Here is a 288,358-nt window from a genome sequence, read left to right as displayed (position 1 = left end):
TGTAGGCAACATCTTTCTTGTAAACAGATAAATAATAAAAATCTCAAAGGACATAAACATTTGAGGGTCCTCATGTACTATAGGATAAAATCTAAACTCCTTAGGTTGGTATTCAAGGCCATACACTATCTGTCCCCTTTCTACAGTGCTCCATCTCTGCTTGGACATAACTGGTCTTCTCACTGCTGGCTTTCCCTTTCTACGTAGTCTCTCTTTATGGACTTTGTTCATGCTTTCCTCTGCTTTTGGAGTGCCCTCCCTCATCTCCTTTCTATCTTTCTGAATCCTTCCCGTATTTGAAGAACTAGTTCATCCAGGGTATATCATCAATCAGGCACCCGTTCTTTCCAGTTGTAGGATAAATACATCTTCCTATCTGAGCTAATACTAAAACCCACATCCACTCCATACAGAAGAAAGAGTGTGACCTGATTAACTTGCAAGGAGACCATCACTCCCTGAGGCCCAGGGCTCACCTATTTTAAGGTTGGATAGCAGTTGGGAGTAGAGTGTATGTCACTGGTCTGTGGCCTGGTTAGCCTGGTGCCTCAGGCCCTCAAAGACCCTTCAGGGGTTGCTGAGAAAGCCAAGCTTGTGGATTTTATTCTGACCCCCTAAATCCAGGATTAAAACATGCCCCCGACCTCTTCAGCTACGTCCCACTCCAGCTCCAATCAGCCTTCTAGAGAAGGGCTTCTCAAAGTTTGACATGCGTAGATCCTGATTCAGTAGGTCTGGGGAAGGACCTGAGAATTCGTATTTCTAACAAGTTCCCAAGTAATGCTGATGCTGCTGGCCCATGGACCACACTTTAAGTAGTCAGGGTCTAGATAATCTTTAGTGATCAGGGTGTGTGTGCAGATACATGTGAATCTCTGCAAATGCTGTGTACCTAGAAAAAGAGTCTGGAAAAGGAACTGATATTTTCTGAGAATATTATATCAGAGGCAGGATTTTTTCTTTTCCATTTTACTACTGAGATTAGAGAGGATAGATAACTTTCTGATAATAAGCAAAAGAGCTGGAATTCATATTCGTTTCCCCTCATGCCAAATTTTGAGTATGTCCACCACCCTAAGGTCAAGGTATTTCGGGTCCATTGACTAAGAAGTGGAAATAACACATAGGCGGGCCACAGACCCCAAATAACCACACAGTGCAGTCAGGGGTACGTGGTCAGCTTGGCTTCAGTTGATGGGAGCCCCTTGGAAGGCAAGACACCTTGTACATGGAAGCATGTTGGAAAGTTCACAGAGTTCTTCACTTGCTCTGTAATTTTCTCTGAATTATCTAGACGGTGTAATCCTCTGTAATTTTCAGAACCTAATAGCTTTTAAAACCATTTTCCAATATTTATTCATTGCTTTCCTGATTGGGGTGCTTAGCTTTTAAACAAATGGTCTATACAGGTGAGTGGTGAATACCAGGTGATAGGGTCATGGGGCTGGGCAGAGGTGCTGCCCTCCCCTGACCTCCTCACTCTTCACTCCCTCCCCTAGCCCTACCTTCTCCTGACCATACCAGTGGTCTCTGTGTGGTCTCAGGGGTGGAGTCTGGCCGGTGAGCCATGGGCAGGGGGGTTTCATACACTAGTCTTCTGGTACTCCCCCCACATAGCAGGGGCTCCCTAAAAGGGCAGGACTCCTGTGAAGGCCCCAGCAGGAGCAAGCGAGCTCAGAGACTCTCAGACCATAGCAACGGGTCAGAGTCACTTGGGGAACATTAGAAAAACACTGAGTCCCAGCCTCACCCAGATCTAGTGATTCTGAATCTTTGTAGATGGGAAGCCCATACTCTGTCTTTTTAGAAAAGCTTCCTAGGTGGTATTGATAGAGCTGGTTCTTTGACCAGCCTTCAGAAACCTTGTGTGTAGAAGGGAAAAAGCCCTCACACCAGGCTGGCAATCAAGGCTGACTCCTGTCACCACTTACTCCTGGGCTCACAGGCAGATCATTTTCCCCATCCTAAGCCTCTGTTTTCACATCTATAAGATGAGGGGTTGGGTTAGGTAATTTATTTGGCTCCTAATATATTTTAAGTTCCTAAAACTCAATGGGGTTGCTGTGGCCCTAGAAAAAGCTCGTAGTAGTCTCAGAATCACCTTCATCAAATGTCCTCTGAGGTGGGGCTTATCCCCTCTCCAGGCACAAGACAGAGTTCCTGCCCGCAAGGATGCTGTAGGACAGCCCAGGGGCTGCTGCTGCTGGTGTTGGTGCAACTTCTAGGGCTCGCCTCCGTCCTCACTGGTCGTGTGGAAACACTAGATATTACCGTTTTCAGAGTAGTAATATTTTCACTGGCTTAATTTAATTTGACCTAAATCCACTCAGCATTATGATGTGTATAGCACTCTGCAAGAGTTTATGAGCTATGATTCCTGTAGATGAGTGGCTTTCCATTTGGCTGTGGAAATACGATGTCAATATGCTGAACTAGATATGGATTCCAGACAGGATCGTAGGTGTTCAGGGATGGGAAGATGGGAATGGGCTGGAGGAGTTGGGAAGGCTTCAAGGAGAAGCTAGTGTGGTTTTAACTGAGTTTCTAGGCACAGGTAGGAGTCAGACAGGCAGAAATAAAAGAGGGAGGCTGATATAGGAAGACAGATCATCCTGGACACACATCCTGGACTGCTTGTAGAAAAGGCAGGAGACTAACTGGAAGGAACGTACTGGGGAGTGCAAGATGAGAATGGGGTGGTGGATTGACACATTAAAGAGTTCAGACACTGTCTTGTGGCAACGGGGAGCCATGGTAGATTCTTGAATGAGGTGGGGATGTGAAAAAAGCATTGTTCTGGGAAGATAGTTTTGGGTAGAGGTATACATAATGGTCTAGAGAAGAGAGAAAGCAATTGTAATATTAGTCAAGGAATTATTCTGTGGCTATGGCCACTATTCTGGGAGCCCAATTCTGAGTCTTTCCTTGGTTCTTTGGCTTGATGAAAACCCGTTGTCTTGGGTAGGGTTCCCTTGGTGCAATATGACCTCAGTCAGTTCAATACACATTTACTCAAACATTTCTTTGTTTGCAGCATTCAGTTAGGCTCTGTAGAGGATATGAAGATAGTCAGGACAGGCCTCATTTCAAGAAAATTGGAATCTAGTGAATAGCTGTGTTCCTGACTGCTAGGTCCCGGTCTTGTGCCAGCCAGTTTTGAGAATTGTCTCTTTATTCTTCCTTTATTCATTTATCCATTCTTTGAGCACCTTACTGTGCACCAAGGGAAATTCAAGTCACTAAAAATACTCTCCCTGCTCTCATGAGCCTCAGAGTCTATATGGAGAGAGATGTGGGCTTGGGATGACAAAATTAACAGTCACCTGCTAAGTTACGAGATCTCTAAATGAAATAGAAGCCAAAGGAGGAAGAGAACACTGTGATGAGAGAGGCCAGAGAAACCTTCTTGGAGCAGGTGAGCCTTCATCTAGCAAGGGGATAGGATGTGCCCAGAGCAGCACAGTGCAATAGTAATACGATGCAAGCCACAAATGTCTTTTTAAGTTTTCTAGCACCACATTAAAAAAGTAAAAAAAAAGAGAAGAAATTAATTTTAATATGTTTTATTTAACCTAATACATCCAAAGCATTATCATTTCAACATGTAATCAATATAAAAAATTATTAATGAGATATTTTACTTTTTTTTTGTATTAAATCTTTGAGGTCTGGGGTGTATTTTTTACACGCCCAGCACATCTTGGTTTGGACCAGCCAAATTTCAAATGCTAGTAGCCACATGTGTCAGACAGCACAAGAGGATGGGTGGATGAACAATTCCATGTAGCTGTTGTTAAAAGATAAACTGAGGCATATTAAAAATTTTCAGAGTTTAAGCAAAAATTGATTAGAATCGGGCAGCACCAAGCCAGAAGTAGGTGGGTGCGCTCTGTGGACAGGAGCCAGGGGAGAGACTTACATAGGGAAAGCGGGAAAGCAAAGAAAGGAAACTGTTTGATTGGTTATAGCTTGAAGTCTAGTTGGCTGTTTGTGATTGGTTGTCCTTGGCTTAGACTTCAGTTTGCTTACATAGGCTGCCATGGCATTAGAGCCATATTGGTCTAATGGACCCCTTGTTTAATTAATTTAACACTGTGTTACCCCTAAATATATGACCTAGAGGACAGAACTGTGGGGAGTAGGCTAGGTGGAGAGAGGGAGGTCTCCGTGCAGCTGTTAGAGGAGGGAAAAGCCCTGGGCCCCAGGAAGCAGACATGCTGTAGGAAAATGAGGAATAAAATTAAGTCTAAGTTCCAGGGACTTAAAAGACTTGGTGTGGGGAGGTACCCACATTTTCTGACACAACAACCAAATTCTAAATGGCTTGGGAGAAAAGAAGCCCTGAATAGGAACTGCATTTTCAGAGAAATGAGAATCCTTAAAGCTGTCTGAATAGAAAATAAGGTTATCATTATGCCTTATCATTAGAAGAGAGAAGAATATTAAAAGGCCTCAGTTCAGCTTGAATAAAAAAGATAAATTTCAAGTAAACTGGCATACAGTTTATCCATGACTGGATTTGCTGTAATAAAGTCAGCAAGGGAATAAGCTGGGTGATTTACAGGGAGCCTGCTTCTGTAAAATTTACAAACTGCTGTGATAAAATGTCACCTTTTATGATGCATTCCACCCGGGCTGCATATATAAAGGGCACTGCCATGGAAAGAGTTGCAAAAACAAAGCAGTAGCCTGGCTCCCCAGCTGCCTTTGTCTGCTTTTCCAGCAGAATTGGAGCTTTATGGAAAGATGACCTAGCCACTTGCCTTTTACGGTTGTGGATTGCAAACTGCCAGTGAAATGGCATCATTTCCCGTAGTTTTTATTTTGCCGCCTCAGGGACTGCTTTCAATAATTTAGACTATGAAGCTAGGGGTGGGGTGGGGAAGGTGGGAAGAGGGAGGGAGAGACCCCTGATTCCAGGGGTTCCCAATCCAGTGGGGAAGGCAAACATGAGTACAAGTGATTTAACACAATGTAGCAGGTATAAATTTTTAATACAATCCATGTTGTAATCTTTTATTCTTCTAGATCAAATTTTATCTGCTATGAGTCTCCATCTGCCTGTTTGGTGGGAAATTAAATCTTAATCATTATTGGGGTTCCCTCCTTACTCTATCAGATCATAGACAAATCCTAGGCTTCCACGGTGCCCCAAACTGGGGAGGGGCCAGGGCCGGGGCCTTGGACATGGTGTTTTTCCATTTTCACATTTACCCTTTTACCTACACAGCAACTCTGTAGAGAGTGATCCTGCCCCTCTGCCTCCCAGTTCTGATGATCTGGGGGGAGTCACAGAGATGCCCCTTCCAACCCTCCCCCAGTGGCCGCAGGCTGCCAACCCACAGCCCCCAGTACCCATCCATGGCGCTGCCTTTAAGTGAGGCCACTGGCTTCTCGCCTTAACCCCTGTCTCAAAGGACACTTAATTCCCCTCAAGTCAGTGGCTTCTCCTTCTCCTCTCTCTGCATTCTTATCCTTGCTTCCCCGCAGCAGGCCCAGCTGAGTCTTCCTCAGTGGGTCTGAAATATAAATTCTGTGTGTGTGTGTGTAGGTGTGCATGTGTATGTGTGTAAAGATCAGCTTGGATCTTGAAAAAAAAAGCAACATTGACTCCTTTCTCCTGAGGTGGATGTGGGGAAAACAATGTTTCTTTCTCTATAATTTGCCCAGTTACACCAGGTAGACAAGGAAAAGTTCTATAATGGGACTAGAAGCAAAGTGCCTGGGAACATCAAGGGTGAGAGAGATTACTTCAAACACGGAAGAGCCAAGGAAGGCTCTAAGGAAGAGTGAGATTTGATCACAGTTGTGAAGGATGAGAGCAGTTTGCTCTGTAGGCAAGGTCAATTCAGGTAGAGAGGAAAGCTTGAGCCAGGCCTGCAGTGGGGGAGATGGGGCCAAGGAGAGAACACTTGGTTTGTGTGTGGGTGAGGTGGGAGGCTGGGGAGGAGGAAGTGGGCTAGAGTTTGGATATGTGGAAGAGGGGTTGGTGGCTGTTGTGTGGCGTGCTCAGCAGTATGAAACATAACATAGTTATATCAAGTACTTAAGTTCATCCCTGGCAGTTCTCCAGTAGTGGAAATAATTTAGCTTATAAAACTGGATATGTGGGTGGTGCTGAAAACAAGAATACTTTCCTGAAACGCTGTCACAAAAATGCTTGTCCACCAGATACCAGTAAATAATCCAGGCTGTCATAGCCAAACAGGTACTTGGATAAATTATCCAAAGTGTGCTCCTTTATATTAACTTACCAATACTTGACTCTCCACTGCACTAAGGACCTGGGGCAGCATGCAGCACTGAGATCTCTCCCAATACCCTAATCCCTTCCTGCTCCCCTTGCACCCCTTCCTCTGTCGTGCAAGTACTGAGGTCCAGCTCCTGCCCATTAGACCCTAGCAATCCTGGGAGGAGGAGGACCAGTCTCTCAGGGGGCAGAGTCCAACAGAAGCCCCTGGGGTTGCATTGACCAGGGAGGCTGGCAGTTGGAGGCAGGCTTGCTGGAAGGAGAACCCCAGGATATGGTAGTGGGAAAGCCGCGAACAGTGGATTGGGAACAGTTGGGAACAGACAACAAAACAAGGAAGCAATCCATTTAGAGACAAGGAGAATTGAGAGTCGATCAGTCCAGGAATGGAGTAAAGTGTGTGGTTCAGAAGCAAGGCTTAACAAGCAGGGGCATAGTAAATTCCTCAGTTACGTGCTGCTTGGTATTTATGGTGCTGGGTGGGCATGGGGACTTACAGAGACTGTGGACCTAGCTTGCTAATGAAAGAATGGAGCTGGCTGGCTTGAACTTCAACTTCCCCTGAGATCTGAACCCCTTAGCTAGAGAAGGGAAATATCAGCTTCCTTGTTCCACTCTTCCTTGGTCAAAAGGAGCCTGGGAGTCTGGTGAGAGAGCAGCCTGGAGAGCTACACAGGGTCCCAAATCCAAACTGTTGCTCAGCTTTTCTAAGCCTTGGTTCTCTGCATTCTCAAGTCGTCAGGCTTTTGGAACTGTCCACTAAGGGTCTGTCACTTCCAAAAGATGTATCTCCCAAATTAAGATTTTAACTAGATTTCATTCTGGGAATTGAGCAAGAATTGACAATAATTTAGCTTATAAAACTGTAGTTTAATGAAAGTATAAGACAATAGGCCTGGGAGAGGTTTTTTACTATCATAAGATGAGAGTTTCAATGGGCTGTTCTGACAGATTTACTGTTGTTTTAACTTAATAAGCTATCTCTGTTTTAGCGTTGTTATTGTTTCTGTGGTTATAGGACACTCTGTATTGTTTTATTATATTATCCCTCCCCCTCGGTTTTATGGTGGCATTTTCCTCTTAACTTAGCTTGTAATTATACACAGTTCTTCTGATCCTCTCGACTCTACCAGGCCCATTTAGAAACAGAGCAGTTTGTCAGTACATGGGGTAGAATTTGCCCCAGCCCATCTTTCCTTTCTTCCTTCCAGCTCATAAGGGCAGGCTCCTCTTGAAGTCAATACCCTCCTCCCAAATTGTTTTTATCTCTTCCCTCAAGCCATCCAAATAGAAATAACATTTATAAGGTCTTATGCTTATAAAGCATTTTTAGCTTTAAAAATCTGTTGCCTGGTGTGATCTTTATGACCACTCTGTGCAGTGGGCCATGTGGAGGACGGGGATGTATTACTATCTCCATTTTACACATTGGGAAACAGAGTTCTAAGAAGATAAATGAGCTGTCGAGGATTACCTAGCAGGTCAGTGGCAGAGCCTGGACCAGAACTCAGGTTTCCTGGCCAGTGGTTGAGGCACATCTCAGGGTAGAATGGCTGGGTCGAGGCAGAAGGACTGACCATTAAAGCGATAGCCTGGTGGCCATGAAACACTCCATCACTCGTTCCATTACCAGCTCAACAGATGATATAGATCCTTAGCCTCCTCTCTTTTTCTCCTCATGTTCTCCAAGGGAGAAATTGCAGCTGGGAGGAAAAAGCAAATTGTAATCTATCTTCTTCACTGTGACTGGGCAGAGCTTGTCAGAGCTCGACGTTTGATGGGCAACAAGGTGGTCAAAGTAGGAATGTTACAATGTTCAACGAGGACTGGCTTGAGGAAAATCTCAAATCCAGTAGGGAAAGGAATGGAAGAGAAGCAATACCTGTGCCAGGTACATTGTCTCAGTTAATTCTTTTAACTGAGACACCAATCCTGCAAGGTAGGTGATTCCCAACTTACAAAAGAGAAATACGGGGTTCAGAGAGAGTCAGGGACAACTTTGGGATCAAGCAGCTAAGTACGTGGCAGTGTAGGGTTCAAATCTTTCTCTAAAGGCCATTGTCTTGGACCCCTGTCCACCTCTGTTTCTGTCCTTTTTTCTCCTCAGGTACGCGGGAGCCCGTGTCTCTAGTGAGAGTCCTCATTCTCTCCCAGGACTCGGGGTTAAAAATTTAGCAACATCTGATTAGAGTAAAAATCTCTTAGAGATAAAAGGCCAACAAGCCCAACATTTTGGCCATATTTGGATTTTAAAGAAGATTAAGTCGGGGCCGGCCCCGTGGCTTAGCGGTTAAGTGCACGTGCTCTGCTACTGGTGGCCCAGGTTCGGATCCCGGGCGCGCACTGACTCACCGCTTCTCCGGCCATGCTGAGGCCGCATCCCACATACAGCAACTAGAAGGATGTGCAACTATCACATACAACTGTCTACTGGGGCTTTGGGGGAAAAAAAAAAAGGAGGAGGATTGGCAATAGATGTTAGCTCAGAGCCGGTCTTCCTCAGCAAAAAGAGGAGGATTAGCACGGATGTTAGCTCAGGGCTGATCTTCCTCACAAAAAAAAAAAAAAATCAATTTAAAAAAAAAAAGAAGATTAAGTCAATTAATCTCTTAGATTAATCTCTTTTTGGAAGACTGTCTGTGATGGGAAATAAGTGGAATGACTGTCCTCCCGGCCTCAGGCTGCCAATCAGGCTGGGGCTCCAGTCCTCATCCATCAGCATCCATCGGCTTCCGGTTCCTCAGATGTAATGCAAAGATCTTTTCTAGTTCTACTAGTCTATATTTCTATGATTCAAATCTCCTAAGTTGGCCTCTACATGGGCCCCTGTGCTCCATTAAGGAAGGGCATACACCAAGCCTGTGCTGCTCCCCTATAGATTCTCTTTTGCAGCTGGTTCCTTCCCCAGTTCACCTCCTCCTTCCTGTGGGTAGCCTTAATCACAGCCGTTGGAAAATTTCCTGCCCTAAAGTCCTTGACGCAGCTGAAAATCCAGAGTGTGGGGGAGAAGGGGGCTGCAGCCTATCATGTTCTCTACTATGTCTCTTTTTGTTTTCCTCTCCCTCTATACTCCTCAATCTTAAGATTTCTGGGATTTGAGTTTCAGAATGGTAGAGAGAGAGTGCTTTTCCTAGAGACTGGACATTCTCGTTGAGATGAAAAGATCCAGTTTACCTCTCTAGTTTACTGAGGCTTCATATAGTGTCAACTTTCTTCCTTTCTTCCTTCTTTTCCTCTTCTTCCCTTCTCTTTCTTTCCCTTCCCTCCTTCCCTTTCTTCTTTTTTTTCACTTATGCATATGCTTCTTATTGAGAACTTTCCTTTGAGACCCCTATCAGAGGGAGTACCAAACAGGATGGATCATGGAGGTCATCCTAGGAATCATCCTGATATTTTTAGGGTCTGTACCTACCGTGGTTCAGAAGTCCAGAACTACCAAATTGGGGTTGAGCTTCTTGATTTCTCATATTCCAGGAGAATATTTTTACAATTACTATTAGCATTCTTTTTTCCCTGTTCTCTCAGCATCAGCATTCCTAGCTCTAGGTCACTATCTGATTTATCACCAATATTTTAATTTTAGCCAATTCTGCTATTTCTTTGAGCCTCAAGTCAGCATCCCAAGTCTCAGCATCATACTTCTGAGAGGAGAAGCTATAGGGTATGGGCCCAGGATCCAATACAGCTGGTTACAACTTGCAGTAATTATTCTGTAAGCACTGAATTGAATTTGCACTAAATTCAAGCTGCCAAGGACAAGATAGGTCTTAGGCAATGATTATGGATCCCAGACAACAAGGATCTGCCAAAAATTTTAAGGCAGAGACAGAAATAGTCAGTGTATTACTGTACGAAATATTTATTGAGAGTTTGAGATACTTCAGGTCAGCGACTGTGTTTATTCATCTTTGAATCCCTAGTGCAGAGCTCAGCACCAAGCTTATAGAGTCATGAATACTTTGAGGAGCATTAATGAATAAATGAATGAATAAATATGTGCATAGCACTGATTGTAGAGGGGAGAAATCAGAGGCTGGGAGCGTTTTCAAAAGGGCTTTGTAATAGTGAAATATAATGACATGGTGATTGATCACATATAGAAGGAAGGAAATAATAAAAACTGATTTTAAGTTTATTATTAAAACTTTGGAGAATGGAGATATTAAGTCTTTAGAAATAGAGGAGTTAGATAAGGGAGCTGGATTGAGGTGGGGAGAGGAGATGTCAAAATTTGTGTAGGCATGTTGAGATTGAAGTGATATTGGGACATCCAGATGAACACACAGAGCAGGCAGCTAGATCAGGACAGAGGTCAGAGCTGGGGAGGGGGATGCTGGAGTTCTAGTAGGTAGGATTTTCTGTGGAAGAAAATTAGATACCTGAGGGAGGGAGTGCAAAGAGGATAAAAAAATGACTGAAAAATGTGACTTGATGAGAAAGTATTAAGTTTTTACGTTGGGCTGATTGGTTAGTCTAAATATGCTTCAGTGACATAGAAAGCTAAATTAGGTATGGTACCATTTCTAATGCTATATACTAACTCCCGAAGACCACTGTTTAAAAGTACTTCTGTCTGCAAGCAAAGGATGAATCTTTACATGTGGTATAGAGATCCACCCCTTCATCCACTCACCCATCCATCCATGTCCATCTACATCCATCCATCCATCCATCCATCCATCCATCCATCCATCCATCTATCCATCCATCCATCCATCCATTCATCCATCTGTCTATCCATCTATCTACCCACCCACTCATCCATCCATGATCTCTCCAACATTTATGGAATTGCTTTTATAGAATAGGCTAAGAAAGAGAGACTTTTTAGCACTACTGATAAATCTTAACACCCTGTTGATATTAAAGGGAAACAAGCCTTGCCTGTTACTTTGGTCTTGGGTGGTGGGAGGTCCTTCTCTATTCCTTTCTTCTGACTCCTTTCTTCTTTCCTCTTCTATCCTCCCTCCTCTCCTCTAGTATTCGTCTCTACTGGAGTTAAATCACTGGCCCATTCTAGCTCAGCCTTCTTAGGAGTTCAGGATGAGCTGTGTCCTTTCTTTGGTGGGTATGAGGGTTGGGCCAGCTCAGTCTCGATCTCACCTGTGCCCCTGGTCCCTGTCCTGCCACACCAGCAAGGGAAGGTCAGGATGCTCTGTGCCTATAGCAGCATAGAAAATTCACCTCTTCCTTCCTTACAAGTCATTTTAAGGCAGCAGCTATGAGAAGAAATTCTGTAAGGTCCACATTTGCACTGTCTGCCCACATGTGTGTCCCAGTAGCACCCACTCCTCAGCATGTCTACCTCCTTTTCCTTCTGCTCCAGATTGTACAGAAAAATGACATCCCACAACCTGTGGTGCCCTTGTGGTAATTTTCCCTTCTGTAACCACTTCTCCCTCTCAAGCCCCTCTGTTACCACCTCTTTCCCAAGCCTGACCTTCCCAGATGATGCCTCGGTCTCCAGTCCAACCCCCCAAACAAAACAAAATTTAGGACAGGGTCAGTAAACTTAGAATTCAATTCCATGGTGACCCTTTTGCAACTGGCCATCTGTCGATTTGTTGGGGGTTGGGGGGTGTCCTTACTTTATAAAAGGAGCTTGGAATGAGACACTTTATGTTGAAGGGCTAATATACAATGTGGTTGGCTCGTAGGGAGATATTTGGGGTAGAGGCTCTTCCCAGAGCCCCTCCAGTCTCTCTGTGATGCCTACTCTGGCAAGGCTGTTCTTTGAACAAGTTATAGTGGTTAACAGTACGGACTCTTACTTTTCTAAGCCTCTGTTTCTGTATTAGCAAAATGCTGATGACACCTATCTCATAGCGCTGATGTGAGGGTTAAATGGGATAGCAACCATAGCTATTTACCTATGGATGCTTAGAGTGTACTGGGAACCAGTCTAACTGATCTCTGTGGGAATTACATCACTTAATCCTTATAACAACTGTATTATCCTCATTTGGTAGCTGAGGAAACTGAGGCTCAGAGGGGCTAACTAACTTGCCCAAGGTCACATAGTTAGGAAGGTCACATAGTGGCAGAGTAGAGGGTGGCTCTGACAGTATGATTCTGTAGTCATTCTCTTAACCAGTTCACCATACCACCTCCTAGATTATGAGGGTTCAGCCCTTAATGTGTGGTTAGTGCTCAGTAACTGTCAACCATTATTGTATAAAGATTCCCCCTAAGGCCTAAATTTATTCAGTGCTTTTACTCTCTTATTCACTCGCTCAGTTCCTAGAATGTAAACTCCACGCAGGCAGGGATGGGATTTATGACCGTTTTGCTTACTGTTGCATCCCCAGTGCCTAGAACAGTGCTTGGTATAGAATAGGCATTCAATAAATTTGTAAAAGAGTGCATCCACTCACTCATCCATGCATCTGTCAACAAATGTGTATCGAGCACCTACTGTTTGCCAGACTCTGTGCTGCATCCCCAGTGCCTAGAACAGTGCTTGGTATAGAATAGGCATTCAATAAATTTGTAAAAGAGTGCATCCACTCACTCATCCATCCATCTGTCAACAAAGGTGTATCGAGCACCTACTGTTTGCCAGACTCTGTGCCAGGCACTGGTATAGGATGGAGTCTCCAACCTTGGAGAGCTCATAATCTGGCGAGGGAAACAGATTTGTGAACAAGTAACTCAATTTCAATATGATGTATCTGAGTGTTAACAAGTGTTCAGGTGAATGGAGGAAACAGCTCTCTTTTCTTTTGGGATGCTGCCTAATTTTCATTTAGTTTTTCCACCTGATATCTCTCCAGCCAGCAAATTTCTGTCTATTAGAGTAAGCTTACATTCAGCTGGATGAAGTACAATTGCCTGTAAAAAGGAGGAGAAGGCAGGCGTGAGGCTCGAAGTGTTTTGCAGTGTAGGCTGTTCTCTCCACAACTCTAGGGGGTGCCATCAATGTAGACTCTGATGGGAATGGTGCCATCATAGTTGTGCAATGTGGTAGCCCTGTGACAGCTACCTTTACGGTCATCTCTGAATCATTTCACTAGGGGCCTGGGAGATCGGAGATGGTTTAGATAAAGCCTTTGAGGCCACCTCCCAATGCATTTTTCTTGGTCCCATTGACCTATGTGAGAGCCAGGGCACAGTCCAGTAAGCAGTGCGAACTTACTGCATTGCTAAAGGGAATGAACTCCATTGAGATCCCATTGCTGTTTAAGCCTAGTTGGGCATGGCTGCATTGACATCACTAGGAACATGGCTATGACCTCCAGGTTTCTCCTTATGCAACCTTGGGCCCTTTTATTTGCCACATACCCTCCACCTAATGCTATATTGTGGCTTAACAGGGTGGGCTGTAAGTCCAGCACTTGGCAACCTTGTGGAATTGAAATGAGCAGTTCTTGTGTTGTTTTTTAAAACAAGTTCTCTCATGGTTTCCCAAGTCTCTCCTACTGGGGGTTGGGGGAAGCTTCTGAAACTCATTATCCTGGGATGGCAGGGACTCAGTGACAGGGGGACCCTAGGGTTTTAGCAGAAGACTTTGGATAACAACACTGCTTTCCCCCAAAGGGAGGAGCATACTCCAGTAATGGGATTTAAGTTTTGCTGACTAGGCTGTGTCCCTTACATTAGAGCTTACAGACTTGCCCTGTTTCTGGGTGTGGGGATACTCTTAAGGTTCATACCTGATCCCTCCTTCCAGGATCTAATGTTGCTATACAGGGTTTTGAGGCAAACCCAAGATTTGGCCCTCTCCATGGAAAATCATTTCCTATCTTTTGTCTGGAGACTCTAAAGAATGGGTCAGAATTTCTGGGTATAGTGGAAAAATTAGAAAATTGAGCTTTAGACTTGGCTCTGCCACTTGTTGGCCATGTAAGTTTTGGGCAAGTCAGTTTCCCATTCTGGGTCACAATTTCTCCATCTGTAAATGGTATCATCACGTCACTTAGGAGGAGGTCCTCCTCCTAGAGCTCTTAAGAGGATGAAACAAGATAATGAATGAGAAGGTATTTGAAGCACTATTTCTGCTATAGGAATGTGAGTACTGTTGAATGTTTGCTGTTTCAACATAGTTTAGCTTGATCACATAGGCCTCTGACAGAAAGAGTTGCCTTTAATTTCCAGACATCAAGGATTGAGCCCCATCTCATGGCAAAGTAGATAGTACCAGCGAAGAGCATCTTGAGTTTCCTTTGGAATAAAAAATAAAACCTTTTTATTAAAAAGTAAAAATCTTCCTTAAGTCTGGATTCCTGCGGGGCTATATTAGTTAGAGTAATACTGGCTGCTATAAGAAATAAAACCTCAAACTATCGGTAGCTTAAAATACTAGAAGTTTATTTCTCACTCATTAACAGTTAACCGCATGAGTTTATTGCGAGTTAGTGGGTTTTCTTGCACTGTTTAGAGACCCAGGTTTCTTCCATCTTGTGGCTTCACCATGCCTCTGGGGCAGTGATTCTCAATCTTGGTGGATCACTTGAGTCACTTGTGGAGGTTTAAAAACCGATACTTGGTTCTCACCACAGAGATTCTGATTTAATTGGTTTCCGGTGTGGCCCTTACGTTGCGCTTTCTTTTTTTAAAGCCTCAGATGATTCTAATGTGCAGGTAAGGCTGAGCACCATCACACATCTTGGCATTCTCTACTTTTGACCATAAGGGGAAAGAAAGCGGGAAGAGGGTACATTTACTTCTTACAAACCTCAGCCCATGTTTGGTGGACGTCGCTTCTGCTCACATTCCATTGGCAAGAGCAGCTGTATCGCCACGCTGGGTGCAAGGTAGGCTCTGAGATGTAGTCCCAGGTCGGGTGCTGTCCCCAGTGATGGCTGTATACTGTGGAAGGGGAGCATTTTGGTCGGTTATTTATCTGTGTCCCAGGGGCCGGCAAGTAGTCTTCCTCAGACCCTGGAGACCTGATCTGTGGCACTGAAGCTTGGAGCTGTTGTCAGTTCAAACAACCTTTCCTGAGCTTGGGAGAGGAATGGGTATCACCTAATTGTCTTGGATTTGGGAGCCATGGTCACCCACGTTCTTGTCTATATCCTGCTATCAGAGGATAGTTTGCTGTTATAGTAAAGAGCGCTGACTTTGCAGGCAGGCGATCTTGGTTAAAATCCTCACTTATTGCTTACTAAACTTCTGATTTTGGGCATGTTAATTAACATCTGTAACCTTCACTTTTCCCAAATGTAAAATATATATAATTACACCTGTGTTGAAAGGTTTATGATAATGATACAAAAGTGCCTACCTTGCCTTAAACAAGATAATGTCTGTTATGGTTGCTGGAAATGACAGGCATAGGGCAGGGGTGGGAACATTGTAGAATCTTCTTTCCTCACTCAAGGGAGGAGAGAGGGGCTCTCTGCAGTGGCTGGGAACTGGGGAGTGAGGAGAGAGGCTGTGTCTCACTGCTAGGCTGAGAAACAGCCTGAGGACTCCACTTCCTCTATCAGATTGGAATAATGGGATTGGTTTGTTCTGTCTGTTGGAGGTTGAGGATCAGGCTCCCCTTCTCAGTCCAAGGGCATCAGGTGATGAGCTGCCACCTCTTTCCTCTGCATCTGCCCAGTCCCAGCTCCCCCTAGTAAGGAGGAGACCTTATTCCTAGAGCCCTAAGCAGCTTGGGTGAGACTCCCGCCTGGGAAGAGGAATGTTCCAGCAAGGCTGGGGCTCATCCAGAGCCTGGCTGGAGGCATCCTGCTAGGGTTGCTGCAGCTGCTGCCTGGGGCTGTCGATAAGAGAAGATGGCAGAGATAGCAGGAAGCTTCCCGTTAGCGCCTGCTAATAGCTGGGCGCAGATAACACTGCCTGTCAGTTCCTAACCTGGAGTGTGACAAGACTGGCTTTGTGTGTCTCAGATTGATTCTGTACGTGTCTAGTTGGTGCTAGTGGGGGGCAGTGGCAAGGGGAGGAGGGAGAGGCTAGAGCAGGACTGCAAAACTGAAAAAGATAGTTTTGGGGCGCTTTCCAATTTCCTCTCTCCATGACTCTGTCCTCTTCAGCTACCCAACACCTTTGGATTCCTCCACAATGCCTTCCCTTGGGGGTTGACCTGGAGGAGGTGGGGCTGGGGTTACCTAGGGTTCTTCTGAGTGGTTATCTCCTAGGATCCCAGGGCAGTAAAGGTGAAGCAGCTTCTGCCCAGGGGCCATTGCCTGCCGGCTGACGCATGCCAACTGGGTCTGCCACACTCCATGCAGGTGGCGGCGGGACTACAACATTACCAATACCCCTGGGGAAAAATCCTGTTTGCATTATGGCTTGTCTTTTGGGGTCCTTAAGCCCTCATCTTCTTGCTTCTCCTGGAATGCAAGAATCTGCAGGAAAAGCTTCTGTGGTCCCTCATACATATTGCTGAAAATGACATCAAGCATCTAGTGTGTGCAATATGCTGCGCTTGACACTCTTTCTAGTGACGGTTCAAGCTTCACAGCAGAAGTTCAGGGTACCTATTTTTATCCTATTTTTACAGATGAGAAAAAATAGGCCCAGAGAAGGTAAGGAATGTGCCCAGGGTCATGCAGCTTGTTAAGAGGTGCCATACTGTCTGGTTTCAAAGCTGCTTCTCCTTGCTCTGATCCCCAGCCTGTTTTCTAAAACACTTTTGTAGGTGAACAATGAATTATTATATATGAGATGGGTTGCTATTTTATGAGGCAGAATTTTACAGTCCTGAATCCAAATATATCCTCTAGCTTTTTGGAAAAAATTGTTCTGTAGCAGTAGTCAGAAAATTGAACCCAAGATCCTAACGTGCCTACTGTGTCTCCTTGGCCTGAGATCACTGTTCCTAGATGACACCCCATTATTTTGGTACAATCTTCAGTAAGCTTGCTTCCCCCCCACTCTCTGATCAACTACTACTAAGCAGTTCTACTTTTTTTGTTTTCTAAACTATGCTCTCAGCCAGTTCTAAGATGGGACTCAACCAAGATGACGGGGTGTGGTGGGTGTGTGAGCCCTCTGAGATGGAAGGATCAGGATTTCTGGCAAGCATGTGTATTTTTTTAAAAGCATATTCAATATTATAATTACTTTGATATTTTTTAGTCATGATATTTAACATTTTCACTACAATTTAAATAATACTAAAGGCACGCATAAAATGTCTGTTTATCGAAAAGGAGCGCAAGTTAAAATTTTGAGAAATATAATAATTGACAATAGGTGTGAATGATGGACATAAAATGCCTGGCCTTTCACAGAATATTTTAATTTTAACTTATGACTGTGACAAAGGAATGAGATTTCTACAGTGGGGCACACTGATGAGAGAGATGAGGGAGAGAAGCATCTCCTCTGGGAAGCACCCCCAAATCATACCCCACAGAGCCCAATGAGAAGTTTGATAGAATATTGGGGAGACTTGAGGCCTCAGTCCCCCCTCTTTTCCCTCCAGGTGGTAACTCTTTCTCTACGAATACTACTCGGGAAACTGCTGTCAGGTGGTGTGTTTGTGGTGGGGATAGGGGTGGGGAGGGTAGGTAATGAAGGACAGAAGACCTTGTTTGGAATGGAAAGAGAACCAATTGGACCATTTTCTTCTAATGGTCCAGGAGGACCTGATTATGGGTATATATGTTTTGATTTATAACCAGTATGTGGAAGAAGCAGGACTTGTGTGGGAAAGAGAACACCACATTACCTACATTTAGATTTAATTCAATGGGGAGATCATTCTTTGCTTCTGGAAGAAAATTCTGGCAAGCTCCATGGTTGTTATGCTCCTCCTTAGGAAATAGAGTCCACCAGACTCTATCAGTTATACAGACTTAATTCAGAAATCAGAACATCCAGTCCAAAATATATATTAAAATGCTGAACTTGACCAACATGAAATATTCCCCAGGCCGCCCCAAGATTGGACCTGCCTCGTTCTGGAAGCCCTCAGTGGGAATGAGGACCTTGCCTTATGCTTCTCCTCTTCTCCCCATCTCCCTTTGTTTGCTGCTTGTTTGATCCCCCAGGGATTGGTGTGAGAAGAGGCGAGGGGATAGGACAGTTTTGGTTGGCTGGATGGCTGCATTCTTTCTGGATAGGCCTGGAAAGTGGTTAAAGAAAAGTCTTTCTCTGTTGACGACTCTGTTTATAGGCTCTTTGGGGTTCCTTGTCGGGCCCCCTTCCCTATCCTGCTGGTCTAGTTATTCCCTTGGGATTCCTTCTTCGGCTCCCACACATTGGGTATACCTCCAGCCTCTTTCAGCCGAGGTCTCCTCATCCTTACAGGCGCCTCTCCAGGGCCCAAGATGACCTCACGGCAGTTTTCTTTCCTGGGTGATGCACCTGTAGCTTGCAGGGAGAGCTCCCACATTCCTTGGACGTACAGGCTTGTCCCAACACAGCAGCCTCTCTCAGCTCCCACCAAGCAGATGCCCTTTTCTCAACTTCTACACTTCCGGGGCAAGAGTCAGACCTGAGTCTGCAGTCCTCACGATCTTCCTAGAAGTGAGTCAGGTACCCGTCCTCAGCATCCCCTAATTGCGGAAATCATACTTCAGAGTATCCTGAGTGGCTGCCTTGAGCCCTTCTCTAGGTGAGTTGTTAGTGGCAGCACATCCTTACCCCTGAAAAGAGAGTGGAATGGGGAATCACAGCCCACAACGCCTCTCTCCAAAGAAATCTCTCAACCAGCATCTCTTAAAATCCTTCTCTAACGCGGTTTTGTATCCTTGATCTTCTTGAGGGTTCCACGCTTCATGGACCAGGTTCCCTTTCATTCCCTTTATAAATCTTACACTATGCATGTCTGCTTGGGACCTCCGCCTCCCACTTCCTTTGATATCCTAATATCTGTGATATCTATGGCACCTCCATCAAAGCTGCGGCAGGGGGAGTGCTGTTCTAATAACCTGTGCGTGATCCATCTGAATCTGGCCGTCATTCTTCAGGTAGACTGCTTCTCTGAGTGGAGACACAGTAGACTTGACAGTGATTGATGTGAGGGTACCCACTACACCAACCACAAAGCAGTGGGGTTTGGGGGCGGCACAGTCAGAAAAGGGAAAGGTAAGCAGCTTGGCCGGGGGAGTAAGTGGATGGAGGAAAGGGCACCTGATTTCCCCCATGGTGATAGAACCCTTTGGCTGGGGCTTTATCCCATGTGAGCCGACTGCAGTCTCCTAGGGATGGGGTATGATCCTTGGATCCCTAACCCACAGGCACTGGCAAGGGCATAGTGCCCACCTAGGAACAGGAGGGAGCTTCCTGGGATGCTAACGTTTTGACTCATGCTGTGGAACCTCCAAAGCATGTCCTCCGTCATGGCCCTGACTTGACCTTTTCTCAGCAATTTGTGAGTTGTATCACTGTGCCCTGTTGAAGTTGAGTATAAAGATGGGCTGAGCTGCCCAGGCTTCTGCAGCTCATGAGGATAGTGCCCAGGGACCAGTGAAGGTTGCCTGACTCCTGGGGCTGACAAATCACAGGGGATGTACCCATTGCCAAGAAACGCATCCTGTGTTGCAGGCACTCTGTCTAGCAGAGAGCTCCACTCTCTCAGTAGAGTGAGGCCTCAGAACAGAGCTCTAAGGAGGCTCATAAACTCCTTCATAACCTCTGTGCTTTGGTCTATTGGCTCCTTGCAGTGGAAAGCAGCACCATGCAGGGGTTAGGGACCCTATCCCTGGAGTGAGGTGACCTAGGTTTGAATCTCTATCATTTAAATTGCAAATCTTTTTACTTTAGCTGATGACTTTTTTCTGGGCCTGTTTTCCCATCTGTAATGTGGGAGTAATAGCACCATGATTAAATGAGAGAATCCATGTAAACCACATGGCACATTCTATCTCTCTATAATCATTACTCTTGTAAAATTATTCTGTGGAAACCTCCAGAAAGATAGTACTTGGTACTCAGAAACACTCAACTCCTGCTTCTGAACTCATTCTTTATTGGCCTTGTATCTCTCCTTTTCGCCTCCCTACATGTCTTTTCACTTTGGCATATAAAATTACTGCCAAATGAGTTATTTGAAATGAAAATGTTTAAAATATTTGAACTCTTAAATTTAAAAAAGTACCCTGTGTTTATTCACCAAAACAACCAACAAAACACAAAACAGCAGCAAACACACACACACACAAACACGTACACACTCCATAGGCAACTAAAGTAGTGGGAGAATCTGTCTTGGGGACAGACCTTAACTTGTCAATCAATCACAGAGTTAATAATATTCACGTTCCTGTGATTTTAGCATGAGATGCTGTCCTATTCCATTGGAGTGCAGGTTGTTTTCTCTTTCTTAGAACTGCATTTCCCTAAAAGCAGCCTGGATTAGTGAGCAAGGGGCAGTGAGAAGGAACCCTGCTAAACTGGGCAATGCTTTTGAGGAACCGTGTTTGGTTCCCAATTTCTCTGTCCCCACACCTCCTAGCCCCATCTACCATCTCATTAATATTTATAGTTGCAGTTTGCTGCTTCAGTAGAAAAAGCCAGAAGTGCTCACGGATTGCCTCATAAAAGAAACTCAATTTAGAAAGTCTTATTCACTAAGGATTTATTAGCTCTTCACACTCTGGAAGCCTGGAGTTTTATTTTTGACTCAGAATTAGTTGTGCACCCAAACTGGCTGATTAATTCCACCCTGGAGACAGCAGGCCAGTTGGAGGCAAGAGCTTTTCATCTGCCAGCAGCTTCCCCTTTGGCTTATGGTCTCCAGGGTATGTATGTGTGTGTGGCAGAGGTGGGGGATCCTCTTTCCCTAGGATGCAGCCACCCAGGGATGCCCCTCCGTACAGACTGAGCCAGAAAGTCCTAACTTGTAATTACTCGAAAATAGATGGGGTGGGGGGTGGGACAGACATTTCTACAAATTCATTGTCTAAGAATGTTAACAGTAAAATTTGCAGGTAGATGTGGTCAGAGGGAGGGTGGAGCAATGGGGAAAGGTCCCACTTGAAGAATTAAATACTAGTAGGAGATAACCTCGCCAAGGTGGTCTCAAGGGGCACGTAAGTAACCATGAGCTGAATGGCATAAAGAGTAAGACCTGGTGTTCAGAGGAGGGCTGGTCAGGGAAGATTCATGTAGAGCAGGATTTTAACTGGACCTGTAAGCATGGGTTTTATTTGGACAGGCAAAGAGGAAGGGGAAACATTTCAAGTGAGGACTATGAAAAAGACCTCTCTGGGCTTTGGATTTCAGCCAGGACTTGTCTAACATTGACAGGGAGAGTTGTTACAGGTGGTCAGAGCTATGCTCAGTTTTAGCTGCATGTGCCCACACCGAGTATTTGGGAACATAAGGGAAAAAGGGAATTATCAGAAAGCTGTCTGTCTCCTCCTACTTTCTATCCACCTCACTAATGGTACCTAACCAAGTGGGCTCGCCTCCTGGTGAGTTCAAGAAAACTCTACACCAGTGGAAGTTCTCTCACAAAGTAAAGTGTATTTGCAGCAAATAGGAGGCCATGAGGAATCATTTCCAAAGTCATGGCGTCCCCAAACAAAGGGAAGCAGGAACTTTTATTTTGGTTGGGAATGAGTATTCAAAAGGGAGAGGCGGGTATTCGCTTGCGCAGCCTCAGTTGGAAAACATGGTTCCGCATACACTGCAGGCTATGGTAATGAGGCTTAATCTCCTCCTGAAGAAATCTTCTATTAAAATTAAGGCAAGGTCATGGGCATAGCTCTTGTAGGGAGGCTTAGTTAGCTTCAGGGTGGTTTCTGGTTATGTCTCCTTAACATAAAAACAGTTAAATGCTTCCAAACCCACCCTTGAGTTCCTCGGGACTAACTGGTGACACTAAGATTTAAGAACTGAGTAACTAATGCAGGCCCAAGGGGAAATGAAAGTTGTAAGTTCTATATGTATTTAGTAACAACCATTTCAGGTGTCGCCTGAATTTTTGGGGGGCACTTCAACAATCTGAAAAACATCTACAAATATGAAGTCTGATCTGAAGACCTCTGAGGACAAAGGAGAGGAGCTGGCACAAAGCCTGTGAATATCACTCTGTAGGGGGGACAGCAGGGGCATCTCCTGGCCAGAATCTATTTTGAGTTACAGTTTTGTGAAAATTGAGGTTGCTAATGTGGTAAAGCTGGGAAGGAGAATGGAGATGGAGGGAGGGAGCTCTGCTTGAAGCTGACACTCTGAAAAGAGGAAGAAGATAGCAGTATCTACAACCCCGGGCTGCTCAGTGTAGAAACAGTCTTACTTCTCTATTATGATATCATAGAATAATCAATATCAAGATTAGGCTAAAATTAATATTAATATAAGAGGTATCAAGAAAAGGTAAAAGATGTACTTTTTTCCTGTTTAATAAGTCAAAGAAGAATTACGGAAAGCTTCTCTAAAAGCTGGTCAACAGGGGCTGGCCCGGTTGGCATAAGCGGTTTAAGTGTGCACGCTTCGCTGCGGTGGCCTGGGGTTCGCCGGTTCGGATCCCCGGCGTGCACCGAGGCACTGCTTGGCGAGCCATGCTGTGGCGGTGTCCCATGTAAAATGGAGGAAGATGGGCGTGGATGTTAGCCCAGGGCCAGTCTTCCTCAGCAAAAAAAGAGAAGGATTGGCAGATGTTAGCACGGGGCTGATTTCCCTCACAAAAATAAATAAATAAATAAATAAAAATAAAAGCTGGTCAACGATGTATTGGCATGTAAGGGGTAAGTGTTGGCTGCCCACGTGAGGGAGGAGGGAGCGGGCCTCTCCCGGGAGCTCACTGTGTGAGGTGCTCTCAGCCAGTGTATCACTTGATAATCACAGCTCTGGCAAGATGTTCTTATTTGATTTTATCTTTCGGAAAACTGAGGCTCAGAGAGAATAGGTAACTTGCTTGTTGTCACACAACTAGTGAGTAGCTGAGGAAGGATTTGACCCCACTCCTTAGGCTGTTACAGATCACATCACCATTTATGTAGAAACTTGTTTTTCAATAATGCACATGACAGGGGTTTTGTTCTACTTTCTGTGGGTCTTCTGCCAGGCTACCTGAAATAAATCCATCTGAGGACAGGCACTGGCTGGTTTAATGTGAAGAATCAGTGCCTTGTGCCATCTGATAGTGAATAAAGTTTTTCCAAGGATAGAGGATGAGATGTGATAACTCGTATACAGCACCTTGCACGTAAGAATTCAATAAATGTTATCTGTGATGATGATGATGATGATGATGATGATAATGAAGATGATTAAACAGTCTCTGCCCAAAAGGATTTCCTCTGACAGACTATTGATTTCTGCAAAATAATCGGCCTAATAGGATAGATTGTCATGTCCATGTCATTCGTTAATTTTGAAGCATTTATGACATGGAGATGAGCTAACAGGCACTGGAGCCCATGGTTGAACCTCCGTGTTCTACCTTCTTGTAACGGTGCTCCAGGGCTCCCACCCTACCTAACAGAGGACAGGGTGCTTTTTGTTTCTGTTTCGGCTTTTTGAGTCCTTGAGAAACATTAGAGGTTTCTCTCCTCAGAGCTGAGTTAACTTGCTGGACGATCTTGTGGAGATTTTCTTTAGCCTCTTCTGTTGAGTGACAAGTGTTCTCTAGCCAGTCATGACCTAGCTTTTCTTTTGCATATCCCAGACCCATCTTCCCTTGACCTTCCACCCCCTCCATTCCCTTTGTGAAGGCAAAATACTATGCTGGTGAAGACCCATTTGGGGTTGAGAGAAGGAGATAGGGCAGCATCTTTTGGTCTTGACTTGCATACAAGAACACCAGATGGGAAACTAATTACCCAATAAATAGTACTAAAGATAATTGCTAGAGGGCATCAGAGGAGGGACAAGATTTATACTGGGCTTGGAGGACGTGGGCCATGAACTGGTGGGGCCTGAACTTGATCTCAAGGCAGGTAAAAGCCAGACCGTTAGGCTTTGAGTCTCAACTCCACTACTTACTAGCTGTGTGACCTTGATAGTTTTCTTAATCTTTCTGTGCCTCAGTTTTCTCATCTGTAAAACAGGAATAATAACAGTACCTACCTCATAGGATCGTTGTGAGGATTAAGAGAGTTGGTACATCTCAAGTGCTGAGAACAGTGCCTAGCACCTAGTAGGTGTTGAATAAATATTAGCTATTTTTATTGAAGACTGGGGGAATTTGCATAGTCAGAGGAGAAGCCAGTTTTCAGAGGCAGGAAAAAGAATTCAGGTTAAATTTACTCTCCCTCCCAGCCAAGGCAGGAGGCCTGGCTCATCCTATTTCACTAGTGACACAGCCAAGGGCAAAATGTTTATCCGTTGACTTCCCTGAAGGCATAAGTGAGCAACACCCTGGGTGGCTGCAATCTGGAAAACAGTGTCTGAAGAGCTTAATTTGCTCTTTGGGAATATATTTGGGCCTGGGGAAATGCTGGTTCTGAGGGGGGACATTTTGTTTCTTTTAGAAAACATGGCTTGTTGGAAATTCAGAAGACTTGCCTGCTTAGCATTGCTAAAAACCATGCCTGAGCCCAGCTGTTGGTTTACGCTTGAGACTGACAGGGAAGACCTGGATCTGACCTGAGGTGGCTTCTGTTCTTGAGGCAACACCTGGGCTCTTTTCCACACTCAGTAGGCATTTATCGATCGTCTTCAGTGCACTACATCTCTGCCTTTACAGAACTCATGATTTATTAGGTGACAAGTAAAGAGGTAAATACATTGTACTGTGACAAATGCCGTCATGGGGGAAGTGTAGGGCACTATGAGAGCAAGTGGGAGGGGACAACTAATCCAGTCCAGGACAGTGAAAGAAGGGACATATAAATTAAGCCCCAAAGGAGGAGGAGGGATAGCCTAGAGTAGTGGGGCTGGGGTGAGGGTGGTGAGCATGGGAGCTGAGAGGCTGTGTGTGCTGACCTGCTGACATGGGCCAAGGTTAATACTGTGTATGTGTGAGCACATGTGTGTGTGTGTAAGGGGAAGAAAGACGGGATGGGAGAGGGGCAGTGTGAGGTAGTAAAGAGGGATCTGATCGGAATTAAGCAGGGCATCCAAATTTTGCAGTATCTTACTGTCTGACTTTAGGCAAGTCACCTCATCTGTATGGAGCTTCATTTCTTCATCTGTAAAATGGATATGATAATATAAATTTGGCCTATTTCCCAAGACTATTTCATAATAATAGATATGAAAAGTTTAAAACATACAGTATTATACACTTTTCAGGAATTATTGTCATCTTATGGTTTCCTTTGGGAAGAAGTATTGCTTTCACAAATCCACAGTCCTAGGGGTATGTGAAAGTGAGTAATTAGAAATTACCATCATGAACAATATCTTTAATACTGCCAATGCCATTATTAGAAGCAGAGAAGTGGAGCTTCTGTTTATGGTAGTGGATGGTGTTAGTCTATTAAATGGTCACCTATGATGTCCGTTCCGGCATCTCACAGGCATCGTCCACCTACATACGCCCAAAAGGTGATGACCGTCAGGATGTGCAGAAAAGATGGAGACTCTCCCTAGATCCCAGTGACAGAACATCAACTTTGGCTATTACTTTTCCATTACTGGTTTACAGTGATGACTCGGTCAGATGGCTCAGATGATGGTGGGAATTCTGTGGACAGTGGAACAATATGATACAGCAAGGAGACTTTTCATTCCTTGACAGGTGTTAGGGAGGACTTCAGAACAAGCTCCAGGGATCCAGTGTGAAGGGAGCAGTCTGGTGGTCTGAAAAGGCAAGCAGTCTTCTATCTCGATCCCAGTGTCAAGGTCACTGTGTGACCTTGGCAAGTTACTTTCCTTCTTGAAGCCTCAGTTATTTTTTAATAAGCTGGAGATAGTAATAGTACCAATTTTATAGAGTTGTGAGAATTATTAAATGGTAAAATCATGATATACAAATATACAATGAACATGTGTCAAAGGTTTTATGTACTCATTAGTTAGCAAGGGAAGCAGTAAGATGATACAATTGGCTTAAAAGAGAATTCAAGGAACCACGTATGATACAGGCAATAAGAAATGATGAAACGAATTTAAAAATAGCTGCAAACGGAGTTTATCCACAAGGCAGTAATCAATTGCATTCCACTGGGCACATTTCATTTCCATTTCAATAAACAAAGTTACTTGTTATCAGTTTTCTTTATCTTACAGAGTTGTAGAATAGCTCAAAATTATAACCCAGATCATACCTAGTTTTCCATTGAAGATATGCAGTAATCTTTTTGGTTCATTTCCAAGTCTTTCTCACAATTTCCCTCGCTTAATTAGAGATAATGCACACAGAGTGTTTGGCAAAGTGTAAGTGCTCAATAAATGCTAGCTATTATAAAAATCACTGAAATTAATAGTAGTAATAACTGCCAACAGAGCAAACAATTTTTATCTCCCTGAAGTAAAGCTTTGGTCATGACACCTCCTTCTCAAAAACTTCCAATGACTCATCCTTGTCTTCGAAATAAATTCCACACCTCTTAGCTGGACGTTTAAGGCTCTCTGATCTGTTTTCATCCCAACTTGCCAGTCCATTTCCTATACATAACTCCCTGCAAGGTCTGTCATGGTGCCTGGAATTTCACCAATTAGGGATCAAGATTCTTGAGTACGAAGACTTTTGGGTCTGTAAGTGCTCCCTCTGAAAATGCACCCTCTGAAAATGCACATGCCACCAAGGGAGGATTTGCCTAGAGATGATCGGGCAGCAATACAGCTGTCCAGGTTGGCAAGTGTATTAGTCTGCTCAGGCTACTTTAACAAAATATCACAGGCTGGGTGTCTTAAACACCAGACATTTATTTTCTCACAGTTCTGAAGGCTTGAAGTCCAGGATCAAGGTGCCAGCTTATTCAATTTCTAGTGAGGGCTCTCTTCCTGGCTTAGAGATAGCCACTTTCTCTCTGTGTCCTCACGTGGCCTTTTCTCTGTGCACATGGAGGGGGAGAGAGATCTCTGTGTCCCTTACTCTTCTTACAAGGACACTAGTCCTATTGAATTAGGTCCCACCCTTATGACCTTTGTAAACTTTAATTACTTCCCTAAAGCCCTTATCTCCAAGTGTAGTTACATTGGGGGTTAGGGCTTCAACACAAGAATTTTAGGGGGACACAGTCTAGTCTATAACAAGAAGGTATAAGGAAAGAGGGTGATGGAAAATGGAGACTGGAAAGTCCAGCTTCATTATGCCACCAACCTGTTCTGCTGAGTTTTCCTTGTGGTGAGACCAGGACAGCTCTCATTAGGAAGACTCTGTACCTAACTCCCATATCCCAGAACATCAGCCTTAGCTGGGAAAGATGGTGGGTGGGGTTCTCCCTTGATACTCACTCAGTCTCCACAAGATGTCTTACTTAAACTAAAAACCCAGGACAGCTGCCTAGGTCTGGCTGAGATTTTTGCTGGGAGAGAAACACCCAGAAATTCTACCAAGTTTTCTTTAAGGATTTTTAAAATTATGTGTTTTTTTGTTTTGTTTTTGTGAGGAAGACCAGCCCTGAGCTAATATCTGCCAATCCTCCTCTTTTTGCTGAGGAAGACTGGCCCTGGGCTAACATCCGTGCCCATCTTCCTCCACTTTATATGGGATGCCGCCATAGCATGGCTTGACAAGCGGTGCGTCAGTGCGTGCCCGGGATCGGAACCGGCGAACCCCAGGCCGCTGCAGCGGAGCACACGCACTTAACCGCTTGCGCCACGGGGCTGGCCCCTGGTTTTTTTTTTTTTTTAGTGGCCAAAATCTATGCTTTTCTTTGTTCATACTTTCATACATTTTTTTTTTTTTTTGCCCAGATGTGTATATTTTAAAGAAGTCTTCCCTTCATACCACTGTTCAGAGACATTATAGGGCATAATTTAGCTTACTCACGTAATCCAGTCCATCTGATACTAATAGGTGAAAAAAATTGCTAAATATATGACTTTTGGGTATTCAAGCACCTGGGATTAGCTAATGAAGTTTTCATCTTGGGAGAAGTATTGTTTTTCAAAGTGTTTTGTATGCCAAACTTGATGACCAAGGTTTACGGGAACACATTTGGGTAATTTCAGGAGCAGTTCCAGGATAGGTAGTATCATATGAAATTGTCTGCTGAGTAGGTAGATATCATTTCCTATTATTATGGCTTATTCACTGAAAGCTAAGTGGGATGAGAGTGTTAAGTGGTGTGAACGTAAGTTGAGGCAGTGAGACATAGTGGAAAAGAAAAAGCGACCTGCTGGATTTGTAGCTTAACAGACTAGAGCTTGTCATTTGTTAGCTCTGTGACATTGGGTAAGTCTCTTAATTTTCCAGGCTACATTACTCTCATATATAAAATGAATGTTGATGACCTCTAAGATTCTGTATTAGGACAGTTTTAGTTGCTGTAACAAACTCCACAATACCAATGGCTTAACAAAATAGAAAGAAACACTTAAAAAGATAAAAAATACTTGTGATTGTTGAAGTTTTTTTCTTTTTTAAATAAACTTTTAAAATTAAAGTATAACAAGCATATTGAAAAATGTACCCATCAAAAGCTTGTAGCTCAATTAAGTTATAAAAAAGTGAACACTCGTGTAACCAGCACCCCAGGAACATGTTTCATTGCCCCCTAATCACTCCCCGCTCCTAATTCCTCAAAGCAACTACTATTCTGACTTCTAATACCATAAATTAGTTGTGCTTGTTTTTATACTTGATATAAATTAAATCATATAGTATGTACACTTTTGAGTTTGGCTTCTCCGAGAGAGATTCAGTTGTGTGATCCATATATATTGTTGCATGTAGCAGTAATTCACTAATGTTGATTGCTTCATGATATTCAATTGTATGATTACGCCAAAATTTATCCATTGTTTGATGGATTTTTGGGTTATTATGAATACTGCTATGAACATTCTTATATATTCTTTTTGGTGTATATATATATCCATTATTATTGGTATATATTTAGGAATTGCGTTGTTGAAAAATACTACCAATTTTTTGAAGTGGTTGTACAAGTTTACACTTTTACCAGCAGGATATGAATTTTCATATTGATCTTCATTCTCACCAACATTTGGTATTGTTAATCTTTTTAATTTTAGCTATTTTGGTGGGAATGAATTGATATCTCGTGTTTTTAACATGAATTTTCCTAAGGGCTCATGAGGTTAAGCAACATTTCATATATTTATTGGCTATTTGGATATCCTTTTTGTTAATTGACTGTTCAGATTCCTTACCTATTTTTATATTGGGTTGCTTTTCTATTTATTGATTTATTGTGAGGAAGATTTGCCCTGAGCTAACATCTGTTGCCAACGTTCCTCTTTTTCCTTGAGGAAGACTGCAGCTGAATTAACATCTGTGCCAATCTTCCTCTGTTTTGTATGTGGGATGCCACCACAGCATGGCTTGACGAGCAGCATGTAGGTCCACGCCTGGGATCTGAACCTGTGAGCCCTGGGCTCCCGAATTGGAGCACATGACTTAACGACTACACCACCAGGCCAGCCCTGCTTTTCTATTTATTAATTTGTAAGTGTTCTTACCTATTCTGGGTATGAATTCTTTGTCAGGCCTGTGCCACTTTATTGACCTATATTTTCTAATTCTCGTTTATTCCTTTTATTTTTATTTATTCTTTCTCTAGTTTTCTTTTGGTTTACTTGGTTTTATTAATTTCTTGAGTGGGAAGTTTTTCATTTATTTTTAATCTTTTTTTGCCCCTTTTTAAAAAAAAAAAAAAAGGCAATGATTATTCCTCTGAGCACTGTGTTAGTTTTTCTTATTAGTTCTGATATGTAGTATTTTTATCATTTTCTATATAGCCTGTGATTTCAGTTTGGATTTTCTTCTTGAGCCAAAAATTGTTTAAGAAAAGGTTTTTTTTCCTGTTTTCCTGCTTTGTTATTAATTTCTCATTTATTATATTGAGATCAGAGATGTTGTTTATACTACTTCTACTTTTGGGAATTAACATTTTCTTTGTGACCTAATCAATTTTATGGCTCTTCAATAAGCACTTGAAAAGAAAGTGCTTTCCTCTATATAAATAATATATATTATTTATATAGAGGAAATAGAAATTATATATGTTATACATATTATATATATATATAATCAGTCAGATCTACTTTATTGTGGTAAGTCTTTTATAACCTTATTTTTCATTCCCTTGTTTGTCAGGGCCTGAGATTAGAGTCTCCTAAGACTGACATGCTTTTCTCTACTTCTCTTTGAATCACCTAAGATTTTGTTTTATGAGTGTTAGTTTAGAGCTCATAGATGTTCACACTACTTTATCTTCTTTGAGATTTGCATGCTTTGGCATTCAATAAAATACCCCTCTTTGCCTTGATAAATACTTCTTATCCTGAATCCAACTTTGTATAATATTCAGATTGTGATTTTTTTCTTTTTGTTTGCATTTGCCTAACATATTTTTTCCTTTTTATTATTTTCACCTTTTCTGAGAACCTATACTTGTCATAGACTTGAATTGTATGTTGTGATGCAATATGAATGCTTTTTTAAAAAGAGGTGAGTTAGCCCTTTCATATTTATTGATATGACAAATATAGGATACCCTAATCCTGTATTTCTTTATATGGTATCTATTAATTTCCTTCTATGGCCAATGGATAGAATCAGTGTATTATCTTTTCCTCTGTCTCTTGCTCTAATCCCGATACTACAATTATATTATCTTTCTTACTGTTTGCCTTTGTACTGTTCCATATAATTTGGTCTTTGTCACTTGATTTTCTTTTTTAAGCTTAAATGATATCCTGTATCCTCAGCAGAATCATTGTATCTACCCTACCTCCCATGTTCTTTTCTCCTTCCTCTGTCAATTTTTGTTATAATAACTCCGTATTGTCAGGACATATAACATTTACATTTTGTTCTGTTTCATTTTACTTATGTTTGTTTAGTCTTTGTATTTAAGCAGAGGAGGCTGTGCTCCATCAGTCTTTTTGCCATAATTTTTCCAGTAATCTCCTTGTTGAATGAAGTTTGGCTTCTAGAAAATTCCTTAAGAAGGTCTTAGGCAAATGATCCTGTTTGTTTTATTTAAAATTAAATCATGGCTTTGCTGGATATAAAAATCCTTGAGTCCCACTCTCCTCGAGGATTTCACAGGTGTTTTGCCACTCTTTTCTACTACTGAACATTGCTGTGAAGAAGTCTGAGGCCCGGCTGTTTTTCCGTTTGAATTTGTGACTATCTTTTTGTCTATCTGCCGAAAAGGTTCCTTCTTCATCTTTGAAGTCTGGAATATTTATTAGGGTATGTCTTGGTATTGAGTGTTCCAAGTCAGTTATTTCTAGGATGTGGTGTGCCCTTTCAATAAATAGATTCAAGGGGCTTTTTGAATTGTATTTTACAATATTGTGAAAATAAACTAAGACTACCCAAATGAGAACAAACAAAAGCTATTTATTCAGATCTTGTTTTACTAAGATGTCAGCAACCATCACTTGTGTTTGACAGAGACTCACAGGCGGCCAGAGGAGTGGGGAAGCTTTATGGTGGAAAAGGGGAAGGCTTCAGGTGTGCCCTGACTGGAGGTAGGTTAAGGCATGGGGAAGCTGGAGGTGGGCTAACTAGAAGTGGGGCATCCTATGTGATTAGTTTGGGGAGCATATTTGGCTTTCTCTGTTTCTGATTGGAAGTAGAGGCAAAAATTAAGACAGCTGGCAGTTATTGATAAAGTCTTGGCCATTTTGAGCTAATTGCTATAGGTATTGTTTGGTTTCCTGTGCTAGTTGCTGCAAAGAGTGGATCATAGTTGTATTTTTATATATGGTCTGGATATAGTCTGTCTGTATATTCAGTCTCTCAATTTAAAATTTTCCCATTTAAGTCTTCTTCCTTGGCTTGCTTACTCTGGCTACCCTTTAACCGTCTTCCATATCAATCATCGTCTCTCAAGTCCTTTCAAACTTCTGCTTTACTTTTCTCCTTTCCACCATTTCTCTTCTTTATGTCTGATACCTTGTTCACTGTGTTTATTTTCCCTTTTGCTCCTTCCTATTTTGCGTTTATTTCTGTGATGGCCTTATTTTTATTTCCTCTACTTCATTTGCGAATGCTGCCAGCCTGTGTTTAATCTTTTTCTTGTGCTATTTACTGCCTGAGCTCTTGCGTCTGTGCTTTGTGCTCACGTTTAATAGAGGGAATTGCTTTGTTAGGTATTTTAAATTTCCATCACAATTTTCATTTTCTCCATGGCAACATTGTTCTGTGTTCTTCATTGCTGTTGGCTTTTCTTGATCCTTTCCTCCTTTTTTTTTTTACTTTTATATCATCTTTGTGTAGAGCCTATGCTTTTTTTCCTCAATTTAAAAAAAAAAAAGGCAAGTTATTCTTGGCCCACTAAATGTGTAAGGGTGGAACCAAGGCTGTTTAGATTAGATGAACTTTTTTTTATGATTTAGGGTTTTGTATATGAGTTGATTTAGATTTCTTTTCACCCAATGAAAACAGTCAGCTCCATTGCTTTTATTTATTATTTATTTATTATTTTTTAATGCATGAGTCTCTTCTCCTTTGATGCCATAGACACAGACTGAAATGTGGCATGTGTTTCTGCATTTATCCAGCCTCCTGTGTTTCTGGGATTTCACAGGTACACCCCCAATTTGCATATCCTTGTCCTTTCTATTACAAACGAACATTTATATCACAGTCTGTGCCCCTCACTGTGTCCCCCATGCTTTTAAGAAGTGTATATCGTCTCACTTTTTGGAAGCTGTAGCTGAGTCTTCCTCTCTAGAGTCTTTTTTTCCCCTGCTCTTTCCTACATCGCCCTTTCAAATTAAAACTTTTATTTGAAGCTCTTGCATTTTTGGGGAGGTGTTGGGGATCTGTGGTGTTAACTGTCTCCCAGGTTTGCTGAAAATGGGCTTTGTCTTTTTGTTTCTCTTTGTTCTTGCTACTTTGGGATAATTTTGTATCATTTTTCAGGAAAATAAGAGGGAAATGTTGATTCTTTGCCAAAATCATCATTTCATGGTGGCCCTGTAGAAGACAGAAGAAAAGATGGTGTCTGGCAGCAACTGGGAATGTCCCTCAGTATGACTGACTCAAGAGAAGGCAGCCCACCACTCCTGTGGCCAGTTTATCTCTTACTCTTGATATGGGCTCAACACAAGGTTGACATAAGGGAAGCCATATTGTAGACAAGAAACCATATTATAACTTTGAATGACTTCTGATTAACCAGCCCAGTCATGCTCTGTGGATTTCATGGCCTGTCCCAGCTGCAATAAGTCAATAACTTTGTTCTTTTGAGTTCCTTAGGAATGTGATGACTCCTGGGCAGAGAGTCTATGCTGATAGCCATCATCAATGACAACTGACAGATTGGGGTATAGGGCGTTGCTCCGGTCTCTAATGCATATCCAGTAAAACAAAATACTATCAGGAACTAAGACCAGATGTCTGCCTCCACCCAAAGATCAGATGGATGATCCCAGCTGGAGACCAGCTGCCTCCCCCAGCTGGAGACCAGCCCCGTATATAACTGGCCTGCAGTCTGTGTTCTGTAAGATGGTTTTTTTCGGACATTAGTTGGCCATCTTCCCTCTTGCTGGCAAGTGGTAATAAAAAGTCCTTTCTCCCCTCCCACCTTGTCTCTTGACTATTGGCATGTCTTGTGGTGGGCAGGCAACCCCCCTTTGGGGAGTAACACTGTGATGGGTTCCCCTCACTTCAGCTGGCATTTAAATTATTGCATCAGTAGTCTTCATTTTTTTAAAACCTTAATTGTATGATACAACAATCAGGCTTCTAGTGTTTGCCTCTAGAAAAAAAATGTAATAATCTTTATCTTTTTACTGTCAAATGGCAGAAGACAGACCGCAAATCAGAGTTTGAACTAGTATTTAGGGGGGAAAATTGGAAATAAAGTTTAGACTTTGGCCATGCTTCACTGTTAGCACATGATAGAGAAAATATTTTGTAATTCTTTTTCTCTTTGAATCAACTTTTTTCAAAAATCATCCCAGATTTGGCCTTACAAGAAAAATGAAGAGACAGTCATCTCCGGGATGTGATTTTTGAGAGGCCCTGGAAAGCACCCCCTAGCCAAAAAATGTGTGCTCCAGGGGGTTTTCTTCCTGCTTGACTTTGCAAGGATAGCAATGAATCCCTTTGAGCCTACTCCTTCAATCCTCTTCCAGCTTTCCATGGGTGAGGCAATGTACTAAGGACAAGTTTTAACCAGTACTGAGACGACTACGAACCATTCACCTTCTCATTTGATTCTCTCAGCAATCCTTTGAACAAAATCTCCCTGAGAATTTTCTGGCTCTTCCTGCAAGGGTGACAGTGATGCTTGTGACTGATAGACTTGGCAGTCAATACCATGGATTAAGATACAACCCAAAGTATTAAAATGAAGGTGGGGGACTGGATACTTCTGTCTCTCTCCCTTTGTCAAGACTGAGCTTTCAAGCATTTAATCCTCTTCCGCTAAGGTGATTGGTCAGAGCCGGGATCTTTGATTAGGTCTCAAAGTGGGAGAGGGGGATCACTGTGCCTAAAAAGGTCAGAACCTCGTCTCTTCTTTTATAGGCTCACTTATTTCTCTCATTCCCAGTTGACATGTCTGAGCATCTTTGCTTAGTTTAGAATTGGGAGGGTGGGAGTAAATAGGAGATCCCACTTTGACCTTGAAACTTGATCCAACTTAGCCTTTAATCAGAGCTACATACCTACACAAGGCATGCTTGTGCAGCTAGGAATAAAATGGTACTCTGATTTCTATTCTGCATTTGTTTCTTGTGAATACCTCCCTAGAACTTTGCTGGGAGGGCTAGGGGTAATTAACAGGGCAAGATTAAATCACTCTTTGGTCCCTGACTATAATATTATAATAGCACCTGGCATTCTCATCTTAACCTCTCAAAAAGTAACCTCACTGGGGTGTTGTAAGGACCAGGGGCAGGGAAAACTCTGTAGGGATGGCGAAAAATGCCCGCCAGCTGGGAGAGAGGAAATCGTTCTGGAATATGGGGCAGTGGAATAGGAGAGCATTTGGCCCAGATGAATGTATATGAGGATATGAGTGGGGAGGGGTTGGTGGTAGCAGAGAATGATCTTGTGAAAACATAAATCTGATGGTGTAATTATCTTGTTTGCAATGTTTTAGTGCCTCCCCACTGCTTGGTCTGAGGATGAAGTCCAATCTCTTTAGCCTTGTCTCATGTCATGTCACATCACCCTGTTCTAGACACAGTGACCTTTAACTCCTTAAACTGATCAAATCCCATATTGACTCAAGGCCTTGGCATCACATATGTTGTTTCCTCTTGGAATGTCTGACTCACCTGGCAAATATCCACTTATCAGATAGGTCCCCACTTAAATTGTCACTTTAGGGAAATGTAGCAGGTGTCGTATATTTAACCTACAAAACTCTTGTGCAGCAAATGTTTATTTTTCTATATCTCAACTATCTTACTCTAAAGGCGTGTTTTGTCTAATGGCAGGGAAAGCTGCAATTTTCTTAATCCCTTAAACCCAATCACTTTCAAGCTTTTCTCTGTAATTCCAGAATTAATCACCTCATATATTTCTGCCACCTTTGGCCCTCTATTTATAGGAGTATTTGCAAGTTGTCAAGGCATTTGAGAGGGCATCATTTTTGGTCTTGTTGAGGCAGGGGAAATCTCCTTTCTTCCCTTTTTGTGTTTGTGTGGCTGGACTAATATTAAAATTGACACAAGACCAGTTTAACAGGAGAAAAATCCAATTTAGTTGCATGCATATGGGAGAATCATAAAGATGATGCTTGCAGAGTGCACAAAGCAGGCAGTATATATATCTTTTACACAAGGACAGGACAAAGAAACTTAGGTTTGGGGTACGTAGTTAGCAAGGTTTGTTTATGCAGGCCTCTCGGCCTTGAATCTCCTAGCTCTAGTGATAAGGATGCAGGGAGAGCATCTTTCACGTGGGAGATTTATTTCCTGCTTTCTGGGGGAACAGAGACAGGAGAGTCAGAAAGCCCTTTTTGGTTTTTAAGTAAATTCAACTCAAAATAGTCAATATACCATTGTGGAACATCTTGAGGCAGCCTGTCCTGGGCCCCAACAGTCTATAGCCACGTAATATCTGTTTCTGTGACTGCGTTTTGACTCATCTCTGGTCATGAAGACTCTACATCTGGATTCCGACAAGGTATGCCATCTTGCCTGAACATGGCGGATGCTCTGATAGCAGCTTTAAAAGTCTATTTTGAAACTCAGAAGCTGAGAATGGAATATTTCTTTGTCTTTGTACTCTTGTTATGAAAATTCTATTCTTTTTTTAGAGTATTGAATGCCTCTGACTGTGTAGGAGAGAGTCACAAACAAGAAATTATGGGTTATGGAGGGAAGTAGTTTGTTTAAGAAATTAATCCATCACAAAAGCCATCTTCAATGTCATGGCCAGATCAGGCCCCACCGTTAAAGGCTGAAATTACATGCTGAAGTGACTTATGTCTCTATCATTGCAAGATCTACGTGTCCCACCAAACTCAGTGTCACGAGAGATCTGGGACTATGTCTATCTTGTTCACCACCAAAGCCTGAGCTCTAAGCACGGGACTTGGCAGACAGTAAGTGTTCTATAAATTTTCATTAAACTGTTGAATAAGCTGGGGAAAGAGAAGAGATCAGTCTGGCAGCAGGAGGGTCCTGGTATCCAGGGGTAATAGGGGGTACTGAATGGATAATGTGGGAAATGGCTGGAACTAGTTCCTCTTGATTGGAGCAATGATGCTTAGTAGGGCTTGAATATTGCTGTGGAACTCATTGGTACCAGAATCTTTTGTGCTCTACGTAAACTTCAAGTAGACATTGAGTTCAGTTGGGAACCCATTCTGGGATAGTAGCAATGTGCATGTAATGAAGAACAATGGGGAAAAATACCTCATCTGCATGTGGGTAGCACTATTTGCATCCACCTGGAAGCATCCTTACAGGATTCCTCTCCATCACTCCTCCACATCCCCCAAACAGGGACTAAGTGTAATTCTGGCTCGCTACAGAGGGGGCTCTGTGTTGCCATGGTGAGGACAGGGCTTTGTAAATTCTATGCTCCTGTGTGCTGCGCTGGGGTCACAGGTTCCCTGCAGAATGAGCACGCTTGCTTGAAGAAAACAAGTTAAAAATAATAAGCTAGTAATTCACTTTCTCTTTTTATCAGGTTGTCAGGAAATTTGTGTCATGTGTTTTTATAATTTGAAAAGCATATCTGAATCTTTCTTGTCAGAATTGATTATTTTGGGATTTTTAAAAGCAATACACTCAATCAGGGAGCAAAACTGTGGAAAATCCTGACTTGAAAGCAGATGGTGAGATTTCTTACTCATTTGGCTATCAGGGAATCCGGGCACCTTGTTGGTACCCCAGGTTGAGGGATAATGTCTTTAGGGTCACCATGTCAATTTATCTTCTCCAAAGAAGGACAACAAGAGGAAAATGTAAGCGAGACTTAGCCAGATCTCTGCAGGACCCAAGCTCCACAGGTTGGTGGCATGGTGTTAGCTTTGGAGCTTGACCAGAAAAAAATCCATCTCTGTAAGATGGATTCAGAGACCAGGAGGGGACCACTAAGACCAGTGACCTGACCTTCTTATTTTACAGATGAGGAAACTGAGGCCTAGAGAAGTGAATTGACTTGCTCAAGGTGACACAGATAATCAGCGAGAGCTGTGATATGATTACTCAAACCACTGCTTCTCAAACTTGCATTTTCGTACAAATCATGTGGGGATCATGTTAAAAATGCAGATTCTGATTCAGGAGGTCAGACACATGGCCTGAGACTCTGCATTCTTACTCCCAGGTGATATTGATGGTCTTGTTTTCTGGGCAACACTGACTTATTAAGTAGCAGGGACCTAATCCTAAACCATTCCTGAGTACCTCCTTCAGAGACAATGCTGAGTTAGGGCATGGAGGGATGCTTGAGCACTTGCCCAGGGTGGGCTCTCATTGGAGCGTGCTGAGGTAAGCTCACTAAACAGGGGATGCCTTCTAAGGTCAGGGAAGCAAAGTCTGGTTTATGGGGCTCTGACTAGTCAGAATACTCTTCCTGCCTACATCATTGACTCTGTCACTGTTTTCCTTTCTCCCTCAGGATCTTGGAAAGATGGGATACCTGTTAATCATATAAGGAAAAATTGTAGAAGACTGCAATGGAAAAAAAAAAATTACTGGATTTCCTGTGGAATGTTAGGTGTTGTCTAGCACACCCATCTGGATTACCTGATTCTATAGTGGTCTACTCTCATTGTCTTTGAGCTGTTATTTGATCTGTAAGTTGTAGAACTCGTAAGTGTAATACAAATGATTCTTGTCTATAGAAATGCAAATAAAATTTGTCCCACGGGATGCAATTGATTATTGCCGTGTGGATATTGACCACATCTATTTGTAAATTCATTTCAGCATTCCTGATTGTCTATATGTAGTGTGTTCTTTGAATTCTCCTTTGAATTGATTCTAACACTGTACTATTTATCTCATTACTTAATGAGTTAAATAAAATATTTGACACATTCATTTTATATTTTATATTTGTGCAAGAGGTACAATGTTATCCTTTTAAAATTATTGTTCTTCAAAAATCACTTTATTTGGTTAAATATCTTCTCCAAAACAGGTAAGATCAAATCTATGCTTTAATGTGAGGATTTAGAATCTTAATTTTCAACATTTATATAGCACTTAGTGTCACACCATCTTGTAGAGCCTCAAAGGATCCTAAGTTACTGATGAGGCAACTAAAGCTCAGGGAAGTGAAGAGACTTATCCAGGGACACACAGCTAGGATGTGGCAGAGCAAAGAATTTCCCTAATTTTCCTTTCCTCGTATTAGCTTTTAGTTATTTGTGTATTCAAATGACCCAGGTCTTCTCCATTGCCCCAGTCAGTGAATTGGTCAAAGGTAGGAGGAGAATCAATGTCTGGGCGGGGGCCTGTTGGAAACCTGTGCTCTTTGCTTGTTTGATGGACCCTTCTGGAAAGAGGTCAAGGAAAACGTAAAGCTTTGTCCTTGCCATGGATAAGGTCATGTCTTCTATTGTCTACCTCAGGTTTGTAGCCTGAAAAGACACAGAGAGTACCCATTAAAGGTCTCTCTGTAGCTAAATGGCTCAATGCTACTGCAGATGAGCGTGGTTATGGTGACAATGAAGGCAATGATAAAAATTCTTGGAAGGAGCATATGTTTTGGAATCAGATTGAGCTGAATTTGAATTCTGCTCTGTCATTTACAAATTGTCCTACCCTTGGCAGAGTTGCTTAATTTCCTTGGAATTTTTTTCTTTTATCTGTAAAATGGGGTAGCACAGTTTCATAGACTTATTGTAAGGAATTTATAAGATAACATGAGAAGCACAGTGTAGTTCCTAGTCAGGATTCATCAAACATTAATTCTTTTCCCTTGTTTTCCCTTCACCTTTGCCATAAAATATACTCATTTACATTCAACTCTGTTTACCCAGAAGAAAGTTAACTGCTCAGTGACATTTATGGAACACTTATTATGAATCCAGCTTTGTGGTAGGGACTATGGGTATACAGAAATGTAAACATTCCCATGGCCCTGCTTTTGATGAATGCACAGTCTAATTAAGGAGAGGTAGTAACGGACCTCAAACAAATGAATATATCAGTGCAATAAGAGTTTGGAGAAGCAAAGCATCAGTGAAGGTTGGGAAAGGTGATTGTGGGCACAGCATGGACAAAAGTGAGGTGGTTGGAAGGGGCATGGTGTGGGGAAGGAACTGATTAACCAGCAGGGAGGGTGGTGGTGGGGAGCAGTGGAGCACAGACGGGGAAAGCCAGCCTGTGATGGCCTAAAGAGGACCTTGGGTACCAAGCTAAGCAGTTAGGGCTGGACACAGTAGGCAACAGCCAAGCCCTGGTGGGTTTTGAGCAGAGCAGTAAGTGCTGTGCTGTGTGAGTCTGGACACTGCCTCCTGGAGCTTCTTCCACGGGGTCTATGTGCTGCTGTTGAGCTCCCTGGATCTCTCCAGGAGGCCAGAGACGTCGCATGCCGCTCTGACACTGACTCAGAGGCTGCCTCTGAGGAGTGGGGAGGAAGAAGCTGCTATGGGAAGAAATGACAATTTAAATGCCCCATGGGGGCAGCTCCCCTAGATTTCTGCACATCGCGCTTCCTTCTCTGAGTGTCTGTACTTCTGATTACCTTGAACAGGAAGAAGTTATCTGTAACTTTGCATCATAAGTCTGTTTAATTATCTTTTTTTGTTCTCTGGGGCCACAATTTAATGAAAAGGTGTAATTTTGACTGCTAAAAAATTGAGCCTTGCTGCTGTAATCAATATTTTTCATTACCATTGTCATTTCTGGACAAGCCTCTTGATAATGGAATTGCCTATGAGCCCTTTATGAGGATTTTGACAAACTTCCATTCAGAACCAAGGCAATTTCAATGGCTCAGGGACCGGATGCCATGGGCCTTAGGTAGAAGGGATGGGGCAGCCTTTCTTTTTATGGACGCATAACCGCTGAGGGCTAGTTTCAGTGCAAGTATGCGGTATAGCAGACAGATCATCAGAACTGGGTACACATTTTCATCAGCAAGTGAAGTGGGAGACATTGAGCCTGGAGCAAGGGGAGATAGGAAACATACACATGAACCACATGGGAGGGGCGATGAGATGGCTTTATGGAGACAAGATGCAGAGTGCAACTGATAAATGCTATTGATGGCAGCAAAACCAGGGCAGCTTCCAGCGCCAGAGTGACCAACATCATAATGAAAAATAAAAATAACAGCTACCTTTGCAGAGTATTTTACATACACTATTTCATGTTTATTGTCATAACAACCCTGAAAGGTTGATGTTATTAATCTGATTTTGTAGATAATGACAGATCTGAGATTAAAATTCTAATCTTTCTGAGGCTGAAGGCTGAGCTCTCCACAGCATTGCACTGCCCCCCTAGGAAGACACTTCTAAGTAGAAGGGCTCTTAGCTTGAGGTGAAACTCTTCTTACCTCAGGATTCAGATGAGTCCTGAGAAATGGTGGGTTGTACCTGCCAATAATCTGTTTGCATGAGGGACAAGGGAGCATCTGGGAAAGAACTGTGTTGGGGGGGGGAGGGAGGGGAGAGGGAGAGAGGGAGAAAAACAGGGGGAGGAAATGAATTGGGTCCTGTAAGCCAGGATCAGAGTCTTCCAGATGAAATGGAGTGCTGATCTTGAATCTAGCTAGTGGTGGACACTCAGGCCATTCTCTGGTCCAGTCCCCATGGAATAATACCTGGATGTTAGGAAGACAGGGCTGAAAATAAAGACCGGGTGACTTAACGTCACTAAGACCACCATATAGTATTGGAGGTAAAAGGCATTCTCCCTTGGGGATTTATTTAGCAAAATATATGTAAAGTTCAAGAAATGGGATTCTTCCCTGCTCTTTTGGATAGTGTGGTGGGAATAAAGACTATTCAGAGTGCTGGTAAATTCCACCAAGAAGGGCGACAGCTCCTTCCACATCTGGATTGGCCATTTTGGCACAGAAATTGGCAAAATGGAAGCAGGTAGGCACCAGCAGGGATGGCAGGGCCCTTGTCAATGTAGAAATGCTAGACCTTGCCAGGAAGAATTGAGAACAACTTTGAAATGGGAAGAAAAATGACTACAGGGTCCCTTCAATGGATTACTAGGTGTTGTATAGTGCCTCTTTCTGGATTATCTGATCTTCTTGGGGTATGCGTCTTTCATTCTTTGAACTTACATTATTTCAGCACTCCTGATTGCCTATATATGTGTCTGCTCTTGATTCGCCTTTGAACTTGTTGTAACCTCTTACTGGTTCCTTCATTGATTAATAAGTAAAATAAAATTTTTCATACAGGTATATCTATTTGTACAAGAGTCATGCTTTTACCTTTAAGAAAAATAATCCTTTAATAGTTTATCTTAAATGTTTAGCAAATATACCTGTATCTCACTCATGATGGGTCAAACTTATTCATAAATGAGAGTCCAGCCTTTTCTTCATCTAATCTACTAAAGGTGGAGAGAGGGAGGTCTGGCTTAGCTTGTTCAATTTCTCTTCTGCCTTTTTTGAAACAGTGTTCTGTCCCTGCTGGGTAGATTTTATAGACTTTTGTGACGTGGTTAGATGGAGCGGTAAAGTGATGAGGGAAATGAGAGGCTTGGGATGGAGCTGGGGGGAAGAGTTTTTTTGAAAGGTTTGGATTAGAGAGGCATTCTGTGAACTGCAGGTGTGAGGAAAGTGAATGGGGAAGAAAAGGAACCTTATGAGATGTATCCCCATTCACAGTATTTGATAAACACAAGCAAAGTTATTTTGAAAATACATTTTGGGGCCTGGCCCCATGGCTTAGCGGTTAAGTGCGCGTGCTCCACTACTGGCGGCCTGGGTTCAGATCCCGGGCACACACCGACGCACGGCTTCTCCGGCCATGCTGAGGCCACGTCCCACATGCAGCAACTAGAAGGATGTGCAGCTATGACATACAACTATCTAGTGGGGCTTTGGGGGCAAAAAAAAAAAAAAAAAAAAGGAGGACGATTGGTGATCCTGGTCCTGATTCCTTTTTGCTGGTCTTCCTCAGCAAAAAGAGGAGGATTAGCATGGATGTTAGCTCAGGGCTGATCTTCCTCACAAAAAATAAATTAAAAAAAAAAAAAAAAAAAAGAAAATACATTTTGGTTTACTGGACTATAGCTCTTTAACTGTGACCACTCTCTGAGGAGTCCTCTGGGTCAGTCATGGTTTTGTAGGTTTTACATCAATAGTCTTGCTGTTAGCCATGATAACACTTGCGATGATATGGCCTCAGGGCACTTAAGTTTAAACAGGTATTTAAAAAAATTTTTTTATTGATGTCTTAATAGTTTATAACATTGTGAAATTTCGGTTGTACATTTTTGTTTGTCAATCACCATATACATGTCTCCCTTCACCCCTTGTGCCCACCCCCTATCCCCATTGCCCCTGATAACCACAGTGCAGTGATCTCTGTCCATGTGTTGGTTTATATACCACATATGAGTGAGATCATACGGTGTTTGTCTTTCTCTGTCTGGCTTATTTCACTTAACATAATACCCTCCAGGCCCATCCATGTTGTTGCAAATGGGATGATTTTGTCTTTTTTTATGGCTGAGTAGTATTCCATTGTATATATATACCACATCTTCTTGATCCAATCATCAATTGAGGGACACTTGGGTTGCTTCCACTTCTTGGCTATGGTGAATAATGCTGCAATGAACATAGGGGTGCATAAGCCTCTTTGGATTGTTGATTTCAGGTTCGTTGGATAGATTCTCAGTAGTGGGATAGCTGGATCATAGGGTATTTCTATTTTTAATTTTTTGAGGAATCTCCATACCGTTTTCCATAGAGGCTGTACCAGTTTGCATTCCCACCAGCTGTGTATGAAGGTTCCCATTTCTCCACATCCACTCCAACATTTGTTATTTTTTGTCTTGGTAATTATAGCCATTCTAACGGGCGTGAGGTATTTTTAACTAAAAAAATGAGCCTGGTTCCTACCTCAGAGAGTTACAGGTATGAAGTCTCAGTAAAATCTAGAAAACAACCCTATTGTTTTTCCTTTTAGTGTTCTATTCCTAATTTTCCATTTTCCTCTCATTTCTAATAGTCATCCTAGTTGATATTGCAAAGCAGCAACAAATTCCGAATGTTTGTTGTTGCTTGAAGTCCATCTAATTGCTGATTTTACTGGCCACACTTTACTGGCTATGGATAAAAAGAATAATTTTGTCCTTTTCTTGGACAAACCAAGCGTAAGTGGCCAGGACCAATATTTTTTTCTCACAAGTCTCCCAGCCCTGCAGAAAATACAACCTTGACCCAAATAGAATAATTCTAAGAGATGCTGGAATAAGTGACCCGATATCCTTAGGTCACCTCTCCATCTGAGCGCCAGCCTCCACGCCTCCCTTTTTGAGTGCATACTGGGGACCACGTGTTAGACTTTTGACAAATAACTGTGCATCAAATTGTATATCATCTCTTATTAAGAAGAAACCCTGCTGGTCATCAGAAGCAGCTCAAGGTGGGACCGTCTCTGCCTATCACATACAGCATTCCTGTTGTAACACATCTTTTTGTTATAATGAATTATGTGGATTTGGGTAACAATCTCTCTAGGCCTCAGTTTCTTTATCTGTAAAATGAATGGGCTGGGCTAGATGATTTCCAAACTATTTTTGAGTTTTTAATGTTCTAAGAGTCCATAGATTTCAGGCATAAACAATAGGCAATGAACCACATTGCCTCCCCATTGTACCACAGCCCACTGCAATTCTGGCCCTGGTCTTGAATCCTCTGTTTACTAGAGAATCAGATTAACTGGAGTGAGCAGTTCTCCCTCTGTGAATATTTTGGCTAATTAAAGTTTCTTGGTAAAGGACACCCAACTGCCCAGATCTCTCCTGGGCCTTTAATGGAAATGTGGGTGCCCATGACGGCAGGACAGGTCAAGACTAATAGAGTCTAGTGGAATGATGGCAACCGGTGGGAAAAGCCATTGATGCAGGGTAACACTGGTCACTTTCCCAGTGATTCTAAGGGTAGCTAGGGAACTCCACAGAACCAAAATAAAAGAAAAGGTAGGAATCGGGAACCTGGGATGGGAGAGGAGATGCCACAGAGGGCTGAGGCAGAAGGCAAACAAAGGTGCTAAAGGCGAGATTCCGTGTCTCCCTTTCTTGCTGAGGGACAGAATGAGCTGGAACTAATTATCCAGGACAATCCTGGGTACCTCAAACATTCTATCTCAGTCTCTTCAGGTCTGCTCTACCCACCTGACACCTGGGGGCAAGGCCAGATCTGTCACTTTGAACAGGATGACACACTTCTTTTCCTAAGCCCTGTGCGGTCACTGAAAAATATCACCCAGGCACTGAGATGCGTAAATGTTGTCTGAAAACTAACACTTATTTTCTGGTGATAAAAGGATTGTCTTTCTTTCGTTATTGTTCCATCATCTCCAACTCACAAAAGGGCCTAGGTTTCCAAGAGCGCTCACGTAATTGCCTGCCCCAGTAATAAAGAGGTTATATTCTCTTCCGTTGTGATGGCAACAGAACATTTTAGGAACTTCAGCTCCCCTTTGGCTTCTCCACTTGTGCAGTGTGTGTTGGAGGAGGAAGTCTAGATCTCACTCTCTTCGCCCATTTCCTAAAATTAAATTCTCCTACACGTTTGCTCCAAATAATTTAGATGAAAGGTCAAAATTCTACTTTAACTGGTGATAGTAGTCAAGTTTCTCTCTGGTTTTACCTGGAGGCATTTTTAAATCACTTCCTGGAGTTTAGCTGCTCCACTCAGTTCTGGCTTTCAGAAATGCTTGTCTCTGCCTTCTGTCTTACTTTTCCTATTTGTTTTCCTGTACTGGCAGGACCTGCCCTTAATTTGTCTTGCCACTTATCATTCTGCCGGTCTGCCCTTCCAGAACACACTTGCGCCATCACCAGGCCCTGGGGACTCAGCATAGATTCCTTTGGCAGCAGAAAGCAAGTAGGTGGGAAGTGGGGGACAAGGGCTGGCCACTGTCTTTGTTTCTTCAGGTTCCTTTTTCTTCCAAGTCCTGCCAGAGGATAGGGAGACCACATAACTTATCAGCCAAAATGGGGACAATTTTTGAGTATGTCTATTGATAATTAGTTATTGATAATTACACCTGGACAACAAGAACAAACTTGGGCCATCCCATGTGATCAGGGATGTATGGCCCCACACCAGTGGACCAGGCATACTCTGGCCCTAAGCCTTTCTCTATACCACTCTGGCTTTCTGGAATATTCTTCCCCAGTTAGCTCCTGTTCACTCATTCTTCAGATTTTGGTCCTGATAATGACATTTTTTTTTAGGAAGACTTCCCTGACTCTCCAGGGCTGGGTTAGATGCCCCACTTCTAAAACTTCCCCTTCTCTGTCAAAGCCATCATGCCATATCGTAACTTCCTGTTTACAGCTCTCTCCCCATCATGAGTATGCACCTGGGGCTCAGGACCCAGGCACTACTTACCTTGTTTCTGCAGTACCCACCTTGGTGATGCAGCTCAGTAAATACTTATTGACCGCTACGCTGACTTTTTCCCCCTCCCACCCTTTTCTGGTGCCCTGGGTCTTTGATGTCTTCTACAGTATTTGCTTGTATTCAGTTTAGTTTGACTTCTCACTTCTGGGACTCCCTGTCCCTCCATTTTCCTCCTTGCCCTTTTTACTTCCATCAACCTCATCCTACTCTTTTCTCCTCCCTGCTCTCCAGCTCTCATTGTGTCCTGTGCCAGACAGCTCAGTTTCTCTTCCCACTCTCTCCCTATCTTAAAACAGTGCCTAAGGCGAGTGGGTGGCTCCTTCTGTGAAAATGCACCCTAAGGATAAAAGTCTTCATCCTCCATGACTTTGGAATGGGAAAAATGAGAGCCTAGGCCTTGCCAGCCTAGAAGATTTCTGGTTCCGTTTTGAGTTGGTGACAAATGACTTTTAGCAGGCATGCCTGTTTGTGAGTCTTTCCCCATGCAGTCTGGTTCTTTTGATGGCAGTAGGCTTGAAGCAGGGTTGCTGCTGGGATGATTTCTATTGCTAACACAAAATTTCTTTTGAATCTTCAGGCATTCTAGATTTGAGAAGTAGGCAACATGGTGTATTCTTGGTTTTCTTGGGCACCAAATGTCTCAGACCTAGGGAAAGGAATCTTCATCAACATGAGCGTTCCTCAAAAAAGATGAGGCTAAGTTGAAGGAGGCTGTTCTGCAGTGATTTAACTTTTTTCCCTGCATTGCCCTTTTAGGTTCCACTTTCTTCCTTAGTTATCCTCCCCATGTCTTGGACAATTTTGCTTTTGGCGCTTGTTCTCTTTTCCCGCCTTAATTCAGAGCCACAAATGAATCCTGCGTCTCTGTTCCCCTCTGGCTTATCTGAGCTTCTTTGTTACCTCATATGCTTTAGCTCCAAAAACTGAGGGCTAGCCATTGGTGTGCTGGAGCCACTGGCCAGTGAGAGCCAATCCTGTGTGTCTCTTCTCAGTTCTGCATTTGGTAGTTTGAAATCTCCCATAATGGGAGTATTTACACCATGGAAATCAGTGAACTTGGGAAACTTACAAATCAAGGTGTGTGTGTGTGTGTGTGTGTGTATGTAGACGTGCATGCACCTGACTCGTTATTAAACGTTTACCAGCAATCCACTAAGGCATCAAAATTCTAGCTCTGTGCTGTCCAATATGGTAGTCACTAGCCAGCTGTGGCTATTTACATTTAAATTAATTAAAATTAAATAAAGAATTCAGCTCCTTAGTCTCCCTAGCCACATTTTAAATGCTCCATGATAAACTGTGGCTAGTGGCTGCTATAAAGGTCAAGGCAGACATAGACATTTCCATCATCACAGGTGGTTCCATCAGACAGCCCTGACTAGCTGTTCTATTCTTGTTGGACATTTGATGTCATGGTTCAGTCTGAGAGATTAGAGTTAGAATCAGATGTCTGTGGTCCCCAAGGTACACACCAGCAAAAGCTTGCTTAACCTACAATCTTTAGCTCTGGGGTCAGCAAACTTTTTCTGTAAAGGCCGTACGTTGCCCTTTTAGCTTTGTGGGCAATATGGTCCTTGTTGCAGCTACTCGAATTGGCTGTTGTAGCACAAAAGCACCCATAGACAAGATGTAAAAAATGAGCAAGTACGTGTGCTAATAAAACTTTGGTTACAAAAACAAGCAATAGTCCAGATTTGGCCCACAGGCCATAGTGTGCAAATCTCTGATTTATCCAACCATCTAGTTTGTTCAAGGAACTTACACATATGTTTAGAAAATCCAATATGGGTACATTTTAAAGTTTCAAAATTCGCTCTATTTTTAAAACTTTAATATGCAAACTTTCAAATAAACATGAAACTAAAAAGGATAGTATAGTGAATCCCCATGTACCCATCACCCAGTTTCAACGATTATCAATACAGAGCAAATCTTATCCTGACGACCGCTTCATACGCTCTTTAATGTATGAGAATATTGTGTCAGAATACAAACTATTTCAAAAATCATTTAATAAAATAGGATTTTTTTAATCTCTAAAAGCCAAACTTTGGATATTTTCAAAAGCAATCTTATCTTATACTCTTTGATTATCATCAGTGACTCCTGGCAAGCAGGCGTTCTAAACTCACACTCTAAGAGCATCTCTGCCTCTCCAGTTGGTGGCTGTCCACAGCCTGGTAGTGTGAGGAAGGATTGCACACCATGGACTTGCTTGGAGGATTGAAAATGAAACAGGCTGCATGGAGCATGCGGCAGAATGCTTCTGCTTCTGGGGATTCTCACAGCCCCCGGGCTGTTCTTTAACAAGCCCAGTCCTTGTCACCAAGGAGTGACCCAGGCAGGTTACAAGGCTGGTGTGAACTCAGCAGCTGTAAAAATGTAGAACCCTCTCTCTTTCCTTCTCCCTCACCTCCTCCCCCACTCCCTTCTACTCTTCACTTCTGCTGGGAGAAGTCTCAAGGATAGGCTTTCTTTCAGTAAAGAAAATTGCAAAATCAAAGTTAGAATGGAAAAGGGCCTTCATGAGCATATAGTTCAACTCTCACTAGTTGCAGGTGATGAAGAAAAGGGCTCAGAGAAGTGAAGTGACTTACTCAAGGTCACACAACTGGATTGTGACAGCAGGGTCTAGAAGTGGGTCTCCTGCTTCCTAGTTGAGCATTGGCTGAGAAAAAGATGCAGAGGAGGGGAGGCCTGTGACAAATGGCCTGTTTCTTTCTCCTGAGCTCCATTCCCTTGGGACCCTATCTTGCTTTTAGCTGTTAACTATTTCCTGGCTAAGGCATTAGTTGGTGACTATTGATGGTATTATGTCTCGCAGAGAAAATTGGGTTAACATTGTGGAGGCTTGGGCATAAAAACGAGGTACTAATGCTAAGGAACGAGTGTGGCCTTTCAGTTTGTCCTTCCTTTTCCCAGAATCTTTCTCTCCTGCTGTCTCAAATCAAGCTCTGTGAGTGGAAAACCTACACCACCCCTCGCCACCTGCACATACAGATATTGCCCTACTGACAGGAGCCTCTTGAAATTGTACAATAAGCTTTCTAACAAACGTCTCTCCACCCCTCCTGACCAGCTGGAGCTTTTGGCTAAAGTCACATTTAAACTTCAAACCAAGTGGTTTGCTCTTTCTCTGGACTTTCCTTTCACCAGAGAATGAATCAGTGACTGAATCAACAAACTTGATGACTGTGTGGTTCCTCATGTCCTATGCTGTTAAAACATGAAGCAGATTATGACACTTCTCTGCCTAAAACCCTTCAAAGCCTTCCCAATTCCACTGGAATGAGAGATAAGCTCCCTAACTTGTTCTCAAGGCCCTGCATGCTGAGCCCTGGCCACTTCTCCATTCTCCTCTCATACACACTCCCCTTTGCAATGGCATCTTTCAGTTCGAGGGACTGAAAGCTACTCCCACCTCAGGGATTTTACACATACTGTTCCTCTGCCTAGAACACTGTTCCTTTGACTTTTCAACTGACTAGTATCTTATATTTCAGTTCCAATGTCACTTCCTCAGAAAAGCCTTCTAGAGAAGAGTCTAAGTTAAGCTGCTTTTGTTAGGCTACATAACACATTCTCCTTTGCGTTTTTGCTGATTTAATATTTTTCTCTCCACCTAGACTGTCAGCTCCATGAAGAGAAGGACCACAATTCATTACTAAATACCTAAGCCTACCATCATGACTGGCACATGAGGTATACCCACTAAATATTAGCCAAATATGTTTTTCTAATTGTTTCATATGTATCGATCTCTAATTTAACCTGCTTCCCAGTCAGATTGCAAACTCTTGGGGATAAGATTTCTGCTTCTCCTGTTTCTACCACAGTGCCCAGTATGGAGCTCAGTCAACAATTGTTCACCTGGAGCACTGTTGTCAATATACAGAAAAGGGACCTTGAAGATCACAGCTCAGTGAGAGGCTGTTCCTCTCATTTTGTAGTTTTCCTGTATATAATATAATATAGTTTTTAAAAGTAGACTTTATTTTTTAGAGCAGCTGCATCACAGCAAGAGTTAGCAGAAATTACAGAGTTTTTCCATACACCCTGTGATCTCACACGTGCACAGCCTCCCATAATCTATCAATATCCCCCATCAGAGTGGTACGTTTGTTATCATGAACCTACATTGGGACATCATTGTCACCCAATGTCCATAGTTTACATTAGGGTTCATTCTTGGCGTTGTACATTCTGTGGGTTAGGACAAATGTATAAAGACATGATATATCTACCATTATAGTGTAGGGAGGGAAGAATTATTTCTCTACCCTCTAGGTCCATCTGGTTGGTCTAAGAATTAAACTGACATGAGACAGAATAACAAGAGAAAATCAAACAAAGTTAACGACATGTGTACATGGGAGAAACCCACGGAAACTGAGTATCTATCCAACATGGTGGAACCCACTACCTTAAATACCATCTTTAGCTAAAGACAAAAGAGGATGTTGAGGGTAGTGGTTTGGGACTTCAAAGGGGAGGAAGGCAATTACATGGGGATGGAAAAGCAAATGTTTGGTAAATAAATGTTGACCATGCCTCGTAAAGACAATGAGACATGGAGAGGACCGATTTTGATTAAATCGCCCTTGATAGGTTCCCTCGTGTCTACCACACCTAGTTTATTTTATATTGTAGTTATCTTATGGTATTATAATGCTCCTTGGTGGAACAGGCCTTCTATCTTCAATTCTTTTAGGCAGTTAGAGGGAAGGTCAAGTTTCTTTCAGAGTCTTTTGTTCTTAAAAATAACAGAGCCAAAGAGATACATTTTGGGGTGGCAAATTGTGATCCCCCACAATAGTATCATACAAAATAGTTTCACTGCCCTAAAAATCTGTGCTCTGTCTATTTATTGCCCCCTACTCCCAGCCCCTGGCAACCACTGGTCTTTTTACTGTCTCCATAGTTTTGCCTTTTCCAGAATGTAAAATAGTTGGAATCAAATAGTATGTAGCCTTCTCAGATTGTCTCTTTCACTTAGTAATATGCATTTAAAATTCTTAATACATTTTTTTTAAGCTTATAATATTGTCTAACTTGGCATTTCCCATTGTATGTTTCCCTGAGCCTCTAGATGAGAGAGTGATACATAATCAATTAGGTTGGAAAGCCTGAGTACCCTCTCCTTCTTTGGGAGGGTCAAGTTCATATTGGCGTTATTAACATTGTGTAACCCACTGTTTGCCTCAGAGACTTTTCCAGTGAGAGCAATTAATTCCTTGCCACAGGATGTGGTCCGTGAAACCCTTTTGGAACCCAGCCCCTTATCTTAGTCCCTCTTCTTCTGTTTTGATTCCTCTTCAGGGACAGTGGCTCATTACATTATCTCTAACACTTCCGGTGGAAATAGTACCAGAAAGTACTTCATAAAGCAATATTTTAGCAGTACCACATGTTCTGTGCCAAATTTAACTGTCCACCTGTTGCTGTGGTTACAACACAAACAGCCAAACACTAGATTAACACAAACCAGCAGGCGGAACTAAAGTTTCTTTTAATAAATTCATGGTTGCCTTGGGAAAACTGGGGACACTGACGGTGTGTTAATTTAAGGTCTTGGAGGAAGTGTGAAATGATTAAAGGCAGAGTCAGTGGCTGACAGTTTACCAGCGATTTATGCTTTCGGAGTAGATTCATGTGTATGTCTATCCATATTGCATGGTCATGGGTCGTTTGAGTACATGTCAAATAAGCTAATGTTGGAAATTGGGTAATGTCTGCCAATTTCGTGCAAGTATTACATCGTATTGATATTTCTGTTTAGGTTTGATAACTTGTTTATTCCCCTCTTTTATCTAAAGTTGGGACTCCTATGTCATATATTGGCAGTTACCACAGTGGATAATGCCCTGTTGTGTCATACCCCTGAGCACATATTTTTTTCTTCTGTCTGCAGTATCCTTCTCCATCTTTTTTTTTTTTTTTTGGTGAGGAAGATTGCCCCTGAGCTAACATCTGTTGCCAATCTTTCTCATTTTGCTTGAGGAAGATTGTCCCTGAGCTAACATCTGTGCCACTCTTCCTCTATTTTGTATATGGGATGCCGCCACAGCATGGCTTGATGAGTGGTGTGTAGGTCCGCGCCCAGGATCTGAACTTGCAAACCCCGGGCCACTGAAGTGGAGCGCCTGAACTTAACCACTACACCACTGGGCCAGCCCCTCCTTTTCCATCTTGACTGAAAAACATCCCTCAAGACCCAACCTAGGTGTCTCTTTTTGGTGAACCTTTGCTTGACTCCTAACCCTCCTCTTCCCACAGAACTTTGTCTGAGTTTCTATCATAACTCTCTTCTCTCTCACTGTTTCACAAATCCTCATCATGCTAGACTGCATATTTCTTGAGGATAATTACAATGTCATAGTTCTCTACCCTGGAAACCAGTGCCATGTCTGGCACATAGTGGGCATTCTATAAATGTTTGTTAAGTGAAAGAAAGAATTAATAAATCGCTCAAGTATATAAGGCCTTAAAAACCAGCAATTAGTACTGAGAATATGAACAAACACAAGTCTTGTTGATTGCATTTTTGGTTCAATAAACATCAACTTGATGGGTTAATATCTTCTACTAAGGACACTAAACATAATTTAGACTTTTAGGTTTCCAAATAAATGATCAAAATGGGCACACACTACTAATCTGCCTCCTAGTAAGAAAAACCAGATGTTTTGCAATTTTTGCTATGGCGAGGTACGTGTACAATTTTTTGCCTAATTAACTTCATCCACACTCAGAAGTTTAGAAGTTGTTAATTTATGAAAATGATTTTAAAGATAAGCAAGTGTTTGAGGTTTAGGGAAATAATTTAGACTTTTACTTTTGCCCTTTTTGCCATCAACTATGTAAAACTTTGAATTTTTGTAAGTTTCATCATAGATCACTTATAATGAGTAGAGCAGAATAACTAGGAAACTAAAAATCTGAGATGGTGATAGAGATCTTGTTCTGTTGAATCAAGGAGACAAGGATGAGAATGTTGAAGTTTTTCTTATGCCTTTCCTCATTCCTCATATTGGTTTGTTTTCTCTTTCTCTACAATAACATATAAACCCCATCAGAGCAAGGCTGCTATCTCCTTTGGGCCCTGCTATATTCCCACTGCCTAGGAAATGCCTGGTACATGATGGGTTCTCCACAAATATGCATAGAACGAATAATAGCTGGTCAGAGTAGAAGAGAACGAGGGCCTGAATCAGAGTAGTGGCATTGGGGAGAGAGAGGAGAAAGGGATGGTGAGAGATCAATGCAGATGCAGAACTGACCGTCCCTGGAACTGATTAGATGAGAGTGCATTGGGAAAGGAAGGAGTTAAAGTAGCAGCAAAGTATGGAGCCTGATGGATTGAAATGGTGAACAAAGAGAAGAGGAGTTTGGAGGGGAAGTTGCTGACCTTTGATTTAGGCATGTTGAGTTTGAAATTCCAGTGGGAGATATCGAGGAGGCAGTTAAAAATGTGGATCTAGAGCTTAGAAGAAAAGTCAGGGATGAAGAGAGAGACATGATAGTTGAAGCCACAAACGTGACAGATTGTCAAAGTGAAAAGAATGAAAAGAGAGGGAGCCCCAAGCTAGATCTTTGGGGGATACGTGCCTTGGGAGGCATGAGGGGACTAAAAACTAGAGGCATGATCAGAGAGGGAGGCATACAACCGAGAGTATAGGCCATGGAATTAAAGATAGGAGAGACTTTTAGGAAGAGCACTTGGTCAATGGTGCTAAAGGCTGCAGAGAAGCTCACGATGTATTAGGGCTGGAAAAAGGTGATAGAATTCAGCGTTTAAAACATATTTGTTTAAGATGAAGATAGCAGATTCTATGGAACAGTGAGTGGTGGGCAAAAGCAAGATTGCTAGAAGACTGTTCAACCTAACATACTTCATATTATTATTTTTTAAGGCTATAGTAGGTGTTCAATAAATCCTTGTTTGAGAGTAGAATCAGAATTCACATCCTGTTTAGAAGTAGCTGGTTTTGCTTGAGGAGTACTTGTTCAATTCTCAGGAAGCTGCTAAGATTGTAGAACTCCCCTAGTGAAGTAGAGTCTAGCTCTTACCTCAAATTGTGGTTACCTACCATTATCTGTCATGTGGTTCATATCTAGTGTTCTCTTGATGTCTCTTTGCATGTCAAGCTCTCAGCTGCTAAGAGCAGTCTGCTGGCAGAGTGGGTCATTACCTATATATGAGTCTGAGTGTATTGGCTTAGTAAATGCTTAAACCTCAAAATAATTTTAAAATTACTTTATGTTTTATATAATTAGAAATTCCTTATTTCCTTTGTAAATTACTTCTGGAAGTTTGCTGGAAATAACAGTGCAGGTGGGATGTGGGCGTGGGAATAGGGCAAAGAGGGTGCAGAGAAGAATCTGTTAAGATGTGCTGTGTAGCCTGCAGTTAGTGGCTTTTACCACTAGATGGTGACCGTGTATTGGCCTGGTGAATTGCCAATTAAAGGGTGGCAGAAAGTCAACCACGTGGTTGAAACCCACTACAATGAAATAGAGATTTTTTTGATGTTCTGAAGTAACATGGTTGGTGAGATTTGAAGTAATAAAAATTGAAGAATACCAGTGTCCTCACAACTATTGGCACAGACTATGATGTGTTGAGAATACTTGAGCATCTAGTTAAAAACCTCCAGTGTGGAAGAATGGGGAGAATACTGTTTTTGGAAGTACAGAAACCCACATTCGAGTTTACCTGTTGCCACTTGCTTGTGGTATATTTGGCAGGTCATTTAACTGCTAGAGGGCTCCGTTGCTTCTTCTGTAAAATGGGAGATAATACCTAACTTGTTAGAGGCTGGGCCAGTTTTCCCTAAGAACTTCTTCTGTTTTAGCAGTGATGGGGGAAAAAGAGGTTGAGGTTTAATGTTTCTTTGGAAGGAGAAGAAAGGAGGGACTAAAGAATCTTCATTGGTCATTGTCTACTTTTTTATAATATTAACTTACTTTGTCAGGTGGATGGAGTCTTAGTACGTGTTTCTTTCATTGGGAGAACCACAGGTATGGGTTTTTGCTTCAGGTTGGGAATAGGAAAGAGGATAGAGGGAAAGGCTGAGAGGGTATTGTGGTATGTCTGTGTGTCTGCATGTGGGTCTACTTAGGTCCAGAACCATAGAAAGGAGGAGAAATAGGGAAATGCTCATAAATGCTGGGAATTACGTTATTGGTCAGGACATCCCTAGCTGTCTCGAATCCTCACAACAACCTGTGATGATGCTCTTGTGTCCCTGTTTCATAGTTGAGTGACTTGGGAGAAGTCTTGTGATATTCAATATGCTAAAGATTTATTTTCAATCTCATCATTAGTAATGACAGCATTTTTATTTTACACTTACTCAAAGGGCCTTGTATAAGGAACACTTAAGCCATTTATCCAGAAGTGATTTGGCTTTTAAATTGATACTATTTTATCAGGAGAAAATAATGCCTCTAGCAAGGCAAATTTCCGGGAGGCTCAAGTCATGGCTGCTTTTTCTCAGTTTTACATAGGACACTATGCAAATGTTGAGTAGCCTTTGGTAAAGAAAAGGAGCTTGATTCTGTCTTCTGTAATCAAATTTCTGTAATTGAGCCATAGGGAGTGTCTTGCTGAATCTCAGAGTAATTAGTGTTTACCCAGAATTCACTGAAGGAACTACTTTGTAGCCTTTCTGATATGACAACCCATGAAACACTCTTTATCCTAGCCGTTGTCTATATCTTTTTATTGGAACAGAATAAATAAAATTAGAATAGATGAAGATTTGATATCAGGGAGGGAAAGGAACAGATAGCTATGGGAGTTTGAAAAGATACGTTAACGGAAAAGGTGAATTAGATGAGGGCAGGGACTATGTCCTGTGGGACATATTTCTGTGACTGTCTATTCAGTCCTCTCAGGAGTTACTGCCTTTGAGCAATTGTTGAAAGTAGGCAAATACTGGCTCTCTAGTGCCCCTGGTGAGTTTTGATTAAATTAGATTGATTCTGAAATTCTCTCTTTGGTTTGAGGATGGTCAGGAAAGCTGTGTAGCCCGAGCTAGGGGCTGGCATGTGATCTAGCTCTGCACTCGGTCATCAGTACCCTTGTCTTACACTGTATGTTAAAAATTTCTCTTGCCAAAGTTTTTGTTATGTAACCTTAATATACCTGGAGTCCCATGTGGCTCCGTCTTGGCATGGTGTTGGCTTTCTTCTCTGAACCCAACAATGTAGATGTCACAGGAAAAGAAGACTGGTGGATCTCAACCATCTTCATTAACGAAAAACTGTGAGAACCCTAGTGTGGCTGCCAGAGTGGGAGGAGTGACAGACTGGAGAGGAGGAAGCCCAGGGTCATCTCAGGGATTGGCTGGCAGAGAGATTTCTAGTGTATCCTTTGTCTTCTCTACTCTCGTGATCCATTGCTTGCCTTTATGGGCAGGAAAGCAGCAGTATCAGGCAGAAGTGGCAGGGTAGTGTGAGGGCAGCTCCAGAGCCAAAGTGGGAAGCCAGTAGCCACAGCATCTGTATGCCCTGTGAGCATTCCTTATCTTGCCTTCTCCTTCTGTCTAGTGGTCTAGGCAATCACACCAGAGGCTGTCCATGCTCATGAGAACATGCCTGGAGAGGAGATGATGCGATGTTCCCTAGAGGCCAGTGGAATGTGTGGTGGTGGCAGGGCAGGATTCAGATTGCAACCTTTGAGACTTTCTACCTTGAAGTCCATCCTCCTTTAACTCACCTGGAGAACAAGCAAAGCCTAAGTTTTTATGTCTATTCCAGGTAGATATTATTTGCAAAACAGTTGCTAATCTTAAGGGAATAAATGATGAGTTTACAAAGAAAAATGGTGAAACATGTGAGGAGTAAAAGTTCTATGACAGAAATTTAACAAAATGAATAAACCAGAGGAAACAGAATGAACAATAATTTAAAAAATAAGTGTAGTGACTATCCTTAGAGATAAAGGAGAATGGTGAAAAAATAAAGCAGGGAGAAGCACATGGGAAGAGCAACCAATTGAAAATATTAGGTACCTAAATATAATTGCTGAAATAGAGAACTCAGTGGACATGCTGTATATGAGAATGGATACAGCCAAAGAACATATTAGTAGACTGGAATATTGGAACAAGGAGTTTTCTCAGAAGGCGTCGGAAAACCTTGAAGAGATGTCAAGTTGAGAGATATGGAGGATTGAAGCAGAAGTGTCAATTTCCCTCAACAGAGTCACAGAAGAAAAGACCCTGAACTGAAAGCACGCAGAGAGTGCTGAACAGGAGAGATGACCTCGCACAGACACGTTCCACAGTGACATTAAAGGATATCAAGGAAAAAGAGAAAATTCTAAAAGCTTTCAAAGATAAAAGGCGTGTTACTCAAAAGGAACAAGAAAATTAGATTATAATCATATTTTGTATAATCATGTATAATCAACAGCTACACTAGATACGGGAAAGCAGTGAATTAATATCTTCAAAGTGAAGAAAAGGTAGTAAAACTAGAATTTTGTAATGAGGAAAATTATTATTTAATGTGAGGTTGAAATACAGATATTTTGGGGCATACAATGTCTCATAGTAATTGCTACAAAGGATTCACTTTGAAAGAACTCCTGAAGGATGTATTCCAGCTGGAAGTGAAATGAATTTGGGAGGAAGCAATTAAATTCAGGCAGAAAGGTAAATAAGTAATGACTGAACACAGAATGCATATCATTTTGAATAAAAAATATTATTTAAAAAATATTGGCTGTGAAATTAGGCCAAAAGTATTTGTCCTTAAATTCCAAAGAATCAACCTCACACAGACTAGTTCTCCAACTACAAAGAAACAGTTCAGCAATCAGAAATAATTAAAAGCAACCTATGTATTTACTGGTGTTTCTTAAAGAGTGGTGCAATGGTCATTCTTGTACTTGTCTTTTTATGCATTAAGATAAAACTTTTTCTTGGAACATATTCCTAGGGGCGGAAATTCTAAGTTTTATATGTGCATCTTTACTTGGTATTGCCAAATTGATTTTTAAAGTTCTATGAATTTCTACCTGTGAACTAAAGTTGGGAGTTTCATTGGAATTGCATTTGAATTTATACATTCATTTGGGGGTGAATATCTTTACAATATTGAAAGTTCACATTGGTGAACGTATTTTATCTTCAGTTAGGTCTATTCTCAATAAGTTTTGTAATTTTGTTTGTGAAAGTCCTGCACTTCTTTTGTTATATTTACTCCTAGGTACTTGATATGTTTCATTGCTGTTGTGATGGGTTTTTTCCTCCTCTTTTAATAGCAACTTTTCTAGTTGTTACTAAAGAAACACAATCAGACTTCTTTTGTGGACTGTAAAAAAACAATTGAGGTACAATTTACATATAAGAAAATGCACAGATCTTAAGTGTTCAGTTTGCTAGGTTTGATAATGTCTTATATCTGTGTAACCACCACACAAAACATATACTACTTCCATCACCATAGAAAGTTCTCCTTTCCAGTCATTGCCCCACCCTGAGACAACCACTTTTAGACTTTTATCATCACACCTTAGTTTTGCCTGTTCTTAAACTTTATATAAATGGAATCATATAGTATTTACTCTTGTGTGTCTGGCTTCATTCACTTCACATAAGGTTTTTTGAGATTCATCAGTCTATAGTATGCATCAGTAGTTCATTCATTTTTATGGCTAACATTCCATCGTTTAAACATGCCAGAATTTATTTATCCACTCACCTTTTTTTCTGAGGAAGATTCTCCATGAGCTGACATCTGTTGCCAATCTTCCTCTTTTTGCTTGAAGAAGATTCACCTTGAGCTAACATCTAGTGCCAATCTTCCTCTGTTTTGTATGTGGGTCACCGCCACAATATGGCTCTGACAAGTGGTATAGGTCTGCCCCTGGGAACTGAACCCGAGCTGCCAAAGCAGAGTGCGCCAAGCTTAACCACTAGACCATGGGGCCAGACCCTCCATTCACCTTTTGATGGACATTTGGGTTTGGAAATGTTTTTTACTTTTGTGAATAAGGCTGCTCTGTACATATCTTTTTGTGATATATTTTTAAAAAATTTCTCTTGTGTAAATATCTAGGAGTGGAGTTTCTGGGGCATATAGTAGATGCGTTTGTCCTCTTATTTGTTGGACTGTTTATCTTTTTTTGTGTGTGTGAAGAAGACTAGCCCTGAGCTAACATCCAATGCCAATCCTCCTCTTTTTGCTGAGGAAGACTGGCCCTGGGCTAACATCTGTGCCCGTCTTCCTCTACTTTATATGGGATGCTGCCACAGCATGGCTTAACAAACAGTGCGTCAGTCTGCGCCCGGGATCCGAACCTGCAAACCCCGGGCTGCTGTAGCAGAGTGTGCGAACTTAACCACTATGCCACCAGGCTGGCCCCTGTCTTGCCTTTTAATTTTCTAAATGTGTCTTTTGGTGAGCAGAAATATTTAATTTTGATCAAGTCCAATTTATCAATTTTTTTTCAATTAGTGCTTTTAGGGTCCTGACTAGGAAATCTTGGCCAACCCTAAGGTCATGAAGATAATGTTCTACGTTTTACCTAAAAGCTCTATAGTTTTAGCTTTTAGAAGCTAAAAGTTATATTTCCATTTTTATTTTGTTGTTTTCTATTCAATGATTACCCTTTTCTCTTTAGCATATACTCTTAACTTAAATTTTTTTTCTCCATCTAAAGTCATTTTCTCTTTTTTCATATCCCAACTGCAAGCATTTAATACTCTGTACAGTTTGACCATCTTGGTATTTATTTTTAAGCAATTAAAAATAGTGGTTTTAAAAGAGTCAGTAGATTACATTGACTCATATATATATTGTTTCTGTGCTTACTATTATATCTTATACCCTCCATTTCCCTATGGATTTACTTCTCTTCGTGGGTCTAGGTGGTCAAATTCTCACAGTCATTGTGTTCTGGACAGCCTACTTTGCCCTCACCCTTGAACAATGTTGGCAGAGAGAATACAGAGTTGTGCATTTAGAATTACAGTTGAGCTTTACTAAGTATTGATTTCTGTTGATAATCATGCCTTCCTGGTTGATCCTCTGTAACTCACACCGGGGCCCCTGCTGGGCTCTGGCTGTCTTCTGGGCTGTGCCCAGGCACTGGAGGAATCTGAGTCATGTGACGTGGACTGGGTTGCTCTTCAGCACTACTTCTTTTCTTTCTCGCTGTTTGTTCTCCTCAAGCATGTTTTGAGTTTGGTTAACTCACTGTCTCCAAAGCTCTAATGCTGCATGGTAGGCTCTCATTAGACATGAGTCTACCCTGTCTCCCTAGCACCCTGACTCTCCTTCCTCTATCGGACAAGCCCCTGTGTGCCTTATTGTCTAAGAGTAAAGCAATAAGGGGTGGCAGGAGCTCAGCTAATTAAATCACATTGAGTTGGATACCTTTTCCAAGTAACCTTTGCATTTCAACTGGACCAATATTCATGATGTTTGGATAGTCTTTGACATTTTCACACACTCTAGCTCATATCCTTTCCAGAAATAGAGTATTTCCTCCAATTTACAATTGCAGAAATTGGAAATCCTGCATTAAGTGACTTCCTCAAGGTCACAAAACTAGTGAAAGGTTTAAACTTCAAACTGCATCTTTAGACCTGTTCTTTGCTTTTTCCACCATAATGCATTTGATTGATAGGGTGTGGATTTCAGATATTGCAGGACACTGGTAGGATGAGATTCTGGATTTGGTTGGGGGGGTGGTGATGAGGGAGAAAGGAGAGTGAGCTTTAACTTCCTTCAAATCACATCATGTTGGGGACTCTCCTGCACACACATGTAGCCTGCAGATCATAGTGACTAACTAATTAATCCACAGTCAGCAAAGTGTACATTAATAATGAATTTTCTTATGATCCTTCCTCTCTAGTCAAGCATTGATACAAACACAAATCTCTTTATTCTGTTGAGGGCGAGAAGCATTTTATAAATTCTACAGCATCTTAGGAAAAGAATCTGCGAGTCATCGGCAATGGTAACCTTGCAAACATTTGCTATACTTGGAGTAAGTTATTGAACATAGGGAACCAGAATGGGTTGCCACATAAACTGCAGAGACACACTGGAGGGATGGGAGTAGTTGTGGAAAGAGCTGTGCTTTGCAACTAGGCAGATCCTTGACCATTCTGTCTCAGATAGCATCCATGCTCTTCCAGAACCCTCCTAATTATATCCTATATTCATTTATTTATAGCACTGTCCCAATCTGTCATTATGTTGTTTCTTTCTTGTCTTAGTTGTTTATTATCTGTCTTCCCCATAGAAGGCAACTCCATCTGGGCAGTGGCCACCTTGGCTATTGTGTTCACGTCTGTATCCATAGAGTCTGGCATAATACCCAGCATGTACTAGGAGCTTAATAACTATTGAATGAATGAATGAAGGAAGGAAGGAATCCTGGCTCCGCCACTTGTCAGCCATGTAATGTTGGACAATTTTTTTCTTTTTCCCCTAGCTTTATTGAGATATAATTAACTTATAATATTGTAAGTTTCAGGTGTACAACATGATGATTTAATATAAGTATATATTGTGAAATGATTACTACAATAAGTTTAGTTAACACATCTATCACCTAACATAGAGTTTAATATACGATTTTTTCTTGTAATGAGAACTTTTAAGATCTACTCTCTTAGCAACTTTCAATTATTTAAGGTAGTATTGATAACTATAGTCACCATGCCATATATTATATCCACAAATTTGAAGTTTGTAACTTTGGACCAGTTTCACCCATTTACCCAACCCCTCATTCTCCACCTCTGTCAACCACCCAATCTGTTCTCTGTTTCTATGAGTTTGGTTTTTTTAGATTCCGCGTATAAGTGAGATCATACAGTGTTTGTCTTTCTGTACGATTTATTTCACTTAGCATAATGCCTTCAAGGTTCATCCATGTTGTCACAAATGGCAGTATTTCATTTTTTATGGATGAATAACATTCCATTGTATGTATATCCACACCAAATTTCTTTATCCATTCATCCATCAATGGACACTTAGGCTGTTTCCATGTCTTGGCTATTGTAAGTAATGCTGCAATGGATATGGGGGTGCAGATATCTTTATGAGATGACTTCATTTTCTTTGGATATATACCCAGATGTGGGATTGCTGGATCATATAGTAGTTCTATTTTTAATTTTTTTATGAAATTCTATTCTGTTTTCCAGTGGCTGTACCAATTTACATTCCCACCAACAGTGAATAAGGGTTCCCTTTTCTCTACATCCTTGCCAGCAATTATCTCTTGTCTTTTTGAAAGCAGCCATTCTAACAGGTGTAAGGTGATACCTCATTGTGGTTTTGATTTGTATTTCCCTGATGCTTAGCAGTGTTGAACATGCGTTCAATACCCGTTGGCCATTTGTATGTCATCTTTGGTAAAATATCCATTTGGGTCTTTCTCCAATTTTTTAGTTGGATTGTTTTTTTTTTATTGAGCTGTATGAATTCTTTATATATCTTGGATATTAACCTCTTATCAGATATGTGGTTTGCAAATATTTTCTCCCATAGGTTGCCTTTTCATTTTGTTATTCGTTTTTTTTTTTTTTTTTTTTTTTTTTGCTGTGCAGAAGCTTTTTAGTTTGATGTAGCCCTACTTGTTTGTTTTTGCTTTTGTTGCTTGTGCTTTAGGTGTCATATCCCAAAAATCACTGCCAAGACCAATGTCAAGGAGCTTGTTTTCTTCTAGGAGTTTTATTGTTTCAAGTCTTAGATTCAAGTCTTTAATCCATAGTTAATTTTTGTGAGTACGTGAATATTCAATTTTTCCAGCACCATTTATTGAAAATACTATCTCTTTTTCATCAATTTATTCTTGGCTCTTTCATCAAATATTAGTTGACTATATATGCTCAGGTTTATTTCTGGGCTCTCAATTCTGCTCCATTGATCTATGGGCCTGTTTTTATGCCAAGACTATACGGTTTTGATTACTATAACTTTGTAATATAGTTTGAAATCAGGGAGTGTGATGCCTCCAGCTTTGTTCTTCTTTCTCAGGATTGCTTTAGGTATTCAGGGTATTTTGTGGCTCCATCTGAATTTTAGGATTGTTTTTTCTGTTTCCACAAAAAATGCCATTGGAATCTTGGTAGAGATTGCATTGAATATATAGATGGCTTTGGGACATTTTAACAACATTACTTCTTCCAATCCATTAACACGGAGTAGTTTTCCATTTACTTGTATCTTCTCCAATTTCTTTCATCAACGTCTTATAGTTTTCAGTGTGCAGATCTTTCACCTCCTTGATTAAATTTATTCCTAAGTATTTTATTGTTTTCAATGCTATTGTAAATGGGATTGTTTTATTTCTTTTTCACGTAATTTATTGTTAGTGTATAGAAGGGCAACTAATTTTTGTATGTTGATTTTTGTATCCTGTAGAGTCACTGAATTTGTTGATTAGATTTAACATTTTTTGGTGGAGTCTTTAGGATTTTCTCTATATAAAAATCATATCATCTGTAAGCAGAGACAATTTTACTTCTTCCTTTCGAGTTCTGTATCCTTTTATTTCTATTTCTTGTCTGATTGCTCTGGCTAAGACTTCTAGTACTATGTTGAATAGAAGTGGTGAGAGTAGGTACACTTTTCTTGTTCCTGGTCTTAGAAGAAAAGCTTTTAATCTTTCGCCATTGATTATGATGTAGCTGTGGGCCTGTCATATATGGCTTTTATTATTCTATACCCCATTTGTTGAGTGTTTTTATCATGAATGAATGTTCAATTTTGTTAAATGCCTTTTCTGTATCTATTGAGATGATCATGAGTTTTATTTTTTGGTTGATTAATATGATGTATCACCACCCTTGTTGGTCTAGTGGTTAAGATTTGGCTCTTACCTCCATTGCCCTGGTTTGTTTCCTGGTCAGGAAAATGTACCACCTTTCCGTCGGTTGTCATACTGTGGTAGTTGTGTATTACTGTGATACTGAAAGCTATGCCACCAATATTTCAAATCCAGCAGCATCACCCACAGTGGACAGGTTTCAGCAGAGCTTCTAGACTAGATAGACTAGGAAGAAGGACCTGGCCACCCACTTCCAAAAAACTGGCCGTGAAAACTCTATGAATAGCAGTGGAGCGTTGTCTGATATAGTGCCAGAAGATGAGAGAATGGTGCAAAAAGACTAGACAGTGTTCTGCTCTGCTGTACACAGGGTCACTGGGAGTTGGAATTGACTAAATGGCACCACCAACAACATATGGTGTATCACTTTTATTGATTTATGTATGTCAAACCACCCTTGAATCCCAGGAATTAATACCACTTGATCATGATGTATGATCCTTTCAATATGCTGTTGAAGGGGCCGGCCCCATGGTGTAGTGGTTAAATGTGTGTGCTTCGCTGCTGGGGCCTGGGTTTGGATCCTGGGCGCGCACCGACGCACCACTTGTCAGGCCATGCTGTGGTGGTGTCCCACATAAAGTGGAGGAAGATCCGCATGGATGTTAGCTCAGGGCCAGTATTCCTCAGCAAAAAGAGGAGGATTGGCATGGATGTTAGCTCAAGGCTGATCTTCCTCAAACACACAAAAAAAATGCTGTTGAATTCAGTTTGCTAGAATTTTGATGAGAATTTTTGCATCAGTATTCATCAGACATATTGGCTTATAGTTTTCTTTTCTTGTGGTATCCTTATCTGGCTTTGGTATCAGGGTAATGCTGGTCTCATAAAATGGAGTGTTCCCTCATTCTCAATTTTGTGGAAGAGCTTGAGAAGGATGGCCTTAATTCTTTAAATGTCTGGTATAATTCACCAGTGAAACCATCTAGTCCTGGGCTTTTCTTTGAAGGGTTTTTGATTACTGACTCAATCTCCTTATTGGTCTGTTTGGAGTTTCTATTTTGTCATAATTCAGTCTTCGTAGGTTGTATGTTTATAGTAATTTATCCATTTCTTCTAGGTTGTCCAATTTGTTGGTGTTTAATTATTCATAATAGTCTCTTATGATCCTTTGTATTTCTGTGGTATCAGTTGTAATGTCTCCTCTTTCATTTATAATTTTATTTATTTGGGTCCTCTCTTTCTTTCTTGGTTAGTCTAGCTAAAGATGTGTCAATTTTGTTGATCTTTTCAAAGAACTAACTCTTAGTTTTATTACACTTTTCTATTCCTTTCCTCTTCCTTCGTTCAGTTATCTGCTCTGATTTTTATTTCCTTCCTTCTGCTACCTTTGGGCTTAGTTTGTTCTTTTTCTAGTTCCTTGAGTTAGAAAGTTAGGTTGTTTGAGATCAATCTTTTTTCTTAATGTAGACATTTATTGCTGTAAACTTTCCTCTTGGAACTGCTGCTGCTGAATCCCATAAGTTTTGGTATGTTGTATTTCCATTTTCATTTGTCTCAAGATATTTTATTTCCCTTTTGAGTTCTTCTTTGATCTATTGGATACTCAGGAATTGTTTAACTTCAATGTATTGGTAAATTTTCCAGCTTTCCTCCTGCTGTTGATTTCTAGTTTCATACCATTGTGGTCAGCAAAGATATCTGATATAATTTCTATCTTCTTGAATTTAAGACCTGTTTTGTGGCCTAGCATGTGACTTATCCTAGAAAATGTTCCATGTGTGCTTGAGAATAGTGTGTATTCTGGTAGTGTTGGATGAAATGTTCTGTTTATGTCTGTTAGGTATATTTGGTCTAAAGTGTTGTTCAAGTCCACTGTTTCCTTATTAATTCTCTGTCTGGATGATCTATCCAGTGTTGAGAGTTGAATATTAAAGTCCCCAACTATTATTGTATTACTGTTTATTTCTCCTTTTAGTTCTGTTAGTATTTGCTTTATATATTTAGGTGCTACAACATTAGGGGCATAAATATTTACAATTGTTATCTTCTTTGATGGATTGACCCTTTTATCATTATTTGATGGCCTTCTTTGTCTCTTTTGACCATTTTAAGCTTAAAATCTATTTTGTCTGTTATAAGTATAGTTATCCCCGCTTTCTTTTGGTTGCCATCTGCTCAAGATACCTTTTTCCATCCTTCACTCTCAGTCTATGTGTGTCCTCAAAGCTAAAGTGAGCCTCTTGTAGGGAGAATATTGTTGGATCTTGTTTTTTATCCATTTAGCCACTCTATGTCTTTCGGAGAATTTAATCCATTTATATTTAAAGTAATTGTTTATAGGTAAGGACTTGTTCATTGATTTCTGCTTTGTAGATCCTCTGTTCCTTGCTTTTTATCATGCTGTCTTCTTTCATGATTTGATGACTTTTGTAGTGGTATGCTTTGACTCCTTTGTCATAATCTGTTGTGTATCTACTACAGGTTTTTCCTTTGTGGTTACCATGAGGCTTACATAAAATATATTTTTAACATCCTATTTTAAGCTTATACCAACCTAACTTTGTTAGCATACAGAAACATTATACTTCTCTGCCCCTTATCTTAGGTTATTGATGTTAAAATTTACATATTTTTTTATATTGTCTATCCAGTAACAGATTATTGTAGTTATTGTTATTTTTAATATATTTTTTTAACTTTTAAACTAATTGTAAGTGAATTATGTACCACCATTATAATATTAGAGAATCTGACTTTGATTACGTATTTACCATTATCAGTGAGTTTTACACATACATTCATATATTTTTACAATGTTAATTAGCATCTTTTTATTTCTCCTTGAAGAACAGCTTTTAGCATTTCTTACAAGGCAGGTCTAGTGGTGATGAACTCCCACATGGATGGCATTATATGTTGCATTGTCTGTTTCCTGAGCTAGTCTCTGTAGCAAAAGGAAGACATTATACTCAGTTTTGCAATCCTGTGGCGTAGCACAGTGCCTGCTCACTAGTAGGTGCTTAATCAATGTATGTTGAATAAAAAGTGATGTTTGAGCTGAGTTTTTGTAGATGAGGTGGGCACATCAGGTAAACAAATGCAGGGAGGGCCTTCCAGGCAGGGAGTATAGCATAAGCAAAAGCATGACAGCCTGAAAGACAAAGCAGGTTCCAGGGGGAAAGGTTTGAGAAAGGTAGTAGAATAGTGAGGGGAGTCAGGGATCAGGTTTCTGAAGGAGAAGACTTCGGAGAGATGGGGGCTATTTTTGGAAATTATAAGATCAGGATTGTGGCCACAAGTTACCAAAGTCTATGAAGGTGTAAGTCACTGGGAATGAGTAAGTCAAAGCATCATGAAGCTGAGGTCCAGGCTGGGAGATCCAAGAGGATGCTGAAGTCTCCAGGAAGGTGGAGGACTGGGGAAGGAGATAGAGACAGAGTTCGGTACCAAGGGTTTTGATAAATATAGTGGAGTTCTCTGAAGGTCAGAGGAGGGTCAACATGGATGTGTCCCAAGTGAAGATTACAATACTGGCCTGCCAGCTATCTAGGACTAGAAGGATTTTTAGGTGTTTTCAACCCAACAGCCCCTGGAAAACTCTGTTACCAAAGGTGTTATCAGAAGGATGCTGAGGAATGGTGGTTGACTTTCCTCTCAGTCACAACCACATTCCTGTTACCTCCTAACTGGATCTGGCTTTGCCTGGAAGCTACCACAGTGCAGAGATGGCATGTTGGAGGGACCTGCTGTGCTTCGTTTGTCTCAGCATCAGGGCTCCTCTGCCTCTCGCTGCCTTGACTGCCCTCACAGATGTGAGACCTCATGTTCTCGCAGGCCACAGAGTGATTGTGGGCAAGGAAGCAGTAGGGACCTTGAAAACCTTCCTTCTCCCCACCATGCTCCCCACTGCATCCCATCCCCTCACTGCTACATGGATGCTGTTATGATTACGGTTTGTATATTAAAGAATTTTCATATTAAATGTGTTTGGTTGGCCTAAAAAGAAAAAATACATCATCTAGGGGAAAAACAACACCTTGAAAACTTTGAGTGGTTTTCTCAGTAGTCGGAATGGGAAGGCACCAAGTCATCACCAATCCTTCAAGCAGACTATCATTAACATCTGCAGGACTCAGGTAAGGGTACAAATGCAGGTACTGCCCCAAGCTTCTCCCTTCTCTTTCCATGCTGATTCCCTCCACCATGCATGGGGCCACCCCAGACTGCACCTCTGAGTTCCATCAACACACTGCAAACAGTGATTCTCAGGCCTTGTGGTATGCACACTGGGGGTGTGGTTCACCATAGGGAGGACAAAGCAGACCCTGAGTGTTTGGTCAGGAAAGATTTCGGGGCCCCAAGTATCATCATGTTCAGTGTAGGATTGGGCGATCATGTCTCCTTGGACTTGTGGGCTCCTAGACTCCTTAGCTGTAGGTGGGGCATGGCTATAGGGGAGCCAGAGAGGGGCCCTCTACAGTGTAGTGTCTGGGGCAGGGACCTAGCTGCCCAGGTCTAAGGGCACTTCTGCCCTCATATTGCTTCATTTGTGAAATGTCTGATTGTGGCAGAGAAAAGGGCCCTGGCAATGTAATGGTCTTAATCTTCTTACACAAATGGGCTCTTTTAGGAATGAACAAAAATGCACTAAATTAAAGGTTATTCTTTTCTTGAGGAAATACTTTAGAGTTTTCAAACTCCTTCTTAAGGACTTTGGCCCACGGCCAAGTTGGCTCTTGACTTAGGGCTCTCGGGGGTTAGAGTGTGCTTCACGGACTTCATTTTTCTCTCCCTCTGGCTTTTGCTGAGCTCAGCTGCATGCCGGTCAGGGTGGCCCTATGCTTAGGATCAGGAGGACAAATATTCTTATAGGGAATTAGTAAAAATCCTGCTCACCTACGTGCTGGACTTTGCTTGTGACTCCATTTTCTTTGTGCATTTGATTAAATTCACACCATTAAATTCACGCCACACCAATGGCACTAGCTGTGTGAGAATGCAGTAGCTGGTCAGCTGCTGGTCCAGTCCTGCTGCCGGAGGTGTCTGCTATAGGCCACTGCCCTTCATTCATGCTAAGACTGGTGTTTCAAATATCTCTACTTTTGTGTAACTCTAGGAAGGGAACAGCAGACGACTTGAGTTCTAGTCTTACTCTGCCTTCTGTTAGCTGCGTGACCCTATCTAGTCGCTTAACCTCTGAATAGTGAGTTTTTCCTCTATAACAAGAGAACCCTTCCTACCTCACAGGAATGTTTTGAGGATCTAATGAGCCAATGCAAGTCAAAGTCTTCTGGAATGTGTAAAGCCCATTGAAAATTAAAAGATTATTATCACGGTGGTGTGAACTATTTATCATACCCTTTACAAAGTGACAGCTCTGCAGGAGAGCAGCTTTGCTATAGGGAGAGTGGAGAGATGATGGCGGAGGATGTAAAGTAGGGGCTGGGGAAACCAGAAGGATGAGGAGGAGGATGAGGTGGAGCAAGCTGTTAAAGGAAATGAAAAGTGACTAGAATTCAAGACCCCCTAGTGTTCAATACTAAGCTAAGCAATCTATATACATTGGCTCAGTTAACACTTACTAAAACCTTTCAGATATTTTCCTACCACTCCACCCTCACCTTTTTAGAAGTAAAGAAATGGAAATGATCTGGCTCCCCACCTTTTTTTGTCCTTGTCCCTTACTCTCCCACCTCCTTCTCTCTGCTCCTGTCACACTGACCTCAGTTTTTCAGAACACAAGCTTACCCTAGCCTGAGGGCTTTTGTGCTGCTGTCCCCTCTGCCTGGAACACCTTTCCCTCAATATCTGTATGTCTCAATTTCTAATTCCTTCCTATCTTTAGTCAAAAGCCACCTTTTCAGGACGTTTCATATCATATCCTGCTTCCCTGATATGGGTTTTGTCATTGGCACTCGTCACTGTCTAGTATTCAGTACTTTTTAATTATTTAGCTTGTATGTCCTCTGTTACCTCCACTAGAATGGGAACAGAATTTTGGTCTGATTATTTCTCTCTGTATTTCCAGTGACTGGAATTGTGCTTGGCTTATGGTAGGCATTCAACAAATATTTATGGAATGAGTGAATGAATGAATGGAAAACAGAACTGTGTGGGCTTCTTCAGAGTTAGTTTTTGACTTCTGGAAGTGGCCACTAGTGATATAATTTATCCCAACACCAAATATTTGCACAATTCCTAATGCTAACCATTATGTCTTTTGATTAGTCTCCCTCCCACAAGTAAGTTGGCTCTTGAATTTTTATCTACAGCTGTTCACTAAAATAAATAGAAAATTAAGTTGCCTTAAGCACTCCAGATATCCTAGGAAAGAGGGCTTAACATGGCAGCTTGATCAACCCACAGCCAATACTCTGTCAGCTCAAGGTGGATGGACGTCTTCCAGGGCCATTTCCCGAGGAAGCACTACCTTGACTTGTGGTGTTGGGGAGCCTGGGCTGGAAGCAACTCATGCTGTACTTGGAATAGATGGAGAAGAGAATTGTGTTAGGATTTCTGCAGGAATGTGGCCTATGAAGGGTTCCTATCACCTTATAAACAGAGGCAGTGTATTGTTATTGGTATTTTTCAAGTTTTCTTCTCTTCCTCCCTCCTCTTCCTTCTGTCTCCCTCTGCCCTCCCTTATGGAAATCAGGAACATATAGCCATTTGGTAGATTCAGTTTTCAGAGATAGGAACCCTGTGGTATAGCTTCTACTGTTTATGAAACAACTTAAAACCTTCTCTACACAAACCTCATCTTTATGCAACTCATTAATACCTGGAAGTTTAAATGACCCTATCTAATGATACATGTGGGGAAAATTGCCTGCAAGTTCTCTAAATGCAGAGCTGAAAATGCTCTTTGCATATTATTATGTGGAAATATCACTAAAAATAAGATAATTTTTACAATATTCTTCTCCTTTTGTGTTTGTTTATAAGGAATGTCTCAAGATTCAAGGGATCCTGTGTTGTAAAGAAAACAGAAGAGAAGGAAGCAAGAGCACACACATCGAGTGCTTTTAGAGACTCTGGGACTTAGTGCATTTTTGAGGCCTATATATCCCAGCAGAATGCACAGGGGCTGTGGATAATGCTACAGGAGAGAATAGAATAGTATGAAGACCTTGGGTCACGAAAAGGGTCAAGCTGTCCTTACATTGTCTGATATCTGAAGTGAGGAGGCTTTGAAGACCTTCAGAAATATTTTTCCATTACTCCTCCTTTAAACCAGACCCTGGGGAACTAGACCATGGTATATGGAGCCCTGGGAAGTCTAGAACATCATGGTATGACCAGTGGACCTTTCTACTGGGATCTAAGGCTGAGCCCATTCAGTATTTTGAGTTGAACTCCTTGCAAAAAGTTGAAAGGGTTTTGAGACCGAGATGGGCAAGTACTAGCCCAAAGAGACAAATCAGGGCCTGGCTCCCTTCCACATTGCTCCTTTCTTTGTCTTGCCCTTCTCTCTCTCTTCTCCTCATGTCTCCTCTTCCTATCCTAGTGCATGTTTTTTATTTGTTACTTCCTTTTTTCTTTTATATCTTCTCCTTCTCTTTTTGCTTTTTTACATCTTTCCTCAAACAGGGCATTTCTTGGGCAATGTCTGACTCCAGTGGTTGCCTTCAGATCTAAGCACCTTCTAGAGTTTGTTCAGGGAGGAGTAGAACAGACTAAAGTGGGGAGGAGGAGCTGGACTACAGGCTATAGGTGGAGGGGGAGAAGTAAGAGGGATTTGGACATGAAATGGGAAGTGTGAAGGTGCCATATGCATCCTGACCTTGAACCTCATGGGCTTCATCCCATGGGAGATGATTTGGGTTGACTCCAGTTGGAGGATGAGATTGCCTACCCAACATTCCTCCCACTGCAGCTTTCGCTTCCACTTTCCTGGCTGGCAGAGACCTCCTTTCACTGTAGAGGTTAAATGTGGTTGAGGTTCATTTTGCCACCTCTCTTGCAGCCAGGGTAGTAATCTTGGGTAGGAAGGCATATTTGCTGGGGGTTTTGGGGGAGAAATTTTCTTTGCTTTGAAAAGAGAGATGCATGGAAGGAAAGACCCCCTTCTTTGTTTCTGGATTTGGTCATGCCTGCACGTGGTGTCTGGAACTGCTACAGTAACCTTGCTACCATGAAGGAATCATGACTGAACACTCCAAGGATGGCACGGCAAAAACGTGAAAAGGTGTTGGGTCCTTGAAACTATTGAGCTGTCCATCAAGTTTGGAGCATCTAATGTAATTGGCCTTATTGTTTAAGCCATTTGTACTTGGAGTTTCTGCTGCTTGCAGCTGAAAACATTTTGATAAGAACCAGCAAGCACAGCCTCATGGTTGGGCTTTATTTTATGCTGACTTTTAATTAGTTTCTTTAATGTTATATATTAAACAGACAAAACATCCTATATATTTGTCTTCTTTCTCTGATGCCCCTTACTATTCAGAAGCTGAAAGTTCATTTCTTCCTTGTTTTTATAAACTTTCCCCAAAACATTTACGAACCCCAAGCTTGTGGCCATCACACTAGGATAGAAAACTAGTTTCAATGATCTTTTTCTGATTTTCTAATGGGTGCTATATGATTCTGGCCTAAATAAGGCAGAATGTCACTTCTGGTAAGACCTGTAGCATCTTCGTGATGCAAGTGCAGAAAGGGCTTTCCTCTTGTTTTATTCCTCCCTCCATGTATCCCTTCCAGAAACAAGATCTGAAGCGTTCCCCATGTTTTAACACACGGAGACTTGTAGTAAAACACAATCTCCAGTGCCATACCCCCTCTCCCTGCCATGACTGCTTCTGTATGTGGCAAGATAAAAATTGTTTATTAATCTGTGTACCCAGTCCATTATTTTCCTCTGTTCCCTAAAAGTTTCTGGATTTACTCATTCAGTCTCTTTGCTCTGACTCCTCCAAGGAGGATCCCATATTGTCTGACTGCTTCTTGGGATTCAGTGAAGGAGAATCTTGAGGGAAGAGGGAAGGAGAGGAGGGCAATATGAGAGGCTGACCAGGATGGGACTGAAGGAGTTTATGGTGGGTGAAGTTTTGAGGAAAGAGACACGGGAGCAGGTCCAGGTTGAGGTCAGCTGGTGGAAGGGAAACATGCAGGGCTGGCATTCACCCATTTTGCACCAGGATGGCCAAATGGATCATTCACAGCCAGTATTCATTCTGAGAGATCAGTACCAGGGCTGTACCAGTTGTTAATATTTTGAATATCATCTCCGGAGACATAGATACTTTAAGAAATCTCTGGGAGATATTGGCCCTCTGCATGGTGTTTGAGATTTGGGATAAAAGTTTTAGAAAAACAACTTGGGATAATATTTTGAAATGTCTTTTGTGTATCTTTTTTCTTTTTTTTTTTTTCTGGGTCACCATTCTGGGAGGTGCGGCCCAGAGGTGTTATACATATAATCTCCCTTTAGGGGGAAGAGAGATTAGTACGCTAGACTCCAATTGTTTTTATTCAAATACAGGAGATGTAGGAAGTGTTTTTCCCTGAAGCCTTGTCTAAAGGGTTTAGAAAGACTGAATTTAGCTACCTATTAATATGTTTGCTTATTTGAGAAAAGTCTTTATCTCTTACCAGGAAGTGTTGTAGTGACAGAGTCACGGAACGAAAGTCTTCTGAGCGTCTCTTGGTTTGTATTTATCTTTGAACATGTTCTTGCCTCTCAGAACCGCTATCTGTTAAACCAGTGTGTCATCAACAGCTATGTTGTGAAATAATTAATACTGTATTCTATTCTTAATTTAGCTGCTACTTGCTTTTAAGTCCAAATTCAGAAATGTATTCCCTCTGGCCACAAACAAGGAAAACGAATGATTGCAGATGGAGATGGGACAGCCCAACCATGTAGCAAACCATGGGGACTGGAGAGGAAAATGCTAAATGAAAATCCTTTATTTTCATATAGTTCTAGACCAGTGCTCTCCAATAGAGATATAACATGAGCCACAAACGTGACCCACATATATAATTTTGAATGTTCTAGTAGCCACATCAAAAACTGTAAAAAGAAATAGCTGAAATTAATTTTTAAATATATTTTATCTCAATCTGTCCAAAATAGTATTACAATACGTAATCAATATCAAAAAAAATTCTTTATTTTCTTTGCACTATGTATTTGAAATGTGTTGTGTCTTTTACACTTATAGCATGTCTCAATTCAGGCTAGCCATATTTCACATACTCGATAGCTACATGTGGCTAGTGGCTACTGTACTGAACAGCACAGCTCTAGACTATTTCCAAGGATAATTCTATATTTCATTCGATGTTCACAGCCAGATCACATAGGCAGAGATGATTTTTCTTCTAGCCCTGGAAGGACTTCCTTGTTAATGCATTTGGAACCAACTTTGGAACTGTTTGCCGTAGGGCAAGAAGAGAAAGGATTGACTTCCACATGGAAAGAGGATACGTGAGAAGAGACCCAGAGCGCTGTGGGTTGGTCATAGCGTAGTGCTTAGTGAGGATTTGTGGTTGGTATTTATGATCTAGATTATCCAGATGGGGTCATTTATGAAAAAAGATATGGGAAGTATAGTTATTCATCAGGAACAATATGGTGTAATGGAATGAGTTCTAGATCAAGGGTCAGAACTAGGCACTAGTCCAGGCCCTAGTCTGGGAGGAGTGAAGTAAACTAATATTCACCAAGCCAGTTAGTTATAGCACTAGGCACTTTATACCCATTTTTAAAAATCCAATCCTTACAATAAGCTCAATAGGTATTATAACCAGCTACAGTTTACAGAGGAACAAACTGAGCCTACAGAGGTATAGTCCTGGCTTATCATGGAGTTAGACTAAAATCTCAGCTCTGATTCCAAAGCTGCTATGTTCTTAACATTATAATCCATATGCATGCCGTATAGTAGATTGTTTCTTCTATCAGTTAGGGTTCAACTAAACAAGCAGAACCAGTCATGTATGCATGTATGTATGTAGGTAGTAAATATTTGTTACAGGGAATTGGTTTATGCTAATGTGGGGGTTGGTTAAGCAGTCTCTGTAAGGATGCTGTCTCTACATCCGATGCTGGAGCTTGAAGTCCACAGGGCAGGCAGTCATAAAGGGAAGATCATGAGCATGCTGGAAGCCACAAGCACGGGATGGAATTGCACAAGTTCAAATTGAGTCCTGTTTCTGTTCTTGTTGTCTTTGACCTTGCTGATAAAAATACTTTGTAGAAGCTGGGGTTCCTCGTCATGGAGCCAAACACGAATATCTGGCCCAGGAGTCAGGAACCTGAAGGAGGATCCAGGGGAAGGTGGAGCAATTGCAGGCCCGGCTGCTGCTTCATGGCAATGAGCTGAATCAGCAGATCAGCAACAAAGTGTGTGAATGACAAAATGGCTTCAGTTTCCCTTCTGCCCTCCTATTTTCCCAAGAATCTTCCCTGTGGTCCACCCTAACGGGAAACATAAGAAAGGGAATTCTGGGAAATGTAGTTCAGTCTATCCAAATTGACACATTACAAAGCCATCAATAAATATTTGTTGAATGTGCTCAACAAATATTTGCTGAATGAATGAATGAATATTGTGCTGCTTCTCTTGGAAGTTCTTTGGCAATCAGAACACCTAATCCTGGCTCTGCCTCTTACATGCCAAGCGGTTTTGAACAAGTCACTTAATGCTTTGAATCTTGATTTCCTCATTTGTAAACACTCCAAGAATAACCCCTGTTCTGCCTGTTTACTAGGACTTTTGTAGGAGTCAGTTGAGATGATCTGAACAAAAGCACTTTGAACATTATAAGGCATAAAACAAATGTGATGTAGTATTGCATTATTTTAATTATTAATGTTGTTGTTAATACTTCCACATCCTAATTTATCACATAGAGTTAATAGTTCCTGACCAATTTACCTTACAGGTGTGTTAGGAAGATTAAATTAGATGAAGTATGTAGAAGCACTCAGTCAGCTATGCAATGGCTTATTCTTCAAGGTCAAGACTTAATTATCGTTTAACACTTAGATACATTTGTACATTGTGTTTTAGTTCTGAGCTAAATGGCTTAGAGGGACAAGTGTGTAATTGGAACTATTGGTAACCCTGGGAGCTGGAGGGCAGTGGCCATTTCTTGGATGGGAGTTGTGGGCAGTGGATGAGGTTTCTGTCCTATAAGTCTGGGCTTGCATTTCATAGCAGCCAAATTTGCTCAGCAGAATGAAGAAATCCCTGCGGAAGTTCTTGGTGAAGATGGCATAGAGGAAGGGGTTGGCACAGGAGTTGATGGGGTAGAAAAGGACCAGGAGGATCTTTGACTTGGACACAGTGATGAGGGGCACCTTGAGGGAGGCAGAAATGGCAAAGAAGGAGATGGGTGCCATGCAGAGGAAGTCTGTGAAGATAAGCATGGCCATGCGCTTGGCGATCTTGGTGTCACTAGAGGAGGACACAATGTTGGGGTTCCTCACTGTGAGGTAGATGTGAGTGTAGCAGCCACAGATGACCACAAAGGCCAGAACATTGAGCACAAGGAGGGACATAACATACAGCTGTGACAAGGGGCTGTCAATATCCATGGGCAGGCAGATGCTCACCTTCATATAGTTGCTGATGCCAAAGATGGGAAAGAGGGCCACTGCAAAAGCAAAGATCCAGCCTACCAGCATGACACTGGCAGCGTGGCAGAGCTGCACCTTGCATTCTAGCTGCATGGCATGGGTGATGGTATGCCATCTTTCCAGAGTGATGGCTGTCAGAGTGTAGACTGAGAGCTCACTGGCAAAGACAGTGAAAAAGCCAGCAGCATCACAGCCTGCTCCAGTTTGCCAGTCAATGGCATAGTTGTGATATTGGCTTTTGGTGTGGATATCAACTGATGCTATGAGCAGCAGGTAGATTCCAATGCAGAGATCAGCAAAGGCCAGGTTGCACATAAGGAACCTGGGGACTGTGAGTTTGTATTGGCTGGTAATCAGGATCACCAGCACTATGATGTTCCCAGTGATGGCCAGGATGCTAATAAACCATATCAGGACTCTGAGAATATCATACCCCATGATATCTTCACATGGATTGAATGCATCTGGCTTAGGGGAGCAAGTCACATCAACAACTTCATTGCATAAGTCATAGTCAAATTCACTGTACATCGTGTCAAATCCTTTGGGGTAACTGGACGCATCGTCTTCTGCCAAAAAGACTTTCTGACCCCTAGCCTGAGTCATATCAACTTCTTGCCTTAAAATAGATTTGTTGCAAATTGGATGAAGCTCAGAGCTAGAAAAATACAAAAAGGAATACAGTCAACATCCTGGATCCAGAATGGCAAATACATCACTGTCTTTGCACAGGCTAGAAATGATGGGTTTCCACCTGAAATTTTTTCTTTCCTTCTAACCATTTGTCTGCCCTTGAGGCTAAGCTCAAGGGTTAATGCTGCTTACTGTAAATGAAGAGAACAACTTGTGTGTATATTCCTAGAGTTGGATGGGTCACTAGGGAAACCATCTGGCCACAACCTGAATGTGGGGAGGAAGGCGCCTGGGACTAGCTAAGCCTTGCTGTTAAGTGCAAATGATTTACGGACCTGATATCAACTCCACACTTTCCTGTCCCCATCTCCATTCAGCTCTCTCTTAATGTGCCCAAGTAGGATATATCTCCATTCTTCTACCCCTTACTCCAGCCACTGGAAGCTCTGGAATGTTTTCTGACTCAAATGAGAACTTATTTGCTTGTTTTATCTCCATAAATTAGAGGATCAGAGTCTGTAGTTAGTTCCGAGCCAGCCCTTGTCCCTGGATCTTTGTTACTCAGGCTACTGGGAGGTCTGCTAATTTGCCTGAGATGTTAGTGAGGGTCCTATTCTTTATTATCTCATCCCCAGGGGCCATGATAGGCCTTAGGCATGTATTTGTCTGCAAGGTAAGCCTGGATGTCTCATATTAAATAGTTCCCAAGTGAGTGAGTGCCCAAAAGAGCAAATGCAGGGTGTGAGACTACCTAACTTATTCCAAGATTGTAACTCATCCCCCAAGGAGCTGGCTCTTCTTGTGCTCTCTTTCCAGCCTTGGTTTTCCCTTTAAACCCAAATGTACAAGAGGCCTTGTCAACAGAATAGAGGCATTTTCAGAAGGGATTTGAATGAAAGCCAGATGATAAATATTCCACTCAGACAGGTGGAGAGTGCCTGTAGAGACAGAGGGTAATAGTTCTGTTGTGAAACAAAGGCTAAGGAATGGGGATGTTTCTTGAGGTCTCTTTTTGGATGAAAAAAAAAATCTCTCATGTGCCCTTCTCTCCCTCCTTCCCTCCCTGAGGGACATGTGATGGCAATGTGAAGTGATTGCATTTCTCTCAAACCTTGACAATCTCATATGTAGGTGGGGAAGTGGGTATTAAAACCCTTCAAAGACCACCCCATAAGAAGGAGAGAGTGGCTGGAGGAGTGGAGGAGGTAAAGATTCCATTTGCTGCTAAAGGATGAGTGCTGGCCAAGTGTTCCAACACACGCGGACTGAACTTTTGCCAGCGCCCTCTATGAGAAGGCGCTGTTAGGGAGAACCCTCTCCTCCCTCTTCTCCCCTCCAGGAAGTGAATTGAATTGCTAAGAGGTCATTTTCCCTTGGCCCAAGGGACTCTCTTTTTGCTGGAGAACGTGTCATCTTTTGTTTTTGAGACCCATAGGGCTTCTCACATCTGTCACGGGTTGCGCTGGGGCTAAACAGTTAACATACATGTAATTGAAAATGTACAGAAAATCCTTTGGTTTAGTCAGAGATCTTACAAGAAAGGTGAGGCAAGCCCAGAGACAGCTATAGAGAGGACAAGAGAATCACTCTGTGCTCCTTAATCTAACTCCCACCTCCTATACCTTGTCATTGGATTAGCGGCAGCCCAATTCTAGGAACAGAAAGTAAGTAACCTGATGACTGCAGCCTGCGATTCAGTTCATTGGAACAGATCTGACTGAACCATCTATAGACATCCCTCACTTCTCAGGGCTTATGTTGCCTTCTGTGAAGATTCTTATTGTTGATACTGCTACCAACATATTTTAAATATTGATGCTTCCCTTTCCTGAAACAGAAGTGACCCAACGACATGAGTGGGGGAAAAGTAAACAATGTCTCTGAGAAAAGAATAGAAACAAAAATGGAAATGAGGGAAATAAAGTCTTGCCTCTGCAGTACCTTGATAAATCCTAAGTATCAAAAAGAGTTGGGAATCAGTTTAGGATCAGTTTAGAAAGTGGAACTCTTGGACCCTGATAAATCAATGAACAGATACTTGGGAAGTGCATGGTGGAGTGGCCCAGAGCCTGAGATTTGGAGACAGACAGACCAGAGATTTTGGATCTGAGTGTGGTTGGTGTTGGTCAAGTTATTTACTGTCTCTGAGCCACAGTTTCTACCTCTGTGAGAAGAGAATAAAAATAACGCTATTACTTTTGTGAGAATTAAATGAGATATACGTGCAAAGTACTACAGTGCCTGGCAGTGAGTACGCAGCAAATATCAGCCATAGGAAGACAGATGATGGAGGTTACTTGTGGAGTTCATGTTGGGGTCTAGGCCCCGTGTGGGTACTTAGATGTACATGCCACGGTGCATCAATTTAAAATCTAGCTGTGAAGGAAAGACTTAAATACAAGGAAAATTAAATAATAAAACAAGAGCAAAATAACAATGCAAGCTGAGTATAGAACTACAACAAGGAAATAACTGGTTCAATGACAGAAGGGGTGTGGTTAACAAGGTCTATCAGTAAGAGCCCAGGAGGGCCATTGGCCAAAACCTCACAGTCACAAGGGCCTGACATTTACACTTTGGCATAATTTCTAGGTGAGGATTGGAAGAACAATTTTATCATACAACTTTAGACTTGAATCTCCTTACCAAACCACACCTACTGTGGTACACAATGAAATGACACCATTTAAAAAATAAATTCCGTGATTATCTTTTGAATAGCATAACTTTGTTTTGTGTCTGTGCGTATTTATTAAATATGAAGACTGAACGCCCACTGCAGTTTTTGTTACTCCGTTTTGGCGGGTCCTCCTAGATGAAGCGTGGGCCTCTCCCTTGCTGCACCCGACAGGCCCTGGGGGTAAGTTACAACAGGACTCTAGAGAGGGTGAGAGCTGGGTGGTCTGGAGGGATCAGGGAAGGCTTCATGTTCCATGACAATGTAAGGCAGACCTGGAGACTTCTAGTTGGGAGAGCACTGAGGCTACATCTACACAATCAGGGGGTGGCAGGACCAGAGAAGTCTGAGCAACGCATTAAGATAACATAATCCTGTGGTATGTTGGTGCTGGGCCAGACAGTACACCACGCAGCCCTTATAGTGATCTGAACATCCTTCGAGATTTCTCCTGAGGGGTGGTCACTTCCAGAGTTTTGGTGGTGAACTGGCATCTTTCTTGCCCTGGCTGGAGTAACCCTTGTCTGGAATATAAAAGGGGCCTTCTGCCTCAGGCCAAGCCCTTAAGAATTCTAGCTCTCAGGAAGAAATTCCCTGGCCCTTGAGCTTATTTGTGAGGAGTGTCCTATTCCAATTCTGAGGAGTTTCCCAATGATGTGTACTATATCTGAAAAGTAGCTCCTTTTCTGTAAATCCTTCAAGTGAGTCTGCGTGTGGACTCTTAGTTACTTAGAAATATTTTAGGATGTGTACTTTTTTGTTGTTTTTTGTTTTATTTTGCTTTTGCGCAAGGATATGTCTACATGGGCAGGTCAATGTAAAAGGTTGAATAATAGAGGAGGCTGTTACACAGTGAACTAATATCACAGGGAAGCTGTATTTGTGCTGGGTTCCTGTACAAGAGTGGTGATAAGGCATCATCTGAGTGTGGATTCTATCGGTGAGTTCAGGGGAGGGTAGGAGATTTGAGAACTCCTGATATCCAATAAATTCTACCTCCAAGGGATCCTTTAAGTGTCTGGGACATGCGCAATCTCCAAAGTCCTCCCTCTCCACTCTCTCCCAATCCTGTGATTACCTCAACTTTTTAACCAGTTACTTACTGGGACTTGGCTCTGTTTGGATTACCCTCTTTGACCTGGGCTTCCTTGAACATGACTAACCTTGAAAGCTAAAGTGAACAGATGTCCCAATCTTTGTCCTCCCTGTGGGGTGCTAAGATCTGAAGATGGATTAGAGAGGCTTAGAGTGGTTGGGATGTGTTGTGGATGTGTGCATCAGCCTCCGGTATGACAGTTATGCTTCTTCCCTCCAAAGTTGACTTTGATGGTCCCTGGGACATTTATGGGGTACAGAGTTTGGGACTTGAAGGATAAATTCATATTGGTACAAAGGACAATGGGAACAAATATTTATTAAGCATCAGCTATGAGTCAGGCACTATGGTTGGTGTTTTCATGTATTCTCATTTAATATTTACTAGGTGGTCTACCATGTGGGTAGTCCCTCTCCTGTGAGCCCATTTTCATAGAAATTAGAAACCCTCCACAATACTGAAGCTTTGATCTAGAATATGCCTAAGAGCTTTCGTCAGGGAGATCTTTCCACAGGTGGATTCTCTTGATGCCACAGATATGTAGAAGTCATTGACCAAGTTCTGCATTGGAGAAATGCCCAGGCAGGGCTCAAGGGATGGACATGAGAAGACTCACATTTGTCGTCTCCAGTTTGCAAAGGCACAGCAGTGGCTGGGGTAGGTGAGGCTGGCCTCCACGAGTGTGACAAACTTTTCCAGACTGGGAAGTTTTTTTAAGTTGTAAGTTGACCTGGCCCGCAGCTTCTTAAGATTTTCTAAGCCATAGTTAGGCAGGGAATGGATCCTGGTTCTTGAAACATCTCTATAAGGAGAAAAGGTAAACAAAACCTCATTACTATGGGCTTCTGTATTGGTCTTATAGAGCCCTAAGGTGCCATGAAAGAACTCTGAGTACCCTGAGACCGCCATGCTGGGAGAAGTCTAAGCCATGTGTAGAGACATCCTGGAGGATAAAATGCCCTGTGGCTGTGTGTGTGTGTGTGTGTGTGTGTGTGTCTGTGTGTGTAGAGAGAGATACACCAGGGAGCACAGATGCACCAGGTATGTGAGTGAAGGGAACAATTTGGAAGTAGATCCCCCAGACCCAGCCACCTGGGCTGACCTAACATGATGGAGGTGGTAGCAAGCAATGACCAGGCCACCCAAATTTCTGCAACACAAAATTGTGAACAAAATGGAATGTTTTAAGCCACTAAGTTTTAGGATAGTTTTATGCAGCAATAGAGAACCAAAACAGACTCTCCTTGAAGTCTTTGAGATTCCATCATCTGTATCATTTTTAACAGTTATAGAGGTATTTTTCCTTGGAAGCCATTAAGAGTGCAATAGCATTATATTCTGTATACTTCCTGCCTCTCTCACTACTTACTATCTTCTGCTTTGTTTACTAGCTTTCTGTATTTGCATTCTCCTCCTGAGAACGCAAGGAGGGCTCCTTGCATTCTCGGCAGTGCCTTTCTCATAGTAAGCACCCAGAAAATTGTTGCTTTGTTTGAAGATATGCTGGGGAGTGACACTGAAGAAGGATTGGCAAAGGGAATAGATAGATCACCCCAGCCAACTGTGATGTCCTCTGACCTCCACCAATTACAAAGAATCTTGTACCTTGTGTTTTCTCTTCTGTTTCATATTGTTGTACTTTTCATGTGTATTTGTTTTGTCTCCTCAGCCAGATTTCAGATGCTCTGAGAGCAGAGATTATTAGGATTCTTTTGAGTTATATGTGGTATCTGGCACAAGGCTGGCCTCATGAAATCTACTCAGTAGATAGTTGTCTGATTAGCAGAGATGCCGCAGCATCATCATAAAAATGAGAGGCTGGAGTAGGTCTTACAGAAGAGAGATTCTCAAGGGAGAGGGACACAAGGCAGACTGAGAGAGGAAATCTGGATTTAAAGGGAGCTCAGCAACACGGTGCTTTTGCAGCAGGCAATTATATGTGACCGAGAGTATCAAAGGCACCAAGGAAGAGAGTGACCTTGTGCAAAATTTACAAGGAGCTAGACACGTATCAGAGAATAAGCAGAATAATGTGTTGGGTGGGTTGACCTGAGTGCAATTCAATACCTGGGTGTTGGGTTGGGAAGCCTGCTTAGGAAGCTTTGGTGCCTTTCTATCTGCCCAGTGTTCTAGAGCTAGCTTATATTTCAGATTCTTCCTTATCACAGCTACAAATGATGTGAGCTGCTGTCATTTGCACTAGGTGGCTTTGTTGCTGTGAGACTAAGGCATCTTGTCAGCGTCCTAGGATCCAGGTCTTCTGCTGGTGGATGTTGAAAGGAGGGGGTGGTTGGTAGGAGAGAGCTGCAGAATCTCTTAGAGTTCGGTAAAGCAAAAGTCTTGAGCAAAAGTGGTTCCTGGGAGATAAGGAAATACAAGTGTTTGTAGAAGTGCTTACTTAAAGCTTACTGGATACTTGATGGAGTGAGCAAACATGAACCTATCAAGACTTCCAAATTTTGGGCTGGCAGAAAAACATTTCTCTGGTATCTCCATGGATTAAGAAAAATCCATAGAAATTTATATCAGCAGGAGCAAAGATGAGAACAGTGGATACTGTTCAGTGTGGTTTCAGACTTAACTATAAATATTCTCACTCTTTCTCTCTGTTCCCCTAAAACACAGACACACAGTTTATTCCCTGGCTATGATCCTTCCACATGGCCTGGAAATCTAATGTCAGATCTTAATTCCTGTGTAAAAGCACCTTCCACTCTTAGGATGCAAACATCCCTAGGGGGAGTAAGAACATAAGACATTATCAGTTATTTGCATCTTCTTGGAAGGAGGTTATTGTGACTACTGGCTATAGGTAGGCTTGGAGAGAGACCCAGAACACAAAGCATGGCAGTGAGGGATTTTAGAAGGGTTATTCTGGGCAATGGTATTTTGAGGAATAAAGGAAACCATGGGATAGGATTAGATCTCTGAGCCTTGAAAACCAGGCAGAAGATTTTAGAATTTATACAAACAGAAGAATGATTCATTGAAAGCTACATTTTTGTAAGACTTGTCTTGAGAACCTTGAGCCTGGCCCATAGTACGTGCTCTTAAATACTGGTTAAATGAACTGGAAGGAGAAAGGATTGAAGGGAAGAAGGGGATGAAGTGGCTATGGCAGAAATTCAGGAAAAGATAAGAGCTCTCTTCCCCACACACTGTCACTTCTCTGTCAACAAGGAAAAAAAGCCACTGTGTCATATGACAAAGATTTGTTGGGCATGTGCTCTGTTACCAGAGCCTCCTGGTACTTGACCTTGACCAAGTACTCTGAAAATTTCTACAAAGCTTACTGTTCTGGGCAGTAACATTTGTCCCTCCACCAGAATGAGATACTAGGCAGGTACTGTTTGTTTTTAAATCTCTCTCTCCCTTACACCTGGGATAGTACCACATAGTAGGTACTCAACCAACATCTAGCAAATGTATGACATGCAGACCTAATATGATCAGTGAACAGTTGAGAATGTTTATTCTCGATGTCTTTCCTCGGGCTGGTGGGTTGGACAAAGGGGAAGGGTTGGTCGTGGGCTGATGTTTCTAATCCTTGTCTTTCAGGCTGGTCTAATGCCTGCAGTCTTCCTTTTTAAGAAATCACTTTGGTTAACATTTCAGCACATGCTGTATTCTGGCAGTGACTGGTGAGAATTTAAATCCTGAAAAGTACCAACAGGAGACATCGTGGGATGATGGCTGGTGCTGAAGAGATTTAGTAATCCTAAATTGTTTCAACATTGTTAGGATTTTTGATTTTGAGACGCAAAGTGGAAAGGGAGAAGCAGTCAGTAATAAGACGCTGAGTCAGGAGAGGCAGGAGTTAAGTTGTACTCTGCGTCCCATTTAATAAAATGTGTTAGAGCCAGTGCCACAAATTTGATTTGAACAATTTCTATTTTTCCCAGCAAAGATGTTATTACAGGTCAATCATTTCCATAAGTGAGAGCACATTTCTGATGTATACTACACTGACAGATGGCTCGCTTACCCAAGATCTGGCTCCCCACCCAGGGACAGCCCGCACCCAACGACTATTGATGAAAGGCTGGGCCTCTTGCCTTAATTCAGTACAACTTTGAAGGGCCATCTTAACACCAGGGCTCCCCGTGGGATCTGCTGAGGCTTCGGTTGCAAATGCATTGCAATTCTACTTCCCTGTTTGCCTGATTCTGCTTCCATCAAGTACTCCCTACATACTCCAAGAGCACTCCCCAGTAGACCTCCTGCATGCAAGACCTCTCTTTCATGATCCCAGAAAGAATAAAAAGGCAATTTACTATCTATAGGACTGTGGGTACACTGGTAATGGAAGAGAATCATTCTTATACAAATAACTCAGTGTTTGAATCTGAACTATCAAATGAATCTGAGCTATAGCCAAATCAATTTGATAAACCACCAGAATATGATTGTACTGGCTCCAGCCTGCAAAGGCAATGCATTAAATTTTTCCCCACAGGAAACTGTTTCCCAAGGAAACAGCAATTGCTCGATTGCTTAAAAAAAAGAAAATAACTTGAGTTCAGAATATCAGGTGAAAACTCAGAGGGCCACTGATGTTCAAGGTCAAGACTCACGAGGGGGAAATCAGGATGCTAGGCTGCTCCTCTGAAACTTGGTGGAGCTTGTCTGCATGCCCCTGGCTTTCTCTGCATCTATTTCTCTTTGTGATGGAACATCTCGCCCTTGTACCGTCAGGTGTTCAGAGGCTTCCCGTTTTTCACTCAACTAAAAATTTTGCCTTCAGGAAAGGAGTTATCATTTGTTTGTGTGTCCTCCCCTTAACTCCCTTAGAATCTCTTGTATGTATCTACTGGGAACAAAGGACTGAGACTATCCAGGAGGAAGATTCACCACAGTTAGCTTGTGGAGGAGGTATTCTGGAGACAGGGCGAGGCTTCCCAGCTCCCAGCTTTGCTGCTAGGGCAGTGATTCTCAGTGTGCTTTCTGGACCAGCAACATCAGCTTCACCTGGGAAGTCAGAGATAGGTTCTCAGGCCCACCCCTGACCTGCTGAATCAAAAACTCTGGGGGTGAGGATCAGCAATCTAGGGTTTTACAAGCATGCCAGGTGATCTTGATGCACGATCAAATTTAGAACCACTGCTTGAGGGCAGTTGAGAACCACAGCTGGAGTTTGTAGCTAAGTTCTACTCTGGGAATTGCCTTCGCCTCGCTTACCCAAGATCTGGCTCCCCACCCAGGGACAGCCCGCACCCAACGACTATTGATGAAAGGCTGGGCCTCTTGCCTTAATTCAGTACAACTTTGAAGGGCCATCTTAACACCAGGGCTCCCCGTGGGATCTGCTGAGGCTTCGGTTGCAAATGCATTGCAATTCTACTTCCCTGTTTGCCTGATTCTGCTTCCATCAAGTACTCCCTACATACTCCAAGAGCACTCCCCAGTAGACCTCCTGCATGCAAATATCCATATCACAGTCTCGTTTGAGGGGAGGGGAATCCGACCCAAGACCAGTCACAGCCCTAGCCTGAACAGCATCTACTGTGGGCTGAGCAGTCTGCGCACACTCCTTCCCCTACCCATTAACCCACAACTCCTGGGGTGGACTGGTCCTCTGCACACACTAAACAAGCAGCTCTCAGGCCAGGGTTTAGCTGGGGCTGGCGTATCACGTTGTAGAAAGAGGAGATGGGATAGGCCATAGAATCCCAGGCAGAATCAGCCAGCAGAGAAGCTGGAAAGACATCTGTGGACTAACCTGAAAGCCCCAGAAAGGGAGGCTTGATGTTAAGGTAATCAATCCTCCTGCCCCTAAGGGGAGGAGAAAGAGGCTATCACCAATAGGCTGGGCTTTTGGCCAGGATCTTGCACATAGATCATCACGCACTGAGACGAAAAGGTGTGGTAATGTATTATCACTCTCTGCTCTTTTAAGTCATGGCAAGTGCTTCATAATTCCTTTGGATTTTCTGTAAATTTTATTCACTTTATTCTGGCCAGATATGTTCCTGTGGTAAAAGGGGTGAGAAATGGGCCTATAACTTGAGGACACTGCAGAACTGCTCGTGATGGCGACATCCCTCTTCCAGCCAGCATTCACGGCAGGGCTGGCCCGGGGATTCCCGTTTGTGTTCTCCGTTAGACGCTCTGACGAGACACATTGTGCAGTGTCCTCCTCAGTGCACTCCTTAGCCTGGGACCTGCTACGCCACTGCAGGAGACATTCTTCTGTGCGGGGTGCACCTATCACTTACTGGTGTTCTTTGCTGGGAGTCTGGTGTTGATAATTACCTCCCCGTCTATTTTAGTTCACAGCCAATTGCAGGGGGCCTTACTGAATAACTGTTAGATGTTTCACTAGATATATTGATGTATTTTAGGCAACATGATATGGTGGGAATATATGGAATGGAGGCAGGAGATCTGGTTTCTGGTCCAGTGTCTGTCCCTTATGATGGCAGTGTGATCTTTTAGCAGGTCACTTCCCTTTTCTGGCTCTGGTTTTCTCAGCTGTTATGCAGCTACTTGGGGATCCTGTCCAACTTGAACATTTTCTGTGGCAGACAATGGTTAAGGGGCTATGATTTAATAATGTACCTGGTACAGGTCACATATGGAAACCTACCTCATCACAGACATGTTCGGCCGTAACAGGTAGAGGCGCCTGTTTAGGAACATTCAAAACCCTTAGGACGTTTAGCTAAGTGAAATTGACAACCTGCTATCCTGATGGTCAAAGACATCAAAAGCACTCTCTCTAAGTCCATTTGACTCCCAAGTACTGTAGAATAGGAAGCATTGACTAAGCGTTACAAGTTCTAAGTACTTTATATATTAGAACTCGGGGACTGCGTGCCTGGCACTCTGCATTTGCAATGCCCGTGTCCTACTTGGTACTTCACAACACACATCATGACCTGATACATTAAGTTGTATATTTAGTTATTGTCTGACTCCCCCTTAAGAGAATATAAGTGTTCTGTGAGGAAGAATTTTTTTTGTTCTCTGCAACATATGTAAAGTATGAGGCACAGGGCTGGTGCTTAAAATCTATCTGTTCAACAAGTGAATGTATAAACATAAATATATATAGAAACACACACACTGATATACACATATAATATTACTAAGCTTGAAACAGTATTAGAATATAGGTATCATTGTTTTTGACATGTTCTAGGTGAGGAAACAGAGGCTTAGAGAGGTGAAGAAACTGGTTTTAAACCGAGGTAGTCTGCTCTGGCATCTCTGCTTAATCATGCTGACACTTCCTTCTTTTGCATATATCGCCTGTCTCAAGCCAGGCATTCTGGAATAATCTTTGAACTTCTTTCTTCAGAGTCCCATATATGTCACAGCACACCCTTTGTCAGTCATAACCATTTATGGAGTTTCTGCTCTACCGTACAGGATCTAGTTCTAGAGATGCATAGGTTCCAGCCTGAAGGAGGATGTAAGCTTTTAGGTGAACATGAGAGTGATATTGATAGATGGTAGGTAGAGAACCACACATGGTAGCCTATACTGACTGCCAAATAAGAGGTGCGGGCCAGTGGCTCCCGGATGCCCGAACTGACCTTAGGCAGGCTACATAAGAGTCATCTAGTAAACTGTATGTTGATCTATTTCTTTGCTCACTCTTTCTTCTTTGCTCATTTCTTTCTGCATCTGACTCCTTCCTTCTGGGTTCCTTTCTTACATTCCTGCAGTACCTTCATCAGTGGATGCAGTAGGTCTTCTTAGAGCCCGGGAAAACACACTTTTAAAAAGCTCTTGCAGATTTGGGCCCCTGTAGGCATAAAGGCTCTGGAAGTCACAGAAGGAAGAAGTCACTGTTGGCTGAGCTTGTTAGCGGAGAGGTGGGAGTAAGAACGACCTTGTGGGAGGACAGGAGCAGAGGAGAAGAGCATAGAGGAAAGTCACTCTTGGAGGGAGAGATGGAGATGAGGAAGGAGCAACAGGAGAGGTGTTGATGCAGAGCTGTGAGGCCCTGAATGCAGCCCAAGAGATCTAGAATCGAGGCTGCTGGGGCCCAGGGCAGGCCACCCCAAAATATCCCACAATAGCATATTGATTATTTTGAATTAACATTACTTGAGAAGCAAAAAGGGCATTCGACCCTCCTGTCTCTGTTCCCCCTGAAAGCAGGAAATGAATCTCCCCTGTGAAAGGTGCTCTCCCTGCATCCTTATCACCATAGCTAGAGAATTCGGGGCCAAGAAGCCTGCAGAAACAAACCTGGATAATTTACTACTTTAAGCCTAAATTCTGCTTCAATTCCTCATTAATTACATACTCTAAACCTAAGTTTCTTTGTCCTGTCAATTCTTCAAAAATTTATTGTGTGTGTAAAAGATATATATACGGCTTACTTCGTTCACTCTCTGAGCATCATTTCTCTATGATACATACGTATTAAACTGAGTTTTCCTCCTGTTAATCTGGTCTTGTGTCAATTTTACTATTAGTCCAGCCATAAGAACACAAAAAAGGAAGAAGGGGGATTTTCCCCCACCCTGACAAGGCAAGGAGGATCCAAAAATAAATGTGTGTGTGTGAATCTCACTGGGTTGAGGGAAACTCCTGGACATTGAGGGTGAGGAAGAACTGTCTTTCCCTTTCAGGGAAGAGATGTATACCAAGGTGGTTAAGAGTCTATATTATGACCCGTTTACTGTTAAATCCCTGCTCTAAAATTTGCATGACCTTTTGTGAGTTAATTAACCCCTCCAGGGAAGCCAGTTTTTCGTTCTCTAAAATGGGAATAATAGCTCCTACCACAGAGGTTGTTATAAGGATTAAATTAGAAAATGCATCTTAAAAAAGCTTTTAAAACACTGTCTGGGACTTGGTAAGTGCTCATTAAATGTTAGTTTTGTTATCGTTATTTTATTGAAAGTTAGAATGTGGATCAGCCCTAAGTTGTCCCTGTATGAGTCTTCACAGATGAGACAAGTAAAAATTGACGTTGATTGCCAGCCCTATCTCAGAAGCTTCTCTGAATTGGAGAAAGTTGACTTCTAACTTATGCATGGTGACCTCTTGCACTTGGAAACGGGGGAAGTTACTCACAGAATGACTGGTCCAGAGGCTCCCTGGAAAACATCATTAGGTAATTCTTCCAAATTATTGTTATCACTTAGATTCCTGGGGATGGAGTTGAGGAAAGAAGAAGGGAAACACAAGCCACATAAACATCGCTGTTGTAAGAGCCCTTTCCCTCGAAACGGCCTGGAGGAATAGTCAAGGCTACTTACAGCTCATCTAGTTGGGTTCCATTGAATGCGCAGTTGTGTATTTCTTGAATCCCATTCTTATTCAGCCATCTGAAATAAAAGGCCCATTAAAAAACCAATAATGTCAGATGCAAACAATACAGGGGTTTCATAATTGGAAGCACTGGGGCAAGGACAGACAGTGTAGGTTAGTGGCATAAATAAAATGCTGCCCTTAAGGTTCGGGGACAGGAGTGGGAGGGAGACTGATCTATCACTGTATAACCTTGTGTAATGTTTGAAGTTTGCATTATGTGCATGTATTACCTATTTAGAGAAATAAATGGAATTTAATCTTGAAAGGCACAAGTAGGCATAGCAGCCTGGATCCTGTAAGGTCTTTGCACACATCATTCGTGTGCAGAGAGGATGCTATGTGGGGAGCAGACGAAGATCTTTCTTGTCCTGAAGGACAGAAATCATATAATTATTGAACAAGTGTTATAAGACAGAGAACATTTTGTATCACCTTTCTCTAAGGCCTTAAACCTCTCACCTATGTTCACCCACAGCAGCAGGCCTGGCTGTCATCAAAAAGTGATCTAATTAAGCTGTCAGACAACCCGAACATCTCCTGTGACCCATAGGGACCTGGTTGTTGGAGGTTTGTGGAGGTGGCTCTGGGTTAAGTCAGAAAGGAACAGAAATCAATTACGGAGACTGTGGGCTGTGGCAGGGCAAGGCGGTGTGAGTGGGCCCGGGAGGAGACTCTGGGGGTGGTGGGGGCTGGATGTGGAACAGTAATCCTGATTGTGCAAAGAAGGTCAGTGAGCAGGTTTGCCTGGGCAGGGGAGCCCAAGGACACCTTGGGTGGACAGCTCTGCCTTGCTGTGCTCCTGATGGATCTGAACACAAAAACGGAAATCCAAGGTCGGAGAGCTTAGCCCTAAGGGCCTCTGACCACTTGCTCTTGATTTGCTGTCAGGTTCTTTTCCCTGTCAGGCTCAGCGGGTTTACAAATAACACTGTTGAAAAAGCTGACCCAGAGAAGCTCCTGTGTGCTCAGGACTCTATTTCCCGGACTGAGATGGGTAGAAAATGCTTAAAATAACAGAAGAATGACTGTATGTTTTTTTACTTCCTCCTGAAAGCCAGTTTAGCTAAAAAGTCCAGACAGGAGCTAGGTAAATCTTTTAAAACGTTAGCAACCAATTGGCGGGTTCTGATGGCTAAGAAGCGGCTCTGCACCCCCTGTCCCGCCCACCCCGTAGCTAGCCATGAGGAAGCCTGTCCCAGGTACACTCAGACTCCTGACTGACCTGTCAGCCTGTCCCCAGGTAGTGTGAGTTGCTGGAGCAGCTGTCCCTCACCTGTGGGATGTGGATCCGTGGGGGTTTTGGAATAAACACAAGGGTCAGCCAACTTCTTCAGTAAAGGGCCAGATAACAAATTTTAGGTTTTGTGGGCCAAGAGGTAAGATGGAGGGTACCACATAGGTACTTTATATAGGTCCTTATAGAACAATTGCTACAGATTTTTTATTGAGCGAATTGAAAAAGTAATAGTAATAACTGAGTGCATTTTTCTTTGTAATATAGGTCTATTGTAAAGAATGCAATTTTTTTCTTTGGCAAGAGGATAACATTTTGCTTAATTTAGGTTCAATGTTAGTGTTCCCTATCATTAAAATGTTCACTTGTAAAAACCTGTCCTAGCCCATAGGCCAGATTTGGCCCTTGGGCTGTAGCTGTCTGACCCTTAATCTGAACAAGGGCACCATCTACTTTTCTGTAGACTAGGTAATTAATATTTTCTCCACACATATGTTCTGCAAATAGATGTTGCTATGATTGAAAAAATATACAGACTAATTTAAAAGAATTATTGTATTCAAAGTAGTCCTTTGTCTTTATGGATTTTCTCAATCAACAGATACCATTTTATAAGGAGAGGGTGACATTTTTGGCTGTTAACAATGAGTCGTCATACAAAAAACAAATTACGCCCGGAACTCCTGCCCTGGGGTTTACATTGGGCTGTAGGACTCGCAAACTACTAACAAAGAGAAGCCGACATTTATTAAGTACACTCTTAGTCTCTTAAGAGAAGTAGCGCTGATTTTAAAACCTGATGATTCTGATACCCTGGGCAGAGCGTCAGCTCAAGAATAAGTGGATCATGGTTTTCCTTAATCTTTGTGTTCCTAGTGCATTCACTCAGGAGAGGCTCAGGAGCCTCCAGAAGCAGAGTCTGCCCTCAGCCGAAAGAGGGGAGGTGCTGGGTGGACCTGGCCCATTCAAGCTCATTGAGGGGTAGGCAAGTGAGATGGAGGCCAACTGAGGAAGAGAGGAAACGCGCACGAAGTGAGACTCTCCTGTGCCCAGGATGTGCTGGGAGCTGGCACGCATGTAATGTCATTTTATTTTTTCTGCATTAGGCCATTCTGCTAGTTGGCCATAGCTAGATGCCTTCCCCACTCAGAGCCTCTGGTTGCAGGCACAAGGTGGGGATGGAGAAGGGCTCAGAGGCTTCCACATGGTAGGCTTTTATTGCTCATTTCCTTCTGAGTCACTAGCCAAATGTCTGATAATCCTTCATTGTTGGGCTGTTTTCTTTAAAAAAAGGAAATATGTATCTATATAAATATATACATTTTTAGAACAAGGCCTCAGGATTTTGAAAAATGCCAATGCGTAGAAAACTTTTTCAGGCATCAGTGCCATTTGCCATGTTTTTCTCCCTGAGTGCACTTGGATGTTCCTATGGGAGAATGTGCCCCTTGATCCAGACATAGCACCCAAGCTAATAACAATGGGAGTCTTAAGCTGTGTTGAGTGTGGATCTTCTGATTCTATTATCTAAGGATTAAGGACCATCCGAGGTAAGAAAAATAGATTTTGTTCTCACAAATGTGAATTTATCCTTTAGAGACGTGTCTGAGAAATGTTGACTCTGAAGAAAGGACCCTCTCTAGGAGAGTCTGTTCTAAATTCTGGGGAACCACACAGCGTCCATGAACAGGAGTCAGCGAAGAGCAGCTATGATCTGTACATTTCTTTGGTAGTTTGGGTTTACAAGGCTCCGTCATAACTTCTTATGTCCTCAGGTTCTTTACCTCCACTTGGGGAGAGTTAAGACTAGAAAGGTCAGGATGTCTTGCCTTTTGTCTTATGTTCTGGACAAAAAGGATGTGTGTCAATAGTAATTTTGAATCACTATATTTAAAAATATTTAGAGCAAAATTCAAAGAAGCACAGGCATCCAGGCACAACTGATTACATTTATCACTAATCTTCTCCCTCTATGATGTAGCCCAGGAATCCTTTCACTATTGTGTTTATGCTACAACCCACCAGGCCCGTATTACTCAGGTACTCACTATTACTCAAGTACTCACTATTTTCTGAAAGCTCCTTTTATCTTTTCTTTTTTTTTTCAACCTTCATGGCTTCGATGATTCTGTTCCCTTGGCTTGCCCTTTGCCAATGCTCTGGCTAAATTCCACTCATCTTTTAAAAGCCCACCCTAGACACAACCTCCTTTCTCAGCCTTCTTTCCCTCATTTAACTCTTTATTCAACCCTCATATCACAGGCTAGTCAGAATCAATTATTCCTTCTTTACTCAGAATAATTGCTTTTATTTCGCACATATTTTCTTCTATTTGTATTTTAATTATTTTGCTTTCCCATTCTCTCATACTTCCTACACTCCAACAACTCATTCCAACATATGTACACAAAACAAATTTCATGAGCACATTGAGTGAAAGGATTAGGTATTACCCATAAATTTTGTCCTAATACTATGTACTCTGAATACATGCCTTTAATTTTATTCTTCCCTTCACACAACCAATTCCACAGCTGGTCTCTTTCAAACCTTTTCTATTGTTCTTTGTAATTAATTTACATCAAATACTGAGCTTAGCTTTATTCTTCAATATGTCCTCATCTCTGTCTACTATTTCTCTCTCACTCTCTCTCTTTTCTTTTTCTTTTTTTGTACAGCTGGGTCTCTGAATCATATTATTGCTTTGAAAAGGACTAAAATTCTTTCTGGACTGAAACTTACCTTTTGTACATATTGGCATATTAAACACACATACTCATACACACATACACACATTCTGGTATATTTTTTAAAAACAATAATTTGTGTAAAAGAAAGGTAAAATGCTTTCCTTACAGATGTAATTGCGATTACTGGTTCCCCAAATGTCATTCTGTTCATCTAACTTCCACGGATCCCACAGATGCTTGGATAGCCCCTAGTGCCCTATTTCTTGGCCTTGTTGGGAAATGGGTAAACTACCACGCAGGCTACTGGCACGAAAGATTGGAATGTAGTTCATTAACAACACGGAATGCATTTAAAAACTTTCCCAAAAGTCAGAGTGAGTAACTGAAGCTCATTAAAAAACGTGATTGTTCCAAGAAAATGAGAAGTAATCTTATGCTCAGCATGGGGCTGAACAGGAGCTGCTTGGCATGGTTATGGGGGAATATCCATATCTTCTTGATTCAGCCTCCTTCCTGGTCTTTTTCTTTGGGCAACGAAAGCATTGCCAGGCAATAACTAGCTTTATGGATGCATGAGTTATTCTGTCCTTAGGAACAGATGTTGCATCACAGGAGACCATCATTCAAAGAGCAATTCTAAATACTTGACTTACACCACAGAATCATAAATTATTAACATGACTCCATGTTGTGATTCTGAAATGTAAAGATGGGAAAAGAGAGAAAAACACAGAACCAGAGAGAAATTTAAATGGTGAAATGCCAAAGTTACCCAAACAAATAAGGAGCATCCCATTAAGAGAAAAGAGATTATTCAATGAAAAACCCAATGTTACTCCATTGGATTTTTTTCTTTACTTACAGAATCATACTTTCAAAACTCAGCCCCATGAAAGAATTTCTTTCAACTGTATGGATGTTTATATTATCTTGAATGTCTCTAGAATAAAGTACAGACAAATTAGGTATTTAAGTCAGCTCCACTCACGTAACCTTCCCAATTTAGTTTACTTGGCATGATGTGGTCTTCAGCTGAAGTAGTGTTTGAATAGTTATTGTTCTGAAGGATGAGTTCAAAGTTTGGGAAATAAATGACATCTAATTTATCTTTAGTATATCAGTTCTTAAAAACGAAATTACAGACACGCAGTCTCTTTTCTCTCTGGAAGTTTTCTTAGATAATTTCTTTGCGTTAAGGTTCTAACATACTCAGTATTATCCTTGCCTCCACAGTTGGTGTCTGCTCAATATGACAATGACACTTAAGCTGACCTTTCATCTCCATACCAAACTTCTCCATCCACCCTCATTGGGTCTTCATCTTCCTCCCGTCTCAATTCCCTTCTTACAGCTAGTTTCCTTCCTTCTGTTCTCTTTGGGTTACAGAAAAATGTTATCATTGATTTCTCTCTTCCTGAATGAAAGAGTGGAGAAAGTCTCATTTTTCTGTTTGTGTCCCTCATCCTCCCATCAAGCATCCCTGTTGGGTCTGATCTAACATATAAATGTAGAAGTAGTAAACTGCTTAGAATGATTTGAAAAATTTGGTGAGATTCTCTATCTTTCTCTCTCCCCGCCCCCCCTCTTTCTCTCCCTCTTTCTTAACCCCTTACACCCCTTTCCTATGATTTCCTTTTGGGTCTGTTCAGATTCTTACAATTTTGGTATTGAAAATAAACTTGTCATTATACATTGCCTTTTCTCTTCCTCTTTCAAAATACAGATGCCTTGGGAAAAGGCAAATACATTATATCGCTAATGTAGTGTGAATTTGTCAGATGGTTTCTTTATGCCTAGGGCAGCATGGGAATTCTGGAGGGGAGAGGACAGGAAGGTGGAAGACAGAGGGAGTTGCAGGGCGAAGGTATTTGAGGCATTAAATAGTGAAGAGAGGAGTGACTTCTTGGTTTGCTACAAGCTGGCTCTTTTGACAACAGTCTTACAGTTGAAAACTGTTGATAACTGTTGACAACATTTGAGGAGCCTGCTGACTTCCTCCAAACTGAGATTAGCTGGCCTTCAGGTAAAACCAAGGCCACTTGCTGTTTACCTTCCTATCTCTGCTCACCCAGAGCAACATATTTGGAGGATGTAGACTAAACAATGCGTATTACAGGCCCACAGGCTGTTGGGCAAGACAGCTAGTGAGTGAAGAGTTGGTAACCCCTCAAGGAAAAACTTACAGTAGAACCTTTTGGAGAGATTGAATCTTGTGAACAGCTGGCAAGTGCTTAATACCTGTGTTGGATATTAACCTAGAGAGAGACAAAAATGAGAGGGAAAAATGAAGCTGGCTATTTTAACTCTTGTTAGAGTATAAGCTTTTCAAATTCAAAATATCGGTTTTGAGCTCAGAAAAACTTACCTGAAAACCACATAATATACCTGAATCATGCTTATATTTTCTATTTTAAGCCTCTACCCAGGGTCTAGTAAGCTATTGATTCCTTAGAGGAAAAAAAATTTACACTTCAGGCGCAAAGGTGCTGGTATGCCACAATGCACATTTTTTTTTTAGGATAAATTAATATGATCCAAAAGCAATTTGCAACTAGATAACAAAATTTTCCTAAATCATCTCCTATTTCCGACCTCCTCACTCTCTTTGGAGAATTGACCCTTCCCCACTCCAAGTGATTCCACTGACATCAAGCATGATATTCCACGCTCTTTCACCCCAGAATATGCATGTGACATAAGCTGGGCCAGACTTTCTTCTGGGAAGTGATTGGAGGTTGGTTAGAGCTGAGTCCACTGATGCCATCACCCTTAAGAGATTGTCCATAAATTTACACTGTTGAAATTTCCAGAGCTACATTGGATCCTGCTTGTCTCAGCCTGGGTGTCCCAGGAAGCAGAGCCTGAGATGAAATCTGGCCTGTAGGTAGTATATTTGATAATATGAGTTCAGAGAGTTTGGGACAGGGGGAATGAAACAGGGAGGAAGGAAAGATAATCAATACAAGGATGAGTTATTGAGTTGGCCACCACTACTGGTGTCTAGTCCTTAGCGCCAAGGACTTGATATAGGAGATTTTCAAAATGGGTCTCAGAACTGTTGCTCTCAATGGGGGAAAAGGGGAAGCATTTATCCACAGACAACTATTTCCTATTTGTCACATGAATCACCATGGTATTAATTCCCCACTTCTGGCTTGCACATTCATGAGTGCCCAGTGAGTTCCTGCTGGGCATCTCTTATAGTGGTGTAGAAAAAGCCCCAGCCAGGAAATGAGAGGTATATGAGGCCAGGTAGGTGTTGTCCAGTTGCACCTGTGTTAAGTTGATTGACACATGGGTGGAAATGGCTGCCACAGCAGTGGTGAAGAAGGTTTTCAAGTGGCACGTGAGAGTTGTCTAACACTGTTCTTCAGTATTTCCCTCACTCCTGTGAGTTAATCAGAATCCTTCCACTGTCTCTCCACCCCCATTTCCCTTTTCTGTGTGTGGCTTACCTAAGCCAGAGTTGGTCTTGGTTGCTTGCAATCTAAAGAACCTTCACTGACATACTCATCATTGTGAAGGATCATGTGTCTTTTTGGGTTTATGATTCTTGAGTAGACTTTGATGTCTTGTTCTCTACTTCTATACTCGGAAAGTCAGTGAAGTCTGCTTATGGGTTCTCTGTACTGGTTCTCAGATGTTTTGTTCCCTCTTGGTTCCCAGTGATCCACATAGAACCCATCTTGGTCAATTCTTCTTTTGATTACTTCAACAGCCGTTGAGATGGTCTCCCTTTGTTTTCCATTTGGGAGAAGAGGCTGTAAACATTCTATTTTTGAGGATTTGTTGTGTTATTTACTTCTAAAAATTTGCACGCAGAAAAATTAACTTTGTTTGGTGTGGAGATCTGAGTTAAGACAAACACATACAGCTGTATTACCACCAGTACGCTCAAGATACAGAACAGTTCCATCACCCTTCAAATTACATTGTGTTGCCCCTTTGTAGTTAACCTCTCCTGCCTCCTATCCCTAGCAATCACTGATCAGTTTCTGTTCCTATAATTTTGCCTTTTCCAAAGTGTCATATCAGTGGAATCAAATATTATGCAACTTTTTGAATCTAGCTTCTTTCACACAGTATAATGCTTTTGAGATTCTTCCATGTTGTTGCATAAATCAGTAGTTCATTGTTTTTATTGCTGAGTAGTATTCCATTCTATGGATGTACCATAGTTTGTTTATCCTTTCACCAGTTGAAGGACATGTAGGTTGTTTCCAGTTTTGTGATTCTAAAAATAGCTGCTTTAAACATTGTGTGCAGTGTGTGTATGTGAGAGAGAGACAGAGAGAAAACATTTTTATTTCTCTTGGGTAAATACCTATGAGTGGGATTGCTGGGTTGTATGGTAAGTGTACGTTCAACTTTATTAAAAACTGCCAAACTGTTTTCCAAAGTGGTTGTGCCATTTCACATTCCCACCAGCAATGTATGAGAGTTCTAGTTTCTCTACATCCTTTGGTTATTTAAAAAAAAATTCTTTGAAAATAAAAGTAATATATATTTATTGTGAGACTTGTGAAAAATATGGAAACGTCTACAGGACAAAGTAAAAACCACCTCTAGTTTCATTACCCAAAGGTAGCTTCTGTCAACATTTGGAGTTTGAAGTTTCTATCAAAACAAATAGCTTTCATGGTTGCTCTCCATAACCTCTGAGATTCTTCTCATTCCCAACAGAAACATTGCCATAACTAAATATCTTCTAGCTTGACACAGTCCTATTCCAAATGTTATTTAATCATATCCAGCCTTCTACTATTTTCAGATCTCTTCCTGTGTGTCGATGCAGTATTCCCTTAATGAGAAATCAAAGTAAGGGCCATATTTAGTATTCTCTGACAATCTATACTACTATGTGCAGATTTGGAATGCAGTATGTGCTCAAACAATATTGGGTTAATTGGCTGATGTTTCTAAAACATTTCTTGCTTCTGTCACCAAGAATGTATCAACACCCTTATTTAGTTAATTTACTTGTCAGGTATCACTGTTACTTGGAGTAATTCATCTTAAACAGAGGCAGGGAGGTCTAGAGGCCAGGAATCAGGAGAACCTACATGCCAACTGTGGCATGAAGTAGACACAAGGCACATCATCTCTCCAGACTGGAAAGGATGTGGAGTGCATGAATATCAAGGTAGACATTATATCAGACACCCCTGTGCCTTACTTCACATCCTCTTGGTCCATCTTTTACTCTAGCTGTTACCATAGCAACAAGCTACATACAGATTTAACTTGGCAGACACTGGCCTCAGCTATCCCAGGTGTCTCTCATTTTCTGTTCTGGGCTTCTCTACCACCTCTGAGTAGGACATTAGTAGGAATTTGCTCAGCCAATCTGAGGCATGTGCAAGTCAGGAAGTGCAAGAGAGTTAGCAACTCTCAACTGGTGGTGAACTTCTCTCTTCCATTCCTTGGGTGGACAATTCTGAATATATTTTAAATGATACCTTAGCTCTACCATAATTGAGCCCCAATTTCCTGGTGGTGATCAGCTGATAATACATTCTTCAGTTGGCTTTCCTTCTTTCCTTGTTTTCTTCTTCTTAGTCATCCAATCTTTTTCTTTGAGTTTGGATGTAAAAATAAACTACTTGCATGTAAGTCCTTGCTCAGACGTGTTTTGGAGAACCTAGGCTAAGACAGATACTAACTTGCACTGAATTTCACATTTTACATAGATTGACTGATGGTTCCTATTTCCCTTTACTCCTAATCTGCCTCCAGTGGCAGCCCAGCCCTGTTTTTTTTTTTTTTCTTTTACAGTAATGTTTCTAGAAAGAGTTGTCTGCATATGCTGTCTTTCTTTTCTTTTCCAATTCATCTTCAACCTGCTCCAATTTGTTTTCATCCTACATCTCTCCACCAAAACCACTTTTGTCATACCCATAATCCACCAAAGCACAGCCAATAAATTTAATGAACAATTTAAATTCTCACTTTTTAGACCTCTCAGGAGAATTCAGTACTCTTTGCCAAACTCATTCTTCTATTTATTTCTGTCATATTGCACTCTTCTGTTATTCCTCCTCTTTCTGTTACTCCTTTTTAATTTTTCTTGTTGACTTCCCCTCCTCTATCTGTTTTCTCTGTCTTTTGCCTTTTTCTTTCTAGTCTTGCTGGGAAGATCTCATTTCCCATGGCTTTGCCTGCTGTCAATATGGTGACAACTCTTAGTTTCATACTTGACTTCTGACATCTCTAGTCTATCACTAATTAAAATTTACTTCACATATCCTTCTGAATGTCTCATTGACATAGCAAACTAAACTTGCTCCCCCCATCACTTTCACAAAACTGCACCTCCTCAATTCTTCCTCATAAATAGCACTCCCATCTATCAATTGTTTGTTAGAAATGTGACAGTTAAACTTGGCTTCTTCACTCTTACTCCCCAATATCCAATTCATCTCAAAGTCCTCTTAGATTCCATTTCCAAAATATTTCTTGATTCCATACAATTTCTTCCATCTCTACTAATACCGTTCTAGAACAGTCCATCATCATCTTTCCTGTAGCTTCGTGTGATAGTCTCCTGCTTTCCACACATTTAGTCTTGTCCTTTTCTAACCCATTCTCTATACAGCACACAGAACATTCTTTTAAAAAATGTAAAGCAGATTGCTTTAGTCCTCTGCTTTTCTTTAGCTCTTTTCCATAGTGAAATTTATATTCCTTATTGCCAATTCTTGCACCATCATCTCACGCTGTTCCTTCAGTATACTTCGGCCAGTGGCTTTCTCTCAATTCCTCAGATACACTAAGTTCTTCCCTATCTCCAGGCATTTGCACATGCTCTCTCTAGGAGGATCACCACCCACTCCTCACTTGGCCAACTTCAGCTTGTCCTCCAGGGTTCCGTTACAAATGTCATTCTTCAGAGAAGAGCTCCCTGACTGCTAATCTAAATTAAGGCCCCAATTTATTCCCAGTATAATCTTTTTCTTTTTAGCACTCATAAAAATTCTGAACTACATATTTTGTGTTTATTTATTTATTCAATGTCTGTCTTTTCAACCAATTGTGAATAGTATGAGGGTAGAAATCATGTTTTTCCTGAAAATTCAGTGTTGGCACAGTGGTTGGCACATATAATGTGCTTGATGTTTATCAGGCCAGGCAATGTGCTATGTGCTGTCAAGAGATGAGCACAAAAAAGTTATCATTCACTAGCTGTGTTCATCACATCTCACTGATTTGACATTATATGGATAGCAACCTGACTCTCTCTCTTAGTGGATGAGTAAGAAGTTTATATAATTGAAGGAGGGAAGAATTCATGATTGTCAATGAGAATGCTGACAAGTACATTACTTAATATCAATAGCATGAGCTTCCAAAGCCACTATACTTATGGGATATCTGTAAATGTCTATAGATGCAGATTGAAACCTTTGGTCTTTATAGAAAAGACAACACACAACGAAAATGGCTAAAATTATTCCAGTAGTGCTGAGTTTAGACACTTAAAAAGATCTAGTGACAGTCTAGTGAGATGGATTATTGGTGATAACTTTGTAGCTGAGACTCTCAATAACCTCAAGATAACTCAGGAAATGGAGTTTGGATGAACACTTAGTTCTCAATTCATTTTTCCCCTTTGATCAATAAATTCATGCCTGATGGAGGCTGGAAATGGGTAATCAGCTAGGAGCTCTATGTCTCAATGAGTTTACTTTGGTCAAATGACTGTTTGCTGCAAAATTATTTTGATTCACTCAACCGCAGTTTATCTTAAAAAACAGGCAAAGGTCTGAGGGTAAAATGTCAGCAAATTTAAGTTCCGCAAATGGATCTTCTAAAGAAAGGTAACTGGCTCACAGTTCTCCAGTCTCAACAGCCAGTTTCACCTCCCGAGTGGGTGTTAATACTTTTCACGCCTGACTGTCCCTAATCTTTAGATCATCATAATGAAAATGGACACCTCTCCTGTTAGGGTGAACTTAGTGAGGTCCCTTCAATTGCTGGTAACCAGTCCCACTATGTCTTGCCACTTAACAAGATAATACATTTGCCTTTCATGAACAAGTGATCTCACAGCTCTCAGGCTCATTGTCCTAAACATCTTTAGTGCTTTCATTAATCTTCAAGACTACTGGTGGGTTGTTTTTTCTTAAATTAACAGTGTATGTGTCTACTTGTATTGCATTTTACCATATGCCTCCCTTCCATGTAACCTTCATCCCGTCCAAGAGAAGATTCCAAAGACCATGCCCTGTCTTCAGGGAGCTTACAGGTGAATTGAGGAGTTGGGACTAGTAGAGATGAAATATTCAGACTGGTCTAATGCTAAACTGCCTATTATTGACTTTGAGTGTCCTAAGAGTTCAGAGAAGGGGAGAGCAATGTGGATTGGAATAGTCATAGAGGACTCCTTGTAGAAAGGAGAGCAAACTAGATTTCTGTGAGAGTATAGAGCTTACCGGCCTGAACTAGAGAAGTGAGTGTGTGTAGCTAGACCACAGGAGGGGTGTAGGTGATGGGGCACAGAGGAAGATAGAACTGAAAGGGAAAGAGGAGGCAATATCTCAGGAACCTTTAAAAATAGGTAGAGAAATGTGGACTTGATGGGTAAGTGATTGGAAACCACTTTCGGGTGCTGAAAGAGGAAGTCTGAAGACTTAGGGACTCCCTGAGCAGAGATGGCTCATATTTTCACTATCCCATAATCCTGGGACTTCATAGTAATGGTCAGCACAAACCAATGGGTGGTTATTGAGAACGTGCTATGTAACTCATTTAACTGAGGAAAGTCAAGAAGAACAAGACATCTCTCTCCATGACACAAGCTAACCAAGAATGCAATTCTTTATCACGATTCTACCCAAAATCCACCATGGCAGGGAATGATCAATTTTGAGACTGTGTGAACCAGCTCTCTTCTAGTTTGTGTTCATGCCATGACCTGGATGGCCATTAAGATGCTTTAGGCAAATTTCATTTAGGGAGAGGATTCTGCCACTTGTGTGTCCAGGTTAGAGTCTATCATTTTTGCCAAAGCACATTTCCTAGAAGCCAAGGCTGAGGGTTTGAACTTGAACTCCTTTTTCTACCTTCTAATTGGTTTCCCATGATATAGAATTTGTTTGCACCTAATTTGAATCTTTTTCATTCTTTTTTTATTTTTTTACATTTTTAATTACATTTTTTAGTCTCCTAGATAAAATGAACTCCTTGTTCCTGACCAGTCTGGGAGGAGTTAGTTATCCAATGATGGATGAGAAGGAGAAGAGTAGACCATGCTTAATTAATATATGAAAAGACTTCTTACCCTATAAGGCTTACTGATAGTGAGATTTTTATTAACTACAAATCCTTACTGACTGGGAATTTGCATTTCTGCATAAACCATTATAAGAGATGCTAACATGTACTTTTGGAATCATTAAATAAAGATTTGGCTAGGTGTAGAATCACACAATCTTGGTGTTAGATGGGAGAGTGTATAAAAGGCTGTGGTGCAATGAAAACGGCCTTAGATTTAAGATTAGGGACCCTGGATTCGTGTGCATTCCCTCTCACTATCTGGATAACACTGAGCAGTTCACTTTTCAGAGCCTCAGTTTCTCTTTCTGTAAAATGACTTGGTGTAAGGAATTACATGAGACAGTAGGAGAGCCTGGTTTCCTGCCTCCCCAGTCTCATGCCTTCAAAACAGGGGCTATTTAACTCACATTCAGCTCAAACTTGCCTTAGTCTCCATGGAAACCAGACTTCTTAGCAATCAGGGAGAATTTAATGAGTCCAAAGGCAGGATTTTGAAGAGCTCAGTCCTAGTAGCCCGGCTGCAGATTCTGTTTTGACCTAATATCCTGGTTTAACAATCAGGATCTGGTCCTCTTCTCAGACAGGGCATGTAGCATAGCCTTAAAACTAGCAGTTCTGGTGCTAGAAGATCTGGGTTCAAGTCCTGCGGTACCACTTTTTAAGATGTATGGCCTTAAGGGATTAGTTGAAGTCTCTAGGATTCAGATCCTTCATCTTTTAGCCAGAGAAATGATTTACCTTACAGGAAACCTTAGCACCATGTCCCAGCACCGTTATTGGTCATGCTCCAGCCTTGTATTCCAGTTGCTGTAGCTGAGACCCTGTCTGATTTCCTGGTTCCCCTAGGACCTGGGTCATGTCTTGCTTTTTACCAGTTCTCTTGGGTACTGAAATGCTGTTTCCACGTCCAGGTCCCTGTTGTCCCTGTGGGACCTCCATGCTGTCTGAGTGGGCTGGTCAGTTATCTGCCGCCCAAGGCTCCTTGTGCCCTGTTGCAACCCCTGGAAGCCACAGCTAAATTTACCAGATTCCTCCTGCCTCCTTTCTCTGATTTCCTCCTGCTTATTCTGACAAACACGCCCGGATCAACCTTCTTGCCTGTCCGATTCTGTTTAGTCTCTGGGTCCTGATCTTACTATAACCTAGAGGTTTGTTGGTCGTCTCAAGGAACACTTCTACAAAGAATTGACAAAATTGAGGATGACTTACACATTTTTATGAAAATACAAGTGATCAAAATTAGTTAACTTTTTCTGTGATGACAAATGGCTCTCAGAAGTATGCAACAAAGCAGATATTTTCAAATTAGACACATTTGATTTGTCTCTTTAAGGGAAAGGTGATGTATTAATAATGAGGAAGAAGACAACAGCATTTGAAAGAAATCTATGCTATGGAGAGAGCATTTGGAAAAAAAAAAAACATGTATGAGAATGGTTAATTTATTGCTGAAAATGATGCATGCCATCATGTATGAAAACTCTCATACTGCATATTTTAAAAACAAGGAAATACAACTTTCTAACCCATTTAAGTTTTTTCACTGGGTTTTGAACACTTTCATTAGAAATATAAAAATCCATCTTCCAAAGTTTGTAAGAACATCTGATTGACATTAGGGAAGAAAATTTACTAGCTGAATTTCATAAAAATATTTGCATAAAAGTAGAGGACTGAACATTAAGTATAATGATTCAGGGAATGCAGTTATAGGCTTGTCTTCCATTGGATCTACCTATTTTAGTGAAGTTCTGTTCTCAGCTTTGACAGCCATTGAAATATAGTATTGATATGACCTGTGAATTGCTTTTCTCAGTGTTACACTAAGGATTAAAAAAAATGAAGCGCATCCTATGATATTGTTTTCTTTAAAATATTGCTATTATGATACATTAGTGAGAGCAAAATGGGCTTTTTGTGCCATATAAAAAGGTATATAATAAGACAAGATGTAAAAGCATATTATTTATTCATCTTTATTTCATGCTTTAATATATTTTTTGTGTATATTTTGTAATGCAATTGTACATGCATCTACTTTATAAATAAATAAACGTATTTTGAGATGTTAGCTTGGTTTTCTTTTTTACTGTTAGAGTGAGAAATTAAGACCGTATTCTTCAACACATAAGATATTTTGCTTGGGAAGAGAAGCCTGTGATTCTGAAGAGCTGCCAGGGGGAAATGGTAGTAGATTTGTGCTGTGCTGCTCTGGAAAGTAGGTATAGGATTAATAATAATAATGGTCAACATTTATTGAACACTTCCTATGCATGAGGCACCGCACCAAGCACTTAACATTGATTATTTTATTTATTCCTCTCCTCTACTTTAGGAGACAGATATCATTACCATCCTCATATCAGAGTGGAGGAGGTTCAGCTGAGAGAGGTCCAGTAACTCACAAAGCCACACACAAGGAGGGCAGAGCTAGAGGTTGAATCCACATCTTTCTGACTCTAAAGTTTGTTCTCTTACTACTATCTGGCTTACATGATGACTGATTCTCATTCATTGTGAAAGTTGCCCAATAGAGGAATGGATGGTACCACTAAGCACTTGGTTCCCTGCCTCCGGGAGTGTGTCCAACGAACTGTGTGGAAAGATTTCTTCATGAGGGGTGCGATATTGTGATTTATAATAAGAAGTATATAATTGGCCTTTGTCCCCCTTTCTGGCACAGAACTTCAGGGTTGGTGAACTGTGGAGATTTGAGGAGAGTGGTGGGCTTGGAGAGGGCATGGAAGCTCTGAATGAACCCTTTCCCCATACCTTGCCCTATGCATCTCTTCTATCTGGCTGTTCTTTAGTTATATCCTTTTATAGTAAACCAGTAATCTAGTAAGCAAAATGTCTCTCTGAATTCTGTGAGCTGCTCTAGCAAGTTAACAGACCCCAAGGAAGAGTCATTGCAACCTCCAATCTATAGCTGGTATATCAGAAGCACAGGTACAACCTGAACTTGCAATTGGTGTCTGGAGAGGGGGCAGTCTTGTAGGACTGAGCCCTTAATCTGTGGGATCTGCTGCTATCTCCAGGCAGATAGTTTCAGAATTGAGTTGAATTGTAGGACACCCAGCTTGTGTCTGAGAATTGCTTGGATGCATGGGGGGAAAGACCGACACATTGGAATTGGGTGCCGAATCGGAGGGGAGAGTAGAACTCGGTGAACTCTGAGATGTCTTCCAATTTAGAAACTTTGAGTATTTCTCTAGAAACACTATTTCCAGAGGATGTAAACCCTTTGTTTACACATGAAAGGCTACAATGGTCAAATATGTTTGGGAAATGCTGGATTAAGAAAGTTAAGCAGTTTCTTCCTTGCGGGATTCTCAGAGCCTTTACCATGATATTATTCATTACAAATGTCCCAGAGATAGAAATAGTGTGCTGGCTTTCCCCAAACACATTGACCTTGGACTCCTCCTTTATTGTAGAGTATCTCCTGAGTTTGGTGTTTCCTAGTTCAATCTTGGAAGCCCTGCTAGAAGCTCAAGTATTTATACTGATTTATGCTAATTGTCTGAAAGTGCTGTTACCATGTAGGACATGGTCGGCAAACTCTCAGGTAAGGTATTCTATTAGTCAGCACCCTCCATTCCTGTACCATGATATAAATCAGAAAGTTTACAGGAAATCCGAACCACATTGGTGAAAGGGCACCCCGTGTCAAGTGAACTTTGGTTCAATTTCTACAGCATCTTCAGGCATTTCAGGATGAGCCCCTTTAGATTACAACCTGGAGAGTACGGTAAGAGACTCTGAATTCCTCCTCTGCAGTTGTGCAGAATGTTATCAGTCACAGGGTAAGATTCCTACTCCGGGCCCAACAATTAGCCTCTACACATACTGCATCTGAGTAAAAAGAAATTATGTTCTCTATTGGCAAACTGAATCGAAAGGGAACTCTTTAACAAAACAGACCTGAATGTAAAAAAACTAAAGTTTGTGGGGGCTGATGGTGGCGTAGGGGTTAAGTTCGCACACTCCACTTCGGCGGCCTGGGGTTCAGGGATTCTGATCTCGGGTGTGGAGTGATGCACCATTTGTCAAGCCATGTTGTGGTGGCGTCCCATATAAAGTAGAGGAAGATGAGCACGGATGTTAGCCCAGGGCCAATCTTGCTCAGCAAAAAGAGGAGGGTTGGCGACAGATGTTAGCCCAGGGCTAATCTTCTCACAAAAATAAATAAAGTTTGTGATGGGCTACCACACAGCTCTCACTATTGATGTTATTTTCCCTTTCAGCCTGGAACATGCTATAGGATACATTTATGGTAGGGCAGCTCTCAGTGTAACAGGATGTCAAAGTCAGAGTTTTCCCTGAGACACCAAGGTATGAAGGACGCTGTATTCCAGGTTTCTGGGAACTGGTTATGAAATTCTTAACCTCTCATGCATATTGGGCATGAAGACAGTGTAGAGACCTTGTGAAAAGGGGTTCTGGAGACAACTGTGAATTTGCCCTTCCTGTTCCTCCACATGGGGAAGGGTGGGGGCTGCTTGCTGCTTCACTTAGGTTGAGAGAGGGACTGTAAGAAGACCACGTGGCAAGTTTCACAGCTGTCTCCTTCTGCTTGGGGGACACAATGACCAATGTCCGACTTGAGACCAAGTGAGAGGCTGGCTAAAGTGACAATAGATCAGAGAACTGCTATTTGGAAAGTAACTGAAGACCTAGGAACTGGTCACACAGAACATGGTTCTGACTTAGACTTCTCTCCTAAGAAGAGAGGACTGGAAAATAACCTTGCCTTATATTTGTGTAGCACATTGACAAAGTTATTTCATTTGATTTGACAGTGAGTTTCTAAGGTGAGCATAATTGGGATTCCCATGTTATAGTTAAGGGAGGCAATGCTCACAGCAGGTAAATGAATCACCCAAATTTCTAGACTTGAACAAGAAAGAATAATAGTTAATACTTACCAATTACCTTACCACATGTTAAGCACCATTGGAAAGGCCTTACCTGTATTGAAGTTATTTAATCCTGCCCACAACTCTATGAGGAAGAGACTATTACTGGCTCCATTTTATGGATAACAGAACTGAGGTTTAGGGAGTTTCAGTTAACTTGTCTGCTAGAAAGTGGAAGAAGTGGGATCCGAACCTGGGCACTCTGGCTCCCATGTCTTTTGGAGATGTTCTCTCCATTATACCACACTGGCTACATAAGGACTCCTAAAACCCAAAGATCTCTCTAGGTTGGATTCACTGCTAACCGAGGATTGCCAAGTGGCCACCTTCTGGGACCTTCTTGGATGCCTATGTAAGAATAACGTCAATCAAACTACCAATTTGTGGCAAGCAGTTGCTTTTAAATTACATAGGGGAGTTGCAAAAGAGTTAATATTTTAAACAGTTTCCACACCCTTCTCCACGATTCATTTCTAGCATTAACTATTTAGAAAGCTATTTCTTAGGTGCACTTCAACCTTGCCTGAGTAGAGGATGACAAGTTCCAAATGGCCACCATGAATGAGGTGCCAGTGCTGTGCTCAGAGCACTGGGTCCATTTACACTGGCTTCATCCACTCCACACCATGCCAGCTGTGGTGTGCTGGAAAGCGAGAGGAACGGGGTTGGAGTCAGAAATTCCTGGTTTCGGTTCTCAGTTCTACCAACTACAGAATCTCTGAGTCTCAAAAGCCTCATTTGTAATTTGGGGAAAATACATGCCTCACTGTTTTGGAAGATGAGATGAGTTGTGTGAACAAAATACCTAGTTTCGGGTCTGCCACGCAGTAGACGTTCACTAAGTGTCAGTTTCCGTCTCCCTCCTGCCCCAAGATAATTTCTTAATCTGGTTTTGTGAGTTGGGGCAATTCAGTCAGCATCTCTGAACCTCAAGTTTCCCATCTGTAAAATGGAACCATCAGTAAATAGCTCACAGGGCTTTTGTAAGACTATATAAATTAATACAAAGTGAAGGTGCTTTCTAAATTATGATTCCTGTGACCCACCCCTGTGGCATCCAGCAGTGCCGCGGACAATGAGCAGCTCCTGCACATGTTGCTGCTTGAACATTCAAAGTACTCCCACATCCTGTCTCATCTCTTCCCTTTTCCTTCTTTACAACAACGTTTTGGAGGAGAGAGGGCTGTCCTTTTTCTCTCCACTTTACTTGAGGCCCAGAGAGGTCTGTTTACTTGCTTACAAGTTCTCAGAAGCAGGACCAGGGCTGGAAGCTGGCTGTGTGGCTCTCCTGTAAAGAGAAGAGCTGTTCCTCAGTGTCTTGCTCAGTGAATCTGTGTCCAGGTGGCTCTTGTGGGTTGGCCCTTGTCCAGAGAGACTGTGCTGGGAGAACTTTGTGAGGGAAACCACCTGATTTCTTCCCTCACACATCCCCTAAACATCCTGCTCTCTCCTCCCAGCACTACTATTTTTGAATCCCAAACTGGTGAGGGAGGAGCTCACCACCTCTTGAACTAGACGTTATTCGTGGGGTGTTTGCTGTGGGTGAGCTCGTGATTAAACTGCAGCAGAACATTTTCATAATGTCTGCTGGAGATGAAAATATTCTTCCTTAGAGCATTTGTCACTTCAATGTTCACAATCTGTAATGCCCCAAGATATTTCTCTAAAAACAGCAGCTGCTTCCCTTCCATTACCCAAACAGAAAGGCCCACATTTTCATTAAGAGCCTACTGTGTGCAGATCCTCTGCTCTGTAAGGGCTCAGAGATGAAGTGGACACGGCCTTTGCTCTGGATGGGAGGTCAGCAGAATCAGGTGATGACATCTCCTTCCACTTCATATCTCCCCAGTCCTGAGCCAGCTGATCTGGCTGGCTGGGGAACCCCCTGGACTGCATTTTTCCTTCTACAGCCATGCCCATGGGGAAGACAACATCTTCCCAGATGGACAAGCCAAGAGTTTGGGAGCAGTGGGGCCATTCAGCTAGAACATGTCTGTGTTCTTAGCTCACAGCCTAAGAATACGCACTGCGAAAGATAAAGTAGATGAGATGAATGAGAGCAAGGAAAAAATGGGTCCCTCAACAAGTATTACAGAGTGAGTTGAGAACCAAGTGTACGAGAGATCTGGATCACAGCCAGGTACCTCTAAAAGAAGAAAAGGAATAAAGGGCCTTTTTTGTGCCATGCACTGGGGATATAGTGATGAGGAAAACCTGGTCCCCACTCTGGAGTAGCACCGAATCTGGTAACTCGAGTTTCCTCGGATGACGCCCTCCCTCGTCTCATTGTCCTGCTTGCCCCTGCTGCTCACTGCCCTGCCCAGCTGCCTCCGGCCCATCCCTGCTTCCAGGGGCTGCCCCCATCCCTACAGGGAGCTGATAGTTCCTGTGTTAGCTCTAATTTCTTAACATGTGGCGTCTTCCAGGGATAATTGCAAATCTAAAAGGGTTTGTAACGACAAAAATATCCTTTAAACTTCCCAATATTGAGGCTGCAGTGGTGGAAGAAGAGGCAGCAGTTTATTTTCCATGGGGAGGGGGGGCCTCACCTGATGCCTTCAGATTCTACTGTCTAAGCTTTCTCCTTTCACCTGTGCCTGAGGCAGGCTCTGCCAGGGATTTGTCCCTTCCAGGCCATCTCCAACGACTGCTCCAAGGACTCTTAAGCCTCACCTCTACATCCAGTGTCTCCTGGGCTCTGCTGAGCCTGGCTGTGCTCAGCTGTGAGGCACAGAGGTGGCAGGGATGCAACCTACGACTCTCCTTGAGCTCCAGGAATTGAGCTTATGCTGTACTTAATTTAAGAGTAATTTACAGCTGGCTTAAGTTTTTTAACGCACCTGCAGGATCTCAGCATTTAAAGGGTCTGCTTGAATCCTGGGGAAGAGGAGCCTGATCTGGGAAATAAAGTGGTCTGCAAGATGCTGGATCTTCCTATCTTGCAAAGAGACTTTCTCCTTCCATACAAGACCCTCATGCTGGGTCTGCATATGCTGAACCCAGGACAGGCAGTGACACTGGGAGCCCCAGGTTTGTGAAGATCATGGTTTAGACACCAACCGCTTGAGGGCTAGAAGGGTTCTTAGAGGACGTACAGTCCATTTTCCTCATCTAACGAGCCTCTTGAAGCATATTTTATTATTTACTCTTTGCAGATGAAACTGAGACTTCCAGGGATTTGTCCATCACCAACTGGGGTGATACTAGTGATGAGGAAGAAATCAGAGCTGAGCTCACACAGCTAATCTGAGTCTCGTTTCTCTCTGAACCTCTCTAGACTTGTCCTTACATCCGATTTCTGGTGATGAGAGAGACAGGTCTTATTTCAAAATTAATGAGGTGAGGATACACCTACCTCATACGAAGGTGTATTCTATGAAAATATAATTCAGAGACTCTGCAAGTGGATTGAATAGCTGGTTACCTATGTGATATCTGAGTGGATCCTGTAGGACTTTTCTCTCCTTCTCAGAGCCCCCATGCCTGGGAGCCTAATGTTATCAATTCTTGGGTTTAGCATTGCCTTTTCCAGGCTCTTCTTTTAAAAATGCAAATTCCCCTGGAAAGAAGAGTATCTAGACCTGACGTATTGATGTGAATCGATGGATTAAATAATTGTCTTGCTGATGAAAAAGATCTGGGCTTCTTGCAGGAGAAAGCACACTGAACAGGTTAGAGGAACAAGGAGGAGAGGTTAGTGGCACAAAAACATCACCATCTTTAAGACCAGGCCCTCAAACAAGAGGAGGCCCTTGCTCTCTTAGAGCTGACGTGCTCAGGCTTAAATCTCATCCTGAACTTCAGTGTTCCAGAAGGATAATCTGGCCATATTTTCCTAGAGTTGACAATGGCAAGCAAAATTGGCTGTGCTAGATAGATTACTGATAAAAGAAGCAATTGTATAATTTCCATTGTGCCCAAACATCCTCGTAGTCATGACAACATCCTTAGATACTTACAACACTGACAGCCAGGGAGATGGTTAATAATTTCTTCCCAATAATCACAGCCCCTGTGTAAGATGACTTCTGGCCCAGACTGAATTCTTGTTGAGTGCTGTCTGTGTGGGAGGCGCTTAGGGGAGGCACTAGGGGGTGGGAGAATGGGCGTTACTAGAGGTGAGTGGGCAAAAATCCCTGCGGTCACTTCAGTCCGTGTCTGACCTAGAGGTAAATCATACCAGAGATTGTTTTTTGGAAATGTGTCCCCCACTGAGCCACACCTTTCTATTCCTCCAGGTGCCACCATTATTGTACCCCTGGATTATGGCAACTGCCCCTTAGCAGGACTCCCTTCAATATAGGCTATACCCTGCTAGTGGTCAATCTACAGTCCAAATTGTTGTCATCATGTCACTCTGCTGCTCAAGAATCTCTTACAGCTTACTCTTTCTTACTGTGTTAGGCCTAAACTCCTCTGCCTTAATTTTTTTTTCCCCCGGTCTTACCAAACCCAATCAATCCAAATATAATCATACTTCTTCCCAGTATACACCTTCTTTTCAGTTGGGACTCAGTTTCTGCCCATCTTCTGCCTACTCCATGATCCTTTCACATTTTATGCATTTACTCACCTCTTTCTTTCACAGGAAATTTCTTCTTCTTTTCTGCCTTTCCAAATTTTATTCATGTTTCAAGTTGCAGCTAAGTTCAGCTTACCCCCAGGAAGCTTTCCCTGACTAGTCCAGCCTAAGGCATTGGGTCAGTTCTGTCATCTATGACCAGCGCCACACAACTCTACAGGTGTGTTGTTATTTTCAGGGGTTAAGGATGCTATTCTTTTCTCCCCAAAAGACTGAGGTGAGAGTTCTCTCCTTGAGGTGAGAGCTGTCTATAGATACCTTCTGTAACTCTCACACGGCCCTCCATCCTTTCTCAACCACCCTTTCTAAAACATTACTCTCTACTTTCTCTGCTTTATTTTTCTTTATACCACTATCACCACCTGACATTATCCAACATTGTTGTCTCCTCAACTAGAATGTAAGCTCCATAAGGGCAGAGGCTTCATCTGTCTTGTCATCTTTTGTACACTCAACAGCCACAACAAAGCCCAGGATATAGTATGACCTCAATAAATGATTGTTGAATGATTGACTGAAGGAATGAGTTTGTATTCATTGGCCAATTCACATCCAAAATGATGGACAAATGGGGAGGCACCAATCCTTTCCGCCATGTGCATGGCCGCCATAACGTCTAAAAATGAACCCTAGTATGGCTCTTTTCCCAGCCACCGCAGAAAGCCAAACATTTCTGAACCCAAAGTATCAGAGTAAGCCAGTGTGTAGAGACCCTGCATGTTCCTCTCAGAAGATCCCTGTGATCAGGGACTATAGATAAGGCCAGCTTACCTCTCCTATAAAATGCATGTACTTTTACTGCCCTGCCTACTCCTTGGATTGCTGTGAGGTTCAAATGCAATGAAGTATGATAAAAAGCATTAAATTGTAAATAAACATAAAAATGGGAAGCATTATCCAACCAGCTGGTGGTGTGAAAAAACTGGAATTAATTTTGATGGAGATGGCAAGGGAGATTGGGGACCACTACTGCTGAAAATAAAGATTAAAGGGAGAGTGTTCATTAGAACACTATGGGGTGATGTAGTTTTGTTGTTGGAAGGATCTTTCTGGGTGTGTCAGGAATTCAGTAAGAAGAATGCCTTTGTCCTCTGTGAAATACAAATGATATATTTCCACGCTTGAATGCTAAACAGTGAATTCTGCCCAAAGAAACAGTTAAAGAGGGCTTCAAATCCTTAGAAATATTGGAAGAAGAGAGATCCCCATCACCACCACCTCCACTATCACCATGATCATCATCATCAAATTAATCTTTACAATAGTCTCAAAAGGCAGATCTTCTTCTTCTTTTCTTTTTTCTTTTTAAGCAGGGTAGAGAACTGAGGTACAAAGAGATGAAATCCCTTACATGGGCTCCCTTAGCTAGTAAATCACAGGGTAAGGAATATAATAAGAATTGCTAACATTTACTGAGAATTTCCTAAACGTCAGTCATTCTTCTAAGTACTTCATTTAATACAATTCAAGGTTGCAGGCAATCTTATTCCTAGTTTACAGAAAGGAAAACTGAGATTTAGAGAAATTAAGCCAATTACCCAAGGTCACACAACTGATAAGGGCAGGAGCTGACACCTGAGCCCAGATAGATGGCGCTGGAGCCTGTGGGCATCCTCTACTCTATGCTATTTCCCATGTCCCTGCCCTCTGGTCCTTAGTATGATCTCCAGAAAATGGTCCAGCTTTTATAATCAGAGAAGTTAGTTTCTGTAACTCCACTGAAACAAATGAAAGAGAAGAATGCAAAAAAGAGAGAGAGATTTAGGGGAAGGGTGGGGAAGAAACAGCTTAAATTGCCGAGGTGAGTCCCAGTGAAGAATCTCCTTGAATTATCCTCAACTGGAGAAAGCAGATGGCATGGTTGCCATTAGCAGGCATCCTAAGGAGGTCTAATAGGCGCACATGTGAGTGCAAGATGGTTGTCAGTTGGGGGTGAAGGCCTACCCAGCTGTGTGAAGGGTTTGCTAAGATGGAATTACGGTTTACTGAGTAGCAAAGAGCAACATCCAGCTGTCTGAGAATTACGTTGACAGGATGCAAAGGCAAGAGAATACTGTGTAAACCTGATTTACAGATCAATAGGTAATCTTTCATATACAAAAGGTGAGCTCCAGGAAGGCAGAGTGGTAAAGAAAGAAATATTGCCTGCAAATACAATATTAAAAAGAAATCCATCCAGATGAATCCTTTGATATACATTCTTCTAGTCAAAGTACATTTCTTTATTCATGAGTTTTTTTCCTAACCACTTTAGGTTCCTCAGTGAAGTATAAAGGCAGTGATGAAGAACACTGATTTCTAGTTGTCTTGAATTCTGTGCCATCAAATGATCAACATGAAATGGAATCAAGGCTGAGAATTTCAGAACAACATTTCTAAGTGTGTGTGTGTGCAGCAATCAGGATGCTCAAGTCAAATGGCAACTCCCCCCTACCCCTTATAATTTCCTGCTTTGGTGGCTTTGATGATAAACATTTATCTTGGCTTAACGAAATAAACTACTCAATCCTACTGGTCCCCTCTGGATTCCTTCACCCATTTTGAGTTTTCTCTTTACCTCAAAGCAAGTAGTTCATCATCCCAAAGAATATCTGAAATCGTTGCCATCCACCTCTACCTGGCTGCTGGATCATAAAGCTGTTTATGACTACTGCTCAGACACAAATAAGCAAGGAAGGAGAAGGAAGCTTAACTGGGCTTTGTTTCCATGATATAATCTTTCAGATTAGAGGAACAGCTATGAGTTATGTGATCTCTTTTAGCAGTTTAGAAAATATTTCAAAGGGCCACAGTCTGATCCTTGAATAGATGTATGCTGGTAGAAGTGCCTTTAGAGTGCAGAGGTGCTCCAGTTCCAAGGGTCACCGTGTGCCACATCCTGGGGAGGAGTGTACATGTAGGGAAGGCTTGCCCTGGGCAATAAGTCAAAAGGCCTAAGATGGGCAACCCTTTGTTTCAACTTCCTCATGGGGATTCTCATGGTGGTGGATGTGAAAGGATTTTGTACACTGTAGAATTACATAAGTATATTTTTTTCAAAGCAATCATGGAAGTCCTTTGACAATGAAACAACTCCTCCAAGCTGTTTACTAATTCTTTTCTTTTCCCAGTTAGAAAACATGTTTCAAATGCTCTGAGAACAATAACCTGCCCTCAGGAAAGGATGGGGCTGGAATTGGTCACCTCTAGCTTTGTCCGGACTTGATAGGGGAGGGGAGCCAGATGGGACTGAGGACTCTCAACACCTCAAAGTGAGAAAAGGACACGATGGAGAGGCTGGACTTGATGACAGATAACACAGATTTCAGCCAAAGTCAAAGTCATAGCTTTGTCCCCTCTGTTCTGCCAAAGTTCCCCCTTCCTCCAGTGTAGGGCTATGCCTTCCACATCCACCCAAGTTCCTCCCCAGCCCTCATTCCCTAGAGAGAGGCCTGAGGGTCTTTATTAATAAGAACGACAGGTGCTGGTCACAAGGTGTGGACCAATATTGGGCTTAAATTCTGGATCTCTTGATTTCAAACATTACAACGATTCCTCATCGCTATTCACCTGCTTCCGGTCCACCATTCTCGGAATACTTGTGTGTGGGGTAGTTTTCTTCTTGGATCTATCCTCTACAGGAGTGCTTTTCATTAAGCATATGTGATCATTTGTGAAAGTGGGTGCTCCTTTGCATGTCCTAAGGTGATTTGTTCTGTTATTGAGGGCTCTGTGGCCCCCAGATTCCACTCAGACTTTTTCTAAGAGAAAAGGGAGAGAAGGAGGAAGGAAGGGATGGTAATTGGGAGGGAAAGGAGTAGAAGGAATGAAGGAAATGAACTGAGTAAAAGGCACTAATAATTTTATATTTGTATAGTTCTTTATACTTTGTATATTAAAAAACAATTTGCAAAATGTCTTTTCTGGCATTGTCTCATTTGGTTTTCACAAACACCCAATTTACAGATAAGTAAAATGAGGCTTAGAGAAGGTAATTGGTTATCTAGCTAGTAAATATCAGTGTTCCATCTGGAACCCAGTCCTTCTAACTTCATATATAGTTTTTTTTTCTTTTTCTTTTCTCTACTGCTCCATTAAATGCAAAGACATGTCCCAAACTCCTCTTTTTGAACTTATGCCAAACACTCTAGGTAAAAGCTGAAAGTCTTAGTGGCAACCATCACACCATCATCATTCAATGCTTATCGGAATTTTCCTGAGGATGGACTGGTAGACTTTGGTTTTGACCAAAAATAATCATTCTACAAATACTTCGTACATTTATTAATGTTTTTGAGCACTTTGTAGTGTAAAATATTTTGTATGATATATTTTGTAAAATATTTTTCATATAGAAATCTCATGTGAGGCTCATCTAAGCCACGTGCATCTCAGAAGCCCAGTGACTGGTCTAAGAGGAAATGGCGGAGTCAGGATGAAGCCCAAGATTTTCCGATTCTGAGGCCCGTGCCTTTCCTGTTACCCCCTATTTCCTCCACTGTTACAGGCCTACCCCAGGCTAGCCTCCGCAGAGAGTAGAGCAAAGTCCATTAAGGGAGTCAAGACTCCCAGGTCTGAAACTAGACGAGATCATAACCTTAACCTCTGAGCAGGACCAGCTACATAATTTGTGGGGAAGAATGCAAAATGGAAACGCAGAAATGTTTAAGAGATGTTCAGAATTGTTTAAGTGTTTCAAGACAGCAACAGCAGAAACCTAAACCTAGCCTGAGGCCCTCTGAGCCTGGGGCCCTTTTGAGCACAGAGCCCTGTGCGACTGCACAGGTTTCATGTCAATGAAGCCAGTCTTGCCACCGACATTAACTCAGGAGTGGAGAACCTTGTTTCTTTCTCAGATTCTTTCTGGAATTCTTATCAGAGAGTGGAAGTTCCAGGTCATATGGACACTCTTCTGTTAAATCTTTTATTCCCTCAGTCAGTCTCCATTTAGAGATCTAAGGCACATAATGGCCTAGTGTTCTTTATTATACTTGCTAACTCCAGTTCTCATGGATCAAAATTTAGGGACAGAGTCATAATATCACTAGTAGCTAATATTTAGCATTTTCTATGTGACAAGCACTGTGCAAAACTTTTTACGTGCTTTAAACTGATTACAAAGATGAGCTCAACTCTGTATCCTTCCCTGTATTCACATACCTGGTATTGAGACTTTACAGCTTTTCCCATTAAAAAGTGGAGTCTGTTTCTCCACCTCTTGAACCTGGGCTGGCCCCGTGAATTGCTTTGGCTAATAAAATGCATCAGAAGAGATGGGTGCTAGTTCAGGGTTTAGGTCTCAAGAGGCTTGTGGGCTTCAGCTCTCTCTTAGAACCCTAGGACTGCCCTGAGAACAAGCCTATGTTAGTCTGCTGGACATGAGCACCACTTGGAGGAGAACTGTCATTCCAACTGAGACCATCCAGAGTAGCTAGCCCCAGTTGACCTGCCAACTAACTGCAGATGCATGAGTGAGCTTAGCTGAGGTCAAGCAAACACTCCAGTGAGCAGAACCATTCCTCTGATCAACTCACAGACAGGTAAGAAATGATAAATAGTTGTTGCTTTAACAACTTTTTGTTTTCTTTTTGGGGTAGTTGGTTATGCATTATTATTATGGTAATAGATAACAGACACACATCCATCATTATTATTATTTCTATTCCCTTGATGAGGAACAATCTTTGAAAGGTTGAGTTCTTGCCTGTGATCAGTAGCTAGCAAATGGGCCCAGAAAGTTTGATTGTAAAGGCCAAATTCTTATGTGCTATTTTGTGGGGCTTCGTCATAGCACTCAGGGCTCTGTCAAGCCCTCAGCTAATTTGAAAGCCATTTGAGTGGAAGAAGCAGAGTTTTTGCTAATGGGGGAAGGCCCAAGGGATGGAGCTCAAACACAAGAAATCTCTTTGCTGATAAAATACCATGTCTATTACTAACCAAAACTTGCAAAATAAAACACTGTACTTCATCAAAGAAAAAGTGCACATATGCAGAACAAGAGAGACAATGTGTTTGAGGTCGAGGTCACAAGCTAAATGCTAGCAGAAATTTTGGCTGCATCTCACTAACACTAAATTATGACTGAGTTCTGCAAGAGGTCCATGTGACAATCCCATTAATGCAAATGGCATTCCTTATGATGTCTGTTTTTGTAAGTGAAAACAAAAAGCAATTATATTAGCAGGATTCGCTCATTAAACTAAACTAAAATCCACCAGCAAGTGTCTCCCCACCTCCACTTCTGCCCCACATCTTTGATAAAAAGCAATTGCTTCCCAGAGTAGCAAGTGGACATTTTGCTAAAATAGGAATACACAATTTGATTATAGAGGGGGTACCAGAAAACAGGGGTTCTTACAAATATCGGAGGTTGGGAAGGTTCTGGAAGGCATCAGGGTCGATGTATAGCAGATTGTTGGCCTTTTCAATTCTACTGCAAAAGAGGAAAGAACGTGAATGTGATCTTGACAGTAAGAATGCTATAGTATTTTTCATGTTATGCAAAGAGTATATGAATAAATCATTCATCCATGCATCCATCCATCCATCCATCCATCCATCCATCCATCCATCCATCCATCCATTGTTTCAACAAAAACTGAGCATGCATGCAGTGCCTTTTACTAAGCTAAACTGTGCAAACTAAATATTAACCCTCTCCCCTTTAACTCTTATCACCGAAGTCCTTCTGGGATCTATCCATCAGAGGCAAACAAAACACTGGCTGAGTGAGTCATTTTCACCCTGAGCACAGCTGAGTTTTTACCCAGTAAGGATCTCCCAGGGTCTGAGAAGGGTGAGAGGGTAGGGATGAGACAAGCTTTTGTCTAGTCTGGAGACAAGACAGAGGGGATGCAAAACAACAAAAGAGGGTGAAAAGAAGGTGGGAGGGAAGGAAAAAGGGTGAGGGGAAAAAGAATATTGGAGAAAAAGAGAGTGAAGAGGCAAAGGAAAACAAAGATGGGGGAAAAGCAGTGGCCATCTCTGGTTTTAACCATGAAATTCCGGTAGACAGTAGCTGGAATGTGCCAGTGATTCTCCTCATGCTGTAGACTCAGGCTGCTCCCTCACAGCTCATGGGAGGTGGTGACTTCTGCCCCATGTTGACTTGTGCTGTGTCCTGATCAATGGCCTGCAGGTGAGCATTCCAACAGAGAGAGGCTGCCCTTTTCCTCATCTTGCTGGATCAATGTATATTTGCAAAGATGCTCTGTGTTAATTACTTCCTCTCTGTTTCATTAGCTTTTATTTTGCAGTAACCTGCAGCTACCTAGATCCAAATACCAGCTAATTAATCATTTTAAGTACAGTCAGTGCTACATGGGGGTGAGCACCTCTCCATGCAGGGAAGAGATTAAAAAGCCATCCCATTACCTCCGCTGCCCATTGAACAGCATAGAGGGATGCCCGCTTGACCCTGCCCAGAGGGCTGGCTGCCCTGTGGTTCATTTCTCTGATATTCCCTGTGGGTTCTGAGACGCCAGTCAAGTCTCTTTTTCCAACCAGGGTAAGGAGAGGCCAAGCAGGGAGGGAAGAAAGGAAGGAGCAAGAGGGCAGTGGAGAGAGGAAGGGAAGGCATGAGTTGCAGAGGCTTAATGACGAGGAAGAATGAGGGTGGAATGAAGGAAAAGGGAAGGAGAGTCTGACAAAATGGACAGACTGAGTGTCATTCCTAAATAAATTCATATATGTGTGTGTGTATTTATTTCCTGCTGATACTTGGCAAATGCTAAAAAGTTTTTTAAAGGATACAAAAAGAGTCAGATTTATGTTCAAGTCCTTATCCTGTTGTGGATTTGGCTGGATGACTTTAGACAAGCCTCACAACTTTCCTGTGCTTTTAATTCCTCATCTGCAAAATTAGGAAAATTGTTCATTGGCTTTCCTGTGTTCCACGGGAATTTTGTGAGACGTGAATAAATGCTCCACAGAAGGAACCTTTCCAGTGACATTAGTTGAGAAACGCATAATATCCTTCTTGGAGATACCAAGTGCATATTAGCACATTAGTCTGTAGTATGCAAATATAGTAAAACTTACTATAAGTTTTCTTGTAGTAAGTGAATCTGTCTAACTTTATTTTCCCAATATTTCCTAATCTTATTTGACCATAAAATCTTTTTCCTTTTTTTAAACATTTAATAATTTCCTGAGTGTTTAATGATATACACAATATACTTTGGAAAACTCTAGATCAGACAGTCTCTAAAGTCTCTTCTGGCCTTGACATTCTATAAATTAATTTATGGTAATTATAGACTGGTATGAAACAGAAGTGGATCTGTGTGAGTATTGACATGTATGTAAAACTAGAACGTCAACAAGAGAGATTAAATTTGGTTGGAGTAGTAGAGGAACCAAGGATTGTTATGCCAGTTGATGTGTTCAATCTAATTCACATTTATCATCTCATTTATTCATCACAGTGATCCATTGAGGCATGCAATTTATTATTCCAGTTTTACAGATGAGAAAAGTAAGTCTCAGAATGATTTTATATCTTGGCCAAGGTTTCTCAGTGAGTGTATGGCATAGGCTAGTATTCAAACTAGGACCTTCTTCGATTACATCACATGGGACTTATTTTGGGCTTTGACTGTGGAAGGATGAGATGGAGGTACTTACAGTCACAGAGCGAGCTTTTTGGGTTTACTAAGTGAAAAGCTCTGGGAGATAGGGAGCAGAGACTAGGCTCTGGGCTGGCGCCTGGATTATAGAGACACGTGACAGTGCCTTTGGGCTGACTTTGACACCTTAAAATGAAATTCTAGGGATCTGAGGACAGGGCAGAGCCAGAACCACCAGGAATATAAGTGAACTTGAAGGCTATTGCCAAGAACAGCCACGAGCAAACTGCACAGGTTTTTCCTTACATTTCATGTAATTTGGGCAGGTTGGAGAACACGTTCGCCTCTATCACTTCCAAGACATCATTCTGTGAGATCTCTCTGTAAAGAAAGAAATATAATTCAGGTCAGTTCAGTTATACTCCATCAATAAATTTAGGGCTCAGCATACAACCTCGTGCCTACAATGATTTGTGAGACACACAAAACTCTGTTCCTGCCCTCAGAGAAGTCAGCTGTTAGTAATGAGATAAAAATAACATATTAGATGCTAATACTTATAGAACAATGAGAGAATGAGCCCAAGGCAATGGCTCAGTTTAGAGGTTATTCAGTCTGCAGATGCAGCAACTGAGGCCCAGAGAGGGAAAGAGGCTTGATTTAAGATGTTTGGGGAATATACAGGATGAGAACAAACTTTAAGTTCCCCAGACCTTATGATCAGGGACCCCTAAGGGGTCAGCAAACTTTTTCTACAGGGCCAGATAATAAATATTTTTTGGCTTTGTGGGTCATTTGGTCTCTGTTTTAACTACTAACTGATAGTGTAGTGTAAAAGTAGCCATAGATAACATGTAAATGAATAAGCATGACTGTGTTCCAATAACACTTTATTTATAAAGAGAGGTGGCAGGCTAGATTTGGTGCCATGGGCTGTAGTTCAATGACCCTGCCCTAGACTATAGAGTCAACTTCCTCTCTCTACTAATCTGGCTTCAGGAGATGAGAACCTCAATTCAGTCTCTTTTAAATAGACATGGATTTAAATCCCCTCCTCCTACTCAAGTGTGGGTTGTTATTGCAAGGACTTTGGCATTAATGTTGTCTTCGCCTAAAATACCCAGAAAAGATCCTTCAGGTCCTAGCTTTTTTCCTCCTGGAGTAATTTGAGGGCAGTGGAGAATGAAGTCCACTATGCAGAAGCCCAGAGCTTGTGAGGAGAGAGGGCGGCTTAATCAGTCAACGTTTATAAAGTGGCTCACAGATGAAACGTGCTATTATTAGGCCTTCTGAGGAAGACTCTCATGCAGTTTTAATGCGGCAGCTGCGAGTGTCTCAGGAAATCTCCTAGGCAGCATGCGTTCAAATTGGCTGAGGCAGAAGCGTTGTCCGCTGGCCTGGGCTTTATCTGAAGAACTCCAGAAAGGCTCTTGATCAAGGGAAAGGCCTGGAGGGCAGGGCAGGCAGAAGGCTTTGTGGGCGAGGGAAAGTGTGATTGTGAGCAGCAGCCATCTCAGTGAGGGCAGCTGGCGACATCTGGGGCTTGTCAACTGGGTCATGACAGGGTCATTTCTCACAAGCTCCCATGAGTGAGGAGACACTTTGTGAGAGAAAAGTGCCGCTTATTCTGTGATAGCATCTTTCATGAATCATTTGATAAATTTAAGTCTTCACAATTTTCACAGGATGTAGATAAGGGTGGGGTGTGTGTGTGTATTTAATTGAACACGTTGGCCAATTGGCCATTTATTTTGCTCCTCTGTCCTGCAAGTGGAAGGAGCACCGGGAGGTACAGGAATAAGAAGGAGTAGGAAAGGGGTGGTAGACCAGAAAAAGAAGACATTTATTTGAACTTAAAGGAATCAAGTGAAAGAGTCACACAGGCAGAGAATAAGGCATGGAGGAAAGAACTAGATGAGAGAGAGGGTTTAAATGCAAATGGGACCATATTCTCCAAAAGCTATTTCGAGGTTCATTTATGGTTACCAGCAGGTTTGGTCACCACTTGTGATAATATCTCAGCCTAACATTGTCTAAAAGGTAGACATTTCTCTTTACTTGAATTCACGTACTGAGAGTTCCCTTATCTGGATTTTTTCTTTTTTAGTCAAAGAGAACTAAAAATTATCAGAAAAAACAAGCCAAGAAACAATTCTGAATGATTTCAGAAGGTAGTTCATATTTTATGGCCTCAAGTTCAAAGACAGGAGAGGGTGCTAGGGTTGGGTGGTGGTGGGGGGAGCCTTTGGCTGGATGAGGGTGGGGGGAAGGTGAACAGTGTGCAGCTGTGGAAAAGTACTTCACTGAGAAAATCAGGGATCTCATTTTAGTCCAACCCAGTTCTGTCTCTAGTTATTTCTATTATCATTTATCAGGTGTCTATTATTCACCAGCCACTTTACATGCATTCTCTCCAATCCTTTTGACATGCCTGTGAAGTTGGTATTTTGATCTCCATATTAATAAACAACCCCACCTGTATGCAGAACCAGCTCTGGCTGACTGCAGGACTGGAACACTTTCTTCTATATGCCCTGTCTCTCAGCCCACATTGAGCCCTGTATTTCCACTCCTATATATTTACTCAAGAGAAATAAAAATGTATGCCCTCCCAAAGACATACACAAATGTTCATAGCAGTTTTATTTGTAACAGCCCAAAACTGACAACAACCCAATGGATAAACTGTGGAATATCTATACAATGGAATACTACTCATCAATAAAATGGAAGAAACTGCTGATACAGCATGGTTGAAGCTTTAAAAAAATTATACTGAGTCAAAGAATGCAGACATAAAAGGATGCATACTCTATGATTCCATTAATATGAGATCCTAAAACAGGAAAAACTAATCTACAGTGACAGAAATCAGAGTAATTGTCACCTGGGATTAGGTTGCTGACAAGAAAGAGGTAGGGGGAAACTTCCTGTGGTGATGAAGTGTTCTGTATCAAGATTGGGGAGGTAGTAACATGAGAGTATATATTTATCTAACTTATTGAACCTTAAACTTTAAATGAGTGCATTTATTTTATTGTATATAAAACATACTTTAATAAAGTTATTTGAAAAATGTCTTTCATTCAAATGAAGGAGAGTAAACTCTATTTTGTTTGTGTTTTGAGAACTCTGAATTAAGAAGACGAATGAAAGTATCTTGGTCATATTGTCTGGCTGGAAGGTGGTGTTCAATCCTAGTTTTGTCTTGGTGATTCTAGGTTCCTTCCCCTCTTTGCTGTCCTCTGCATCTGTAAAGTAAACAGTTGGACTAGATCAGAGTTTTTCAACTCTGGCTGCACATTAGAATCTTCTGGTAGATCTTTAAAAATTCCAAAGTCTGAGTCCACACCAGAGAGTTGGATTTATTTAGTCTGGAGTGGGACTCTGGCATTATTTTTTTTCTCCTTTTAATTCTCCAAGCAATGGTGATTCTAACGTGCATGAAAGATTGAGAACTGCTGGACTAGGTGATCACTCAATTCCCTTTGAGATCTGTGATTTCTGTCTTAAAGTTTACTTCAGGAGCAAGGGCCAATTTTTCCTTGGCTACTAAGACAATAAATTAGAAAAATAAGGTTCTTGGAGCACAAGAGAGAATGAGACAAAATAGTAGCAAGAGAAACCTGGAGATAGAACCTGGAGGCAGGAGGAAAATAGAGGAGGCACTTGTTAGGTTTAGTTTTTCACAAGTAAGAAAATTTAACCAAAAAGCCACAACATTTCACATACTAAATGTGTAGCAAGAGATGTTGTAGAAAATATGTAATAACACCTTACATTTGGTTAGAATTGATAATTGACAAAGTATTTTTTTCCTATGTATAGCTTCCCTTCATTTTCAGGGCACCTATGTAAATTAGAGTTAGTGCAGCCAATACTGTCTCCAGTGAGGTTAACAGAGGTGACTTGGCTGGGCTAAGATAATACACGATTATGAGGACTGCTCAACTGGTCTTTAAATGGAAGATATAGAATCTTAACATCCAAAGAACTCATAAAATTAAGAAACCATTCTTCATCTCAAAAGATTCAGTTAACAACTTTCCTTGCAATAGTGACAAATCATTGCAATTGGCACAGTTCAAGGTGTGACGGTGTTTCCTTAGAGTAGACAGGTAAAGAGTTTATGAGAGAGGAGAGCTCTAGGGAAGTGATCAGTGGTTCTTAAACTGTAGTCTGGTGGTCTATAAGTCAAAACTATTTTCATAATAATGCTAAAATATGTTTTTTTCACTCTCATTCTGTGAGCATCCAGTGGAGTCCAGGGGCTACTTGATGTGTGATATGGTAACAGCTATAATGCAGAAGATATTGAGCATCCATCTGTCTTCTATTAAGCCAGATGTTAAAAATTTCTGCAAATATGTAAAACCGTGGTACTTTTCTCACTAATATTTTTTGAAAAGATGATTATTTTGTGTAATAACTGCTATTTATGTTAACATGTAGGAATTTATTGTTTTTAAATTAACTAACAAATAAAAATATTTCCCAGTTTTAATTTCTAGTATGGTAAATGTCGGTAGCTATAACCCACATAAGCAAAATCTTTTTGGTATCTTTAATAGCTTTTAAGAGTGTAAAGAGATCCTGACACCAAAAAGTTTGGGAACTGTCCAATGTAGACACTGAATGCTGCCTTTCTTGGATGAGGGATCTGGACTCTGTGGAAAGCTTATTTCCAGAGATGAGGCTCTCCTTATCTTCCAAGACAGTGCTTCTCAATTGTTCATGCACATATGAATCACATGGGGATCTTGTTAAAATGCAGATTCTCAATGAGAAGATCTTGAATGGGGCCTGAGGTTCTGCATTTCTAATACGTCAACTGATGGGGATGGTGCTGGTCTTGAGACCGCACTTTGGATTGCAAGGTTCTTTAAAGAATGGTGATAACACTCCACCAGACCTTTCTCCCCAACATGCACACACACACACCAAGGTGGGTGTGCAAAGCGTGATAGAGGAATCCAACTAAATTAGCTCTAGGAGTGAAGTACTTGATTTTAAAAATTCTGTGTCCCCTCTGGAAGCCTTCCTTTACTCTCTCATCGTTGAAGTTTTCCTATCTTCTAGATTCTCACAAGACTTCTTTCATTTCTCAGTTAAAGCAGTTACCACATTGTTTTGTCATTGCTTTTTTGGGGGGAGGGTGGTCATTGTCTAATTCTCCAGTCTGCCTTTGAGTTCCTGGACGGTATCTTATTCATCTATCTTGGTATCTCCAGCATCTCTAGTGATAAGTTGATATGCGATAGGTACTCAGTAAATGTTTAGTGAATAGAAGGGTAGATGAAGGAAGATTGGTCTTCAGGTCCAGAAATGACATCTGCAGAACTGCAAAGAAGATGAAGTTTGTCTTCAATGTTCTTTCACCCCCTTTTCTGTAGGCAATGTGCCCAAGTCCATTAAATGACGGTCAAGGCTAGGTTGTCAGTAAGTTTGGCTTTTGTCCCAGGGATTTTTACATTAAATATAGAGCACGCAAGAGGCGCATATATGTATTTGGTCTACTGCACTAACAGCATCTGGCTGCCTTTAGCTCTACCTCTTTGGGTCACAGCATTTCCCAGGCACTCTAGGATGAAGTCCTTGAATTGACAAAACACCTGTAGAGGAGAAAACAGGGGAGATGACTGGTGACTAGAGGGGTTCTTAAATCATTTAATTGGAGGTTAGAGAAGATGACTTTTCAGGTCCCTTCGGTGCATGAAATCCCATGTTTCTTTGAAGGAAGGGGAGATGTGCTTGCATGAGGTACTGGGGTTATCAGGGCATTCTCTCTGGAGTCAGTTTCAGAGCCACAATCAAATTCAAATCCAGATTTGCGTTCTTCTGGTCAATGGAGTGGTATTCATATGCAAGTACACTTGATAGAGGAATTGGTGGGGGCCGGTTCAGTAGGAGGGATTTAGGGAATGAATGAACATGTAGAATTCAGCCAGGCCCAGCATAAGATTTCAACCTATCATAGAGTGATATTAATTTGTCCACCATTTCACTTGATACTCATTTACCAAATGCTGGGGCTGTTTCATTCAGAGTTGCTACAGGTTTATAGGATAAGGAAGAACTGAAGAATTGTGACCGGCAGTTAAATTCCTCACTAGAATTTCAATGACAACTATGAATAGGAGAACAGGACGTAATAAGAAATCAAATACTCACAGAAACATCATCTTTGCTTTTTTTCTGATATAGGAGATATTGTCCAACCAGATCTTCCCTGTCTTTTCCCTCCTCCTCTGACTCTCCACGGAGCATTTTCCTCCAACATTTCCTAGATACCCCTCCCTAACTGGGCACATTAGGGGATTCAATTGCATTAAAATATTTTTAATATTCATTAAATCAAATTTCTTTCTTTTGTTTTTAATCAGCTCAGACTAAATTTAGTTGGCTCCTTTCCTTCCCTGAGTCTCCTGTGGTCTAGGTTCCCCACATACCCTATCATAGCCCTCACATACTGCTTAGGGTTTTCATCTGGTTTGTCTCCTTTGCTAGGGAAAGAACTCCCAGAGGACAAGAACATTGCCTTTTATCTTAGCATTCCCGCTCCCAGCCAAGTGTTTGCTGAATGAATGAATTATCTTTGATAGATTATAAAAGAATTTCCACCTTTGCTCTTGCACAATAAGGCTGTGTTCTTGAAAACTTGCAGTAAACAGAGCATTTGCAAATCAAATTGTGTATTAGCAGAAGAAGGAAGCTTCTCGTTTGGCAGAACCTTGGAGTGAATCTTTAAAAGAGTGAAGAACTAATTCAACAAATGTTCAACAAATTTTGATTAAGCAGCTTTTGTGTTTCAGGCACTAGGCTAGGTGCTGGGGACCTAGAGATGAATAAAATAGGTCCTGGGTTCTAACAATCATCTCTAACTCAGTGAGTCTAGTATTCTAGGTTTTCCTTAAATGGGTGCCATCTTTATTGGATGGGCTGCATCTGAGTTATGGAAAAAATAAAGTGGATTGTTGGTATGTTGCATTTGGATATAACTACAGATATATAAATGATATATATATTACATATAATTAGGTATGTATATATGTTATATACTATACACATATATAATACTATATATACAAATACATATATATAATATGTGGTTTTCTGTATTTCTACCAAATGTCTACCCTCCCAATTCTTCTGGAAATGTGCTATATAACTTAAGTAAATATAGACCAGGGCAGGTGAAAATTGCCATGAAAATGCATTACAGAAAATTTCATAAATCTCTCCAAATATATACTCCCACCCTTATTTAGAATTCCCTTAAGGTCAGATCCAGAGACTTTACAATAGAGACCTGAGTTTGAATCCTTTTCCATTTCTTACTAGCTGTGTGACTGTGGGCAAGTTACAGAGTCCCTCTGAGCTTCAGTTTCCTTGTGTATAAGATGGGAATGATAACTACCTCACAGGGTTGTCAAAGGGATTAAATAACATGGTATGTGTGAAAGCACAATGCTTGTCACATGGTAAACGTGAATGTCCCTGTGTCTGCCTGACAGCCTGCCTTCTCTTCTTTGTGGAGTGTAGGACTGAATTCCTCTGCAGCTGGGAAATACTGGGCTAGCCAACCACCGTGCTGGGGAAAATGGGGCTAGCAAAGATCCTAGGGATGCTTCTCTTAACCCCATCTATAGATTATTTAAATTCTTATATCAGGCTATGGCATTATCCCAAACTCCATTCTGACTTTTACCCCCAGCGAGACCCACCATCTGGTCCACTAGCCAACAAAGGAGCTTAGGCAGAGCACATAGGTGCCCCAACAAGGATGTCTCCACCACTGAAGTCATAACCTGAAAAGCATACAGTTCCCTTCAGGAGAGCGTCAATACAAGGTGGGGGATGTTGTCAGGATGCGATAAAGACATTGCCAAAGGGCTCCTCTCACCTCCTCAGATGGCAGCAGGTAGATGCCTTCCTTTCCTGACATCTCCCATCTGCTTCCTTCTCCTGGGCAAGGTGAGCTTTGCTAAAGATACTCAAAAGATGTCCCCAAAATGAGACAATAGAAGCACCCTCAGTGGATGGAGGGATGGTTCAACAACTGCAAATCAATCAATATGATACACTACATTAACAAAAGGAAGAATAAAAATCACATGATCATCTCAATAGATGCAGAGAAAGAATTTCACAAGATCCAACATCCATTTATGATAAAAACTCTCAATAAAATGGGTATAGAAGGAAAGTACCTCAACATAATAAAGGCCATATATGACAAACCCACAGCCAACATCATACTCAATGGTGAAAAATTGAAAGCCATCCCTCTAAGAATAGGAAGAAGACAAGGGCTCTCACTCTCACTGCTCTTATTCAACATAGTACTGGAGGTTTTGGCCAGAGCCATTAGGCAAGACAAAGAAATAAAAGGTATCCAAATTGGCAAGGAAGAAGTGACACTCTCACTGTTTGCAGATGGCATGATTCTATTATACAGAAAACCCTAAAGAATCCATCAGAAAACTATTAGAAATAATCAACAACTATAGCAAAGTTGCGGTACAAAATCAACTTGCAAAAATCAGTTGCATTTCTATAATATCAAACTAACAGAGAACTCCAGAATACAATCCCATTTTTACAATTGCAACAAAGAGAATAAAATATCTAGGAATAAATTTAACCAAGGAGGTGAAAGACCTATACAATGAAAGCTATACGACATTATTGAAAGAAATCGATGATGACATAAAGAAATGGAAAGATATTCCATGCACATGGATTGGAAGAATAAACATAGTTAAAATGTCCATATTACCTAAAGCAACCTACAGATTCAATGCAATCCCAATCAGAATCCTAACGACATTCTTCACAGAAATAGAACAAATAATCCTAAAATACATATGGAGCAACAAAAGACCCTGAATAGCTAAAGCAATCTTGAGAAAAAAGAACAAAGCTGGAGGTATCACAATCCCTGACTTCAAAATATACTACAAAGCTATAGTAATCAAAATAGTATGGTACTCACACAAAAACAGACACAGAGGTCAACAGAACAGAATTGAAAGCCCAGAAATACAACCATACATCTACAGACAGCTAATTTTCGACAAAGGCTCCAAGAACATGCAATGGAGAAAGGAAAGTCTATTCAATAAATGGTGCTGGGAAAACTGGACAGCCACATGCAAAAGAATGAAAGTAGGCCATTATCTTACGCAGTACACAAAAATTAACTCAAAATGGATTAAAGACTTGAAAGTAAGACTTGAAACCATAAACTCCTAGAAGAAAATATAAGTGGTACACTCTTTGACAGCAGTCTTAGAAGTGTCTTTTCGAATACCGTGTCTACTCAGGGAAGGAAACAATAGAAAAACAAACGGGACTACATCAGACTAAAGAGCTTCTGCAAGGCAAAGGAAACCAGGAACAAAACGAAAACCCACCAACTGGGAGAAAATATTTATAAATCATCTATCAGACAAGGAGTTAATCTCCAAAATATATAAAGAACTCATACAACTCAACAACAACAAAAAAACCAGATCAAAAAATGGGCAGAGGATATGAACAGACGTTTGTCCAAAGAAGGTATAGAGATGACCAATAGGCACACGAAAAGATGTTCAACTTCACTAATCATCAGGGAAATGCAAATCAAAACTACAGTGAGATATCACCTTACACCTGTTAGAATGGCTATAATTACCAAGACAAAAAATAACAAAAGTTGGAGAGGGAGAGGATATGGAGAAAAGGGAACCTTCATACACTGCTGGTGGGAATGCAAACTGGTGCAGCCACTATGGAAAACAGTAAGGAGATTTCTCAAAAAATTAAAAATATAAATACCATACAACCCGGGTATCCCGCTACTGGTATTTATCCAAAGAATTTGAAATCAACAATTCAAGGAGACTTATGCACCCTTATGTTCATTGGAGCATTATTCACAATAGCCAAGACTTGGAAGCAACCCAAGTGCTTATCAATTGATGAATGGATAAAGAAGATATGGTATATATAAAGTGTAAGACCACTCAGCCATAAAAAAAAGACAAAATTGTCCCATTTGCAACAACATGGATGGACCTTGAAGGTATTATGTTAAGTGAAATAAGCCAGACAGAGAAAGACGAACACTGTATGATTTCACTCATATGTGGAAGATAAACTAACACATGGACAAAGAGAACAGATTAGTGGTTACCAGAGGGGAATAGGATTGGGAGGTGAGCATAAGGGGTAAAGGGACACATATATATGGTTACTGACAAATAATAACATACAGCTGAAATTTCTCAATGTCATAAACTATTACGACATCAATAAAATAAAAAAAGGCACCCTCAGTGACTCTACCTAGTTCAGACATCTGAATTCAACTCACTCACTTTCAAACACATCAACAACAAACTATTGTGTCCATTTTTAGCTTTGTCTTAACTTAAAATGTTAAGTAATAATCTATATTTTGGGATAATATATTTTCCTCACTTCCCTTATCAGCAGATAAGGAAAGAGACAAAAAATCACAGTCATAACAGCTAACATTTATTACACATTTATTATGTGCCAGGCAATTTTTCTATGCCTCACATTACATTGCTTTATCCTCACAACAACCCTATGAGGTAAGAACCATCCTTAGCCCCTTTGCAGAAGAGGAAAAAGAGGCACACAGAGGTTAATTTCCCCAATAGCACAGAGTCAATAAGTAAAGTGGACCTCAGACATGAACCTACCATTCATGGGGCCTCAAAAGGATGACAGAAATCAGATAGGCCATATTTCTAGTGACTTGGAAAACTTTTTCCACTTCATAAAATCCTGTTGTTGTGATTTTACTTTTTGATAGAGTAGAAATCTTTTTGGAAACAATATTCCTGTAAAACAACTAAATACCACTCCCTTCCTCCAGACTGCACGGTACTTGAGTTCTGGCAAGGCAACATATAAGTCAACATGCAAATTCACCTTCTACAGATAAATCAAAGTCCCAAGCAACGATACATAGTCGCACTTTTTTAGTATTCTCTGTATAAGAATAAAGCATGTAAGGCTGTAAAAAGCAGTCCTCCTGCCTTCCAAGAATCTGCAATTTAGTTGGATAGAAGCAATATGCATGAGAAATTGGGAGTGCAAAGCTAATAGAATAGAAGAGGGGGAAAGTGTGGGAAGGATACCAAGTGCCCAACACAGAGCAGGGTAAACAGTGGGGATTCAATATATTTTATTATTTTTTCCCATATACCATATTTTCCTTCTCACAACCTCTCTAAATGTCAGCACTTATTAGTATCCCTCAAGCTTTCCCAGTTAGAACCTCTCTGTTGATGCCTCACATGACTTTGGAACAAGTTTCCCTCTTAGACCAGAGTACCATGTCTGTAATTGCCAAAGCCATATACCGCTACATGTTCTGTGAACCCTTCATGGACCACTAGTCTAGAGCAGGCTTATTATTTCCTCTCCCAATTCTCCTCCCCTTCCCAATCACAATCCAGCCAACGGCTCCATCTATTATCCCTATGGGTTCGTTCGACCAACCTAAGCTTTAACTCCTGGGGTCATCTCTGACTCCTCTTCAATGTTTAACAGACCTTAAATCCTTTCAATTACTTGTTTCAGTATTTCTTGCAAATGTCTCTTCACTTCCCACCATCATTATTGTAATTATGGCTCTTTGTAATTTCTGCTAGACCAGCAGTTAGCAGTCGTGTGATGACTCAGGAGTGGTTTGATGTGGGTCATGAGCCATCCTTCTTCAAACAATTAAATTAAGTGTCCTAATGATTTACTTAAAAATTTGGAGCAGATTCAAGGTTATGTATATAATACGCAAGACAATAAAAATGGAGTGGCTACTGAGAAAAGAATGGAGTAGAGGTGATGGTGTAGAAGTTCATCTCTATCTGGATATATGAGCGTGGCTAGTACTTATGCTTGGTAGCCATGCATAGGATTGTTGTTGAAAGCAAATGGACTTAAAGAGGATGATAAAAAGTAGAGAAGGGAGAAAGAGCAAGAGGAAAAGGGAAAGATTTCCTGGAGGTAGAATATTTGAGTTAGAAGTTAGAAAAGGTAGGCAATTCCTTTATTACTCTGTGTATGGCTTACTCTGTGTATGCTAGAAATTGTTTAAACAGGAATTCATTGAGTTCTAAGTGCTGGAAGATGAGGGGTTGGGAAAGTAATAAGGGAGTGGACCCTGTGTGTAGAGGAGAAAAGGGAGGGATGTTGATTGAATCGCTTGGCTTCAGTGTGGTCTGCCAGCTTCAGCAGAGGACAAAGAAAGGGAAGTGGGAAGGTTGGAGGGCCCTCTGACACACAAGGAATGGTAAATGATCTATAGGTTCAGGGCACTAGTGAGTCTGAGCTGTGTAACTCAAGGCTGCAGGAATAATGATGATAGTGATAATAATTAACCATTATTAGACATTAGCTGTGTAGCAGGCATAGTGCTAAATGCTCTACATGGATAATTTCACTAATGGCCTTGTCGTATCAGGGCCCTGCTGACTCATATTTGTCTCAGTTCGTATGCACATGTGAGTGGCAGCATGAACCTGGAAGCCAGACAGGCCTGGATTCAAATTCTAGCTTTATCACTGCCTAGTGGTGTGATCTTAGACAAGTCAACTAACCCCCCTGAGACCTGTTTATTTCAGTGGGGGAAATTATAACTACCTTTTAGAGTTTTTATGAGAATTATAGATATAATATATGGCATAGAAGAGATTTCTAGTTGTCTACCAAAATCTATTTTTCCCCTCTTATTTCTGGATGCACAGCTAGACTACATTTCCCGGCCAATCTTGCTGTTAGGTATAGCCTTGTGGGGAGAAGACTCCTCCCATGGAATGTGAGCAGAGGTGATGTGGGCCACCCCAGGCCTGGCCCATAGGCAGTCTTGTGTGCTCCTTCATGCTCTGTCTCCCTTCCATCTGACTTGGCTGGAGGTGCCCAGGGCAACCTTGGAAGCCATGACTGAAGATAGTGAAGCTGCTGTTGCCCTAGGATCCTGAATAAAGTTCTGAGGAATACCACCCTGGACTACTAAAGGAGAAAGAAAGAAACTTGTTCTTAAAGTCCTGACATTTTGGAGTTTGTTGTTGCCATCTACTCACTCTAACACCTAAGGCAAGAGTCTAGTACCCTACGTGTTATCTAGTATTTGCTCATCAAATTCTCCTCCCATCAGGACAAGTATGAGTTTTGCATCTACAGTCAGGTGAAAAGTAAGGATATACAGTTAAGTGTTGAGCAAATTTTTGTTGGCTGATTAATTAGGAGTCATGTAGGAGTGTTGCTTGGCCAAATTGGAAACAAACAAACAAAAATCCCCCTCAAAACAAGTCTATATTTGACCTTATTTAGCCAGAGACCTCTCTTCTTTAGTGACACGGTATTCATTACTCGTGACTGAATTTCTTGGCCTCTTGTGGTGAGCACACCAGGTGGCTGCTCCTTATTGAATTAAGGTCTTTTTTCTCCCCTTTTCAATTATTTCATGAAAAAAAAAAAACAAAAACACCTCAGCATGCCAGAAAGAACAGCTTTTTAACAGTGGGGATTACTAAATACATTAGCACACGGACACTGGGAGGGTGTTCAGGTTAAGACATTTGAACCCCCAGCTCTCTAAACTCCAGCAATGCAGTGCTGCAGGAGGCAAGGTCTCCTGAGTGGGCAAGAGGAAGTCCCCCATCACTTTGGCAAATCACCGGAGCTCTCTGAGATCCGTTTTCCTCTGGAAGATGTTGCTAATGCCCTCTGTCCCTCAGTACATTTTATACCCAATCTTTGTAGTTGGCTGGGCTATCATACGAATAATGCATGTCATGCAGGAGGAAAAAAGCACACAGTGTTATGAAAAGGTCATGCTGCTTACTATTATTTTTATAAACTCACTGGAGTCAGGAGACCTAGGTTCTAGTCTGGACTCTGCCACTAATTAACCACTCTCCTTGAGTTAAATCAGTTACCTTCTCTGGGCCTTTATTCCTCATCTATAAAACAACACTGTTGATCCAGATGATCTCATGGGTTCCTTCTAGCCCTAGAATTCAGTGATTTTAATTATTTCTGTGATTCTTTTATTAAAAGGCAGCCAGCCACATCGTTGGCAGTCCTCCATGACAGCCAGCTTCCATTTCTAACAAGCTGGTGTGAAGGCAGGGGCTCTGTGAAACATTCTTAAGGCACTGCTCTTGTTCCCTTGGGAGCAGCTCTGTGGGCAGACCCATAAGGGAGCAGCAGCAGGGTAGCCAGCAAGGCTACCTCATTCTTCCAGAGCCTTGGACAAGGTGAGAACGTATCCCTAGCCTGAGCCACTATTCTCCTGCAGACTGTTTTACTGTCTATTTAAAGAGGGCTCCATTGATCTCCCCCATAAGCCAGTGTTTCTTTCTTATCATATATCCCAAGGTTCTTTACCAAAGATACACCAAATGTGTGGGTGTGGCAGTTATTGCAGGCTTTCCTGTCCACTTCTGTCATGCCACTGCACCCCAAAAAGCTTCCTAATAATTCTCCCTGGGATCGACCGTGCCTTTTTGCCACCTCGTCACACCTGTAGCATAATTTGCCCTTCCCCAACTGCCTTTCATCCTCTTTCCAGCCTCTGTTTTCACTCTGTAATTCATAATTACTCTATCTTTTATGCCCCTCCATTTTCCACCTCATTAACTCTTATTCTTGGCACAAAAGTGCCTCCTTTATGGGCTGCAGTGAAGGAACAAGAAACTCACATTTGGCCGCTTCTGAATTTGAGTCACATTGATTGCCTTATTTTCCTCTTTGGAATGTTTGAGTGTAGCACCCTCATAAGCACCCTGCATGCAAAGCTGTTATCCATCGGCCCTTTGCCACATTTCCTGAATTTCTTTGAATTTAGAAATTCAGGGACCTATTTTCACTGACTCCATATTTAATTTTATATCTATTTCTGAGCAGTAGAGTTCCCCATCCCCCCTACCCCAGATAGTAATTGAAAGCCCTCTTCCAGGGCCTCCTTTGCCTCGCTTTGGTCCTGCGAGTGTCCCTATTTTTACAGTGAGAAGACTAGTATGGTCAGAAAAAAGGAAGGACATTTCTAAAAAGAGCTTCCTATTTTATGAGACTTTGCCACTGCCTAGAGAAAAATGCCATAATTCTAGAAAGTGAGGATGAGAGTTGATTCTCTTCCTACATAAGTCTTTGATTCAGCTGGTTAAGGCCATCCAAGATGTTGGACATCATCAACCCAGTGCAGGATATGTTCTGGCCTTTTCTGTGCCTTGGAAAACTTTGTTTAAACAAAAGCTTAGCGAGTAGCAAAACAAATATTGGTGGAATTGTTCCTGTTAAGGTCTAGGCTGTTGGCTATGTGGGGGCAGAAGAAGAGAACCCAGATCTCCTCCTCACTTTAGCAGCTTCCGAGGGGCTCTTTTGTACTCCTGTGCAAGTGTGTAATTTAATTGTGAAATACACATTTGTCCTTTACTAAAACAATTTCAGATAATGAAGATCCTGTTAGGAAGACATCTTTTAGGAAAAGTGTTTCGTGTTGTAATGCCCCTGAAATGAGAATTTCAGAACATCAGCAAAGGAAGCAAGGGACTTTAGTAGTTATCTTCTAGATTTACTTTCCTACACATGCCTCCTCTCCCCTTCTCTCAAACACATCAAGTAACAAAGGCACCAGAAGCTATATTTACATGGGTAATAATAACTGAGCTGGTCTAGCTTGAGACGTTCTTGACCTATGATGATAGAGGTACATTTTCATTCATCTGCTCAAGTTCTGTTACATGCGTCTCCTTGCTGGAGCCATAGAACCAATGAGTCAAGGCTAACTGACTTCCGGAAAAGGGGATATCTATGTTATAAGCCAGACAACACAGCTAGCATTGTAGACCCAGACAAGCTGTGTGAAGCTGACAATTTTACTTAACCTCTCTGAGCCTCAGTTTTCTCATATCTGAAGTGAGGATGATAGTATTTACCTTGCAAAACTTTGTGAGGACTAAATATTCAATACTTACATGTTAAGTATCCAAAGCTTAGTAAGTGCTAAAGAAATAGTGTTTATTATCATTCTTGTTTTACTATTTTCCTTTGCATTCTAGTCTAGTGACTATAAATCCCTTAGGGTCAAGGACTTTGTTATATTCATAGCTTGCCACCTGTGCCCCTAGAGGGCTCTCCATAAATGTGTGCTGAAGGGACAGATGACATCAGCAGGGCCCGAAGTCCTTTGCATCATATTTTTTGTGTGTGTGTGAGGAGATCAGCCCTGTGCTAACATCTGCCAATCCTCCTCCTTTTTTGCTGAGGAAGACTGGCCCTGGGCTAACATCCGTGCCCATCTTCCTCTACTTTATATGGGAGCCGCCACAGCATGGCTTGCCAAGCAGTGCGTCGGTGCACGCCCGGGATCCAAACCGGTGAACCCCGGGCTGCTGCAGAGGAGCACTTGCACTTAACCGCTTGTGCCACTGGGCCGGCCCCGCCTTTGCCTCATATTGGTTAAAGCAAACGTTTACTTTCCCCTCACACCTGAGTGCTGGAGCAGGAAGGAAACCCATTCCCACTTTAAGGCCCAAACGTGAACGTTTTCTCCAAGGAAGCCTTCTCTAATCCTCCAAAATTAAGAAATTTACTTCCTCTGAGCTTCCCTAGTGCACTCCTTGTGTCTTTATCAGAGTATAAAGAGTTTTATCATAGTCAGACCAACAATCGTGCTGGCTGGGCCTCTGTGTGTGGGCCCCTGAGGGCTGGAGCCATGGCCACTGTTGAACTCGCACTAGGCCTGAACCCATCACCTCGCACTCAGCAGGCTTTCAATTTTATTGAGTTGGAGGGAACAGGTGTTACCAATGCTTTAGTATTTTTTTGCACCAAGTCTCAAATTCCTTTGCAGGCCTTTTCCTCAGACATACTCAAGAGAATACAATTTCTGCCTCCAAGGAGCTTCTTATCTGTAGGAAATTGCACCGTTGTCTTCTCCAATGCCACTGATTTTCAAGGCTTCCTGTTCAACAAGTGATTGCTGATTGACTCAATTAATGAAAGCAGCAAAAGCTGTTATCCTATTTAACAGTGAAGAATAATAAAGCGCAGAAAGGTTAGGTTATTTATCTAAAGCCACATAGGAATTTAGGTGGAGAAGTAGACGCTGGGTTTGCCAACTCCTATGCCTGTGTTCTTTGAAGCACAAAATGCAACATCCCAGTACTACAGATCTTATACCCAATTTTAAGTTATGAATAGCCACCTCCTTCCTGCTGGTCCATGATACATTTTCTTTCCTTTTTTTCTAAAACTGTAAGTATTTGGAGGAAAAGAAAAACATTCTGACCAAATACGCGTTTGGTAGAAATTCCAGGACCAATTTATTACATCAAATCCTGATTTAGATTTCAGAATTCATTTGAATATATTAGTTTCACAATTTGTATATCTAATTATGTTTTCCTCTGTCACCAACCACAAGCAATTTCCCCCCTTTTAGGATCATTGTGTGTTTAAATGTAAGACAGAAGACACAGAAATTACCATAGCAACTTGCTTTCCAATTAGACTGCAGTTGCTGACTATCAATATGATTAGACAAGGTCGGTGACTGAGTAAGCCCCATAGTATTTAAAGAGAGCTGGGGAGGTGCAGGGACAATAAGGAAATGAGAAAACTATTGGAAAATCTCCTCTTAGAGTTGAATGTGATTCCTTTATTGCTTGCTGCTTGCATGACCTAAAAATATGTCTTATAGTAGCAATAGTTTATAGCCTGCCAACAGGAACTGGGGAATGGAGGCTGAGAGATGTTCAGTTGGGATTGGTTTTTCTTCCTTCTGGTCCCCAAACACTTTACAAAACTAAATATTGAAAATCATCACTTGAAAGTAGGGATAAATAGTAGCTAAGGGGGAGTTAATGAAGAGGCTAATACAGGGGAGCTATTTTCAGCTCAGACAGGGAACAAGGGTATTTGAGAGGAAATGGGATGGTCCACAAACAAGTTTGCCTGGCTGGGGGCTGTGCAAGCTGAGTGTGGCCTGGAGGCATCATGGCAAGCGTAGTTGGCCTCGAATGCTGCATCGTCTGAGCCCCTTTCAGAGGCCTCCTCTCCCCCTTTCCTTGTGCTGATCTCTGTTTTAAAGAAGAAAAACTCATTCACACCAAAGTGTCAGTGTCTGACAATTGATTAAAGTCTGACGTGGGAGAAGATTACATTTTAATAGAGAGCAAAGCTTTAACAAAGGAGTCGTCATAAATATTAGGCACAAAGGAGCAGATAGTGGAAGTACTTTTAGAGCCTTTGGGCCTTTCTGGAGTCCCTTAAATCACATCTGGGATCTACCACAATTTTATAGCAAGCCAGTTAAAAATAGGCCCCAGGTCCTCACCCACTTAAGGAAAAGATGAAGTGAGGTAATTTTTCCTTTGGCTGAATTATGGACGCCTCTCAGACGCAATGCAACACCGCAGAAAGCAAACACAAAGCCGCACTCCCTGGGAGTGTTTGTGTTGAGGAGACGATATCCAGAGTCTGGAGGGCACGAATGTTTGATGTCCAGAAGGAGAGCTTAGAGCGACTGACTCTCTGCCTGATGCTTCTCTCCTTCCGCTCCTTTATCTGGTTAGTCTCTGCCTGAGGACCAAATGAGAGGAAGCCAGTTCTAACATGGGAGAGGATGAGCGCTGGCGCTCCTGAAAGTTGGTGAGATCAGGCCCTGGATTATCAAAACATCGTCTGATGCCTAACAAGATGCTGAGTAGTTAAGGAATGTGGACCTGCTGAGCCTGTGGTTAACATTCCCAAATCCCTCTCCTCCAGCAGAGAGTCTCTGTGGCCCGCGAGACACCTTTAGAGCAAAGCAGTGTGTGCAGAAGTCAATAGCTGGCGCCTAGTTTTAGTTTTCTGCTTGCTTATAAGCGGTGTGACCTGGGACAAGACTATGTAGTTCTCCAAATCTCATGTGTAAAGCGAGTAAACAGCTCTCTCTTATCTACTTCAGAGGATCAAAATAAAAATTAAACATCTGGGACAGCTTTGGTAAATTGTAGAGCATTAAACACATAAACACATTCTAATCTAAACACATTCTAATCTAAACATATTCTAGTCATTTTTGGAATGATTACAATGATTATCACTGCTGTTATTGCTTTTATTTTTCTCTGATGATACCCCCACTCCCTGCTCCATTCTGTACTCCTGTTCCTCCTTTCCATTATGCTTTTCATCCATACACTACTTTTTGAGATGAAACTCATAACCAGCTTGATAAATTCACCCCCAAAACTATTACTGTAGACCCAGCATTTCTCTCCCCCAAAGAACAGATAGAAGGGTTAGATAGAGGGTGACATTTAACATGTAAAATGGTGTTGGGAGGTAGAATTTAACCATTGGAGACGAATCAGAGGAGGTATTTTATTTTAAAATTCTATTTTGTGGGGATGACTCCTTCTAGTGCCCCTCACGTAATGCTGCAGATGGGGCTGCTTCCTCTACCTACACAGGTGGCAACCCACTGTCACATTTGATGTGTTGAAATATTTTTAAGCATCAATTATGGTTTTTATAGACTTTATGCTTTACGCAAAGCATTGCTCTTTTAGAGCGGGAATGACTATATTAAACTATTCTTACATGCTGCTGGAAAGACAGATCACTGAGAATGGTAGAAGACGGAAGGGGCAGAAACACTAACAATGTACCAAGGACGTCCTTGTATGCAACTTGCCCCCATTGGCATGATTTTCTCAAGTGCTTTATTTGATTTCATAAGCTTTTCATTTTCAAAGGGTCTTTACCAGTGACAGAAGGGACTAAGGACAATGAATATTTTATATACGTTAATGTCATGCCCATCCAAGGAGTGAAGATGTGAGGTGTAACTCCTCAGGGGCATCCTATTTCCTGCCTCCCACCAGGAAAACATTTTGTTCACAGAGGCCTTCATGGTGATGCCTATCTTGGCTCTAATCACCCCTCCACCCTACCTGCTCCAAGTGGCATAAGGCTGTTTATCCACCCTGATTCCTAGTCCTCTATCAAAACTTATCTACATGTGGCTTCATCATATTACAGAATTACAGAACTCCAGAATAACTCGTAATGAGAGGAGAGACCTAAGAGATAATTTATTTCAACTCTCTAAGGAATCTAAGATGAGAGAGTAACTGGTCCCTAGCTGCTCAAGACATTTGTGAATGCTGGTGGTTTATATGCCACTATTTCCAGGCAACAGCTTTGTATTTTAATCAAGGACTGCAATCTTTAAACCATGAGTAAGATGAGAATTTCAAGCCCTCTGGCAGGCTAGTAGGAGAGATCTTTGAGCAAATAAGGCTTTAGGTATTCCTTAGATCACAGGATGTAGAACTTGATACCTTCTGCTTAAGGTGAACGTCACTAGCAAGTTTAAGCATGTAGATATCATTTTAAAAGTTGAGCAGCACTTTTATCCTTCCCATTTTCTCTCTTTCCCCACCACCCATAATCGATGTGTGGACAGATAGATATAGATGCCATATATGCTAGATTCTAACAAAAAGAAAGGTAGATATATGTTGCCGTGCATTTTAGATTCTCTGCTATGGACATTAACCAACATCTTTAGCCACGATTATTTATACTACATGGCCACTCAACAAGGTTAATTATTGTTCATATTTACCACTAGAACCATGTCCAGAATTTGTGAAGAGAGAAACAGTGTCTGATATTTTGCTGCTGAAGAAAATTATTTCCTTCCTCTTTTGGGGTCTGAAATTTATTACTACCAAAGAAGGATTGTTATCTTTGATCTCTGTTTCATCACCTCCAATCATCCTTTATGTTTATTGTTCATTTGTATATTTACTCTACGTCCCACACTTAAACATTGTACCATGCCAAAGCTCTGTCTGTCCCCCAGAGGTTTACTCAAAAAGGCTTGGATATGTTCTCTTCCTAAGGATTCTTGCTGCCAGCCATCAGTTCAATATTATTTTACTTGGATAGCTTAGCTTCTCAAAAGCTGGTTGAACATTGGAGCGTCATATTCTATTGTGGTTTTGCAAATCCAAAATATGATTCTTGCTGCTGCTTGTCCCCAAACACTAAGATCTCATAAATATAACATACTTGGAACTAGTGTGAAGGAAAAACTGAAACAGGCTTGGTGCTGGGGAAGGATGGCACCTACCTGAAAGTCAAGCTTAAAAGCGGAGCAATAATTTACCAGACACTCTTTAAATCAATCTTTAAATCTTTAAATCAATTTCTCTTCAGTGGTGCTTATCTGTAAACTGGTAAAGCTACATGCTAGACAGAGAAAAGGGTGTGGAGTCAGAAGAAACATGTTCTAGACCTACTTTCTCTACAAACTAGCTGTTGGCCCATGGACTACTAACTTGAAAGGGGTCTGAGTATTCTCATAATTTTTCTGAAGATGATAATACTTATTTTATCACTTTTCTAGGATGATGTGAGGATCAATTTAGCAACAGGTGCTGAATGGATAAATGAACAGTAGGTAGGAAAGTGCTTTGAAGAGTTAACTATATTTTTTAAAGGCAAAGTATATAACTAATGCAGGCATAACATTACCTGGCTTTAGAGTTGCTATGGTGTGTGAATTGCTTGGCTTGTGGTGGGACTTACTCAGTTATCATTCTTAGATCCAATATTCCAAATCTACCTTCTCATACCATAGTTTTAAGATAATTATCTGTTCTTTGTTTTGGATTCTCAGCTATTCTTACATATGAATGACAGGATTTAGCTTGTTCAGTTTCTGTTGCTGAATACATCATTTGATGTTTAGATATTGTTTATATGTGGGTTTTGCATTCATATATATATCTCAAAAAACAGTCAGGTCTGGAACTTGGGAAAAGTTGACTTTGGTGTCCTCAGCATCTTCTTTCTACAACTTTCTCCCTTTTTCTATCATTCCTCCTTCCTCGAGATGCTCAGTACCATCGGGCAGCCCCAGTTTGTCAAAGTAGAGGGTAATTTAAACTATATCTTCCACTAAGATGTTGGTTACCTTCCTCTGACATCTTCCTCTGTTCAAAGGAGAGCCAAGACACGGTGGTATACCATCACAAAGAACAAAACAGTGATGTTGGGAGTTCTGGCTGATATGAAAGTCTGAGATGAGGGCCTCTCTACCTCCAGACACATAGAAATGCTGGATGAAATAGGTCAGACATTTAAGCAACACTTGGAACTTAGCCAATTTAGAAACTATGAAAGTGACTCCATCCTCAACCTGGTCAGAGTGGTGAGTGTACACTGACCAAGGAAAAATTCTAATTAGCTTAATGGCTGGGTCGTGGAGCTTCAAAACCTACTTGGAAAGATGAGCCCAAATTGTAGGTGCCTTTGTCTGAGAGGAACTAAAGCTGAACTACCTCCATAAATGCGAGAGTCAAGAAAGGCCGCACAGTAGGGAAATGGGGGACTCTAAAATTACACTTAGAGACTAGAGACAAAAAGAAACAGCCTAGGCCCTGAGTGGAAATAGTCACCTTTAAGTATTTATAACACCAGGCCAGTGACACATGACTATGTTGGATGAGAATTCACATTATCCACTGGGTACAGTGATCTCAAGACAAGCAATCAATAGAAGGATCATCCCCAAACTGGAGAAAATAAAAGTGCTCAACAGCAGCAAACGAGAAGCTATCTGTTAGGGTGTTTCTATACTGAGGGCATAGGAGTCCCACTGAACACATCTCATCCCTCCAAAGATGGACTGATGTTCAATGTTACAAATTACACAAGGAAACACTATACTAGAGAGAATATTTATACCTCAATGACTAGGGATTAAAATAAGGCTGGAAGAGATTTAAAAACATTTTTTAATTGCTCAGAGAGATAAAGGAAGGTGTATAAATCATCAGATAAAACAGGAAAGTGTGGAAAAGCATAGATTTGAAGAAAGAATTAATGAAAAATGCTGATATACAAATGTGCAGTCAAGGTAATTAAAAAGTCAATAAATGTATTGAATAATGAACTAGACATAATGAAAAACAAAATGAATGAATTAGAAAATAGATGAGGCACTTACTCATAATATATCTCATAGACAAAAAGATGAGGAGCAGGAAAGATAAGTAAAGAGACATAGTGGATAGTATAAGAAGTTCCAATATAGGTCTAATAGGAGATCCAGAAGGAGAGAAGAAAGAACGAAGAAGAAGGTAGAGATATAAAACCTTTCCAGAGTTGAGGCAAGACTGCCTCTGTTTGAGGAAACCACTAAGCCAAAAGCATAAAAAATAAAAACAAATCCATACCCAATAGTGAAACTATAGACAAAAAAAAATCTTAAAATCTACTGAGAAAGACAGACTACCAAAAATGAGACTGACAGCAGACTTCACATAAGCAACAATAGATACTAGAAGGTAGTGGTTTTTTGTTGAGTGGGAATGCTGGTCAACCCAGGTTTATAAATTCACCTAGACTCCTATTAATAGTTCAGGAGAGGGCAGAGAAGACATTTTCAGATATACAAAGACTGAAGACAGCTTGCCACTCATAAATGTAAAGGACAATTAAACAATTTTCATCAACAAGAAGAAAATTGAGCCCAGAAGAAACAAGTAGAGTTTAAGAGCAAAATCACTTGCAAAATGATAGTATTACTAAATAATTATTCAATTAAAAATAATACTAATTTGGAGGAATTTAAAAACAAGATATAACTTAAATACTGGACAAAAATAACGTGGAAAATTAAAGTGGGAGACCAGAGTTAAAGCATTCCAAGGTTCTTGTGTTGTTCAGGTAGAGCAAAGTGATGCTGATTAATTTTGTGGTTTGACAAACATGTTTTAAAAATGATAAAGTAACTATAAAATAATAGGAATAGAACATATAACTTCTAGAACACTAGAGAGGAAAAAAAAGGAGACTAGAGAAATTGCCATGGTGACAGTTCAAGCCCTCCAAGGAAAGGTTTATTATTGTATGTGTCTATGTGGACATATGTGCTGGATGCTGAACATCTTCTGACAGCTCACAAATCTATTTCCATGGGGCCCTGTACGTATGCTAGTTGTAAATCTAAAGCAAAGTTTTAACACATGCATAGACCTAGAATAACAATTTTTCTAGGTTATTCTATTGTAGCAAGTACAACTGTACATGTTGCTACAGTCAATAGATTCTCTGTCTCTGAGAAGTCAGGCTGCCCATGCCTCTAGGGGCCATTTTACATCCTTGTTTTCTGGTCAGTATTTTTTGTGTGTGTGAGGAAGATCAGCCCTGAGCTAACGTCTGTTGCCAATCCTCCTCTTTTTTGCTGAGGAAGATTGGCCCTGGGCTAACATCTGTGCCCATCTTCCTCTACTTTATGTGGGATGCCGCCACAGCACGGCTTGACAAGTGGTGCATGGGTGCGTGCGCAGGATCTGAACCTGCGAACCCCAGGCCGCTGCAGCGGAGCGCGCAGACTTAACCACTGGGCCACCAGGCCGGCCCCTCTGGTCAGTTATTGAAGGAGCCCGACATCTTTTTTTTTCTCGTGTTGCCAGGCTTGTATTCTGGAGACCTGATGTCTTTTACATTGGTTTCCTTCTAATGATTTTCAACATCCATTGGCAATAAAGATAACATATCACAGAGCCCCTTTCAGAGATGCCTCTGTCTACAGTGCTTTCCAGAATCAGCCTTCATGGAGGGGGGCATAGACTAACACAAAAAGAAAAACAATGCTCAACGCTCTCATTTTCTTTCCAAAATTATTAGCAAAAATGTACTTTCCTCATATAGTATCTCCTCAGTGTTTTTTTCTGCATTTTCCAAGGCTTTTGGTTTCAAACTAGAGGTGACATGTTCCTTGCAGGTGCCTACTTTTCCCCAAACTGGTATCTTATCCTTTCCACTTGTCATAGTCATGGATGAGTTCTGATTTTCTTGAATTAGGGATTCTCGCCCTTGTCTTTTAACACTTGAACAGCCATCAGTCTCCTCTAGAACATTTTGCCAGCATACAGTTATGTGAAAAAAGTGGGTTATGAAAAAGCATGCGTAATATAATCTCATTTCAATTTTTTTAAAAATGTGTGTCAGAAGAGAAACAATTGTGGAGGCTGTTCACCAAAATGTTAACAGCAGATATGTCATTGTAGAATTGTGTGAAATCATCGTCTTTATAACTTTCTGCATTGTTTGTTTTTCCTACAGCAAGCATGTATTGCTTTTATAATTATAAAAAGAATCCTATCTTAATTGCGAAAACCCAAAACCAAAACTATTTCCAAAGGGACAGCATTCCCGGTCCCACAGCTTGGGAGAGTCTATCAGTTGCCAAAGGGAGGCTGATTATGTAAATACACCGTGCCCTGTGAAACAACATATGCTGTGGTTTGCGGAACTACTTGAAAAACAAAGTTGCTGACTATTTGTTTTTCCTATTCAGTTGCAGTTAGGTTTATTTTAGGAATAGGCCCACAGCAGTGTTGCAGAGGTGGCTGTAAAGATATTATGGCCTGATAAGACCAACGAGGAATTTGAGTATCTTGTGGTCTGCTGTCCCTCAGAGCAGGGGAGTAAGTCTTCTTAGAAGAGGCCCTTCTGATCCCCCTTACCCTGCTCTAGTTTTTCTCCCCTACCACCACTTAGAACTTATCATCTTATTCTCTATATGTTACTTTATTTTTTTTAAAAAAATTATTGTACATTGTCTGACTCTTGCTCCAAGAATCTAAACTCCACGAGGGCAAGAATCTCTGTTTTGGTCAATGTTGTCTCTCCAGTGCCTAGCACACAGTAGGTGCTCGGTAAGTATATGCTGAAGCAAGGAATACATGCTAAATGGTTTTATATATGTATATATAGAGAGAGAGACAGAGAGAGACGTGATAGCACTGAAAACAGGGGAACAGCATGAGTAGAGATGAGAAGGTAAGAAAGGAGATAGCATGGATATGGGGCCATGAGGAGCCTGGCCTGGCTGGCAGGGAGGGTCCCTGGAGATGAGAAGCAGCAAATAAAGTTGAACGTTTGCACTGGGGAGAGATGATAAAAGACACTTAGAAAATAAAACAGGAGAAAATGAAAATAAGGAATGAGCACACTCAGGAGAAATGCTGAGAGTAATGCAGGATTTCCTAACATGGCTTAAGTCAGGGCTCGGGCATTGATACAGGGAATAGTCTCTCACCCTGATTTACTGTAAAGGAAAAGTGGACACTGGTACAAAATTCAGAATAGGAATGGGCTAGATGGTTTCTTTCATCGTCTGTGATATTACCTGAGTCAAACATTATGGGTTTGAGGCTTTGCATTTGGAATCATTTTCAATTCAAACCACCTGACAACACAAGACAGCTATACTCGTGCAGAAACAGAACACTTAAGGAGATACAGACCTTTTTCTTTAGGCTTCTCTGAAACTCTAATTAAATGAAATGGATCTGTGCCTTGTGCTTAGCTCTGATTTTTTCATACAATGCATTTGAGAGGCACACCGTGAATATGTATTTGAGCATATTGGTGGTGCTCATTTGTGATGAGTGTGGATAGAAATGAAATTCACTCAGTATAAAATGTTTACATGCTACAGTGAACACGCCTTTGCTGTTTCTGAAAAGACACAGCACGCTTTTTTGCTTAGTCCAGCTTCCGACGGTGACATGTCAGGGAGTTCCTCCTGCCATGCAGAAATCCTGAGTTATACTTGCAAGTGGAAAGTTTAATTAGGATGGGCAGAACTGAGACCCTGCCTCCTTTCCAGAAATGTGTATATCTCTTATAAGATTTCCAAGCTGCATGAAGAAGTATTTCAGTCCCCATATTATCCTCGACTGATGGCCCTGGAGGACTTAATTTAAAAAATATATATTCCTAGATATTCTAAGGAAGATCCGATAGAAGTTGCTGGGAAACATTGCAATGAAATATTCTAAAATTGACAGGGAGTCTGGTCTGAGGAGTTCTAGACCAGAAAACGTATTGTTTCCTTGAGATTATCCTCTTGACATCCTTGCCTGAAGGGAAAGGGATAGATTCTCTCAGCCTCAGAGGGCACTTCCTTTCTGTCTCATTGTGGGACATCTACTTTTAAGAAGTGAAGAGGAGGAAATCACACTGGAGAAACAGTGCAATGAGTGTCCGGTTCGCCGTAAGCATCCTTGCTGTAGATATTTTTGCCGCAAGCATTTTTGCCACAAACATTTTGCCATGTAACTAACTGGTTGTAAGGCAATTTTGCTGTAAACAATAAGATAACTGGTTCACAGTTTGGTTTCAACTGGTTGACAGTCTGGTTTCATTTCTCCATTGACGCAGTACTCCCATTTTTATGTCATATGAATCTTAGCTCCACATTTCCCACAGAACTTTGGAACGTCTATCAATGGACATGTGACAATACGCCAAGAAGGAACAACAGTTTAGAAGGCTTTTCACAATGCAATACAAAGTCATATTACTCAGTTACAAATATGTATCTTTGTATCATCATACACCCTTTATAATGTTTTAGGTCAATGACAGACTGCATATACTACAATGGTCCTGTAAGATTAGTACCATATTGCCTAGGTGTGTAGTAGGCTATACCATCTAGGTTTATGTAAGCACACTCTATGATGTTAGCACAATGACAAAATTGCCTAATGACGCATTTCTCAGGACGCAAACTCGTTGTTAAGCGACACATGACTATATTTGGAAACTGATACCTCTCTTAATGAAGGAAGGAATTTTAGCAAAAAAGAAAAAGTGTGATGGATGCTGAATAAGGAAATGAATCAATAAGCAAAAAAAATGTATATAATACTATGAACGAAAGACTTGGAAGACAAACACTTGGGTACAAGCAGCAAAATAAAATCAGTTATTTGTACAATATTGCCATGAATGTACACACATTTTAACTGTACTCAAATATTTTGTATTTATTTCCCTATAAAGTTTTTTTTTATTGTGGTAACATTGGTTTATAACATTGTATAAATTTCAGGTGTACATCATTATACTTCTAATTCTGCATAGATTACATCATGTTCACCACCCAAAGACTAATTAGAATCTGTCACCACACGTATGTGCCTAATCATCCCTTTCGCCCTCTTCCCTCCCACTTTCCCCTCTGGTAACCACCAATCCAATCTCTGTCTCTATGTGTTTGTTTGTTGTTGTTTTTATCTTCTACTTATGAGTGAGATCATATGGTATTTGACTTTCTCCCTCTGAGTCCAATAAAGTTTTTTTAATTTTTTAATTCATTTTTTGTGTTTCTTTATGTCCTTTATTAACGTTCCTTTTTTTGTTATTTTATCTTTCACAGCGAAATTGCCTTATGGCCAATTAGTTATGCGGCAAAATGTTTGTGGCAAAGATGTCTACGGGAAAGCTGCTTATGGCAAAAGTACCTAGAACCATGAAGTGGTGCAATTATAGAGGCTTAAAGTACCTTAAGCACCGTCCCAAATATGCATAGCAATTCATTTTGGAAATATTTCCAGGGACTTAGGCAAGGGAAGTGCACATTCTTCCATATCATATTTTATGTTGTAGAGTCTAGAGCTGTGGTTTTGAAACTTTACCTTGCCAAATTTTGCCAGTGGCCTGATTCTAGGGTTTTTAACCTGTGCCTTAAAGGTGATCCTCTACTCCTGTGTTTACGAATTATTTGGAGGGAGAATCAGGCCGGATTTGATGTTGAGGGGGAATGAGGAAATTTTGAATGCCAAAGAAGGGATGCTAGAACAAGAGTGGAGAAACACTGCAAGCTGAAAATAGGATTGTCAGAGCAGTGTGGTAAGTCTCACAAGGAGGCAGGGGCAATTTGACAAAGGTTGGAGTCAAAATTATCAATGCCCTTGATAAAGAGCTGACAAATTCATTGCCATCAACATTTTCTCCTTGATATAGGGTGGCTACAGAGCCCACAGATGTGTTTGTTACTGTATCTTTTTAAGCCTTTCAAAGGACATGGTTTTGCTTTTAATCATACATTAGTGAATGTTGGAACAGCAATTTCCTTTATTTTATGGCTTTATATGTGGCATATTAAGCTCCAAAGAGACAAATGTATTTCTAAGATTGGTCATCCCTAGACTCTAGGGGCAGGAGCAGGAGCAGGAGCAGGAGCAGGTTAAGACCAAAGAGTCAGAGATAATGAGGAAGGACTGAGGAAGTGGCATATTTAGTTCAGTCAAATCCTGCCATTTGCATAGCTTAAATAAAGGATTGCGAAGAGGCAGAGACTAGCTTTGGTGTTGGGTCACCCATGAACTCACTGACCAGACATAGCCTATTTTTTATCCTGACATTGACAACAGTTTATGAAAAAAAAAGGCAGAATATAGCAGATCTTAGAGCATTCTAAGAAGCATACCAAGACCTTATATTTCTACAATGGAGAAAACTAGGCTTGAGAAAAGTGGGCATTCACTTGACTTTCTCCAGAGGAGATAAGGAAAACACTATTGTTGTTCTTTGGGTAGGAACAGAAGAGTTCCCTTTCTGAATTCATTCCTGCCCAAGTTTAGGGGAGCACTGAGGAATTTTACTCTGTCCTCAGGAAGAAGTACTTCTTGGAGCTGAGAGATCTGGTTGCACCAAACTACCCCAAGTGTGGTTTTCCACTTCTCCTACCTGTGCTTCTGACTGGGATGTGGTAGTGGTATATGTTTAGTATTTTTTCAGTGAGTGCAATCTATTAAAGCAGAGAAATTGGACAATTAAGGACCTGAAGTGAATTTTACACGGGGCCTGATTTCACTAATTGATTAGGCTGAGATAAGTGGGCACACATAAATCTCCCATTTCTTTTGGTTCTGCATAAGGCCAGCTTAAGGGACATATACTCTATGGAAAGCTGACCTCCTTAACAACAGCTACCCTAAATCAATGACACGAATCAATTTTAGACGTAATTTGAGTCTATCTCTTGTATGCAGACCATTACACTGTGAGGACAGTGATAGACAAGATCCTAGCATCTTGCCTACAGAATTGTGGGTGGGGCATTAAAGGAGTCAATATCCTGGTGATTTCAAACACATATCCTAGTGCATTGAGCTTCTTTTCTTCTGCTGCTGTTTGAACTTTCAGAGCTCAGTGGGAGCCCATTGTGCATAAGGTGATTAAAGGACAAGCACTGTGGGAGCCCGCAGACCTGTTCAGGGAGACCTCAGATCCCCAATATGACTTTGAATCTGCTTCATTAATATCTGCCTCTCAGAACACTGTCTCCTCTCCCCTTTGATTATAGAAATCCTAGTCTCCACAAGACCTTCTTCTGGCTTCTCTGCTTCACACTGATGTAACTCCCACTCTTTGAACTACTTCAGCACCCAAGGTCTGGACAGCAACATTTAGAGGTTGCTTGTGTTCTGGTTTGTGTCCTTTTTTTCACAGGAATTCCTCTTATTTCTATAACTACATTATAAACTTCTTGGAGGTTAGAACCAAATTCTATCTTTTCCTTCAGCTCCTAGTACAGAAGACTGACTGAAAGATGAATAGATAGATTGATAAAAGGAGCTTAGGAACTTCTAATAGGAAGGAATCTGAGAGTTTAAGTGATGTGTTGTTCTTTCTGATTATACAAAGTCATAAGCAGGTGGGAGAGATTCACTTTCTAGTTGGTTAGGAGCACCTATTCTGTTTATTACTGTTCCCTCTAGGCACCGTCTCACCCTCCTACATTCCCTCATTCCTTTTATACACCACACTTAAAATTGGTGGCATAGCCTTGTTCGAGAATGTGCAAAACAGGAACATGGTAATGAACTCTGGTTGCTGCTATAAACTTGATGAATGACTTGGGGAGGAAGAGCATTAAATGGCAATCTCAGTCCAGTGATTAGCTCTATGGCATTCCTCCCTTGGAGCCCTATGTGCAGACCAGCGTAGCTTTCATTCTGCTCTAGGTCTCCTGTGAGCTCTGTCAGGTGTGCCAGGAATGTTTCTGGGTCTTAGTCAGAGGGCAAAGGAACAAACATAGTCCCCTTGTTTCTTTCCAGCATTCCTACTGCCTACCTCCATCTCGCTTCCCCCAACTCACCTCGCTCACAATTCTAGCTGTGTTTGATCTAGAAGGAACTTTATGTGTTATCTTGACCTGCAATTTCCGTCTGACCTTTGCCCACCTCAGACTGCCAGGACATAAATGCCTATACTCGGTCTCCTGCTTTTTGCTTGAGATACAGATTTCCTTTCACAAGAAGCAGTGCTCAGGCTTGATTTGCCTGGATGAACCATACAATGGGTTTGCTTCTGAAACAGTTATACGTGAATTGCATTTTTCAGTGTCTAGCTGTGTTTCTAGAGCACCAACAGAGGAGCTTTCGGAAACTAAGACAATAGTTTCATAATGACTGGTTATACTAAAGACTGACGACCATTTTAACAAATGTGATCTGACAATGACAAAGAGAATAAGAAAACCTTTTCCCGTTATTTATCATTTGGCTATAGCAATGGAGCACATGTTTATGAATTTGTTCCATACTTTCCTCTAATTGTTTCTTGTGTATTTTGTCAACAACTACACTGGAGCAGGGGCTGGGGGCCATTTCTCTTGGATCCTTCACCATAAGGCTCCTTCCACAGGACTAGTATTTTTCAGATCTTGTTAGTCCATGTGGACGATGGACCAGCAGTGTTGGCCTTACCTGGAGCTGGTTAGCACTACGGAATCTGAGGTCTCACCCAGACCATCTCAGTCAGCCTCTCCATATTAGTTAGATCTCCAGGTGATTTGTATGCACATTAAGATTTGAAGTGCAATGACGTAGGAGACACTGAGCAGGAACTTATAAAACGCTCATTGCATTTAACTAAAAGAAAAATCCTTTCTTTTTCTTTTTTTTGTGAGGAAGATCAGCCCTGGAGCTAGGGATTACATCCCTAGGAGCTAACATCCATGCTAATCCTCCTCTTTTTGCTGAGGAAGACCGTCTCTGCGCTAACATCTATTGCCAATCTTCCTCCTTTTTTTCCCCCAAAGCCCCAGTAGATAGTTGTATGTCATAGTTGCACATCCTTCTAGTTGCTGTATGTGGGACACGGCCTCAGCATGGCCGGAGAAGCTGCACGTTGGTGCGCGCCCGGGATCCGAACCCGGGCCGCCAGTAGCGGAGCGCATGCACTTAACCGCTAAGCCATGGGGCCGGCCTGAAAAATCCTTTTTTGTAGAGGTGAAATCTCATATCCTGAATAAGAAGTTCTGGTTGAATCTACATGTTACTAGAATGTTAATTCCAAAGAGAAGCAGAGAGAAGTGGGCAAAAACGGGAAGAAAACAGGCCAATAAATATAGTTGACTTAGAAAGGAAATTTCCAGTAAAAAGATGATGCCTTGAGGAGATAGCTTGGGCCAATTTTTAATAACGAACACACTCTATTGAAGCATTTCCTCTTTGGCATGGAAACGGCCAGTTTTACACTTGGATTTTCACTGCTTGAATCAGACATCCATCCACTTCTAGGGAATCCTTTTTTCCCACTGTCTAGTGCTCAAGACTGAGTGAGAAGTATAAGAAATGCTGATCAAAAATACCTGCATGTGAAGGTTAGGTACTTCACAGAAATAGAAAGGTTATTTTTTCTGCTGACTTGGACACTGTTACTATCCTGTACTTGTGTGACTGTAAGACTCTCAAGATGTAATTTCTCCTTAATAAATGAGAGACAGCATTGCAAAAAGCAAAGCATTATATGGAGAAAGTGCTCAGCATGTGGCATCAGAGGGATCCCACCTCCATAACTTCCTAGCTGTTGATCACCGGCTAGTCACCAAACTTCTCTAAACTTCACTTCCTCACCTGTGAGATGGGCACAAATGCTTGCCATGCTGCCACTGAAGGGTTGGTTTGGGAGTTTAAATGAGCTAATAGGTCCATGAGGCATTCTGAAATCGTAAAATAGGAAACCCATGCAAAGATATTCAAACTACTGCTACTACTACAAATAAAATGGATGAGAACCATGTGAATATGTGTTTATGTATGTCTTACTTCTCTCCATTAGAGAGTAAGATTATCACCCTCTTATATATTATCTAGATGACACTTGTTGCATTCATAGATATCTATAGATATCTAGAATAATAGATCCCTCAGAGTTGCTCACATAAGGAACCGATCAAACACAATAGCACATATACTATCAGAACGAGGTGTCCCAGGCTTGAGGAAGCTCATTAGTTCTACAAGCCTCATCCTCACAGGTGTTCAAGGAGTGATGGAAGTCACGATCATTTACTCTGTGAACCCTGATAAATCACTTGATGGATTAGCTGGTGTCATCCATCAGTCTGCACTTGTCTTGAGTACTGGACTGAAGTCTATAAATCTCCTCCCTTTAAAAAGCCCCAACTTTAAAAAGACCTCTGATTTGGCCTCATTTCTTTGAAGAGAGTGTAGGACTTACTTTCTATGCAGAATTTTTTTGTTTTGGAACTTGGTGCTGTGGTAAAGCACCACACTTTTCCCCCAAAGAAAATGCCTGCTTTACTAAATGAAAATGTCACATTTTCAGTGTCTTATTTGATTGGACTGAGAAGTTGTATGTACATATGAAAAGAAGCAGGGGAGGCAATATAAGGAAAGGTATAAGGGGGCACATTTTAAACAAATTTGTGAAGACTGGCACTTTAATTTTTTTTTTTTTGTGAGGAAGATTGGCCCTGAGCTAACATCAGCACCCATCCTCCTCTATTTTGTACGTGAACACCGCCACAGCATGGCTTGATGAGTGGTGTGTAGGTCCATGCTTGGAATCCGAAACTTTGAACCCCTGGCCACCAAGGTGGAGCATGCAAACTTAACCACTATGCCACTGGGCTGGCCCCTGGCACCTCAATTTTTAATACTCAGTAAGGAAAAAAAAAAACACACACACATCAGCCTGAGTTCTCCACCTGGTCTGTCAGACAGTGAGGGAGCTCATTCTCAGTAGATGGAATCTCGATGTTACTAATGTCAGTGTGATTACACGAAGCTCATCCTTCCTTCAAATTTCAGTTCAGGTACACACGGACTTTGCACTCCTAACAAGTAAGTCAATAAAGATATGATTTTTCATGTGTTAAAGCAAATGTCTTAAAGCCCATGTGCCACAATGCCTAAAATCCTGCCATTAGCAATTCAGTCCTTTGGAATTGGCGTTACCTACTTCATGTCTTCTTAAAAAGGCAAATTGTTTTGGAGGAGCCAACTCATGAACGCCTCAGAATTTCAATGCCAATACATTCTTCAGATGCTGTTATCTTTACTGGGAAAGAAGAATAAAGAACAAGAGAAAAAAATACTGAGAGCCTGATTTGGGGAAGAGGTTCTGAAAGGTTGAGAAAGGACCTAAGATGTGAAGATGACAAATTCACAAACTTTGCCTGCCATTATCCTTTCAGTGTGCCAAGCCCTGTGCTAGGTGCTTTGGAGGAATAGGAGAAGAGAGAAAGGCAAGATCAGTCGTGTGTGCTTGAGCTGAGACATCATGAATTGGAAGCAGAGCAAATGTGCTCTCTTTATTATTCATACCTTGCATTTGTACCCACTTTTAACTTTTCAAAGCACGCTCACATCCAAGTGCAAATTACATGTTTATAAAACACTTGGCATCAACAATTGCTATCTCTATGCCCAGACTCTCTCAGAATCTCAGACCCACTGGGGTAGTTAATTTCCACTTTATTCATTTAGGTTCCTCTGGCATTTATCCTTCACTTTCATACTTTTCCTCTCTGCGTGTTTAACTTCTGGAATGGTCTGAACTATAAAAACACATCTCTGATCATTTGATTTCTGTGTAGGCTGGCCAGGGTGGATTTGAGAAACACAGGAGAGGTTTATCAAGTGTAAGATTCAGGTAGTTTATTTGTTGGGAGGAGGTGGGCAGGCAAGAGAGTCTATATCCTACTTGGTCTTTTACTGTTTAAAGCATCTTATTAAGTCATAAACAGCCCAGATGGATGTGGTTGTGATGGGCATGGGCTAAATGAGGAAATAAAAATAAATAGTTTGTGCATCGATTGCAGCTTGCGTTTAGATTGCATCTTTTTATTTTAATACCATTCTGTTAAAAAAAAAAAAAAAAAAACCTATCCTGAGTCTCCAGGGCAGAGCCATGAGGCTATTTTTAACTTGAGTACTATGCTGCCTTAATTGTATCTTCTCTGAGTAGACAGCAAACATTGAGTTACTGGCAGAGACAAAAAAAGGCCAGTTCATTTTGTGGCCTATCTGTGAGCCCCAAGAAACAACACATTTGAGAGTTTCTCCCACAGCTTGCCCTGTCAAGAAAGGTTAGACAGGCAAGCATGGCTGAAGCAGAAGTCTCAAAAGATAGAGAAGACAATGTTGCTTGGCTGTTGGTTAGAAAATGGAAGAAGATTGTATTTGATGGCAAGCCAGAAGCTTGTTTGAGTAACCTCTGTCAAGTCTTGCCACCTGGAAGTCTTAGCTGCTGAAGGAAAGATGCCAAGCAGAGGTTACCAGGACCATGGATACCTTGTAGTAACAAGTGGCCAAGAGAGTGGAGGATCTTAGAGATGAAAGATGTAAAGAAGGGCATCTGTGCTTTCCCAAGCAAGCGAGCATCTACAATGTACATCTTTATTACTATAAGCTTGCTAGTTCACAGTGGGTGCTATGCGCTGAATGTTTGCGTTTATCTCCCCTTCACTCCCAATTTATATATTGAAGCCCTAATCCCCAATGTGATGGTGTTTGGAGATGGGGACTTTGGAAAGTAATTGGATGAGGTCGTGGGAGTAGAGCTCTTATGATGGGATTGGTGCCCACACGAGATAAAGAGACCAGAGCTTGCTCTTAGCTGTGTGGGGATACAGCAAGAAGGCAGTTGTCTACAAGACAGGGAGTGGGTCTCAGCAGAACTCGAACACGCTGGCCCTCTGATCTTGGACTTCTAGTCTCCAGAACTGTGCGACAAAAATATTTGTTATTTAAGCCTCCTGGTCTGATCTATCTATCTATCTATCTATCTATCTATCTATCTATCTATCTATATATATATATATTTTTTTTGTGTGTGTGAGGAAGACCAGCCCTGAGCTAACATCCAATGCCAATCCTCCTCTTTTTGCTGAGGAATATTGGCCCTGGGCTAACATCTGTGCCCATCTTCCTCTACTTTATGTGGGTCGCCACCACAGCATGGCTTGATAAGCGGTACATCCGTCTGTGCCCAGGATCTGAACCCGCAAACCCTGGGCCAACGAAGCAGAGCACGTGCACTTAACTGCTATGCCACCAGGCTGGCCCCCAGTCTGGTATTTTATTATAGCAGCCCAAGCAGACTAGGACAGTGGGGCTCCCACTTGTATTCTTGCTGTATCCCTTCCTTGTAATCCCTTTCAGCAAAAGCAACCGTATTATATCTTCATGGAAGCATAAGGGACTGAGATGTGAAGAACTGTAATGAATATAGTATTGGGGGCATCCATAAAATCACGAGATCTCAGGAACTCTGTTTCCCCTATCAGACTCACCACCCCCCTCCCAACACATAAAAGGAAATCAAAGCAAAAACAGAGAAAAACAAACAAGCAAAAACCTAAGCATAGAAATACAAAGCTAATAAATTATTCTTTTTCTGAGCTGGGCAGCTATTAGATATTGTAGAGTTTATTTTAAGGACCCATTTAGAAACAGTTGAAAATAAGGAGACTTAATGGAAACACTAAAACCACATCAACCCAAAATGTGAAAAGAAAACAGCTTCTTGTGCTCTTGGTAAAGCAATAAATACAACAAAAATATTTATTTTCAGAATATTTATGGAGAACAGGAAATGAGATAAGGACTTTCACCTTCTAGACACTAACTCATGTTTGACCTGGGTCAATAATGACAGCTTAATTGGCCTAACTCTTACATTTCCCAACTGCTGACTAAGTTAATTTGCAACTTAACAGGCAGCTCAGTTTGCAAACCCTTGGACTAAAGCCAGTCGCAGCAGGAGCTTTACCCAGAAATGAGTTGGTTGGCACACTGAGACTTGAGGGCAAAAAACGCTCCAAGAAGAGGTTTACTACCCTCTATGACTGTCCTCGTAGACAATGACTCTAAGTTCTGGTTTCTGGGGGTTTCAAGTGCTTAGGCATAGAAATGCTCTCCTCTAATTAGAAAAGACATCAGAGGAAGTTTTCACAGCCTTAATCCTCCTCTTGGTCACTGTTTTACTTTAGTAGAATAATTCGGGAAAATGGTAGATGCCAACAAAAAAGAAGGCTTGCATAGCAGAAAGAACCAAACTACCTTTGTTTCAAATTCTAGCTTCACTCCAAAAGGACCCTCTGGTGCTGGTTGGTTGCTCACCCTTTCTGAATGTTAGTATCCCTGTCTGTCAAGTGCAGATTAACTGAGATGTGTATTAAAAACGCTTGGTCCCAAATAGGTGCTGAATAATTATTGGTTTTAAAAAATCAACTTTATTGAAGTATAACTTGGGAAATAATAATATGCACTCATTTTAACTTGTCAAGTTTTTACAGATTGATATATTTTGTAACAACCACCACAATCAAGATATAGAACATCTATACCAGCCCCAAACCTCCTTTGTTCCCCTTCCCAGACAATCCCACCATCACTCTTGGCCCCAGGCAACTACTGATCTGCTTTCTGTCACCAGAGTAGGTTTTCTTTTTTAGAATTTCATATAAATAGGACCATATGGTGTATATTCTTCCGTGTCTGGCTTTTTTGTTTAGTCCAATGCTTTTGAGATTCATCCATGTTATTGTATTAACAGTTTATTCCTTTTTATTTTGAATTAGGATTCTGTTGTATGGATAGAACACAATTTGTTTACCCCCTGGCCTGGTGATGAGTATTTGTTTTTTTTTTCAGTTTTGAGCTATTAAGAATACATCTGTTATGAACATCCTTGAACAAGTCATTGTGTGGACGTATGTCATTATTTCTCTTGGGTAAATATTTTATGAGAAACTGTCAAACTGTTTTCCAAATGGGTTATACCATTTTACATGCTCACCAGATATACATGAGAGTTCCAGTTGCTCCACAGCCTCACCAACACCTAGTATTTTCAACCTTTAATTCCAGCCATGTAATGGTATTCTATTAAGGTTTTAAATTGTGTTTCCCTAATGACTACAAATGTTGAGCATCTTTTCACGTTCCTGTTGTCCATGTGTATTTCTTTTTTTGTGAAGTATCTGTTCAGATCTTTTGCTCATTTTTAATTGGACTATTTATCTACTTATTTTTCACTTTTAAGAGTTCTTTGTATATTCTTGATACAAGTCCTTTTTCAGATATATTATTGCAAATATTTTTCTCCCAATCTGTGGTTTGGTTTTTTATTTTCTTGATGGTATCTTTGGAAGAGCAGTTTATTTTGATAAATTCAAAATTGAAATTTTATTTTATGCTTTTTGTGTCCTATTTAAGAAATCTTTGCCTATTCCAAGATTGTGAAGATTTTCTCCTATATTTTCTTCTAGAAATTTTAAGGTTTTAGCTTTTGTATTTGTATATGATCTATTCAAAGTTAAATTTTGTGGATGACATGAGGTAAGTGTTGAGGTTTATTTTTTTCCCATATGGATACCAAGTTGATTCAGCACCATTTATGGGAAAAAACTCTTCTGTCTCTATTGAGTTCTCAATAACAAACTCTTTTAGGCTGTCGAGGATAAGGGAGCATTTCTCAACTCATTTTATAACACCAGTATAATAAAACCAAACAAATTATAAGAAAAGAAATATGCAGAAGAATATCTCTATAAATATAGACACGAATATCTTTAACGAAGTATTATCAAATCCAAACTCTATGAGTGATCTTTAACAAATGCAAATCAAATCATTCACTTGGTTATTCAAAATTAACCCATTTAATTCCCACAGTTAACTATATCACTCAAATTTGTCCCCATGGCCTTTAAGGTGCTCCATGACCTAACCCAGCTTCTTCTCTGATCTTATCTCCTACTATCCTCCCTTTTGTTTATTCTCCTCCAGCCACACCATGTAGACACACCTCAGATGTTCGGGAATGTTCTTTCTATGAATTGGATTGAGACTTAAATATCACCCACCTGGGTGGCTTTCAACTGAGGGTGTACATGAGCATCATGAAGGGAGCTTAGAAAATGAGCAATGCTTGGCCCCACCCTAGACAAATGGAATGAAAAATCCCTGGAAATGATAGTCAGGCATGGAGATTATTTTAAAAGCTCTCCAGGGGATTCTAAAGTGCAACCTGGGATGAGAACCACTGAACCTCACTATCCTTTTTATGCCCAGGGACTCAAATCCCCTCTTCCCATTCAGAGGTCTAACTGCTTCAAGCCTGGCCTCCAGTTTTTTTTTTAACCAGGAGCCTGTAGAATCATCAGTTTCTCCTTCTTGCTTTATTTCAGTAAGTGGGACTCAAGGCTCCTTTGCCCATTAACTCTGATAACCACAGAAGGCTAGGGTAGGAACGGACGTCCATTATCTAACAAGGATGTGCTCAGGGAGGCACAGCAGATTGGCCCAAATTTCCTAGCCCTGTTGCCAGTAGGTGTTAGTTACCTGATTTATTTCATCTCCTTTTATCTGTGCGGAGTGCGCCTGAAGAATTGAGAATTGGGAGGATTCTCAACTTTTTTAGTGTGCTTGCAACAGTTCTCATTCAATAAATCTCTTCCTCTAAAAGTTCCTCTATTATATTAACTTTTCTTTCCCCAGCGATCTGGGGGTGGAGGCTGAAGTGTGAGGCTAGTGTTCTCATTTTTATATGCAAATAAATCAATTGATTATATTTTTTTGTCCTTATGTTATCATGAAAATTTCAAATGAATTTTATATGGTTCATATTTATGGTTTAGGAGCTATTTCACATTTTGGCTCATTGCCGTCTCATCTGCATATACCATATCTCAGCTGATGTTGATTGGTCCCATTTACATATTCATCATGCTCCTATTTTCAAAGATATTTTGTTATAAACTGGCTTTTCTTCCCCCTCCAGTGTTATAATAGCACGTAGATGTGTTTTTAAATTACACTCATTTCCATACATAATTTTTCGGGTTACTATAAATCACCACATTGTCACCTACTCCCCCCACCCTATTCCGTGTAATCTTCACACTTTATACCAAGCTGACATATGGCTCTGAAGTAATTAAAGACAATGTAAACAGTTTACAGTGCACTTTGCAAAGCCACTTCACATTGCAGAGAGTTTAATGATTTCCTTTTCCCCCAGCCAGTCCCAAAGCAGTGAAGAGTAGGGAGGTTTGAGATAGTGATGCTGGTCAAAGCTAAGGTGTGATTAGTGATATTTCATTTCTAATGGAGAAGCTCCTGTTCCACATTCTACCAAAAAGACTCCTTTCCCTTTTGACTTCTTATAGAAGCAGAGGGGGCTGGGTTAAGCTGGGTTAATGAAAGAAGAAGAATCATTAGCGTGGGTTGGGGCAGAGTTACTGGATTCTTTCAATCATTCTAACAGGGGTAAAGAGGAAAAATCAGACCCATCAAATCCCCAACCACCTAGGCAACAGAGATCTTTCTCATCTGGATGAGAACAGAACCAATTTTCTTTGTAGACATTAATTGTATGCCCAACCACCAGCATCTAGTCTCCACTTTTTTTTTTTTCCAGAAATGGCCTCAATTTTTGATTGTGGATCTCTCTCCCCGACTCCAAGCCCATGTGGTTGGGGTAGGTGTTTTCAGCTCTAAGAATAGAGCCCTTTACCCAGGCCACAGCCATCCTGAGCGTCACATACCCTTAGCTGCTGTAGTTGGGCCAGGGATGGTTGTGTGATCTAAGCAAGTCATACTAAATCTTAGGACTTTTATGGGATTGAGCAAGAGAAAAGTCAGCTCTTTCCTTCTGAATAGGACCCAAGAAGATGTGAAGGCAGGACTGCTGCTGTCTTCTTACCACCAGGGGTGGGGCTGAGGGCTGAAACAAACATAATGGAAGAGACCTGAGAGGGAGGGGGAGAGAGACCCAGTTCTAAGGACATTGAACCTGAGTAGAGCTGTTTCTAAAGCCATTCTTCTTCTCTGACCATCAAATTAAATGAGACATTAAATTCCTTTCTTTTCCTTAAGCCTGTTTGAGGTTTATTTTCTTTTGCCTCTCACAACGGAAAGAGTCCTAAGAAATACAGTATTTGTATCACCTATTTTGCACATATTATCTTGTGCCTTTTTGTCCTAGCTTATATTTTAAACTATATATAAGTGCCTAGATCATAGTAGATTCTCAGCCAGTGTTCACATGCCTAACAATTATTTATCCCTACATTATTTATCATCATCATTCATATTATTTAGTATTTTCTTTTTATATCTGGATATCTTGTCTCCCCAACTAATTATTTTGTTCATTTTTTTTCATGCTATTTATTGTATATACCTGAATCTGTGCCAAGCACCATGGATCCAATACTGAGTATAAGCAAACATGTCTGGTGCTCATGGAACTTACTATCCAATAGGGGAGTTGGAAATTAATTCAGTTATCACATAAACAAGTGTAAAATTGCTAAAATGATAGTCACCACATAGAAACTAGTGGTGATATGACAGTGTGTGTAGTAGGGGGTTTTTGCTTTAGTTGGGGAGGTCAGGAAGGATTTCCTGGGCAAGTGACGTGGGTGTGGGAATCTGAAGGATTAGGAGGAGTCAACTAAATTAAAAGGGCAGAGTAGAAACAACGTTCTAGTCAGAAGGAACAGCATGCGCCAAGCAAGGCCCATGATGGGCAGCATAACATGGTAATTTTATTGACTGAAAAAGGGCTAATAGAGTGAAGGAGAGGATGTAAGAGGTCTAGTTTCCTTTTTGTGTTAAAAGCAGTGGTAACACATGGAGTGTGTGTGTGGGGGCAGGACAAGTGTGGAAGGTGGCGTGATCAGATATATGAGTTTAGAAAATATCCCTCTTGTTTCTATATAGAGAATGGATAAGGGTGAGGGGAGAGCCTGCTAGTGGAGGGGGCAGCCACACAGGTAGAATACTGGCAGTTATCCAGGGATAGATTATGGTAGCTGGAGAAGGAGATACGTGGACATATTAGAGGTCTAGCAAGGAGATAAAAACAACAGGACTTTAATGCAAAGTTAAGTTACACTCTGACCTTGTCCTTAAAGAACAATCGGGGCATCTGGAAAAACCTAAATTCCGAATACAATCTGATAAATGTGCTATTAATACTGTGAACACAAGATTATGGCTTGGAAGCACTGGGAGAGTTCTGGAAAGGCTCTACAGAGGAGTAAACATTCGATCTGGCTCCTGGAGGACAAGCAGGATTCTACCAAGTGGAATTTTAGGTAGAGGGACAGCACCTATATAAGACCAGTATGAAAGGGTATTTTGTTCATTTTTTCATTCACTCATTCACTTGCAACTATTTTTTGATCCCTCTGTGTGCCAAGCATTGTCCAAAGAATCAGCTGTCACATTCCAAATAAGCAATACAATGTCTGGTCATGATAGTGCCGGAGAAATGGCAAATTTTTCCACCTGGTGAGTGTAGGGTACACTGCATATGGTGGGAGATAAAAGGCTTTGATTTCTGTGCCAGGAACTTAAGATTGAAACCTATAGCAATGAGCATCCCTAGAGATTCTTCTGCAAGGGAGTTTGAGCAGTGTGTGTCTGGCAGCAGAGTAACAAGGAGATTGGAGCTGGGACAGGCATAGCAGTCTCATGCAATAGGCTATGTAAGTGACTGAACCTAATAGCAGCAGGAGTGAGCTAAGGGCTGGATTCTGGAGATAGTTTCATGGGGAGTCTATAGGATTGGAAGAACACCTGCATATAAGGGAGAGGGAAGGCACACGAGACAAGGGAGACTGAGTTTTCTTGCTTGGGAGTCTGGGCCGATGGTGATATTATTCATGGGGCGATATGGGAAGATGAGAAATTTAAGGATAAAGATAACGAGCTTGTCTGACTGTATTGAATTTGAGGCACTTGCAGTTTCCTTAGGTGTAGCAGTCCTAAGGAAATGGAGGATCTAGCAGTCTCTCCATTTCAAAACAAGAATTATGGCTTCAGAAGGGAGGTGGGGGTTGCAGATGAAGATTTAAAAGCCCTGGTAGTAAGATGTTATTTGAGGAATAATGATTTGGGGGTGTGACTATAAAAAAAGAAAATGGCCAAAAATGGAGCCCTGGAATATCTGAACTTTTGAGGGGCACCTGAGGAACAAGAAAGATGGACAAAACCTGTTATGGAGTTCTCTGGAAGGTTAAAGAGGGTATGATGTCACTGAAGTTAGAAGGGGAAAGAGTATTGAGAAGAATCTTAGGAATGGTCCATGAAATCAAAAGCTACGTGTAAGTTAAGTCCTAAGAAGACAAAGCAGAAGCCATTAGATCTGGAATTTATGGTATTGTTGGGACCTTTAGTAGAATAATTTGATAGTGTTAGAGAATTTGTGGCCAAATAGCAAGTGGGCAGGTTGAGGAGTGATTGAACAAAAAGGATAGAGAGGCAATGAATGCAGGCTGCTCTTTCAAAAGAGTGGTAGTGATGGGGAAGAGAGAGGAAGGTAGCAGGGAAAGAAGGCAGAATTTATACAGAAAGATATTTTTCCTTTGTTTTTTTTTTTTTTTGCTGAGGAAGATTTACCCTGAACTAACATCTGTTGCCAATTTTCCTCCTTTTGCTTGAGGAAGATTTGCCTTGAGCTAACATCTGTGCCAATCTACCCTATTTTGTTTGTGGGTCTCCGCCACAGCATGGCTACTAACCAGTGGTGTAGGTCCATGCCTGGGAACCAAACTTGGGCTACCGAAGTGGAGCACACCACACTTAACCACTAGGCCATGGGGCCGGCCCCTTCCCTTCTTTTTAATAAGGATGGGTGAAACTTGGACACATGTGCAGAATGAATGAAAAGGATTTTGTGATTTGTGGAAAGGGAGATATTGAAGAGAAAGCCAATATTTATTAAGTTCAGGAAACTGGTTAAAAACTGGAGGAAGAACATAAATGAAGAGGACAGATCTGGAAGGGAGATGAGAACTCATCAGCGACCAAGAATAGAAGGTGAAACAATGGATGAAGGTGAGTATAGAGATGGAATGGTGAAAATAATCTGTTCAGAGTTCAATTTGGTGCCGAGCACCTCTGCTAGGGAATATCTTTGAAGTCTTAGGACATAAAAAGTATTGAAAAAATGAGATTAATTTTATTTTTGGCATCTGTGTCAGTATGGGCTGATTAATAAAGACATGAAGTAAAACTGGACAAACTGTGTCTGAGGAAGTTGAGTTTCTGAACCAGCTGATCTGTCTCTGGGATTACTGCTATGTCAGCTCAGCTCAACCATTTATATCACCACTGGAAGGTCTCATCTGAGGCTGAGTACCCAGTGAGGGGTCAGTCACACTTGCTGGATTGAATTATATGAAGGTGGATGATCTGTGATATTTGGCATTTCTGTCTTTAGAATAATTTCTATGCAATTATAGGGCTGTTGAGGGACGAGACATATCTAATAGTCATCTAGTCTATGTTAACTCCAGGCAGGGCAATGGCCAATCTATCCAGGAGTACACCTTGAGCCAAAAGCTCTACTGCTTCCCTGTTTCCCTTGGTGATCTCTGTTCAGATAAATCTCCCTTTTCATCCAAATGTTGGATGTCTTCAAGAAAGTAAACCCTAAAGACAGCAGGTCTTAAACTGGGCTCCCATCCAACTGGTGGATACTTGCACTGAGAAATCAGAGGTCACATAAGCCATCTCCTCCTTTTAAAACTCTTCCCATAATACACAGGTGGGGAAACCAAGTCCCTGAGAGATAAGGTGATTTAATTAAGGTTACATGGTAAGTTTATATTAAAACTAACACTCAAACCCAGGATTCTGACCACCCTTCTCTAATCAGGTGTCTTAATTGCTGAAACGCATTGCCACTCTCTCTGCTTTGTATTTCTTTAAAGGATTTCTTTCTTGCTTCCACAGACCTCAGCAAGTATTCTTCTTAAAGGAAGCTGAAAGAACCAAGAGGGAAAATTGAATGGCTTAAAGAAGGAGAAATGCATGTAACCTGGGGTGTTACTTTCTTCTTATAAAGAAAAAATTATTTCCTTCTGTGTAATCATTTATCTGTTGTTGTATTTCTTGGCATTTAAGTCCTGAATTCTGGCTGCCACTGCAGTAAAGAACACATTTTCCTGGCCCTAAATTCTGGGGAGATGGGATCTGGAGCCTTCAAAGGGTGAGTGGGTTACCTTAAGCATGGGAGAATTTGCTCTATTTTTTACTACTGTAGCCCACTTTGAGAAAACCCTATTTGGGGAAACCCCTACATTAAACTAGCCCAATAAGAGGTGAATGTTTGCCTTAACAAAGGAGTCTTCTCTTTTCAAAGGAAATCTTCCTTAGTACTGTAAACTTTCCTAATACTTTTATTTTCATTTATTTTTTGGTGAGGAAGATTGGCCCTGCGCTAACACCTATTGCCAATCCTCCTCTTTTTACTTGAGGAAGAGTGGCCCTGAACCAACATCCGTGCCTATCCTCCTCCACTTTTGTACGTAGGATGCCGCCACAGCATGGCTTGATGAGTGGTGTAGGTCTGCACCTGGGATCCTAAGCAAAGGACCATATCCCAGCTCTGCCGTGTATCAGCTGTGTGTGACTCTGGGTAAGGGGACCCAACCACTATGCCATAGGGCCAGCCCCACCTAATACTTTTTAAATGTTTATATATCAATTACCACTTGTCAGCATGGCTTGGGAGCAAGAGAGTATCTCTAAAACACAAATGTTAGGCCCTGCTATCAATTAAAATTTAATCAGAAATAACAGAAACTATTCCTTAAAAAGAATAAATGTCAAAAGACAAAACAGGCTTTGGTTTATAAAAATTTCACTCACAGGTGCTTTGGGAACAACACCTTATACAAGAGAGGATTGCTTGGCTTGACCTTATGTTCATTTCCATGGCCACACTCTGAAAGATTCCATGCTACTATTTAGGAACTATGGTAAAGAAATAAAATGGGAGGAGGTGCAGAAAGTTTGCTTGGAGTGTCAGCGTGGCCTCTAAGCACAGAGTATCGTATTAGATGTGATCTGAGGTGGCTGCCCATAGCCCATTGTGGCATTCACACACAGCATTGTCAGGTACATACATTTTCTCCAGGTCCCCAAACCCCGAAAATGCTCCTTTTGGGATGACTCGAAGCTTGGTGAGGACAAACCTCCTGAAAAGAGAGTGGAGATAAAATGTCACAACCTATCCATTCATTGATACGTAGTTGAGCGCCTAATGTACAATATCAGCTAACAGCCAATGTGTACTAAGGGCTTGCCATTTAGTAATAGTCGCAATTGCTTTAACGTGCCTCTTTTCATCATGACCACAAAGTGGTGATATGGGCACTATTGTTAGCCTCATTTTATATAAGAGGAAACTGAGGTTTAGGGAGGTTAAAAAACTTACCCAGAGTCACACACACCTGATATATGGCAAAGCTGGGATATGAACCTTGCTTGTCACCGCTACCTGTAGCCCTATGTGAGGCCTCCTGTAGCCCTATGTGAGGCATCCCTTCTTGTTCTCTACTCCAACCCCCAATACCTCTTCCTTTATTGTCATTCTTAGCTGACATTGCTTCCTGTTTCAAAGAGAAAATGAAACCAATAGAAGAGAACTTCCTCATCCTCTCACATTGCTCCCAACCATCAATCCCTGCACCTATCCTCATATACCCACCTTCCCTCCCGTTAACATGGGTGGATTGTCTAGATCCTGGCTACGAACAGCCCCTCCAATCCACACCAGGTCTTATTCCCTCTCTTCCAGTCAAGGTAGCCTCTACAGCAGTTTCCCCCTTTATTTCATACATTTCATTCACCTATTTTTTTTTTTTTTTTGAGGAAGATCAGCCCTGAGCTAATATCCGTGCTAATCCTCCTCTTTTTGTTGAGGAAGACGAGCCCTGAGCTAACATCTATTGCCAATCATCCTCCAAAGCCCCAGTAGATAGTGGTATGTCATAGTTGCACATCCTTCTAGTTGCTGCATGTGGGATGCGGCCTCAGAATGGCTGGAGAAGTGGTGCGTTGGTGTGCGCCCGGGATCCGAACCCCGGCCGCCTGTAGCGGAGCGTGCGCACTTAACCGCTAAGCCATGGGGCTGGCCCCTCATTCACCTATTTTTGCTGCTGTACTGGATTCTGCCCAGTATAAAAACATGCCATAATTTGTCCCTCTAAAAAAAAGTCTTCTTTTAACCTCAGACACCTTCAGCTTTTGCCATTTTCTTCTGCTTGAAATATTTGTCTCACATCTACCTCAAAATTCCTTCCAACAGCTCCTCATCTCAGTCAGGGAAAAACACAAATTGTATACAATGGCCTGCAGGCCCTACAGGATCTTCTTGCTCTCCTTTTCCATAGACCCTCTAATCTCGATTTTGACAACTCTCCCCTTTGTTCATCTTGTTCTTGACACAATACTCTCTTGCCAGTTCTTGGACATGCCAGGTTCCTTCTTGTCTAATGTTTCTGTATTTGCAATTTTCTGTCTGGAACATTCCTCTCCCAGATATCCTCCTGGCTTGCCCCTTCAGCCACTGTTTCCTCAAGTGTCACTTTCCCAGTGAGGCTTTCCCTAACCATCCTATTTAAAATGACATTCTCCCTGACTTGGTTCTTGGCTTCCTTTCCTGCTTAAATTTTTCTTCATGTCACTTCTGACATGTGTCACATTCTATGTATTTATCTATTTATGTGTTCATGTATTTATTTATTTATTACTTATAACTAGGATGCTTATAAGAAGGTATGAGAAATCCCCAGGTGCCCAAAATAAAGCAATTTAACACCAGATGGACCCCTGAGCAGTGTATGCAAACCAGAATACTAAGAGGGTAAACTGAAGCCAAAGTATGCAGGTAGGGGGGCAGCTTCTGGAATTTGTAGCCAAGGGATCTGTGTTTTGATGGCAAACTAAGACATGGAAGATGGAATTCTAAGATCCATTTTTATGTATCTGTGCATCTCTCTATCTATATCACATTCATTCTAAAAAGAAAGGTACAGAAAATGGAGGACAGGCAATTATCAATGAAATAACATCTGGAAATTTTCGATAATTTATGAAAGACATAAATCCTCAGATTCAGAAATGTCAACAAGTCCAAAGATGAGAAACAAAACTAAATTCACTGCCAGATACCTGTTAGTTAAAACTGTAAAGCCATAAAAGAAAATATTTTAAATGCAGAGAGAAAAAGACATATTATCGTCAAATAAAAAATAATTATAAAACTTTGTTAAAAATATATTCAAAATTACTAGAGAACATAATTGCCAATTTAGAATCCTATTTCCAGAAATAATCATTCAAATATGAGGGTAAAATAAAGACACATTTAGACAATTTAATTAGCCACTAACAACAAAGTTTTAGCAAAATAATTCCTTTAGAGAATAAGAAAATTTAATCCAGTAGGAAGGCACAAAAAACAAGAGGGAATAGTGAACAAAGAAATTAGTGTTCCTTCCTGAATAGGTGGGCTTTCATAATGGTTGCAAAACTCACCTATTCAGTAAGGAATATTAAAAAGAAATTAATCAAGAACTAGGTCACAAAGAAAATTGGTATCAAACAAACCATTTTCTTTGATAATGATGCAATTAAATTACTTAGAAATCAGTAATAAAAGGTAATTAATTCCCCCCAAGCCCCAACACATGTTCACCCAACTGGAAAGCCTAAACTAGCCCAATCCTACCCAAAAAAAAAAAAAAAAAACCCTTTTAAATCATATGAATCAAAGAAGAAATTACAATAATAATTAGGCATTATTTGGAATTGAACTATAATTAAAATACAACATATGAAACTTATGGGATGCAACTAAATTTCTACCTATAGAGAAATTTGTAGCTTTAAATTATTATACCAGAAAAGGAAACAAAAAATATGGAAAATTGATAAGCTAAGCTTCCAACACAAGAAACTAGTGAAAGAACAACAGAATTGTAGAAACAGAAAACTATAAAGCCAATTCTTTATTCCATTTCTGGCTAGAACTTAAAGTTCAAACTCGAAAGCAGGTGAATAAGAAATGTTGGTAAAATGAGGGACTGTTGATAGAGATGTTTTGAGAAGATAAACACTCAGCTAGACTTTACAACTTGATATATAGAGATTAAGTTTAATATATACTAACTTATTTCACAATGACAAGGTCAAGTTTCTTCATAAGTTTATTGCTAAGATGGGTAAGAAGCTTTCTTGTAATGTTGAAAGATTTCTTACAAAAGTTTCAAGGACTCTTTATTTAGAGCTTTAACAGTAAAACTGATTGTTATAGAAAAGTAACATTATTTGAATGGTTATTGAATAAAACTGTTTATCACTTAAAGTTGCAAACTCTGCTTATCATAGAAGGTTTATTTTAACCAGCAACTTTATGATAATTCATTATGATCTTACTGATCTAGCTCTAATTAATTAATACAAAGGTGTGTGCAGATTTCCTCTAAGCCAGGAACATTGATAAAGGCATGATTCTTGGTGAATTTTCATTTTAGAAATAAAGTAAATGAAGGTCTATCACATAACTTTAAAACACATTGTAGTAATGGTCAGCATCATGATGGAGTGAGTTGTTCCCTTTGTCTTTCTCCTCTAAGTTACAACTAGTAGGACATCCACTGATCAATAAAGGACTCCCTGCACAGCACACCAGAATGCCTGAGAGATCCACACATCTACACATCTGAGGGTGGGTGGACTGGACCTCTGGGAGGCAGTGGAACCAGGGAATCAGCCTCCTTCCCTCCTCTGGTGGCAGCAATCCAAAATGTGAATACGCCCAGCATAGCTGGTGGTACTTTGACCTGAGGTTTCAAAAAACACACCAGTGCCAGAGACCAGAGGCTGCAGAAGCCACAGCAGTACCTGTGACCCCATCCTCGGTGACAACAGCCCTGACACCGGCCCTCTGACAGAGAGAGCTACATGCAAGACCCCGGGTCCCCTGCTAGTAGCAGTGACACCCATGAACCCAGACCCCCCAGCAGTGGTGCTGCCAGCACCCTCAGATAGCCCAGAAGCAGCAGTGCAGGTGGTGCACATGGCAGCAGCACTGAGCCTGTGGAGAGGCAGTCGGGGAACATGAGACCTAGGAAACCCCAGAAGCTGCAGAGATTTTTGCAGTCTGGTGACTTCAGGGGCAACACCCACGACTGCAGTGACATTGTAAGCAGCAAGGCACCAGCAACCTCAGAGGCACAAGTAGCACAAGGAGGGCATTGAGGACACCTCTGGCAGAGGCAGTGGAAAGTGCAGGCTTTCAAATACAATGAGAAGCAGCTCAGAATCAAAGTAACCAAAGCCTTACCAAAATAAGAAAGATGTTTACTACATCAAATGTGCTAGCAGAAGATCAACTTATTAAGCACCGTGAATAACTACAGTGACGTGGTAGAACAGAAAGAAAATGACAATTCTCCAGAAACCAAACTTGAAGTCACAGAAGATTATGACCTAACTGACAGAGAATTCAAAATAGCTGCCATGAAGAAACTTAATGACTTATAAGAAAATTCAGAAAGACAATTCAATGAGCTCAGGAATAAAATTAATGAACACAAGGAGTACTTTACCAAAGGAATTGAAACTCTAAAAAAAAAGACAAACAGAAATTCTGGAGATGAAGAACACAATTAATGAGATGAAAAATAAAGTAGAAAGCATTGGAAATATAGCAGACTATATGGAAGAGAGATTTAGTGAGCTCAAAGATAGAAATGATTCAGGTGGAAGAGGACAGAGAACTAAGATTTTAAAAAACGAAGAAATTCTACAAGAAATATCTGACTCAGTTAGGAAAAGCAACATAAAGATAACAGGTATCCCAGAAGGAGAAAAGAGGGAGAAAGGAGCAGAGAGTTTATTTAAAGTAACAATAGTTGAGAACACCCCAAACCTAGGGAAAGAATTGGATATACAAGTACATGAAGCTAATAGAACTCCTAAGTATCTCAACCCAAAAAAACCGTCTCTAAGGCAAATCATATTAAAACTGTCAAAAGTCAATAACAAAGAAAGAATATTAAGAGCAGCCAGAAAGAAGAAAATAACTTACAAAAGAATCCCCATCAGTCTCTCCGTGGATTTCTCAGCAGAAACTCTACAGGCTAGGAGAGAGTGAAACAATATATTGGAAATATTGAAAGACAAAAACTATCAGCCAAGAATACTCTATCCAGAAAAGTTATCCTTCAGATATGAAAGAGAAATAAAGGCTTCCCCATACAAGCAAAAGCTGAGGGAGTTCATCACCACAAGACTGGTCTTACAAGAAATGTTTCCTACCTGAAACAAAAAAGGCGAAGGTATACTTTGAGCAAGATGATACATAGATAGACAGAATCAGAAAATTGCAACTCTATATTAGAAAAAGTTAGTAAATAATTATAACGTAAAGGCTAAAGGGAAAGAAAGCATCAAAAATAACTCTAACCACTTCAATTTGGTAACAAACTCACAATATAAGAAAGGATAATTTGTGACAACAAAAACAGAAGTGGAAGAGGAAAAGGATGAAACCTGCATAGGCTAATGGTGATAAGATGCTATCAGCAGAAAAAGGACTATCTCATCTATGAGATCTTTTATGCAAATGTCATGGTAACCACGAAACAAAAAATCAGAGCAGAGTCATAAAACATAAAAAAAAAGAGGAAACTAGAAAAATATCACAAAAAACCACCAAACTGAAATGGCAGACGGAAATACAATGAAAAAGAAATAATGGCAATATAGAACAACCAGGAAACAAATGATAAAATGGCAGTATTAAGCCCTCATATATCAATAATAACTCTAAATATAGATGGGTTCAATTCACCAATCAAAAGACACAGAGTGGATGAATGGATTAAAAAACAAGACCCAACAATATGCTGCCTCGAGGAGACCCACCTCAGTTATAAAGACAAACATAGGCTCAGAGTGAAGGGACGGAAAGTGATACTCCAAGCAAATGGCAAGCAAAAGAAAGCATGTCTAGCTATACTTAATCAGACAAAATAGACTTCAAGCCAAAAAATATGAGAGTCAAAGAGGGACATTGTACAATGATTAAAGGGACATTCCACCAAGAAGACATAACACTTATTAATATATATGCACCTAACATAGAAGCACCAAAGTATATAAAGCAACTATTAACAGACCCAAAGGGAGAAATTGACAGCAACACAATAATAGTAGGAGATTTTACCACCTCATGTACATCAATGGATAGATCACCCAGACAGAAAATCAACAAGGAAACATTGGCCATAAATTAAACACAAGACCAGAGGGACTTAATAGATACATATAGGACCTCCCATCCAAAAGCAGTGGAATTAACATTCTTCTCAAATGCACATGGAGCATTCCCAAAGATAGATCATATGCTGGGAAACAAACCAAGCTTCAATAAATTTAAGAAGATTGAAATCATGTCAACCATCTTTTCCAACCACAATGAAATGAAACTAGAAATCAACTACAAGAAGAAAGAAGAAAAGTCACAAATATGTGGAGACTAAACAACCAATTACTGAACAACTCTTGGATCAATGAAGAAATCAAAGGAAAAATAAAAAAATACCTGGAGACAAATGAAAATGAAAACACAACATACCAAAACTTACGGGAGGCAGCAAAAGTGGTACTAAGAAAGAAGTCTATAGTAATATAGGCCTACATCAAAAAATGAGAAAAAAATCTCATTCTACCACTATACAAAAAAGAACTAGAAGAAGAAGAACAAATGAAGCCCAAATTCAGTAGAAGGAAGGAAATAATTAAAATCAGAACAGAAATAAATGAAATAGAGACTGAAAAAACAGTAGAAATAATCAATGAAACTAAGAGCTGATTCTTTGAAAAGATAAACAAAATTGACAAACCCTTAAGTAGACTCACTAAGAAAAAAAGAAAGAAAGTGCAAATAAATAAAATCAGAAATGAAAGAGGAGAAATTACAGCAGATACCAAGGAAATATGAAGGATTATAAGAGAATAATACAAAAAGCTGTATGCCAACAAATTGGATAACCTCGAGGAAATAGACACATTCTTATAATCATACAACCTCCCAAAACTGAATCAAGAAGAAATAGAGAATCTGAATAGACCAATCACAAGTAAAGAGATTGAAAAAGTAACCAAAAATCTCCCAAAAAACAAAAGTTGAGGAGCACGTGGCTCCTCTGGTGAATTCTACCAAACATTCAAACAAGATTAATATCCATCCTTCTCAAACTCTTCCATAAAATTGAAGAGGACAGGATACTTCCTAACTCATTTTACGAGGTCAACATTATCCTGATACAAAAACTAGAAAAGGACAACACAAAAAAGGAAAATTACAGGCCAATATTGCTAATGAACATAGATGTAAAAATCCTCACAAAATATTAGTAAATCAAATACAACAATACATTAAAATGATCATACACTATGATCAAGTGGGATTTATTCCAGAGATGCAGGGATGGTTCAACATCTGCAGATCAATCAATGTAATACACCACATTAACAAAATAAAGGATAAAAATCACATGATTTTCTCAATAGATGCAGAGAAAGCTTTTAACAAGATCTAACATCTATTTATGATAAAAACTCTCAGTAAAATGGATATAGAAGGAAAGTACCTCAATATAATAAAGGTCATATATGACAAACACACAGCCAGCATCATACTTAATGGTGAAAAACTGAAAGCTATTCCTCTAAGAACAAGAACAAGACAAGGATACCCACTTTCACCACTCTTGTTCCACATAGTACTGCAAGTCCTAGCCTGAGCAATTAGGCAAGAAAAAGAAATAAAAGTTATCCAAATTGGAAAGGAAGAAATAAAACTGGCACTATTTGCAGATGACATGATTCTATATATAGAAAACCCTAAAGAATCCATCAAAAAACTATTAGAAATAATTAATGAACACAGTAAAATTGCAGGATACAAAATCAACATACAAAAATCAGTTGCATTTCTATACACTAACAATGAACTAACAGAAAGAGAAATCAAGAATACAATCTCATTTATAATTGCAACAGAAAGAATAAAATACCTAGGAATAAATTTAACCAAGGAGTTGAAAGACCTGTACACTGAAAACTGTGAGACATTATTGAAAGAAATTGAAGAAGACATAAAGAAATGGAAAGATATTCTGTGCTCTTGGATTGGAAGAATAAACATAGTTAAAATGTCCATATTACCTAAAGCAATCTAGAGATTCAAAGCAATCCCAATCAGAATCCCAATGACATTCTTCATGGAAACATAACAAAGAATCCTAAAATTTTTATGGAACAACAAAAGACCCTGAATAGCTAAAGCAATCCTGAGAAAAAAGAACAAAACTGGAGGTATCACATGCCCTGATTTCACAACATACTACAAAGCTATAGTAATCAAAACAGCATGGTACTGGCACAAAAATAGGCAAACACGTCAATGTAATAGAATTGAGAGTCCAGAAGTAAACCCACATATCTATGGACAGCTAATTTTCAACAGAGGAGAGAAAAACATACAATGGAGAAAGGAAAATCTTCAATAAATAGTGTTGGGGAAACTGAATGGCCACATGCAAAAGGATGAAAATAGACCGTTATCTTACATACACAGAAATTAACTCAAAATGGATTAAAGACTTGAATGTAACTCCTGAAACCATGAAATGCCTAGAAGAAAACATAGGCAGGATGCTCTTTGACATTGGTCTCAGCAGTATGTTTTTGAATATCATGTCTTCTCAGGTGAGGGAAACAAAAGAGAAAATGAACAAATGGGACTACATCAAACTGAAAAGCCTCTGCACAGCAAAGGAAACCAAGAATAAGATGAAAAGACAATGCACCAACTGGGAGAAAATATTTACAAATCGTATATTCAATAATGGTTAATATCAAAAACTTATAAAGAACTCTTACAACTCAACAACAGAAAAACGAACAACATGATCAACAAATGGGCAGAGGATATGAATAGACATTGTTCCAAAGAAGATATACAGATGGCCAGTAGGCACATGGAAAGACGGTCAACATCACTAATTATTAGGGAAATGTGAATCAAAATTACAATGAGATATCACCTTATACCCATCATACTGGCTATAATTAAGAAGACCAGAAATAATGAGTGTCGGAGAATATGTGGAGTAAAGGGAACCCTCATACACTGCTGGGGGGAACGCAAACTGGTGGGAGTGCAGCTACTATGGAAAACAGTATGGAGGCTTCTCAAAAAATTAAAAATAGAAATACCATATGATTCAGCTGTTCCATTTCTGGATATTTATCCAAATAATAGGAAAACACTAATTCAAAAAATATATATACACCCTTATGTTCATTGCAGCATTATTCACAATAACCAAGACTTAGAAGCAAACTAAGTGCCCATTGATGGATTAATGGATAAAGAAGATGTGGTATATATATACAACGGAATACTACTCAGCCATAAAAAATGAATAAATCATGCCATTTGTGACAACATGGATGGACCTTGAGGGTATTATGCAAAGTGAAATAAGTCAGACAGAGAAAGACCATTAACATATGATTTCACTCATGTGGAAGATAAATAAACAACCCCATAGATACAGAGAACAGATTGGTGGTTACCGCAGGGGAAGGGGATGGGGGCAGGGTGAAAGGGGTAAAGGGCACATATGTGTGGTGATGGATGGAAGCTAGACTTTTGGTGGTGAATATGATGCAATCTATACAGAAGTTGAAATATAATGTTGTACACTTGAAATTTATGTAATGTTATAAGCCAATGTGACCTCAATAAAATACAACACATTGCAAAATTTGTGTGCCTTGAGAAAAGAAATCTAAAGAGAGTAGAGACAAAAAAATAATAAAGATAAGAGTAGAAACGAATTGAAAATAACAATACAGGGGATCAATAAAATCAAAAGCTAGTTCTTTGGACAGATGAATAGAATAAAAAGAAAATTTGTTGTTTTGAGAAAGAAAAAAAGAAAAAACCCAATAAAACAACTGGAGATAAGAAAAATGGCATTTAACTACAGGTAGAAGAGGTTTTAAATTAGAGAACCCCAAGAGCAATTTTATAACATTAGATTTGAAAAATCAGACAATGTGGATAATTTTCCTAGAATTATATGCTTACCAAAACTGACTCATGAAGATATAGAAAAATGAAATAGACCTATAATCAGTAACAAATTGGGTTGGAAGTTTAAAAGGTATCCACAAAAAAATGAGATCAGTATCATATGATTTTAGAAGTAAATTCTACCTCCTTAGAGTAATAGAAAATCTCAATCTTATACAAACTCTCCAGAGACTAGCAAAAGAGGGAATGTTCTTCAACCCACTTTATGTGGCTAGTGTAACTTTGGTAACAAAACCAGACAGGAACAATAAGTGAATGAAAAGATTTAGGCCAATTTTACTTATTGAGGTAAATGGAAAAATCTGAAATAATATAGTGACAATGTGTATCCAATATAGTCTAAACACATAATTCATCGTTACCAGTTTCATTCTAGAACTCAAGGGTTGCTAAATATTAGAAAACTCTGTGAAGAAAAGTTTCCACAATAAGGAATTAAAAGAGAAAACCACATAATTTTCTTAATAGGTATTAGAAAATATATTTGATAAAAACCAAAACCCATTTATGATAAAAACCTTTAGACAAACAAGGAAAAGGAAGAATGTTCTTAATCTGATAAGGGGTAAAATCTATCAACCACTACATTAATTGTCATACTCAATTGTGAAATATTAGATTCCATTTAAAATTAGGAATGAGGCAAGGATGCCTGTCATCAAACTCTCCTACACAGTATTGTGCTAGGTGCCTAGCCGACACAGTAAAAGAAGAAGATGTATCAGGATTATTGATAAAAAACAGTGATTATCTATAGATATCATTGTCTATACAAAATAATCTATTTTTTAATCCAAGAGATCACTGTTATAACTAACAGGAAAGTCTAGCAAGGTAGCTGGCTATATAATTAGTGCACAAAAATAATTTGCATTGTCATACTATTTTAAAGTATGCAAATTACAATGACCACAAAAATTATACAATGTAAGACATTAAGAAAAAAAAAGACAGGTATTTATGGAGCATAATCAAATACTTAATTAAAAGACATTAATTAAAAAAACCCTGAACAGGAGGAAGTCAAGATGGCTCCTCCCGCGGACACAGCCAATTTACAACTACTCGTGGAAAAATTACCCCCGAGACAGAACTGAAAACTGGATAAGAGGAACTCCTGCAACAATGGACAATCCTAACTGAGGTGGAAGAGGCAGAGACTCCCTTCTGGAGAGAAAAACGCCGCCTTCACAAGCCGCCAGCCTCACGGCCACGCGGGAGCCGCCCACAGGTACGCAGCCCTCCCTGGAAGCGCGGGGCCCAGAGCCGGGGGGGCGCCCCTGCTGTGGGCATTTTGTGGACCCAGCACAGTCGAGACTAGTGGCAGAATATCTGACTTTGCCTGCTACTAAAACATTGGGGAGTACCCCCAGAAAAGCTGGCTCACAAATAAACTAAAACCGGCTCTTAAAGGGCCGACGCCCAAACTCACCCGGTTCAGAAAGCAACCTAAAATCACCAGAAAGAAAGGTGCACAGTGCTTTGGTGAAAAGAGACTCACCTAATAGGCCCTGTGTGCATTGGTGAGAGGTGAGACCTCTCCGGGGACTAGGACATTGGCAGCGGCCATTGTAGTGGCCTGGTGTGGGCATGCTGACACAGACGCCATTGGAGTTCTCCCTGGGGCCTGCTAGCCCAGGGTCTGCCCCACCCACTAGGGCACCAATTTAATCCAGCTCAGCCAGGACAGGCCGCCCACCCTAGAGACTGGCCCCACCCAACAACAAGCCCTCAGGCAACTTGTGGGCCTGCATAGATTGGTGACTGGATTCTCTGCAGCCTGGCAACTGAGCCGATTTCGGTGGGGCAGGGTGTGCACAAGGAGCGGGTGGAGAGTGTGGGGTGGTGGTGGAGTGTGTGGGGCTCCCGCCGTGGAGAGACTGGGTCCGCTTTCGGAGTTCGGGGTGCGCACACGGGGCAGGACTGTGTTGACTGTGTGTGTGGACCTGTGGGCGGCAGGGCTTGTCAGCTGCAGAAGACTTGTGCTTCTCAAAGACCCACATAGGGGGTTTGCCCCACCTTCCAAAACCTGAAACAATTGGGTGCTCCCGTGCCTGAGGCCAGCCCCACCCAGCTGCAATCCTCAGAGAGCTGACAAGAGACCTAAAGCCTGGAGGTTTATGGCAATTGTAAGGCCCTGAGCCTAACAACCTGCCACACTGGGGGCCTACTCACTTAAAAGAAATACTGCAACACAAATGCGGTATTAGAACTTGCAGCCAACTCTGCTGGGGCTCCCCACACCAGATAAAGAGACTGAAGGGCCCACAACAACTACAAGCAGCTGAGCATTACAAAAGCTGGCTAGGAGCATAACTCGGCCAACCTGGGCGCCTACAGGGAGAGCAAACAAGCCACAACAGAAGGACACACATAGCCCACATAGGGGCCACCCCTGGAACATTGAGAACTGAGGGAAGCACACGGCAGGCCTCCTAAGCCATCACTTACATAAGGTCACCTATCCAAGAGCAGGAGACGTAGCTGACCTACCTAATACGTAGACACAAGCACAGGGAAAGAGGCAAAATGAGGAGGCAAAGGAATATATTCCAAGTAAGGCAACAGGACAAAACCCCAGAAAAGGAACTAAGTGAAACAGAGATGAGCAACCTACCAGAGAGTTCAAACTAAGAGTGTTAAGGATGCTCACTGATGTGGAGAGAAGAATAGATGAACTCAGTGAGAATGTCAACAAAGAAGTGGAAGATATAAAAAAGAACCAATCAGAAATGAAGAATACAGGGCCGGCCCCGTGGCTTGGCAGTTAAGTGTGTGCGCTCCTCTGATGGCGTCCCGGGTTTGGATCCCAGGCGCGCACCAACGCAACGCTTCTCTGGCCATGCTGAGGCCGCGTCCCACATACAGCAACTAGAAGGATGTGCAACTATGACATACAACTATCTTCTGGGGCTTTGGGGGGGAAAAAAAGGAAGAGGATTGGCAATAGATGTTAGCTCAGAGCTGGTCTTCCTCAGCAAAAAGAGGAGGATTAGCATGGATGTTAGCTCAGGGCTGATCTTCCTCACACACACAAAAAAAAGAAATGAAGAATACAATACTGGAAATGAAAAATTCACTAGAGGGACTCAAAAGCAGAGTAGAGGATACAGAAGAACAGATCTGTGAGCTGGATGAAAGACCAGAAGAAATTACCCAAGCTGAACAGGTAAAAGAGAAAAGAATTAAAAAGAGTGAGAACAGTCTAAGGGACATCTGGGAGAACATCAAGCGCACTAACATCTGTGTTATAGGTGTCCTGGAAGGAGAAGAGCGAGACAAAGGGGCAGAGAATCTATTTCAAGAAATAATAGATGAAAACTTCCCTAACCTAAGGAAGGAAACAGACATCCAGGTACAGGAAGCACAGAGAGCACCAAACAAGATAAACCCAAAGAGGCCCACACCAAGACACATCATAATCAAAATGTTCAGAATTAAAGATAAAGAGAGAATCCTAAAAGCCGCAAGAGAACGTCAAGTTACATACAAAGGAAACCCCATGAGGCTATCAGCTGACTTCTCAGCAGAAACCTTATAGGCTAGAAGAGAATGGCATGATATATCTAAAGTGCTAAAAGGAAAAAACTTACAACCAAGAATACTCTACCCAGCAAGGTTTTATTAAAAATGGAAGTAGAGATCAAAAATTTCCCAGACAAGCGAAAATTAAAGGAGTTCATCAGCAAGAAACCAGTGCTACAAGAAATCTTAAAGGGACTGATTTAAGTGGAAAAGAGAAGACGACAAATAGGAAAAATTATCTATTTCCGTGATAAGAGGGTAATGGATACAAATGCACAAAAAAGAGGTTAGATATGATATCAAAAACATAAAAGGAGGGAGGAGGGTAATTAAAGAGTACAGTTTTCAGACAGAGGTCAAACTAAACAGACTATCAATTCTGTATAGAAGTTGAAAGGAACAGAGAAGGACTACTAAAACACTGAGAAAAACAAAAGGTAAAAAATGGCAGTAAGTACATACTTATCAATAGCTACTTTAAATGTCAATGGACTAAATACTCCAATTAAAGGGCGTAGGGTGGCTGACTGGATAAAAAAACAAGACCCATATATATGCTGCATACAAGAGACACACTTCAGACCTAAAGACACTCACAAACTGAACGTGAAGGGGTGGAAAAAGATACTCCATGCAAATGGCAATGAAAAGAAAGCTGGGGTAGAAGTACTCATATCAGACAAAATAGACTTTAAAACAAAAACTGTAAAAAGAGACAAAGAAGGGCATTACATAATGATCAAGGAAACAATCCCACAAGAGGATATAACACTTGTAAATATCTACGCACCCAATGTAGGTGCACCTAAATATATAAAGCAATTATTAACAGACATAAAAAGAGAAATAGACAGTAACACAATAATAGTAGGGGACTTGAACACTCCACTTACACCAACGGATAGATCATCCAAACAGAAGATTATTAAGGAAACATTGGCGTTAAATGATACACTAGAACATATGGACCTAGTAGATATATACAAAGCATTCCATCCAAAAACCAAAGAATACACGTTCTTTTCAAATGCACATGGAACATTCTCCAGGATTGATCACATATTAGGACACAAAACAAGTCTCCATAAATTTAAGAAGGTTGAAATAATACCAAGCATCTTTTCTGACCACAATAGTATGAAACTAGAAATCAACTATAGGAAGAAAATCAGAAAAGCCACAAATACGTGGAGATTAAACAAAATGCTACTGAACAACGACTGGGTCAACGAAGAAATCAAAGAAGAAATCAAAAAATACCTGGAGACAAATGAAAATGAAAATATGACATGCCAGAATTTATGGGATACAGCAAAAGCAGTTCTAAGAGGGAAGTTTATAGCAATACAGGCCTATCTCAACAAAACAAGAAAAATCTCAAATAAACAATCTAACAATGCACCTAAAGGAACTGGAAAAAGAAGAACAAACAAAGCCCCAAATCAGTAGAAGAAGGGAAATAATCAAAATCCGAGCAGAAATAAATGAAATAGAGACCAAAAATACAATAGAAAAAATTAATAAAACCAAGAGCTGGTTCTTTGAAAAGATCAACAAAATTGACAAACCTTTAGCTAGACTCACCAAGAAAAAAAGAGGAGGCACAAATAAGTAAAATCAGAAATGAAAGAGGAGAAATTACAACAGACTCCTCAGAAATACAAAAGATTATAAGAGAATACTATGAAAAGCTATATGACAACAAATGCGACAATCTGGAAGAAATGGATAAATTCTTAGAATCATACAACCTTCCAAAACTGGATCAAGAAGAAGTAGAGAATTTGAATAGACCAATCACCAGTAAGGAGATCGAAACAGTAATCACAAACCTCCCCAAAAATAAAAGTCCAGGACCAGAGAGCTTCCCTGGTGAATTCTACCAAACATTCAAACAAGACTTAATACCTATATCCTTCTCAAACTCTTCCAAAAAATTGAGGAGGGGGGGAAGCTCCATAACTCATTCTACGAAGCTGACATTACCCTGATACCAAAACCAGACAAGGACAGCACAAAAAAAGAAAACTACAGGCCAATATCACTGATGAACATTGATGGAAAAATCCTCAACAAAATACTAGCAAATCGCGTACAACAATACGTTAAAAAGATTATACACCAAGATCAAGTGGGATTTATTCCAGGTATGCAGGCATGGTTTAACATTCGCACATCAATATCAACGTGATACACTACATTAATAAAATGAAGAATAAAAATCACATGATTATCTCAATAGAGGCAGAGAAAGCTTTAGACAAGATACAGCATCCATTTATGATAAAAACTCTGAATAAAATGGGTATAGAAGGAAAGTACCTCAACATAATAAAGACCATATATGAGAAACCCACAGCTAATACCATCCTCAATGGTGAGAAACTGAAAGCTATCCTTCTAAGAACAGGAACCAGACAAGGATGCCCACTGTCACCACTCCTATTTAACATAGTATTGGAAGTCCTAGCCAGAGCAATCAGGCAAGAGAAAGAAATAAAAGGGATCCAAATTGGAAAGGAAGAAGTGAAACTGTCACTATTTGCAGATGACATGATTTTATATATAGAAAACCCTAAAGAATCCACCAGAAAACTTTTAGAAGTAATAAACGAATATGGTAAAGTTGCAGGATACAAAATCAACATACAAAAATCAGTTGCATCTCTATACACTAACAACGAAGTAGCAGAAAGAGAAATTAAGAATACCATCCCATTTACAATTGCAACAAAAAGAATAAAATACCTAGGAATAAACTTAACCAAAGAGGTGAAAGAGCTGTACAAGGAAAACTATAAAACATTGCTGAAAGAAATTGAAGAAGACACAAAGAAATGGAAAGATATTCCGTGCTCTTGGATTGGAAGAATTAACATAGTTAAGATGTCCATACTTCCTAAAGCCATCTATAAATTCAAAGTAATCCCTATCAAAGTTCCAACAACATTTTTCACAGAAATAGAGCAAAGAATCCTAAAATTTATTTGGAACAACAAAAGACCCCAAATAAGTAAAGGAATCCTGAGAAAAAAGAACAAAGCTGGAGGTATCACACTCCCTGATTTCAAAATATACTACAAAGCAATAGTAACCAAAACAGCATGGTACTGGCACAAAAACAGACACACAGATCAATGGAATAGAATCGAAAGCTCAGAAATAAACCCACACATCTATGGACAGCTAATATTTGACAAAGGAGCCAAGAACATACAATGGGGAAAAGAAAGTCTCTTCAACAAATGGTGTTGGGAAAACTGGATAGCCACACGCAAAAAAATGAAAGTAGACCCTTACCTTACACCATACACAAAAATTAACTCCAAATGGATTAAAGACTTGAATGTAAGACCTGAAACTGTGAAACTTCTAGAAGAAAACATAGGCAGTACGCTCTACGACATCGGTCTTAGCAACATCTTTTCAAGCACCATGTCTGACCGGGCAAGAGAAACAATAGAAAAAATAAACAAATGGGACTACATCAAACTAAAAAGCTTCTGCACAGCAAAGGAAACCATTATCAAAACGAAAAGACAACCTAACAACTGGGAGAAGATATTTGCAAACCATACATCTGATAAGGGGTTAATGTCCAAAATATACAAAGAACTGATGCATCTCAACAACAGAAAAACTAACAACCCAATCAAAAAATGGGCAAAAGACCTGAACAGACATTTCTCCAAAGAAGATATACAGATGGCCAAGAGACACATGAAAAGATGTTCAAAATCATTAACTATCAGGGAAATGCAGATCAAAACTACAATGAGATATCACCTCACGCCCGTCAGAATGGCTATAATTAACAAGACAGGAAACAACATGTGTTGGAGAGGATGTGGAGAGAAGGGAACTCTCATACACTACTGGTGGGAGTGCAAACTGGGGCAGCCACTATGGAAAACAGTATGGAGATTCCTCAAAAAATCAACGATAGAACTACCATATGATCCAGCTATTCCACTGCTGGGTATTTATCCAAAGAACTTGAAAACATCAATGCATAAAGATACATGCACCCCTGTGTTCATTGCAGCATTATTCACAATATCCAAGACTTGGAAGCAACCTAAGTGCCCATCAAGGGACGAATGGATAAAGAAGATGTGGTATATACACACAATGGAATACTACTCGGCCATAAAAAACAATGAAATCCAGCCATTTGTGACAACATGGATGGACATTGAGGGTATTATGCAAAGTGAAATAAGTCAGAGGGAGAAGGTCAAATGCCGTATGATTTCCTTCATTAAGTAGTAGATAATAACAACAATAAACAGACACATAGAGACAGAGATTGGATTGGTGGTTACCAGAGGGGAAGGGGGGAGGGAGGAGGGCAAAAGGGATAATTCGGCACATGTGTGTGGTGATGGGTTGTAATTAGTATTTGGGTGGTGAACGTGAAGTAATCTATGCAGAAATAGAAATATAATGCTATACACCTGAAATTTATACAATGTTATAAGCCAATGTTACTGCAATAAACAAAAAATTAAAAAACAAAAATAAAAAATAAACCCTGAACAAATAGAAATAGCATATTATAAATGGAAAGTCTCAATATTATGAAGATATCTGTTTTAATCCACATTGATATATAAATTAAATGCAAAACTCATCTAAAGCACAATATTTGTTTTGTTTCTTTTGATGTGTGTGTATGGAAACTGACTAGCTGATTAATATTCATAAGCAACAGCAAGTTTCCAAGAGTAGCCAAAACAATTTTGAAGAAGTGAAGCAAGATTGGGGAATTTACATGCCAGACAATATGATTTTTATAACATTATAGTGATTAAAATGCTGTGGTATCGATAGGAATTAAACAATAGAGCAATGGAAGAGAATAAAGAGCACAGAAATAGACCATAAACAAAGGTAAATGAAAAATGACTGGGTAGCATTAAAAATCAATGGAGGAAGATATGGACTAATCGATAAAGGATGCTATTGATTATCTTTGTGGAAAGAAATAACATAAGGCCTTTGCTTATTACTATATTAAAATCTCAATTCCAGGCTTACTCAAGATCTAAATTAATAAAATAAAAAACATTAAAACTTTTAAATAAAATATAATATTCTGTTCAGAAGACTTTCTTTAAAAAGGACACAAAAAACTACACACCAAAATTGGAAAGTAAATTTCCAATAAATATGAGTATATTAAACTTAAAATTTTTGTAAAACAAAGATACGTAAAGTAATTGAGAAGACAAGATAGAGACTGGGGCAAGATGTTTACCATACATACAGCTAACAAAGTGTTAGCATCCAGAATATAAAGAACTTTACAAAATAATAACAAGAATACGAACAACCCAGAAGAAAAATTGGCAAAAGATATGAACAGGTAATTTATATAAGAGAAAATGCAAATGGCCAGTAAACATATGAAAAGATGCTCAAGTTCAATAGCTATCAGCAAGATGCAAATTTAAATGATAATTAGATACCATTACATGCCGTCTTATTGGCAAACATTAAAAGGAAAACCTCAATATCAGTGCTGGTGAGGCAATGGAACAATAGGACATTTTTCGACACTCTTGATGGAAGGGTAATTTACTGTAATACTTTCAATAGCCATTTGGCAATATGTGTTAAAGTTGAAGATACAAATGCCTTTGGACCCAGTTATTGCATGTGTCTCTGCCACATGTGCACCTGGAGACAGGGAAAGAATTAATCACTGCAACATCATTTGTAATAGTAAAAAAAAAAAAAAAAAAAATGGAAACATGCCCATAAACAAGAGAATGAATAAATATTAATAAACTGTGGTATACTGACACAATGCCAAATTATAAAGCAATGGAAAGGAACAAACTGAGTAGAGCTGCATGCAACAATTGGGATAAATCTCCAAGGCATAACGTTGAGCGTGAAAAAAAAAACTGGTGAGATATATGTACAATATGTACAGTATGATATGATTTTTAGAAAAGGTTAATGACATGCAAAATAAAACAGCATACTGTTTTGTATGAATCGTGTCTTTTTGAATTTTTGATGTTTTGACATCTTGGGGCTTTGCTGACTCTGGAGGGACTACTCCTCCCAGGACTAGAGAATGCCTAGAGATGGCAAAAAACTGGCCTATGAGTGAGCCTTTCATATGCAAACCAACCAATCCAGACTCCATACACTAACCGTCTACTTGATGGAGCCCTTACACTCTGGGCCACTATTCCCCTGCCTTAATTACCCCAGGGCAGTTGAAGTTATTCAAATTAGCTGATCCTAAACCTGTTTACTCTGTTTTGCCTGTTCCTTCCCGTGGAAGCCACAATGAAGGCTCTTGCCACGTTTTCCTCCAGCTGCCTCTGCCTCCTGACTGACTCTGGTGCCTCCCCACATGATGGTGTGACATGCCCCTTTCTCTTGGGATCTCTGAGTATAACAAACTAGCTTTTATTTTTTTTTTTGTGAAGAAGATCAGCCCTGAGCTAACATCCATGCCGATCCTCCCCTTTTTGCTGAGGAAGACCAGCCCTGAGCTAACATCTATTGCCAATCCTCCTCCTTTTTTTCCCTTTTTCTCCCCAAAGCTCCAGTAGATAGTTGTATGTCATAGTTGCACATCCTTCTAGTTGCTGTATGTGGGACGCTGCCTCAGCATGGCCGGAGAAGCGGTGCGTCTGTGCGGGCCTGGGATCTGAACCCTGGCCGCCAGTAGCGCGAGCACTTAACCGCTAAGCCATGGAGCCAGCCCCAACAAACTAGCTTTTTAATAGCAGTTGTCTACTGATCTTTGGCCTCACTATACCTGATTTATAATGAAGCCCACATATTAAAACATGTTTAGTTATGCACATATATTTATCAAAAGGAAAATCATGAGAATGATCAACACCGAAATTGGCGTACTATTTACCTCTGTAACGGGAGGAAAAGGAGTGGTACACAACTATATCTAAAATATTTTCTATTTTTAAAAAAGATCTTGTCATCAACTAGGTGTCTCGAGAAACTCAAGGGTGGCTTTGGAAGCATTTAAATGTTTTTCCAAGTTGTTTTTTTCCCTTTTGTTATGTTAAGGACATGCAATCACCAACCACCCTGAACCAGACCAAGCCTCACCACAAGAGCTACACCCATGGCCTTTGCCTTATTTTTAATGCTAAAATCTCTCCAGGAGGAGCTTAGGCCTTATTACCATAACCTGCAGTATATGCGTTAGCATGTTTTCCAACTGAGCCTGTACAAGCAAATACCTGCCTCTCCCTTTTGAATATTCATTCCGTCTCGGAAATAAAGGTCCCTGCTTCCCTTTGTTTGGGACGCCATGACTTTGGAAATGATTCCTCATGGCCTCCTATTTGCTGCAAATACACTTTACCTTGTGAGACAACTTCCACTGGTGTAGAGTCTTATTTAACTCACCAGAAGGCGAACTTACTTGGTTAGGTAACAATCTGAACAATTATTACCAAATGTTAAGATTTGGCAAAGATGAGTGGTATTTTATGGGTGTTTATTATATTATTCTTTATACTTCACACTTGAAATATTTTATAATTAATTTTTCAAGATTGAAATTCTCACCAGGCTGTATCCCAAGCATCATTTATTTGTTTGTTTTTAAACACAGAGAGAGATTTGCAAATATCATCAAACTCTTCTTGTCAGATGGCACCTTTCCTCCACTTTGTAAGGAGGCATAAAGTGCCTGAATGATTTCTATAAAGATGCACAATTCATCAAGTTGGCTCTGAAAAGAAAATTTTCTTCACTATATTGCAAGTTACTTAATGTCTCTTCCGTGATAAATGGGGTAGCTGTGATTTACTTTTTTCTTCCCTGATATTGGGAAGCTTTAGGTTCCCTTGAACTCTGTCTCGGTTAGAAGCAATTCGTATCTTGGGCGGTCCATTCACCCTTGGCCAAATTTAATTTCCCTTTTTGGCTTAAAGGAGAATGGTTTAAAAGATCCCAAAAAAACTTTCTGGTGGCCTGGAAAACAGCCAATATTCTTTCTGAGAAAGCTGCCTTTTTATGACAGCCCAAGTGTAAATGACACTGGGCTCTGTGTTCTTTGAATTTCACACAAGTTTAAAAATTAAAGTGAGAACAGCTTGGCAAAGGATATGCAAAAAGAAATTGATCATCTTCCTGACCTCAAAATGCCAAGAGTTTTTGTGCTTCACACTCTTTAGGTCAAACTCTTACCCTAATTAACTTTCTGGGAATACATTTAGGAAGACTATTCAAACAGGATTGAACTAAATAAGCAAGTCATCCAGGCAAAACAGAGTTTAAATAACTTGATTTGGCTGTTTACTGTGACCCAGCAGATGACCTCCCCACTGTCAAAATCATTTGGGCATCTACTTAATTGCATTTCTCATGTTGTTACCCATGGATCTTAAAGCCGGTGGGGCACGGAATAGCAGGAAGGAAGAGGTGGGAAGGTAGGAAGAGGTGGCTTCCGTATATAAGTCGACTTTATAAAAGAAAACTTCTCTATGTTTTGGCATGAATCTTAACTGACTAGAACAATACAATAGATGCAAGTGTTCCATACCTTAACGTGAGTTTAGCTAACATGAGCCCTTCACTCACCTTCAGCCTGTATAAGCAAATGCCAAGGATTCACTGGGGGGTTGCGGTGGACAATGGAAGTTTTAAATAGGATGAGAGTAGGTCTTTAATAATAGATGACACTGGGCTTTCATTACATTTATGAGTCTGGAACAGCTATGGTGCCTGCCCTAAATTTCATCTGGTGGGGAAAAATAAGTCAACAGAGTAGGTTTGCCTGGCAGTGGTAGTAAAGAAAGTTACTTTCTGGTGGTACCCTACTGAATTCATCTTGACCAATATGTTATGATTTCTGAGTTGGTGAAAACCTTCCCCAAGTCATCCTTTGTAGTGCTTTATCTGTGAGAGAAAAAGTGTTATGAATTTTAATGGTAGAAGGAATTAATAAGCATGGCAAGCATTCTTATTCCTATTTCCTCTCTTGTTATTTACCTCTTATTATATGGGCTGTCGATGAGCAATTTAGAATAGAGAGGGAATTTTGGCACGGTTGAAGATTGCCAAGAAACATTTGCAAGTCAGGGTCCCAGCCATAGGGATTGTCTACATAATACCAGAATTTTTGGCTAAAGGCGGGGAGAGACGGTTGTTTAGATTCAGTTTCCGTTAGACCATCTCTTCAGCTAAACTTCCAGATAATCTGTCTCACGTAGACATTGCCACAGGAAATTGGGTCAACTCACGAAGCCAGGATGTTTTGTTTAGGAAAGAAAGTTTATGTTTGTAAGATAGAAACTCATGAGGCAGGCACCACTCCAAGCCCAGCCTCACTGTCCCTTGAGTCTCCATGATTTCCCCTCAACAACTTTTCCGAAGTGGTGATTCTTCATTTTTATTGTCTCCCAGTGAACAGGGCTTTCTAATAGTTATTTTGAATCTGCTTTCCTTTTATTTCCATTTGCGTCCCCTTATCTCAACATCTGTGCTGGGCTGATAAAAGGGATGTAGGCACTACTGCTAACTATATATCACTGCTGACTTTATCTCCTCCTTTGTGCAACCTTTGCATCAAGGTTGTGGAGACTTTTTTTCCTGACTCCCTCCTCCCTTGTTTGCATCGAGTGGTTATGGAATTACTCTCTACGCCACATTTTATCATCTGTTCACTTTGTCTTCTTACCTGAGTCTGATACCTGATTTATAACCCATTTATATGAAAACTAAGGATGAAGTAGCAACATAGTGAAGAGAAAAGAAAAATTAGAAATATAGGCTCTATTCTGGCTCTGCTACAAGGTATGTAAGTAACTGGTGAAAGTCAAGTCCCATCTGTAAAATGAGGGGGTTGGGCCAGATGATCTCTAAGGCCCAATAAGATAAATTTTACAATGCGGTTACATAGTGGAATCCTCTTCAAGTGCTCTCCCGTTTCAGTCACATTCTATTTAAAGCAAAAGATAATTTTATGTTAAGTGCTCAACACAGAATGAAGCTCTCCTAGGGAATTACAAAATCATAGCTAGCCCTTCTTTTTCTCTGGTCAAATCAAAATCACATGATCCTACCCTCTCCTTCCCATCCCTCTGCCCTTACCCAGGCCAGACCCTTATCCCCTCATCTCTGCGGCCTTGGCTGTGACCTACTAACAGGTCGTCCTCCTCTAGTCTCTACACTCCAATCTGTCTCATCAACCATTACCAGAGTGCTCCTCCTAACACTGCTTACCACGACACTCTCCTACGCAAAAGCAAGACAAAACAAAAGAAAAAAGCCAACCAAAATTAAAACACACAAAGCTCCTTCAATTTCTCACCGTTGCCTCTAGGAATCTTAACTCATTTGTCATCCATTTGAGGCACTCCACAATCTACCTCCACTTCCTTCTCAGCAAAATGTTCTACTACTTCCTGCACGTAAACCAGCCAGGCCCTCACCATTAATAAATGGCTTGTGTTGTATACATACTAAAATCCCATGGGTCTATGTCCTTTCCCCCTAAGTATATGGAATGGTTTCCTAGAGCAGGAACCATGCTACTTGTTTGTGTTACAAAGAGTCTAGTCAGTGCATATGTCAGGTATTAATATATATTAGTAGTTGGGGGATGGTGTTCATACTGGCAATAGCTCTAAGTTTAAGGTATTTGAGCATCTCATACTCTAAATCATAGAATTTTATTGCCCCTTAAAATTATTCCAAGCATACCAATCAGTTTTGTTCAAAACAACACCGAGGGCCCACGTGAATGATGAAAAAGGAATTCTAGCTTTCTAAGAATTTAATACAGACTTGGTGGAAGATATAGAAAGGATTTCTTAGAATATGAGAGAGCAGTTGGTATAAAGTAAAAACTGCAAATTATTGGTCCATGAATGGAATTTATCTCAAGACATGTTTCGTTCAGCCCACACAGTATTTTAAAGAAATTTGAATTGGTTGCCAGCACTTCAAATTGTGAAAGTTCATCTAAAATTGCAGATTTATGGCTTCTTTTGAAGATTTAGAAGATCTAGCAACACTGGGCTGCATTCCCACATAATTACAATCGGCTACAGCTGAATGATGGCTGACTCCTTAGATATAGTATAAGCTACTGGTTGGTCAGATTTCTTGCTGGTCTGTTCTGTCTTGTGCCTTAAGACTTTGAGTTTGGGATTTCTGGTACCTGAAAATGTAGTCTCAATGGGCTTGAGCACTTTAGAACCCAGTGGTTTTCAACCCTAGATGCATATTAGAATCGCCTAGGGAAGTTTTTTTTTTACATACCATAAATGCCTGAGCTTCACCCCAAATAAGGGGGTGTGCAGTCAAACATCTTTATTTTAAGAGCTCCCCAGGTGATTCTCACGCATAGTGAAGATTGAAAACACCTACTTTCAGAAGGATGGCACAAAGAACCAGCAGCATGCTGCTCTGATTGGTCGTTAGGGAGTCGGCAACTCCCTGTGGATGATTGGAATGGTTTTTACAAAGCTCCTCCTATCCCAAATCTCTCTTCTTTCAGTACATGGTTGAGGCATAATCTAAGGAGTGCCTGATAATCTGGGAGGGGTGAGAAACCCTAAATTAACACATTAATGTGATTGGAATAACAACACGAAGAAATAGGATACGTGTACATTCCCTTGGAAACCTCCTTCTTTGGTCAGTAGAGCTCAGTTTTGGGAACTGGGGCTGGATCAGGGTGGAGAGGACTCTGTCTCAGGAGATGTACAGTGCAGTGAATACAGTAGCGCATATCATAGTAAAGAAGGAGGGCATTGAATGGAAGTGAGACATGCCAGAAAGGGGAGTCCAAGGTAAAGGACCAGAATCAGATATTGAAAGTCAGAGTCACAGAACATTCATTCTTTTGACAAATATTTATTGTGTTCCTATTTATATATCTAACACTGTTCTAGGCCCTGATGACATAGTGGTAAAAAAGACAAAGTGTCTGCTCTGATGAGCTTATATTCTAACCAGGGAAATAAGGAAGGAGAAATGATTTGAAAAAAAGCAGTTCTAGTCAAGGGCAATTACTTGGAATGAAAGGAAGGTCAGGCATTTATAAAGTAACAGGGATAAAGAAGAAATATTCCTTTGAAAATTACATACATGCATATGCTTCCATAGATAGATGAATAAAGAGAGGAGGGAGGCAGGGAAGGAAGAAAAGAGAGAGAGACTTAAAATGTACAGTTACTCATATACAAATTATTGAGCATATACTACATGACATATTATCTAAGGTTGTGGGAAAAACAGAGGTGAGCAAGCTACATTTTCTGCTCTGCCAATTGTAATTTTACCGTGAGAGACAGATATGTAATCTAATAATTATAGCATAGGGTGTGTGGTGCTGATGACAATGGTCATATTTAAGGCTTACTGTATCAGGCACTATGCTAAATATTTCATTTGCATTATCTAATATAATTCTTAAAACCACCTTACAAAGTAATTATACTTGTGTCCACTTACAGATGAAGGCATTGAGTTAAGAGTGGTTTGGTAACTTGATCAAGGATACAGCAATTAAGTGGCAGATCTGATTTTCTCAAAACTCAGGTCTGGTCCCCAAAGCCCATGCTCACATTGTATATATATGTATGAATTCATCTAGATATTACACAGAGAGTTAAGAGAATGGGCTCCAGGGTTGGTAAGGTTTTGATGGGGGCAAGCGGGACGAATGAGAGCAAAACAGGTCTGGACCTTAAATGCTTCTTTAAAACACAGTACCAGGGAAATTAGTTCAAAGAGGAGACAGCAGTCATTTGAGACTGTGCTGGGAATTTGAGAAAAACACAGAGATGCCTTAAGAAGGTGAAAGGAGAGATTTTACCAGAAATTCCTCTGGGGGCCAGTTTTATTAAATTAATTCAGAGCTGGGTTTTTTTACTCTAGATTCTGGGTCTTGGTCTGGATAGAACTCAGGGCTGCCTTTGCTCTTACTCTGTCAGAATGAATAAATAAAATTCCACTTGAATGACTCACCAGGGTCTCAGACAGCATCTGATAAAATGGCAAAAATAATACGCTTTAAAGCAGTTCTTTTGGTCCCCTTAGTTCACGTCAGCATGATGTAACTGTGATTTTTATTGATACCATTTAGCTCAAGATGCAATAATGAAAGGCGACTGTCACATAAAGGTCAGTTTGGGGCTACTTCTGCTCAGATATAGGAGGATTAACTAGGATAAACTTCCTTCTACATTCTATGGGCTCTGACTGACTGTGACAATCACCGAGAATAAAACCACAAGAACACCACAAGACGAGCTGATCACTGCTCCATGAACCAAAGATAAATTTGTCTTTCATAGCGCACTTAAAACTAATTTCCGTTTTCTATTTAAAAGTTTCACACATTTAATCAGAAAGCATATGTGTTGAATAATTATCTTTTACTGACTGTGTAAAATGCAAATGTTGAATGTTCAAATGAACTCTGTTAGAGACAAGAACAAATGCATAAAACTATTTAAAATAGATTCAGAGAAAAGCAAACAAGAACAAGAGGGGCGCTCAGAATGTAACCTTGTATTCAAAATGCAACCCTGTATCCAAATTCACTCCTAAAATAATAAATATGTTATTTATTATAGGATTTTAGAGAATGATTTATTTAATCTTTAAGGCAATAACCTGATGATATCTATACCTAATCCTTAAGAGCAACATGTATTTTGACAGAGGGAAAGAGTCTCTGAACAATTTAATTTCCTCTGTGGGGAGGAGAAGAAAGCATTATTTAGCATTGTTTCTTTTGATAAGGACTAGAGATTTTACCAGAAATCAAGATAAATACCTCTGCTTTGCATCTGAAGAACATGAAATAATATTAAGCACACGTTATGTTTCTCTAGATATTAACTGCTAGCACAAAGCAGATCTTGAATATAAACAGTTGACACATTGTAAGAGTAGCAAAACATTATTTGTCTATGATACTTAATTGGTGGGAATAAATAGCAATGGTCATTAGAAACACAAGGACTCTTTACTTCAATAAAAAGTACTGAAATCTATAAATGACAATTTCTAGAGTGACTGTGTGTAACAAAGCAACAGCTTTGCAACAATGATATAATAGTATTGATACTTTGCATTTAACAAAGAGAGCCATGATTCCAATTTCCAGAACACGGGATATATTTCATGTTATTCTAAGGCTGAAATCTATATCTTTTTTTTTTTTTTTTTTTGGTGAGGAGATCAGCCCTGTGCTAACATTTGCCAATCCTCCTCTTTTTTTGCTGAGGAAGACTGGCCCTGGGCTAACATCCGTGCCCATCTTCCTCCACTTTATATGGGACGCCCCCACAGCATGGCTTGCCAAGCAGTGCGTTGCTGGGCTCCCGGCATCAAACCGGCAAACCCAGGGCCCTTGCAGCAGAGCTCGCGCACTCAACCGCTTGTGCCACCGGGCCGGCCCCCCGAAATCTATATCTTGACTTTTGACATTTCCTACTTTGAAAACACTCATTGATCTAAGAAATAAATGTTACTGTTAAACGGGGCCTTTGCACTAATTTAAGACTAAAACGTGGTGCTGAGGAGGGGGGTCACGACTGGTGGGATGTAGATCCACACAGTCTCCACTAGACTTTTCCAATTCTAAACTGTGCAAAGCACACAGATTCCAGCTAGTGGGGACACTGACCACTGGAAAGAGGCTTAGCCTTGGTTAAGAAGAAGAAATAGTGGGGGAGGTGAACTAACATTATTGAGGACTTACTATGTACAGCCATTGTTCAAGGCTGTTTACCACGTGATCTCACTTTTAGTTCTCACTGCAGTGTAACAAAATAAGATTTTTTAGAAACTAACATACAGTGAAATTGAGTGTGTGTGTGTGTACAAGTCTATGAGTTTTAACGCATGTGTAGGTTCATGTAACTCCGACCACCACAATCCAGATACAGAACAGTTCCATCACCACAAAACTCCCAGTATTGCTCTTTTCACACTGACCCTCCCACTTTTAAGCCCTGGTAACCACTGATCTGTATTCTGTTGCTATACTTTTGCCTTTCTAAAATGTAATATAAATGGTATCATCCAGTATATAACCTTTTGAGACTGGCTTTTTTCAGTCAGTACAGTTCATCTGAGATTCACCTATTTTGTTGTGTATAGCAATAGTTTGTTCCCTTTTGTTGCTGAGTAGTATTTCATTGTACGGATATGCCACAGTTTCTTTACCCATTCACCTATTGATGGGCATTTGGGTTCTTTCCATTTTTGAGTGATTATGAATAGAGCTACCATAAACACTGGTGTGCAGGTTTTTGTATGAATATGAATTTTCATTTTTCTAGGATAAATACTTAGGAGTGAAGTTACTGGGTTATACGGTAAATGTAAATTTGCTATATAAGATTATTTTCAAGTGCTTTTTCTACATTAATTAATATAATCTTGTTTTTCTTCTTTAGTCTTTTTTTTTTTTTTTTGTCAGGAAGATTAGCCCTGAGCTAACATCCGTTGCCAATCCTCCTCTTTTTGCTAAGGAAGATTGGCCCTGGGCCGACATCCACGCCCATCTTCCTCTACTTTACATGGTATGCTGCCGGGGCCACCCCCGTGCCTTAGCAGTTAAGTTCGAGCACTCTGCTTTGGTGGCCTGGGGTTTCGCAGGTTCGGATTTCAGGTGTAGACTGAGTACCGCTTTGTCAAGCCGTGCTGTGGTGGCATCCCATATAAAGTAGAGGAAGATGGGCACAGATGTTGCCCAGGTCCAGTCTTCCTTGGCAAAAAGAGGCAATGGATGTTAGCTCAGGGCTAACCTTTCTCACCAAAAAAATAAATAAATAAAATAAAAAATAAAAATAAAAATATATGGTACCCTGCCACAGCATGGCTTGACAAGTGGTGCATTAGTATGCACCCAGGATCTGAGCCTGTGAACCTTGGGCCCCTGAAGTGGAGCGTGAAAAATCAACTGCTATGCCACTGGGCCGGCCCCTCTTCTTTAGTCTTTTAATTACAGTCTGTGGATTGTATTGTTTGATTTTCAAATATTAAAGTGATCTTGCATTCTTGGGATAAACCCCACTTGGGTGTATAATTCTTGTTACATGTTACTGGTTTTGATTTGCTAATATGTTGTCAAAGATTTTTCATCTGTGTTCATGTGGGACGTTGGTCCATAGTTTTCTTCTGTTGCACTTTCCCTGTCTAGTTTTGATATCAGAGTAATGCTGATCTCGTAAAATGAGTGGGGAAATGTCAATTAGATCGAGTTGGCTGATGATGTTCTTCATTCTTCTGTAACCTTGCTGATATTCTACCTACTTGTTCTTTTAATTACTGAGAGAGGAGTGTTGAAGCCTCCAAATATAGTTTTAGATTTGCCTGTTTCTCATTTCAGTTGTATCAATTTTTGCTTAGTGTATTTTGAAGCAATGTTGTTAGGTGCATACACATTTAAAATTGTTGTCTTCTTGACCCTTTTGTCATTAAGTAACGTCTCTTTTTTTCCTGATAGTTTTCTTTGCTCTGAAGTCTACTATTTCTTTGCTTTGATGTTTGATATTAACATAGCCACTCCAGCTTTCTTTTGATTAGTGTTTGCAGGATATATCTTTTTTTATCCTATTTTTGACCTTCCTGTAATATGATATTTAAAATGGATTTCTTTTAGTACATAGTTGAATGTCTTTATTTTAATTGGTGTTTAAATCACTTACATATAAGGTAATTATTAACATGTTTAGATTTAGGTCTACCATTTTCTAGTTTGTTTTTTGTTTGTTTCCTTTATTTTTTATTACCCTGTTCCCCTTTTCCTTTCTTCTTTTGGGTTATTTAAAAATTTTTTTCAAATTATATTTGATCTTATATCTTTATATAAATTATTAAGTGGTTGCTCTAGGGATTAAAATATACATACTTAAAATTTCAGAATCCGCTTAGAATTAATATCTTATGATTTCAAGAGAAATGTAGGAACCTTACAACCACCTAGTTCTTTTAACCTTCTCCCTTCATGTTGTAATTTTCATATGCGTTTCATTTACATACATTGAAAATCCCATCAGATAAAGTTATAATTTTTGCTCTCAACTGTCATGTGTATTTAAAGAACTTACAAGGGGGAGGAATGGTCTATTATATTTATCTAGATATATTATCATTTCTGTTGTTCTTCCTTTATTATTAATGTTCTCAGTTTCCTTTGTTTGTTTGTTTTTTTTTTTTTGATGAGGAAGATTAGCCCTGAGCTATCATCTGCTGGCAATCCTCCTCTTTTGCTGAGAAAGATTGGCCCTGGGCTAACATCCACGTCTATCTTCCTCTACTTTATATGTGGGACATCTGCCACAGCATGGCTTGATAAGCGGTGCATAGGTCCATGCCCAGGATCTAAACCTGTGAACCCTGGACTGCCAGAGCAGAGTGCATGAACTTAACCACTATGCCACTGGGCTGACCCCTTCAGTTTCCTTTTGGTATCATTTTCCTTCAAACTAGAGAAGTTTCTTCAGGATTTCTTTTAGAGTAGTTCTGCTACTAAAATTCTCTTGGTTTTCTTTCTTTTGAGAATGTCTTATTTTGTCTCTGTTCTTTTAAGATATCTTCATAGGACATAGAATTCTGGATTGAAAATTATTTGTTTTAGAACTTTAAAATGTTCTTCCATGAATGAAAACAAAGACACAACATATAAAACCTTATGGGAACTCTACAACTGTGATATACAACTATGTACTGGGGCTTTGTGGAGAAACAAAGAAAAAGAAAAAGAGGAAGATTGGCAACAGATGTCAGTGCAGGGCCAATCTTCCTCAAGAAATCAAACAAAAGAAAACAAAACAAAAAAACTTTATGGGATGCAGTAAAAGCAGTGCTTAGAGGGAAATTTATAGCTGTGAATGCTATATTAAAAAAGAAGAAAGATCTCCAGTCAATAACCTAAATTACCACCTTAAGAATTTAGAGAGAAGAGCAAAGTAGACCCAAAGCAAGCAGACTGAAAGACATAATAAAAATGAGAGCAGAAATAAATGAAGTAAAGAGTAGAAAAACAATAGAAAAAATCAAAATCAAAAGGTGTTTCTTTGAAAAAAATCATTAATATTGACAAAACTTTAGCTGGAATGACTAAGAAGAAAGAGAGAACACTCAAATCACCAAAATTAAGAATAAAAGATAGGACATTATTACTTAATTTACAGACTAAAAGGGATTATAAGTGAAAACTAAGAACTATCATGTGCTAACAAATTATATAACCTGGGTGAAATGGACATATTCCTAGGAAGACACATATTACCAAATCCAACTGAAGAATAAATAGAAAATCTGAATAGACATAAATAAGGAGACTGAATTAGTAACTGAAAACTTCTCACAAAAAAATCCCAGGACCAAATGCCTTCACTAGTAAATTCTACCATATATTTAAAGTAGAATTAAGACCAACCCTTCACAAAATCTTACAAAATATGGAAGGAGAATGAGTAGCTCTTAACTCATTCCATGAGACAGATATTACTCTGATACCAAAACCAAAGACATCACAAGAAAATGAAACTACATACTAATAACCCTTATGAATACAGATACAAAAATACTCAACAAGGTATTAGCAAACCAAATCTACCAACATATAAAAAAGTTTATACACCATGATCAAGTGGAACATGGTTGGTTAAAAATGTGAATATCAATGTGTTATACCATATTAATAGAATAGAGGACAAAAATAATATTATCATCCCAATAGATGCAGAAAAAGCATTTGACAAAATCTAACACTATTTCATGATAAAAATATTCAATAAACTTGGAAAAAAAACATGCTTCCTCAACCTGATAAAGGGCATCTACGAACACCTCACAGTTAACAACATACTTGATGGTGTAAGCCTGAAAACTTTTTCCAAAGATCAGGAACAAGACAAAGGTGTCCACTCTCATGATTTTAATTTAACAATACTGAAGTTTCTGGCCAGAACAATTAGACAAGAAAAAGAAATAAAAGTCTTCCAAATTGAAAAATAAATAAAACTATCTCTTTTTATAGATGATGTAATTCTGAATACAGAAAATTCTAAGGAATACACTAAAAAACTAGAGCCAATAAATAAGTTCATCAAGATTGCAGAATACAAGATAAATACACAAATAACAATTGTATTTCTTCACACTTGAAATAAACAATTCAAAATGGAAAGAAGAAAATAATTCCATTTACAACAGCATGAAAAACAGTAAAATACTTAGGAATAAATTTAACAAAAATAGTGTTAAATTTCTACTCTGAAAAATGGAAAACATTGTTGAAAGAAACTAAAGAAGACCTAATAAATGAAAAGACATCCTATTTTTATGGGATAGAAGATTGAATTACTGTTAATATGGAAATATTCACCAAATTAATCTACAGATTCAAAGCAACCCCTATCAAAACCCCGGCTACCTTTTTTTTGCAGAAATTGACAAGCTGATCCTAAAATTCATGCAGCAATGCAAGGGACCCAGAATAGCCAAAATAATCATGAAAAAGAAGAAAGTTGGAGGACTCACACTTTGATTTCAAAACTCACTATAAAGTTACAGGCAGCAAGTTTCATGTGGTACTGGCACAAGGATAAAGATATAGACTAATGGAATAGAATTGAGAGGCCAGAAATAAGCCCATGCTTACAAAAAAAAAATTGATTTTTTTACAAGGGTGTCAAGGCGTTTCAATGGAAGAAATAATAGTCTTTCAACAAATCGCACTGGGACAACTAGATAGCCATGTGCAAAAGAAGGACACCGGACCCCTACCTCACACCATATATAAAAAGTAACTCAAAATGGATCAAAGATCTAAATGTAAGACCAAAAACTATAAAAAATATCAGAAGAAAACATGGAAGTAAATCCCTGTGACCTTGAATTAGTTAATTCCTTCTTAAATATGATACCAAAGGCAAAAGTGACAAAAGAATAGCAGACAAGCTGGAATTCATCAAAAATAAAAATGTTTGAGCTTTAAAGGACACTATCAAGAAAATGAAAAGACATTCCACAGAGTGGGAGGAAATACTTGTAAATCATACATATGATAAGGGTCTTGTATCCAGAATATCTAAAGAACTTGTTTAATTCAACAATAAAAAGAGAACCCAATTTAAAAATGGGCAAAGAATTTCAATAATAATTTCTTCAGTGAAGATATACAAATGGCCAATAAACCTACAAAAAGATGCTCAACATCATTAGACATTAGGGAAATGCAAATCAAAATCACAATGAGATGCCACTTCACATCCACTAGGATGACTGTAATAAAAAAGACAAACAATAACAAGTGTTGATGAGGATAAGAAAAAATTAGAACATTTTTACATTGCTAGTGGGACTCTAAAATGAGGTAGATGCTTTGGAAAACAGTTTGATAGTTCCTCAAAATGTTAAACATAGAGTTCTTATATAATCCAGCAATTCTACTCATATTTGTATATATATGAGAGAATTGAAAACATACTTCTACACAAAAACATATACATGAATGTTCATAGCAGCCTTATTCATAATAGTCAAAAGTGGAAACAGTCCATATGTCTACCAATGGATGAATGGATAAACAAAATGTGGTATATCCACACAACGGAATACTACTTGGCTATAAAAAGGAATGAAGTACTGATAGGTGATACAACATAGATGAACCTTAAAAACATTATGCTAAGTAAAAAAGGCAGACATAGTAGGCTACATATTGTATGATTACATTTACATGAAATGCCCAGAGTAAGCAAATACATAATGACAAAATGTATACTGGTGTCTTCTAGGGGCTGGAGAGAGAAGAAAATGGGGAGTGACTGCTAATGGGTATGGAGTTTCTTTTTGGGGTGATGAAAATGTTCTGGAGTTAGATAGTGGGGATGGTTGGAAAACCTAGTGAATATACTAAAAATCATTGAATTGTTCACTTTAAAAGAGTGAATTTTGTGGTATGCGAATATCTCAATGCAGCAAAATGATAATAATAATAATAAATATTCCACTTTTTTCTGGCTTCCATATTTTCTGATGAGAAATCCACAGTCATTTGAATTGTTGTTACCTATATGAAATGTGTAGTATTTCCGCTTTCAGCAAATTTTATTTCTTTGGTTTTTATCAGTTTGATTATATTATTCTGAGTGTGGATTTCTTTGAGTTTTTTCTGTTTGAGATTTGCTAAGTTTCTTGGATCTGTAGGTTTATGTATTTCATCAAAATGGAATTTCAAGGTAAATCTCTCTTGGATCTAAGCATCACTTTCTTTGTGTTGAGCTCTCTGATTTTATTCATTAATGTTTGTTGAAGCTTCTTGGTAAGTTACCATTCTGTCTGTAAAGGTAGAAAACCCATGATTGCCTGGGTTTTTGGATAGTGGTAAAATTACCAGGCTTCCCATAGATTTGTAATTTTAGGGACTCTTAAAGGCAAAGATGGGTACCACTTGGCCCCAAACTCAACCAAGATCTTGTGCCTTTTTGGAAAATGAGTGAACTTTTGGATAATTTGAAGTTGTAGTGGCTACTTTGGGGAACCTGTAACTTAGATGAGGTAGTCCATCTTAGGGGCACCCTTAAAAAGAGAGGATTCCAAACCTCTTGGAAACAATGAAATGCATTCCTTGATTGGTATGCAGAAGCTTCTAAAAGATAAAATGACTCCAAATTTAGCTTCTCTAAGAGTTCTTGTAGCACACAAATAAAAAATCTTGGTAAAAAGTTTTAGCCTTCTCAGCAGGTAACTTTAACTTATTCCATCTGCCAGAAACACAATTGGGATCCAGTTATTCTTTTGAGTCTTGTATTACTGTGCCTGAAACATGGATAATTATTTAAAATGAAAGCTGTAAGATCTCTGTATCTGTCTGTATGTTTATGTATATCTTTGTATGTATATATACTATGTATATGTGATATTTTTTAAAAAGCTCTATTTAATTGGCTTTAAAAAATAACCCAATTAAGTATTCCTAAAATAAGTATTATATAAAGTATTTCTAAATCTCTCAGAAATATAGAAATTAACCCAAATGTTTTCCAAGTTCACATGATCTGGGATAATCTTCAATAAATAAAAGCCAGTGTAAGTTTGTTGGTTTAATTAAAACAGGAATGTCTTCAGAGTTGTCAACATGAAATATAATTCATACATAGAACTTTTTCTACCTGGATTTACTAGTCAAATAAGCTCATGCTATCTCTATGTCATAAAATTTGTCAGCAAGAAAAATAACTTAAGATGATGGTAAACTGTTTAATGTCTAATCCAAGCATACTTGTTTAAAAAACAAGTAATTTAAATATATGTAAATAAGATAAAAGTTTATACTACGTTAAATTGAATGATGGATAATCATTAAATATTTGGATCATTTCCAAATAAGATAATATACTGAAACATTAATTGCTGAACATAAGTTTATCTACTTTCGGCCTCTTAATTTTTACAGAGAGACAAAAAAATTTGGGTCTATTTGTAAATATGTCTTTTGCCACATTAAAAAAATTATACTATAGGGAGTGGCCCCGTGGGGTAGTGGTTAAGTTCAGCACTCTCTCCTTTGGTGGCCCATGTTCACGGGTTCGGATCTTGGGCACAGACCTATACCACTCGTCAGCCACGCTGAGGTGGTGATCCACATAAAAAGTGGGGGAAGATTGGCACAGATGTTAGCTCAAGGCTAATCTTCCTCAGCAAAAAAATAAAAAAAATATACTATGAAAAACATATGTCTCTAAAAATTATAAATTTTTATAATTATAAATTTGCTAATAGACTACAAGATGCTGATATATGATGGACAATTCCTAATTGCCTACTTCCTAATTGTCACTGGAAAATAAAGGGCTTACAAATAGCTAAAATTAATAATCAATATGTAAAAATAAAACTACTAGAGACAATAAGAGTGAAGGAAAACAGCTTTGTATACAAGGTATGACAGGAAAATGAGATGTGTTTTTAAATGAAGAATACGCAAGGAATATAGGATGTGTTTTTTGTTAATAGGGTTATTATTATTTTTTTTTTGAGGAAGATTAGCCCTGAGATAACATCTATAGCCAATCTTCCTCTTTTTGCTTGAGGAAGATTAGCCCTGAGCTAACATCTGTTGCCAATATTCCTCTATTTTGTATGTGGGTCACCACCACAGCATGGCTGCTGACAAGTGGTGTAGGTCCATGCCTGGGAACTGAACCTGGGCTGCCAAAGCGGAGTACACCAAACTCAACCACTAGGCCACAAGGCTGGTCCCCTAGGATGTGTTTTTGTTAAAGAAAAAAGAAAGTAATTTTGTCCTAAGGTAAAATGACTAGTTGTTCCAGAATGAAAAGGAAAAAAAAAAAAAAAATAGGACAAAATATAAATGGATACAGAAAGTTGCAGAAGGTTTACAGAAAAGAAATTTTATGTTGTGAGTCAAAGCTGGCTAAAATTAAATGGATTTATTTATAAGATTTAAAAAAATGAGCTCAATAATGTCCTGATAAAAAGCTAGAGTTAATTTTCTCTTAGTTAAAATGACAAAATTTCTTAAATTATTAGTCTCCTTCTAATAAGAGATTATAAAATGTTTTCCTTTTGTGTAATCTGCCTAGGAAACAAAGATACTATGTCTTACCAAAATAATTTTCTGTGCTTCACATTGTCTTCATCAGGTCTTTGATTACTTAGAAAAACTGAGTTTCTTCAATACTAAAAGAGCTAAGTTTTTTTTTTTACAACTATACGATTTTCTATATTTGCTTTGGAAATCTTTTTTTTTTTTTGTGAGGAAGATCGGCCCTGAGCTAATATCTGCCAATCCTCCTCTTTTTGCTGAGGAAGACTGGCCCTGGGCTAACATCTATGCCCATCTTCCTCCACTTTATATGGGATGCTGCCACAGCATGGCTTGACAAACGGTCTGTCGGTGCGCACCCGGCATCCGAACCGGCAAACCCCGGGCCGCCACAGTGGAGCACGTGCGCTTAACCACTTGCGCCACCAGGCCTGCCCCTGGAAATCTTTTAATTGTCACTTTGATTGAATAGATAACTAATTTCTGTTTCACAGTGACCTCTGATCCTATTTGATCAAGTGTTTTAAATCTTTTGACATTTTTGACAGACTTCCCCAAATCAACTGAATGAAGTCTTTCTGGGAGTTTCCCAGAGGGACTCTGGAATATCTCAAAAGATTTGTTCTTGCTTCTTATAAAAAAGCGGAATGTTTAATAGGCTTATTTGATATTTTTTCATTGGAAACATTGTCAAATAAAAGTAATGATTAATCTTTTTTAGTTATATTTGCATAGATATATGTTACTACTGTTCCAGAAATTATATAAAATTCCTAAAATTTTTCAGTCATTATTGTCCATATAATCAGTCATAATTCCATTTATTATCTTAAAATATCATATGTCACAAAAATAACTAAATTCCTTTGTCAACTGTATTATAATGAACTCACACCAGATCTTTAACCATGGCCATTTGAATTGCAGGCAGTGATTGTTGTACTTTGATGCTTTCCTGTAAGCTTTTGCAAGCAGCTATGATACAAAATTGCAGAAGACTAATGGAAACGACCCTGACAAATACTCTAGAATACAAGTTTCTGATAACTTTAACATCATAACAATGATCTTAAGAAATAAGATCTTTAGAAACAAGAATTTCTAAAATTCTAATGGAAAAACTGATTGATTCATAAAACTGCTAATCAAGCAAAGCAAGAATTATTTACATGGGAATGAATGAACTGAGAAGATGAGGAAAATTTTTATGACTTTATTTGAAACATTGCTGGTTCTTCAATGTTTTGTTTTCCTATTTAAAGAACCCCTTTTCTCTCTCTCTCTGTCTTTGCTATCCATAACTTACAGCAATTTGGTAAAATATAATTTTATAAACAAAATAAAATATTTATATTTTTTTCTTTAGCTGATCCCACCAGAATTCAGAAGCTCTTATTGAGTATTCTCAATAGGCTCAAAGAACTCAATGATCTGATCTCCCATGTCTACAATGACTATGCAACTGTCAATAACAGCGACTATGTGACCATCCATCCCAGCAACTACGTCAATAGTGGTATCTGAGAATAATGCTATACTACTTGGTCACACTCTCAGTTTGCTAAGAGAATGACCAAAAGGGAGGAATTATTAAAATAAAATGGAGACAAGAAGTAAAGATCCCTCTAGCAGACAAAACCAGTTAAGCCACATAAGTAAAACAGTCATGGCATGTTGCACGAACATAAGTGAAGTTTAATTTAGGTTATTTCTTATAAATGTCTCTGATAATCATAAATGAAACTTGAGTCATCTTCCTAAAATGATATAAGACAATCACTTTTAACCAATCCTCTGCTGTCTGGAAACATCCATTGTAATAACCAATCATTGTGAAGGTTAAACAACGTCCTCATTTTCACTTTGTAAGCCATCCTGTAACATCATGCCTCTGAGAGTCACTAGTTTCAGGTTTGAAGTATCCCTGTTGGTGAACAGTTTGTTTCTTGCTTAACAAAATGTTCATATCAAGTAACGCTCTCTGAATTTTCTTTTGACAATAGGAAAGGTCATTATCTAGCAAACCCTCACATGGAGGAAGATAAGAGTAGATTTAATCTTTGCAAAATGCTGACTCTGGGTCCAATGACCCCTCAGAGAAAGAGGTGGGCCTTGAAACTGGAAAATTGCTTTTTTTCATCATCCCAGCAGGCTGATTAGATTAACAGGCATGCCTTGACTTTCTGGTCAGCCCTTGCCATTTCCTTCCAGCACAGATGGAGAATTGCTATGTATTGAGAAGGAACAGGTGGTGCTGTGGAGAGGCTACCTGAGCCAGAATTCTTTGTGAAGGAGGGACAGGACAGAAACATGAAGGTTCCTTTGTTTGCTCAGAGTTCAAAACAATTCACCATGGAAAGTTGCTCTGAGAGCCATTCTGCTTCCATTCTCCTTCACATCCATCAAGGTTTTTCTTTTATGTAGGAAAAAAGGAAAAATTTAAGACAGGGAAAATATTTCTGTTCAGTCTTTTCTTTGCATTCTAGTCAAGCTGTAACCTTGACAGAAGCAAATTTGTTTGCAAAGTTAACGAGGGAAAAAAAGTTTGCAGAAAGATATCATGTTCCCAAGGGCACGTAGCATGGTACGAGAAAAGGACTGGAGGATGCCATGAATGTGAGAGGACTGGAGTTGCTTCAGTTGGGTCTTTCTTTTTGGTCTTGTCTACCGCTGACTGTTATCCTCAAAGGAACAGGGTAGAGAGAGAAGGGAGCAGTGACCCCACCCAACCCAGGCAGTCTAGCTGGTCCAGCTCTGCTTGGCCCTGAGGTGCCTGAAGCTCCTCTGGGCGTGGAGCAGGTGGTGGTGGGAAGATGGAACACATCTGTAGTAGAGAGGAGACCAGCTTTCAAAAAACTACTCAGAGTATGTGGAAGGTGAGAAGGGCTGGCAGTGGAGACTCCAGAATTAAAGTTCAGTAAATCCCTGTAACAAATAGAAATATTTGTTTTGAGTAGAACAGTCTATAGATGCAAAGACTTTGGGGAAAAGAGCTCAAACTATCAATCCTGTACAACATAAAGGCAGGGGATGAGGGTTTGGGACCAATCAAGCTTTGTGCCTCTCAAAGAAACATAACACAAAGCGTAAAGATTGAATGTATTTTCGCCAGTGTAATCTGGTTTATCTGAATATCAGGCATGGCCTTGAAAAGCAGAAAATGGCAGCCTGTATTGAAAGAGTAGGGTCAGTTTCATCCTGTTTGCTTTGGTGTGCTGAGGGAGTGCTGTTGGTATGCATATGCCTCAATCCCGTTGTGTTGGTAAACATCCCACCTTAGCTTTCTCCACCACCTGCTGCAACCTCAGTTACTCCTGAGACTGGATGCTCTAACTCCTAAGTTCAACGAAAGGGTGATGGTCCCAAGACAGCTCACGTTAGGTCACTTTATGCATTAGAAGGCCAGACATCTCCCCTTTTGTGCTTAAAAAACAGACATTGGCAATTAAGCTTCAAAACTCAAGAAGCTGAGAAAAAATAAATGGAAAAGGTTTCAATGAGAAAAACAAAGTTTCTGTTTTCTCAGCAAGATCAGGCTCTGAAGGCTGACTCTCATCAACAGCTTGTTGGTTCCCACTCCCCAAATGTCCCATTTCAGTCTCAACATTGATACACTCTAGTCTTTCAAGACAAAGCGCCTCTGTCCTTGTGAGCTGTACTCCTCTGCCAGCCAGCTGGGAGCAGCCAGACTCAAGGCCACCAGGCAGAAAAACAGATCTGTGTGGAGGTGCGTCTGGATGTACTGACCTCAACTCACCGTGTGGCGCTGGCTGGACCTTCCAAGCGGAAATGGGAGTTGAAGAACACTGACTCAGAAGAGTTTCATAGCAAGCTGAGGGGACCCCTCCAAGCCCCCAAAATCGGCAAGCTACATCTTACCCCAAAAATGAACGGTGTGGCTTTAAGCAAATCACTTAACCCCTCTAGATCTCGGTTTTGTCCTCTGTAAAATGGGCATATAACCATCTGCTCTGCCTTCCAATCAGGTTATTAGGAAAGCCAAAAGAGGCAATATTTGGTAACTATTAAATATCTTACAGGTATTTTTACAGATATCTTCCTACTGTGATTTCAGAAGTGTGAAGGTAAGGCTCTCTACCTGCCCATCTCCTTTTTGAGCCCTAAGGCCTGAAATACCTTGCAAAGGAATCCAGTCTTTGTGTTTAACAATGAGATGCCATCTGAAGTGCAGATACTCCAAGGAATAGATGTGCAGTGGCTCATTTACACCTAGGGATGAGTGACTGCATCAGAGACGTCTGGAGAGCCAGGTTTGATGGGACGGGGTTGGGGGGGAGGAGGGAGCACTCCTACAGTTGCTCACAGATAGTGATGTGGGTACACAGGGAAGAATGAAGATGAGGAAGACAAGATTCCCAGGATAAACTTGACCAATTTTACTGTTTGGCTGGTGGTTGATCTTGCCATTCAGGGCTTTTTTTCAGAGATACAGACTGAAATTATTAAGGAAGAAGAAAGACATTTTATCCCATTCTGCTCTTTATGAGGTTTTACGTCGTGTGAAGAGACATTTTATTAATATCCATTTATTAATGGAGTTTAATAAACTCCACCAGACTCCAGGCCCACTGGCATGGAGCAACATTCTTGATACTAAATCTATATTCCTGGCTGATACCCATGTTTTACTCATGAGAACTCACCCAGACAAATAACCTCAGTGTAATTAAATCTCTGAGACATTTCTTGCCTGATGATCTCACCTCCCCTCTAATCCAGAGCTTCCTAACTCACGTGCCACCTCACACTGGTGGGCTACGAGGAGGCTACACATGTGCAAACTCTTTCAGCCCTCTGAGCAGCTGTGGGGAGACTGGGACAGCCTCTCTCCTTATGTAGTCCTGTCACTGACTACATGAGTCATTCCTTTATCATCCTAGTCTGCATGTACCATGATCTGAAAAAAATTGGAAAGCATCACTCTAGTTCATTTGCTACCATATCTAAAGAAAATTTTCTAAGTGCAAAATTCAAACTTCTCAGCATGACGGTTGTGGATGAGTCCTATATGGTCTGGCTCCCACTTTATCTTCTGGGCTTGCATTCTGGTCACTTCAAGCTGCTCGCTCTTTCCTGAATGCATCATGCTACTCTTATCTCTGCCTTTTGCACATGCTGTTCCCTCTGCTTGAAATGAACCTCCTTCCTCGTTCTCATGTGGATTTCCTCACTTCCTTTAAAATTTATCCCCAGTATCACTTCCTCCGGACAGATATCTCCAGCCTCTGGCCTTAGGGTCTGCTAAGCCTTTCTTCTAGAGCACTCATGCTGCCTTGCACACCCCCTTCTTGTAACACTTATCTCACTGCTGTGATCATTTGCTGACCTGGCTGTTTTATTCCATTATATTTAGCCCCAGGAAGGCAGGCACTGTACTTCATTCATCTTGTATCTTGAAAATAGTAGGTATTTAATAAGTACTTATTGGAGAATAATTGATCTATCTGTGATGGTACAAGAGAAACTATTTGGTTTTTAAATGAAAACTGATTGACAATGGTTAATCACAAAATTCTTATTAATAGTTACTATCTTTTATTGGGAATCTACTGTAGGGCAAGAACTACATGGGGAGCTTAATGTGCCTACTTTGTAGTCCTCTTGATAACCCTACAAAGTAAGGATGACTCTCCCCAATTTTACAGATGAGGTAAATGAGGTTGAGAGAGGCTAGATGACTTGCCCAAGTTCACACAATTATTTAACAGCAGAGATGAGTTTCAGGCAAGGTACATCCGACTCCAAAAATGGAGCTCTTTCTTCTCTCCCACTGTGGCTTTGAAATGCATATTGAGACATATCTTGAGTACACGTTCCTTACCTCTTGACACATCAATACATATCAATGCCCCATTGTGTCTGCCTTCCAAGTCTTAGTAGACTTGTACCTCCTTCACCCCCTCCTCTGCTTTATTCTGGCCAACCAAACCTAGCTTAGAACTTTGGCATCTTTGGATCAGGTTATAAAGGAGCAGAGGGCTGGGGAGCGCTCATTAGATGTTGACTATGTTCCATCTAAAATTCTCCTGCCAAGAACCTATCATGTCAAAGCTGAGCATGAGGGTTTTCAGAAATGGAAGCAAAACACAGCAAGGCACACTGTAGAGGAAGAGTAAGGAGGTTGCACAACTAGTGTCAGATGTGCTTTTGAGAACACTGAGATGGAGCTGGAAAGGAGGGGCAAACTACGACCTGAAGGTGAAGGTAACTGTGGTAGTGAAAATGGTGATGTGGGGATACACTCCAGAGATGGTTAAAAGAGTCAAAAGTTTAGATACTTAACTAGATATGGGGCGTTGAAGAGTCATTCAGACATTCATTCTGTAAACATTCATAACCTAATACATGCCAAGAGGGGGACAAAGGGAGGGTTAGGACAGTTGGGGGAAGGGTGTGAAACAGGGCAAACCTAGTTGTGGATGTGTAAACAGACATACTGAGGGCTGGTCAAATAAAGAGAAAATCTTCTGCCATGGAAATCTTCCTGCACCTGTCACAATCCTGCACATCTCAAAATCACTTCTTCTAAGAAGTCCCTTCTAATCCCTCAGAAATTAATTGCTTTCTCCTTCACGCCACCTTGATGGGTATATGGGAAGCCACTATGCCACATTAGGAAAGTGAAAATAAAATTTCAAATTAGGAAAAGGATAAGATAGCCTTCAGTTAAAAAGATATTAAATTTTTTCCACTTCTCCCAGAAAATCAAGACAAATCTGTTTAGGTGGGACCAGAATTAAGGAGGAAGAAAAAGAAACTGTCTAGGATGAGAACAGGGACCATAGAGGTGGCAGATCACGTGGGAGCCCCTGAGAGGCAGGCCAGGACAGTTGCAAGAGGAGGCTAAGAAGAGTGCATTTTGGAGCAGGATTTGCATGTTGATGGTTTGCAAACTGAATCATTGAAGAATTCTCATGTTTACATGTGGTCTACACCCTTTATATTTAATATAACATTACTTGGTAACAACAGCCAACATTGATTTAATGCCTGCTCCCTGCCAAGAACAGTTCTAAGTGCTTTACTTTATAACTCATTTAATCCTTTCAATAGCCCATGAGGTAGGAACAACCTCTATCCTCATTTTATAAATGAGAAACTGAGGCAGAGAGCAGATACATTTTGGGAATTGGCAAACTCAAGATTTGAACACAGGCAGTCTGGCCCTAATGCCGACTCTTAACCACTTAATATACTGCCTCTGCTCATTCAAGTTGTCAGTATAACTTTCTGTGATGAGTACTTGTCTTGTAAGTCATTTATTTCTAAGTAGGTATATGACATTCATCAATATTCCATAAGAGTAAGGTAGCTGGCACAATTCAAGGAAAATGGAACGAGTAGAGGTTCAACATCTAGTTAGTTGTTAGTTGATTGCGTACTGTGACCTTCAACCGGTTTTAAGCCTCTTGAGGATCAAGGGTTCTGCTTTCTCCGTCTCCCTTATAACAGGTGGTATAGATCTTTGCATAAAGCAGGTGATCATAAATGCCTATCAGTCAATTCCCCCCCATCGGCAACTTAACAGTTTTGTGCAGTTTCCAACCATACCAGTGTTTGTCAGAGTCAGCAAGCTGCTCCTTGTGTGATCATCCCATAGTGTGGAATTGTTGCTGGGAAATGGCTGTCCAGCCAGGGACAACATTTCCAGCCCCCTTGCATGCCGGTGGGGCTGTTCAAAATTCTGACAATGGAACTGAATGAAAGAGCCACCCAGCCAGGGACTTTGCTGGAAGAAAATATAAATTTTTGTCATGTTAAGCCACTGTCATTTGGGGAGGCTTGTTACAGCACTTAGCCTATCCTTATGAATACACAGTGATTTCTTTAGTTAAAAAAAATGGATTCCTGAGTCTTGTTTCACATATGGCCTTTGGCCACACAGCTTGACAGGAGGCAGAACCCCCCTGGGGACTTGTCTGTGTCCTGATTAGTTAGTTGTAGCCATCTTGACCTCATCCAATCATTAGAACACGTGAGAGCCCATGTTCTGAATGCTGGAGAGAATGGCAGCCCCAGAACACTCCTCTGACAGACAAAGAGCCATTGTATATCCAACCATTATTTCATCCCTTCCCAGTGCCTGTCTGCCTCCTGTTCTTTTTCGACTGGCCCTGTGAGGAAAACAGGTGAGGGAAATTTTTGCTTTAATCCACTGTCCATTCTTCTCCCCAGTGTTTTCGCCTTTAAAATGCCTTTGGTCTTTGAATTCAGGCCGATCATAGTTGTTGCTGAAAGAATAATCATCTACTCGCAGCTCAGCTGGTCACTTCATTGCTCTGGCTGGCCGGGGAAAGTCTTATTATTAGACAATTTCTCTTCTCTCTGAGGGGAAAGAGCAGTGATTTGTTCCTCTGTTCAGGTCTCAAAAGAAGGTGAAAAATAGACTTTTTCTGGTGGCTTTTGTGTCTAAACACCTCACACAGTGGAGGAGGAAGCAGTCATTGCCCCGGATGGCAGGTGTATTGATTGTGATCATATATGATGAGGCATCTCCTGACACAGCTCTGCAGCTGGTGCTCTCCACGGCTCCTCAGCAAGTGTCCGTTATGAGCTTTCACAGAAGGCTCCAGGAACCATAACAGGAGAGTTGGCAGGGAAAATCTTCATATTCTTTATACACTCTTGCTGAGCTCTGTGACTGCAATGTGTCTGTCTTGGTTTTTTTCTTGGTAATTATTTCTTGCACTGAAACAGTACATTGTCTTTACAAAGTGATTCCACAGGGATCATCCCATGGGATTCTCACACATCTTGGAGAAGCAAATGGGGCAGGCAATATTACCCCCAATTTCTAGAAGAGGAAACTGAGGAAAGATAAAGTAATTTGCTCAAGGTAACAGCTTCTAAATGATAGGTTAGCAACTAGAACCTCTTACACATTCTTTTCACTTCATGGTGTCACTTCTGATAGAAAATGAGATTAACGCCTTGGTTATATGTGTGAGCTTCCTTTAATTGGAGTCTTCAAGTTCAACAAAGAGAAAAATCTCATTCTAACCATTACATTTCCATTCACAAAACTGCAAATGGGTATGCCCAATGTACTTCAGGATATTTTAAATTTATTGTAATAAGAAGGTAAAAGTGGATAAGAGAAATTTCGCTTTTCTCTAACAAAATACATATGAAAGTGTTTATGGATAAGATCATTATTTCTGGGATTTAAAAAAAATAATACAGTAGAGGAGGTTTTTGGGGGAAGGTGGTGGACATAGATGAAACAAGATTGGCCATTTACTGATAATTGCTGATGCTGGGTCTTGGGTACATTGGGTTGTTATCCTACTATGCTGCACATTTTTGAATGTTTAAAAATTTTCATAACAAAATGCTAAACACATAAAAGTACATTGATAGGTGAAGAAGCCTCTGTCTTTGGAATCTTTAAGCAGAAATAGCAGACTACTTAATGAGCATATTAAAGAGAACACCAGATGAGAGGACCCTGCACCCACTAGAACCAAATGCTGACTGCCATTGTATTTTTATTTGAGGGAGAGAACACTCCCAATACTTAAACTAAGTAAAGGGGATGGTAAGTCCTTCTTGCCCCTATAAGCTTCTGTTGTTGAGAACAATGTTTTATTTAAGTTTTTAAGTTGCACCAAGATATTTTGATGAGCTGATCATACTGTGTATTTGAAAGGTGCGTTAACGCAAAATGGGCCATTAGGGATCCAGCTCTGAGAACTTTTATTCCTGAGACAAATCCCAAATGCCCTGTCGGGAGAAAGCAATTGGAGGGAAAAAGAAAAGCCCCCAGGAATGTGAAAAGGAAAGAAAAGGGAGCAGTTGGTAGACCATGCTTGAGCAGCGGGAAGGAGGGAAGGCAGGACAGCAGTGCTCTGGAAGCTGTGACCTAAGAGGTGAAGAGATTCACTGTGGGAAGGGTGCCCTTCACCATCAGCCTTAACTACCAGTGATCTTGAGGGGATGCCAATGCCTCCAGACGTGTGAGGCCGGCAGCTCCCAGAGCCAGTTCTGCCTGACAGGGCTAAGCCATTTTAACACATTGCTCATCCCGCTGGCAAAACACAGGTTGGAAATCTCTGTGCAGATGGCCTTACGCAGCTCCATGCAAGTCTGGTAGGCACCCCGGGTGAGAGGCTGAGCCTGGAGAGAGCTACTTTCCGAGGTCCTGTGAGTTCTTGTCTCGTCGGTGCTGGAATTTAAAAGGATGGTTATTTATGAAAACAGTTCATCCAGCAGCATCCTCACCTTATGTTCTGGGAAGCTGTGGCTTTACACAAGAAGAGAACTGATGTTAGCTCAGCAGGTTGGGAGGCAAGATTTAAACTGAAAACCATTCAAGCCTTTTTTTGTTTCCCTTTTGCTCAATGTGTTTTTTTCCCTTTAATTCAAGGATAACTATATAGGGCCTGTGAGAACCTGAGTTTGTTTGTCTCCCCCATCCCCCAACAACTAGTTTTAATGTAATTGAATAGTTCCATTAGAGTCATGGCAGCTGGGTTTCCTATTTTGACAATGACATTTTGTGGAAGGTGGTTTCTGAACTAAAGCTGTGCAGAAAAGGCCTCCAGGATACACTGAGGGAGGCTTTGGAGCCAGGTACACTGGCCCTGAGACAGATACCAGAACTGTTGGCAGCAAATTCTGCCTTTCCATGGATTACATAAAAAGTGCCTTAAATGTTTCACGCTCATTATCTCCTGTCATTCTCAAGTGACCTGTGAGATGTCTCAAGTGAGCTTTATTACTCCCATTTAGAAGATGAAATATTAAGGCTGTGAGAAGTGGCAGAGTTAGTTGAGAGCTCAGTTCTCCAGATCCCGGGTCATGCCAGCAAAGCACACTGTATTCCAATCAGCAGGATGGTTATGCTCCTGTGCCGCTCCTGCTGCAGACTTGCTCTCCAGCAAATCCATCTTTTTACTTCCCTGCTTGGTTACCAGAGGGTGACACAGAGACCGTTGTGCAAGTGAATAACTTTGGAACCCCAGCACCACCACATTGCCAGGACAGCCACCTGCATTTATGGAAGCTTTGCTGAGTCTCATATCACAGGGCTGAGTATTATCTAAATGCTAAACATGAGGATTGGGGAACAATCAATTCTGCATCCTGGGGAGCCTCTGTGGACTCATACATTCATTCTAGACCAAGACAATATTCTCTTAATGCATCACTTTAGCATAATGTGTCAGAACCAGCCTGCTGTATTTTCCTTTGTTTATAAACCACAGTCTTGCTCTTGGGGAAGCACTGCAGGGAGAAAAAAGAATCAACAAGAAGGTTTGCACATTAACTTGGAGTCCCATGTTCAAACTTTGGCTCCAATACTTAACAGCTGTGTGACCTTGGGTAAGTGAGTAACTGTTTCTGAGTCTCAGTTGCCATAACTATAAAAAATAAAAACAGAAGCCTCACAAGATTATTGTGGTGCTCGAAAAGGAAAATATATGTGAAAATATCTTGGAAAGTGTCATAAAGATAATAGCAACAATAGCAACACTTTTATATTATTGAAGAAGTAAGAAGTTGGGATAGTTTCTCTCTCACTCTACCTTGGGGAGACTGAGGCACCCTGAATTCAAATAAAAGGAGAAATTGTTGGGGAGAGGGAGCATTAAAAATATACTAGGCTCAGAGCTGAATATTGTTACAATGATCAAACAAGACTTTGTGGTAAAAACAATGTGACATGAGGGAATAAGGATCCCTTGAAAGGTAAGAAGATAAACCAAAAAAGTATCTTTATCTAATACTAAAACACAAAGACCAGAGTTTGGTTTAAGTCATTTGCTTGAAAAGTTCATTTGGCCTCCTTCCCAATGTCAGCCCTGTTCTGGGGACAGGATGTACAAGGAAAGCAACTGGCTCCCTCAAACCCCAAGGTGGTGAATGGAGAACACCTGACTTACAGGGAGAAGGGTACATAGAGAGACTTGGCCACAGCATGACCCTTCACAGGGTCCGGCCAGAGCATCTGGAGGGATGAGAGCAGAGAGAGATGGTTGCAGCCGGATACACCTCCTTAATACCTCTAGACGTGTTTTAAACACCAACTCTGAACTCAGCACTTTCTACATTTGAAACATGACAATCACCTGTGAAATTTATTATTATCATCTCACAACAAGGTCAAAGAAGTAAACTATTCATTCACACAACACATTTTTATTGAGCGCCTTCTATGTGCCGGACACTATTCTAGTGGAATAGTGGAAGGACGAGGTTGGCAATGGTCCTGATTTGTGTGGACTGTGCAATCTAGTGGAGTGATGGTTGTGATTTGGGTTAAGTGCTAAGGTAAAAACAAACATGGGGCTATTGCTGAGAAGATGAGAGAATGGCAAGAAAAAACTTCTCTTGGTGGCTCAATTTAGGAAATTGTTAGTAATGGCTAGGATTTGAAATTAGGGGGCCACATGCATTCCAATAGGACATGCCACTAGAGACACACTCCCCTAAAATTATGCTGTCTTATATCATGAAAAGGGTACAGAAACCATGCTCTCCTCATCTACTACCCTGGTTCCATCATCAGTAAGAATCAGCTTTTAGCACCAAGGTTTCTTCACTCAGCTGATTTATGAAAAGCCCGGTTGATGCCAGTTATGATGTGCTAAAACAATGAATATGGTACACTTGCTGCTCTGAAGAACCCAGTCTAGGGGTAAGAGAGAAAACTGATATAGTGTGATATATGCAATGACACAGGTACAGGGGTGTCAATAGGATCCCAGAAAAAAGGGCAGCTCATGGAGCCTGTGGGGCCTTGAAGACTTCTAAGAGGAGGTGAATCTGTGCCAAATCCCGTAGGTGTGTTTCTATTCAATAAAACGGGTAATCAGGGCAGGAGAGGGAGGGATAAGACTATTTTTGGTAGGGGGAACATCTTGTACCAAGACCTGCAAATTAAAGGAAACCTGACATTTTCCAGGAATTGTAACAAAATTGTCATGGGTAGAGCAGAAGAGTGAGGAGTTTGTAAGAACTGAGTCTGTATGTGAGCAAAAGTCAAGTCAAGAAGTCTCTTGTTAGGCCATTTTGGGGAATGTAGGGAATACAGCGAGCCCTGAGAGGTTTTAAGTAGGGGAGTGAAATGGTCCGACTGAAGTTTAGGAAGCTCCCCCTCGTGCTATGTGGAGACCGGTGGGAGGGATGATACTGAGGCAGGACAGCATGATGAGCTCGAAGGCTCTCACTAACAGCTTGCCTGGAAGCAGCACGGTAAGGTCAAGGGCATGGCTTTAGGGTTAGGAGGATCAGGGTCTGTCTTTGTTGTGCTACTTCCACGCTGTGTGTCCTTTATGAACTTTAGTTTTCCTCTCTGTAAATGAGGAAAAAAATAGTGCTTCCTAATAAGGATTAAATGAAACCATGCAAATGCACATTAAGTTCTTAGCACAGTAGCTAACACGTAGTTAAGAACTTGATAAATGATAGTTGAAAAAGCAAGCTAGAATTTTTCCATAACCTCCAATTATGTCACCAACAGCTTTTTATGCACCCACAGTTTGCTACCATACTTCTTAGAGTAATGCTCTTAGTTAAGATTCTGGCCTCCTTTCCCAATATCTGCTTTGTTGGTTTCAATTAGAAGCCAAAAAGCAAACAAGGAAAGAGTCATCTTGCCCGATTCTATTTCTGTGTGAGACTTTGATAAGGGTGGAAACATTTTCAGTCCAGCTAGTTCTAAGAGTCAGAAAAAACACAAGAAAGGGGAGCTTGGGAGAGAGGAAGGGTTCTTTCCCTTCTTCGTCTACCACTGTGTAAAACGTGGCCCTGAACTTCGTGAGCACGTTAGCTGGGGTTGTTCTCTTCGGCTTGGTCAGAGTTTGGAGGCTGCCAGACCAAAATTGGGCCAAGAAAAAAGGTTCACAGGAAAGGTCTACTTCTGTTTTAGATTTAAAAATCACTGAGGACAGCTGTGGAACATGCAGATTCCATATTCAATACTCACCCTTCCAGGCTTCCAGGATGCTCTTTTCAAATCAAGGCAACCCCCTCACTTCCCGTCAACACACATGCAACTTTGCATCTCGGGTGCGTCATTGGTATCACTGCAGGAACTTCTCTACTGAATGGGGCATACGAGCTAACACCTTTCATCTGATATGGCTTGCTCTGGCTCTACTGAATATCTGCATCATAACAGTTCATTGACGACAAAGTGGAAGCATTACTGAGCCAAGTGGGCTTGCCTCCTTGTGAGTTAAATAAGACTCTACACCCATGGAAGTTGTCTCACAAAGTAAAGTGTATATTGTTATTATTTTTTTCTTTTGCCAATTGCAAAGCTCTGGCGAATGTAATTATTTCTGCCTTTTGGGCCAGGGTGCCTGGTGTCAGCCCCTTGGCCTCTATGGTTGCACGCAGAGACACTACTGCACAACCTGCTCTTCTTCGTCCATTATTCATGAAGCTGCTCCCATCTATAAACAATACTTCCTCTGCATTAGGCAATGGTTCACTCTGGAGTTCTCTGTGGCTAGAATAAACCTGATAAATCACCTCTGGGCAAGCATGGGTAATACGCCCCTGGGAATCAGGGAACAAGGTAGCTGGGTTTAAGGTATGGCAGGACTTTAAGGAAATCTGAGGGAAATCTAGCAGCATAGCTTGATATTGTAATATTCTATTCTGGGATAGTCATAGATGTCCCGTGGTGGGGGGGTCCACACCATCAGAGGTTGGCCCATAGTCAGTTTTTCTGATTTCTTGATTAAGGGGCAGGTGGCAGCTACAGCTCTCAAGCATGGGGGCTATCCTTTTGCTACAGTGTCTAGCTGCTTTGAGAAATACGCTACCACTCTTTTTAGGGTTCCCAACATTTGAGTTAGCACTCCTATATCTATTCTCTGTCTTTCATGAACCCCAAATACTTTACAGTCTCTTTAGATATTTGTGCCTTCCCTTTAGACACTTTATATCCCTTACTGGCTAAGAAGTTTTACGTATTTAATTCAATTCTGACACTGCCTACCTAGAAATAGGGTGGGAGAGCAGAATTGACCACCTCAAAAGTATGTCTTTTTACCTTGATTATCTTCTCTGAAAGAAACTTTGACATCCCCCTCCCCAGCCCACTCTCCCACTAACTGTCTAAAAGAATTTGACTCTGGATATGGATAGACTGGGAGGGTCCTTGCTAAGCCTATTCCAAGTAAAAGTAGAAGTTATCCTTTGTAAGAGACATTTACATTTATAAGGGAAATCTCCGTTTGTAAAGGTATCTCCCTCTCTGTACCAGGAAGAAGGGCAAATGACCTTTTCTCTAGAAACTCTTATCAGTGTGGAAGGTGAGGATTTAAATCTGCATACTCTTGTTTACTGTGCTTTCTGGTAATCTCCTATAGCTGACACCCCGCTCCCAACATCCTCCTTTGTCTTTACCTGCATCTATTTAAAAAGAGGACCTCCACCATTGTGTCGAGATACTCAGTTACCCAGTGGGTCTTTCTCATGTGTACATGTTATAAAGCTTTGTTTGATTTTCTCCTGCTATTTGGTCTCATGTCAATTTAATTTGTAGCCCAGCCAGAAAGGACCCAGAGTGGGTAGAGGATAAGTCTTCCTCCCCTTCAACAGCATCAGATCTCACAGATTAAGGATTCAGTCCCACAGGATTACCGTTTGCCTCCCATTTTAGATGCCAAATGCAAATCCAGATTGTCACCCGTGCTTCTGACCAACCAGCTGTAGACCAGAGGTTCCCATAATCCCCTCCTTAGGTTTGATTAATTTGATAGAGTGGCTCACAGAATTCAGGAAAACATTTTACTTAATAGCCAGATGGAAGAGACGCATAGAGCAAAATATGCAGGAAAGGGATGTGGAGCTCCCAGACCCTCTCTGGGCGCACCACTCTCCCTGAATCTTCATGTGTTCACCAACCTGGAAGCCCTCTGAATCCCATCCTTTTGGGCTTTAATGGGAACTTCATTACACAGGCATAGTTGATTAGATCATTGGCTTTTGGCGATTGAACTCAATCTTTAGCCCCTCTCCCCACCCTGGAGGTGTTGGGAAGGGGATAGGGCTTAAAGTTCCAACCCCCAAATCACCCAATTTGTTTCACTGACAAACAGCCCCTACTCTTAGAGGCTTTCCAAAGGTAGGACTCAAGTAATTATCATAACAAAGGATGCCCCTGTGGCTCTTCTGTGGGAAATTACAAGAGTTTTAGGAACTCTGTACCAGAAACAGAATGAAGATATCTACTCTTATAAATCCAGTACTGTGTAGCATTGATAGCACTAAGTTCTTGCGCAAATCTATATTCCACTGTTCCCAGCCCTTTAAGTGGTAACATGGGAGTGTTCCATGGGTATCTCCATGGCCTGATCAATCCCTGTTCTTAAAGCTCGTTGATTACAGGAAAGATTCCTCTTTATGGTTCCTGGCTTCAAGGGGTATTGTTTTACCCCTGGCCAGTGATCTATCTGCTTCAATTTTACTTTTGCTTGCATGGCACCGGCTGCTCGCCCCACCTGTCCTTGTGCCCACAATTCCGAATTAGCTCTGTTTAAAACATTTAGGGGAATTTCTTCCTTCTCAGGTGCTGATGTATCCTGTAATAGGGTCATAAACTCAACTTCCTGACTTTTGGGGACTTGGATCTCTGTTTTATCTTGTTCCCAGATTATTGAGGGCCCTAACATTGGATAGCATGTCCGTCCCCAGAGGAGGAACAGGGCATTCTGGCACAGAAAGAATGCTCCAGCATTTTTTATCCTATTTCACAGGTCAAGGGCTCCAGAGACCTTTCAGTCTCTTCTTTTCCCGATACCTCTTTTATGTCACATGTTCCTTTGGAAAGGTTTCCATTTTGGGCATTCAACGCTGAGAATATGGCTCCAGTATTGAGCAAGAATTTTTAACATATTCTCCTCCTACTGCCAAGGTCACCCAGGGCTCCTAGAGCCAACTGGGGAGCCCCACAGCCCCGTCACTTCTCATCCATAGTCAAGGGAAGTTGCCATGGCTTGGCTTGTTCAATCCTTTCCCTCTATGGGGGTTGTTTGGGCAATCCTGCCGCTAATGCCCTTCCTGTTTGTAGTATGCATACTGATTAGCCCCCAACTTTGTTGGTGGCTCTCTGGTCCCTCATTGGGGACTGGGGTCACTCATCCATGGCATCTTCCTTCTCTCCTTCAGGTTATCTTGAGTAGATTGGAGGGCCACAGCTAACAGGGTGGCTTGCCTTTTCATCTTCTTATCTTCTTTTTCATCCTTAGCTTCATCCCGGTTATTGAACACCCTAGATGCAGCCTCTACTAATTGTGCAGATTTAGCATGAGGACCTATAGCCAACTTTTTGGATTTTCCTATAGATGTCTGGGGCACTTTGAGATATGAAATCAGTATTGAAGACCACTATACTGCCCTGGGCCTCGGGGTCTCAATTTGTATATCGCCTAAGGCAGTCCCGCAGCCTCTGAAAAAAACGGAAGGGTTTTCCTCAGGGCCTTGTTGGACCTTTCTTAATTTAGACTAGTTAATGGGTGGCTGGATTACTAATTTCACGGCTTTCAAAGGCAGACCCAGAAAATATCCTAGCTTTTCTTGATCATCAAGATCGTTGGGATTCCACCCAGTGTTAGTCCCTGGTACAGCCTGTTCACTAGGCTTGTGAATGTCTGATCCTAGGTCATATTATCTGCTTGTTCTCTAGCTTTTAATAGAACAGATGACTTTTCCTCCGCTGTGAGGAGTGTGGTTAACAGGTTTTGACTATCTGCGAAGGTTGGATTATGAGTGGAGAAGATTCCCTTTGTCAGGTTTATGAGTTCCTCTGGGTCAGCCCTCAATCCTTTAGTGCGTACCCTCCAGTTGTACATATCAGAGGTGGAAAAGGGGATGTACACATTAATAAATCTCCCCTCAACATCCAGCACCTGTCTTAGGGGATATATCCCAGGTTTGTAACTGGTTTCTAATCTAGCTGTACTATCCGGAAGAGGAGGGTGAAGGGTCTTTGGTTGTTGGAGAGTCCAATTTCCTGTAGAGGGATTTCTGGGCGGTGGATAGTAAAGGGTTTGGCCCTGTAACAGGGCCAGAGTCTCTCGGGGCTCACCAGCTGGTGCGAAGCTGGAATATCTGAGCGAGGTGGACTCTGAGGTGGGCTTCTCTTAGTCCCATGGTTCTCGATTTGCAGAAGCAGGTCCTCCTCATCAGAAAGATCTTGTAGACATGGTGCCATGAAGCAATGGGCATAATGGATTTCTTCCTATTTAACATTTAGGGTCTCTTTTTCTGGCCATTTTCCCCCATCTTCCAGTGCATATTGTAGCCAAGCTGTGTTACATAAAAAGATCATCTGCTCTCGGCTGTAAGGGGAATACCTGAAGACCTTCCAGTTCTGGAGGATGCAGCCCAATGGGCTTTCCTCCAAGATGGAGCTTGCTCTCCCCATATTCTAGCACCTTCTCTTATGGTCTGTTTCCAACCTCCTGGGAGCAACTTGTAACAGTTAGTGGTGACACAGATGCCACAAGGTTGTGCCCAGAGGAGGTTTAGCACTCTAATAGCCTGAAACTAGACCCAGGTCAAGTAACTAAATCCTTAAAGGCAAAATAAAATGAGGGGATGCTGGGTTTCACCCAGTGACTACTGATAGGGAGGGCAAGGAAAAAGAAGACCTAGGAGTCCAGAAAAGCCAGACTGTGGAAAATGTCAAGCATCCTTGACAAAAATGCTATGTCGAGCATCCCTGTAAAAAATGCTAATGTTGAGCGTTTTTGTCAAAAACGCTAATGTTGAGCATCCTTGACAAAAATGATATGTCAAGCATCCTCAACAAAAACACACAAACAAACAAACAAAAAACAGGTTTAGCAACTCCAGAGGGCTTTAACCCCATCCAAAGGGACCCCTCCTCCGATCACAAGCGCAACACAAAGACAGACTCAGTGACCTCAGCGGGCCTCGAACCCCCACCTCATCAATCCAGATGAGATTCAATCTCCAGAGGGGGTTTGACCCCTGACTAATCACCAGGGATTGCTCTCATTTCACCAGAAGTGAGCATCAGCACTTCTGGAGTGGCTAGGTCATGCAATCCTTCCAAACAGAGAGGACTCTCACCCCCCTGAGCTAGGCTACCTCCAGGTAGGGACTTGAACTCCAAAGCCAGGCCCCAACAGACAGGTTTTGTGAGACAACTTAAGGAAATAACTCTTATAGCCGTGTTGTTGGGTAGCAATGTCAAGGCCACAACACAGGCACCACCATGAAGGGTTATGTCCCATCTGGGTCGCTAATGCTGTTACCAAACCAAGTGGGCTCGCCTCCTGGCGAGTTAAATAAGACTACACCAGTGGAAGTTGTCTCACAAAGTAAAGTGTATTTGCAGCAAATAGGAGACTGTGAGGAATCAGTTCCAAAGTCATGGTGTCCTCAAACAAAGGTAAGCAGGGACTTTCATTTCAGATGAGGAATGAATATTTGAAAGGGAGAGGCGGGTATTCGCTTGCGCAGGCTCAGTTGGAAAGCATGCTTCCATGTGCATGGCAGGTTATGGTAATGAGGCCTAAGCTCCTCCTGGAGACATCTTAGCATTAAAAATAAGACAAAGGTCATAGGCATAGCTCTTGTGGTGAAGCTTGGTCAGTTTCAGGGTGGTTGGTGATTACATCTCCTTAACATACAAAAGGAAAAAAAAACAACTTGGAAAAACAGTTAAATGCTTCCAAAGCTGAGCTGGAGTTTCTTGGGGCACCTAGTTGGTGACAGAAGCAAAAAAATGAGTTTATATGCAGTAGTCATTTTACCTTTCCCTTCTCTGGAACTCAATCTGACTCATACAAACTAGCAGCTGCTCTTGTTTATCTATGCTGAGGACTAATCAGAGTTCCAAGAGTAGGATTTTATTCCAGATAACTGGGGTGTCCTTACCGGAAGCATTGTGTAATGCAGCTGAAGAGGAAGAAAAGAGGTCCAGTGATATTAAGAATTTGATAAACGTGTAATGAGTTAGATTGAGTATAAAAGGAGAAGTATTTTAACTTTTTCATTCCTGGCTGTCTTTCTGTTCTTCAAATTTCTTTCCATATGTGCCCTATCACCACCTTTACTGTTTATTTTGCTTGACTATTCTTGAAAGTGAATTATTTCATCCCAACTTTTTCAGTTGATCTCATGTTATCACTTTAATTTACTCCCATGGACTCGATTTTGCATCAGAGTGATGCTCGCCCATTATAGCAAAGAGGTAGTGAACCCAGTGCAAAGGAGAGTTATGGGATTGTTTTAGGAAACTGTGAAGCGGCACTGCAGTTTAATCACTTAGCAAATATTGCTAAGCACTGGGCTAGGAACTAGGGCAACAAACAGATGTATGAGATCCAGATGACTTGAACACTGAGAAATTTAGAAGTGTCTGGGCACAGCTGATGAGTAGGTGTGGCCAATAGATCTGAGGCATATCTCCTTTGAATAAATAACCAGTAATGGAAAATTTGATTTGATGGGTAGCTGGGTGAAGAGGGGATGCCCTTAGGAACATGATTTTTGTGTGGAGTGCATAGAGGCAAAGTTGGCACAGGGAAAACCCAGGAAAATGCCTAACCCCTCCCAAAGCTGTGTCTGAGTGCCCTGCAGGGAAAGTCCCCAGGCAGAAGTTGAGGGAGCTTTTTCCATGGAAGATGTGAGAGTGCAGAGGAAGTGGAGGAGATGAAGGTGGTCTTGGAGTATGTCAAGGATACAGCCAATGCAGGAGGCTCTGGTGAATGACTGGCTGAATGGGACCAAATGGGAGAAGAGATCACACTCAGCCCAGCTAATGAGCTAGTCCCCAAGGGAGTACAGCACTAGCTGCTCGTGAGAGAAGTGGCTCCTCATCCCCATGGTTCTCATTGTGGCAATATTGGGGCTGGAGAGGAGTCACGTGAAGTGGCTTCACGGGCAGTGGACATCAGTGAGAAGGCTCAGAGTAGGATAGGACTGCTTCTGGACACATGTGATCCACCCCTAGGAATTGCCAGTGTAACTCAGGGACCCTTTAAGGGGGAAGTAAAAGGTGTAATTATTGGGGAGTGAGGGAGTGGGGCAAGAAGCCAGAGACTTTAAGGCTGAGTAGTATTCCGTTGTGTATATATACCACATCTTCTTTATCCATTCATCCATTGATGGGGACTTGGGTTGCTTCCAAGTCTTGGCTATTGTGAATAATGCTGCAATGAACCTAGGGGTGCATATATCTTTTTGAATTGGTGACTTCATGTTCTTTGGATAAATACCCAATAGGGGAGTAGCTGGATCACATGGTATTTCTGTTTTTAATTTTTTGAGAAATCTCCATACTATTTTCCACAGTGGCTGCATCAGTTTGCATTCCCACTAGCAGTGTATGAGGGTTCGCTTTTCTCCACATCTGGTTACCAGAGGGGAAGGGAGTACGGGGAGGGTGAAAGGGGTAAAGGAGCACATATATATGGTGACAGATAAAAACTAGACTATTGGTGGTGAAGACAATGTAGTCTGCACAGAAGCTGAAATATAATAATGTACACTTGAAATTTGCACAATGTTATAAACCAAAATGACCTCAATAAAGTAATTTTTTTAAAAAAGAAACCAGAGACTTATAATTTACTGTTACTACAATGTGATTTGTTTCTACTATGCTGGCAGAGTTGAGGATATCTAGGTTATATATATTGGAAAGTGTTCCATAAGCAAATAATACATAGTTTGGCCAAACATTTAGACAAGAAGCATCCTCTTTTTTTGTTTTTTTTTTTTGGCATTCCAATTACCTTCTCTCCTCTAGAAAGTTCCATGCTGGGAACCTAAAATATTTCTTTAATTTTCCTTTCAAACCCATCAATTCAATTTACCTCACACCTGCACAATTCCATTCCTTTCTTGCAATGGCACATTTTAAATCACTGGTTTGTTTTGTTTTGTTTGACCAAATCATGTGTTAGCACTGCATTATCTTGCAGGATTCTTGTGCAAATATTATACAAACATTTATAACAGATTGTCGCTGAAATCCTTCATAACATACATCACCCTTGTACACTCTCCCTTTGTAGCTGTCATGATTATAAGAGGCTGTTTTCAACATAAAACAAGTGAACAGGAACACAAATATGGACAAAGAGTCCAGACTCAGGGCTTGTTTTTCATCTCACACTCACAGCTGTGTCAGCTGGCGTGTTGCACAAACTCTCTGAGGCTCAGTTTTCCCATCTGCAGCCGGGGGCTAATGATAGTCTCTACATCTTGGGTCACTGTGAGGATTAAATTAGGGAATGTGATCAGAGCACGCAGCAGTGACAGGCACGTAGGCTCAGCGATGGCAGCTCTTCAGAGAAGAAGGAAACGGTTACAACTCTGTGCTCTCAGTACAGGATTTCATCTTCTAAGGATGATACTGGAATTCACTGTGAATCAAAATTTGAGGGAAATGTACTGTGGCCCCCTGAGGATGATGCTGATGAATTCTGGTTTCTGTCCTTGGACAGAGTGGCCTTTTATAGTTAATTGACTCTTTAACATAAGTCAGTGAAGAATCTGGCACTTTGAATTGTATTGATGCAGTGATGTAACATTATGTCCCTGAAACAGCTAGAATTTGTTGGGTTAAGTAGCACCCAATAGCATTCTAGCAATCTCTAGAATCAAGAGGTACTGTGCTATAGTTGAAATAGGATGGGCTTGGAGCCATATCTGTTTTCTGAGGGCAAATCCTGGCTCAGTGACACACCAGTTACACCATGGGCAAATTATACAGCCTTCCTGAGCCTCGCTCTCTTCTGTACCAAGAGGCTATATAAGACCAGCTGCCTTACAGGGTTGTTTCAGAAGATCTTATCACAGCTGCTGACCCATGGTAGATGCTGGGTAAATCTTGGTTTCCTTTCTACTTCGCTTCCACATTTTAAGTTCTAAACCAACATTATACTCAGTATAAGTTAACTGGATACTCTAATATGAGATCAGAAAGCATTGCAATGTACAGGAGAACACTGGTGAATTTGGATTTTTCTTCTTGGCTTAATAAATTAGCAGGAATTAGAAGTCCTTTTGTGACGTCCAGACAGCAAATGATAATGAATCAAATCATCCTACTTTGCATGGTCATCCTTTGAAGGAAGAACTGCTAAAGTATTTGACAAGCTGTTTTGGTGAAGTTTTTGTGTGTTGGGGTATAAGTGCTACTATTTGTTGAGCGGCATCTGTGTGCCAGACACTGTGCTGAGTGATTTCCATGACCTACCTTTGGTCGTCATAGCAACCTTGGATTTAGATTCTATTTTCATCATTTATAAAGTGTATACCTTTGGGCAGATCATTTCCCCTCTCTGACCTTCAGTTTTCTCATCAGTACAGAATAATAGCCTCTACCTTACTGCTATGGTCTGAATGGTTGTGTCTCTCCAAACTTCATATGTTGAAATCTTAATGCCCAAGGTTATGGTATTTGGAGGTGGGCCCTTTGGGAGATAATTAGGTCATGAGGGTGGAGCTCTCATGAATGGGATTAGTGCCCTAATAAAAGAGGCCCAGAGATCTCCCTCTCTGCTTCCACCATGTGAAGACAGTGAGAAGGTGCTGTCTGTGAACCAGAAAACAGTCTTTCATCAGACACCGAATCTGCCACCGCCTTGGTCTTGGACTTTCCAGCTGCCGGAACTGTGAGAAATAGATTTCTCTTGTTTATAAGTCAGCTAGTCTATGATATTCTGTTACAGCAGCCCAAGCGGACTAAGACACTTATATATTGTAAAAACCAAATAATGCCTGTCAAAGTGCTTTGTAAACTGTACAGTACTCTGTAAATGTTAGCTGTTGCTATAAATTAAAAGAACTGTCAGGACCAGAAATCGGGCCTGTTTTGATGTCTCTAAAAACCTATAGTTGAGAGCAGCTCAGGGAGGGGACTAATCATTTTTTGGGTACCTGCTATATTCCAGATATTCTGTGAGGCCTTCTGCATACCTGGCTGAGGTTCTGGGTATCAGTGGTGGACTCCTAGATATCTTTAACTTCCTTTTCCCTAAGTTATCATTCTGAGTGCCTCAGTGCATAAGAAAAAAGAAGCTCAGGGGCAGAGCTACATGCATAGAAACCTAAACTCCAACATTGAAGTCCGTCATAGGCAGACTGGGGACCGCCACATCAAAACCCCCAAGCCTTTCATTTTTAATAACAAAGATCTTTTCTTCTTAAGAAAAATACTCATTTTTATCCATCCAGAAATATCCATCTCTACCTCATTCTTTCGTGATCTTTGTCGTCAGGACAAAAATAAACGATCTTTCTCTTGAACATGATGCTTTTCCAGTTATTTATTTATTTACTTGAGAAAATTGTCAGCAAAAGCACTTCAATCAAATCTCCTTTTGTATTTCCCCTGCCTGATGCCTGCTCAGTCGGGCGACACTCATGCCTCTGCAAATTGCTCCTAACTAAAAAAACAGAGCCCTGGCTGTTGCTTATTTTCTTTTATCCACTTCTTGGTGCTTTCAAAATCCTGGCATTGATGGCATGAGAGGTGACCTTTTTTCTTTCTCAGCTTTGGGATAAAATATGCTTTGCCTAAAGCATGCTCTGAGCATTTTTCTTTGTACCTTCAAGACGGAAAGAAAGAACTGAACACAGACTGACAGACTCACATGGGTATGTTCTTGGCTTACAGGGGAATGAGCTGGGGCCTTATTGATGTTGCTGACAGAACTGTCATCCTTCCAATGCAGGGGCTGGAGATGGCTGCCTCTAGGAACGGATCCACAGGGTTACTATAAGCTTGTGAGACAGCGAGCCACCTCCGTGGTTACCACAGTCTGGTCATCTTTGACTTGTCTCTTGCTCTCAATCCTCATTATCCAAAAGCTTCTTCCTTGGAAAATTCTCTTGGATCTACCCTATTTTCCACTTCTAGTTTTATTCTGGTCCAGCGTCTTGTTCACCTCGTGAATAACTATAATGACCTCCATTCTGTCTTCATTTCACCAGTTTTTCCCTTTTCTAATTTGTCTTGGACACTTACCTTCAAGTGAATGCTCCAAAAACATGACTTCCTACTCCTGCTCCAGGGTCTACAATGGCTTTCCATTGCCTGTTATCTTTAATCCACAATCTTCTGCCTCACTTTCAAAGTCCCTTCTGGTGAAGAGGGCTCCACCCAGAGTTGCTCTCTGGGGGAGGGTGCAGGAAGGGAGAAAGGGGATTGGGTAGAGGCACTGGGACTTTGCCAAGGGGGAGGATGAAGCAAAGAAGAAGGGTGCAGTGTGTTGATGATAAAATGAACAGATCCAGCAGTTATCTTCAGGGGAGAGAGAGTCCTCCCTGCATCGTGGCTAGAGAAGAGGGTACATGGCTTACATTTGTAGCTCAAGGAAACTTGTTTAGCTATTAGGAGGCATTTTTTAAAGCTAATCCTGAGGTATAATATAGTTATTCAGAAGCTCTTGAGTTTTTTTAAGTATAAGTTTTTAGTATAATATTCTAAGGGCAAGGGACAGGCAGAAGTTCAGCCTCGGCGCCACCAGGAAACAAAAATGTAATTAAATATCCAAATCACAATCTTTAGACAATGGAATTATTTTTAAAAGTATAAAGATCTGTCTTCCCTAGGGTTAAGTCCGACTCATAATCTTTACCCCTCCAGCCCTGTTTCTCCTGCATTCTTCCCCATCCTGGGAAAGGCAACTCCATTTTTCTAGTTGTTCAGATTTATAACTCCATAGGCATCTTTGACACTATTTTCCCTCACACCCCATATTCAATTTGTCAATGATCTTGTCTCTACCTTCAAAATATGCCCAGGATCTGACCCCTTCTCATCATCTCCACTGTTATCACCTTCATATGAGCCATCGTCTCTCCTCAAATGGATTACTGTAATAGCTTCCTGACTGGTCTTTCTGCTTCTGTCTTGATATCCTTCAGTCTATTCTTAATGATAATTCTGTTAAAGCTTAAATCAGATCACATCCCTCCCATCACTTCCCATCTCACCCTGAACAAAAGCCAGTGTCCTTACAAGGGTCTGCAGTCCCTTCATTACATGCAAACTTCTCTGTGACAATCTGACTTTGCCTTACAATATGCCTTCTCCACTCATCCATTCACTCTGACTTCTTTGCTATTCCTTGTACATGCAGATGTCTTTCTGCCTCAGAGTCCTTGCTCTTGCTGGTCCCTCTTCTGCAACACTCTTCCCCTAGATGTTCACATGGTTCAGTCCTTCACCAACTTTAGGTCTTTACTTAATTGGTTCCTTCTTGGAAAGGCTTCTTGGCCAGTGTATTTACCTCCTCTGACCCTCCCTATTCCCTTTCCCTGTTTTATTTTTCTTAGTAGCATGCATGACCATCTGGCATATTATATATCTTGCTTATTTTTTTTTTTATGTTCATTATCGGTCATCTGCTATAGAATATAAGCTCCATGAGAGCTTATCATCTCTTCCTACAATGTGTTTTGTTCTCTGCTGTATCTCTAGCACATAGAGCAGTATCTGGCACACAGTAGGCAATCAGTAAGTATTTGTTGGAGGAATGAATGAGTGGGCGCTCACCAATCTTTGCTTTCTTCTTTTCTAGGAAACGCCATTTAATTACTTGAAGAATTTTAAGGCCATCTGCTGCCTCAAATTTGCAGGACTGTTGGTTTTGAATATTGGACTTCGAAAAGGACAGCCAGGAATGATCACACACATACATTTGAAGTGGCCCTTACTCCCCAGTCTTGCCACTAGCTGTAGTGGTGCAGATGAAATGTCAGTTGCTAACAGACTTAAGAGCTAGGAAACTGCAGATGGCTGATGAGCTCTGTTAACCTCTGCTCCTCCCCCTCCCAGGGCAGAGTCTAGAGGGCAAACTGTCAATAAAAAGACACCAAGTCTTTAGCTATTCCTGCTGCCACTTAACCGTGACAAGCCAGAAGAAAGAGGCTGGCAAGAAATGTACGATTGTCACTGCACATGTGAGAGTCCTAGAATCACAAATGACAGTGCTGTAAAGGGTCCCTGGAAGTAGGCTTGGAAGGACAGTGAACTAGACATGAAGCTGGTTCGATTATTAAATGGTTGAATGACTTCAGTCATAGTTCAATCCCTGGGCTCAAGTTTTTCTTCTGTTTAGTGGAAATGGAAGTGACTTTGGGGATCATCGTGTTCAGTTCTTTCACATTATAGAGGAGTAGTCTGAGGCCCAGAGATGTTAGGTTGTGTAATGAGGTATTCTTGGGACTAGGACCAGAATCCATGTCTTCTCACTACTGGTGCTGGGATCATTCCACTGCACTGTTTTGTCTCCATGTTCTAGGACACACTTCGCAGGAGGTGGAACATGAAGATTATAGAGATGGCCTACAGGTCTGTCCCAAGGGGAGGAATCCATCCTTTATCACTGCTTCCTAAATTCACCAGAGGGAAAGATTGTCTGCTTCTGTCAGTCTGGCAGAGAAAGAGTGAGCAACCAAGGATACATTTGGGCAAACTTGGTAGAAGGAAAGGGAAGCAGAGAAAGGCAGAGAACAATGCCCTTTGGTGAAAAAGAGTCCTGAGGGGGCAAAATTAGTAGAAATATCTGAGCATATAAAAGTATTGAGATAACAAATAGCAGGAAAATTGCATCATGGGAAAGAAGAAAGAATAATAAATGGAATGGAACAAGTTTACACATTTAAGTTCCTGTGTTAATTAAAAATTCATGTTCAAGAATATTCTGTCTATACTCCTCCTGGAAAACCCTGCTTCTTCCTCAACAAGGACCACTTCATACACACACACACACACACACACACACACACACACACACACATATATACACACATTATTTAAGGTCTACTGCCATCCACACCGTGAAGCCTTCCTTCTCTGATCTACCCTGTCATCCACAAATTCTGCCTCTACTACTTGCCTCCTCTGAACTTTCCCAAGACTTATATATCTCTTGTGGCACCTGTGATTTGTGCATGGCTTCCTCACCTACTGGCCTGTTAGCTTCCTGAACTCAGATCTGTGTCTTAGTCTTTCTGTGCCTCGCAGTAACTACCTCAATGTGTGCTCAATAGATATTTGTTGAATGAATGAGTGAATTAATGGGTACATTTTCTTAAAGTAATAATAATAAAATTATTACTTATAATGGATATTATACACATACGTGAACAAATGGAACAGTGGCTGAGAAAAACGTCTTGAAAAATATTGCACTATCTAAGTTACACTATGTACACAAAAAGAGAACACAAAATCAAGAGTGAAGACAAAAGAATGATAGGCATCTAAGTCCTAGAGTGTGTTGGGGCTTGGGGAAAATTCTAGGGCCTACAAAGAAGACTTTCCATCTATATTCAGGGCATGAAGAAAAGCTAGGGATGAGCAGCCTGCTGATACCGTAACACTCACAGAGGACAGGAGAACACAGAAGTACCTGACTCCTATTTGACTTCTATGTTCTTAATCAGGGGTAATAGTCCTGGAAAGTATTGAATAGTCCTTTGTCATACTGGAAATGAAGTTCAACGTATGAGAGGAGAAAGGAAGGGAAGAACTAGCTGCTTCAATTGAGTTTCTACTTCCAGACACAGAAGAGTGGCATCTCAAAGATGTGGAAATACTTGGATAAATGGAGAGGAAACTCCTTAATCTTTGAAGAATTATAAAGAACAAGAGTGACATTAGAAGTCTGGAGAGTAAGAAGTAACGACCCATTTTTTCAGAAAGGTGGAAAACAGATTCTACAAACTACAGACCAGAAAACTTAAGGTCAATCCTATTAATAATTTTTTCTAGAATTTTGCAGCTGATAGTTCATGAGTGCTTACCAAGAAAACAAACAGATAAACAAAACTAAAAAATTACTAGAAACTAACTTGAATTCATTAAGAACATGACAGGACAATCCTAATTTCATGTCCTCATCCCAGATGGTGGTTAAAGCATATGAATCTTCCAGCTAATTTATCTCTTTCCTTGTTATCTCCACTCATGTGTTTCAAACTTATCTCAAACTTATGTCCAAATTGTCCTTTTGTCTTCACCCTCCTCCTGCACTGCCAACCTTCTCCTCATGTGACCCAGTGAGTGACACTGCCATCCATTACATTGCTTATGCCAGAGTTGGGCATTATCCTGCAACTGGTCTCCCCCTCACACCTTAGGTCAAATCCATCATTAACGTCTGTGGATTCTGAGCCATCGCTCACCTCCCTGCCTCCACAGCCATTCCAGATAGCCTGATTCCTAGTGAGCAAGGACTGCTAGTTACCTCCCAAAACATATGGTATAACTTCTATGTGCTTGAGACTCTAAAGAAATCTCATCTTCAGAACTAGAATACTTAATAATTAGAATCATTGTTCTGATTGTAATAGGATGATTAGAACCCCTCTACGTGCAGGGCCCAGTGGAGGCACTCAATCACTCCTCATCGATGGGAGTGGATAATTCAGAGGTGGACAGGGCTTTTGGTACCAAGAGCAGGAAGATAATGCCACCAGGATTCCTGGTCATTCTGGAGGTAAGGACATGGCATAGTGTGGAGCACTGACTAGGTCATCCCAAGTCCCAAGACATTAATTGAACATTTTCAATATTATGGGGCTATGTTTTGGAATGTAAAGGATAGATAAATATAAATATGAGATTATGTATTATTTTTAAAAAGCCTTCACTTTATGGCATTCCCAAAAATTAGAACCCCTACACACCAACAAAGCTCTGTACAATATGGTCTGACAGATCCTACCAAGACCTAACTTCAGGAAACCAAGAGATGTGAAATCTGGATATTTTTAAATGTTTAAGTTAAGGAGATTGGAACAGATTTATAATATCAAGTCTTCAAGAGGGGAGAAAAATCCTTCTTTCTTCTGTTTCTCCATTTTCTCAAAATTTTATTTTTCTTTTTTAAAATTCTTATTTAAGTTATGTTATAAACTCTTTTCCTCCACTGCCCATGATGTATTAAAATGGTTAAGAGCAATGTCTTGGGGTTTTGCTTCCTGGGTCCAAATCCTGGATGTGCCACTTGGGCAAGTTACTTAATTGCTTTATGCCTAGGTGCTTTATCTGAAAGTGAGGATAATAGTGGGCCTGCCCTGATGGGTTGCTATGAGGAACAAATGAGATGATCCAATGAAGCACTTAGAGCTGTGCCCGACACACAGTGTGTACTCGATACATGTAAGCCCAGCTATGTCTATGCTGTTGTTATGTCTGGGGTCTCTGCCCTGCTCTCATTTTGCTCTCTGTCCTTGGGAAATCACTTAACCTCTGTTTCCTCAACAGCCAGGAGAGCCTGGACTCCCACTCATACTAAATTCTGGCCTTGATTAGCTGGTGAATGGGACACCCTGACCTTCCTTCTGCTTTCGTGACAGCTACTCTGTCAATCTGGAGAAGCTCAATTCAATTCATTTCAATCCAATCCAATTCAATTCAACTCATCAGTTCAATTTAGTGCAAGTCATTCATTTCATTTATTCAAAAATATCTCCTGAGCTCTAAGACATGCATAACACTTGCCAGAACTAAGACAGATAGAAACAAGGCATAGGAATCCTTGTTTTTGAGGGTCTTACAAATCTGAATGCTTTCTGTAGCTTCACATCTTTCTAAGTGGAGAAAAAATACGAAAGATTCTATCCCCTTAGGGGCTTAAAGGACTTTTCCTTTAAACAATATTGAGGAAAACAACATCTAGCCAGTTGCTGGGAAATGCAATTCTGATATTTAAGTGATTCTAATAATTCCTTACTCAAAGGGGCAGTTCCTAAAGGCTGGCAAACCTTCCCTGGAGGCTGCAGCAGACAAGCTATTCGCTTTGGTCTAAACAAGAGGGTGGCTGTTGCAGGGTTCAAACAACAGCAAAATAAACAAAGCTCCAATTATGATTCGAGGGAGATAGACAAGCTTTTCTATTTAGTCAAAAGGAATTGATTTCCCCTGGAGTGGCACTTACACCATAATGATTATTGGAAGGAAGACAACAGAGTGATGCAAAAACAAAATTAGAGAGATCTGCAGATCAGTGGCTGATCTTGACTGCTCACCTTGAAGGCAGAGTTAGAAAAATACAATACATGGGGAGGCTGGATAGTTGAAACATTTTCTTGATATTTATTGTCTTATACTCATTATTCATTTATTTATTTTTTTCCCTTTCTTTTGAAAAACAAGGTGAGTTGGGGATCAACAAACAAAACGGTAAATTCAGATTAATTCTGGGGAAAGTCATCTAGATCTAATTGGATTTATTTGCTTACTGTATAAAAGGCTAAATTAGCCCATTGTTTAAGTTTTTCTAAAGGAATTATTTCAGAAACATGTACTTTTAGATCCAAAGATCTTCTAGGCACAATATGATCTCAGCTGGTCCCTACTCCAGGCAATTGAAACAGATAAGTGAATAAAAAATGAATTCTATTTGAAAAGACTTCTAGTGACTTAGGTAATTTGTATGTCTTAACTGCAAACTAAGGCCAGGTCTAATCTGTTCTACATTTTGTCACAGAGATTTTTAAAGCCGTTTATTGGACTCCAATAAGTTTCTCTGAGCAATATCTTGGTTCTTTCTACCCAAACCTCCACAAATTATTAAAAGAGAACTTCATTTTTTTCTGCTAGATAATCATTCTTGAATTTGAAGATCTGGAATGGAAATGCTGCAATTTCCTCTCCCCTCACCCAAGTGCTGTACTTGGCAAGTTTTTAGAAATGAAATTGATAATTCAGAAGCAATACTATTTCCTTCAGGAGAGAAAACTATTTCTTTGATTTGCTGCTGTTTGACTAGCTCTCCAGGTGTTCTTTCTGTATACTATGCATTCTCCTTCTCTACCTTATATTTAAATCTTTTTTTTACATCCAGCACGTCTCACCTTTTCAACCTTTCATGTTTATTCACAAGTATAGATACCTCTCCCTTCAAAGAAATTCTGCTGTACTCAAATTTTGTCCTGCTTATCCATGTTTATCATGTTATCACGTGATAACTTGAAAAGCCTTGTTCTCTTCTTCTGTGTCTGGGTGTGTGGGTGTGTCTACTCTCTTCAGCTACATTAAAAGGGTTTATGCGTCAGGGCTGCATCTTTGGTTCTTATATCCCAGCAAATGGCTGTACACACAGTAAGTGTTCAATAAAGGTGTGTTGCCTGTAGTAGCAGGTCGTGGATGATGTACAGCTTCGTTTAGGGTCTCAATGATTTTTCTGTGAAGACGCTGAACTCAGGATTTTGATATTACTTTTGGCTTGTTTTCCATTTGGTAGAACTGCATGATCTCTGTTGCTGAAATGACTCCAGTCAAATGGTCAGGACTGTAAATACACAGGGAGAAGGTCATTTTGTCTCTATCCTGCTCAGGAGAAAATAAATCTGTTCTTTTCCTTTGATCTAACAAACCAAAGCAGCCCTAGAAATCACCCTTTCAGTTGTAATTCTGTTTCCACCTATTTTGCTCACCATATCACAGTGTTTAAGAAACTGTTATGCCTGCCAAGAAGAGAAGTTATGACCTTGTTTTGTAGGTGATAGAGCCATTACCATTCACTAGACCAATATTTAAGACATGCATACTGAATTATTTAAAACTAATAATGCACGTGAAAAAACATTAAAGTAAAAAAGTGGATGAAAAACTTCATTATGATAACATTTATTTCCTCCTGGCTTGCCCAACTGTTCTCCTTTGTTCAAGGGCACGCCAAGAACTTCAGAGATGGTAGTCCCGGGTACTCAACTGCTTTGCTGCTTTTAGCCACAACCCACTCCCCCTCTGCTTTGCCTGGTCAAGAACAGAGCGGTGAAATTGACTATTAGCATGACAGTGTGAGGAGCTCTGCTGACCTGCTTTGCAGTGAAACTAGTGAAAATTATAAAAACAAAGCAAAAGAAACAAACAATTCAAAGCCTCTGGAAATGGTGCTGAGGGCAAAGAGCAAAGAAGGAAACATCTCTTCAAGAAAATCTATGAAAATCCAGTAAAAAAGGTGAGAGTCTGTAGTATTTGAACCCAAACCACTGCCTCTCTCTCCTCTCCCACCTCAGAGAGGTGGAGACTCCACTCCTGATTACTGTGGCCAAGAACACAGGGCTCCTCTCCTCCCAGCTTCCAGCTGGATGGCTTTCTTCTCAGGAGGGGCAGGACTTCAGCATTTCTCAGTCTGCCTGCAGCTGTCTGTTGCTGAGGCTATGTCCTGGGCAAGTGTGGTTGGGAAGTGGAGGCTCCTTTCTTCTTATCAAGCCACACTTGTGCAACAGAGGCTCTATCGTGGGCATGGCCTGCTGAGAATTATGGGACCCCAGTAGCTCTTGCCTGGCCGCATGAGGTGGTAGTTCCAAGACAGAAGAGTCAAACTGAGAGGATCTCAGGCTACTACCCCACCCTCCACCAAGTGTTTAGCTCCTAGAATCAGGGTCTCACAGAGAAGCTTGCCATTGAATCCAGTCCTGGTTCCAGAACCCTGGCTTAGATTTTACCTGGGAGGACAAGCAAGCTGCAAAATGGATAGCTAGTATTCTCTCTTCCCAAAGGAAATTACTTCATTTGCAACAGAACATGGAGAAGTTTAAGCCTAAGAACACTTCAAGAACGGTAGAGGTATGGTAAAAGGCAATTGGGAGATTCATGGATCTAATGAATATCTAATGCAGGCCAGCTAGTTTGCAGAAGAGAACTGGGAAATAACACAGCTGGAAGGAGCCCCCCCTGGGGTCAGAACAAATATCAAACACTGACCTCAGAAATTATTTCTTTGAAGGAGCCATAATTTGTTTGAATTAGTTTGTGGAGAAATTTATGCCCCCAGAGGATTATTGACAATAGTAGCACAGTCTTCCCTCAAGTAGTGAAGTTTAACATCTGGATATGGTCAGAGAAAGAGTGGAAGAGAGCCCCACCAGTACCACTGTCCTCCCAAGGTGATTGTGGTCACATCCAAAGCTGTGCATCCCTGAGGAGCAACATCAGAGGCTTTCACTAAAATGACCCAGCTAGTCACTAAAGAAATAAACAAACATATAACAATGACAAGCTATGAAGGAGGAACCAGTACCCATAATGCTACAATATATTATCTAATGTGTTTCCAGCAAAAAATCATGAGGCATGCAAAGAAATAGGAAAATATGACCCAAACACTGGAAAATAAAGCAGGCAACAGAAACTGCCTAGGACAGCAACCAGATGTAAGATTTTACAGAAAAATATTTCAAAGTAGTCATAAATATGTTTACAGAAAGAAAAGCATGATCGAAGAAATAAAGGAAAGTATGCTGACAATATTGCACCAAATAGAGAATATCAATAAAGAGATAGAAATTATTTTTAAAAAACAAATGGAAATTCTGGAGTAGATCAGTATAATAACTGAAAATTTTTAAGAAATCACAAGAGGATCTCCACAGTAGATTTGAACTTGCAGAAAAAAGAATTGGTATTGATCAATAGAGAATTGATCGATAGAGATTATGTAAGCCAAAGAACAAAGAGGGAAAAAAATGAATAAAGAAAACGGAGAGAGCCTCAGAGAAATATGGGACAAAATTAAGCACACCAGTATATGCATAATGGAAGTACCAGAGGAGAGGAGAGAGAGAAAGGGAAAGAAAAAATATTTGAAGAAATAGTGGCTGAAAACTTGCCAAATTTATTGAAAAACAATACGGTATATATCTAGTAATCTCAATAAACTCCAGGAGAATACAAACAAAGAGACCCATAAACAGATGCTGAAAGTCAAAGACAAGGAGAAAATCTTGAAAGCAACAAAAGAAAAGTGACTCATTACTTAAAAGAAAGCCCCAATAAGATTAATACTCTGCTTCTTATCAGAAAGAATGGAAGCCAGAGGTGGTGGGATGACATATTTAAAGTGCTCAGAAGAAAAATAACTGTTAACCAAGAATACTGTGTCCAGAAAAACTATCTTGTAAAAATGAAGGCAAAATAAAGATAAAAAAAAAAAACAGAATTTGTTACTGTCAGACCCGCTTTACAAGAAATACTAAAGGAAGTTATTCAGGCTGAAGCAAGTGACCCCAGATGGTAATTCAAATTCACACAAACAACGAACACTAGTAAAAGCAATTATGTAATTATAAGAGATTTTATAAATGCATATTTTTCTCCTTTCTTCTCTTAACTGATAGAGAATAGAGCTATATAGGTGGAACATTCTCTCTCTCTCTCTCACTGGAATTAATCTAGCATAAACCCAAACCTGATTCTGGTAAGATGAAGTGCATATGGTAAACTTTAGAGCAACTACTAAAAAAATAACACAAAATTATAGTGAAAAAAACTACTAAATAAATTTAAAAGTTACATTAGAAAAGATTCACTTAATGTGAAAGTAGTAAAGGAGAACTAGAGGAACGAAAAAGACATATAGAAAACAAAAAGTTAAATGGCAGATATAAATCCAACTGTATCAACAATAACACTAAACGTGAATGGGTTAAACAATCCAATCATAAGGCAGAGACTGTCAAACTGGATTAAAAAAACATAACTATATGTTTTCTAAAGGATACACATTACAGTCAAAAGCACAAATAGATTAAAAGTAAAAGGATTGAAAAATGTATATCATGCAAACAACAGATACCAGAAAGCTGGAGGGGCTATACTAATACCAGATAAAAGAGACTTTAAAACCAAAACAAATGTTCTAGAGATAAAGAGGAATATTTTATGAAGATAACAGGGTCAATCCATAAGGAAAATATAGCAATTATAAACATATAGACACTTAATAACAGAACACCAAAATATGAAACAAAAACTGATAGAAATTAAGGGAGAAATAGATAATTTGACAATAATAGTTGAAGACTTCAATACCTTACTTTCAAAAATGAATAAACAACTTGACAGAAGATCAAGAAATATGTAGGAGACTTGAACAACACTATACACAAACTAGACCTACAGACATGTAGAACACTCAACCCAATGACAACAGATACGCAGTCTTCTCAAGTGCACATGGAACATTCTCCAGAATAGACCATATTCTAAGCCATAAAAAAAAAACTCAATAAATTTTATAGGATGTAAATAAGGCAAAGTATGTTCTCTAACCATAATGGAATGAAATTAGAAATCAATAGCAAGGAAAAAAATGAGAATTTACAAAAATGTCAAAATTAAACAGTGCACTCCTAAGTAACCAACGAGTCATAAATAAATAAAAAGGGAAACAAAAACTACTTTAAGATGAATGAAAATCAAGGCAAAACATACCAAAGCTTATGAGATAGGGTTAATGCAATGCTTATGGGGAAATTTATATCTGTAAATGCCTGTAATAAGAAAGAAGAAAGATTTCAAATCAATAACCTAACTTTCCACTTTAAGTCACTGGAAAAAGAATGGCAAACTCTGGGGCCAGCCCAGTGGTGTAGTGGTTAAGTTCGTGTGCTCCGCTTCGGTGGCCCGGGGTTCGCAAGCCATGCTGTGACGGCGACCCACATATAAAGTAAAGGAAGATAGGCACAGATGTTAACTCAGGGCTAATCTCCCTCAGCAAAAAGAGAAGGATTGGCAATGGGTGTTAGCTCAGAGCCAGTCTTCCTCACACACACACACACACACACACACACACACACACACACACAAAAGAATAGCAAACTAAACCTAAAGTGAGCACAGGGAAGGAAATAATAAAGATGACAGCAGAAATTAATAAAATAGAGAATAGAAACAAGTAGAGAAAACAAATGAAATTAAAAGCTGGATCTCTGAAAAGATTAAAAATTGACATGCAAATGGCCAAAAAGCATATGAAAAGATGAGGAATATCATTGATTACCAGGGAAATGCAAATCAAAATCACACTGAGATACCACAATACTCACTAGGATGGCTAGAACCAAAAGGCAGATAACAACAAGTGTTGAAGAAGATGTGGAGAAATAGCTAACCTCACACACTGTTCATGGGAATGTAAAATGGTTCAGCCACTTTGGGGAAACAGTTTGGAGATTTTCCAAAGCATTAAACATAAAGTTACCATACAACTCAGCTAACTATTCCACTCCCATGGATATACAAAGAGAAATGAAAATATACATCCACTCAAAAATGTGTATACAAATGTTCAAAGCAGAGTTATTCATAATAGCCAAAAGGTGAATAATCCAAATGTCCATCAACAGATGAATGGATATACAAAATGTGGTATATCTACACTAAGGAATATTTTTTAGCCATAGAAAGAATAGAGTATTGATACCTGTTACAACTTGGATGAACCTTGAAAATATTATGCTAAGTGAAAGAAGGTAGTCACAAAGACCCCATATTATGTACCCATAATTCCGTTCATATGAAAGTCCAGAATGGAGAAATCTATAGAGACAGAAAGTAGATTAGTGGTTGCTTAGGTCTGAGTGGAGGATAGGTAGGTAGGGGAGTGATAGCTAAAGGGTACGATTTTTCCTTTGAGGTGATAAAAATGTTTTAAAATCAACTATGGTGATTGTACATATTGTGAATACAGTCATGTGCTGCACAATGACATTTTGGTCAACAACAGACCTCAAGTACGACGGTGGTGCCATAAGATTAGTACCATATAGCCTAGGTGTGTAGTAGGCTATACCATCTATGTATGTGTAAGTACACTCTATGATGTTTGCACAACGACAATATTGCCTCACGACGCATTTTGCAGAGTGTATCTCTGTTGTTAAGTAACGCATGACTGTATGCGAAAAAGCATTTAAATGTAAACTTTAAATGACTGAATTGTATGGTATGTGTTATATGTCAATAAAGCTGTTTTTGAAAAGCAGGCAAAGGTAAAAATAAAATAGTGATGGAATTCTAATGCTCATAATATCTGGAAGGTGTTTCGTTGGGTGTGAGGCGATAAGAGGTGGAGGTGGTGGGGCGGGGAGAGGGGTCGTCTGTGCTTTGGGAGTAGAGAGGTACCTTTCATCACCAAACATGCTGCAGAAGCTTGGAAATTGAGGATTTAAAATTTTGACTTTGGAAATAGAGGATAGATAGTATTTTTCATTACTCAAATGACCTTAGACAAATCTTTTTATGAGGTCTCATTTCTTATTCCTAAAACAAGTAAGAGGAGGAAGGAAATGTATGCTCTCTCAAGTTTGTCTGGCAAAAAATTCTTTGATTTGAAGAACAAGACAGATTTGCATGAGTGAAGACTTGGCCCACATCGAATTTAAAAATATATATCTACTACATATTTGGGGTTGTACATAATACCTTTCTCAACTCTTCAGTTCCTTTGGCTATATATGGAGACCACTTTGCCAAAGCATATTCTTGGTAAACTACATGTCACTAAATCAGAGTTTCCTAGTGTGTTCTTTGGAACACTTGTGAGTTATATAAAAGGGGAATACCTCTGACAGCCTTTAATATGTTATGTGCATTGTGAATCTCCAGAATGGAACCATAGCACGCAGCATTTTCTAAACCTATTTGATCATGGAAGATCTTTTAAAAATATACTTTTTCTGGAGTGTCTAATGAAACTAGGGTTCTGAGGAATACACTTTGCAAAATGGTAGAGTAACGGGGCAGCCTTCAAAAGCATAAAATATTTATCCTCCAAAAGGATTTTGTATTTCAACCACAGAGTCTTAGAAATTAGGGAAATCTTTAAAGCTCCAAGAATTAATTTATTAATGGTGATATTGTAACAAATAATGGGGAAGATATTTGGGAGCAACTGAGCCAGCTTGGTGCCTCTCAGTCAAATAATATCACATAGGGAGCTGCAGACTAGTTACAGCAGCCTTGGTCCAGACTTTAAATCATATCCAAAATGAGAATACAGTGATACAATTCCCCAAATCTAGAAAGAAATTTTAGAAAAGAGGCTGTGAGGTCATATTAGATCAATAAGGATTTTTTTCTTAACTCTGTGGAGCTTTTGAAACATCATCATCACTGTTCATCTAATTGTATGAGGACCATTTAGGGAGTATCTACAGAGATTCCTAAGCCTCCATCAAGCACTCCGTGTTTACATGGCACGCACTTCTCCTATGCCTCTACACCTGCAGAAGATCAGCTACTCAACCTGCTGAGAGTTCATTATTACTAGGGAACCATTTTCATAGGAAATGTGTAAAGAGCAACAGAGAATTGGAACCAGCCCTTCCAACTGCCTCCTCCGTAGGCACACATATTCCTCAAACAGCTCTTTAGCATTGTTAGACAACTTCTGGTTATTTTGCAATTTATCACTGGAAATGGCCATTGACATTTACTTTTCAGTCCTCATATTTATTCATGGCCCCACTCATTCGTTTTCTGTCTTTCTCTCTCTGTCCTCCTTATTGTCGTTATTGAGTAGCCAACCCTGCTGGGTGTAGGAGAGGGGTGCAGTGCTAGCCCTCAGAGAGCTTACTGTATTTGAGAGACAGGATACCATGTAATTTTTGTATTATGGATGACTCCAGCATTGTACATATTTAAGCTCAGATGAAGAATTTAGATTGTTCTGCTTTAGGAGTTCAGAGGACAGGGAAGTCTTTTTTCTCTTTTTTCATGATTAGGACAAAGTCTGGGCATTCTTTAACCAGGTATATCAGGAATCTCAATTTCAATTCTGACACTCAGAAGCTGAGTGACTTTGGGCTAGTTCTTTCTTTGATTCCATTTTCCTTATTTCCCAAAATAGCTATAGTGCAAGACTGTCAGGCCAGATACTATAAGAAGCATAAAGCGTGGTGATATAGTAGGACTTAATAGATGTTTGTTACATTCAATCTTTTCTTCTAGTGGTTATTTGCTCGAAGGGGGTCTTTCATTCATTCATTCAGTTCATGTGTGTATTGAGCATTTACTCTTTACCAGGAACTATTCTACATGCTAGAGTCTTTGCCATCATAAAACTTTAGTTCTAGTTTCTAGTGGAGGGAGATAAATAGGAAAACATACAAAAACATTCAAATTGCAGTAAGTTTATGGAAGAAAAGCATCATATGCTAGAGCAATGGGGATGCTACCATAGCAGAATGGTTAAGGAAGACCTCTCTGAGGAGGTGGATTTGGGTAGAGACTGGAAAGATGAGAGACTGTGTGAAAAAGAGAGAAACATTCTAGACAAAAAGAAATGCAAGTGAAAAGACCTAAGGTAGGAGAGAGCTTGGTGTATTTGAAGAGTGGGAAGGGGTCCAGGGTGGCTAAAGCGTAGTGTGATGGGTAAGCAATGCATGATGGGCACTACAGCTGTGGAAAGGCAGCCAGAGGTCAGATCATGGGGTGCGTTGTAGCCATGGCAGAGCATATAAGCTCCACAAGGGAAGGGATTTTGACTGTTTTGCTCACTGTTGGATCGCCAGCACCTAGAACAGTGCCTGCCATAGTAGGTAGTCATGAAACATAAGTTGAATAAATTTATTCTAAGTTATCGTATGCCATAATATTTTAAAAGATTTCTCTAGCTCCTGCGTGGGGGCTGGATTGTAGGTTCGAGTGGAACCAGCAGATGGAATCAGTGGGTCAACTGCAATAGCCCCCACTGATTCCATCTGCGAGATGATGAGAGATGATGGTGGTTTGAGCTAGGGTGATAGTAGGGAAGATAAGGAGAAGTGAAGACATTTGTTCTATATTTTTTGGGACATATATCCAGAACTTGGTGTTGGATTGGATTTTGGGGTGGAGGGTTGGTGATATGTGCATTTATATATATGATAAAGACTGGGAGAGGAGATCCTGAGGGGCTTAGGGGAGGGTGATTAAGTGTATTATTTTCTACTTGTTGGTTTTGAGATGCCAGTAAGGGATCCAAGTGGAAAAGTCAAGCTTTCAGTTGGATATTACTTGTCTGGGACTTAATGGAGAGGTCAGGCACGGCACATACATTTTGAATGTAGATAGTATTTAAAGCCATGGAACTGGAAGAGATCACCATAGAGAGTAGAGATGCATGAGAGAAGAGGGTCTGAATGAAGCTTGGGGAACTCCAACATTCAGAGACTGGGTAGCAATAGAGAACTTAGCAAAGAAGACCAAGGTCTGGCATGAGATGTAAGAGGAAAACTAGTGTGGTGTCACAGAACCTGGAAGTCAAAAGAGAAAAGTGTTTCAAGCAGGAGAATGGTCAACTGTGTGGAGTGTTCCTGAGAGGCATTTAACATGTGGATAGGGATGTGACCATTGAATCTGGCAGCTAAATTGTGAGCATTCCTCTTATATTCAAACTTTTGTATATTATTTGAAAAATAATATAACCACAACATAAAACATACTCAAAGTAAAGAGAAGTTTCTTGGTACATGTGACAAGAAAATTTTCAGTGGAACAATGGGATGAGAGCCAGATTGAGTGGGTTAAATAATGAATCGGGATTCCTGGGCAGAGATGGCATAGTAAAGAAATAACTATTTGTTTCCTCTTGAAACCCCACTGAGAAGACAGTAAGGGGAGTTGTTTTTTTAAAGGCATAAAGTCACAAGAACAGAGGAATAAGAACAATGAAATTTCAGGATTGTAAAGAACATCGATGAATGTGCTTCTGGAACTAGTTCTACTGGCAACTCCTGGAGCTGGTTCAAAATATAGAATCTCAGGCCCCACCCCAGACTTACTGAATCAGAATCCGCCTTTTCCCAATATATTCCTCTGCTTTGCATGCACATTTAAGTTTGAGAAGTGCTGACTTGGCGGAGTCTAGAAAATGAAATCCCAAGCCAATGTGATTTGCACTGCACAATCCCTGAAACACTCAGGAATTGGAGGCACTGGTGTCCCTGGAAGAGGGAGTGGGGTGGAAATGGGATGAGGTGGCCAAAATAAGGAGAATTGGTGGAAAGTTTAAGAGGTAGCCATACTTCCCACTTGCAGCAGTCAGGCAAGTTCTCCTCCCCACCTGAGCAAAACACCAAAAAGAGAGTGGAACAGAATTTCTGGACTGGGGGATGCCAGGGACAACCTATGCCTGCTGGATACTGAGACCCCCAGCTCCTTTCCCCAGCCACCAGAATGCTGGCAGTTAGGGCTTCACCTTCCATGTAGGAGCTTGGGAGAATCTTCTGGGGAATTTGACCAGCCCAAGAGGCAGAAGCAGCAATTCCCTGACTCAATGGCCCAGCCATTTCTTTTATTTATAGCTTCTGTTGCTTTTGTTTTTGCTCTTCTTCTTCTCGAATCTTACCCGAGGCCTCTGCTCCCAGAGCTACTTTGTAATTTTCCTATCTGGCTACCATAACTGTTTGTTCTCTTTCTTCTTGTCTCTAGTATTTGTTTGGGGGAATCAGATGCCATTCCAAGACTGTATGTTCTTCTTAAAGGAGTTCAGCAGATTTTCACAATCTGGGGCCTGATAAGCAATTTTGCTACTGTGTGCAGGATTCTAGATGACCTTTTTGCTGTTCATCATAATTCTCATGTTTGCTTTCATTGCCTTTTCTAAAATTTTCTAAATTAAAAGAGTATTTCTTGTCACATTTGCTGCTGCTTCCTGCATGCCCCGCCCCCAATATATTTACTTACAGAAATTCTTCACTGCTTGCCCACAAATAACACCAATTAAATGATGGTTTCTTCCTTTCCTACTCTGATCAGATACTAGCCTTGGTGGGTACATGGCAGTGGCAAGGGTTTGGGGCTGACTGTTGATACTTGCTCAGCCTGTGATCTGATGATGGAGAGTGGTCATTCTTTTGCACTCCATCTATTATTCTATTCTAAACATAGCCATACAAAGTAGTTTGAAATTTAGAAGAAAGGGAAATTGCTTATAAGTTCAAGAGCATTCAATAATTCCTTATTAGTGTCCCCCTTATACCAAAGTAGACATTTTTAAGGTATATCATTTTTCAGAAGAGGTATCTGGGCTTTGTTAAGTCTAACTGTGTGACTACCAGATTTCAGAGACAACACTCAGCTGCTCTGGGGGGAAGCTGGCATACACAGCCCATTGACATGTAAACTCCTTTATCTACTCCCTCTCTCATATCCACATAATAGTATTCATGAACACAAGCAGCTGTAGGAAAAATTATGAGGTTGACAGAGAAACAGCACAGCCTAAATGGCCCCCTTTGATGCTGTTTTCCACATCCTGTGGCATTCTCCTCTATCCCAACTCAAAGGATCCGGTCCCTTGAATTTTCACAATTTGAAAACTTCTAGTCAAACTTAAATATTTCAACATCTCCCAGTTAAACCCTGTCATAAATTTGCCGATGTTCATTTGTCATTCTATTTCATTTGAAGTTTGTGTTCTCCTTGTAAGATAAAGCAAGATTTTCTGATCTTTTAAAGAATGGAGTATTCTGGAAGTAGCCCTGCACAGCTCCTGAAATCAACCCTAAGGTGGTCAAAAGGGCAAATCTAGATGAGACGGTCAGACACTCATCTTCTCATCAACTTTCTTCTGGCATCGGCAGGCCAGTATCTTCCCATTGGCTTTCAACAGGCATCTGTTTCTTCCAGGTCTCACAATCTATGATTTCAGATTGCACAAAGCAATTTGTAATTAACTGTCAAATGAGTGGTTTTGACAATCACTATTCTGGGTTCTGAGGGAGGGTTTTGATTGCTGTGGGTAAAAGGGAGGAAAACCATTATTGTTATTACTTGTTGACACTCTTCTCTTTCAGCAGCTCCGTGAGAGCAGGCACCATGCTTCTCCTATTGATTCTTTTCTCCCGAGTGCCCAGTATAGCGCCTTGCACAAATACAATCCATAAATATTTGCTGTTGAAAGAAAACTTCGTGAAAAACGAGAATCTTTGGTCTCAAAAGCTGAATGATATTGGAGTAGAACATATTTCAGCTTGGAGAATATAATAGTATTTGGATAGGGGAATATAAGATTTGGGAGCTGGGGAATAGAAAATAGTGTGCAGAGCAAAGAGTTGAGAGGATGGAAGATGAGAGAGAGGACAGGAGAGTTAATTTGAGGCCAAAATAGAGAAGATCTTAATGTCAAACTTAGGACATTGGGCTTTTGTCCTGAATCTAGGCATTGGAGCCCACATAGGAATTCAACCAGAGCAAGAGCTCAGAGCAGGGAGCTGGGAGGGGAGAAGACTGAAGACACAGAGACCAATTCAGAAGCTGTTTCCATGAGATGATGAGGAGAGCACAAGCAGCGGCAATCCAGTCTTCTAGGGATGTGATCTTATCTTCTGAACCAAAATTTAGCAGACTTTCTTAGACGGGACAGAATATTTTAAATTGGGGCCACTCCTGAAAATCTAGTGCTCAAGGTTCTGGCCTTTCCATATAAGAGGTCTTTCTTTCTCATACCTCTCCTATTCCAAGAGGATTCTGGATGAAATGTTTTGTGACCTCCCATCAACCTTTATTTATTTAGTTACAAAGTCATTGTTGGAGCTGGAATCCCTCACAAATTCTTTCTTTAAAACCCCTTCCAAACTGAAAATAACAAGAGAAAGAAAGAGGTGTTTGTGTGGAGGTTTCTGATACTTCATTTCAAAATAACAGAAGAACTGTCTACTGAGCCTGAGGGAACCCTCCTCAACCCCCTTTACCCCCAACCCCAAATCCCACAACTGAAATCAGAGCCGTTTAGGAATTATACGCCTGCTGGACTCAGAGGCCTAGAAAAAGCCTATTGATTTGGGGAAAGCTTGGTGCCTGAAGACGTTTGTAAAGTCAAAGCATTTTAGAATTGAAAGAAACCTCATCACCATTTTACTTCAAACTTTCACCAATCTGCTGACAAATTTTCTCTCTGATAGCCTCAATTAGTTGATCTCTCTGTTTCATTGAAACTTAGCTGAACTTTTTGAGTCCCTATTTCTTAAAGGTTTTTAGCAAGCTTGGCATTAGAGAGACACAAAAAATGGCTCATGGTATACATTTTCCACTATTTCTGACACAGGATTCTGTGATGACTGTGTTGGCTCTTGCTGAAAAAGGTCTGGGGGAAGGGATGAATGAGAGTGGACTTAAGCTACACCTAAGACTAAAAATATAATTGAGTTCAGTCTATGAAAAGGGTTTAGCTCCTTTATTCAAAGATTTCTTGCACATTCTTTGAAGATTTTTGGATCAGTTGGCATATTCCATATGAAAGAACAAGATAATGGCATGTTCAGGTCAGGGACACAAAACATGCTCTGAGATACTTCGGAAAGAGGTTAGATTAAGAACAAACATTCAAATCTCATTATAATCAGATCCAAAGCAATTATAAATAATTACTCTTTTTCCTAGGTGACCTTGTGGGATATATAAGCTAGAGTCTAGTCTAAATAAAGCTAAATTGGAGAGTCTAAATCTAACAGCTTAAAAAAAAAAGCATAGTCCAATCAACCACAGTGACTAGATAACCCAATTAGTGGCTTTGGAGAAGGATAATCAAAAGTTAAATGAATTTCTCATTTGCTGCCAAGATGTCTGCTTCTGAAGCTTAGACTTCTTTGATAGAAGACTTGGGTGAGGAAGGACAGCACACACCTTTAGGTAAACAAGCAAATTTTATCATCACCAAGCAAAAGTGGTTCTGTGCCATCAAACCCCTACTTTTCAATTGCTGATAATGACCCTGTAAATTATAGCTCTTAACCAATTCTCAGGGTAGAGTTCATCTTCTACTTTAAAGGATTTTTTCCCTTTCAAGGTACTACATTCTATAGCTATTCCTTTAGTCATTTTTCTGATTCCTCTGCAGGGAATATAAACCTCCTTTAGCCCTAGCCCAATTACATTCTAAATGTTGGACATAGACATATCATTTCTTACTAAAGGAGGGGAAGGTTTTTGTTTCAATAGAAAGGATTATATATACATTAGCATGAAAACTGTGCTGTTTGTTTCTTTCAAAGAAATATCTAAACAAGGCAGTAGGAGTGTCTAGATGTGGGCACCCAGGGCAATCTGCACAGTGGGGTGTTTGGTTTTGATATCCAGACAGAATATAATAATTAAAGCACATCTGCGCAACACAGGAAACCTAACATTCAGGGTTTGGAATCTGACCTTAACTGGCAAAAATTTTATACCTTTGAAAATTTCTGCCTGGTCTAAAGTGATTTTGTTTAGGCAATTTCATTCATCCTTTCAATATTCTTTTTAGGGATAGAGAGTCAGGTATTATTACTTAAGTCAAGAGAATTGAGTGACGTTCTTAGAGTATAGAATATTCAACTTTTAACTTAGGAGACCTTGTTTCAAGTCTATGTATCTCTCTTTCTGAACAAATTAATGGATTCTCAAATGACACAGGCATTTTCTTAAAACAAATACATAAAAAGGCAAGGAAAACAAGGAAACTATCAAATCCTATAGTAATTCACCACATGGAAAGCAATAATCATTTTTTATAAGAATCTTTTCTTCAATACTGAGGAGCAGAGCAAATAAACAGATGCAATTCTCCCTTATTTATTGTATCATTTGTTCTACATGTAATTGAGGACCCAGAACATACCTTGCATTGAACTAGGCGCAATAAGGAGTACAAAGGAAATTTTCACTGCAGTTAGGGAAATAAGGCACACATGAAAAATTAAGTGCAAAGCAAGATTAAGTACGAAATGAAATGCACGAGGGTTCAGATTAAATAAATATGGAGTGGTCAGGGAAGACTTCATGAAAGAGGCAACCTTTGAGCAAGATTGTGATAAGTAGGTTGGATTTCAAGAGGCAAAGAAGAAACTGAGGATAGTATAAGCAAGAGTCATAACGTAAAGACATCAGGAGATAGAAACTGAGTTTGAGAGCAAGTCTGTATCAGCCTTGTGGAATAGATGGCTCCTGTTGGAGAATGGTGAGAAGTCAAGTCAGAATGGTGAGCCATTGGATGATTTTGAACTGGGGAATCATAACATGGTGGCAGCGATGTTTTATCAAGAAAAATGGAATGGCAGTGTGCAGGCTGGCTTGGAGAAGAAAGAGATTGACAGGAAGGAGATGAATTAGGAAGTAAATATATAATCCAGCCTTTAGATATTCAGGGTGCAAACAAAGATGATGCCAATGAAAAAAAAAGAGAGGTACTGCTAGTCTCAGTATGAAGGGAGTTTGTAAAACTGATTAGATATGAGCAATCAGGAAGGTGAAATCTACATGGTGAGGAGAATTAAACCATCAATATTCAGTAAATGAGCAGGTCAGGAGTAGTTTTAGTAGTTTTATAGTCCTTTGCTTTATCTTTCCTTTCTTTACCTCAGAATAAGTAACACCTCGTTCCTCATGGCTATAGTCTATATGTCAGAACTGTCTCCTCCATGAGGACATATCGCATTCTTAAACAGCTGCTTCTCAGGCACAAAGCAATGAAAACCCAGCCAAGGTCCATCTCTAGCTGTTATTGAGGACTGAGTTGGGAGTCAGGAGGTCTGGGCTGCAGTTCAGACAAAGGATTCTTTCTGGTGGCTGGGGTTGGATAGACCAGATTTTGGATTAGCCTTTCCCAAAGTATGTTCTGCAGAATATTAAACCCCGGAGATATTTTTAGAGGAAAAAATTCCATAATTAAACTTGTTTGCAAACATCAAAAACTCTATTTCTCTCTTGGAGACCACAGAACTTATTGACATAGCAAAGTCTTCCCTCTTCTGCACACAATACTGATACATCCCTCAGAACTAACAACCTACCAAGGAAAAACTAAACTAGCTCCTAACTAAACAATAATCTAGGGTTATGGGATATGGAGAGTGATACAAACCAAGACAGCCAAAAAAAAAAAAAAAAAAAGGAATATAAGGGAAAGAAATTAAATAAAAAGGGAAAAATATAATTAGATAATTAGAAGTAAATGCTGGTCAGTTAAGATTGCAATGAAATACAGGATCTTCCCATGAGGAGAGCGGTCAACACAGGCGGCCTATAATATAATCTCAGTAGAGGTCTCCCTGTGGAGAATGACCATCAATGGACCCTTTTCTCCTCTTAGCATTGTGGTCATCTGATCCTGCTGAAGAAAAAGGTAGCTGTATCCACAGTCACTTAGAGTTAAACTTTCAGATGTTGAATGGGTGTTTGCATTCTCCATAGAGATTCTACCTCCAGGAAGAATACAGCAAGATTAAAGGGTTCTTTCTAGATTCACTGACTGCCTCCAGGTGCAGCTGAGTTTCCAGGGTAAGTCAGAAATCAAAATTCCTTTGACTATGGTAAGAATGAAACCTGCTCTCTGAGTTCTTGGCAAATATTAAAAGCCTCAAGAAATACATTTTATCACTCAGAAAGTAAGTACACAGAGTAAGTGCTCCAGCCACTGAGAGGAGGAGGAGATTATTCTGAAGTAAGTGGAATGCTGTAAACTATCTCAGAGTTATAAAGATCTTTATATCACTTTTTCAAAGCATTCTCATACCTATTGACTCATTTGATCATCATGAATGTCCTCTGTGGTAAGTGGTTTGTTTCCCAGTATTTTATAGATGACAACAGCAACCACCAGCACCGCTACCTGGGAGGCATTGTGCTAGGTGTTTTACATTCATTGTCTCATTTAATTCTCATAGCAACTCAGTAAGGCACACACTGTAATTTCCATTATATAGCCAAGAACCCAAGTGATAGAGCAGAAACCCATGGCATAGGCTGGGTTTGAACTCAGGTCTCTGGGATTCCAGAGGCTACACCCTATCGTCTCTGACTTGTCAGAACCAGTTAAAAGCCCACCCGTGAATATTCCCTCCATTCCTGACTTGCTCACCTAGTTTAGTACTTTCTCCATGGTGACGTATTACCTCAGGCTGCCTAAACCCTACTTAAGCCAGTAACATTTAACCACTCTCAGCCACAGTCTAAATCAGAAGTGGGCAATCTATGGCCTGTAGGCCAAATCTGGCTTGCCCCATTTTCTATGGCCCATGAGTGAGGAACATTTTTCACCTTGTTACATGATTTTAAAAAATCAAAAGAAGAATGATAATTTGTGATATGTGAAAAATATGAAATTCAAACAGTGTCCATAAGTAAAGTTTTGGTGGAACACAGCCATGCTCATTCATTTACTTTTTGTCCGTGGCAGCTTTATTACAACTATGGCAGAGCTGAGTTGTTGCAACAGAGACTGTATGTCCTATGAACATAAAAATTTATCATCTGGCTCTTTATAGAAAAAACTTGCCGATCTCTGGTCCAAATTCTAAAGGACACTTTTATTAATTTATTTTTTTAAGTGGAAGAAGTAAAAGGAATCAGACTTTCATCGTATACACGTACAGAGGAGACAGAAACACAAGCTGAAGTTTGGATCCCAGCTCTGCCACTCAGGAGCTGCAGGGGTGACTCTGCCCAAGTTATTAAACTTTTCTGGTTTTTGGTTTGCTTCATTTGAAAATTGGAGCAATAATCCCAAACTTACAGTTCCATTGTGAAGTTTTAAGGAAGTAGTATGTGTAAAGCACCGAGCAAATAGGAGAAGCCCTTTCATAAATGGACTCTACCTGCCTGTTGACGGTGCTTCTGTGTTCTTTTGGTGTTAATATCAGCAAGTGCGGATGGTTGGTAATTAGAAATCTTTGGTGATAGCCGGCAGATATATAAAAAGAGTGATGGGATAAAAATGTACATGGTAAAATGTAGGAGTTGTTTTCCCCCAAGTGAACCTGAGTAACAATGAAGCTTTGACATGTTGATGGATTGAGCAATTGCAGTCGATGAAGCCCAGCTAGTCCATCCACCTACACCTGATGTGATCATCATTAAAGTCAATATCCAAACTCGGAAGACTGCAAGGTGCGTTAGAATTACTTAGTTGAACAAGCCGTTTCATCTTTCTTCTGCCAATATTCCAGATAACCCTAAGCCAATCCTTTTAAGGAAGAAAAATAATTACTCTTTCATTCTGATACATCGTCTGAGCTCTAGCTCACTTGGCATTTTATCTGCTCTTCAGCGATCAACACACTGACTTCAAAAATATCCTCAAATAATTTTCTTTTTTTTTGTCTAACAACCAAAGAAAATTCATCTTGTTTTTCTCAATACACCTTGCTAAGAAGATTGCAAAGCTGAACTCTGGAATAGTCTAACTCATACCTTACTAATAAATGTGCAGAGAAAAAAATCTTCTCAAGATTAGGTATCTCGGATAACTTCTTTAGTCATCAAAGCTCTCAAATAACCATACTCATTCCTCTGGTGGGGAAAATGCCAATAACTGACAAGCACTTTTTTTCCCTTCTTAGTTTTATGCAACTTTGTCCTCTATTACATACGTGTAAGCAAGGGGTTGACCCAGGGCTAGCTTTTGTCCAGAGTGTGAAATTTGTTTCTGGTGTTCTGTCCAACAGACTTTTTCCCACAGTCGCTTTCCACAGTTGAAAAGTGCTCTTGGGCAGAGATAGGTTTTAGTCACTTATACCTTATACCTTATGATTTAAAAAAATCATAGTCCTGCCCCTCCCACACTAACTCATACACACGCACTGCCTGGGGATTGGGGGTGGATTTTCTTCTTTTCTCTCTCTTTGTTTCTTTCCTTCTCTCCTTTCTTTCCTTTCCTCTCCTTCCCTCCCTCCTTCCTTCCATCCTTCCGTTTTCTACGCAGAATGAAAAAAAATCTGTCTTCTGATAAAAAGATATCAGAAAGCAGAGAGCCTAGTGTAGAAGAGTTTTGGATAGAGGAGTATCACCCTAAAATTGTAACTTTTTAGAGGCTGTCTGCTTTAGAAACTAGTTGGCACTGCTTGACCCACAGGGAAAAGTTGGAAGAAGTGGAGAAGGGCCAGGAGAGGCAGAAATGGGCGGTGGGGGCTGGGGCAGGTAATATCAGTTAGTGCTCATAACAATCCAACCAAGCAGGTTGTGTTAAAACCATTTTAGAAGCGATAAACCTGAAGCTCAGAAGAGGCTAAGTAATTGTTCAAACGTACTTAGAAGCAAGTGACTTCTTACAGGAACTCAAGTATGTTGAACTTCTCCTGTGTTTATAACGATCTAATAGACCAGACTGTCTCTGTGCATGGCACATTCTTTCCCATAACAGGAACAACCGTCTCATCTGAGGCAGTGTAGCCAAAACACAGAGCTGACTGGTTATTTTCCCTGCTGCTGCAGCTGCCTCTTGATAGGAACTGAGGACTTGTGTCGGCAAGGGAAAAAGTAGCAAACAGAACCAACCAAATCTGTGGCTATACGTCCCTAAGTGAAAATCTGAAATGCAACACCAACGTGTTTGAGTGTAGATACGGTAACCAGTGGACTGAAAAGATGATCACCTTCTGCAATAACATAAGAGTCATCCATAGCTTAGGGGGACCAAGGTTGAAACAGGCTTCTAGAATAACGGCTTCTGTTTAAAATCCTTGGAATATAAACACTTAGGATGTCTACAATCTCTGAGCCACAATTTGCCAGTTTCCAGGGGAAGTAGTTAAACAGTCCTGCCTTCCTCTTACTTTAATGCTGTCAGACATGGATTTTGGGGTTAGAACAGTAGACTGTAAGCCAAAAGGCCTGATTTCTAGTTTTGGCTCTGCCCCAACTCACCGTGAGAGTTTGGGCAATTGTCTTTCCTCTCCAGACCCCAGATTCCTCATTTGTAAAATAAAGAGAGAAAGTGAAATGATGTCTAAGACCTTGTCCAACTCTAAGAGTCTCTCTACTTCTTATTAAAATAGGTCAGTAAAAATCTAAAGTTGGCAATCACATTTTTCTAGCTATATGAAAGATTATCCTGTATTTCTCCTTCACTCTCCACCTGCTTTTTTCTTTCCTTTCCTCCTCTCTTCACACCCTTTTCCCTCTACTCCAACCCTCTTTTTCCCCAGGAAGCAGAATCTCAGTTCAGGAATTATTTGCTGTTGCCTCCAAAGCAACCACGACTCTTGCATTCTTGAATTCAGTGTCCTCAGGTGACACACATTGTGTATTCCACTTAAATCAAAGCCGTCGTCCTGCCTCCAATGCTAGGTCTTCTAAGTTTCTACTTTTTCTTAGTTCTGCTTTTCTGATTCCACCAAAGACAGTAGGGAACCCAAGAGCAAAGGTGTTGAAAAGACTAAGAAGTCTTCCTTTTGCCTTTGGATTCGGTTTCTGCTCTGCCCTTCCCTGACAAATGCTCAGATAAACTCTCACTAAGATCCTTGGAGAGCTGCAGGGCAGGAGTGTTGGGCTGAGGGAGTCTGTTTTATTCAAGCCTTCAGTCAGGGCAGAAATATCTTAGCCCAACAGTTATCAGCCTCATGTCAAAATAATAATAGCACACAACGCACAAACGCCAGCCATGCAGTTGTTCCCGCTGCCTCTGATACTCACAGTTCAACTGCATTCCTGGGGAGGTCGGAGGGAATTTCTGTCACCTTGCTCTCTTGGCAGAGGAAAACCCTGTTGGAGCAGTGACAGATCCGATGATGACATCCTGAGCCCAAGGTCAGGAATGCCAGCAAGGAGACCAGGAGCAAGGCCATGCTTATTTATCCATCTACCTGCTTTCTTCCTGCAAGGCAGAGAAAAATCTCCACAGATTTCAGAGGCTCCACACAGAGCCCTTACGAGAAGAGATCTGCCTTGAGAGCGGGTAGAGTCACATGACCCACCAAACGATGCTTTTTTTTTTTTTTTTGGTCACTTCCAGACGAACAGCAAAATTCCTGTGTGCCACTGGCAATTTCCTGGGCAAGATAAGCTCCTCCCTTATCCTTTGAGATTGATTTCTTATGCCCTGACCCAAGGAAGTCAGCAAATAGAAGCTTGATGCATGTCTGGAATAGTTTACATTATTTCACTGCAAAAGTGTCCCTGCTGGTCATCACTCTCATCTCAAGAGAATGACATGATTGACTTTCTCTGAAAAAGACACAATCTACAATGTGACACATCACTAAGAGTGTCACTAAGTGAAGAGCAGGGACCTGTTTCCAGTGTTGGCATCAACTTCCTCCAGCCCACTTGATATAAAACCAGGACTTCTGGGTTCTAGTCATTGATCCTCTTTCTCTCTGTAATTAATAACCTCAAATGGCATTGCTCAGAAGACAAGCGTGTGGGGTAGTGAGCCCCAGGCAGATCTCTGTAGGTGGGAGGCAGTTTTGATAGAGTTATCGACTGACTAATCTGAGTGATCTAAGGAAGGGGCTATGTTTTCAGTGGGGATTTAGTAAATGCCAGCAGTTCCCCCACTATTGCATATCCTTTCTCGATTCTCTCATCTCCAGGTTCTGAAGATTGCACTTGCCTTTTGGAAGTTGGCACAAATGAATTTATTTAATCTATACTTTTAACTTAGTTTTAAATGTTCTCTGTAGGTAACAATCCTGGCACTTTTGTTGACATTTCCAATCTCCTTGATGGTGAGGGATCTGAGGAACGTTTGGCAACACTTTCAGTAAAGTGGCTTTCTACTTTTAACTACAGAATCTATGAAGATTAAAAGGCAGAATATTCTTTAAGATCCTGATTACAATTTATTACTTGCTAAAATTAGTTTCAACACCATCTTTAGGTAATTAGTTGTATAAATTGAGTTATGTGAAAATGCTAAGCATGTATATATCTATCTCTCTCCTCCCTCTCTCTGCTTTACCTCACCAAGCCATAATGACATGTAATGAATGGACTAAGTTATCATTAAAGGAAAAACAGAAGCAAGTGACTTTTGGGGTAAAGTTGTTCCCTAACTTCTTCTGAGAGCAACTGATTCATTCTAACTCCAGGATTGGAAGATCAAGGCAGTATCTGTATGAACTCTATATTGTTAATGGTTTTGGTTAACATGAACAGTTAAATTATTTCACTCAGCAAATGACCCTTGGAAGCATAGTCTTTCAGATGTGAAAGGGATTTAATTCAATAAACCAACTAATGCTTAGATTAGTTTAAAATAATCACATTAATTTAAAAGGGTTTACTTATCTATGCTTGACAAAAAACTCATTACCAGTTGAACCTCCCACCCGTACCCCTGCCCCAGAAATCCCCACTTAGATTTTGGAGACCTTGAATTATAACTAAATTAGTCTTTGTATAATGAGAAGAAATATTATTATATTGAGATTTTGATTTTAAAACTATGTCATATTCACAACTTACAGATAATATATGTAACATAAATGTAAACTATTGAGCATAATAATAAAACAAAGAGTTGTGGACTGAAGAAATAGGACATAATCAATGCTATTGCATCTACTTAATTGCTCCTCTCTTCTCTCTCTTATGTTCCTATGCTGAGAAGTGACCATTAATCTGAATTTTGTGTTTATTATCCATTTGTTTTTTAACATTAATTTTATCACCAATGTATGTCTCTCCACATAACATGTTAAGTTTAATTTTGCTTGTTTTTGGATTTTATACAAATTGTGTCACTCTTTAAGTAGTCTTTTGTTACTTGCTATTTTACACAAACTTGAAATTTTTAAGAACCACCCATGTTGATATGTGTAGCTGTAGTTTACTAATTTTTACTACAGTCATGCTTCGCTTAATGATGGGGATATGTTCCGAGAAATGCGTCCTGAGGCAATTCCGTCATTGTGCGAACATCATGGAGTGTACTTACACAAACCTAGAAGGTATAGCTCACTGCACACCTAGGCTATATGGTACTAATCTTAAGGGATCACCATCACATATGTGGTCTTTAGTTGACCAAAACATTGTTATGTGGTACATAACTATACTGTATAATATTCCATTGTATAAATGTACTACAATTTATGTTTTCATTTTCTTGTACTCTTTCTTTATCCTGAGGTCATGAAATATTCTCTTATGTTTTCTTCCAAAAGTTTTATAGTTTTGCTCTGCAAGTAAGTCTTTAATCTATTTGGTATTGATATTTATGTGTGGTGTGAGTCAGGGGTTCAATTCAGTCATCCAATGGCATAATGATTTTTATCCACATGCATAAACAGTTGTCCCAGAACCATTTGACTAGACTCTCTTTTTTCCTCTCACTTGTAAAATTATCTTTCTCATATCTCAAGTAACTATTTTGATAAGTTTGTGTTTAAACTCTTTTATAGTCCATTGTCCTTTTTATCTGCACCAATGCTATACCGTCTTAATTACTAGAAGTTTAAAGTGTCTTGATATATGGTAAGAAAATACCTCTGTTGTTTCTTATAGTATTATCTTGTCTATTTTGGACCTTTGTTATTCCATATGCATTTTAGAATTAGCTTGTTAAACTCCTTAAAAAAAAACCCTAGTAGAATTTTGTTTGGAATTACGTTGATTGTATAGATTAATTTTGGGAAAAATTGTCACCTGTAAGATATTAAGTCTTCCTATCCTTATATATGGTGTATCACCATGTATTTAAAGGTCTTCTTTGATGTCTTTCAATAAAGTTTTATACTTTCTCTATAAAGGTCTTAATATCTTAAATTTATTTCTAGATAACACACTTTTGTTTTTGCTATTGTAAATAATATTTAAGATTACATTTTACATTTGTTGTCACATTATAAAAATGCAATTGATTTTGGAATATTTATCTTATACCTAATTGCCTTGCTACATTTTCTATATAGACTATCATCTACACCTAAACAATTCCATATATAAATATCATATATATATGTTTATTTCTTCCTTTTTAATTTCTTCCTTCCTTCTTTCCTTCTCTCCTTCTCTCCTTCCTTCCTTCCTTTCCTCTTCCTTCCTTCCTTCCTTCCTACCTCTTCCTCTTCCCCACCCCCTCTCTTCCTCACTCTCTCTTCCTTCTCCCTCTCTCCCTGTCTCTTTTTCTTCCTTTCTCCTCTCTGGTTAGGATACCCAGTGTAATGATGAGTAAAGCTATGGTGAGCATTCTTGCCATGTTCCTGATTTTAAAGAGAATGTTTTCTAATTTTTCACTATTCAAATGATATTTATTATAGGCTTTGGATGCATACCAGGTTAGATATCAGGTTAAAGATCCTAGAAAAATTTTCAAAGAATTTTTTTCTTACCATTAATGGAGATGAATATTGTCAAATGCATTTTCTGCATTTGATTTCCCCCTAACCTATTAATTAGCTGAGTTAAGACGATGATTTTATACTATTAAACTATTCACATTCCTAACATTAACAAACTTGGTTATGAATTGTTGTCATTTTGATTTTCTAATATTTTATTTGGTATCTGTGTTCATCAATAATTTGTAATTTAGTACTGAGTAATTTTTAGTGAGTAATGCAATTACTAATTTTCCTTTCTCGTGTTGTCCTTATATGGTTTGGCATCAAAGATATATTTGCCTCATGGACTGAGTTGGGAAATAATCCATCTTTGTTTGTTTGTAGGAAAACACCGTTTCAAGTTAGAATAATCTATTCCTTCAAAGTATGGCTTTATTGGTCTATAAAACTATCCAAACCTGGTTTTGTGTTGTGTGTGTGTGTGCCCGCGCACGTGTGTGCATGTGTATGAAGGTTTAAAATTATTAATTCAACTTCTTTAATTGTTATTGGACTTTCAGGATTTCTATTCTTTTCTTAATTTTTCTAGGAATTTTCCAGTTCATTCAAGTTTTTAAATTTATTGTCATAAAGTTTTTAGTATTCTTTTTTAAATTTTTTTTTTTTTTTATGTTTTCTTTTTGTGTGTGTGTGTGTGTGAGGAAGATCAGCCCTGAGCTAACATCCATGCCAATCCTCCTCTTTTTGCTGAGGAAGACTGGCCCTGGGCTAACATCTGTGTCCATCTTCTTCTACTTTATACGGGACGCTGCCACAGCATGGCCTGACAAGCAGTGCATCAGTGCTCGCCTGGGATCCGAACCCAGGCCACCAGCAGCAGAGCGCGCGCACTTAACTGCTACGCCACGGGGCCGGCCCCTTAAATCTTTTTTAAACTATTCCTAGTATTGTTTATTTCTGTCCATTTTCTTTATATTAACCAGGCTTGCCAGAATTCTGTCTATTTTATTTGTCTTTTCAAAGGACTGATTTTTGCCTTTGCTGACCTTATTCTATCTTTATTTTCTCTTTCCACCATTTTTCTTCTTGCTTTTTTCCTCTGTTTTCTCTTTGCTCTTTTTTTTTTAACTTTGTTTTTGGATGTCAGTTTATTAGTTTTTCAGCCTTTCTTCTTTTCATATATACACAAGCTGTAAATTTCTCTGTAATCTTTGCCTTAGTTTAATTCCATAAATATTGACAGGTAAATTTTTTGTTTTAGCTTACTCCTAAATATTTCTCAATTTTCTATTATGATTTCTTCTTTGGCTCATAGATAATTGAAATAATGCTTTTGAAATTTACAAACTACAGAGATATTTAAATTTCTCTCTTTGCTATTGACCTCTAACTTAATTGCATAATGGTCAGAGAATGTGGCCTGTATTGGTTTTTTTCCCTAAACATGTTGATATGTGTTTTATGACTAAGAACAGTTAATTTTCATAAATATTCAATATGAGGTTGAGAAAAATCAATATTCCCTATTTACTTGTTGACAGGTTCTATATTTGTTCCATAAATCCAGCATATTATTATTTTATTAAAATCTTCTGTATATTTACTAATATTTTAAGTTTTAATTAAACTAATCGAGAGATTTCTGTTGAAATTTCACATGATCAGGATGACACAAGTTGTCTCCTATATCCTGTCAATTTTTCTTTGTATATTTAAATGCTAGCTGGGGCATACAAGTTTAGAATGGTATACCTGGTGAGTTAAAGCTTCCATAATTTTGTAGCATCTTACTCTATCCATAATAGAGTCTTATCTTAAAGTCTATTTTATCTGCATCAGCTTTTCATTTGATAAATATTTTTTTAGTATAATTTTTTCTACCTTTGGTCTTTCAACCTTTCTGTGACTTTATGTTTTAGGCATATCTTTTATAACTACTTATCAAGTGGATTTTGTATTTTAATCCATTCTTACAATCTCTTTTAACAGAGGACCTTAATAATTTACATTTATTCTAATTATTGATTTATATAGATGCTTTGTTTCCTACCATGCAATTTGCTTTCTATTTTGTTCTAATTTTACATGCTTCATTTTTTTCCTTTCTTGCTTTTAATTTTTTGAATTTTTGTGTTTGTTTTCTTTATTGCTTTTGTTTTGTTTTGTTTTGTTTTGTTTTCTTATTCTATTTTGTTCCATCTACTGTTTGGATGTTATATACTCTCCATATTAATTTTAATTGTTGTTTTTAAATTTTTACATTATATTTTTACCTTTTACTTCAAAAGTTTGATTTTATCAGTATTTAAAATCACCTATTGAAAAATGCATGGACTTAAAATTTTTAAGCCTACTTACTGGCTAGATAAAATGTATTTATTGTTGTCCAGTATTTTAGTTCTATCGTTATAATATATCCTCATTATTTTATACATTTAATATTTGCTTAGATTCTCTGCCACTTTGGACTATGTCACTGGAGCTCAAGGGAGTATGATTTATTCTCATTTGCCTTTGCAGATACCACATTGGAAAGCTTTGAGAACTATTCCTACAACCAAATATAATCTCTCTCCAAAGATAAGTCTTAAAATGAAATTGAAGACAGCTATTTCCAGTGATATGCTGGTAAATGTTTAACAATCAGCTTTTCAGAAAAAAGTCCTTGTTTGTAGCATTTGTTAATTTCTATGGTGTAAATTCTCCCACCATAGCTTATATCAAGCTACTGGTGTGATGTCACCCAGCTTGCAAAATTCCTGAATATTTACCAATCTGCTCTTATGAGCTGGTAAGAGCTGGTCCTAGCACATCACTGGCTATTTTGTACCTCTTGAATCATCTTCTTGTCTATGTAACCCCCAATTCCTTCAGACATTCCTTACCTAACATAGCTTTGAATATGCTACAGTTTATCTGGATCTTCACTTTAAAATAATCTCCGACATGGACTGTTTTACCTCAGGGGCTGAAGCCCAAAATGTTCTGGGTTGTTTAGCACCATCATGGGTCTATGAGCTTTATGAGAGTCTGGCCAGACAGAAAGTGTTTTAGGGTGTGAATCCAGAAGGCCTGCTCTTAGTAACAGCTATCTGGAGTTGCACTCTTCTCCTAAAGTGAAGAGAAATGTCTATCATACCATCATCAGAGAACTGGGCATAACAATTGTGGCAACAATGTTTGACATTGGTACTGGATAAAGAAGGGAATAATCCTCTAATATAAAAGGGAAGCAGATGTGGAAAATAAGACTCTAACAGCTTCACGGAAGATTATTGGTGATAATGGAATGAAACACCTTATTACTGAGTGTTCTGTCCTGAAAAATTGTGTGGAGTATAGATTTCTTTCTATCCCTGTAAATCTCCCACCTGACCTTTGTCATCCTTTTTATCTGGTCTCTAGCTTCCCTGGCATTTTCTTTCATTTATTCTATTTCACAAAGAGTTTTCTTTTGAGGTCATTTGCCAGTTCTTCCTTACATCAGAGGTCGCCTTATATTTGGCACTGCCTTTGAGTTGCTCGGACTTCCCTGTAGATTCCCTAGAGACGAAGAACTATGTAAATGTCAGGCATTGATGACTGCGATTATGATTGTTGTCCTTAGGAATGTACTCTTAGGAATTCTCTTAGGAATCTGTCTCTTAGGAATTCAAGGTCCCTTCAGCTTCCTGGTTTCATAAGTTAAAGTTTTTTAAATCTCAAAGACTAAGTAGTAGCATATCTTCACCCCACTGGCCTAGAGGACCAAATACAGTTTCTTCAGGCAGCTTTTATTCTATGGACTCTGGTGCTCCCACAGAACCGTGTACAAGTCTTCACCAAGGAAGGTCTGTCACAGGTCAGAAATTTAAAATGGCTTGTAAATAAATCTGAAAAATTAATTTCCAAGGCAATTTTCTTTCCTTTTCAAGACAGTCATGTGAAGATAGGGTCTCTGAGGTCAGTGGGAGAACATCTGTGTGTCTGCTGGCTGGGCATAAAGCTGTCCTAATGATAGAGAAAGTAGCCACATAAAGAATAAAATCCTACAAGCAGGACTGAAAAGGGAGATGAGGTAGAAACCTTTGTATTTAGAGACTCTTCTGCCAAAAGGAAACAAGGTGTAAAGACTATAAGATGATATTGTTTCCTCTCTTATGTAGTGAGTCAGTTAGATTTTGATACTGAACAAATAACTCCAAATCATCCTTCTTAAAACAACTACCATTTATTTTGTCTGTGATTCTTGGGGTTAGCAGTTTGATCTGGGTTCAGTTGAATAGTTCTGGATTTGACCCAGTTCACTCATGTGTCTGTGGTCAGCTGTTGGATCAATTGGGGTCTGGCTGGTCCAAGATGGCTTCAGCTGGGCTGGCTTAGCTCTGCTCCACATAGTCACTCCCCCCCAGAAGGCTAGCTTGGTAGTATTCACATGGTGGCATCAAGGAGGTTCAGAACTGGCACACCCTAACTTCTGTTGCAATCTGTTGGTCATGCCAAGTCACAAGGCCAGATGAGATTCAAAGGCTGGGGAAACAGACTCTATCTCTTGATGAGAGGATCACACAGGCACGTGGCAAAGTGATGTGCACACACAGTTGGAAATACCTGCAGCCACTTTGGCCAACATTTGTCACTGGTACCTAAGCATTTAGAGAGGACATCATTGTCTATGCTATGTCATTTTTGCTTTTTTTTGTGTTGTTTTCCAAAGTACAAGTTAGGCCAACTAATGTAGATACTGACAGCGATAATGTTGAAGACTCATATTCAGACTTTAGTAGTTTGTTCAACGATTAACTATGATGTTGCTACCCCAAGAGGGAAAATAGTGTAGGCTGGTCTTTTTAAAACTATGACATTATAAAATGACCTAAGATAATTATTCTCCATTCAGAAATTTGTATTTGGTAGGTTTATATTTATTTTTTAAAAAACAAATTCTTTTTCTCTTTTTATATATTATCATGCTGTATTTTCAGTTGTTCATGTGAATCTAATGTAGCCTTGCTATAATACTATAGGCTTAGTGAGGTATACCATGAGACTTATGTCAGGAATGAAAATTCCTCGTGATATGACACAAGCATAAAGGTATAGTTCGTGAATTTTCAGCAAAACATGATAATCTTTAAACACTCTCTTTCAAGTAGAATCCTTGAATCCACATTGTTATCAATACTATAATATTAATTATAGTTCCTATTAGACATATTTTTACATATTAGGCTTTATTTATTGATATTTTATTGTTCTATCATATAATTTGTAGTGAGAATTAAGTGGGATTACGTAAACATAGTAGGGCATTACCTATGTGCCTAGCACTTCAGCTGCAACAACCTGTTGGGCCAAGTACATATTTGCATACTGAGACAGGGCAGTCATTGAGACCATAATGTTAAGAAGCCCTCTTGGATTCAGCAGTGCATGACCTGCACAATTGCACATAGTGGCCCTGCACTGGGGACTCAGGATGGGCGCCAGTGATGAGTGCTTGACCTGGCGAGGGTAAGCTTATCGGGCACTGACAGTGGAGGCTGAGGCGAGGCAGTTGATAGAGTACTCAGAGTGTTGGTGAAGGTGATCCAGAGGAGCATCCTTTAGGATGCCATGCAGCTGATCATCTGCATTACCTGTTCCTAAGGCCAGCAAAGGAAGGGGGACTACGCTGGAGCTGGGATCCCGGGTCTCTGGTCATGGCTTTGTCACTACCGTGGGATCTCAGATTTTTAATCATCTGGAAGTTAGTTTCTTCTCCTTTAAAATGTGAATATAAACACTTAACTGACAGGGCTCTGTGAAGACAGAAGGCGATGCACATGTGAAGGCATTGTGAGAGAGCCTGGTGTGAATGTATGATATTCTTCTCTTCATAGTTGTTGTGGTGAAAGGAAAACTGCTCATCACTGGAAAAGCAAATCTTTTTCATGACAATTTTCCAGTTTGTTTATGTGGTGAAGTAGTATGGGGACAACTCTGGTCACACGATTGTTTGAAACTGTATGTCACTGACCCTGTCTGAGCCAGTCACCACAGTTACGTCGTTGGCAACACGTGCCTTCACTGGCCCCCGTGTCCGCTTTTGGACCCTTTCTCCCCCTCAGGACTTGGGGAGTTCAAGGCCGGTGTGCTGTGGGCAGAGAGATGATGTACCCTCCCCAACTTGTCCTTGACCACTTTGGATAAAAAATGAGGTGTACGGTCACGTGGTTATCAACAGAAATGTTACTGTGAAGACTAATGATAGGCAAAAGGGAGGCATTCTAGTAAGCCGGATGGGCAATTTGGTGCTGCTTTTGAGTCAACAAAGTGGATTTTGAAATTCTTGCATTAGCTGAATATCTCATAGAGAGACGTAGAAAGTCTCAGACTCTTTTAAAAACAAAATGGAGTGAATCAGAGTCACATGTTAGTCATCGCAAATGATCCTTGGGTCAATGTTTTGACCCCCAACATTTCTAGGTTTCAGAGTAAGCAGAAGTTGAAAGGGAGCTTGGGAATTGGGGTATCGATCTGAAGGCCAGATGCTTCACATGTTTAGACACCAGAAGGGGCTGGGGGGAAGGAGGGAGGTGTAGTGGCTGCATCTGGTCACTGGTTTGATCACGGAAAGTTTCATGAGAAATTCAAGGCAAATGACTGTTCTTAGGAACGCTTGTAGTGAAGCCGGTATTAACATAAATCTATACTTGATATCTACAAAGACTTTTAGCCCTAGGAGTTGGTGCATGTTGAAGTCTATGATACTATATTAAACATTTAGTTACGACAACATGACTAAAACATATGGCATTCCTTCCTTCACTGGACTCTAATCAAGAATTAAAGTATTGCATTATACTTAATTACAAACTATGTATGCTGTAGTACTTGAGGAAACGCTAATTTTAAGCTGAGTCTCCATAGCAGTGAAGATAAGTAGATTTGGCAATTTTCTGGCTTATCTCGTTCCTGCATCTACTTAGATCTCTCAATCAAACTCTCAGTTAAAAAAAATATTTAAAATATATATATGCAGTATATACACATAGTCAAAACCTAATAGCATCTTGGAGTAGGGTCGTTGTTTACGAAAGCATGAATACCAATTGCCAGCCACACAGCACTGCAAGCTGGAAACCCAAGGCCTATTTTCTATTTTCATTCTTTGGAATGAAGACAAGTAATACCAACATTCCATTATTTATGAATATGTTGAAAGAAAAGAGGAGCAGTGAAATTTCACTGCTTTCGAAGAATAATTTATTTTGACTCCACGTAGGGCCTGTGCCTTTGCCTCACAATGATGTCCCCTACCCTGTGGACAGCTTGGGCAATCTTGATACTATGTTATCTTGATGACTTCTTGGACAAGGGAAAAAGCTGGCAGGCCCTGGCCATCAGTGTTCCCTGGGCTTGAGAGGCAACTGATTAATTGATTAGGAATGGATTGAAGGCCTGCTTTGTGACTTGCACTCTGGAACACTAGGTGCTGTGGGCAAAACTAAGGTTTAAAGCAGACATTCTGTTCTTGAGGGATTTGCCCACTCACAGGATTGATGCGAGTGAGGCATATAAAACTAGGCACCCATTTATAAAATATGGAGAGTCGTCTACTAAATTGTTCAGAATTCAGATTTAGGCTATGAAAACAGCTTGTATTTATTTTGTGCTAACTTTCCATTAGACCCCAGACTAAATACTTTACTTACATAATCTCTGATTCTTATAAGGCAGCTCTGATTATTCTCATTTTGTGGATGGAAAAACTGAGGCTTAGAGACGTTAAGGGAATCTGCCCTAGGTCACACGGCTGGTAAGTGATAAGCCCAGAATTCAAATACAAGTGCCACAGATCCGAAGGGAGTGCCCCACTATGGAGGTGCAGCACTGCCCTGGAAAGTAGGGGCAGCCCGGGCGAGAGCACTGGCAGCAGCAGGCTGAGGCTGGTTGACTGGTGGGCTGACACAGTGACTTCTACTGGGCGCTGCTCGGTTGCCCTTCCAGGGGAGCAAAATCCCTCCCTCTGTTGCCTTAGTGACCCTGGAAGACAGGGGTCCCCCATTTGTTTCTGCCAGATGGTCCCGCTGAGTCATTCCAACCTCACTGTGGCCAGATTACCTGCGTTAAAGCTATATTTTTACTTTTGTGGTTCTGACTTAGCTGGAAATAGCTCAGCTTTAATGACAGTTTTTAGAGTGAGGTTTTAAAGAAACCATTTAATTTATCACGTAAACTAGGGCAATTATGAGAGTAAAAGGGGACTCGATTAGTAATTATGCCTGGACTTTCCTAGGCACCTGAATCTTATGATCACCCTACCAATACGGGATCAAGGGATATAGTTGACACGGGAATAAGATCTACATTGTTCAGACAAGAACATCCTCAGGACAGGGAGCAGCCAAATGGAAGTGAACTTCGTCTACTACAGCAATGATTATGTCCTGTCTGATGTTAGGGCATGAATTTGGGCAACTTCATCCTTGGGCCTTCACCCACCCTGTGCTAAGTCAAGGCAGCCTGATTTATCATGTCAGAGTGACACTGTTATGTGGAAACCTCTTGCTTACTGCCAAAGTTAGTGAATTTGAACTGTTTTAACTTATAGGAATTAAAGAACTTGTTCTTGAAGCCCTTTGGAACTTTTTTGCTTAAAATGTATAAATTGGACTGTAACAAAAAACACCTGAGTTTCTCTTAACAGGCAACCTAACCAAAGGGATTGCAAGAATCTGGAAATGTCACATATTGCTGGTCTGAGGCTCCAAAAGGAGGCAGAAGGGGAGTGGAGAGAGAGGAAGGAGGGGAAGAAAGGAGGGAAGGAGGGAAGGAGGACGGTCTAGATGGCTTTAAACCAATCTAGTAACATCTTCCAATGTGACAGTGGATTTCTAACCCAGGCCCCTCCTCTTTTCAATCCCTGACCCTCTTGTCATTTGTTCTCTTGGGACTGACAAGTGTGTGTTGATTCATGACAGGATCATTGATCAAATGACATGTCGTCTTGTGTTATGTCTGATAATAAAGAAACATAAAAATGCTTCTTGGATTAACTTGACAGTATCAATTTAGATAGTAGTTTCTAGTCCTAAATCTTTCTGGGAATGACAGAAAATTTCCTTTGTCTAAAGCCTGAGTGGTTTTTTTAATCACTAATGCCAAAACTAATGCTTGATCTGAGATCAGGCTCCTCAACAATTTCCATGAAAGTACCCCTAATCGGGGGAGGTGTTTTCTAAAGAGATCCCCAATAAAGTCAATATTTCTTTGGAGTGTCTTATTTTATACAATAAATCCATGAAAATTTTACATTCTATTTTACAATATAGCCAAGTTTACTTTACTATCAAATTTCACAAAATATCTTTAATAAGAGTTATATGCAAAGATGTGCCATTTTTATTCTGCAGTCTCATATTACCTCTGGCATAAATACCGCATCTCTCATCTTGGGAATGAGGGAATAAAACCAGCCCACAGCAGCTGACAGCAGGGAGGAGTTCATTATTTAAGGAGTCATAGATCTAGAGTTTTGATTGTAAAAGTCAAATAAAAACCTGGACATATTAATTTTATTTCAAAACTTTTTTTCTAAATACTTCAGAAGACCAGAAATAGGGTACCAGATAAACAAGTTACTCTGATGATGTGATTGCACCCAATATTGACCTGCAAGGAGCCAGGAAGAGGAAACAGGAGAAGAAATATCATACTACTATCTTTGCACTGACCAAAGTTAATCTATAGCGACTGTTTTCTCCCACAAGGCTCCATAATCCCTAAATGTTCATTGGTTTTCACCAAAAGGATAATTTACAATTTGGGATTTCAGGACACAGTAGGATTAACATAAAGTCACAAAATTTTATGTGAGGACTCAATAACTCTGAATTTTTCCTTTTCCTTTTTTTTTGATGGAGATGTGTTTTTCCTTCTTTGAGGTAAGGACAGATGGGTACGAACTTTGGTATTCTTGGATCAGACTTAAAAAACAGATGTGCTCTCAAACTGTCTTGATTTTATGATAACACAATGAACCTCAGGATAAATCTGTCTACATAATAGACATAATATAGTGCTTCCAGATACACTACTGTCATGTCCGAAAAACAACAACAAAAATGAACAGAAAATAAAAAATAAATGATCACTCTAAAACCAAACAAAACACAATAAAGCTGAAAATGTTGATAACATTAAAGGAAAAAAAGGTAAATTTGATTTTAGAAAACATTTTCCTATTTTCTTTAAATTGTAAGTTATGTATGTTGCTGTAGATGCTCAAATTTATCTTCCACAGTGGAATCCTTCTACATTTATTTAGTCACTGGAATTCAGTCTCGTCACATGAGTGATTTTGATCCCAAGAATATATATGATTCCCACCACCTACTCTGAGAATGTTTGAAAACACAAATGCCGTATCAGATACAACAATGCCCTTCCTTCATTGCCCAGACCTCGACTGAGTCTCTCCTATGTCTTGGGCTCTGTGCTTGATGCCGAATAGTTGAAAATGGATGAGACCTACTCCCTGTCTTCTAATATCACAGTTTAGAGTAGAGACAGACAGCTAGGGTGTGCTGGACTGTGTTAGCTCAACTTGGCCAAATCGGGGAAGTATATTTCCCAGGATAACTTTGCCTGACTGCTTTTCCAAAAAAAAAGAACTTGCATGTGATTTGGCCAACAGAAACGAAGCAGAATCCATTGCTTTCAGAAGTTCTTCATTGTCCACTATGGCGATGGACAGATACAAAGGGACCTGGTGGGCTCCTGCTTGTTCTCTCCTCCATTCCTCATCCAGCCTGTCTTCAAACAGTGGCTCCAGGCCACCACCAGGTGCTTGGCTGGGGACTCATCAAGCCTGCAGCTGTACTAAGGTGACTTCTTCCCCAGAGCAGGGCAGTTTTCAGAGATTTCTCCATGAACTCTCCTTTCATGATCCCACTATGGGGGCTTCTTGGATTTCTCTTTAAGCTTCCGTGGGTCCACCCACACCTTTGCTACAGGAATACTGGCTAGCGACTGTTTTTCTGACCTTCCAACTTCGCCTTCCAGATCATCTCTTCCGCAGCTCCTTGCATATTTGTGTAACGTTTAACTCCTATAATAAATCCTTTATTCTCATAATACTTATAGTGGATCAGTTTTCCTGTCTGAATCCTACTCAGACCATTACAAAAGGATCTTATAATGAAGGCATGTAGTGGGCACAAAGGAAGATCAGAAAGGAATGGCATCTCACCCAGATTGGGTGGTGCCTCAGGCATGGTCAGGAAAGGTTATCTGGGTGGGGCTGGCCCGGCAAAGCAAGGAAAGACATTCCGTAGGGATGGCATGCCACATTTTGGAGCTGCAAATAATTCTGTATGATCAGATGAGATACATGTTGAGGATGTAGTGGGAGGTCAGTTTGGAAAATTTGGGCGGGAGCCAGATCACGAAGTCATTTTATGCCTAGCCAAGGAGTCTGTGTTATATGGATACTGGGGAACCTTGGAGTGCTTTTAAGCAAGGAATAGATTGATGAGATTTACTTTATAAAATTTCTCTGGTAGTTATATAGAAGCTGAATTGGAGAGGATCAATATGAAAGGCAGGGCTGGCCCAGTGGCATAGCAGTTGTGTTCGTGCGCTCCGCTTCGGCGGCCGGTGTTCGCCAGTTTGGATCCTGGGCACAGACCTACTCACCACTCATCAAGCCGTGCTGAGGCGGCATCCCACATAGAAGAGCTATACAACTCTACAACTATGATATATAATTATGTACTGGGGTTTTGGGGAGAAAAAAGAAAAAGAGGAAGCTTGGCAACAGATGTTAACGCAGGACTAATCTTCCTCAAAAAAAAAAAAAAGATGAAAGGCAAGAGGACCAAGAAGAAGACCATTGGATTAGTCCAAATTAAAACGGAAACATAAACAAAACACTGTGGGCATCACTAATGCAGAGGAAGAGGGACCCAAGGGAAAGAGGGAACATCACCCTGTAATGGGCTGAAGGAAGAACTTTGTGAAAGAAGCTGAGAAGGTGGGATCAGAGGGGTTGCAGGAGAATCAGAAAAACATGGGAGCAGAGAGAGGGGAGGACATTCAGAGAGGGAAGTGGTCAATAGTGTAAAGAAATCAGAAGGACAAAGAATCGCCCATTGTTTCTTTAACCACGTAGGCATCATTGGTGATCATAGGTGGAATAGTTCCGGTGGTGTTTGTTTTATTATTCTTTTCCTGGCCTCTGGACACAGAAACTCTTGAGAAAATTGTGTTGTGTATATAGCAAACTTCTGCAGTTAAGGGAACAAAGCTGTCTGAGCCCTGTGATCAGCTAATTTCCCTCATTCACAGAATCCACCTCATCCAAACATAGGAGAAAATGCACGGATCCAGGTCTCAGAAGCTACCTTCCTCCACCCCGCATCAAGAGAAGTCAATTCTAACTCTTATAATTGGTAGGCAATTTAAAACCTTTCAACAACTTGTTAATAAGTTGAATGATGATGAAAGAGAGGTGGGAAGAGTGATGACTTTTCCTAAATCTGAAGCTTGCTTTGTTTTTGCCTCTTCAATCAGAAATCATGTTTTCCGATTTCTCTGAGTGAGCCGTCATCTCTCTTCATGAGACATAATGCAGGGGGTGATTCTCCATCAGTCTCTGCTGTAGGAATCCTGGCTGCTGCCATCAGCTGGGACGACCTGAGGAGAAAGCTAAAACCACTTCGCCATGTTGATGGGAAAGACCACAGAGGCTGAACCCCAGAGTACAATCCTCGTCTTCCTTCTTAGTAGATGAAGTGAATTATGATACTCTCTTTGCTCCTCTTTGGCATTCAGTTCACGGAGATTCATTTTTTCATTTGCATTCTTCTGATGTTTTAATCAATGTTATTTTTTTTTTCTTCTTTTGTTAAATCTATTCATTTACTTTATGAAGAGTGGGATAAACCCCAGTTCCCACGGAGCAATCCCTGCCTCCCAGGGGCTTGTGACTGAGGAGTGGCTTCTGCTATGTCATTGCTCATTGCTCTGGGTTAGCCAGTGACTTCTTACAGAGAAGGCACATTTTAAGGCATCAGATGCTTTCCTCTTATACAGATAGATTACAAACCTGGAGATGACTGTTCATTCTTTGATGTCCTTTGTTAAAAAGCCACCCTCCCAACATGCCCGCCATTCCCTCATCCTCCCAACGTACACGCACAAATGACCCACTAGATTTTAGGTGCTTCGAAGGTAGAGGCAATGCTTTGTTTACTTTTGTATCTCCAGTTCCAGGCGTCGTGTCTGACATATATAAATGATACATGCAACTGAAAAGTTCTACTTAGTTTGCTCCTGAAATGGGCGCAACGTAGTTACGCTTCATGATCCAAATTTTAGGAAAGCCAATCTTTTTCCCAAGTTTCTCTTCCAAGGGGGTCCCCAATGAATGCTTACATATTCTTGGAACTAATCTTGGTAGTTACTTGTTACTTTGTCCCTCAACTCAGCTCCACACCATTGCTGCCCCCTTGTCCCCCAACTCAGCTTCACACCATTGCTGCCCCCAAATGGCGCATTACCATGTTATCTTATAATTCACTCTTTCAGGCTGCTGGCTCTTCCCTTACTAAGGATGAGCACTGTCTCCTCTGTTAGGCCTTCAAAAGCGTAGCTAAGGCCAGGCTCATATACAGATTGCTGATGGAGCAATAAAAGGACAGCCTCAAGTTTAATATGCACTGACACAAGCCGTGGTCACTCCTAGGACCCACAGGCACTAACATCCTTGAGCCTGGAGAGAGTTTTATCCCCTCTCCAATACAAACACCCATTTGTTTCAGGGGAACTCTATAAAAGGCAGTTGAAATAGTCAACAACATATTTCCCCAAGTCTGAGATAGTCTAATTTAAATAAAGACATTTAAGGAGCATTAATTATTAATCCTACTTTAGAATAGTTATCAATCTTTAAGGGCCCAGTCTGGCTTACCATGAATGGACCCAATTTACCCAACCAAAAATATGCAAACTTCAGCCCACACCATCTGCGTTCACATTTGTGGAGAAATCACAATTTTTTCTGAGAACTGTTGATTTCTCCCAAACCAAGAAAGTCTATTTCTAAAGATTCTAACAATTCCCAAATGGCAGTTTTCCTATTAAAATAAACTCAGAACATTAAAAGTTTATCTTCATTGGTACCCCATTACATAAGTATTTGTTGAATTAATAAATGGATTTTAGAGTCCTGTGATAAAAAATAATTTACCTTTAATGATTGATTCTCAAACCAGTGGTGAGTAGAGCAAATGGCAATGGCCAGAGAAAATTCTGCATCATCAGCAGTATTATTATTGTTGTTGTTGTTGTTTGCTATTTGTAAAGTATGAGGTTTCAGTATTACATCTTAATAGAGACGCAAAATGCCTCTTGATTCTTCCTTTGTTCTTGTTCACTGGCCTCCTTCTCTACTCATGTAAATAATGTGGAAATCCCCTGCTGCTACAGAGTGGGTAGATCTGTACTCAGATGAGTCAATGTGTTTTCATGAGAACAGCATGAACCGGGAGCCCAGCAATCATGGGTTCACATCCTGGATCTGTAACTTCTTCTGTCAGTGATGTTGGACAAGTCAATTCTTTGTGCTACAATTTCCTCATTCTATTCAAAGAGAGTGATGAGGCTTGTCTCCCTATAAAGTAAAACAAAACAAGTCAATGTAGGACTCAGGGCCTTTGCTTTCCTAACTGATGTACCTCTCGTGGGGAAACGTGCATGCTGAGAAACAGGAGTTTCTATGTCTGTGGGTGGGGCATATAGAAACAGGATTGTGGGGCTGTGTTTAGCATCCCATAGAAAGGGGCTGAGAACAGAGCCTCTGAGTATATTTGAGAGGTGCCTCTAGAAGTTTTTTAATAGTGGAGAATCCTTGAAAGAGCTGTGCCACTCTCTACACACAGTATGCTGGGAAATCAGCTGCCATGGTCCATGTTTCTCAAACTAGAACCCATGGGCAAATGTCATATAAAAGAATTCTTAAAAGTTTGTGTTGCATTTCAATGATAACCTGATGCATTAACAGGCATATTCTGAATCATTTTAAGATCACTCATTCCAAGAACCACCACACAATTGCCATGTGGATATTTGCATTTGTTTTTATGAATTTTATTTTTACTAAATGAAGGTCAAGTGACTTCAGGGAGTGATGCACTAATAAAAATATCACAGGAAGAAACGTAATGGGAGGGCTGAGCCATCAGAAGGCGCAAGGGCCTATCTGCACATCAAACTCAGAACACCACGCTCCTGGGCAGGTACCCCCAAACTGCACAGACGCCCGCTACAGAACCCGTCTTTGAACAAGCCAAACTGCCCCCGCTCATTCACTGTAAGCATGGCCAGACACATGAAATGAGACCTGCTTCTGGCAATCAGAGTTAGTTTAATGAAAATCTCAATAATGCTGCAATCATAACCTTCTTTTCAAGTAAACAGGACAGCAATACAGAGTTATCAAAGGACGCTTCATTAAAATTGACACTTGAAGATTATTTGTTGGCAGTGATTTGGAAAATGTGAAGTCTATTTATTGTGAACCAGCAAGCAAAGCCTTGAAATAATTAATAACATACTTATGCTAACAGGCATTATCTGAATTACTGAAACCAAAGTACATGCAAAAAAATGATTAAATGGGGCACCTGACCTGAGGATCATCTTTCTCGAATTAAAACCCACACCGAGGATCTATTTTCAGCAGAACAACATCTTCATCACATTGAATTAATGTTTTTAATTTGAATTTTATTGGTCTTATAGTTTAGTTATTAAATGTTTTGTTTTGGATTCATCATTTTAGAAGGAATTTATAGCTAGTTTTATATTTGTTCACATTTTAGTACAATGGTAGTAAAAGTAACAAGTCAATACTGGAAGGGCAGAAGATTTTTTTTCCTTCAAAAGTCTGCATTATTTGAATTTGGGAGACATTGTGATAGGTGTTAAGAGCAGACAATTCAAAATCAGAGAGATCTCGGTTCAAATCTGAGCTCTGGCATTAAAAAGTATGTAAAGTTGAGCATGTTAACTAAATTATGCTTCATTTTCCTGATTTGCTAAAAGGGGCATATTAATAATAATACTTTCATCATGGAGTTATGGTGAGGAATAAATTACTCTGGCACACAGTAAGTGTTAAGTAAAAGTTAGTCATTATTACCATTATCATCATGATCGTGATCATGATCATCATTATTATTTTTTAAACTTTGGTCTGAGGGACCCAAGAGATGGCAGAGCCAGTCAAGGAGATAAGAGTTGCTGTAGAAGCAGTGCTGAAAGCCATTACCATCAAGAGGAGCAATGTCTTTTAGGGGTTGCTGGGCTGGAGCCCCCTCAGTAGCTCCCAGAGGGAGTAGCTTTCACCACCACAGCAGCCAGGTACCATCACTGTCTCTGGACGCAGCTGAGGATGCTAGTCTGGTGAGACCTCATTGCTTGGAGGTCCCACCCATCTCTAAAAGCCATATAGCATGGGTTGCCTTTGAGGACGAAAGCCATGATTCAGTCCGTGTTGTCTTTTTGCTGTTTCCAGAACTTTCTTGACATGCTCAGCATGGCTACCTGCCACATGCTCTCACAGTTACCCCTTGCATCTGGCCCTTTATATGGTTTTTCTGGTCTTGGCTCTTGATTTTGCTCAGATTGTGTCTATTGTGGCCATTCAGGGGACATCCCAGCCTCACCTATGGTGTTGCCTGGGACCCCTGTGGCTGGCATTCCCTGTGGGTTCTTCCAACTCCCAGTAAGGGAAACCAGAGACTTTCTGTGGGAATGAGATGGCTGGTGGGAGGATTTCATAGTGCAAATTATCTTCTACCATTTTTCTTCTCCTTTAGTGCCTGGGGGTTTGTTGAGATATATCATGAGTCAAAGAACTAACAGAAATCCTGATGAGCTTGTCCTATGCCCTTCCCTCAACTCTAGCTTCCCCCTACAGTTGTTGGATCATAAGTTTCTCAGATTTGGTCCAGACGTCTCAGAGCTACTGCCCAGCGAAGCGGGGATAGCGGGTGGGCACCACTGGGTAAAGCTGACCTGGAGAGAAAGGAGACAGAAACCTGTAAGGATGATGGAGGAGAAGGAAAAAGGCAGGCTGTTGCAGCCTTGCAGACCACACAGGATGTTCACTGTGTGATGATTTTTTAAAAACCATTTGCAAAGCTGGTCGAACACCTGCAGAAAGCCAGCCTGATTTCTTATCACGTGATTTGCGGCAAGCTTTGCTGATCCGGATGCCTGGTTAGAGTTGCATTAACATGTAGTCCACATATCCCTCTCTTCCCAAACCCACAAACCCCTCTGGACACCTTTTTCCCCTTCTTCTTTTTCCTAGAGCATCTCAAAGTCTTTCTGTGATCGCAGAGAGCATGATTTATTCACTATATATAGCATCAGGCTTCAAAGTGTACTTTTTAAAAAGTAAAACTGCCTAAAGCACCCAATGCTTTGCCTCTGCCTTTATTTTCATTAACTGGACAGCATCACTACCAACCTTCCCTAGTGGCCATCTTGTCCTTGCTTTGGTTTCCCATCCCACCTCCTCCACCTCAATAATGTAACAGGAGCTCATCCTGTCTTGCCTTAGGCATGTCCCGCCCAAGCGTGTGATTTACACATATAGCCATGTTCCATGTAAATGTCATCGTTTTCCTTTTAAAAGTCTTCGTGATCACCAGTGGAAGGATATAGTACTCTCTCCCTCACACAGTGTCAGCCGGCTGCAAATTCTACTGACAGAAGGTATCGACCACCTACCTGCATCCCTCTAGCACTTATTAAGATTTAGGAAACACCCACAGCTTAGATTTGCATTCCAACTCTACCACTGACTGAATGTATGACCTTCGGCTGACAATGTAACTTTCTGAGCCTCAGTTTCCTCTTCTACAAAAGAGGATAACTCTTCAGCGGCATAGTGAAAGAGACCTGGTGCATCCGCGGTGCCTACCATAGAGAAAGGACTTGAGTAGTGGTGTCAACAATTTCCTTAATCACTGGCAGTTGTTTATGACCCACGGTCCACCTTAACGACATCATAGCCCCTGGCTACAGCCATTGCAGCCGGTCCAGACATCAGGTGTGGGGAGCTCAGCTCTGATATGCATCAGATTTGAGTTCAAATCCTGTCTCGGCCACTTGTCCATGTGCCTTTGGGCAATTTATTTCATCTGTGAGTCACTTCATCTCTCTAAACTTATTTCCTCATGCGTGAAATGGAGACCATGAAAATGCCAACTCCGTTGTTTTTTGTGATGATTAAATAAGATATTGAATATAAAGTATTTAGCTCAGTGCTTGATAAATATTTGTTTTTAAACTGAAACGTATATGTATTAAGTCTGGCCATTCTTTCCGTTCTCCACGGCTATAGAGAAATGTTGAAAAATGTGTGAAGGGGAAGAGGGAAATGGCCATAAGCAAAGTGAATCTGGGGGTTTCCAGGAAAACCTCTGTATTTTTTTTTCATTTTATTATGAAGAATTTAATATATACAAAATAATAAACATCTATGAGTTATGAATCAGAATATTAAAACGATCACCCATGAAAACATCAGGAAAAATGAAAAGTTACCTACACCCTTGAAAGACCTGTGAACTTTCATGATTCCACCTTCCCTCAAAGGTAACCATTGTCTTTGTTTTTATTCCCTTGCTTTTCTTCATGATGTTAATGTTACCACATATGTATATATCCCTAAACAACATATTGTTTACTTTTGCTTCCTTTTGGGCTTTATGTAAATGATAATATACTATATATATTCCTGTGAAACTTGCTTCTTGTTCAGTATTTGTTTCTAAAATTCATTCATGTCATGTGTGGCTGCTGATCTTTCATTTTCATTGCTGCGTAATATTCCATTATCTGAGTGGTCCATAATTAAATTCACTATTTTCTTATCAGTGGGTATTTGGATTATTTCTGTTTTTTTTTTCTGTTATGAACAATGCTGCCATGAATATAAACATTACCATACATGTTTGCTGTGATTCCCTAAGTTATGCTCTTCAATATGGTAGCCACTAGCCACATTTTGCTATTGAGCGCTTGAAATGTGGCTAGTCTAAATTGATATGTGCTACAAATATAAAATACACACCAGATTTTAAAGATTTAGTACAAAAAATTTAAAATATCTAGTTAATATTTTTTATATTGATTTCATGTTGGACTGATATTTTAGATATATTGCATCAAATAAAATATATTAAATCTATTATTAAGTTCATCTTTTTAAAAAACTATTTTTAATGTGGCTATTGGAAAATTTTAAGTTACATGTGACTTACATTAAATTCTATTGGACAGTGCTGCTTTAGGGTGTAACTAGAGTATTCTTAAGAGTGAAGCTTCTGGTTTATGGGTTATGTTCATACAGCTTTACAAGATATGTTAATTGTACTTCCAATTGGTTGTGCTAATTTGAATTTCAATCATTAGTGAATTATCCTCATTATTCCACATTCTTATCATAATTGGTATTGTCAGATTTTAAAATTTTTGTCATATTGCTGATTGTAAATTGCGCATCGTCTTATTTTGTAATTCTATGATTATCATCTAAGGTGAATATTTTCACCACATATTTCTTAGTTGTTTGTTTTTTCTTTTCTGGGAAATGCTTGTTAATATCTTTTGACAGTTTTTATGGGGCATTGTTTGCCTTTTCTTATTGATTTTTTGAAAGTATTTAAAAATATAATCTTTGTTCTAATCTTTCTCACAGTTTATGGCTTGTATTTTCATTTTCTTCTTGAAATCTTTTGATGAACGAAAGTTCTCAATGTTAATACAGTCACTAAAATTTTTAAAATCTAACAAAATATTTTCCTTTTATGGTCAGCCCTTATTTCTCTACCTTGAAGTCATAGAGACATATTTCAAAGTTTTGACTTTTACATTTAAGTCTTTGATCCATTAGGAATTGGTTTGTGGGTGTGTTGCGACCTTAGAGATAGAATTTCAGTTTTTCCGTATGAATAACCAATTGTCCTTGCATCATTCATTAAACTGTCCCTTGTTTTCCCACGTGCAGTGATACATCCATCAATATAGCAGATTATACATACGTAAGTCTTTTTTTCTGGGTTCTCTTTCCTGTTCTATTGTGTTTGTCTATCATTCAGCTAATTCTTATTGTTTTATTTATTACAGTTTTATGATAAATCTTTTTCTCTGATAGAGTAAGACCTTTCTTCCTTAAGAGGATTGGCTCCTCTTGGCCCTTGGTTTATCATATAGATTTTAGAATCAGCTTGTTTAATTTCTTTTAAAAATTTCTTGGACTTCGGATAAAATTTCATTCAAGCTATAGTTCACTTTAGGGATAATTTATATGTGTTCATGATATTTAGTCTTCCAATCCAAGATCATTGTATATCACTGACCTCAAAGATCATTTATGTAGTTCTTTAATGTCCTTATGTTAAGTTTTATAATTTTCTGAACAAATGATTTCCACATCATTAGTTAATTGTATTCTTAGGTAAAGTACATATATTACATTACTGTTGTTAATATACAGAGTATCTTTTTAAAATTGCATTTTCTGTTTTTGGTGTTTGATATGCAATTAATTTTATAGCAATCTTTTTCTAATTATATTTCAAAACTCTTAAAAATGCTAGCATTTTTTCTGTAAACTCTTTTTTGGTTTTCATTGTAGGCAATTGTATAATTGTTGAATAATGAGATTTTGTATCATCCGGCTAATCCTTTTACGTTTGACTTTTTATTCTTACTTACTAAGATCGTTAAGATATTCAATACAACACTTGTAAGAATATGTTGAACAGTGAGCATCCTTGCCTTATTTTTGATTTTTAAAAGACACTTCCACTATTTGAATATCCACTGCATCATGGCTGTAAAATTTTTGGTGGACACCCTTAATCAGGTTAAGAAATATTCAATCTTCTGCTAGTTTGCTGGAAACTTTTATTATAAATGGATGTTGATTTTATTAAATGCTTTTCTGTATCCTTAATATAATCATTTGATTTTCCTTTTTTTTTTTTTTAAATTATTTATTTATTTATTTTTCCCCTAAAGCCCCAGGCGATAGTTGCAAGTCATAGTTGCACATTCTTCTAGTTGCTGTATGTGGGACGCGGCCTCAGCATGGCCGGAGAAGCAGTGAGTCTGTGCGCGCCCGGGATCCGAACCCGGGCAGCCTGCATCAGAGCGCACGCTCTTAACCGCTAAGCCACGGGGCCGGCCCTGATTTTCCTTTTTTAATGTTAATATGGTAAATTCTCTAATAGATTTCTAATGCTGTATCAGTCTTGCATCCCTGTGATAAATTCAATTTGATCATTATGATTTCATTTTCAAACACTGCTGAATGTAATTTGCTGTTACTCTGTTTAAGATTTTTGCATCTATATCCAATCCTTATCCTGCTTGACCTATCAACTACGTTTTATGCATTTGGCCACTCTGGTCTTCCTGCAGGTCTGATCACTCCTCAGTCAGCATTGTTAGTTCCTCCTTAGCTTCCTAACTCTTAATCTGTGTTGATCCCCAAACTCAGTCCTTGGACCTCTTCCCTTTTCTATCTACACTCACTCCCTTGGTGATCTCATTCAGTCTCTTGGCTTTAAAAACCATCCATATTCTGATGACTGTCAAACGTGTATCATTAGCCTGTACCTTCATCTGAACTCCAGACTCATATGTCCAATTGCCTATATGATCTCTCTCCTGGAAGTCTATGTCTAAAGTCGAGCTTCTGCTCCTCTCATGGCTCCCTCCTATTAGGAAATGGCAAGTCCATCTGTCCAGTTGTTCAGACCAAAAGAAAACCATGGAGTCTTGCTTTACTCTAACACCCTGAGTCCAATCTATCAGCCTAGGATCTACTTTAAAATAGATCCAGAATCTGGCCATTTCTCATCACTTTTACTACTACCGCTGAGTTCCAAGCCACTATGACTTCTCATTTAGTTGTTGTAGTAGCCCCCTGACGTGTCTCCTTGTATCTGTTTTACCCCTTCAGTCTATTCACTGCATAAAAGTCAAAGTGATGTTATAAAACAAATCAGGTCAAATCCACTTCCAATATCATCCTTTCTCACTCATAGTAAAAACCACATTTCTTACAATAGCTCTGAAGCCCTACCTGATCTGGTGTCCTGACTTTATCTCCTAACACTCTCCCTCAGGTTTATTCTGCTCTGGGCTCCTGCCACACTGGTGCACGTTCCTAGAACAACATAGGCATAGGTCAGCTCAGGCCTTTTTTGTTTCCTGTTCCATCTGCCTGGAATGCTTTCCCTTCAGATACCACGTCGTTCTCTCCATCACTCCCTTCTGGTTTTACTCAGATGTTTCTTTCTCAGTGAGGTTTGCCATAGCCTATCTATCTAAAATGGATACCCTAATCCCTGTCTACTCTCTTGCTTCATTTCCAGTTTTATTTTTTCTCCTTATTATTTATCATTATCAAATATACTATATACTCTACTTAATTAATGTGTGTCTTCTTCCTGGACAATATAAGCTCCATCAGGTTGTGGTCTCTGTTAACATTTGAAAGTATTCCATGTGTATTTGAATACAAAGTGTTAGGGGCAATATTCTTCATATGTTCATTATTGAAGCTTGTTAATAGCACTATTGAAATCTTTAGGCTTACTGATTTTCATCCTGCTTGATCTGTAAATCACCATGAGAGGATTTAATTCCTCCAATAGATTGATATGTTTGTCATTTTTTCCTCATAGTTCTTTCAGTTTTTGTTCTATGTATTTTCAGGTATCTTAGGGCAATATAAATTTAGAATTATTACATCACCCAGGAAAACTGAACCTTTTTTCACATGGTGTGATCTTCTTCTTCAAATCTGGTTTTTATGTATTTGTGTATATTTATAAAAATATGTGTTTACATATATACACATATGTATATATATTTGTATATACACACATATTTATATATGTATTTGTGAATAAATATATATATATTGGTGGTAAAGCCTATTTTCACTGGTACGATATAGATACACTAGATACCAGATATCATTGGCTAATATTTGCTTAGTATGTTTATTTTATCTCTTTATTCTCAATATTTCTCTCTCTTTATGTGTGAGGCTTGTTTCATCTAACAGCATATATTTCTTGATTTTTTGTAATCAAGTCTGACAGTTCTTGCCATTTATTCAGAGAGCTCAGTCCATTCTCATTTACTGTAATTTCTGAAATATTTTGATTTATTTTTATCATCTTATTTTTAAGGTTTCTATTTGTCTTTCTATGTCCCAGATTTTCCTCCTTTCTTGGTTTCTTTTGAATCGATTGAGTTTTTTCTCCTTCATTCCATTATTCTGTAATTTTGGAATTTGTGTTCATTTTAGAGGGTGTTTTTCTGTAGAAATCCTGTGTGATGTGAATTGAAGGTGTATCCCTGTGGGGTAGTCTTTAATTTGTTTGTGTCAGTCACCTGAGAAGTGTTATTGGTCTAGGACCAATTTTATGTTAATTCCTTGGCCTCCCTGCCAAAGTTCTCCGGGATGCCTCTGCTAAAGTGAGGCAGGAACTTGTCTGTCTGAAAGAAGAGAGGAGAAGCTGGATAGGCATGCTGTGGGAGTCACAAACAAAACAGGAGGCCAGCAGGAGCCAAACACTTCTGCGATGATGTGCTAGCACTTTGACATCGCCTGGAGGAGGAGCCCAACAGAAACCCCTGCTATGGCTGCATTGTTGACTGTATGTCTGGTCCCGTAGATCCCAGGTATTTTTCTCGAAACTTCTGTTCTACCCAACTGTCAGATGACCATCCAACCATCCAGTCCCTATCAGTTGGCTTTGGCAAGAATCCTTGGCATTTTCAAATTGCAAAGAAGGAAAAAAACCTCTTGCTCTCCCCCGATCCCTTTGTTATCTCCATGCGTCCACTTATTTGTTCCTGAAGGGTAGGTAGAAGGATGGGTTTGCCTTTCCCAGCATCATCCTAAAAGTGCAGGTTAAGGGGCTTAAATATTTGCATAGTTAACAAGCATAGTTAGATTTTTGGAAAATGCCTTCTTCTTTTACTCTTCCACTCCCTACTTGTCAGCATGACTCCTGGATTGTTTCTTTGTGTGTTACAGTTGGGGTGGTCAGGGTTGCAGTCGTCCAAGGCAGAGAGACAAAGCTGTGTGGTGAATAAGCCACATGTTCACGCCTTGTTGCAGAAATGGCTGCAGCCCACGGGTATTGCTTTCTCAGAGGTTTTTACTGCTGCCTGATCCCCAGTGACAATTGAGCTCATATGAAGAATTACTTCCCCGGCGTTAGTTGTGAGAGACAAGGAGGTGGCCAAGGTTGTATAGGCAATCATCACCCAGATTTATAACTGGGGGATTGTTCCCACCTTCAGAGCTGTTTTTATAATTTTATTTATTTATTTATTTTTTCCCCCAAAGCCTCAGTAGATAGTTGTATGTCATAGCTGCACGTCCTTCTAGTTGCTGTATGTGGGACGCAGCCTCAGCATGGCCGGAGAAGCAGTGCGTCGATGCGCGCCCAGGATCCGAACCCGGGCCACCAGCAGCGGAGCGTGCTCACTTAATCACTAAGCCATGGGGCCGGCCCCCAGAGCTGTTTTTAAACTCAAGGAAGAAAAACACTAGAGAAACAAATAATGTCTCCACATAAAGTGGAGACAAGACGAATTATAGATAGTAAGTAAGCAAGTAGCTTGCGAGTTATAGTGGAAACTCATGGATAATAAGTTATCCATGTGAGGCACAGTAGACCTAGCTAGAATAAATGGAACATTTGTGTGCTGAACATAGGTCAAAAGGATGGAACAAACAAGAGTTAATTTATTGATTGAAGATAATGGAAGGCCAAGTAAATGTTAAATATCTTAAAAGCACAAGTCATGTCACCTTCAGATTGATAGCTATGTCATATCTGAATTAGGATATATACCTATGCTGGCCCATGTGTCCTCTTCCCAAGATATGTAGTCTTACTGCTTAGAATGTTATTGGCCGTCTATTGCTATAGTCAAGAGTACTTGCCCCTGGGTCTCTCCAATAGACCAAGCTCAAGACTGCTATCTGCTGAGCTCCCTTGCTCACCCTCCACTCTAGTCTTCACAAACTCACTGTTGACAAGAAAGGCTGGAGAGAGAGCAAAGGGGGAGAGACAAGGCGTTTGATCATTGTGTAACCCAGGACTCAGGCAGTGTGAGTTGTCCTTCCACCTGTTTGTACCCTATCCTAGATGTGTTAAACTACCCTCATCTCTTTCTCATTGCTTTTCACTGTATGATTTGAGCATCTCAGTTTGGTCTGTGAATCTTTATGTTCTCTGTTTTCTGGAATAGATTGCCTGTAGTGTACCTGGAATGTACTGAAACAGAAGCTACTGAAGCCAATACCTTCATTTAACATACAAACCCCATGCCCAGAGAGGTCAAGGGAGATACTCTGGGTCTCTTGGAGAGTTAGTGGGACAGCAGGGAATCAAGCCCACCTTTCCCGACTCCCAGGTCTAAACACTTTCTTGCACTGCAGGCTGCTTCCTCCTTCAGTAATTCCTTGAGACACTGACAGAACCTAAACACAAATGCCTTTGTATCTCTTTTCATGGGTTCTCTGCCTACCAAGGTCTTTGGGCACATGCCCTGAATTTAAGCTATCGCTAAAAGAAAATGCAATTAAGTTCCCCTTTAAGCCAAAGCATTTAGAGACAGTTGCAACAGATGTGAGCAGTCTCAGCACATGTGTAGACTGAGCCCCAAGGGCACACCTTGGCTGAGCACAGAGCAGATGAGGAAGACGTCTGTGCCAGCCACTCGGCCTCCAAGGCAAGCACCACCAGGAAGGAGGCTGCAAAACAGATCAAGTGAAGGAAATCCTTTTCCTCTGAGTACCATGGAGGCATGGAGTGAAGGTACTCTCTAGTGGGGAACTCTCTCTACATTGAGTGTGGAAAAGAACAGGTGTCTAGGAAGGAAGGAGGGCACTCTGCCCCCAGACAGAGCTATTCTTGTTTCTTGTATGCCTTTACACTTCTTCATTCCCTCTTAGCTGGCATCATTGATGCCTTCTACATCCAGGGTCTGGATGCTGCAGTTCCTGAACCAATTCTGGCTAGCCCCACCAGTCATCTAGTCATTTCTACCTCCACTCATCCATCATCTGCCTACTCATTCACTTGCTCGCTCTCTCCTTTACTCGCTTCCTTCTATCTTCTAGGCCACTTGCTAAGTGCTACAAATATGAAGATAAATAAGACGGACTCCCTACCCTCAAAAAGCTTACACTTGAGGATAAACAAGTGAGTGCAGTAACTCTAAAGAGTGCTAGAAAAGGGGGCTGGACTTGTTCTGTAGCTTTTAAACCTGCTTTGCAGGGTTCAGGGATACTTAGATAATGAGGAACTGTGAGTATCTCCAGTCTAACTCCAAACTCCCAACATGTTGGCTCATTGTGGATGACGGAGCTTCTGCCTCAGTTTCCCTCCTTATTGATCTACTTCATTGCTGGATATTGAGCCTTTGTCTGAACTACACTCTGTTTACCCGGGACTCCACAGGTGAGCTGATAATTCTTCTTGATTATTTTTCTTTTTCAGATTAGGGTCCTATAGTGAATAGACTGATGACTTGTAACCATCTGATTTTCAGTTTTGCCTGCTGCTCCTGCTCCTGTGTTAAGCCCTGACAGCAACATCACCTTTGACACTATTCAGTGAAGAGGGGCTGCTCAGTTGACTGGGCAATCTCTCACCTGGTCCTGGAGTCTGCCTCAGTACCAGATGCACTTCTGCAATGCCAGCTTGGTCCCTACCTTCTGTCCAAATTTTGACACTCACCTTCAAAGGACTTCTCTAATGTATCTCATTGTGCACACAGAGGATATATTTATTTTATAAGTTCTTGTATTTTTCTTGAAGATAAACTTTCCACATTCACCGGGATGGTCTACTCACTGTTTGTGCTTCCTTTGCCCCTACTTTCTCATCCCCCATACGCTGTACACACCACATGTTTGAAGGCTTTTAAAGCTGTGGGGTCTTATTTCTCTGGTCTCACTGTAGACCTGACCAAGCACATCCACCACACCTTATGGCCCAACACAGCCTGCAACTGACCTTCTGAAATACAGCCTCAGAGAAATGAGCTAGCTTCTTGACTAGGCGTAACTCTATTGCTTGTCTTCCTTCTGTGCTGTGGGGCCATTTGAGCCAGGAAGATTATCTAGAAGTGCCATCTCTAGTTCCTGTCTTCCAATTCAAAGAGATAGATTATATACCTGCCTTTAGTTTGTCCATGTTTCATTCCTTCAAGTAGAGGACTGGCAGGGAGTTGGTCTTAGCAAGAAAAGATCATCACTCCTCATTGCTTCTCTTCTCTATTTACTAGCCCCCAAGTTGTTATTATAAAATTCACTGTCATTGCTCTTCCTTCTCTATCTCATCAGTAAGGCATTTGGGGGGAGAGTCTATAGAGCCAGATAAATAGGAAACTGGGAGTTCCATAAGGCTAAACATGTCAGGTGTTAAAGTTGTGGACATTAGGTAAACACGTCTGTTCATGCCTGCTCTGTCCAGTTCAGCAGCTCTGTCCAGCTGAGTTGCACTGATGCTCTCTTTTCTGAGAAAACTGCGCTTTCCCCATTATATTAGGTGATGGTAGTGGGGCTTCCTGTCATAGCACTCAGCCTCACTGGCCATTGGGGTGGACATGTAACCAAGACCAGCAATTTCTATATCTTTCCTTGTAGTATCCATAGTGCCTGTTTGAACTACAGAAAGAGGGGTACTACCTCTAAGTTTTTGGACTAGGAAAAGTATGAGGTAAGATTCTTCTCTCCTGCCTTACGAGGAATCATTGTCTATAACAGGAGAGAATAAAATCAGAGAAAATTTAGAACTGAGAGGTGGATGTACAAGGAAAGGACTATGTCAGTGTCACC

The 288,358-nt window shown here is 40.5% G+C and overlaps 1 protein-coding gene across 6 annotated transcripts; it reads right to left on the bottom strand.

The window, feature by feature from the left end:
• Positions 1-74,648: 74,648 nt before the first annotated feature.
• On the bottom strand, positions 74,649-257,104 carry FSHR (follicle stimulating hormone receptor). Of its 6 annotated transcripts, none has more exons than XM_087436789.1 (10): positions 256,838-257,104; positions 167,563-167,634; positions 121,794-121,868; positions 119,279-119,353; positions 96,348-96,419; positions 95,027-95,104; positions 90,186-90,254; positions 90,001-90,075; positions 81,584-81,769; positions 74,649-77,219 (listed from the first exon to the last, which is right to left on the bottom strand). In XM_087436789.1, exons 1-10 carry the CDS (start codon positions 256,987-256,989, stop codon positions 75,989-75,991), a joined length of 2,085 nt encoding a protein of 694 aa, XP_087292915.1. In that variant the 5' UTR covers positions 256,990-257,104; the 3' UTR covers positions 74,649-75,988. The 6 variants fall into 6 exon arrangements, with proteins under 6 accessions (XP_087292915.1, XP_087292916.1, XP_087292918.1 ...); XM_087436790.1 differs by having other exon boundaries at positions 119,279-119,350; XM_087436792.1 differs by lacking the exon at positions 95,027-95,104.
• Between the last annotated feature and the right edge of the window lie 31,254 nt (positions 257,105-288,358).

This window comes from Ceratotherium simum, chromosome 11 (genome assembly GCF_057802395.1).
Source record: "Ceratotherium simum simum isolate JZ-2026a chromosome 11, ASM5780239v1, whole genome shotgun sequence".
In the NCBI taxonomy this organism is placed as follows: Eukaryota; Metazoa; Chordata; class Mammalia; order Perissodactyla; family Rhinocerotidae; genus Ceratotherium; species Ceratotherium simum.
This window is presented reverse-complemented; position numbering and strand designations above follow the sequence as displayed.

Coding starts and splice junctions, on each gene's coding strand:
- FSHR (XM_087436789.1), bottom strand. CDS start 256,989: ATGGCCTTGCTCCTGGTCTCCTTGCTGGCATTCCTGACCTTGGGCTCA. Junction 167,635..256,837: donor CCCAGGAATGCAGTTGAACT/GTGAGTATCAGA, acceptor CTCTCTTTTCAG/GAGGTTTGTCCTCACCAAGC. Junction 81,770..90,000: donor GCCTCTGGACCAGTCATTCT/GTGAGTAACTTC, acceptor TTCTCCTTATAG/AGATGTTTCAAGAACCAGGA.